Here is a 288,358-nt window from a genome sequence, read left to right on the forward strand (position 1 = left end):
ATACATCGCATAGTTTTTATAAGCTGTGTAGCTCAGTGGATGTGGCGTTTGCATACCACGGCGCTTGGCCGCACGAAGGAAGACTGGTTTCGAGTCTAGTCGACGACTAGAGGAAGTTTTTCTAAGCCTTTTTTCGACCGGTTCCCGAGTTAGTCGATCTCTGGCACGGGCAAGAGGGTTTTTTCTCCAGGAAACTCGGGTTTTTCGTCCTGTAAACTCAAGAAAATCGACCGTAGAACCCACATTATTTCAGACATTAAATATATTGTGTTAGGGTTAGGGACCACGAGATGGCAGCACATTTGAGCCGTCTCTCTTCACTGCGTACCGCGTAATTAGTGATATCTGTGATTGGGTACCAGTGGAGATTGAACTGCCCACTCAGTCTCCAAAAGTTAGATAGGGCTAAATGGCCTCGCCTACTCCTGTATACGGGAATAAAAAGGGGTTAGCTGATTTTTGCTGATCGCATAGTTTAAGCTAGGAATTGTATTTGTAAAAATTAAATTTCCTATTAGCTGGCAATTTTTACTTTTAATTCCAGTGATTTCACAAGTTTCTAATCTCACGTAATCACTTTCAAAAACACTACAATCATTAACATCACAAAGCCTACAAGTAAGAATTTTAGGATTAAAAGTGTGTCTGTCTGTTCAACCTTTTAGGTGATCCTTCCGTGTTTTATCTGTTTTGAGATTCTTTTTATCAGAGAGATTAAATTCGTGCCACGTTCAACCTTAGAGCGGATGTTATTTGTTAAAACATAGGACATCCATATCAAACAACTGCAATCAGTTGAAATTGACTCGCTATTCAACCGCTCTGTTTTCCTTGATCTTAAAAGGACAGACGTTTCTTCTTAATCAAATGAACTTAGTATTCCATGTACGATGGAGGCCTATTTGAATCGTTAATTGAGTACGTTCCTTAAGTAACCCCCCACCCACCCCCTCAATCTAGTAATGGAAGAGAGCAGAAAGTTGGGTTGGGTTAATTAAAATTAAAGTCGAGGCACGTTACGTTTTCATTTGAATCCCAAACGCAATCCTGAAGACCTATAAATTAACAGTGATGTTATTATAGAACAAAAATCTTTTAAAGAATTTTTTTATTTATGATTTGTAAGCTGAATTAATTAGAGAAAGAAACGGTATGAGAAAGACTCTAATCCTTTTAAAACAATATAGGAAGCCGGAATGGAAGAAGAGAATGAGAAGTTGATTCTATATTTGGAGATGAACCGTGAACAGATGTTGACCAGCAGCTGTTTGTTTAAACATGTTTAGAGAAAATTAGAAGAAGGATGGTATTTAGTTGCGTAGCAGCCATGTAAGTATCTATTCTAGAGAAATTAATCTTGTTTAGTGAGCAGAATACTACTAAAAGTGAGGTAGAGAGAGGTATTGTCTTACTTCCTGGAAATCAGACAGATTTCCTTTTCTTTTTGAATAATAAAATTCACAAGAAAGATTATTTTAACCACACTTGAGAATGACAATAAGCGTGATGTTAAAATCATTGGTCACAGATAATCTTATTGGTTGATGAGGCTTTAGAGGAATGTAGTGTGATCAGCAAAGCTAAATAGGATTGGACGTTAGCGAGAGAAGATTATTGATGTATAAAAGAAAGAATGCATGTGAAAGCACCGAGCATTGATGAAAATATTTGTGTTCAAGAAACTATCAGCCATGACGCACAAACGACCTTCGAAGAAGAAAGCTGGCAATCTACTCGGGTTTCTAAAAATCCAAGTCACGTTCGCGACAGGCCACTGAGCTTAACACGAACGCGAAGATAGGATGAAACCTTATAATGTTATTAAACGGGTGTCTTATGCGCGTGTTTTCCAGATGGTTTGTTTGTTTTGCGGAGTGAAGAAGAAAATAACTCCGAGTTTAAGTGAGGAAATTAGATAACACCAGAGAATTTCTAGAACCAACTGCTTTTTCCGATGAGGCCATCGTTCATGTTTCTTAATAGGTCCCCCGACTGCCGAATTCTAAAAAAAAAAAAAAATCTGCCGAATGCAATTAAAAAAGAGAATGGAGACCCAATAAACAAGTTGTATTCTGTTGTCTTCTAATTTTGGATTCAATCACTGCATCATTCTTGTCGGAAATCAGTGAAATATCAAGAGCAGCTACAGATGAACATTTTGAAAATCATGGCCCCTACATGACAAAAGGGCACCTCTTTTAGTATGACGCAGCCTCACCCTAGTGCAAGCCTTTTTGAATAAGAAGTTCCCACACGCATGGACTGAGAAAGTGAATTTCCATTGCACGAAGACTTGAATCATGGGCCTCACCTTCGCCGTGGATTACTTTCTGTAGGTAGGTTCACGTAAAGGATTTTCCATACAAATGTAGCTTCAAAAAGTTTATATAGACCAATTAATAATCGCTTATTGTGATTTCTCATTACTAGATATTCTATAAGTGGCAGGGAATGAATACTGTCTTATAATTTGTTGGTCTCCTAGGGTAATCTATTGAAAGCCACTAAAATTTGTTACGTAGCTGAATCTGCGGGATAAAAACGGTGTGATTTTTTCACTGCTAGTTTACAAAATTAGTATTAATAGTATTGCTTTTTTATCGATCACAGTTCTAACAGACACAGTACTTCATACACTAAACCAAATATCTCAACCGTCAATCAGCCTTTAGCATAATTAGTAAGATACAAAATCTCAGTGGGGCGAGAAGTGTGATACGTTTTCCCGCGAAATTCTCGGCAATCATCGCACAAAATCGACTTCGTTTTTTCATTTTTTGCAGAAATGACGCCCATTTTCTCAATAAACTGAGAGCATGTGTATATGCAGAATGTTATGCGCATGAACATAGCATAACGTGACAGTATTAGCTCGTTGCCTATGACTGTGAGCGTATTCAACTTCGGTATGCTCTTCCAAAGAATACAGTGATCAACGAATATTATTATTAGTGGATCCTGTAGCTCAATTTGCGATTAAATTGCAAACGGCAATGTTTAAAATTGTTAATGGATGTATGAACTATTTCAATAGTTACGTAAAATATCATTACAATAGGAAATCAGGAAGCCATATTTTATTATTGATTTCTTAACATGATTTAATTATACTTTATTTTTATTTATTCATTCTTATTATCTACTTATCTTAAAAGCATCTTAGAAACAAAATCTAGTAACTTATGGCCTATTGAAACTATATCCACACTTCGCCTCGATATGTGCCCAAAGCAATCTGATGTATTCTTTTAAATAAACACTGTTTCCATAGATACAGTAACGATATCTGTTTGCTGTTAGTATCATGGTTTGCTCAGAAATAATGACTTCAAAAGGTTAACACTGTGATGGCATTCTAAGTAATCAGGCACGCTCTACCTGTTATCAATACATTATAGTATGAAAGCTTTGAAGGAAAGTGATATGTGGAAGCAGTTTTGTTTACTTACAATGCCAAGAAAGTTTCTTGACATCTGACCAAATGAAGAAACATAAAGTAAACAATAGAGCTATACACGAATATTTAACAAATAGTGCATACTAGCTACTTTTTTCTCCTCACATACGCAGACATCTTTAGACATGCTTGATAGCTCGGATAAGCGGATGAACACAAAATCCTTTCCTCCTCATAATCATTTCCATGATAATGCCCATTCCCATTTTTAACATAGTTACATGACATTGTCGCCCTAACACCCAGATTCTCACCATTCCTCCCATCATAATTTAGTTTCCCTGACTCTATGCGTTTAAGTCTCATACTAATTAATAATTTTCCACTACGTCTGATACCAAATGTACTGAAATGTAGGCCGATCCTCTTAAATAAATCCATTCTTTCCTCAAATTCATCCACCTATCCAAAATCTCTCATCTGTTCCTTCTACACAGCCTACGTATCAAATCGTTTGCCATAACAGAGCTTCTTCTGAATTAATTTTTATCATATCTGGGGAATATACTTATTTTTCATTTTCTCACTCTTCAATCTCGCTTCTTCAGACAACCTTTTCGTATCCTCTCTCATATTGAACTAATTGCTAGTTACGTTTGTACTTACTGCAATTACGATCTTTGTTGTTTTTCGTTTCTGTCTTTCATTTGTATGTGCCATGTCTGTCATTTTTCCTGCGGGAAAACGTGAATTTGTAACACGATCACCAATGCCATGTTTTATGATAGGGTCGCCATATCAAATAACATCGTTCCTTTTATAATCAACTTTATTTACCTGGTTTGCCAGGCGCTGACTTAGCTGATTCCAAGCTTGGGTTTCGTCTCGTTTTGCTGCTTGGCTTTCTTATTTTTCCAGTGTTCCTATAAACGTCGTTCAACTTTTTGTAATTACCGCATTGTCTATATCATAATGTGCTTTAGTCTCGCGATTTCGGAGGTTAAATTACTATCCACCAATAATTGTCCTTACACCTACTGTATGTTATTTTAAGTTATTGCACATTCCAGGTTTGTTAGTAGCATAAACACCGCTTTATACAGATAGTAGGAAACAGTATTTCATCGCAGCAGTTAAAACAGGTGGTTATGGTAACACGACCTGAGCTCAGTGACTTCGAAAGAGAGAGAGAGATGACATCGTAGACTGTCACATTGGTGGTATGTTCATGCGTGCCATTGTCGCTCAACTGGGGCATCCAAAGTCAACGGTTGGCAATATGATCAAGAAGCGGAGAGGTTAAAATATTATTATGCAGGAAATAATACAGGAAAACACCCAAGATGGCCTCCAAAAATGACTGACAGGCACAGGAGGGTGTAAAAATGGGTGGCACGCAAAAACCCACTACAATCGCCACAAACCATCCTTGATGAGTTCCAGGGTGCCATTATCATCATTGAAAGCACTAACACTGTACGAAAATAACTCCATTTACTGGGTTTCCAGTAAATGAAGTTATGAAAAACGGTACTTTGGAGCGAGGAATAAAGATTTACCTGCTTCCAGTCTGATGGCAAAATGTGGGCATGGGGATAGCCTGGTGAACGCTTCTCACTACAGTGTGTTTTACCCACAGCAAAGTTCGGTGGTGTAGGAATAAACGTGTGGAGTGCATTCAGCTGGTTTGGAGTGGGTCCACTGGTCGCTGTCTGTGGTTTCATGAAGGTAACTCAGTACCTTGATATTCTGAATAATCAGGTGTTGCCTACACTGTGGAGTTTTCATGGAACAGACCCATGTTACTGTTAAGACGACAAATGCCCCATGCCACAAAGCTGCAAGTGTTATGGAATGGTATGAAGAGATGGGAGTTAAACGACTGCCCTGACCTGCGCACAGTCCTGACCTCATCGAACACCTTTGGGACGAATTGGAGCTGCGATTGAGGTCCAGAGCAGCACGTCCTCGATCTGTCGTTGAATTCAGTGCTGCGTTGAGAGAAGAATGGAGACTAATTCCATCTGATGTCTGCTGCACATAGGCTGACAGCCTCCCTGAAAGGGTGCAGGAGGCGATCAAAGCTAAAGGTGGACATACCCGATGTTAGGGTTCGCCTGTTGGTATCAGTTGCATATTACTAAAGTGTCCGGACAACTATTGGTAGATAGCATATATTTAATATCCTCTTCAATATTAATTCGTAATTCAAAAACAAAAACAAAAAATAACAACAACTTCCAAAAATCACTGAAGAAATGCATTTCATTTATACAAAAATTTGGGAAGATTTGGATCATCATATTCTCACTCAGAGTGTATCCATATGTATACCCCAATCACTCCTAAAATTATATATATATATATACAGGGTGTTCGGGATAAATTTGACATATTTATAATTAATTATATTTTTCCGTAAGTTACATGTATTAACACACACTTCTCTTCATTTAAAAGTTTGGACCCTTCTTCATTCATATACAAGATGTCAGACAGGATGGATAGCTGGAACCCACCTGAATCATGGAAGAGAATAACTTGTATCATGATGATTCGTGCCCGCCATCAAAATAAGGATATTACGACTGCTGCCCAATGCTCCCTGAATACAGTAAAAACAATCAGGCATGAACTAGAGACTTGCAATGGTGACTACGAGGATGTAGCAAGAAGAAAGATCCCTAGCAGACGATCTGATTGCGTTCGTACAGCAGAATTCCTCGCAAATCTGCAGGAACAGGTGTTGAAGAACCCTGGCATTGGAATTCGGGCTTTGTTCGTGGAGTTGCTAACTGTAGTCAAGCCCTGGATAACAAGGGTAGCCAATGGTAGGCCGTATGTATAGCAGCAGGATTCGGCCCCTTGCCACACCTCTGGGAAAAGTCAAAAATGGTTGTCTGAAAATTTCTACGACTTCACCAGTCCAAATGTTTGGCCTCCAAACTCCCCAGACCTTAACCCCATGGATTATTTTGTATGGGGCGCAGTTGAAAAAGACACCAATCGCACTTCCAGTAATACAAAAGCCCAGTTAATGGATAAAATTAAAACAGTTTTTGCGGCCCTTCCCAGGGAGACTGTAGCATCAGCTTGTTCGAGGTTCCGAAGCAGAATTGAAGCTGTGATCGATGCTAATGGTGGTTATTTTGAGTAAATCTTGTTGATAGTATTGTAATTAACTCTGCCTGTAATGTTTTTTTGTCAATTCATTAAATTTAATAGATACAAAGAAGATTTTCTTTTTCCTTACGAAACTGTCAAATTTATCCCGAACACCCTGTATATATATATATATTGCGAATATTCATTTTTACTCGGTAGAAAATATTATAAATTATTTTAAATGACCGATACCGAGAGACAAAGAGATGATATGGTTTATTTAAAAAGATACTACTAGTTTACTAGTTTCGTTGAATGGATCAACTTCTTCAGATATCACAATCAAAGAAATGTACAAAAAAAAAAATAACAGAGACTTAAAAATTGCGTTCACATTACTAGTCCAAAAAAACACAGTACATTTTGAAAACAAAAACAGTAATGCGAGCTTGAGTTCCAAATAAAAGTTGACTACTTGCTGTCATGAGTGCGCTAGTATTGAACAGAGGCAATGTGTGCGTCAGAAAGATTGAAACTTAGGGAGTTATTGATATGGGAAGAATCTAAGGCAATTTCTCTGGATTCGACAATCTTTCTTTCAAGTTCGTCATAGCACACATGGATATTAGAAGTTTGTGTCCAGTTCACAATGTGTTGGCGGCCTTCATCTGAGTTAACTGAAAAGAGGAACGTGGCTAGAGAGAGCGCTGGCTCTAGTCCTGTTTTAAGAAATATCTCTACGGTGTTCTTCCATACGTAAAAGGATGGATTTAGTAGTTTGGCCGTAGTGTGGCTTTCCACAATCACATAAGGTCTTGTGGACTCCCGGACTGAGTTGGAAGATGTTTCTCTTTGGGTTTACTAATTATTGAACGAAGTTTTGGAAGCGTAGTGAAGCAAGTTTTGAAGTTAAACTTCTTGAGAATCTTTGACAGTTTTGATGAAATAGAGCTCATGTAAGGAAAAGAAATAAAGGCTCTGGGGGAAGAGGGATCTTCAGAAGCAGTTGACTGACGGAGAGAAAGAAAATTTTCAATCTTATTAGGAGAGAAACCCTTATTTTCTTAAAAGTAATTTTAAGAAAAAGGAGTTTTTCAATTTCTGTTTCTTCTGTTAGAAACACACACACACACACACACACATATATATATATATATATATATATATATATATTTGTCAGACCTTATTGGTGATTTCTCATTGTCACGGAAACCTCTAAGCACAAATCATCAACTATAAACATTATGGCTTATAATTGAGCATAACGTGTTCCAAGAACGAACCACTTTATTTGATGAGATGGATGGCGATAGACAGCGGACATGTTTTATACACGACGCTTATTTAAAAATAAAAATAAAGGATGTGATTGCCAAAGAGAAGTATATCGATCATTTTGTTTTTTTTTTATTTTGTATTGTATTTACGAAGAATAAAATAAACTAGGGGGAAGTTTATAAAAGTTTCTTTAGGTTATTTAGGAAACTTCTGTTTATTTTTGCGCTCGAAATCCTTTAAGCAGTATGAAAAACAAAAAGAGAACTTATAACTTAGCCAAGTAACTCAGTTTGTTTTCTTTACGAAACGAAACGTACACAAAGCAGGCCAAGATGAAATTTCTTTTTTTTGTTGCATTGAAAAACTCCTAACTTTCCAAATCTTGTTTGCTCGTTATTGCCAACAGACACTACAAGTATAAGAAGTAATACTGTTGAAAAAGTGATATAACAGTATCTTTTGGAAATAATTTTTATATCAATAGCACGCCATATTTATTATTTTTTTTTCCGTAAGTGCTACTACCACTCTGCATATACATTGATTTGTACAGTGCTGAATTGCTCTAATATTATTTAGCCATACCAAACTTGGCAATCTGTTAAATACAGTAACAATCATACGACAATGATATATTGACTCGTGACAGCCCCTGTTAGGATCGAATGGTTGTTCCAGTTTTGGAGAAAAACCAACGGCTCCACTGCGAAATTAAAATGTAAAACGTTATATTTACTAATTGTATGCATGTTTAGTTTAATTGGTGTTTGTTATTCGTTGTTTTAACTATCTGTGAATAATCCTATATCTAATATGATAATTGTCGATGGTTGTAGATTTTTTTCTTTTTTATTCTTAACATGTTATAGCACTATTTTTGTATACAGATACCAGAGTTAGAAGCAAAATTACTCGTAGCGGCCATAGGCAGAAATGTATGTAATCGGCAAAGATAAAAAAATAAATAAATGAAAACAGCTGACGCCTTTTATTCTCATATCGGCAGTAGCCGAGGCAGCCCTATGTAACTTTTGCAGACTGAGGGAAAAGTTCAGTCTTCACCGGTAGTCAATCAGAGACAGCTTGTCCAAGACTATCATTAATTATACATGGCATCGGGCGAAGAGAGGAATCTCAGATTTTCCACCACCTCGTAGTCCCTAATTTTAACACTATGTTTTACAATCTGAAAATAGTGTGGCTTCTACGGTCGATTTTCTTGATTTTACGGGATGAAAAAACTGAATTTCCGGGATAAAAAAAATCCCCGCTTGCCCATGTCAGATATCGACTAACTAGGGAACTGGTCGAAAAAAAAGCTTAGTAAAAATTCTGCTACTCGGCGATTAGAGACTCTTTCGTCGGCGGTCTAGCGCCATGGATGGCACACGCCATTCTACTGAGTTACACAAGCGCACCAGAGACATTAAAACTTACCATTGAAAGTAAAATTAGAAAACGTGTAGAAAAACTGGTTATTTGTGTATTACGACATGAGTAGACGTATCTTTCAAAATTCTTCTTCAGCCATGCTACACCAAGACTCACCCTCGTCCCAAGCAATCATCATATTTTGGGCCTTACAAAAACTTTGCCTGGTTATCAGTATTCACAATATATCAAAGTTCAAAGAAGAGATGTTATGCTAATTGTAGGAGTAGACAAAAGAATATTTTTATGTGACCCAGTAAATTTCGGCGACTTTTAAAACTGTTTGGAAAAGTACGGTGACTACTTTGAAAAATAATACTACAACTGAAGACATTTTTGGAGATGATAAAAAATAAAATGTTTTGCTTCTGGTTTGCCTTCATAGATGAAAAAAATGATATTTCTTTATTACTTTATCGCTATCATCGATCCTTCCTCAATAATAAAACCTGAGAGAGAGAGAGAGAGAGAGAGAGAGAGAGAGAGAGAGAGTTAATCCTTACTTCTGTATTGTCCTTACCATTTGACCCACGAAAAATTCACTATTTGATTAAAATCCCTTATAAAGGTTTCTCACATTATACGAACCCCGGTCTTTCTAACCAAAACGCTGGTCTAAACCAGCGTTTACTTTTCTCTTACTCTGAATAAAATAATGATTAACTTTATCAAAGATATTCTTTAACTCAATAATTGCACAAAAATCTAATTACTCAATATACGCTTCCACATGCAGTAACTCGCTTGACATTGTTTTGCTTTTAACCAGCATCCTTGAATCTCATCAGACAGAGAAGGTTTAAATGATCATTGCTGCTCGCTGTATTTTTTTATTAAAGTGAAATTCGAATGTACTTATGGTAGATACTAAGAATAACATTTTACGAAGTGAAATATTAACTGATAAACACTTTTTCTAATGCAGTTCGTTTGTGCAATTGTATTAATTAAAATCACAACTATTTGCTTTATTTTAATAATAAGGACTTTATATTGTACAATATTAGCAAGTATTTCTGTTAGATAAGATGACAACCATTGTTACAAAATGAGCCACGTTGTTTGTTGCTCTATTTTCTTATTCTTCGTTTTTGTGTTTTTCAATTTTTTAAAATACATTATGTATCTCATTAAGATATTTCGCTTCTACTTATTCTGAGTTCTAATATGTAATTTATTTATATTTGTCTTAATTCTTTTTCTATTCAGTCTGCCTTCATATCTAAAATTTACGGGGGAATTTTAGTTAGCGTTATGCTTTTAAGCACATTTTATCTTACGCCATTTTTCTATCTTATTAATAATTTATACTGGACGTCATTTCCCTTTCCTATTTTAGAATATCTCCCATCTACGTAATTAATAAACCCACATGTCGTCAGACGAAGACAAGTTGAGTCTCCTGATAAGGTGTTGTAAGTATTTAATGCGGTTAGCTTGCTATTCCTCTACTCTAGGGACGAAAACATTTAGTTGCCTGAAAAAAAAATTACTACAGCAATACGAGACTAGCTAACTCACCTTTAGTTGCAAAGCCATGATAATGGTTCCTCGCATCATAGATAGCATTCAAACTCGATGTTTTCAACCAAAGTACTCTTTGGTTGAAATTGACCTACGGAGGCTCTTCTTTTCCACCACTTCATTTTAAAATAAAAATTATCCGACATTTATGACTTTTGATAGGTCAGAATTTCAGTTGCAGGAAAATTAATTTATAGTATTAGATGAAGAAACAATTAAAATATGAAAATAAAAGTTTTTATTAAAAAAAAACTTAGGTAGAACTAAAGAATCGAAAAAAAATCTTTCGTTCGAACTTTCTTATAAATTGATGCAGTAGAGGATAATTTGACAGGATACCCAGTGACGAGATTAGAAACTACTAACATCATCTGATAGATAACAACTGCGTATGGATATATATATATATATATACAATACAAAAACGATTCACTTACTACATTATCCAGACTTAGGGAGCCGTGTGCATAAACATGCTAGTGCATGATCGCAATGCGATTGTTTTTGCTTCATGAAAATTGTGTTTCTATATATTCCTTGGGTGAATGCTATCGACCGAAAAAAATACGAAGCCACCTTAAAGTCAATTTGGTTCATGAAAGGATAATTTGTTTCATAATAAAGGTTCTATAAATGGTGTGATCTTTGTCAACTTTTTCGTAGTCCTGTTACATATTTCGTTTTCTGTAACAAAAATTTTCTTCATGTGTCTTAGCCACATATTAATGGAAATCCTCTGAAGATTTGAAACTAAATTGTTATCAATCACTGCTCTGGATCAATTTAACATTGCGAAGAATTTAACAAAAAAAAAGGACAGAAAGAAAGAAAGCAAAGAAAAAGAAAAGTAAGTACATATTATGTATGAAGTTTTATGCAAACAAATTAAGCAAACATGTAAAATGCTGCTACAAGGCAATGAACCTTGCATTCGGTCTTTGGTGGAGAATATTCATGCCGTCAAGCCCTTAAGTGGAAATTATTTTCACTTAAGGATCTGGGTTTGAAATAACTTACCAAGAACCACTTACATGCTCATCAAATAATCTTCTTAGTATCTTCTTAGAAGTATACTCCTTCTGCTTAAATTAAGCCAATTAATCTTTCATAGTTAATTAACTGTCACAGAATTACAAGGAATCGCTTCTATACTGAAAACGCTTTTCATGTGTCCTATTCAGAAGAGTTTGCACTCTTCTGAAAAATTCCAATTCGGGGTAAGATATAAAAGTAGTGTGTGAGCACGAAAATGTTCAGATCATCTGCAGGAAGAGCAGATTTTGATTGTGTTTAAATCAAATTTACTTGGAAACTAATTATAATTGATGCTTGTAGGTTACATGAGATGTTGAGTTTCAACTGGAACAGATAAAACCACCATTGATTGTTTATTTTAGTTACAAGCAAAGATTAGCATATAAGCAATCATTAAACGCTAATGTAATGGTCATAAGAATTTAATTTAGACAAGAAATATATTTTTAAATATGCGAATGTATATTATGTACATATATTAACTAAATACGATATATGAAACTTACGATGTAGCGATGGCTACAAAAGCTAAGCGTTTGGGTGCTAAATGGCATAGGTGAAACGTGTTGTAGAAATAGGCAGGTAATATAAATAGTTAGCATTATTTATAATATCATGTAAATAATATTTTTCTGCATAGTTAGGAAACTTCTGATGGATACCTGAAAGAAAGCAAATCGAAAAGGGAAAATATATGAAAACAAAATCAAATCAAAAAACGAAACAAACAGTTGATCAGCCCCGAGTTTAATTTTCGATAGTGTATGGACAAATCCAAATATTATCTGAAATTAAGTATCCATATATTGTGACTGGGAATATACTTTTTATATTAGCGAATCTTCATCAAAACCAGCAAATGGATTGATTTCTCCATTTACAAGAATCATCTTTTATAGAAATTATATTGCTCATGGAACAGCGAGGTCGTTCCTCATAATGCACACCAGATTACTAACATCAGAAGATAGGTATTTTTGAGTAGTAAGACAAAATAGAGGGACAACACAAGAACGGTAAACAAAATATTCAAGTTTAATAGCCAGTTTCAACCAGTAAAGTACAGGCCATTCAGTAGTATAAGGCTAGTTTAACTACAATATAGAACGAGACCAATACATTATTTAAAATGACAAAGAGTCACATGATGGTGTAAATATTAATAACGCGAGTGGTTAACAGAAGACACATTACATTATTTATAATATAAATGATGTCTCATTATCATAAGACTGTACCATATTTTCGGTAAGAAGAGGTAGTCTTTCGGATTCAGTTTCGGACCATTCAGCAAGATTTCGCCGTTCTTTTAAACAAACGTTCGAACTTGTGGAGTAAGAGTGCGTCAGAACAGAGGATATTTTGGTCGTTATCAATTCTAAGTTGTGCTAATCCAGCTTTCTAAGATTTCTTCTTAACAATGTATGACTGGAGTATATGTAAGCTTTTCTCCACAGATCGTCCAGTTTGTCTGAAGTAGGAAAGGTGACAGTCACAAGGAAACTTGGTAAATGTCAGAAAGAGCGAGACGAGGGTTGCTATGTTTAGAAAATGGGAATCAAAGGAGAGTTTGTTGAAAGAAATAAATGTGGTCACTACTTTGCTTTTTTAAGGATTCTTGAGATTGGGCCAGACAGAGATGTAGGATCGGATGCCACCGCGATGTTTCATAGCTGTTGAGGTAGACTTGTTAAGAGCAGAATCAAAATCCTTTACTTTGAGAAGCCATTTAGTTGCATGAAACGCTTTTTCTAGCAGTTTTTTGACTGAGCTATTTTGATTTAGAGCAGAACAATACGAGTATGTTTTAAAAGAGATGTTTAGGGTTGCAGCCTTTCTGAGAAGGATGGTGTGCCGATTGCAAATGTAAAGTAGCCAAAAAGAAATATGTTTGTATGGATGATAAAAGGATATTTTCTAGGCTCTCTGGTATACGTTTGCGAGAGAAGAGAGAGTGAGCTCCCCATAGTGGACCTTTCAGTATGTGTAAAATCTGTTTTAGCAAATAAAATAAATGAGTAAATGACAAAGTCGAAAATACATCCTTATATCCACAGGAAATGTTTATGAGTGCAGATGATGTTAATCTTCTAGAGGCACTAAATCCGTCGGTTGAAGGAATAAATTTCTCACTTTAACCAGGAAATGCGAAGTTTTTTTTTTTTTTTAATTATGATAGAACAGGAGATGCCAATTTGGAATTTAATAGATGCGATAAAATTTAGCTATGCGATTAGCAATAATATTTTATTGAATTACAGATAAAGTTTTGTATAATATTTTATTCATAGTTATTATGTTCTTGTGTTATGTTGTCCTAAATATAACACAAGTATCTCTTAAAGTCATTTCCTATTCTTTTACAGGGTAGAAGTGACTACGAAGACAGGTAAATTCAAATTATCTGTCTTACAAGATAAGCTAGGACTCAGAAATCTTTTATTTAAGTCGTGACCTTAAGATTATCCCAAACTTCACAAACGTTATAGAAACTATCAAATCTCCAGACCCACAACTCCGCTTTGAACTTCGCATCCGGTACTCATCTAAACCATCAAATTTGTTACATCATCATCAAGACAGCACTGTGTCTGTGTGTCATTTAGGACTTTCACAGTGATTTCTCTAGGGGAACCAGCAGATGTAATATCGATAACTTTCTAATCAGCACTAAATACGGTGTGTTGGGGAAAGAAAAATATTCAATTTGTTGCCTGCATTCTTCCTGACCATAAAACTATGAGATATCTGTTCAAGATACAGTTATACAGGTCAACTTTATGACGCCATAGCTTTGATAATTTGGCTATTTATCTTCTACAAAACTGCACTGTGTTTTGCTTGTGGTTTCTTTTTGTCATTTATTATGGTATATAAATACACTGAAGTGCTTCTGAAACAAATTACATGACATTTTTAATCAGTTAATAATAATAAAGATGACCATTTCAGCATCATAACGGTCAGTCATTTTAGCTGTGCATCTTTCTTTCTTTCTTCATGCAGACTACAATGATATATTGTTTCTTCTTCTTCGTAATACCGTAGAGAGAAGTTCCTTAGGAGAGAGAGAGGGAGAGAGAGAGAGAGAGAGAGAGAGAGAGAGAGAGAGAGAGAGAGAAGAAGAAAAAGAAGACTCATACGTTGTCTGATTTCCTAGTAATATAATGTTTCTTCTTATCCTTCAATAAGGTCATTGATATTGCTATCTTTAGTATTATATCGAGTCTCTCGTTTCTTTGGGAAGAAGATGAAAATATGTTTTACTCTTTTTCATAATTCAACACATTTTTCAGAAAAAAGAAGATTGGAAACATATTTTGTTCTGAGGAAATGCAGTACTTTTCGAAATAAGATAACTTATTTTCATTTTCAGACACACTCCATAATTAAGTCGGTCTTAATGTTAGAAAGATAGAGGTTTGAAAATTCTGTTTAGGACTGAAGATACTTATAAAGACTTTTCATCTGAAGGTGAGCGAGACGATCTTCTCTTATCGTCCTTCTAGAAATTCATACTTTTTATTCCAGTTCTTGGAATGAAAAATCCATAAAATAAAAAATACAATCAATTAACACACACACAATATTGACCTTATGGTCATGTGAATTATGGTCGAAACTTTAGTTGCTTCCATTGCAGTTCTAGAAAACAGCAACACAAACAAAAACGTTTCTTTCCGAAAGAAACCAAATCTGCTTCTACCTTCTAAAAGGTGTACTGATTCCCTATATTCCAAAAGAATAATGATATACAATTTTTTTTCCAAAAATGATCACGTCTTTTGCCTCACAAAGAAGATAAAAATGAAAATGATGAATGCTTATTATAACCTTCCTTGTAATATAGCAATCTTTCATTCAGAAAGAAGTTAGAAATTTATTATTACGTTCTTTCTGATAAAACTCAGCAACTTCAGGAAGAATTTCCGTTATGTGTTACTACTTTTCTATTAAAACAACACTGCAACTTCTATCTTTCTGTGTATTAATATAACCACATATTCTTTGGTGCAAATATGTCACTAATTTCCTATTGAGAACACATTTATAAATCTGTATCGTTAAGAAGAAGATATAGATTTATTACTGCAAAAATAGTAATGTAACATACATTCAGAAAGATGTCTTAGTTAAAAATAATTCAATAGTTTCCCAAAAATTGTCATTTTTAAAAATAAAACAAGTGTTATAATCATATGAGTTTGTTGAATATTTTGCTAGCGTGAAACATGTGCCTGTAAGCCTAATATTCGAACTTTCGCACGTAGCACGATTTTCTGTCTTGCTTTTCATTTTTATCATAGAATAAAGTTTTCTTGTTGCCAGAACTCGTGCCACATATCTCGTATTTAACACATGGGAAATTTCTACTATAAAAGAGAAATTGATTTCTGCCATAACCGATAACGAGAAACTTTTACTCTCGTGCGTTATCAGAATTCCAAGTACACCACAGAAAACTACTTGTCAAGAATATTATATATCTCGAAAGCAGAAAAAATATCGGTAAAATTCATATGTTAGTAACATTTTCTAAACAAAATTAACTGTCACACATGAATCTATACAAAATATATTTATATAAACGACACAGACTGATTTCGACAATTTCGAATTTAATAAATACAATATTCAGTGAAATGGGATTTCCTTTTCAACAAACTTCAACCTATTCATATGTAAACATTATCTACATAGCAATGACTAACAAGACTGTAAAAAATATTTTTTTATCTGACTCTCAGTCATAAAAGGTGTTGTAAATTTATAGTACATTAATATATTATCTGGGCCAAGTTTCTATGCATTTTTAAAACATTTATTGTTCCCTATATTTTCTATTTATTTTTAAGTATATCAAAAATCCTGCACTAGAAAGGAAACATGGAATTCTTTCAATCCCCACTATTAATGGTTTCACACTGAGCGAAAATTTTCTTCTTCCTCCTAAGTTTTGTGATAATTTCAAATATCTCTCATTACCTTTGGATTATTTCAATTACTTGTGATTATATACCTTGTTATTAAGCATCCAAACGATCTCAACCAATGAGGTTGTTTGGTCACGAAATTCATCAAACGTTGTAAGGAGTACATGTTGCATACCTGTCATGGTCATTGGACATATGTCTACTTATTGATACGTTGAAGATGAAACGAAATTCATTTCTTTTTTGTAATATTTCATATAATAAGTGGATATTTCATCCTTTAGATATTTCATTGTCATTTCCTACTGAATGATACACGTAGTCACTTGGCGATTATATGGCGACCTGATATTCAGATATGTAATTTTCTAATATAAATTATAGTTTGATGTTAGGATTTATTTCTTCTTGTCGGTCTATTTAACACCGACAGGAAGACACCTGTTAATTCGACTTTTTTATTTGACAAGTTCAAGTCCTTTTCAAAACTGCATTAATTAACATCGATGTCTGTATGATACGAAACAGAAAAAGTAATGCAACAACCGAAATTAAAAACATCGAATCTAATTAGTTTAGAATTTGTTGTGCTGGGCTGAATAACATGAAATGGGGAAAGGTGATCCTCATTCTTTTAATAACAAAGTTCTGTATTTCAGCGTCTACCGTGTTTATACTAAGTGATATACTGCTGTTTTGTTTAAGTAAATCGAATGATGCGCAATTGTAGTGTTTAGTTTTGTAACCGAAGTTAAAATAGACATGCAAAAGAATACCTGTGGGAGCTCTTGGTTGGTTGGTTCGTTATTGAGGGGGGGGACTTCAGGGCAGAAGCAGCTCAGGCAATGAAGCCTGTGTATTATGCTTGTGAATTGCGTGTAGGCGGGTTGTTTGTTTTTGGGGATTTAAAAACCGAGTTTCCGAGAGGGAATAATAAAAATAAATAAATACATAAATAAACAAAAAATTTGACCTCCGTATGAGACCTGAGGGAGCAATTAAATTTCAGATTCATGTAAAAATATATAGCAAACTGAGTAACAGAAAGATAAATAATTAAAACGGGATAAAGTACAAATTGGATAATCAAAACGTAAATATAAATGCCCGTCGAAGGAGGAATTAGTTAAAACAGAAAAGGAATGTACTATTCAAGCATTTAAAAATAACTTTCAACTAAAATGCATAGAAATATCTTGTCTGTCCCTGTGGATTTGTTGGTAAAAGCGACTCCCTGTTTACGATAATGGCTGGGAGTTTGAATCTCCAAATGGCGATGTACAAATTATTCTACAGCTACCTCAATAATGTTAATGGTTCTGTTACAGTACATTAGGATCTTCAGAAAGACAAAGAAAACAGAGTACGCACAAATATTAGCTACACTAAAATTCTTACACCCATGAAAAGAGAACTAAAAAAGTTTTTCTTAGAATACAAGAAAAGATATTAGGATTGCATTAAAGACTTAAGAAATCCATTGCTTATATAAAGTGTTTTATTAATAAGATTTCATTTAAACGTAATTGTTATTTAATGATAATCTAAGGCAAGAAATGTCTAAGATGAAAAAGCGAATAAATAAGATAGAGCAACATCAAATAATATAGAAATTGTATACGTACCAGAAGAGCAATAAGATAGACTTAAATAGCATAATCAAAAATTCATCTAATAGTAAAACGATCTTAGACACAGAATGTCATTTTACTTTACTAGCGTTAATTGGCCGTAGTGTTATGTATTTTCATCGTGTAGGTTCTTTTGGTCAGGAGTTTCTCTTTTGAACGTTGAAAATCCTACTTCCCTTGAGGTAAAATCTCTTGACATGCGTACGAAATAAGATGCAATAGCTTACTTCGTATATGATGACAATTCAAAAAAAAAAATAAAAATAAACAATTAGGAATGTTGCCTGATTCAAGTATATTTTGACACTAAAATAATTCATTATATATTGATGAGTTTAACAGCAATAAATAAATATTTTTATCATTGATTTCCAGATATGAAGCTGAAGTATCCATTTATCACGAGGTTTTATTTATTCAAATTAAAGATCATTCATTTTCTATTAATTTAAAAAGAAACCTCTCGCTCTCCAGCCTTGATTAAGTTGTTTTTTTCGCTCAGCTAATTAAGGAATTAATTTTTGCTTTCATTCCTGAGAAAAATTAATAAATACTATCATCTCCAGCCAATTTATACGTCTGTGCTCTTAAGAGTCTTATTCAAAAGGCGACGTCCCATGATTGCCATGTAATATAGGAAATGAGTAATTCATTCAAAAGAAAAAATACGTCTTCACACGGAGCCCTATGCTGCTATTGAAGGCAAACAGATATAGCCCTACAATCGACTACATCTGTACGCTGCGATTGACATGCCGAATAAAACTATTGGATTTCGATAGAAGTGCTATTATAAGCGACCTATGGTTTGTGACATTAATAGAAGCCTGCATCACCGAAAATCAACTGTAGATGACATTATAAGTGAACTTAGGCATAAAAGTGCCATCTCGGTGAAAGGATGAACAAGAAGAATCACAGGGATAAAACAGTCCAGGAATTGCTACAGGGATTTAGGTCACCAGCAGCAGGCTTTGTAAAGACCGACATCAACTTCAGAGACATCAACCATGGAGATCAACGTCGTAGATTCCACTCGTTTAAAGAACAGAGTAATCGGTTCGTAAAGCGAACTCCGCGATATAGAGCAAAATATCACGGTGTATCCATTTTTTTCCTTTTCTTTTCTTTTCTTCGAACGGAAAGACTTGAGGGAATGATCGAATATTATGTCGTATAAAGAGACGACGCATAAGGAGAAAGGTACGTGTGCTATATGAATGCAGTTGTGTATGTCACTGGAAATAGATCGTGGTTTAGAGTTAATTTGCCACGTGATGATAAAAATAAAATTAATAAACAGGAAGAGCGCAAACCTTTAGTAATGTAGATAGGAGAGTATACAATTCCCAGCAGAGTAATAATTCGATATGAAGCACTTTACAATATCTTTGGGAAGAATTATAATCTCGCTCGAAGACTGTGGTTGTGCATTAGCAAATTGTCTGAACAAAAGTTTGTCTGTAGATGTATGGGCCAGAAAATTATACTCTGAGTCCAATTGCATCCGTCTGCAAAGAAGAACTGATGCACCCAAACTAACCATTGTTTCTTCTGTTTCAACTTACATGGTACAATGTTCATTAAATATGGAGTGATACAGTACGCTACAAAATCTCTTTAAAACAAATGAACATGTTTCAGTCAAGAGAACTTCATTTACTAAAGTATTTCGTCCTATTTGTAAACAGTGGTGTTATGGTTCTGGGACGCTTCTCTTGACTTGAACTGAAGTTCTTAATAATAAGGCTCCGAAATATGGACACCAAACGGCATATAGCATTCTACACAAGTCGAAATATTCTAAATGGCAGCAAATTCAGTCCCAAATCAACAGAAATATATTAAGAGTGAAGCAGTTACGTGATTTAAGGAATTAGTGAACAGCACAGCACGCATGAATCCCTTATACTCTAGAAGAGATAGAATCTTGATTAAAAGCGAGATTAACAAGTCGGTCTTCACTACTGGAACTGTCAGTTAGATAAAAGAATGAGCTAACGTATTACGTACATTTTTAGCAATTTTCATTTGTTGGAAAGTTTTCCTAAGAGCGCGGTAAATGAGAAAATATAAGGAAATTGACATTCATTTATAATACGGGTAGAGGTTGATCAGTTGTACTGTAATTACAGAAAATATAGGTTTCGTTAAAATCACTGAAGTGTGTCGGTTATGAAAAGGTATAAATCTAAAAAGGTTTTATTGATAAGAGTTATTAAAAGAGCTTTATGAATGAAAATGGAGAGAAGGTTTCCTGAAGAACAACTCTCGTCTAACAGCAGATGTTTCGCCTACTATTAATATTATTCTTGAAAGCATTTATCTTTTAGAGCTCTTTCCTTAACTTTTTGATTAGATGATGCTCAAAATATTGTATACAATGCGGCTGTTGGACGTATACCTATTTAACTCCATCATTTGAAGCTGACACCATTTGAATTAAAAACAAGATAATGAAAATTCCTCTTTCTATAAGTTATAATTTTAAAATAGATTTTCACTAATAATTAAATTCTTTTGTATAGTACTACTAATGAAGTTCTCTGTAAGCATGAAATTATAGTTTCATTTATAGAAAAATATAAACAATGTTTAACATATATATATTTATAGACATAAACTATATTGGAAACACATAACAGCATCATCAATTATGCACGCGTAGAATTATAGGGAAAGACAAAATAATGGAAAGGCCTATATATTTTAAATGCATAAGGAGCTCTCCAAGAGTTTATCGTTCTGCAATACATGCTAAATTTTCTGAAAATTCCATAAATTTGACTCAGATTGGAATGATCTTTAGCAATAAGGGATACAATTTTTCCCATTGTTTTTAGTGATGTTAAATGCCTAGGATACTTTTTCTTTGAAGAAAATAGTTTCATTTAAAATTCTGCTAATTATTCTATAAAAGCCCAATATTAAACCGCTTTGTAGTAACTAAAATATCAATGAAAATGTGTAGGTGATTCCATTAATTTGCCTCCTCTTGTATGTCTTACGTCTTCTCCTTTGTGGCATTTGAGCATGAAAGGCAATCTGTACAGGGATTATAAACTTCAACTAAAAGTGACTGTCACAGTTTATTCTCGCACAGTTTTTGATAAGAAGATGGCACCTCATCTGTTTGAGTGCCACAGTTTACAACATCAGCAGGCATTATATTGACAGAAGAATCTCTTTCCAATCTCTCGTTGATAGAAGAGAAACCTACAAAAGAGAGAAGAAAAATACATTAATATATTGATAAGCATTGTAATATTAAGGAAGCATAATTATAAGCATAATAATAAGATAGAGAGAGAGAGAGAGTCACAGGGATGTCCCTCAAAGTTCTAGAAACTCATTAATATAAAGTGGGTTTCAGTACAAATCTCTTTATATTTTCATCCCAACAAAAAGATATCTTGCAGAGTCAAAATCTAGAGATCTAGGAAGCCATGCGATTAAGCTCTCTCTCTCTCTCTCTCTCTCTTTCTCTCTCTCTCCCCTCTCCCTCAGAGTACACTGATGTTGTTAACTGTTTATTCAGAAATGCTTTAGCTGGATTGGATTAATGTGGGAACACTTGACTATCTGCATAATTTTGCAACAGATTCAGGTAATCCCCTACCTATGCTGGTGAGTTTCTATAAAGAAGTATAGTTCAGTTATGAAATTCCAGTATCATTCGAAATCCATCCGCATATACCAAGTTTTTCTTTGTAAGATTATCATAAAAATTATTTTATTCAAAAAAAAATAATAATAATAAATAAATTAAATTAAAAAAAACCATCATATCAATAGAAACAAATAGTTATTTCATACAATTTGGATATCAGCAAAAAGCAAAAGTAAGACTACAATACCAATATCGAAATAACAGTTACACTGAAACCTTTTGTGATGCATGGGACTGTCATTCTCCGAGATATCATTATCTCCTTAAAGTAGCATCATTGCACATCACTAGTACTGCAAGGAAATGTCTGCATATAATAGGTACCATTTCCACATTATTTTAATCAAATGACTGAAATAGGGAATTGTAATCATCTCCAAAAACGATATCGTTTATCATTTATGTTGTCAAATGTTCTTACATCTTATTGAGTTTTTTAGATGTAATAAGGAACTTCCTTTCCATACTTTGTTTAGTTAAAATTTATTTTCGGAACTAAAAAAATATTTCGTTTCCAAACTAATTATTTTGAAAAAAAAAAAGAAATGATAAAGTGAGCTCCTAAAACTTTTAATGAAGTCGAAATTTCTAGTAACTAGAATTCCTCTTAATATTATTCAAAGAAAATACCGTAAGAAGATTAGATTCTGGTCCATTTAAAAGCGCTTCTTTATAAATTTAAGAAAGTTAAGGCTAGAAAATTTGCCATTTCCTTTGTCCTTCGGATGAACTTTCATCTACTAGTGTTATTAATGATCCATTAGCAGAATAATTTGAGTTTTTTTATTTCTTTTTTTAATGGTGGGCTAAGAACCTAGACTAATTACACTGGCCAACAAAAAAAAAACTTTTTTTCTGCTGATTCTAATCTGACACTTGTTTTTTACTAATTTGGGTGCGTTGATTTCAAATATCAAACCCATTTTTCTCTATCACGTTAGGTTTTTTCTCTATGGCATTTTCTTTTTGCTAATTTGTAAGTTTTTGATAGTTTTAAGGAGGCAGTACTATTGAGAGGATCAACAAAATCGATTTTTTAATATTATTTTCTGAAAATATGTACTTTTAAAAATCTGTTCCTAACTTTTTATCAAGAAATTCGAAAACTTCCCGAAGATATAGCCTATTATTCAAAGCGGTGCGCAGATCAGAATCGGAGCGCTCACCGCTCTCGCTTGTTAGTAAACGAATAAATGCGTAAGAACCTGCAACGGTACGTACTGGCGCTTTGAATGCGAGAGAGGCCGTTAACCGACCTAATACATTTAGGTGATGACAACTGCCTAAAACAAATGAATGCTATATGCGTCATAGCGGACAAAGAACGATCGAAATCAGTCAATCGTTAATCGATCGTGAAAGTATGATGAGCGCTTATAACGTTTCAATAAAGTCTCTGTTTTTTTTTTTTGTCTTGTTAATTGCATGTTAGCCGGCAGTGAAGAAAATACATCATGTCTACTACTAGAAATTGTGTCAATAGGAATCAAAATTCCTATTGAAAATTCAAATTCCGATTGTGTCAAAATTGAATCAAAGGAATCATCGGAATTGTTAGCTTCAAGATTCAATAAAAAAAACTTACTGGAGCAAGATACGAAGATAACTTTTTATCGTAGCAGGGAAAGTAATCTTGTACAATATTTTAAACACGAGGGTGAGTTTGTTTACTTTAACAATGTGTCAGGTTTATTAACTGAAATGAGTGTTGTACAATATCATCCAAATGAGTGGCGTTTATTTATCGACAGTTCAAGCAGAAGTGTCAAGTGTGTCTTACTACACAATGGGAATGTATATGGACTCAATTCCTCTTGGCTGTTCAGTCAAGAGGAAACATATGAGGACATTAAAAAGGTTCTGAAGTTATTAAAATATACAGACCATAACTGGATCATCTGTGTTGATCTTAAAATTGTGAACTTTTTACTTGGCTTTCAAAGAGGATATACAAAGTTTCCGTGTTTTCTATGCTTCTGTGAGGATAGTCGAGCTAGAAACCAACACTGGAGTCAGAAACATTGGCCTCTTAGAATATCCTTAAATGTTGGAGAACAGAATGTTATAAATCAACCTTTAATCGACAGAGAAAAAATCATTTTTCCACCTCTACACATCAAACTAGTTCTTATGAAGCAGTATGTTAAAGCTTTAGATTTACAAGGTGACTGTTTCCAATACATATGTAAAAAATTTCCACGACTTAGTTATGAAAAAATTGAAGCCGGTGTATTTGATGGACCGCAAATTAGAACTTTAATGAGAGACCCAAATTTCATCAACTCTATGAACGAAATTGAAAAACAGGCCTGGACTTCATTTACGATGGTTGCGAATAGTTTTCTTGAAAACAAAAAAAGTGTGCAATTACAAAGATCTAGTGGAAACAATGCTTGAAAAATTCCAGCGACTAGGTTGCAACATGAGCATAAAGCTTCATTTCCTATACAGTCATCTTGATAGATTTCCCGAGAATTTAGGTGCTGTAAGCGATGAACAAAGCGAAATATTTCATCAAAACTTTAAAAACTATGTAATATCGGTACCAAGGAAGATGGGATTCTGACATGATGGCCGACTACTGTTGGATTCAGAGGGATTGCCAAAACAGAACACACAGCAGAAATTGCTACACACAAAAATTTATTCCCTGAAACTCATGTGTAAGTAAATTGTTATTTTTTTTTATAAATATTCTTGTAATTTTTAATGAATATTGTTAAGTAGTTATGTATCGAATTATCGGCCTCTCTCGCATTCAAAGCGCCAGTACGTACAGTTGCAGGTTCTTATGCATTTATTCATTTACTAACAAGCGAGAGCGGTGAGCGCTCCAATTCTGATCTGCGCACCACTTTGAATAATAGGCTATATCTTCGGGAATTTTTCGAATTTCTTGATAAAAAGTTAGGAACAGATTTTTAAAAGTACATACTTTCAGAAAAGAATATTAAAAAATCGATTTTTTGATCCTCTAAATAGTACGGCCTCCTTAAAACTATCAAAAACTTACAAATTAGCAAAAAGAAAATTCCATAGAGGAAAAACCTGACGTGATAGAGAAAAATGGATTTGATATTTGAAATCAACGCACCCAAATTAGTAAAAAACAAGTCTCATATAAGAGTCAGCAAAAAATTGTGTTGGACTGTGTTATTAATGAACAGATTAGGACTTAGAGCGGATGACAAATTCGAGTATTTTATAGTCCTTCGCTGGATTACAACGATTCCATTTCTTCCATTCATCAAGCAAACCCATTGTACTCGTGACAAACATGAACATTGATAACGAGAATATAAATTATTGTTAAAGCCATTATTGAATGATGAATCCTAATCTCATATTAATACGTTAATTCAGTTGCCTCCATAAGGAGAAGTATAATTATTTCAGCTCTACAAATAAGGAGTAAAATACTAGCTAATTGGCATAAGCTTTCTGAAGCGAAAGACTTGTAAAAATGATTCCTTCTTTTTCATTTAAATATAAAACGATTAAAATTCATTATATTGATACAGTAAATCCTTATACTTCGTGCATCAGTATACATGAATTGTTCAGAGTAAGTTGAAATTAAATAAATACTCTAATGCCAATTTATTCTACTCACTCCAAAGGAATTGTGTGCAGAATCTTTTTAATTTTAATGAATTTTTTGTGAATCAGTAGTCAGTTGTCTGTACTGTTAGAGATTGTGAATAACTTCAAGGAGGTATACAAGATATTATTAACAGTCGAGAACAGTTAAGATTTATAACTGCTCTCTGTTTCGACCTCATCCAAACTAGTCTAGTTTTTCTCTGATCTCAGAAGCTACTCATATTTTGATTGTCTAAAGCAGTCATTATTGAATCAGTAAATATGAGATAAAACTAGGGATACTTGAATATATTAATACTCATATTAATATAATAAGAGAGAATATATAGTATCAATGAAAACAGTCGAATTAGAAATGAAGATATCGGAAAATATCTTGGCATTATTAAATGTTTTTTGATTTAATATTGTCTTCCGGTATCATTAAATGAAGCCTATGAAATGTTTATTAAAATTTGAGAAATCTGCTGCATAATTTTGGAATTAGAACATGCAGGATGCTGAGTGGAGTTTTAGATGGATATGTGAACCACTCGTTTTGAGAGGCGGGCATTTACCAACAACAGGATGTGTATAATGAGATAAGAAATGAGAAATAAGAATAAATAAAGAAGAAATTAAAAAAATGACGTTGGACTCAAAAGAAAGTGAGGAGTTCAGTTTATTTCTCAACACGCATAAACTTGCACTGTGCACTAAAATGTCATTTGACCTAAACAAAAGAGCTGTGAAGCTTGAAAAAAAAAGGGGGGGGGTAAAACATAAACGACATCTGAGAACATTGATTCCGAATAACAACCGATAGGAGCATCACTTGAACATTGTCAGTGGATTTTCGTTGCAGAGGTAGTTTCGATATACCTAGAATTTAAAATTGGTCTAGTTCATTACGGATTCGGCATTCGTCTATTTTGGCTTCATTGGTTTCTATATTGCAACTCGAATCCCCCCCCCCCTTTGGTCTATTGTTATGTTATCCTCTTCTTTTGGTAGTCCATATCGTTCCATCCTATCGAAATGTTCTTTTTGTTTTTCTCTGTGCAGTCCTTAATATTTTTAATTTAAACTATGGATGTTTAATTCTCTTCTAATACCTTCATTCTTATATAATCTATTTTTTCAAATCGATTAAAATGTTTTTAAATATTTAATTTTTCTAATACTTTATATTTCTTTTTTACACTGTCCATACTCATATTTGTGAAAATGTAAACTAGATTTCGTTAAACTAATGGAAATTCATTTTTAATTCTTTAATTAAAAATGATTCAAAAGTAAGAATTTTAAAGTGAATTTCGTATCCTTGAATGCAGCTCTACTTGGAGGCTGTAAGGAGACGTGAGTGCACCAGTGACCTCAAGAGCCAACGGTAGCTAAGTTTGTAGTAAAGTGACTCTAGCTGGATAGGTGGTTGCCAGTAGATTACGAGAGAGAGAGAGAGCGAGAGAGAGAGACACTGATTATCTAGGGTTGAGGTTTTGATTAAGAGACTGGTTATCTTACAAAACTAAAATCTCTATAGCTCAGAAGCTTCAAGTGAGAAATTCATCGGACAGAAATTACGGACTACCAGCAAGAAATGATAAAGTTAAAGGATAAGGAATCTCTGACATTCTAAAAGTAGCTACGTGGAATAATGTGAGTATAGTTATACTGGAATTGAAACTAGCAAAAAAAATAAAATATATATTTATAAAGCAGTGATAACACAAAGAAAATAGAAGCTAAAAATATATAGATTATTACATTATGTTATATAATGGAATAGACTGTATCAGAGCTTTGAATGGAGCATTTAACCAGTTTGTATTAATAATAAATGATAAAATAATACAAAATATGCATTTGTAAATGATTGAGATGTGACAGTTAAATTAAAAACAAATTAAAGCTCCCAAAATATTATAGCAGTCTATTCCGAAAAAAGAGATTTCTGAAACTTGGCGAAGAGTTAGAAAAACAGAGCTAAATAAATGCAAAAAAAAAAAAAAAAAAGACTAGATATTGATAACAGAGGATTTCACACTAAGACTGCTAAGACAGTCCAAAATGTTATAAGGAAATATCAAGAAATACGCGAAAAGAATAATGGTCATGAAATACTGGATTTTTTTTTCCCCAATAACTTCAAAATAACTAAGACTTTAAATGCTTGGAGAATAAAAGGTAAATAATTGATCATATTATTAATAACGAACTGCCTCAACCTTTCAGATATGTTAATATTTCCAGAGAAAACGAATGTATTCAGAGAATTATTTTATATTTTCTAAATACAGAATAAAGAAATGGAGGGAATCAATAAATAAGAAAAATAAAACAAAAAAAACCCACAATATTAGTAGTGGTACTGGGAGGTAGATGGCGTTGGTGTAGTTTGCGGTTCTCTGTGGTTGGTGGATTGAGTGGTGGAAACAGAGAGTTGTGGAGTTGGTGCCCCCCCCCCCCCGATGAGTCTTTGGATTCCCTGCAGGTATCAAGTAATAATAATAATAATAGTATGCAGTGTGTATATATTACAAGAAGAAAGTATTATGATATTACATCAATCCTGACTAAACATCATACCTAAATGAGGTCAAATTAATGAAGGTTAAAGAAGAATGATGCACTACTTTAATAAAGATAATTCAAAGGGTGATCTCTAAAGCACTTGGAAAGAAAAGGAAAATAAAAACGAAAAAATGATCAAGAGAGCATTCAATCTGTAAGGAAGATGCATTAAATAATAAAGATGTATCATTAAAAGGCATTAGTTAATAGTTTAGATTGTACAAACGAAATAGAACTACACAAAAAGAAATTAATTATTGCTGAAGTCATAGTAAAGAAAGCCCATCAAAATTTATTGGAATTGATTTATTAATAAAATAGGAGAGAAACATGGAAAACAAGAAATATCCTACAAACTGTTTCAGAAATTGAATAAGGAATAAAGAGATACAGCACAAATCAGTACAGTAAAATAAAATTAAACCATAGACTTTGTCAAAATTTATGTTCATTCATATTTGTTAAGCGAATAAGAGTAGAGAAATACAAAACCAGATCGCAATAACTAACAGAAATCAATAAAGCTGTGAAAATAGAAAAACAATGGATTAGATTGCACAAATGCAGAACTTTGTGAGTATGGTGGAGAATATGTTTGGATATAATATGATTTTTATCTTTTAATGCTTTCATTTGTGCTATCTTTATTGAAATCTTTAGACTGTATTTTCATTTATTTTCATTTATTTCATTTATTTCGTGTGTACAGATTTTTGTGTGGTTGTCTTGATTATGCTGTAATAAATCTGACGCGTATCAAATTATATTCTCCCATTTTCCCAACAATTTATTTTAATAAAAATTTTATTGTCAATTTTATCATTGGCTCCGTGCATTGTTTAAGTGTTATGTAATTCGGAACTCTTCCAGAAGAGATGAACCATAGATCTTTTTCTGAGCCATTTACAGCCCCAGTGAGCAAGAAATTCTACCACAAAATAAATATTGTGAGAATATTTTACCCTCTCCACGAGATATTTCACTTTTATGTTGAACAAAATGCCTTCATAATTGATTTTTATCACCCTTTAATGTTAGTGTCATTACTGCACACCTTCAAATTTAGTTTTGTAATAAGAACTCAATGTAACTTCTGAATTAATAAGAAACATTATTTATTTAAATGGGAAAATGCTTCCTCTGTTTCATGCGTTTTGTGTGGGTTTTGCGTGACAATCGCGAGATCATTCTTCAGATTGGTAATTTTCACGATTTGAGTTATTTCGAAAGAATAGACTACAGAATGAAAGGTCAGAGGCAAAATAAATGTGAAGGGAAAGACGTCTCGATCGAACACTAAATCAAGGTGAAGAACTTTGGTGTCAGATTTATTTGCGAAGTTGCGTGGGTCGTATTGCATGTTTGACATACGAAAATTGTTCTTGAAAATCTAATAACCAATAATGCAAACTTTAAACAGGAGATTAAAGAGAAAATTCTTTGTGTGAATTATTCTAGTATATAAAGTAAATATTTATTTGGATTTTATTTGAAATGTTTTATATAAAAATTAGTGATTCGATATTGATTATTTTGATTTGTGGTAAAGTATTAACTGTCCTTGATACTGAATATTCTTGTTACAGTGGTAGTTCCTTTTCTTTCGCAGTGTTTTGTAGTACGTTTAACTTAATAAACAACCATACTGTATTATGAAAGTGTGAAACCCGTAACCAATTTCTGAAGTAAAACTGGGTTTTTTTGACTTAATACAAAACAGATTAGGTACAAACAAATGTGTAATTCTTCACTGGACTCACATTGGCAGCAAAACATACAAAAACAAAAATACCTACACTAAACAACATAACTTAAACAGATATCTGAACCAAAAACTGACAAAACTGGTTTGTAGATGAAAAAAATTGGACGAAAAAAATGAAATTAAAAAATAATAAATTTTAATGGTAATGCATTGAATTTTATTTTTATTAACATTTAATTATTTAAAAAAAGAGTGCGTAGCAATTTACTTGAACTTACTCGGCAATTGGATAGACAATACATATACATGGATAAGAATACATCTGAATCTCGAAGTCTAAAGACCAAATATTAAGATAAATCGGTGAACTGTGACTCTTAGACACGGAATATTATAACTCGATTTCATTTATCAACAAATATTTGCTTTCGAGAATAAGTGATTAATTACTTGGAACTCGACACTGCTGAAAGATTTGGTTGCGGATAGGACCATAGTTCGTCTCAGAAATCTATTTTGTCTTGATCATTTCACTGCCTGCGCCAGTGTCTCCACTGTCTGAACTGACATAGCCGACAGAGTTCTATCTTTTTTCATATCGTGGTTCGTCCAACAACTGTGCATCTGGACTGTGGATTCACTGAACCAAGCGAGCATTTTACAATCTTTAACTAGTTTTTATTTTGAAAAGCCGCACACGTTTTTTTTTTTTTTTCAAAATAAAATATAAATAAACACGTGATCCGCTGTTATATGACGAACTAAGAAGGTGCGACAAAATGTGAACCGATGGTCTTGCATGAAGATGGTGGCAGGATTCTCCTCAAAATAATCAAACCAGCAGCAGAATTTGTACATTTAAAACACAACACACTTGCCTCGTAATGCTAGATGCTCAAACATAATTCCAGTAACCTTAACTAGATAATCAAAAGTTCTGTTCGAATATGTGTACTGTCGCTGTGTGAAGAATATGCCAAATTTTATGTGTTCACAATTTTTTTTAATTTTTTTATTCTTCTTTGGACTATAACATTTCAACTGTTGTTTTCACTACTTACATTTTAATGGCTGCGTGTATCATTGCTTACCGATCAGTGCTGGAAAATCTTTATATATTTGTTTTCATTTAAATAGAGTTGAATTTTATTTGATACAAACAGCTGCTCTTCTGTGATCCATATAGTCAATGCCGCGAGGCATTGACTGTATGGATCAATATGACTGTATGTAATAAACAGGCCTTCTTAATAAATTAATATTTTTTGCAACATGAAACTTTCATAGTTACTCTCTTGTACACAAGTTATCAATTATTCTTTTAAATAATTTTTTTTAATTTTTTTCACACGTGAGACTGATGACATTATTAAATTATGTCATCAGTCTCACGTGTTTATGGCAATACCAACTGCAAGACTGAAACATTTGAAAGATTGCAACATTTGTGCTGAAATTAGAGTGGTAGATTTAGTAGAATCGGGAACATATCTAAGTCTTTGAAATTATTCTAGAGCTCGTGCATAAATTAAGGAATAATTTGTAGTTCATAGTTTGTGACTGTCCATTATACTGTAAATGCTGCTTTTGATACAAGGGAGGGTTTTAAACTGAAAAGTAGATTAGGAATAAGCACTGAGACCTATGTGATCATCGGAATGTATGATCTTCATTACTTCCTGATTGCCTTCTATACTATACCGACTTGTAGATTCTCCAGGCTCACTTTTACGATCACTTCCTAGAACTTCGATCTCTGGGGAGGAGCCGAGATCACAGACAATACATGCCACTGCCTTAATGGATGATTAGGTTACTCTGGCATTAGATAAATGTTGCAGATATTTACGGAATGACCTATATTGCTACTGAAGAGATATGATATCCCTTTTCATTAATAAGACTGCATGAAGGTGCGCTGTACATAATGAGTTCTCTTAGGATTCACAAATGTGTTGATGAACTGCGACCAGGAGTAACATATTTTACTGCGGTGGTCTTTCTTGCATAATTCCGCCTTATCTGTTGTAGTTGTAGTTTCATATTCATTCAATTATTCGAGAGAGAGAGAGAGAGAGAGAGTTTCAGGGGCAAACACAAAGTTTGCGCCTGAAAGTATCTTCAGGACTGGGGTAAGGTAGTACAACACTGGGTAACTCGTTGCAAAGAGAGAGAGAAGCATTTAAGAAAATTTAAGAGATGGTGGGGGGTGATAGACAGAGTGAGAGAGAGTATTAAACAAACTTCATTTTAGTTTCTTATATTTATTAGTTGAGTTTATTGAAAGAGGGGACAAGATAATATTGCTGTATGTTATTGTCTGTTTTTCGTATTCTCTTCTAAATATCTATTCGACATTCGAATAATTTCTTATTTTATGTCCATATCGTGAATAAAATTCGTAAAGAAACGTTTATAAAATAATAATCTAATTATCCTTCTTTGGTATGATGCAAGATTCCTGTTTCGATTTAGAGGTTGTTATGTACGCTCATTTTCTTGCCTGAAGGTGTATTACAATAATCATCCGATGACGTCACAAAATATTTGTCAATCAGGCAATATTAATGCAGCTCGTTTTAAGGCTTCGTTTTAGGACTGTAAGAGCATTATCTTTGAGGTCTTATGAACTAAGAAGAAAGTAAGCTCGTTATATTTAAATATTTCATCCTTCTGAAATGGTACCGATTTTTTCTTGTATTGACCATAATTATTACAATCGAGCTCTGAGAATTGGATTTTTAAATTAAAAGTTTTACAGCATTTTTAACGAAAGATTCAAAGGATTATTAGATTATAAATTGGTTTTGTTACAATTATCTTCTGTGTAATCATGCAATATCTGAAGAAATATCGTTTTCCAAATATTACATACTTTAAAATCTAATTACAAAACAATAATTAAGCAAGGTAAGTTACATTACGCGTACTCAAAAACTTATATTTTAGATTTGTTATTATTATTATTATTATTTACAGAAATATCAGAAAACAAGTATGAATTATAATCTCTTGTATTCACGATTCTAACAAAACTACTGATGATAATACAAAGCAATTAAATCAGTCGCCAACGTGTCTGCCAATACGTGTGTCCATCAGCTGGTTTGTCTACTATCCAGATAAAAATACGAAAGTTAGGAAACGTTTTTCAACTCTGCATAAACCTACTACCTCAACCTTCGGTTCAAAAGTTCTTATAAAAGTCCTCTAGTTCATGAAAGTGTTCGAACCCTGATCTTTACAATAATCGATACGAAAGCGCTGTAGACTATAACTAATTAAATAAATAAATACTTTATACCTTTCCATTCCTAAAAGGAATAAGGAAGTAGTAGTCAGATTAAGGGGGTGGGGGGAAATAGGTTGGTGGGAAGATGTGCACTATTATAATCCTATTCAAGCTGATCTTTATTTTAGTAAATTTTTCTAACATAACTACAAACAAATTTACGTTAGTTATATCACATAAATAAACACATAACTGTTCACTAAAATACTTTCGTATTTTGAAAAATAATTTGAATAATTTAAAACAACTTTAATTTTAGATCTGCCAGCAAACATTTCTTGACAGCTAAAATTTTGCTTCGACAAATAAGTTTGAGGTTGTATTCGTTCCTTAAAATTGACTTGTTACAAAAGTGATGAACGAGGTAGAGTTAAGGAGTTTCTCTTCTGTATAGGATTAAATGATCATTGTCTGAATACTGCTGTTTTCAGGACTTTTAGATCTCCTCATGCTGCGCATTCTCTCCCTGATCTCTGTCATAAAATAATTGGGAACCTAATTAAACTTTGACTGGCAATTTATTTTTCCTCCAGGTGAGAGAGAGAGAGAGAGAGAGAGAGAGAGAGAGAGAGAGAGAGAGAGAGAGAGAGAGAGGGGTAGATAGATTAGTTTTCGTCGCAAATATTTTACCTCCTCCTTGAAAGCATTAGGTAAATGATTAACTGAATTCTGGATTCCGATTAAGTAAGCTTGCTTTAGTATATGTATGTGTGTGTGTTATCCGTTAGTCTTATCTATTCAGTTATTCTATTATCTAGTGTTTAGTCTTATTTATTCAAAAGTATGATGATTGAAGTGACTTATGGTAATAGAGATAACAAATTTGCAATATGAATAATTCTCACGTGATAATGCATTTTTTTTTCATTCCTTATAAATCATTCTTGCTGGATGAAATCTGAACTTATTATAATTCATGGCTAATCATAAAAACTGTTTGTGTGGAGAGTCAGTCGGATCTTGTAGTCATAAGCATCAATGAAGTGAATTTGAATTTTTTCTTACATGAAATATGAACTGTATGTGCTGCATGAATCATCAAAATTTTTTGATAATCATACTTCAAAAGACACCGAAATATTAATTATTATCACCCCACCACTGAGCAAAACCGCTCATAATTAATTTTTTTTTATCTGATAAAAGCTGAACGTTTTTACACACACACACACACACACACACACACACACACACACACACACACACATATATATATATATATATATATATAGGGTAGAGACAGAGAGTTGTAGAGTACGTGCCCTTCATCGATGAGCCTTCGGACTCCTTGGAGATGTCACGTAATAATAAATGATTATTATTACGTTGAAAGTTTTTTTTTTAACTTGGTTATAGTATAAATTAAAGATGCCAAGAAATTATATTCTTGGTTTTAAATCCTTTAGCCAAGTGTAAACAAACAAAAAACGTTTGCGCGTAAAATAAGTTCACGAACTGGGTACTTGAATATAGAGGCTAATGACTTCATATCAATTGCATTAGATCCCATAATGCAGCGCACATATCCTTACGAACATGTATAATGCTATGTATTATGGGAAGGGCCACTACCAGACCGGTTTTGACCTTTGTAAAAGTGAAGTGGGGGGGTCTCCAAAAACTGAGCCGATCCCTCAGATCAACCAACTATGAGCGACCCAAAGGAGCATTCAACTCAGAGGTGGTTCCGCTCGGTAACAGACTCACTCTGCCACGGAGAAGAACCCTCAGTAGTGACTCTGGCCAGCAGGTTTACCCTACCACCGAGCAAATCGCACATATTGTTTATGTGTGGGCAGTCTCCAAAAACTTGGGTGATACCTCAGATCTCCCAACAGTGAGCGACCTGAATTTAAATTATTTAAATCAGCATTGTCACTATGCAGAGCAGTGGCTCTGCACAGTAACAATCTCACCCTACCACTGAGCAGAGCCGCTTCTATTCAAGGGAAAAGCATCTGCGGAGGTAACTTCGTTAAAGGCAACCCAAATGGACAGAAATCCCCGGATAATCAACAGAAATCTTAAGGCAGAAACCATAACAGAGCAATGTATAAGTAAAGGGCCTGCTCCAAAAACTAGGCAATACTCCAGATCACTCTAAAACTCAACGAGTGACCCGAACGATCATTTAACTTAGCGGTGGTTCTACTCAGTGGCAAACTCACCCTAACACTGCGGAGACCGCTAATATTCCAGGCACGATAGGACACGATAGAAGCTATCCCAGAAAACACCCGTCTCTGGATGCTCAAGAGCTCTCCTAAGGTAGAAATCTTAAGAAAGCAAAACCTCTCACTATGTAAGTAAAGGGAGTTTCTTCATAAACTATGAGATCTCCCAGATTAGCGAGTGACCCGAAGAATCTTTTAACTCAGTAGTGGTTCTACTCAGTGACAGGCTCGCCTTACCACGAGCAGAACCACTCATATTCCAGGAAATAGCATTCATCGACACGACCACGATAGAAACCACGCTTGAAAACACCAACTGCTGAATACCCAAAATGTTCTCCCAAGGCGGAAACCATAAGAAAGCAAAACCTCTCATCCATGACAGCAGACTTCCCTTAATATTAGTAAAGGGAATTCTCCAAAATCTCAGGCAATCCTCCAGATTACTCTAATCTCATTGAGTGACCCAATCACTTATCTCAGCAGTAGCTCCACTGAGTGACAGTCCCACCCCAAAGAAAAACTCTCAGACGCGGCTCACGCCATGGCAAGCCCACTCCTCCACTCCAATCACAGCCGCTCATATCTCAAAAAAAGCATCCGCTTCAGCAAATTTCTCTCATCAGCGCAAAGGGGCATCATTGGGAACCATACCTGGAAGTGATACCCAGAATGAAGTAATATAGACGTCAAAAGAAGTAGTTAAAAGTTGTTGTAACTTATTACTAAAATACTCCAGATTACTGATAATTGTTGATAACGCTTTAATTTGATTCTACTTTAAATTAAAGATGCTAAGAAATTATATTCTTGATTTTAAATCTTTTATTCAAATGTTTTTAAACAAAAAAAGTTTTTAAACAAAAAAAGTTTTTTCACGGGGAAAGTTTTTTTTTTAGCTGACAATTTTGAGCAATCTCAACCAATAATCTGATGCTTCATTCCGGTTGACACAGAGTCTTGAGCGAATAAATTCATTCCATTGTTTATTTTACCTATTTTTGCTACAGTGGAAGAGGAAGTCCTCCTATCGTGAAAAAAAAAAAAAAGAGAACAATTTTGATCTTCAACATTTTTCTGCTGACCAAAATATTATAGGAGAAAAAAATCATCTGTGGTTAATTAAGAAACGTCAACATTGTTTGCTAATCACACTTCAAAAGACAATGAAATAATAATTATTAAAAGAAAAGTGAATGTTTTAAACAACGCCATGAGTTGTTTAATTATTTAAATCAGAAGTTAATTAAAGTAAAGTTAGTTACATAATTATAATACTAGCATAGGCAAAATGTATGCTTCACAAATGCTTTGAGTATTGGAATTTATATTATACAAACTACCCCTTCCACCCTTTTGAGCATTATTAAACATTCCTTATCAGTCCGTGAAAAGTCGGTTGGTTGCATTATGATCATGACGTTAATTATGCTGCCATTTTGTAAAAAAAAAAAAAAAAAAAAAAAAAAAAAAAACGACTGTATTTAGTTTCGGTTGAATGCTATATTGGCCTTCAACAAGAGTTAGCTCAGTAGCAGCATTATTTAATTCATCAATTGTCTCATTTCATTTTCTTTTCCCCCTCTTTTACCTTGAGGTGTCGAGGGTTTATTAATCATCTGACCTCAACCGTTTACAAGATAAGGTGGTCAGCACTACGCCCTGGTGTATTCTATGTCCGCAGTGTTGAGTTATCAAGGCCGGTTTGCCTGCTTTACGGGGTGAAAAACCCCAGGATAAACTGGGGAGGAAAATCCTGCTGTGCACGCCCAAGACTGGCTACCTTGGCTGGCTGAGGAAGATCTTTCAGCTCCTCACGTCTCCTACGAGAATCGAACATATTTCGATTACAAACTATTCATTTGGTCGGTGTTATGGTTATTGATTATTACAATGCTTCAAACTCCTCCTCAATATAATAATTTAGGGATTTCTCAGTATCGTAATTTAGAGGCCTTGATTCCCGCTATGATATTTCCTACTAGTCTTTATTTCTTAATTTCTTTCTTCTTTTTTTTTTTTTTTTTTGAATAAGAAAGTTTTTATTTAATACCGCGTTGGATATCCTTTGTCGACTACCAATACCGATCGTCTTCAATTCCCTGCATGTAGTTCGATGTGATATGGGAAAGGAACAGCCTTCATTAAATGCTTCGGTCAACTGCTGTACACCGAAAGTTCTTTTAGTCCATACAAGACTTCTCAGACGACGGCAATATCGTTCCTGACACTGTCTTAGCATCTCAAACACAAAAAATATGTGGATTATTTTTAAAATGATTAAACACTGGGAATATCTTACCTTATCAGAAACCAGCTCTGCTCTGCTGTGTTCAAAATCGTGGCTCTAGCCAGGTGGATATCCACAATAAGCCCTTTATCGACCTGTAAAGCACCCCTTGTTTTTTCATATTGTGATCAATATTGTTGACGACTGACCACGTTGTTGATTACTGACCAGACAGCCTTTTTAAATAGCTACCTAGAATATGTAGTGACGCACGTGATCAAGTATTTTGCATATACGCTACGTAAGTGACGTTTACCTATATCTACATAAAGGTTTCTAATTTAGAGGCCGGCATGTATGTTTTGATTTTCATTTTGCACCGGTAATCAGCGCCAAGAAATCATCTTCATTTTTAATAATCCAAAATTTAAGTTAGGTCTGCCATATATTATGAGCGAAAGAGTTTTTCTTAGCATATAACCAAGAAAAAACAATTATCGCCTTTACCTTACTTCTGTTTTCCAATCCTTTAATGAAATCTGTAAAAATTTTAATATCGCTTCTTCCTGTGAATTTGTAACAAGATTACATCTTGATTATCTCACTCCCATCTTCCTTAGAATCCAATTAGACAATTTTATTCTATTTCCCATGTGATTTTCCTCAAACAAAGTCAACTAAACATCCGAAATGCTATTAGGGTTAACTTCTGCTTGTCTGGCTCCTTTCCCCTCAAGATTTCCTTTAATCAGAGGAGATTTTACCGTTTAAATGGAATGTAAATATAAATGTATTTAAATATTTAAACTCTTATATATTTAATGGGATTTCACGTCTTTAATTATTTAGTACATTCACAAATAATTAAAGGAAATAAAAATGTGCTTTAGAAACATGCATTTTTGGTTTAATATATCATTCAGTTTTGTCTACTTAGGAAACTGCACCTCTACGAAATAATTATTTTATAATATTGACAAAGAAGAAAACCGGTTAGTAATCCTTTCTCCTGTACAAGTCGTTTCCATAAAAAAATTGATTTAAATTATATATTTCTAAAGACGATCAATTATTATGAGTTCATTGCTTGATCATAATCAAAAATACTTGTAACATGGAACGATCTATAATTAAACCGATTATTCTCTCTCTCTCTTTCTCTCTCTCTCTCTCATTTTTGAGTATAATCATCTGTTAGTTTTGGGTATGTCTGTAATCTATCTTGATAGCTTATTTTTAACATTCTGTTGCAGATATATATGATGTTCGTTGGCATCAAAACTATTCATTCAATACTACAAGACTAAAAGCAAGTAGTATTGTATCGGTTTTTGTTCATTTATTTCTCTGTATAACTATTTGCCCATGTTATGTGTTAGCATTATTTACCATCCGCGTTGAGATGTATTAAATTACAATTACATGGAAGCCACTAATTACAGACATATCGTTCCTAATGCGTAAATAATTGGTCTGTCGCTTATTTTCTGCATTAGTATAACTTCCGCTTTTCCATTTCGACATCAACCATTGTTGAATGGTAGAATTTGTACAAACTCTCGTCACCAAATGTTACTAGCTTTGATGGAGAATAAATGATAATGAAATTCCAAAGTTCAGACAACAATGTCTGATGTTTGGAATGTGATCATTGTTGTTTACATGAAAATCACGAAGTAATTACCAAATCTAGATTTCCCTAGAAATTCCAAAGTTCGGACATTGTTGTTTGAACTTTGGAATTTCTTAGGGAGTGGAACAAATAAAGGCTATCATTCTGATGAGCGGCTCGAAATTGTGGAGACAACATCTGAAACATTCTACCATATATATCATAAAAGTATATTTTCATGAAAAGAAACAGTTAATTGATAAATAACAGGGAGAGTACTAAAAGGTTAAATGTTAATGGATACGTTTAACTGTTAATTTCTTTCAGTAAACTAATATAATTAACAAAAATAACCAAATTAATGTTTATTTTAAAATACACGTTACTATCAGCGTATTTATTATTACTATTATTATTACTATTATTACGGGCAACTCCAGGGAGTCATTAGACTCATCGAGGGAGGCCCCAAATCATATTCATCACAATTATTTGACATTCATACAGTATCTATCATACCTCGCCTTAAACTCATTCACTGTCACAGCATCCACCACAGACTCAGGGAGCGCATTCCACTCATTCACTACTCTAAAAGTAAAGAACCCAGCTCTAACACCTTTACTAACCACACTTTTGCCCAGTTTCCATGGATGTCCCCTAGTCCTCCCACAACCAGCCCTGTTCTCAAAAATATCTTCTGAATTAATTTTATAGAAATCCTTCAGTAATTTGAATGTCTCAATCATATCTCCCCTCACCCGCCTATCAACCAATTTTTGCAACCCACAAATCCTCAACCTGTTCTCATACGGTTCATTCCACAGACCTGCTATCATCTTGGTCACTCGCCTCTGGATCCTCTCCACCTCCTCCCCATCAAGAAGAAACCTAGGTGACCAAATCTGAGCACAGTAGTCTAGATGGGGTCTTATTAAGGCTCGATACAGAGGAACAATAACCTGCTTGTCTCTGCTTGTCAACGTATTCTTCAGCAACCAAGTGATTTGATGAGCTGTTTTGGTCACTTTTGCAATGTGTCCCCTAAATTTCAATTCCTTATCTACCAACACTCCTAAATCTCGTGCCTCATCAATTTCCTGGAGCACGGTTCCACCATTGCAGTAAACTGCCGCCAATCTTTTCACCTCAAAATGCATAACCTTACATTTTGCCACATTAAACTGACATCCATTCTCCTTAGCCCAGACCTCCAATCTATCCAAATCATCCTGCAAAATTTTGACGTCATCTGCATTCACTATTGCCCTACCCAACTTCGCATCATTCGCAAACAAATGAACTGTTCCTCTCAGATCATCTCCTATATCATTTATGAACAAATTAAACAGCAGTGGTCCAAGAACAGATCCTTGTGGCACACCACTAGTCACAGGCCGTCTTGTGGACTCTACTCCCGAGTAAACCACTCTCTGATATCTCTCCGTCAACCACCCTCCTATCCATCTCACCAACCCTATGTCCATTCCCATATGCTGCAATTTACTGATTAGAATTCCATGTGGAATCCTGTCAAAGGCCTTGGCAAGGTCCAGTAGAATCACCGTAAACCCATTACCCTTATCCAGTTCAGCCGTCACTGTGTTATAATACGTGAGCAAGTTACTGAGGCATGATCTACCCTTCACAAAACCATGCTGTCCCCGATACAGTATCCCATTTTCTTCTATCCAATCTTGTATTTTCCTCTTGACTATTTTCTCTAAGACCTTGACAATGATTCCTGATATGCTAATCGGTCGGTAATTCACAACAGCAGTCCTGGAACCACCTTTATGCAGTGGAACTATTTTCCCCTCTTTCCACCCGCTCGGGACTAACCCAGACCTGATACTCAAATTAAACAAAATGGTCAAGGGTACTGACAATTCTTTAGCTGCTTCTCGTACAACACGAGCTGGTATACCATCCAATCCCACAGATATATTGACATTGAGGTTATGCAATAGACTACTCACCTCCACTTCATTAACCACAATTCCCATATAATCTACTGGTTTATTCGTTTCTGCAATGTCACCACCTGGATGATATACTTTTGCAAAGTGCTCACTCAGTAACTCAACTATCTCAACTGATTCAGTTACCTCCCTACCATCGGCATTCTTTAAAATCAATCTCCCATGTACATTTTTCCTTTTACTTGCTACATATCTAAAAAACTTTAGGATTCTCTTTAGCCTGCATTGCCAATGTTTTTTTGTAATCCTTTTTTGCTTTTCTTACCACACTCGTCACCCTTCTGGCCTGCGCTTTATACCGTTCATGTGCCTGCTGGTCACCCTTCTCCTTAAATTCCCTCCATAGTTGTTTCTTTTTTTGCAACTCAAGCTTAATGGTGTTATTCATCCATTTAACCCCTAGTTGATTTATTATTCGGACTCGAGGTATACAGTCAGCCATTGCTTCATGCAAGCACTTCTTAACTACCTCACATGCACTATCAACTTCTATTCCTTGCAGTTGTACATGCCATGGCACTGAACCAATCAAACTCCTAAGCTTGTCATACTTTCCAGCCCGATAATTCCACATGTACCCTGTCTTAATTGAAAATTCCACACCTTTAGCCACCTCCCAAGTTAAGACCCTATGATCACTCTCACCGATTGGTGGCAATGTGGTCATATTTGTTACAGCCAAATCCTCAGATGTAATTACTAGGTCAAGCACTCTCTGACCCCTAGTATTTTCCATTACATGCTGTCGCAGACAGTTATCCCTTAATAACCGCATAAAATCCAGTTCCTTCCTCCCGTGTGTCCTCTCCTCACTCCAATCAATGCGACCATAGTTGAAATCTCCCATAATAATCACCCTACTTCCACCCATTTCTTCTATTTGCTTGTGCATACTGTCACCACCATCTTTTCCATCACCTGGTCTATAGCAGCACCCAATTGTATATTTAGTTCTGCTAGCCACAGTCTCACACCAAATGGCCTCAAATGTGCTCTTTTCTCTATCCTGCAATTCAACTTCTATTCTCCTTGGCTGGAGTTCATCAGCTATCATTAACAATACTCCTCCCCTCATTTTATTCTCTCTGTCATTCCTGAACACACTATACCCATCACATTCAATCCCACTAGTTATATCATCTACAGTCAGCCATGTTTCACTAATACCTATAACCTGTGGTCTCGAAGTGCCAACCATGACCAAAAACTCTTCCTTCTTGTTCCTAATACTCCTAGTATTAGTGTACATGAATTTAAGACCCCCATTAGCCCCAACCCTACATTGATGCCTTATATTAACTATCCCACTCAGATTTGTTGTCCTTATTTGCTCTGGCATATTATATTCATTCTTACATGCAACTGCCTCCATAAGGACTGTATCTCCACTCCCCCCCTAACAAATCTAGTTTCCCTGAATTTGCACATCCACTACATTCAGCAACACTTTCTCAAGTCTTCTTACACCGTAACCATTCAAATGCAAGCCATCCATCTTATATAGATCCTTTCGCCCATCAAACTCACTCCACACATCCACAAATTCCACACCACTCGTCATACATAACCCACGCATAAAGTCATTTGCAATTATAGCCCTCCTTTTAAACATTTCACTGTCATACCGTGGCAAAAGACTAATCATTCTAACTCTCTCACTCTTTTCTTTTGCTACCTCAAACAATTCATTCAGGTCTTCTATCATTTCCATTTTATCTCCTTTCGAATCATTCGTACCTGCCACAACAATCATTTCTTTCACCCTTTCCTTTTGCTCTCTAATAGACGCAGTAATTAGTGAGTAACACTTGTATTTAAATAAAAGTGTTACTCACAAAAATCTAAGTTTATTTATTTGTGTTATACAAAGACGGAGTGACGAATTTGTAAAGAGGCCATGGTTACTAAAGTTGTTGCAACAAAGTAAACCAATGGATTAAAGACTGGTCGAAACTAATACCAATAATAATATTATCCTGGTAGTCATAGTTGCTTATGCTTTAATTGCAGTGAAATCAATACTGAATGGAATCCGATAAAAAAAAAGTTCCCTTGTAATATAGGAAAACAGAAAAACAAACATCGGATATGATTTTGATAGAATTCCGCATGAATTCAGTTAGTTATAGTCTGAAAGTTCACTGAAACTTTTCGAAACGATCTGGTAAAAAATATAATTTTGCAGTTGCTCAATATGTTATTTTCTATCGTTGCTATGGCATCACCCAGGTATTAGGTATACACTTGGAGGCCGTTATGTCACTGCAAATCAACCAATTCAGAGTCTGCGTGGTTAGCCTAGTGGTTTTGCGCTTCGCAACCATATGCCTGGGGAAGGAGTGTCCTTGGTTCGATTCCCGTCGCTGACGTAAGGAGCTTAAGGATCTTCCTCAGCCATAGTCAAGTAGCCAGTCTTGGGCGTGGACAGCAGGGTTTTTTCCTCGTTTATCTGGGGTTTTTCATCCCGCAAGCAGGCAAACCGGCCCCGTGAACACACGGATATACAGCCATAAATACTTAACTCCCCCATGAGGGGGATCAACTCGCCCCAATAGGAACGGGGGAGAAAAGGGAGGAAACTCCATATGAATAAATAAATAAATAACCAATTCAGAGGACTGTACAGCACACGTTTTTACAGCAGTATGTGTCTGGCGTCCAAATGTGATTTATTATTATTATTATTAAATTTTCCAGCATATCATTGGCTTCACATAACCGACGTTAGATTTGGCAAATCGAAATTAGCCAAACCGATTGGCTAAAGGAAATAAACGTGCAAATAAGTTTAGCTACAGGATTTTCTTCCAAGTTTCTACAAAAATGTTACATGTCTGGGGCCAGTTGTTTCATTTGAAGTTTGGAGTTATTGATAGCTTTATTGAGCTACTTTTTTGTGTTCACATCGTTGAAAAACTCCCGAAAACAGTTCTAGTAAACAAACAAAAAGTGATTAAAAACTTTATGATGGTTTTGTTCTGGAGAGACCGAAGCCCAGTTTGGGAAAGGGGGGGGGGCTTAGAAGAGTACGCTTACTATCTTCGTACATTGTTTTTGGAAATACATTTATCGTATTATTTAATAAATTTTAAAACTCATTTATCTGATTTAATCATAGTTCTTAACTTTAGTTCCAATTGTAGTTCTCACCTTCACTGAAACAATTCAAATTTACCGAATTATTTTTCAACGTTTGCGTAAAGGTCTTAACTTATACTGTGATTTCAGAATATAGAATCTACAACAGAGAGCAAAGGTAAAACAATTCTCAGTAAGATTTGATTATGGTTAATAGTTTGCCCTCGTAAGGTTTTAAGATTACTTTCTCTCAATAACAACACTGGAAATCGACTAACAGAATAGTGAACCATAATTCTAACAAGTATTTCATAACGTCTCATTTTACATATAATTACACTTTCTTTGTAGTTCTTTGTAGGATAACTGTTTAAGTTGTTAATCCGTTTTAATATCCAAGCGATTCCTTAAGTAACTTTTTTTCTTTACAAACACGAGGGCTAAGCATTGAATTATTTACAATTTTCCAATATTTAAACTGAAATTAAAAAAAATTCAATTTTTGCAGTGGAGCAATTTTAGGTGAGACCTAAATTTATTTTTCGAATACTGTATGCCATCCATTAGCGCTAACCACACTTTCCAACACCACACATATCACTTAGTAATTTGTGCTATTTTGATAGAGAGTGTTTTACCATTCTTCTTAAATATGATTACTACTCCTTCTACAGTTGGACGGACTGGTCTACACAAAACTCAACTTGTATACGTTTATCCGAAGTTTGTTGAGCTACTATGTTCAGATAGGGACACAATGATCAAGATTTTCCATACCATCTTCTTCTTTGCCGGCCTAGTTCGTTGAGTTTTTAGTTTATGCGCTCTTCAACCAGAAGGTTAGAATCCCACCGTGGGCATAGATGTGTGTGTGTGTGTGTGTGTGTGTGTGTGTGTGTGTGTGTGTGTGTGTGTGTGTGTGTGTGTGTGTGTGTGTGTGTGAATATTTTTAGGTGAGAAATGGATTTCATCGCCTGGTGTGAGGCCAACCTCCGTATTATTGAAGGCTTGAAACGGCTTGAAAAGTTCCATGTCTGGTCTCTAGAGCAGGATTTCCAGACCTGGTAAAAAATAAAAGTACAAAATAATTAAACAACAAATATGTATATTATGCGGTGGTACTGTCGCGTCAAAGAATGGCCGAGTCTGTTCTATAAAATTGTTGCATAGCCTTACCAGATGACTACAACCGAAGATGAGGAGCCCACACACTAAGGCAGTGGTGGCGAACCTATTCATATGAGCGTGCCAAAAATTTACCAATCGAGGTGATGACATGCCAGGCAGTTTATAATAGGGGAAAAGTTAATATATATATATATATATATATTTATAACTTCACGAGGATAATAAAGCATTAGTGCTTCATGAAGAGGGCACTTTTCGACGCGTAAACATTGTGTCACATTTGCGTTAATAGCCCGGGTGTGGTTTCAAACTGCATATACCTTTGATCCCTTCAAAATGATGTAAAGAAGGCGCATCAGGTCAAATTCTTTGCGTTTTATATTTATAAACCACTGAAAAGGCGAGACTAGGTGAGCTAACATTTTGAGCTCACCCAGCACCTAACAGCTGTGATTGGTCATTGTGTCAATCAATCCAATTGAATGTTTGTTGTCACTTGTCATGAGTTGAGCCCTTTCTGTTTCTGATGGCTGTATTACAAATACCTGTTACACATGTTTTCTGGAACCTGAAATTTGAAAGTCGATGTTAGGAGAAAAAAACCTAAATGTTTCTCTTGTTATGCAGTATAATCTGTTGATGTTGCCAAGTTTTTTGAAGATATATAGAGGCATTTTTATTATAGCCATCGAAAACAACAGACAGTAAAAATATCTATTCCTGAATAAAAATGAATATTCTGTGTATTATAAGACGTTGATGATCTATAACAGCTTATAAATACAAAATACATGGACAATGTGAGATTGATGAGACAGAAGAACCGCTGATACTAAAAAAAAAAACAATAACTGTTGAATGTAGGCTTCCCGAAAGTGTGGATAATTCCGATAATGGTCGGGTGTTATGTATACTGAGTCTCAGTAAACAAGAGAAATTTTGTTTACTGAGACTGGAAAATGGAGCAAAATATACACAAACCAGAGAAATACATATAACATGTTCAACAAATTTTATGAGATGATTTGCTGCTCCATCAAACGATATTCATTCCTGCAATTCTCTGTCTCCTTGTAAGTTTTGTTTTAATTATGCCATCATAAATTCACTTATTCATGTCTAGACTTTATAGGATCATGCTCTTCGCTCTATCCAGCATTATTAATAATTCGTTTACCATTAATGAAAGTATTTCTACTCACACTCATTCTTTCTTTTAATTTCCTATTCTAACATGTCTTATAAATGATGGTTCACATATTTGCATCTTTGATTATTTCAAATATACAAACAAATATAGCATTCTCTTTCATTGTTGTTTTCTAATAAATCTTAAAACAAACGATTTGTTCCCCCACTCTACACAGAAGTATTCAAAGTTATCCTGCATTGGACCAATTAAGATGAGCGTGACGCACTACTTTCATGGATCAATAAAAATGCAATCATACGGTCATGGGCTTCTGCAGAGGGAGGGGGGGGGAACGGGGAACGCCCCACGGGTTCGAGTAAAAATTTCCACAATTATAATCCTAAAAGTGATCGAGCCTCTTTTAGCCTCTTTCAGCACATGACTGGGCAGCCATAGAATATGTGTTTAATTGCAGCAACAAAACACAGCTTTCTGTTTTTGATTCATCTTTTTCTGATTTGTGAACAGCTACACCAGTTCTTGGATACAAAAGGAAAATAAATAAACCACGCATAACCAAAAATATTTTGGGCCTATGCGACGAAAGAAGATATTTGAAATCTCATATTAATAGCGGTGATAATAGAGAATAGTATAAAATATTACTAAGATTATTAAAAAAGAAATCAAACATTCCATAAATTTATGGATATTAGATAAATGCAAAAATATAGAAGAGGACTTAAATAAAAATAATTCTAAAATTGCTTTTTAAATTATCAATAAGTTTTCAATAAGTATTCAGTTTATCAAACTTTTTACTGCAATTAATTAGAAGATGAAGATGGAACTCCTATCACGGACAACCAGAAAATAGTTGATAGATGGAAATGTTATGCAACCAAGCTTTTTCAAAAGGACACTCAACTGACTGACGATATTTTGGACGGAATTTTGCCAGGAGGTTCGGAGGAAGGAGATTACCCGATATTAAAAAAAGAAGTTATTGCAGCACTTAGTTCCTCAAAAATAAGAAAATCACCGGGAATTGATGGTGTTATAATGGAACTGATACGGGAAGGAAGTGATATAATTATAGACATCTTGCTAAATTTATTCCAGAACTTATGGAACACAGAGACTTGGCCTTCTGATTGGCAGACTTCTGTCCTTGTACCTATTCCTAAAAAGGGAAATAGAAAGAAATGTAGCAACTAGAGAACAGTAAGCCTTATTAGTCATCCAAGCAAAATCCGGTTAAAAATTCTATTGTCAAGAATTGAAAAGAAAATAGAAAGCACACTATCAGTTGAACAGGCGGATTTTCGACGTCCAGAAGTACAATCGACCATATGTTTACAATACACATACTAGGCGAAAAATACATAGAACAAATACATATGACAAATAATCTGTCAACTTTTTAGACCTTCAAAAAGCTTTTGACTCAATACGGCATGAGGCATTATGGAAAATTTCAGAACATTATGGTATTGACGACAAAATCATTAGGATTATTAAATCTCTTTATTCCTCATGTGATATGAGAATTGAAATTAAAAATTGCAGCAGTGAACCGTTCCGGGCAGAAAGCAGGGTAAGACAGGGATGCACCTTGTCCCCTCTTTTTTTTAATTGTTTTCTGGAATATGTCATAGATGAAGCTCTTCATGAACATGACACTGGAATAGTAGTTGGTGGACTAAGAATAAATAACTTACGTTTTGCAGGCGATATCGATCTTATGGCAGAAAGTGAAGAAGAATTACAAGAGATAACCAGTTGCGTTTTCAGAACATTAAAAAAATTGAATTATACATAAACCTACAAAAAACAAAAACAATGATAACATCAAAATCAGACATTGAATTCTTAAAGATACAAATTGAGAATGTAAACAAGTTCACTTATCTAGGAAGCATGTTGAGTCAAGATGGTCGTTCAAAAACCGAAATTAAATACCGAATTGATAAGGCAACCGTGGTCCTACAGAAGTTAAAACCATTGTGGGGGTATAACAGAATAACAACAACAAACATACTAAGACTAATTGACACCTTGGTGGATTCTATCCTCTTGTTTGGTTGTGAGGCCCTGACTTTATTGAGGGAAGATGAGAGGAGACTCCTGTCTTTTGAAATGAAAACTTACAAAAGGCTTTTGAAAATACCCTATACTGCTCACGAAACCAATGAAAATGTGCGAAAACTGATTGATTCAATAGACGGGAGAACAAGGGAAAATATGCTGACAGTCATCAGAAGAAGACAGACGAAATGGTTCGGACATGTGGAGAGGGCTAATGGCATTCCAAAGCAAGCACTAGAAGGAATCATTCCAGGATTGGATAAAATCAAAAAATGGACATAATATCACCTACCAGCCAAGAATGACCCAAGGGTCCATTAAGGACTATGGGAGAGAAGAAGACCAGTTTGTCTTCTTCTCTCCAATAGAAGAAAACATCTGTGTCTAGTGAGTCACTGAGTGAAGTGTGAATTGCAAATTTATAGTGAAACCAATTTTAAACAGAAAAATACATTTTTAAAAGGTAAGTGTATGTAATTTAATATTATTTTACTTGTTAATTTTATGATTTTTTTGCTTTTAAACTGAAATAATTTAATTTAGGATTTTGGTATTAATTAATTAGTTGATTTTTAATAAAATATGCTGGTCAGTTTTTTTATATATGAAATTATGCTAAAAACTGTATTAATTCTGAATACTGTTTTTTCACAAGAATTAGAGATCATTAAAATCGATGTAAAATGACAATAATGTACTTTATTTATAATTTACATCGATAAATAATTACATTAAAAATGCTAAGACGTTTATTGGTGTAATTATTTAATTAAATCAATAATTATAAAACTTTATTGATGTAATTATTTTCCTACAAGCTTTACTCCCCCCGTAGGATGTGTTGCATAACCCACATATTATTGTAGCTTTATATTATTGAAGCTGTATATATATATATATACAGCTACAAATATTTGGGAATTTTAGTCACAAATTCTGCACAATAAGATCAAAGAAAGAACTAGAGCAGAATATATAAGAATCCTTAAGTCAATGTTTAATGCTGAAAATTTGATAAAAGCAATTAATACAATACCTGGGCCATACCTATTCTGAGATATTCATTCAGGTATTGTCAAATGGACCCACCTAGAGGTGGAAGATTTAGAAAATTAATGACAATGCACCATGCCCTCAATCCTCGCAGTGACATTGATAGGCTCTGTCTATTACGCAAAAAAAGGAGGTAGAGGATTATTACAAGTAAAGCAAGTTATTGAAGAAGAAAAACGAAATTTGAATGATTATCTGCAGCAAACAACAGAAAAATTTCTAATTGAGGTAAGGAAGGAGGGTTTATTTAAACCCATGGAGACAAAATTGGAATACAAAACCAACCAAGTAAAAGTGAGAACTGAAAGATAGAAAAATAAGGCATTGCATGAAAATTACCTTCACATCATAGAGGATAGCGCTGACAGCAACTTGACCTGGCAATGGTTGAGAAATGGAGCGCTAAAGAAACAAACAGAATCGATAATTTTTGCAGTTACAAGAACAGGCTATTATAACCAATATTATGAAGGCAAAAATACAAAATATTCAAGAACACAGTAAATGTAGATTGCACAAAGAAAAGGAAGAAACCCCATACCACATTATAAGCGGATGCAGCAAAATTGCACAAATTGAGTACCGTAAATGCATGATAACGTAGCCAAGATAATCCACTAACATTTATGTAAAAAGTATGGGTTTGAAGTATCTGAAGACTATTGGAAGCATAAAGTTCACCAGAAAGTGGTTGAGAATGAAAAAGCTAAAATACTCTGGGATTTCAAAATCCAGACTGACAAAAGCTTGGAATGTAACACACCCGATATCACAATGGTTGAAAAAAGTGAAAACAAGGGTGTTAAGTTTATCGAAATATCAGTACCAGCAGATAGTCGGATTGAAAAAATTACAAAGTATCGCGATTTGGAAATAAAAGTTGAACGAATCTGGCAAAAGAAAACGAAAGTTGTTCCCATAATAATAGGTGCTTTAGGCGCCATCCTTAAAACATTGAAAGAACATCTAGACGCACTCGAGTTAGATGGATTAAAAATTGGGCAGCTGGAAAAGGCCGCTTTCTTCGGCACAGCTTTCATTTTCAGAAAGTATTTTCACAACTCATAGGCCCTTGGGTAGGGCTCGAATTAGTGGAATATAACCAGCCTTTTACTTAAGACTGAGGAAGCAAATCAAGCTTTGATGAATATTTTATATATAAAATATTATATATATATATATATATATATATATATATATATATATATGTGTGTGTGTGTGTGTGTGTGTGTGTGTATGTGTGTGTGTGTGTGTGTGTAGAAAACGTTTTGATACTTGGGTATATTATGTATTCAAGATAAGCAATTTTATATAAACTTGGTTTTTAATCCTATTTCCCAAGTGAGCAAACCGATATGTAAGTCAAGTTTGCCTGCACGTCGTGCAGGTCTGAGGCAATCAATGGTAGTGCCACTCTAGGCAACTCGTGATAAAGCTGGATTAAGCTCTGATCACTTTCCTTAGTAGTTTCTCTTAAACATAGCATATCATCATACATCCCCTTCCGGAGATGTATGGTGCAATGCATTAAAGGCAATGGTCACTAGCCATACCAGTTTCGACCTTTATTGAGGTGCAGACTTGACCTACTTGTCAGTTTGCTCACTTGGGAAATAGGATTAAAAACCAAATGTATATAAAATTACTTGGTATCTCGAATACATAATATATACAAGTTAAAACACTTCCTACATCTATCTCTCATCCTGAGATTTTATTTAATAAAGTCAAAGCACCGTGTGGCAACTTGTTGAAGTAAAATTCATAGGCTCTGCATTACTTCAACCTCAGCATTGTCAGATTTGGCTCCCACTAACGAGACCTGAAAAAGGTCGAAACCGGTACGGCTCGGCTCTGATTTGAGAGGCTCTGCTTGGGGATAGGTTTTTGCCTGTCTCTGAGTGAGGCCACCGCTGAGATTATGGCTCAGCTTGGTGGTGGGGTGAGCCTGTCACTGGGTAGAGCCAATGCTGAGAAGTTCTTCTCGGTGATGGGGTGAGCCTGTCACTGAGTGGAACAAAGCTGAGTTATGCGATCTTTCAGGATCGTCTTATTTTTAGAGCCGCATCACCTATACAGAGGTCGAAACCGGTATGGATAGTGACCATTTCCTTTAATGCATAGCATCATACATCTCCGCAAGGGATGTGCTTTACATTAAGGGAAAAATACTAAGGAAAATGATCAGAGCTTAATCCACGAGTTGCCCAGAGTGGCACTACCATGAGGTGCTTCAGACTTGCACTATGTGCAGGCGCAAACTTGACTTATTTGTCTTTTGCTCACTTGGGAAATAGGATTAAAGCCAAGTTTATATAAAATTACTTGGTATCTTGAATATATTATCATTTATTATACCCAAGGTAAAATACTTTCTCTCTCTCTCTCTCTCTCTCTCTCTCTCTCTCTATATATATATATATATATATATATATATATATATATAGCTGTTGAAGTGTATATATATATATATATACACTTCAACAGCTGATAACTCACTTAATTTTCATTATGTTGCAGGTTTAACGGATTTGAAATAAGGGCTGAAACCACACTAAGCTTTGAGGGGAAAAATTATCCTAAAATGCTACTGGAAGTATGAAAACGTAGTGTAAGTGCAAAGACAATTTAGAAGAGAATTTCAATTAGATCCACCTACGAGTCTTACTATCACTTGAATTAGAGATAAATTTGAAGAAGATGAAACTGTTCAAAATGTCCATAAGCAACGTTCAGGAAGACCACGAACAGCTACGAGGCCAGCAACAGACGAAAGTTTGATTGAAACGTATCGTGAAAGTTCAAGAAAATCTGTGCGACAAGCGTCTCGTGAGGTAGGAGTACCAAAATCAATTGTCCATCGCATGTTGAAGCGGAGTCATTGGAAAAGTTACATTCCGAGAAGAGTACACGCTCTCAATGAAAATGATCCTGATAGGAGAATGCAGTTTTGTGAGTGGGTACTTGGAAAAATGTGAAGAGGATGCACAATTTCCAAGACATTGTGTGGAGTGATGAGGCCACATTTAATTTAAATGGGTCAATTAACCGACGCAATTGCACTTACTGGGCGCCTGAGAATCCGAATGTTATGGAGGAAAATCATGTAAATTTACCAGGAGTGACGGTGAGGTACGGCTTATCAGCACACGGATTAATTGGACCATTCGTTTTCGACGGTACTGTAACTGACGCCAATTACTTGAACTTGCTGCCTGAAGCTGTCATGCCATGAATTTAGGAGGACTTTGAGGATGAGGACTTTTATTTTGAACAAGATGGGACACCCTCACATTACCCTCGAGATGTGAGGGCCTATCTTGATGAGACTCTACCCAACAGATGGATTGGAAGAAGAGGTACTGTAGAATACCCCACGCGTTCACGAGACCTCACGCCAATGGACTTCTTCTTATGGGGATTTATCAAGGACAAAGTTTACACTTCAATAATGGCAACAGTCGATGAATTGAAAGCAGCAATCGAAAGAGGATGCGCCCAGCTACAAGACAAAATGAAGCTCAGTGTTTGCAATTCAATTGCTGCACGTTATCAGCGGTCCCTGGACCAGGACGGTCATCAGGGACAGATGACCGTCCTGGTCATCTGTCCCTGATGACATGAATACAGACGTTGAAGGATGAAAAGCACATTTATGTAGTTTACTTTACAATGTGAAAGTTAACTGTATTATAATAAATACCAACTTTATGATCATTCAAAGTATACATTTGTATACTTTGTATACAAAGTATACATTGTGTATATGTTTGTTTTTGAGACACCCTGTATATATATACGTATATTTCAGTTTAAAAGCAAAAAAAATCATAAAACTATAAGTTTTTTAAAAAAATGATTGAGCAGCCATTTTTTCAAGGCAAACCGAAAACCGTCAAGCTTTTCGGTTTGCCTTTGTCTTTGCGCAGTTTGATCTTTTGTTAATACCGCACCAATCATATGCATGTCTTCATAGCTGTTCTGGTGTAAAAGAAAATTTAACTCGTACGTATTATAACCATTAAAAAAGGTTAAATAATTTATAAACGTATAAAAGTATATCACCTGTAAATCGTTAACGTGCAGCAAAATTCTCTGCCATGCCACCTCTGGCACGCATGCCATGGGTTCGTCATCTAGGCCCTAAGGCATAGATGGCTCCTCAGGCAAGCGTCATCCCAAAGTCACTCATCCGACTGGAAGAGGGATAACCTTTTTCACTGATCTACATCACGACTTCCAACACTAAAACGAGACACGATTTTTTATTTCATACACGCAGTTTTCTTGGTTTCCATGGAGACTCAGAAACAGATGGGCAGCTCCATACGGAGCATCTTATTATTGAGTTGAATGAAAACGCGTAGAATGCTCAGGTGACCGTTTCGAAGTCGGACCACATATCAAAATTTTCGTACTGTCCATTCTGACCACTTTGTTCATCATTTTGTGTTAGTGCTGATCCTCCAATTAGTTTGTTAATTGAGATAGTACCATCATATTTCCTGCTGATAATGTTGCCTAAAAAGTAGTGTGTTTTTTTCAATGTTACCAACGAATAAGTCACTTATATGATATCCTATGATGACACATCTTTAGAACTCAGGTATTTTTAACTAAACTACATTAACGAAACAGTAAATTAAGTAGGTTCTTAGTTTCTTTCCTATCTGCCAATAAATGTATTTTGGTAGCGATTAGTACATTTGATAGACATGATTGTATTTAGTTGTTCCCGTGTTGCACAAATGTACAGCAACGACTCTGGTGATAGATGTCATAAAAAACCCATGGCTAATTTTATTATTTTTTATAATTTTTATCACTGCGTCTGGAAAGTAGAATGTGGTTTATTATTAATACAATCAGTGGTTTATACTATCAGATTTCTTAATTAAAAAACGATTACCATCATATCAACTCATTAAAATAACCGCAGCTAATCTCACACTTTTCAGTAATCAGCAGTTAGTACGCTACAGCAAAGCAGCAATTTCAATTGACAAGAAAGTTATAATTATGATAAAAATACACATTCATAATTTTTAAATTTCGAGGAAAATCTAAAGTTTTAATGATGTCTAGTTAATAACACAAAACGTTATGTATGTGCTTAAAAGATTTTTTCTTGATTTATGAAAATACAATTCAAATATACTGCATTTATACTCACCATCCGATTGTGTGCCCATTCCTGACGTCATTTTAAAAGTAGGCTTTAAAAAGTCCTTTTGATTTTGGGTTCTCACAGACTGCCTTACATTCTTTTCTGGATGAGCTAAAATATACAGTTTTGGAGAAAAAAGGCACACCAGAGTTACTGTAGCACTCAGACTAATAGCTACAGACATTGTTGTGACATTAAGCGCCACATGCTGAGCAGTAGTGAAATAAATAGGAACAAATGCCAGCCATATAATACAAGTAGTGTACATGGTGAAGCCAATGTATTTAGATTCATTAAAGCTTTCTGGAATTTTGCGAGTTAAAACAGCATATACCGTGCACACAATAATTAAAAGGATGGGATAAACAAATGCCACTATGTAACTGGCATTTATGGCAGATGCGCACACCAGATGGTTATCTTCTCTCGTAGGATGGTAGTGAATTGCTTTCGGTGGACTGAAGGCCAACCAGACAGAGGTGATCGTCAACTGAACGCTAACTAAAGCTGCACAAATGACCAATTGAGATTTAGGACTGATAAAACTCGGAGTTTTAATGGTTTTCCTTCCAGCTTTGAAGATCCTAGCAATTCTGTTTGTTTTGACAAACAGAGCACTGTACACTGTGGTGAAGCACAGACCAATCCCTGCTTTTTGGGCGCCACAGATAGCATCTGTCGGACGTTGAACTAACAGAAGGGTCATAGCGTAACACATGAGGATACCTCCCAGTAATACGTAGCTCAGTTCTCTTCCGGATGCTTTAATGACTGGTGTGTCGTTAAATTTAATGAACACTAAGATGATGCACGCGGTTACGAGAATTCCTGTTGTGGAAAAGGTGATTGCTCCAATAGCCCAACTACTCTCGGGTCGCATGTAAACTTCAGGGATCGCCGTACACTCTGTGTGGTCCTCGTTGGGTAGGAATCCTAATGGACACTCGGCACATTGGGTTTCTGACACCAATACTTGATAATGGGTGCAGTTGAAACAATGCCAACAGCAGATTTCTCCTTGGACTAACTTCTTAGCTTGACCTTTGCTGCAAGGTTGGCTGCACACTGATGGTGGCATTCCTGGTTCCGTTGTACGAAAGCGAACCTCTGATAGATTGAGCATGAGCTTGCCGTCGATGTACTCTCCAACTTTTATCCACTCATAAGTGCTGGAGCTGGTCTTTTTAAAATGAATGATGTTGTACCGTGCTGGTCCATCTCCGTTCTCTGCGAATCGAAATTTATCCCCGCTTAGACCTAAAATATAAACAGCATAAAAATCACAGTAATATAAATTAACAATGTCAGCATCGATTATTTTTATGCAACAGATACGAAGTATTTTTTTAATGAAAATATTGCTGGTTTTTTTACAGTGAATTACACTGACAATTCAGATTTCCTAATGTGTGAAACATAAACGTTTCAGAATGAATGGAAAGTAAGGATTTGCTAAAGGCCTTCCTTGGATTCCTTTAAATAATTCCTTGAAATAAATGATATAAATTATTTTATGATTTTTTTTAAGAATCCAAAACTGCTGAGTAGCTCAAAGTCTCTTCTTTTATACATTGGATACATTAACACACGCATACCAACAAAATTTTAATTATCAGTGCTTGACCGCCTTTATTATGTAAACGACAGCTCTCTTCGTCTGAAAAGACCTAGGTTCGAATCCAGCTAGAACGCAACGGGATTTCAACAACTAACGGTGAATTAGGTGACTTTTTCTTATCCTGGAAACTCGAGTTTTCATCCCAAGAAACAGACAACCGGCAAAGAAGAACACAACATCATGCTGAAATTATTATGAGATCTGATTTCTGATGTTTATTTTATAATAAGTAAGCAGGAATAATATTATAACGGTTTTAGGAAACTAAGGCTATGTGGCTTTTGATTGCTTCCTTGTAATTTTAATCCAACCAAATCCGGTGTATTTATTATTTTTTTATACAAATCCCATTCATGAATGGTCGGAAGCCTATCATACGTTAGTACTATTTGTTAAATACTCTGAAAAACCCGGCTAATGATCTAATATGGACCTTTTTCAAGCCACCTTTAATAAGCAGTAAGGTAATCTCACATCAGGCTACTAAATTCATCTAATATCAAACTACACTTACAATCATTCATGCCTACGGCAAGATTCTAACCAGTCCCCTGCTGATTAAAGAACAGAGACACCACCCACTCGGCTAACCAGGCCGTAATTATAACATCACTTTTGATCATTTATTTTAAAATAAATTCCAGGAAGACCAACGATCTGTCAAGGGCTGGTCTTAAGCCTAAATATATATTCAAGTGAATATTCTCCTTTATCGGTTTGTATAAATGAACACGAGTTATGGGAAGGAAAATCTTTTACTTCTCTATGACACCAGCGAATTCACCTTCAGTTGAAAAGTCCTGATAAAGGTTCCTTGTGGTATCTAATGACTTTCATTCAGAATATCATCTGAATGAAAGGTGTCACTACGTTACGTTTTTTGTTTGTTTTTATACTTTAGCTTAATTATGAATCAAACTATCTGTATATTATCCAAGATTTCTACTTCATATCATAAACAAGTCCTCAACTGGTGAATTCATAACAGACCAGTAAAAAGCAACAGTTATACCCGCCTATAGAAAAGACGACATCAACAATTACACAAACTACAGACCAATCTCTGTTCTACCAATTCTCTCAAAAATCCTTGAACTCGAATTAAAAAATCTTTTTTTTTTTCAATTCAGTAAACGTCTTCAATTGAAATCAATACGGATTACTCGAATATCGTAGCACTGAAAAAGATTATCTAAAATTTTCTGAGCTAATATACAGTAGTGCATTAAAAAACAAACCCCGGCTATTTTTCATAGACGTACAGAAGCCATTTCAACTCCGCTGATCATGCTATACTATTAAAAAAAAAAAATCCTGCACACTGTCAGAATTAGGGGGGGGGGGATGTATCACTTATAGTTTCAAACTTATTTAGAAAACAGATGGCAAGCAGTTCAAATAAATGGCATCTTAAGCGAATACTAACTAATCAAATATGGAGTTCCTCAAGACTCAGTCCTAGAACCCATTTCATTATCTATATAAACGACCTTTATTCAATGAAATTCAAAGAGAACCTAATCCGCTTCGCTGATGATACGGCAATAACTTTTTCAACAAGCGGCCTGCCAACCTTAAAGCGTAACATGCGATTTGATTTATTAAGCCTTCATACGCGGTTCAGTGAAAACAAAATCAAAAGTAACATTCAGAATTTTAAATTCATCCTATTTGAATTGAAGTTAAGAGAAGCAATCCCGCAAATTAAATATCATACCACTTCCTGCGACCCCAAAAGTGACTGCAGTTGCGAAAATATTCAGAAGGTCTGCGCATACTGCAGTTGCGAAACTATTCAGAAGGTCTGAATAGTTTCGCAACTGCAGTATGCGCAGATTTACAGTATCTCCGCAAACACGTAGATTATAATCTGAAATGGGAAACCCACATTCAAACCAATCAAACTAAAGCATACATTGTGCAGAATCCATAGCATTAAACTTTTTACAGACTCTATATTACGCATTAGTATATTTAAGAATTCAGTATGGAATTTTTAGCAAGGAGTAGGGGAGCATATAAAAAATATGCTTGTCAAATCACACAATCTATCTAACAGAATATGAAAGCAAAATCTTTAGTCCTTATCATATTGTAAGATAGACCCACCATCAACCTTTCTGAGTCTCAGGCGAAAAAAAAGTATACTGTAGAATCCTTTTACATTCCCATCATCTATGAAAAATAGCCGGAGTTTGTTTTTTAATGCACTACTGTATATTAGCTCAGAAGATTTTAGATAATCCTCAATAATCCTCTTAACAGAGAGCTCAGAAATAAGAAATCGGAAACGAGAAGATTGAGACTATTTCTTACGGCCATAATCGACGCTGAAACATTTCCACCTTTCATCTAGATAAGCATTAATGAATTTCAGTCTAGATTTTTACGGTGTTTAATTGCAAAGTATGTAACTATATCTAAAATGTTATTAAATATAAATGTAATGTAAAATAAAGTAACATAAGTACTGTGAGAAGACAGATGCGAGACCCCTTGACACTTCTGCGCATGGCAGAAGGCGAATCCATTCCGATAATAGGGTAATCAATGCATTTCATGGGATGAATGTTTGTCATTATACGTCGGATTAGCTTTTGTTTTATGAAAATTCTAGTTTTTTAAAGTGGTAAATATTTTACTTGTACAACAGTTGGAAAATTTTACGTATAAATTACGTGATTTCGCGAATTGGTGACAAATTCGTACATTGCCTATTTCCTTTCTCCCCGTCAACATGAATTGACTCTTCTTGGCAATCTGCCAGCGACGGCTCTCGCTTCTATGGTCGGACACTAGCATAGTACGCCCACACTTTGTAGAGCTTCGCTTGGCTTTCTGCCAAGAATAGTCAATTCATGCTAAAGGGGGAGAAAGAAATGAAGGATGTACGAACTGGTCGCCAACATGCGAAATAACGTGCTTTCTTGTCTGTCGCTGTACCAGTTTAAAAACAATAATGTTCGTAAAAGAAAAGCTAAATTTTCCGACTTCTATAATAATAATAATAATAATAATAATAATAATAATAATAATAATAATAATAATAATAATTATTATTATTATTATTATTATTATTATTATTATTATTATTACGGGAGACTCCAGGGAGTCCTTAGACTCATCGAGGGAGGCCCTAAACATCATGTCCACACAACTATACCACATTCTCACAGTATCTATCATATTGCCTTGAACTCACTCACCGTCATAGCACCCACAACAGACTCTGGCAGCTTATTCCACTCATTTACCACTCTAAAAGTAAATAACCGAGCTCTAACACCCCTGCTAACCACACACACTTGTCCAGCTTCCATAGGTGTCCCCTAGTTCTCTCACCACCAGTCCTGATCTCAAAAATATCCTCTGAATTAATCCTATAGAAACCCACCTATCAACTATTTCTACAACCCGCAAATCTTCAACCTGTTCTCATATGGTTCATTCCATAGACCTGCTATCATCTTAGTCACTCGGCTCTAGATCCTCTCCACCTACTCCCCATCAAGAAGGAACCTAGGTGACCAAATCTGGGCACAGTAGTTGATATGAGGTCTTATCAAGGCTCGGTACAGAGGTACAAGCAAGTCTCGGTACAGAGGTACAAGCAAGTCTCGGTACAGAGACTTTCTTGTCTCTGCTCGTCAAGGTAGTTTTCAACAACCAAGTGAGTTGATGAGTTGATTCAGCTACTTTTGCAATGTGCCCCCTAAACTTCATCTCCCTATCCACCAACACTCCAAAGTCCCTGGCATCATCAATCTCCTGGAGTACAGTTCCACCAATGTGGTATACTGCTGCTAATCTTTTCACCCCAAAATGCATAACCTTACATTTTGTCACATTAAATTGACATCCATTCTCCTTAGTCCAGAATTCCAATCTATCCAAGTCGTCCTGCAAGATTTTGACATCTTCTGCATTCACTATTGCCCTACTCAACTTTGCATCATCAGCGAACAAATGAACTGTTCCTCTTAGATCCATCCTTATATCGTTAATGAACAAATTAAACAGCAGTGGTCTAAGGACAGAACCCTGCGGCACACCACTAGTCACAGGCCGTCATTTGGACTCTACTCCTGAATAAACTACTCTCTGATATCTCTCCATCAACCACCCACCTATCCATCTCACCAACCCTATATCCATTCCCGTATGTTGTAGTTTACGGATTAAAATTCCATGTGGTATCCTGTCAAATGTCTTAGCCAGGTCCAGCAGTATGACTGTAAACCAATTACTCTTATCCAGTTCAGCCGTCACTGTGTTATAAAACTTGAGCAAGTTACTGAGGCATGATCTACCCTTCACAAAGCCATGCTGTCCCCTGTACAATATCTCATTTTCATCAATCCATTCCTGTATTTTTCCCTTGACTACTTTCTCCAAGACCTTGACAACGATTCCTGATATGCTGATCGGTCGGTAATTTGCAACCGTAGTCTTGGATCCTCCTTTATTCAGGGGAACTATTTTCCCCTCTTTCCACACCATCAGGAATAAACCAGATCTGAGACTCAGATTAAACAACATAGTCAAGGTCACTGATAATTCTTTAGCCGCTTCTCGCAAGACCCGTGCCGGTATACTATCAAATCCCACGGATGTATTCACATTAAGGTTCTGTAATAGACTATTCACCTCCACTTCATTCATCACAATTCCTGTATAAACTAATGGTTCCTTCATTTTTTCAATGTCACCACCTGGAGATATACTTTTGCAAAGTGCTCGCTCAGTAACTCCACTATATCGACTGATTCAGTGACCTCCTTACCATTATCATTCCTTAAATTCCTTTTGCCGTGTACAGTTTTATTTTTGCTTGCAGCCTACTGAATGAACTGTTTGGGATTCTCTTTAGCTTGCATAGATAGTTTCCTTTCATAATCCGCTTTTGCTTTTTTTACCACACTCGTTACCCTTCTGTCCTTCTCTTTATACCGTTCGCGTGTCTGCAGGCCACTTATTTCTTTACATTCCCTAAACAGTTGTTTCTTTTTTTTGCAGCTCAAGCTTAATGGTGTTATTCATTCATTTTTGTTTTACTATTCGGACCATAGGTATACAATCAGCCATAACCTACTGAAAATGCTCCTTGAACTCTTCCCATGCTCTATCGACATCCAGCCCTTGCAGTTATACATGCCATGGTACTGATCCAAGCAATTTCCTAAGCTTGTCATACTTGCCAGTACGGAAATTCCACATGTACCCTGTCTTAATCGAAAATTCCACACCCTTAACCACCTCCCAGGTCATGGGATCTGGGAGGTGGCTAAGGTCGCTAAGATGACCTTATGATCACTCTCACCAATAGGTGGCAACATGGTCATATTCATTACAGTCAAATTCTCAGATGCTATTACCAGGTCAAGCACTCTCCCACCCCTAGTATTTTCAATTACATCCTGTCTCAGATAGTTATCCCTTAATAATTGAATAAAATCCATTTCCTTCCTCACATGTTTCCTCTCCTCCTTCCAATCAATGTTACCATAGTTGGCATCCCCCATAATAATTACCCTCCTTCCACTCATTTCATTAATTTGTTTATGCATACTATCTCCACCATCTATTCCATCACCTGGTCTGTGGCAGCACCCAAATCTATATTTTGTTCTGCCAGTCTCAATCTCACACCAAATAGCCTCAAATGAGCTCTTTTCACTATCCTGCGATACAACTTCAATTCTCCTTGACTGCAGATCATCAACTATCATCAGTAACACCCCTCCCCCCATTTTATTCTCTCTGTCCCTCCTAAACACACTATAACCTACACATTCTATCCCACTAACTATATCATCTTCCGTCAGCCATGTTTCACTAATGCCAATAACCTGTGGCCAGGAAGAGCCAATGAAGGCCAACAATTCTTCCTTCTTGTTCCTAATACTCCTGCCATTAGTATACATGAAATGCAGTGGTCCCTTTGTCCCACCCCTATCTTGATGCGTTATTCTAATTATCCCATTCCGATTTTTTGTCCTTAGTACTGGCTCGGGTACATTATATACATTCTTACACTCAACTGTCTCACTGATGTCCGCATATCCACTCCCCCCCCCCCTCCTTGGTAGTTCTAGTTTTCCTAGTTCTGCACATCCATTTTCACTTCATTCAGCAACACTTTTTCCAGTCTCCGCACACCAAATCCATTCAAATGTGCAGGCCATCCATCTTGTATAAATCCTTTCGCCCATCAAACTAATTCTACACGTCCACGAATTCCACACCACACCGTCTGCATAACCTGCGCATAATGTCATTTGCGATTATGGCACTCCTTCTAAAGTCCTCTCTGTCGTACCACAGCAACAGACTCACCATCCTAACTCTGTCATTCTTTTCTTTCACTACTTTTAACAATACTTTCAAGTCCTCTCTCATAAAAAAATTATCTCCTTTCAATTCATTCTTACCCGCCACAACTCTCAATTCTTTCACCCTCTGTTTTTGCGCTCTAATACTCTCACATACATCCTTAAATTTCGCACCCGGTAAGTAAGATTTAATTAAACTCCCATATATCACTCCTCTTAATAACGAGTCACCATACAACACTCTTTCATTTATTTCAGAAACTCACTCTCCCACTCTGACGCTTATTTTTCCTTTCAAACACTTGTTTATTTACGTTAGCTGAATCACTCTGGAAAGAGTTTTGCAGGTGCTCTAATTGCTGCTGCGCATTTTATATCACTGCGCGCAACCTAGCGATCTCATTCCCCACAAATAATTCCTAATTTCTCTCATCATTTAAACCATTTTCTCTCTCTGTATAGTTGCTTTCACTCTTTCTTTGATCACCGCTCTCATTGCCATCGTGTACAACATCACATTCCCTATCAAGCCACTATTTTCATTCACATTCTGGCTTTCTTCAACCATAACTATCTCACAACCTGACATATACTCCAACTTTCAATCCAAAGTCCAAATTTTTGGACGCCATTATCTTAAGTCTCATTGGCGCCATGTGCTATTCTATGAAACGTATCGTTAAAATACTAAATTAAATAAAACGGAATTCACACAGACACAACAAGATACCAAAATTAGACAATATTACGTTATGATTTAAACTTATATTCTAATTTTCACTCAAAATTATACCTAGCTTTCGGAAGCTCTCTGAAAACGCTACACACCGTGTAGCCCTCTAGCGGCGAGTTCAAGGTACTTTTTGAATAATAAACAAACTCATCCCAGAAGACGGATTGATTATCCTATAATCGGAATGGATTTCTTCTGTTTGTGACATGCGCAGAAGTGTCGAAGGGTCTCGAATCTGTGGGTGTACTATACAGAGTTTTGAAACAGTAATACTATATTGAATGTAATCTAAAACCATTGTATTTATACAGAATACAATTACACAGAAACGCAAATACATATAACCTGTATATATAAGTATTGTACTCTCCTAAGTACACAGATATGCATAATATAAACAGAGGGTATGAATAACAAAAAAAAAAGTTTTGAATTGAAACAAAATCCTAAAAAAAAAAATAAAGTGAAATTGGATAATTAAACTGATTCCATTCTTCTCTCAGTTGATTTACAGTAATGCGATGCAGTTTTCTTTAAATAATCTATGGGGAAATCAATTTATCGGTATAATTAAATCGCCCGGTTTCGTATTCAAAACGAATATAAAAATGATGTTAATAAACCATTTCATAAAATAATCTAATTGTAATTAAAACAGTTTGTAATGCCAGTTTATGTTAGAAAATATCGCTAATCTTCGGTTCACAGTTTTTAAATCCAACGACTTTCGCATTTTCTGCCAATGATGATTAAGAAATTATCATCCATTTATTTAAATAGCTTGAAACGGTATAGTGAAACTATTTTTTTTTTTTTTTACCTGAAAAACTATTTTACAGGATGTTTCGTCTAAGGAGAGGAATGTTGAGTTTAAAACTGCATTGGAAGAGAGAGTGCGCATGTGCAGACAGAAGTCGTGCACCTAGTGGCAACAGGTGTGAAAGTTGTTTTGCTTTGGTTGTTGTGGAAACAGCAAGGAGAATGTGGTTTCTCTTTAGAGAATGCAGAAAAAAGTTAAACGAATTGATTCGGAGACCTACTGTATAGATTTATTAGAAAGTATTTTTATTTTAATTTTTGAACGAGGAACAGAAGAAATAAACCTTGAAAAAGCCTCTAATATATTTTTTTCTTAAAGGGATAAACAAAGGCATAATTTAATGAAACATTTCATAATTTAATTCGAATACACTGTTTTTAATGCTGCAGGATGTATAAGATAGTAATATCAAATACTGTCGCTTTCAGAATGGTCAGTTGTCTAAGTAGTCATTTGTTCTTCAATTAATTGTACAATCAAAATTCAGGCAATAAGAGTGAAAACCAAAGTGAGAAAAGACAATTCTTTTACGAGTGAACTGTCTTTCACTCTTATTGCTTGCATTTCTCGTTATCTTCTTCGCTGTTTCTTTCTCTCAAATATGTTTGTCTGAAATGTTCCAGTCCTGGAAATTTACTTTGAGCAAAGGTGCTTACCTCACAAATTCTTCACATTTCTCACGTTGCGCAAACATTCCTGATAAACACAATAGCCACGCGAATATTGACCGACTGCAGGACAATGGAACATGCGGTGGCGACTGTTGATAAGCCTTTTGGTAGTGAGAACAACAATTGGCGATAGTTTTATAATTAGATTTGTTTCCGGAACTCAATGGTGTGCACATGTGTATATATAATAAAATAAGTAAATAATAAGCCAAGCTTTTTCTTTAGTAAGAAAGAAAAGCAAGAAAGGATTAATGTGCATTATAACGAAAAATGTTCTTTCAGTAGAGGTCGAATTAACACAACTAATAGTGGGCTAATAGTAAAAGAAATAATACTGATCGATAGTTCCATACAACAGTTCACTATGTTAGTTTAGTAAACAATATAATTGAGTCTTTAGTCTTTAGTATCCGGGATATTACATCCAGTATTTTCAGCCATTCATTCCTGTTTATTCTAATTTAATAATGAAAGTCTTCAACAGTTAGGTAACACGATGGTTTTCCTTGAAAGAACGAAAAAAATTACCCCGTTTAGGACAAAAAAAGCACTAAAAAAAGATAATATTTCTGATTCTTTATAGTCTTGCGTATTTGATATTAATTAGTTCCTCTGTGAATTGCTGATTTCAGCCATTAGGCCGATGATAATTACTTTCTTTGTTACGCCATAGAAAGGGAATTATAAAAAAGCTGAATATATTAATCCTTACATTAATTCTGCATGCAGTAGTCTTTAAAACAATTCGATGATTGATTAATAAATAAATAAAGCGAATGAAACTCAAAGAACTGAATGAACAAAGGTATTCCTTATCTAAAAAAACAAACATTGTTTCCAGATAAGGAATCGGTTTATTTTCTGAGGAAGCTACGAATGGCTTGAAATCTACTCAGATATGTTCTTTGAGAAGGGCAGGAATCTTTCTGGAAAATTTATCGTTTCCAATCTTAACTCTTCATAAAGCATTAGACTTTATTTGACTTCTTATAAACCTAACGTATCGTATGATAGTGGATTTTTTCAGCGACCGGTTGTTATTTTAATATCCCGACTCTCTAGTAATAATAATAAAAATTAAAAAAAAAACTGTCACTTCAGTATCGGGTTATTAAGTAACTTCCTTAATAAACGTTCTTCATGTCCTAATTGAGAGTCGAATCCAGGTTTTCTTAAACAAAATAAATAAAAAGGTCAATTAGGTCATAATAAATACTATCAAAGATCTATTATTTTCATCAGAATGTTATGTGAATCATTTATGGATAATACTCGAGCGATTTTGTTCATACTTAGAATTTCCTATTTAGAATAATTAGAAAAATGTCGTCTAATTCGAAAAATTTTACTTATGGGTAAAAACACGTTAGCCAGAAGCATTCTAAAAAACCATTCCAAACCAAAAAACTAGAATGATGAAAAGAGAGCGTTGTATTCGACTACTTAAAACGTTTCAAGACGAAAAGAAGAATTAACCGCTTCCAAGGGCCACTGTCAGTAGATCAAGGGAGAATACTACGCCAAACTCTCGAAGCTGATTCGACCACTTGCCATTTCAGCCTAACGAAATATCGCAAACGAAATATCGTAATACTCTCTGTTGATCTTGTGTGACAAATCAAAAAAAAAAACTGACATAATGCATGAATTGATGCCGTAACACGCTCAGAAGAATATCGCCGAGTTCTCTTCAGAGAACTGGTCTCCATTTCACTAAAGAGAGTTGGTTGTCAGGCCTCTGGATGAATATTTCATTAAACAAACCGCTACTTATTTGTATGAGATAAAAAAACATCGGCCACCCTCTACAATTTAAACAGAAAACCCATCAAAAATTTAACCTAAAGCAGCATTTTCTGCTAAGGAATAGGATCAAGAACAAGGTCACGGTATATATTAGAAGAGGTTCTGGCGCGTGATGCATTTTGGGCTCTATAAAGGCGTGACGTTAGTCAACCTCTCTTCCGATGAGGATGGTGTCTGGTATTTTGTGAAAGCATATTCCATCTCTGGTAATTGAAAAGCATGTACCCCCCCCCCCCCCCAACAAGACACCAGGCTGCATAGTATGTTTGTAAAGAAGAGGAAATCAAAAAGCTGATGGGAATGAATCTTTCCTTTCATCCTGGGTATACTTCAGACTTAGCACTATATGATTATCATTGCTTTTTTGTTGATGGTTCACATGATGCATTCAGGAAGCCTGTCTACATTTCTGAAAGCTAAAACTGGTGTTATCCTTGGAGTTCATAAAGATGGGAAAGGTTATTTGCGATCAGAAAATTGCCTTGTAGACCAGTTAATATTTTGACATATATTCAATAATATATACTTCGCATGAGGTATTAGTATGAGTAAAATACAAAAGTAACATTAAAAATGCATTAAGAACTATTATGAAATTATGGTAGTTATTATTCCTGAAGATTGCGCCAATGTCGAAAAAATATTCTTCCACCTTCGTAGGTACACCAGTCATAATACAAAGACAGCGAACTGTGCTTATGCAAATATTTGAAATATTTACATCTGAAAATATTTACATCTTTTAATCTGTGATGTTCTTCGATGTAAATAATAAAAAATCGAAGAATGTCACAGATTAAAAGACATCTTAGGTGGCTTTTAATTACTAATTGCCGTACAAAATGCTATTACAAAAAAGCAACATAGTCTGTTTCGTTTAAGGAAACTAATCCTACTACTTTAGCATCAGAATCTCTTGGCCTTCAACCCGTTATGGAGGATCCATAAAGTACTAAGTCAAAAAATAATGGCATCAAATTAACATCTAGCATGTCGTCATCAACATAAAGTACAATACTTCTATCAAACAATTCCAATAATTAATGTTTTAACATTATATCTTTTGTTGCAAAGGAGCAGTCTGCCGAATCGAAAGACACGCTGCCTATAAACATTAAGCTTAAGTAGCTCTTTAAGTTCGAACTACTCTAGGACGATGCCTTATTGCGGCTTCCAATTACTATTCTTTTACTTACTTTTGCTTGTTTTTCTCTGCCCGCTAATTTATGCGATCTCCTTAGCTAGGGATAATGTGAAAGTGAAAGATAAGATATTCTCTAATACAATTATCAGGTCGTGAGCTGTGGAAAAGACGAATATTGCATTCCCATATTTTTTATTATTTTCTTGTTCAAATCTATCAGTGCTCCAATCAATTTAACTTAACTTCTTTAATTTACCACGCAGCGACGTGTCTTTCTTTACTGCACGAGAAAAGTGGTGCATTAAAGAAATGTGAAGTATGCTCTCTCTCTCTCTCTCCTCCCCCCCCCCCATTGTACTTTCTCGACTGTATCTCTACCAACCTTTCTTAAATCTTCACCACATCTGCAGAGATACTGATATGTCGATAGTTAGAAACCTTAGTCTTTATAACACCCTTGTGCAATGGGATTATTTTACATTCTTTTCATTCTTCGTTGCCACACCCAAAATTATATGCCATGGTCAAAGGAACAGTCAGCTCAGCTGAATATTCTTTTAGCATCGGTGTTGATATCCCAACATCTGCTATTGACGAATTCTTATTCAGTATATTTTTCATATATTTAATTTACTAGTGAGGGCCATCTTTCTAGTTGGTAAGGCATACCAACATAATTGACTAATTTGTACAAGTTATAAAAGAACAACTCTCAGACTATATATGAATGTGTTGCACCTTGAATACAAATATTCAAATACAAATTTTATGAATAGGAATTCATTTACAAAATATATCAATTTGTCATTATTGGTAATTCGACCGTCGACGTAGTATCCTAGAGACTAAATGTTTCATAGAGTTCTCCATGTTAATTCAATGGAGAGGTGTAAACTCGATACGCCTACTTCCTAAGGAAAATGACTTAAAAGAGCAAGTTCTTTGTTGCCACATGCGTGAAAAAATTGGATGACTCATCTGTCTTGAAATAATTATAATTATTTCAATAAAGGTATAACAATAACAATAAAGTTATCGGGAAATAGATGACATAAAATAGATGTTTAATTGCTATGAAACAATTTTCATTGATATCACGTAACGAAACATTGCAATTATTGACAGGTATCAGTTTCATTTCATAATACATTTAAAGTTTGGTATAATGGTTCGCTTTGATTAGATACCCACGAATTATTATTCTTTTGAAATAATTTCAGTTTAATACTTTTTTATATCTATGTTGCAAAGAAAGTTTCATGTTTCCCAAAAACTGTAGTTCATTAAAAAAATAAAAAATAAAAAATATATATTCCAGATACCAGCTTAGAATGGCAAAGCAAATATCACTTGGTTATCGCAATCTAAGTGATTTAACACGTTCTGGTAAATCACACAGATTACGTGATTCAACCAACTTGGAAATACCAAGGAAAGAGATGCAAGATGAAATTGTTAAGATTGCAGGAATGCAATGAATACGAAAAGCTGAAAATAGAATGGAACTGAGAAAATTTTGGTTGACCTCCGTCCAGCTGATGATTGATCTAAGTTAAAGAAGAGAAAGAGCTAACTCCGGCAGATACTCTTGTTTCCTTACGCGGGTAAAATACGAAGGAAAACAAACTATCATTCCCCGTTATGTTTAGTTTACCTTAAAGAAGACAAACATTTGCCTAAACACAGAATTATTATTATTTAAATTAATGTTCAATTTAATTCATATTTATTTTAATTTTATGAATTATTGAAATATATTTTATTGTTTAATATTTTAAAATTATTTTCTTATTTCTAGGCAATTTCTTAATTGTCACTAATAACCTGTGAATTCAACTCTTCGTAGATGCTCCAGTAACTCGGTTCCATCCACAGGTCGCATCAGGGGACACAGTCCTGAATACCCTCCACACAAACTTGCGTGCATATTTTTTAAGGCATATGCAAACGCTAGTACAGCATCGCTGACGAACTGTAGTTGTCTTTCGGGTTCGTAGCCATTCTCGTAAGTGACATTCTCTTTGCCGGTGCATTGCTCAGTGTAGTTCTGGTTGTATGGGGTTACGCTGCTGTTGACCCACGAGCAGCTGAAGTAGTGTTCCCAGAATTCGGTGAACCAAGGATTGCGCTTGTTGTTATGCACGTTCAGGTTCAGAAAATATTTGTCAAACCCCTTCACGGGATTAGCCTGAGGTTGAACAGATAAGGTACCCTCCACCTGTTCTTCGTTACCGCTGAACACAAGGGACCTGGCACTCCATCCGTCGCTTCCGATCCACGAAAACATCCCTGTAGCATTGTTGCGACGAACTGCCCTCATCACTCCAGCTACCTCCTGATCAGAACCGAAGATTATTACACCTGAAATGTAATTACATTATTGTTAAAGCAATATAGTAATCAAATTGCCCTCTCAGTACATGAGTCAAGTAATTATAATGGTTTACATAACTACCGTTATCACGATTCTGATACGCAGTTTAATTATTACAATGACATTCATAATAGTACTTGCATGAAAAAATTTAATATATACATATATATTTATATAAATATATAAATATATATATATTTTTTTTTTTTTGGGGGGGGGGTTTGGCTCCCACTGACGAGATCTCAATAAAGATAAAGATCAAAACCGGGCTGGGTAGTGGCCCTTGCCTTTAATGCATAGCATCATACATCGCCGCAAGGTGATGTACCTGGCATTAGCATTAGGGGAAAATACTGAGGAAAGTGATCGGAGCTTGCTCCACCTTTACCACGGTTGCCTCTTGACTTGAATTACGCTCAGGCGCAAAATTGACGGTATATATATATATATATATTTCACAGAAACATGGTTCAAAATAATAAATTAATGATAATAATAATAATTACATAACTTTTCGAAATTGATTGGCAGCTATATCCTCCTTCAGAAAATTATTGTAGTCTCTAGCCTCCGGGTACACATAATTTCTGCCATCTCGTGGTTCTAATATTCAATGCTACTGTTATTGTGTGAAATCGCATAAGTTTGGTCGATTTTTTTCACAAGATTAAAAACTTAAATTTCCAGAAAGGAACAATACCATTTATTCAAGCTCAACATCGACTAACTTGATAACCGATTATGAATTCAAAACGTTTTTTCAAAAAAAAAAAAAAAAGTTTATTTCAGACATTAGATAGAAATAATCCATAATGTATGCTGTTCTTACCCATGACCATGGTGGTTAGACCTTAGTAAGATTTTATAGTCCTTATAAGGACTCGCTTAAAGGGGCGAAGCAAGAATGCTTTTCATCTTCCCCGTTATATGTAGAGGACAGTGTATGGATAAGGTGTTATTGAGCTATTAAAGCTCTGATCATCGCAGGAGGGTAACAGCAATAGCCGAGCCTCAGTTAGAATTTGGCTACAGCATTGGCTACTTCATTGGCTACAGCATTGCCATCCATTACCCCCCCCAGACAGTAAGATAACAGCAAACATTAAATATTAACATTAAGTAATACAAAAATAATAATAGTGTATTAGAGTATTCAAAATAATTTATACAATTTTAAAAAAATTATAAGATTTTATTGTAGTTAGATACAGTATTACAGTATACAAATAACTATATTTTAAATAAATAATTTGAATAATGAAAAATGAATAATGAAATGAAATGAATTAAATAAATAAATTAATGAAAAAATTAATGAATAATTTAAATTTAATAATGAATGAATTTAAATGAATACAAATAAGTATATTTTAAATGTTATGCTTTAAATATGATGAGTGGATCAAAGTCTGTTTGAAAATAAAGAACAATATTTTTCAAATCGCAAATCGCGGATTATAACGCTATATTTACAATTCTTAAGATAATTGCTTCATATAAATAACTGGACATTTTGCATTCTTTGTTAAGAAGAATTATATAATGTTTGCAGCCAGATTAATTCAACATTGTCAGCGCTGATTTGAAATAATTTTTTAAACCCCAATTTGTTTCTGCTAATAAATTCATATGGCAAAATTCCAATATGTTCGCTTCATAATTGTATCCTCTTTTTTTTCTTCTTCTTCTCCTTCTTTTTGCAAGGAGGGGCTTATCGGAGTTTAGGGTATTAAAGATCGGGAGAAAAGGGAGAGGCATTTAGGGTATTAAATCTTACCGAGTTGTAATATCGAAAAAGGGTTCCATTTCTACAGAGACCCAAAAAAGCATTTCACAGCTTCATTGTGAAATGGTTTTTGGACATGTATATCGTTCTTAAAGGTAAGCACTCCTGAAAGAAATAGCGGAGAAGTTTGCCTGTTGCTCATAATTCATTTCTCTTTTGACGTGAAGTAATAAGAGAATGGATGGCGAACATCTATCCTAATGGAATTCTTAGAACTGCTCTATTGCCCGATGAAACGTTCAGCCTTACCCTGTTATAAAAATTTAAAAATTTAGAAAACACATAAAAGAACAAATACCATTATCTTCTGCTTTCCATCCAGAAATAAACTATTTTTACGTGTAATGTGTATCTACGTTATGGATATACTTTTCGTACTGATTTCTTTCCATTCTCTTACTGTCCGCTGCTCTGAATAATTCAGATAAAGAGAGAGTGAGAAAGAAAGCTTAACGTCGGAAAGAAAGTTAACAGAATTTCACAAACGCAATATTTTGGATTTGTGTACATTAATACTTACCTCTTGCTCTCTGTTTTGACAAAAGTTTCTTCACGATGACGTCATAAGCATTTTCAGCTGCTACTCCTGAATCTTTGGTAAGCCTCTCTTTAATTGCTATGCAGATTCCGTTGTTGGCCAACAATTCTTCCAACACAATAAATGCCTAGGAGATATAAAAACTCTTATGGTAATGCAATATTACTAAATCTTGTTAAACTAAACTAATCCTGAATCTTGGAATAATTCGAAGTAAATAAATTAAAATGGAAAATAAGATGTGTAAAAAAATGTCAGTTAGAATCCCATTATCTTTTAATGTTTTTTCTGCTGAAGATTGCAAATTAATGGACAACGCCTGAATAAAATAAATAAATAAATATAAATTCTCTAAGGAGTTTGTATTATCTAAAGGGAGTAGGCCTAGCACATGTAAGGCTAACTAAGTTTTTGAAGAGGTTCAGCTGTAATATGGGTTTCTATGACCTAACTATGGGTTTCTCCGCTCCTAATCATCTTATGACTAAAAAATCATCCGAAAATCGCTACCTCAGTGCCTTCCCAAAACGTTTCTCAGCCTTCTCATAAATACGTGTCAAATAATAAGTGATATTCAAATAAATATTCCATCATAGCCGATATAAACTATATCCGTAATAACTTCTTCCAATTTAATTAAAATGGTTTGTTGAAATTGATCGTGCTCGCAACGAAACTACATGATATCTCACCCAGTAAATGATCCTGTCACTGATGTTCTGGATACGAATTCCAATTATTTTTTCACTTTCTTCTTAAAAGAAAGGATTACAACACTTTATATAACGATGACCTTACTCATGAATTAATATTATCTTTGCAAAATTCCCATCGGAACAGATGATTCCTAATGCTGACTGAGAAACAGTCACACGCTTGGTTTAATTAATCCTTGCAAACATTTAATCGATATTTACCGAGCGTCGATATCCAGACATTAATTTCCATATGTTTTAAAAAAAATCAGCAGATTTTGTCTCCTCTATTATATAATTAGATACATTGGACTGATTATTTCATCATCCTCATCGTCATCATCAAATTCCTGCCATGTATCCTCAATGGGTGTACAGGATATGACAGTACTACATGAAAAAATTACATCATTACTAACTTCCTATCTACAATTTTCCTCCAAATCAGTCTGTTACTTGTCAAGACTCCAACATTATCAGATCTTATATTTCTATCTTCTAAGGCACTTTGCACTGTATCAATCCACCTATATCTTGGTCTTCCTCTGGGTCGTTTTGCTGCCAACCTGGCAGAGAACACTTGTTTTGCTAATCTTTCCTCGCCCATTCTGTTTAAGTGACCATACCACCTGAAATTAGCTCTGCTAACGCATTCCTGGATGCTGACAATATCAAGTTCTTTCCTAATATCCTCGTTTTTAATATGATATTGCCATTGATGCCATCTCTTTGTGCCCCTAATCTTTTTCATGACTCTCATATCTGCAGTCTCTAGTCTTTGGTCAAGTGTTTTACTTCTGGCCCAGCTCTCAGATTCATGAGTTAAAATTGGGTTGATCACTGTCTTGTATACAGCTAATTTACTGTTCCGACTAATTTCTCTCTTATTCCATATGAATTTATTAAATTGACTTCCTACCATACCAGCTTTGTTGATTCTGTTGTCTATGTCTATATTTAATTTACCATCTTCAGTAAAAATCGTGTCTAAGTAGCTGAAATGTTTTACTTGTTCCACAGGTTCTCCATTCACAACACAGTTGACATTTTCAATGATTCTGCCTATTTTCATTGTCTTTGTCTTTTTATTGCTAACCTTCATACCATATCTATTACAACAGCTATTTAATTTAGTCAGAGAATCTTGCTGACTTGTAGCGGATTTATTTAGAAGTATAACATCATCCGCATAAAGCAAAGAGCTGACATTAACATCTCCAATTTTGATATCATGTTCAATACCACTTTCCTTCATAATGTGATCCATATAGATAATGAATAACAGAGGGGATAATGTACATCCTTGTCTCACACCAGATTTAACATTAAACCATCTTCCTGTACTTCCTTCAATTCTAACTGCTGACTCACAACTTGCATAAAGACTAGGTATTGCTTGATATAATGCCCCATTGACACCATATAATTGTAGCGTATTGAATAGCTTCTCTCTTGGCACCTTATCATATGCCTTTTCCAGATCTACAAAACTCAAATAGAGATCTTTGTTATATTCCCATGCTTTCTCGACTATTTGTCGTAAAGTAAAGATCTGATCCTGACATCCTCTATTTGGCCTGAATCCAGCTTGTTCTTCACCAAGCTTTTCTTCCACAATTCTTCTCAACCGTTTCTCAAGGATACTTGCATAGATCTTGCCAGGAACACTCAGTAGGGAAATACCTCTGTAATTCTCACATTCAGTTTTATTTCCCTTTTTATATATGGGTACTATGAGAGCTCTACTCCAATCATCGAGAATTCGTCCCTCTGTCCAGGCTTTCTGAACTATGCAGTGCAGCCACTGTAAGACTTTTATACCACCATACTTCAGCATTTCTGGTCAAATATCATCTACTCCTGCTGCCTTTCCACATTTCAAGCCTTTGATGGCGTTTTCTACTTCAAGTATGGATATGTATTCCTGACTGCATGCCTGGTCAGTGTTTTTTATCACTGTGCTGTCATCACTGCTTGTTTCATTTAGCAGTTTTCAAAGTAATTACTCCATACTTCAAGGATATCTTTTTTCTCCTGTTTTTGATGTCACCTTTATCATCTCTAACTCCTTTTACAGCACTCTTTCCTCCATTCCTAAGCTTCTTCAACAACCTCCAGAATAGTTTGCCACCTTCTTGATATTTATTTTCTATATTCTTGCCAAAGTCCTCCCATGACTTTTGTTTAGCTAGTTTTACACACTGTTTAGTTTTCTTACATTTGTCTCTGTATTCTGTAAGAGTAAACGCTGATTATTTGCCAGGAACTTTTGATATGCTTTCTTCTTTTCCTTCACTGCCTCTTTAACTTCCTGTGTCCACCAGGGAGTTCTGATTTTTTTATCCTTGCACACAATCTCACCACATGCCTCTCTGGCAGAATCAATCAATGTTTTCTTCAGTTTGCCACTCAATCTCCAAGGTTTGACTCCTGTTCTCAAACTCTTTCATTTTCTTTTCAATAATCTTTCTGTATTTTAGTCTACAGTTCACATCTGAGAGCTGCTCAACTTTTATTCGCTTTAAAACTTTCTTACATGTTATTCTTTTCAATATGAAATTCAATTTTATTCTTGTCAAGACTAAATAGTGATCACTTCCAATTTCAAATCCTGTGTACACTCTGGTGTCCTGCACCAGGGAGAAAACATCACTATCAACAATAACATAGTCAATGAGACTTCTCTTATTCCTAGTCTCTTCTCTCCATGTGAATTTGTGCACATTTTTATGTTGGAACATGGTGTTAGTAATAACCAGTTCATGTCCTGAGTAGAAATCCAACAGATATTTGCCATTATTATTAGCTTTGCTCTTTTCACCAAATTTTCCCAAAATATTTTTGTATGTCTCACAATCATTTCCTACTCTGCTATTTAGATCCCCAACAAGGACCAACTTTTCCCTTTTCATTTTGTCAGTTGCTTTTTTAAAGCGTCAAAAAATTCCTCCACTTCTACCTTAGTAGAACCTTCTGTGGGACCATAGGCACAAATAAGTCTCATTGTCCAGTTCCCATTCTCATATTTGCCCACATTACTCTACTTGAGACTGACTGCCATTCAAGAAGATTAGCCTCGTATTTTGTGTTGAATACTATGGCTACTCCTTCTTTTCCTTGATTGTCATTGCCTGAATATAACATTTTGTATTTATTGCTCAGAAAGATCTCACCAGTTTTTGTCTTTTTTGTTTCAGTCACCCCTATTATGTCGATCTGGTACTTATCTAATTCCTCAGCTAGCTCCATTTCTTTGCCATTCGGGCTTCTTATGTTGATAGTACCGATCTTTAACTCTGGTGATGTCCAGTTGGGGTGTGTTTTCAGATTTGTTCCAGTAGCTGATTTTTCGCTGTTCGCCCTGGTTCCCTGGTGAAAACAACCGAGGCCTTGTTTAACCGGGCGACGCCCCAGCCGGCATGAAATTTTGTCATGTTGTACCATCATTTTTTATTTTGGTTTAACCAATAAGAATACAATTTGGTCGGCTAAATCCCAAATTGCCAGCCCATCCTCGTTCGTTCAGTATCAAAGTAGATACTCAACAGGGTGCACCACGAGAAGGTGAGGATTGGACATTAGGTCAGAAGCCCTGGTCGGTTCTCCGCATTCCTTTAAAGGCTATGTGAAGGTCTCCTCTCAGTTATACAGCTTTGACCCTTAAGCACCCCTGATTATTTTGATTATTTTGATTACTGACTGATTATTTTGTGTTTTTAATTCTTAAAACTTCCCTTCATCTGAATCAGGGGTCTTCAACCTTTCAGACTGTGCAGGTTCCATTAAAAATTTCAATGAAGCCCTCGTGCCACTAAACTATATTGCGGTATTTAGAATTGTAAGATGCTTTCCAGATTCACAAGGTATTCACATTTGATACTTTAAATAAAATCATATAAAAGTAAACAAACTCAGCTTTAAGAGGGTAGGTAGGAGTCCGGTTCATGATAAGTAAATCAATACTTGAAAAAATATAATTTAATGAAGAAAACATTCATTTTTTTTTGCAATGCCAATGGGGAACTTGGCAATGTTTTTCCATGATCAGCTTGTCGACGTGGGCATGAATGTTGGAAGTCGCTATGCGCAGAGTATTCTCGAGATGTTGATCCGTAATCTGAGTTCTTGTCTTGGACTTCACATGCTTCATTCTGGAGAAGAACTGCTCACATAAGTATGTTCTTCATAACAAAGCGCACATCTTCAAAGCATGCCAGCGAAGATTAGGGAATGCGTCCGCAGAAATGTAGTCTTTGTAAAATGTAAGCAATGGCACATTGAATAATTTTTCTCTCAAACAAGAGTTGTTTTGAAAGTCAAGCAGCTTCATTTGTACTGAGCCGGATATTTCGGCAGCATTGACACTGAATGGCATTGAAAATAAATCTAAACAAGACTGTTGGTTACGAAAATAACTAAATCTCTCTTCGAACTCACATTTGAACATGTATTCACCAAGAGACGAACAGTTGGACTCAGCGAGAAGCTGAAAATGAGTTAAGTCTTTTTTTTGCGAGTTGTACCTCATAAAGTTTGAGCTTGACCACAAAAGCTTTGATGTGATCAACCAGAGTGTGCACCAGTTGATCTTTGGATAGTAGCCGCATATTTAGGTCATTCATATACAACGAGATATCGGTCACAAAGTCGAAGTCTGTTATCCACTTCGGATCGTTAAATCCGCAATCGGATTCCCCTTGGTTTGCATGAACTGCTGTATTTCGCTCCTTAACTCAAAGACTCTTTTAAGAACCTTCCCTCTGCTCAACCAACGCACATCACTACAATAAACCACATCGCCGTGATCCGCTTCGCACTCTTGGGTCAAGAACTCTTGGAATTGACAATGATTCAATCCTCTTGCCCTAATAATGTTGACGACAGTCACAATAACTTTCATGACATTCTCAAATTCAATAGCTTTCGCACACAAATTCTCCGGGGGATTAAACAGTGGTAATGGACGAAATCCTTTCCTTCTAGTTCTGGTTCTTTCCATAGCACCGTAACAAACCCTTAGTTCTTTCCCACCATAGCAGGGGCGCCATCACTTACCACACCCTCGAGGTTGGTTAAGCTGAGGTCGAAAGGCTGGAGCGTTTTCTTGGCGGCTTCAAGAATATCAGTACCTTTCGTCGTTCCCCTTCATAGTACGAGCATTAGCAGTTCTTCTGTCACATTGAACTGTTGCTCCATGCCACGGACAAAGATAGCCAGTTGTGCTGTATCCTTCACATCTGTGCTCTCATCTAAAGCAAGTGAATATGGTGTAAATTCGGACGAGCGTTTATTTTTAATTCCTTCAACGTCATTGACAACTTCTTCGACACGTCGTGCTACAGTTACCCCAGACAAACTCGGTTTTTTAAACACAGAATTTAGGCACAGAATATCCCCAGCAGCGATTAGACACTTTTTCTCAAACTCGCCGTCCAAGAAGGCTTTTGATTTTTTAGCATTTTTTCAGCTATTACATAAGTTACTTTGACGCACGCTTCGCTCTCTTCCCTCTGCCTTTTAAACGTATGATGCTGCATTTTAAATCAATTTGGAGACGGTTCACTTTATCCACACGAAGCTGCCCTTGAAGATGATCGAAATTGGACGCATGCTTTGTCGCATAGTGTGTTTTATATTGTATTCTTTTGATACTGAGACTGACTCAGGACAGGTTGACCACCACTAGTACTTCCGTATTAGATCTAGTACTTTTTAAAAAATTTTAGTGTTCTAGTACGTTCATCAACAGTTCTAGTACTTTCTTCCTTGCGAATAATAATAACAAAATCATGAGAGTTAGACAACTGAGTTTAATATTTTTCTCTTCTTCCACTTCCCCATATGTCACATTCAGCGATACAAGCATAATTTATTCTTTTTTCCTCCCACATTCACTGTTCGTTAATCCCTCCCCTTGATCTCATACTCACGCAATCCGACTGGCATTAGCTAATGAAAATATATTCTTCGCTATTCAAACACTTCTCGAACATTATAAGATCATCACAGCAATGAAAAGTGGAAAAATTAAATATTTTAATATGAATAACCATCTTTTATTGAGGCAAGCGTAATTTGGACCCCATTATTTAAAACGTTTGCTCTACATTTAAAACTTAGCACACAACAATGGAATTGTCGGGATATTTAAAGTCAGATGTTTAAAAAAATTGAGTTGTTGCACAGGCGAAGGCAATGGTATATCAAGACCTTTATGATCAATTAGAAACAAAGGAAGGATAGAGAAAGATTTATCAAATTGAAAAATGTAGAAATAAGGCATCAAAGGACATCGTACATGTGAGGCAGATCAAAGACTGGAGGAAGGGTATTAAGGAGGGATGAGGATATAAAAAATAGATTGAGAATATACTTTGAAGAGCTTTTGAATGAAGAAAATGCAAGGACTCCCAGAGAAGATGGGGAGCCTTATGAGGGGATGGTGCAGAACATTAGTAGAGTGGAAGTGAAGGAGGCCATAAAGAGGATGAAGAATGGAAAATCAGTGGGCCCTGACAGGATCCCAGTGGAGGCATGAAAGGCACTGTGGGAAGAAGGAATTGACCTGCTGTGGGACCTGTTAATAAAAGTTTGTCGACAACAGGAAAATATACCCGAGGAATGGAGGGAAAGTACTCTTGTCCCCATCTACAAGAGTAAAGGGATGCACAAAACTGTATGAATTACAGAGGAATAAAGTTGATACCCCACACAATGAAAATCCTAGAGAGGGCTCTTGATGAAAGAATGAGAAAGTAGGCGGAGATTGCAAAAGATCAATTTGAATTCATGCCTGGTCGATCTACGATAGATGCTATCTTTGGAGTACGACAGATAATGGAAAAGTTTCAAGAGAAGCAATGGGAGCTACATCTGGTATTTATTGATCTGGAGAAAGCGTATGATAGAGTGCCAAGGCAAGAAGTCTGGAGGTGTCTAAGGGAGAAGAAGGTGCACCGGAGAAATATATCAGGTTAGTGCAGGAAATGTACAGAAATGTGAAGACAAGAGTTCAAACCTTCCTAGGAGAGACAGAAAGTTTTGCAGCAACAATTGGCTTGCATCAAGGGTCAGCATTAAGTCCGTTCCTGTTTAATATTGTGATGGAGGTGGTGACGGAGGAAGTGAGAGAAGACGCGCCTTGGACTATGTTGTATGCAGATGACATCGTGCTGTGTGCAGAATCAAGAGAAGTGGCAGCCAAACTGACCAGTTGGAGGAAAGTACTGAAAGAGAAAGGTATGAGACTGAGCAGAAGTAAGACCGAGTATAAGTGTTGCAAAGTGGATGGCAGCCAGGAGACAGATCTGGAGCTGTAAGAAAATGTCATCAGGAAGGTCAGTGACTTTAGATATTTAGGGTTAACAATGAAAGAGGATGGTGAGGCTGAGAAGAAAGTGGGATGCAGGATACAACCAGGATGGAGGAACCGGAGAGAGATGGGTGGAGTGCTATGTGATAAGAGGGTGCCGATCAAACTAAAAGGCAAAATCTATAGGACAGTAGTGAGACCAGCTATGACGTATGCTTTGGGAACTGTGGCCCTGAGGAAAAATAACATCAGCAGGATGGATGTAGCGGAGATAACAATGCTTATGTGGATGTGAGGTGTGACCAGAAAGGATCATCTGAGAAATGCCTATATAAGGGGAACGGTGAAAGTTACGAACTTGGGAGCAAACATACAGGAGGCAAGGTTGAGATGGTTTGGTCATCTGATGAGGAGGGAAGAAGAGTATGTGGGAAGAAAGGTCATGCAGATGGATGTGCAGGGAAAGAGGAAGCGCAGACGGCCAAAGAAGAGATGGAGAGAGAGATGGTGGAGGAGGACTTCAGGATGAAGAACTTGGATGTGGCTACAGCCCAACACAGGAAGTTGTGGAGGACACTCACCACAAACAGCGACCCTACGTAAGTGGGAAAAGCTGCAGAAGAAGAAGAAGAAGAAGGTGTTTAAAAAATTAAAACTTTAACAATGAGATATAATTGATGTTGGACGAATTTCCATTCATTGCTCGCAGTCGCAGTTAGATTTGATGTAGATGTCTGTTCAGTACAATCGGTTCGAAGTCCAGTGTTTTTATGAATTTTATTAACAAAAACGTGTTCATTTCTTCGTCAAAATAGTATTATTTGGTTTTTCCTTTTAAACATGGACAAGGGGCAAGAAAAACGTTGTCAGTTTAAATTTGATTCTAAGTCTCAGAGAAAAAAGCAACTGAAAGAATATTTTCAGCAGTGACAATAAATAAGAATAAAATAAGAAATCAAAACAAACTCCCTTGATGAATGGATTGCTTTTGCCAAAAGAAAAATTGAAACTTTCATCAGCTACAGATTTTACTATTTCTGAAGAGTGAATTAATTAAAAAAATCTTCTTCTTATTGTGCTATCTTCTATCGAAGGTCAGCGACCATCTTGGCGAACAAACTGGTCTTGTGTTAATCTGAGCAGTTGCGCACTGCTCTTTCCTGTCCACGTCTTGATGTTGTCAAACCATTTAGAAAAATAAGGTAGTAATATTATAAAATGCCCTAAATAGAGTGAAACGAAAACAAATAAAAATCTAGCTAAATTAACTGGATAATAAATCCAATATCATTTCAAAGCCGAATACAGAAACTATAAACGTTTCGTGAAGAAACTGTAAAAGTTTCATGCGAAAATTGACCAGAGATCTAGCGGGAATACACATCCGTCATACTACAGGTAGCCCTAGCTGAGCCGTATAGGTAACGACGAACGCTGTGAGCGTCCGTATATTCGCCTCCTATTGGTTCATTATAAGGTTTCACTATCCTGACAGCTGTTTCAAACTCACTGGTTTTCGTCAGAGACTAGGCAGAAACTTTCTGTTCTAAGGAACTCGAAGCTTTGGAGAGATGTATTTTCCCTAAGCAAACTCTCGGTTGGTGCGTAAAGTATTTACTAAAATAAAGAGCCAAAAGCCTTCATATCAGCGATGAAAAATTATATGAACTGAGTGGATATTAAATCCAACATCATTTCAGCATTCCTTCTAGCTCTCTGGTCAATTTTCGCACGAAACGTTTATAGTTTCTGTTTTCAGCTTTGAAATGATGTTGGATTTTGTATCGCTGAAGTAATGTCTTTTGGCGCTTTATTTTAGTATATACTCTATGCACCGACCGAGAGTTTGCTTATGGAAAATACACCTCTCCAACGCTTCGAGTTCCTTAGCACAGAATTTTTGATCAATTAGCTTTTCTTCCGAATCTGGTTCCTGCTGTAGCCTGTGAAGTTAATAGAGGCATGGCTGTTACCCCTTAGATGAGCAAATGAGGCTCTGCTCTTTAGTGGGGAAGCCTGCCACGGTGTAGAGCCAACTAGTTTTCAGAGTTCTTCTCAGTGGCAGGATGAGCCTGTTATTGAGAGGAACAAAGCTGAGTTTCAAAATTTTGATCCTGAGGGGCGCTCATCCGGAGAATCTTACCCTGCATTTAAACATGGATACCGGCGTGGGGGATTAGATTTCGAGGGGTTAGCCAAGAGAGACCATTTTGAGTCTCCAGGGAAAGTGTTTACCGGCGTGGCTCGTGAGGGGACTTGGAGGTGGATGCTTTTCCCTGGAATATGAGCGGTTCTTCTTAGTGGTGGATTGAGCCTGTCACTGAGTGGAACCAACGCTGAGTTGGATGATCCTTTCGATCACTCGTAGGGAGTGGTCCGGGGGATCAGTTAATTAGACACTTACTTAAACAGTGTGTCTGACGAAAACCAATGTGTTTGAAACATCTCAGGCTAGTCAAACCTTATAATGAACCAATAGGAGGCGAATATACCGACGCTCACAGCTTTCGTCGTCACCTATACTGCTCGGCTAGTGCAACTCGTAGTATGGCGGCGGTGTATTCCCCATAGCTCTCTGGTCGCATGAAACTTTTATAGTTTCTGTATTCGGCTTTGAAATGATTTTGGATTTAATATACACTCAATTTAGATAATTTTGAATCGCCGAAGTGAAGCTTTTTGGCTCTTTATTTTAGTAAATAAAAATCTAATACTTTTATTTCAGATTTGGTACCTTTTTCCTGCATAAGTTAGTACTAAATATTTATACTGGGTGGTCACCCTGCTCACGACAAATTAAACACACTGGCTTATCGTCGATCAGCACAAAAAAGTACAAATTGGTGCACGTTCATTAAAAACCCGATAAGAATCACTTGATTTACGCTTTCTACTCGTAGACGCCATAGTGATGGAAAGTGAACCCGTAAAATGGTCCAAAATGGCCTTGTAACGGTTATTATCTACTGAATATGTCTCACACTAATGAAAAAGCCTGGCAATATAAAACCACAATAGGCTATGGCTGACACGACGAATCTGCGTGCGCTTATACACGAATATCCCACTGTTCACGACTGACTGACTGACTGTGGATGTAGATCCCCTTTTATTTATATGAAAATAACGAAGTATCGAGAATCTTCGAGATGTATCTGGAAGGCACTAGACAGCGCACTCAAACGAACTTAAGTACCACTTAAGTTCTAGTACTTAAGTACTAGTACTTAAGTACCACTTGGCGCTGTTAGATGGCTGAAGAAGCATGTCTATTTAAATTTTTTTTTTGTAGGATTTTATGCAAAATATCAAATGCACAGCGTTCCTTGTGAATGTGGAAAGCATCTTACAATTCTAAATACCGCAGTATGGCTTAGTGGCCCGCGGGCTTAATTATTTTTTATTTACTCGCGTTTTAATGGTAAGTAGTTATTTTTTCAAAATGGCCGGCGGGCCACAGGTGGCCTCGGGCCATGTGTTGAAAACCCCTGATGTAAATAAACATTCGTAAAGTAGTTCAGCTCTTTTCGCTATCTCAGCACGGTATGCAGATAGAAAAATATGATATTTCTTGACTGTGCTACTCCGGATTTTGATGATATTCCTCAGAATTTCTTCGTTTAATTAACTAAAGGATTACATAACATAAAAATCACGATTATTATACGCGCTTTTTTCTTATAAACCAAAAATTATGAAACTAGCACACGCTTAAGAATTAATTATTTTTTTTTTTAATCCTGATCAATACTTAAGTCTCGGGAATTAATTATCACTTAACGATTGGTTTCTTCCAGATTCAGAAAACTTTCTAACCTCAGAATTCACTTTTCGTTCATTAGCGACCACTTACTTGTTTGTTTATCTCCCGTAGTTTGCTCCCACCGCAATCCTGGCATTAGCACTTTTCAGGAAATTCCCAACTCGATTTTTATTCTTATGCCGGTTTTTCTGTGGAATTTTATTTAGCAAAGGAAGAAATCGATTCCAACAAATCTAAAGGGGATGAAAGCATTCGATGCTCTTAAATTGGAAGTTACAAAACATCTAGGACACCGAGTAAGAAGAGAAAAACCACTCGACATCTGTTAACATATTGCAATCGTGTATTAAGTAAACCTTTATTTGTTGTTTGGTTATGCTTGCTGTTTGTGAACAAGCAACAAAGAAAAACCACAATAGAAGCTGGTTCGACATTTACGATACAAATATTGCGTGATGTATATTATATTATATTATATTATATTATATTATATTATATTTCGTAAAATATGCAGATATCCACATAGATAATGCCGTATGAAGCGAGCTCGATTTTTATTAGAGAAAGCAATAACCATCTATTTCATGCAGAATATTACTATGTTATTTTGCTATTTTTTTAATGAATATCTGCTATACATTAACAAATAAAAAATCAGTTGTGGATAGATAGATTTAATAATTATCATAAAGGACGAATTTATTGTTGTAATATATTGCAAAAAAACAGAAGCGAGGTGTTGCGTTTTACGAGCCTGTCGGTTGCAATAAAATAAATCAGCTAACGCCTTTTATTCCCTCTGCTCGCCTACTCCCTTATATAGGGAGGTGGCGAGGCCTTTAAACCCTATCTAGCTTTCGGAGACTGACTGGGCAGTTCAATCTCCACCGGTAGCCAATCATCTTCCTGTAATTTTAATTTTATTATAAAACGTAATTTTATAAGCGCTCTTCTACAGAATTGCCTTCCATTTACCCTCCATATTGGTATAAACCCGATTGTTCAACAATCTGGTTTCATTCACCGCTCAACCTTTAAATACGAGTATTATCAGTAGTCTCCACTGTTCTCAACTGAGTATGATGATGTTTGCTTCTTCTACATGATCTAGTTCTCTATTTTCGTAACACAAGCATTTATCACACTTTGCAATATTCTTGATTGTGTATCTTTACCGATGAATTCCCTTCTTTCAGCAAAAGAAGAAGAAGAAGAAGTAAAAAGAATTCCATCCATGTAGAAGTTCTACCTTGTTTTAATCCAAGCTTTTCCAGTCTTAAATCCATAGATGGAACTCATGTAATTATTTTCCTGTGATATTTGGGAAGAGTATTCGATAGTTAGATTTTAAAATCTCTACATCTTTGGAAAATTAACACTAACCAGACCAAGCTATCATTTCGTTTTACGTTCTTTTTCTTTGCTAATGATATAATTTTCGTGAAAAGAATAAATGCATGTGTTTATTACATCACAAGTAATGTCATCTCCCTGTTCCTGCTCCTTGTAAACATATCCTGGTCTTGTCTCATCTCTCTCTCTTCTTCTTCTTCTTCAAAAAAAAACATTTCTTTGCTTCTATTATTACTAAATCTCCAATTACTGTATGATTTCTTATATACAAAAAATCGAATTAAATAACAAAAACAAATAAGTAATAAATATTTAATAGCTGCAATAAATTTAGTTTAATCCTTTATCCAAGTGTAAGCAAACATATTTTGCGCCTGAAGTATTTTCAGGATTGAGGCAACTCGTGGTAAAGATGGGCTAAGTTCTCATCACTCTTTGTCTCAGTATCTCCCATAATGCAAACCACATCTCCTTGCGGACATGTATAATGCTATGCATTAAGGGAAGGCCACTATCCAGACGGGTTTAGACCTTTATTGAGGTCTTGTCAGTGGGAGCCAGACCCAGAGGTTTTGATACCAAGGTGGGGTAATTTAATAATAAGGTGATACACCTTTTGACAACTTGTATAGGTAAATATTACTTCTCCATTGCTTCCACCTTGGTATTACCACCTCTGGGTCTGGCTCCCACTGACGAGACCTCAATAAAGGGCGAAACTGGTCTGGGTAGTAGCCCTTCCCTTCATGCATAGTATTATACTGTATATGTTCGCAAGGAGATGTGCTTTGCATTATGGAAGATATTAAGACAAGGAATGATGAGAGTTTGGTCCACCTTTACCACGAGTTACCTCAGACCTGAAGATACTTCAGGCTCAAACGTTGTTTGCTTATACTTGGATAAAGGATTAAACTAAATGTATTATAGTCTAACCAAATAGAAAAAAAAAACTTCCAACATTTAATAGCTGCAATCTTATTGTGCTACGTAGAATCTCATAACATCTTTAACTGACTTTTTTCTTTCACTTTTCTTATTGTTTTAAAAAACGTTTATTCCTCATTAGCATTAAGTAACATGAGAGCTCAACGAAGCTGGCCTATCTCTTTTATTTTAAACTAACTCATTACTCAGAACAAATTGACGAAGACTACCACTTTACTCTCTCTCTCTCTCTCTCTCTCTCTCTCTCATTTTTGAGCTCATACTTTCCTTTTAGTAATCAGCTACGACTTTTTGTAGATAAAATTAACCGAACTTTTCATGTAAGAGTAATGCTGTACTAATAATTCCATGAATTGGACGACCTTCTATCAGATTCGTATTACTTATTTTATTATTCATGCACTTCTTCTAGTTGTGTCATTATTAACAAAAATAAATAAAATAATATAAATAATTAAACCGTGCAGATGATTTTCAGTACCGTGTAGATAGATCTATAATATCAAGTTTCCACGAAACTGGTCCAGTCAGAGATTAATCAAACGACAAATAAGCAATTAGATTCTCACAGATATTACAAATTATTAGCAAAGTAACTAAATGAGATATTTCGCATCGGTTTTTTTCTGCTGGATTTTAATTTTTAAAAAGGAATGCATTTTTTCTTTACTTTGATGCTATTTTTAATATCTCAAACTAATAACAGATGAGGAATCGAAAATTAACCTTTTTTTGTTACATTTATTTATTTAATATTACTGCTCCAGCAAATATTTTTTAAAAAATTACTTTGCTTACATCTGTTGAGAAATCATGTTGTCATTTGACTTTATTAAAAACCATAGTTATTGTATACTTCGCATGCAAAGTAATAAGGACAAACAACAAAGTCACCATTAAGCGGACTTCTTGTTTACAGTGATAATCAAAGAGTCGAAGTGTATTATCGATATATTGTTAAAGTAAGCGCAGCTAAAGGCTTCAGGCAATCAGGAAGTGTGTCGGTATTTAGCGGAACTAATGCATTATTCTGCAGTTCTTTCTATAAATACAACCTGGATTCACCCTTGTTTGAAAGTAAATAGCTAAAAAAACATGAGAAATCGTATTGTCATTTGTGGTAAGGAATAACTTATTAAAACTAAGTTATTATTATGATGATGATGATGATGACGATATTATATTCTTTTCATTTTATTTATTTATTTATTTTGTTTAAAGACAGGTAAATATATTGTTGATGCAAGATATTTTATATCTTTATAAAAATTGGTATTCAGCCTTTAGTAATATTAGCATTATTCTGGGATTGAATTAAGCATTATATGAATAATAGTTTAATTCCAGTGTTCTGGCTCAGTTGGCAGACTGGTTATCCATAACTAGTGTACAAATAAAAGACCAGGAGGTTTCGAATTTAACGGTGGAGTGGATGTTTGTGTACGTCTTTAAATAATAGACTGTTTATCGTCCGCGACGAGAACCACCATTGCTAACTGGAGGTCTGAAAGTAGTCTTGAAAGTTCGTTGGTTGATCATTAGAGCAACGTGGTAATCGGATTATGTCACGTTTATTTCACTCATGATACTAATTTATGATAATTTTCGGTGAGGTGAGATTCACGGGAAAATCAGATTTGTTAGTTAACGTCAGGTATTTATTTTTGAAGCACTGAGAATATAACCAACAGACTAGATATGTTGGTGACGAAACCTTACCTTGATGCCGTAATTTGACTCTTCGTAGACGATTGATATGTAGGTCCAGTTAAACAGCTTTATAATCTCTACCATGGCATGAGCTTGGTTATTATCAGCTGGTACGGTTCTTAAGAAATATTCGAAGCGTTGTTTGTTACTCAGCTCAGGACTGGTGGAGAAGAAACTGATCTGCAAATAAAAATTTAGTTCAGTAACGCAAAGCATTTCACATATTTTACACAGACACATACACAAGCGCGAGCGTCTTGAGCAAAATGGACTTTAAAATATTTTACTGTTGGAGTTAGTAACAGTGGTGGTAATACAGAATTTCCTAGTGTTGTTTATGAGAAAAGTTGAGATTTCAGTAGTCAATTGTTACTTCAAGATTTAGACAGTGAAATTAGCAGGTATTACTTTCCAACATCCAAATAAAAACTTCTAATGTAACTGGTATTATTACAGTCAAAAATCCTGACTCAGCTAAAGATGAGTTGGCTGGGAAAAGTCATTTGAATTGTTTCTTGCATCTTGCAAATGATCCCACAGGAGATTCGCCATTTGTGTTATTAGTAAAAGATCATTTTAATAAGTAAAACATGATGTTTTTACAATAAGGATGTCAAATGTTTTAGGTTGCCAATCAACTACTTTTTTCAAGAGTACATTACTCGCGGTATTTATGCTAGAACTCGTATAAAGTAACATGCAACTCAAAAATTTCTAATTCAAAGGGAAAAAAAGAAGTAGAAAGCGATGAACAGTAGAATAATGTCGCCTTCTTTGGTCAAAATTCCAGCAAGTGCATATACAAAAAAAGGAAAAGATAATATTTCAAAAGTAATAAATTGAAAAAAAGAAACTTTTCTGAGCATATTGGGTACTGGCTACAGAAAACTAACAACTTCGAACTTTTTCTGTATTACTGCTTTCAAAGCAATATCGTGAGATTTTTTTCGCACTAACTCCCATGTGATTTTTTACCTGGCGCCATACAGTTTTTTTTTTTTAACACCATTTGAAACTCCACATAAATGCACATATATATTTATCCACAGTTCATAGCAATACAACAGTAACTCAAAATAGTTTGCTATCGTACTGCTACCACTAAGGAAATATATCGATACCAGAAGAAAAATAAACTATTTGCGTATAAAGTTGAAGCCAAATAATAGGCAGGGAAAGAACGTATTTGAACAGTTTGATTGCTTTGAATTCTATTATTTACTTTCATGAATGTATAAAGTTATCGGGTAAGCAGCAAAGGAATTCATTCATAAACGTAGCTGCTCTTCTTAAAGAAGAGAAACCACGTTTATGACAGTTTCACGATTTCTGTATGAATCTACTTCCAAGTACAATAAACAAATTTATCCTCGACCTATATAAAGTTGAATGTCGATATGTAAGGGCATTGATATCATTCAAATAGCATCATTTATAACAAAGGATGCGTTCTCTTCCTAAACTGCGCATTCTGAATCTCAAACGGACACAAACAACTTTGGAAAATTCTAGGCATATGAAAAAAAAAAAAAAGATAGTGTTATCGAAGTAAAAGAATTGCCTTCAAAGTTTGAATGATGTGGGGATGCCGATGGCTTTTTTTTCTTTTTTTTTTTTTTCTGCGGGTTGTTGTTAGTTCGGGAGAGTCAAGCCGGAAATCTCCATAAAGGTAATGAGATTGAGAATGAAAGACGGGGAAAAAGGAACAGAATAAAATGAAAGAGCTAATGAAAATTGATAATAGAGGGAAAAAAACTTCCCCTTCCATACGAGACGATAAATCTTCAAATGAAACGCTTTGATAAAGATTCTTCTCGTCCAAGGAAAATTCAAACGTGGGTTTTTCTAAACAACAGGGCTTCGTTGTAAGCAACTCTGCCATAGGAGATTGAGGCTCGTCCATAGGAGATATATTAAAAAAAAATAAGATAGTTAACTATACCTCAACAGAACATAATATCCACCATGTCGGTTTAAAAGTTGGATATAGAGATGAAATATTCAAGAGTCATATTTTTACAAGAAAACGTGCCTTTTCTTGATCAATAAACAAGAACGTGACTTGAAAAATAAAAAACACTAGTGGGCTGAAAGACGAATAGAGAACTTCAACTCGTATCTTAGATTACATAAAAAAAGATTTCAGGCCATTTTCTTGTATAATGTAAAACTCACTTAAACTTCGTGCATCGCGAGACCTTTCAAGTCTATTTCGACTCACAACGATCTCTGTGTAGAACCGACGAATGTGTTTTTGCATCTCATGTGTATATTAACATCGATATCAAAGCTATAGAAAGGCACATAATGGGATAAAGAATATAAACAGGCATCGGGTATATATCACCCCTCCTATTAAAGAAAATATCTCATAAAAAAGGAAAAAAGGCCACTGTATATCATGATAATATGCTAAATGTAGAATAATTTACTGAGACTGAAGGAAGGAATCGTATATCATCAAAAGTTGGGCAAATGGTCTTCCTTTCCACTTATTAGTTTATAAAAGAATAGCAGAGTTCAGAGTTTCTTCGATGCAATTTGAATATCCTGATTAGGATCGCAAAATTATCTCATTTATTATTTTTTGGTGAGAATTTTTGGAAATTGATGTAAATCATTTATGAGGATCATGTTTTATTGTCTTTCGTCTTATATAGAATATCGAGAGATTTTTAAAAAAATGTTTTATGAAAATCCCGCAAACGTTTTTTTTTCTTTCTTTCTTTTTGATAAAAATCCCTCTGGAAGAATTTTGAATGCATTCGGGTAGAGTTGTTTAGAATCCTGTCTGTTAGCTGTGTGCATGTTCTCAGAGAAGTCGATTTTCCAAAAGAGAAAGAACTGACTACTTCTATAATGGCTACAGGAATAATTTAGTTTGGCTTCAAAAGAGACAAGAAACATCATATCCTTCTAGGAAAAAAATTGAAGCAATATGAAATAATAATAATAATAATAATAATAATAATAATAATAATAATAATAATAATAATAATAATAATAATAATAATAATAATAATAATAATAATAATAATTCTCTGGTTTCGGTTAAATTTAATAAAAATTGGATTTGGCACTACAGTGAAAGTTTTTCAAGTAGTTTAAATTACACTATTTTAATAATAGCATTTGGCTAAACAAAATAGTGATTGCATTAAATAGCACAGCTGGCTTTAGATTAAATTGTTGCTATACAGCATCGCATTATTGTATAGTAACTATCACTTAATAATTAGTCGTTTGTTCCAATGTAAAAATGCTGCTGTTCGCTGGTCTAGGTTATTGCTTCATATAATTGAAAAAGAGTCGATCCTCACCATACCCACAATAGGATAGTTGGTTAGTTACAATTTGCTATAGTGAACTTCTTAAGCATAGTATTGTACCCACAGGGCTTTGGTTAGAACTTTTCATTAGTTTGTTATTGTGAGTAAATTTGTTATCATAATGAGATTTAACTGTACTAAAGAGAAGTGAACAATCAACGGCACAAATACATGCGTTATCAGTCGGGCAGCATGTTGCCAAATCACAACTGTCTTTTGTTATTGATGATATAATTACGACTCAGAGTACTATACGCGCTGGAGGTTTAAGTTACGCATAGGGTAAATTTTAATTATGTCATGAAATGTTATTTCGGATCAGATTTGCGTTTTTTTCACATAGGCAATATTTTTCAATACTTTTTTACGACACAGTGTTTATACATTATTTACACATATCATTGAATAAAATTAGCCATTTTAATCTTTACTGTATAATAGTTTAAAATTATTATATGAAATTAAAATTATATTCAGTTAAAAAATAGATTTTGGTGCCATAGGCAACTTTATTGCTGTATTGTTTCAAGTTAAAGGACGAATAGCATACAATATTCAGTTATCATGACGTCATTTATTATTGGAGAAACAAAACCGGTTTTATGAGACTTACAGGTTATAACCAAAAAAAAAAAAAAGAAACTGTTTGCATTTATTATTATCATTTAAATGATGTACAATTTTAACATTAATATTAAGCCTCATTATCATTGTAATTTTAGATCCACATCAGCAAACATTCAGATGAATAACTTCAACAAACCCTCTCTTTCATCGAAGCCAGCCAATAATTCTGCTTTAAAGTACTATCACTGCTTTTGTGAAACCACAAACACCATTCATTATAATTTACAGATAATTGTGATCGTTCATTAGTATTATCCCTGTCAGAGACACTCCAAATACTGACTATGTTTATTCAATACGTAATGTGTAATATACATTGGACCTCATCACTTACGTAACATGTTTCTGACACGAGACAAGTTATGAAAGTTGTTGAATCACGAACATCTATATTGTTGAAGATGATTTGTTGCGCAGACGACACGAGAATAAATGTAGGTTATTATGCTTCAGAACAAAGAGAAAGTACAATTTGGAAGTGTAATAGAAATGCACATACTACAACACAATGCTTCTCTTGTGTATATATTTGCATTTTCACATAAATCATGAAGAAGTGCTTACATGAATTAATCATTCTTTCATTAAAACATATTCCTAATGCAATTGAGCAAATAACGAATGTAGAGATTTAATTTAGTGCAAAACTCGTTAATTTAATTTCACTTGCTATTTACATATGAAAGCTCCTTGTAAAAAAAAAATGCTGTATTGTTTCAAGTTAAAGGACGAGTAGTATACAATATTTAGTTATCATGACCTCATTTATTATTTAAATTTATTATTATTATTTTTAAATGTGCAGTAAAGTTACAAAGAAGAGTTTTCTACCACTCAGTCATTATTTTTAAGCACCGCATAATTAGTCGATCACATTTTATCGTTCCAATTTTTACAAATAGTTCGATCCATTGTTCGATTGTATTTCGAGAGAAGTTCAAAGATTTCTAATTCTGCAATAATTACTTCCTGTCCTTTGATTCAAGTGTAATTAATTTTCCTGTTTGAATTCTTTCTAACATCCTTTCGGTTTTTAGTTGATAAAATGAGTAAAATACATTGAATAAAATAAATAAAATATTCTATCTATTTTATTCGTTTTATGAGTGTATCGTCGTATATAGAAGCGTCGTAATACGAGTATTACAGTACTGTATTACAGCGACGCTTCAAAGATCTTGATTTATATAAAATTGGCAATTGAGATCATTGCTAAAATTTCTTATGTCATTTCACTGACTGGATAAATGGCTAACACTAAGTAAGAGTGCAATTTATGCTCTATCTAGTAAACCGACGCTTAGATTAATGTAAATTTCATGATACTAAGTTTGCAAAGAAGTCTGACTGTGGAATGATGGGAGATCACACCATTCCACAGTCAGTGGTGAATAGTTTTGTATGATGGCATGAATCACATTAATTACATTCGGAAATTGGTAAATAGTCAATACGGTAACAAGGAGTGTCACATGTTTCTATTACCCTATTGACTTCTTCAGACTTTACTGGAAGAAGAAGAAGAAGAAGAAAAAGAAGGATTTGATTCTCAGACTTGCAGTAAATGATCACGACATCTACTCATGTTAGCTACGATCACACAAATTGGAAAGCTTTCGCATATAATAGCTTCTATGAAAAGCTTGATGTGAAGCACATTTGGAAAATACACCATAACAAGGAAACCTTTTATGTCGGAAAACGAATGATTTGTATTGTACATTTACAGCGATAATTTTGTTGCAGAATCAGAGCTGCTGCTTAGCACACTCTCAAAGATTGGCGGCTTTAACGATGACTCATATGATTTCAGAAGTTATAATGAGAGTCAATGGGGCTGTAAAATTCGATTTCATAAGTTGAATTTAATCACTACGGAGCTACTCAGAAAGGGTTTATGATTAGTTCTAATTTCGGGTATGAATAGATCATTACTTTGATTTCAGCTTGAATCTTCAATCAGTTCAGAGGCATAGCAACTTAATATGTATTGTAATTTTGATAATCAGAATAGTTACTAGTTTAGTTTTCGTTATTAGTTATAGAGCTATAGAGGATATCCGGACCAAAAGATGTACTACATATTTCAGAAAATATCTAAGAGATATTTACCAAACTCATAAAAGTACGTTACTCTTGAAATCTCTCCATAAATTGACATTTTCTTTCCTGCCAGACAGACCATTACTTGGAATGTAATATTTGTAATAATATAATATTTTACATTACTTCGGACAGTGTCCATGAATGTCCATGCATTACTTCGGAGGCAATTTCTCTGTTACCTTAAACGAGGGATGCACACACTGTGGGCCGCATGCGGCCCTCCGTTGTTTCGCTGGCGGCCCGCCTCACCATGTATTATTTTAACTTTAACAAGTTACACGATAGGTAATTTTTAAAAATGGTACATGCGCAAAGCAAAGTAGCCGTGACGTCATGATTGCCTATCTACTTACGATAATCGGTTAGTAATAATGTTAACAAATTTTATAATTCGTCAATTTGTCATATGGGTATTTTGTTTTCGTAGGTGCGGTTGCTACAATTAATTATCACCTCTAGGAAACGGTAAAAAAATAAATTTTACAATAGATTTTACGCAAACTACAGGATGAAAAACGGCAGTTTCAGGATAGCTGGACCGAAAAATATGGTTTTTTTTGCAGTCGTTTAATAATATCGTGTGCTTGATTTGCAAAAGTGCTGTAGCCATGCCAAAAGAATACAATATAAGGAGACACTATGAAAGTCTGCATTCTACATTTTCAAATCTACCTGAAGAACTACGTAAACAAAAGATTTCATTTTTGAAACGAGAATTGACGGGTCAATAAGTGATGTTTACAAAACCTATTCAAGATTCGGAAATCGCAATGAAATAAGTTTTGAAATATCTCTCCTTATAGCAAAAAGGTGCCGACCATTTACAGACGACGATTTCGTTAACGATTGCCTTGAGATAACTGCTAAAATATTTTGTCCTGAATCAGCCCGAAATGTTGAGAAAATTCAGTTAAACTGTGCAAAGAAGAATTACTGCAATGTCGGAAAATGTAAAGGACCAATTCAAAGAAATTTGCCTATTTTTCACTAGCTATTGATGAATCAACTGACATTACTTCCACAACCCAGTTGTTAATATTCGCACGTGGAATAACGCAAGAGTTTGAGGTAAGTGAGGAACTGATTGGAATGAGTTCATTGTCAGAACAAACGAAATGTAATGACATGTTCACTGAGATTATGGAACAGTGTTCCAAAATTGATTTAGATCTGACAAAATTATCAGGTGTCACGACTGACGGAGCTCCTTCCGTGATAGGAGCTAATTCTGGATTGGTAACATTATTGAACCAGCATTTTGGACAGCACGACGATGAGTTGATACAATTCCACTGTATAATCCACCAGGAGAGCTTGTGCCCTAAGAAACTTGGATTTGAACATGTCAGGAAAGTTATGGTTTCAACGATTAATTTTATAAAATCCCGTGACCTTAATCACCGACAATTTAAAAAGTTTCTTGAAGACATTGAAAGTGAATATGGTGACTTAATTTTTTACGCAGAAGTGAGGTGGCTAAGTCGTGGACAAACATTGAAGCGGTTCCTAAATTTAATTGATGAAATTGAAATCTTCATGACTGAAAAAAAACAAAAACGTCCCTGACATAAAAAATCCAGATTACTTATGTGACTTAACCTTTCTGGTTGACATTACTAATAATTTAAATACGTTAAATACGCAACTTCATGGCAAAGATCAATTGGTTACTCAACTTTACGGCCACAGTTTGTCTTTTCAGTGCAAGCTAAATCTATTTCAAATCCAATTGAAGTCAAGGAATTACATGCATTTTCCTAATTATAAGAAGGTTTCTGAAAAGTTCAATGTCAACTTCAAAACTGTGTATGTTGAAAAGATTGTTGAAAAGATTGATAACTTGATATCAGCCTTCAAGTATCGGTTTTCTGGTTTTAAAAAAGTGAAACCGTTGCTAGATTTATTTAGCAATACTTTTGCCATTTTGCCCGAAAATGCACCCGAATCAGCACACAGCCAATCATCGACATTCAAAACGATCAGAGCCTGCGAAATAAATTTAACGAAGACAATTTATTAAACTTCTATCGTTGTGTCGATAAAAACAATTACAAATGGTTTCTAGATAATGTATTAAAATGTGCAAGCCGCTTTGGCTCAACATATATTTGTGAACAAACTTTTTGAGTCATGAATATTACCAAATTGAAAAATAGGAACCGCTTGACTGATGAAAATTTAGAATCAATTTTGCGGTTGGCTACTACAAAAAAACTCGAACCAAATATCAAAACAATTGTCAAATCAATGCAATGTCACGCATCAAATTAAATTCACTTACTTTTTTTACCTTTTTTGTAACAATTATGATAGGTATAAATAAAATAAACAATATATGGTAGATAACTTTCAAGTTTTTTTGGCGGCCCTCCTAAAAAAGTGGAACTATGCGTCCCTCGGCCTTAACAAGTTTGTACATCCCTGCCTTAAACTATACAAACTCTAACTGTATACAAAGTCTCAAATTCGCCCACCCAAGAAATACTGCTCCTATATTTGGGGTGGTGCACTAAACTCCTCTATAAGATTGTTCAATTCTGTCCAGAATTTTAATGATCCAAATCCACTTCAATCCCTGTCTCTCACAGACGTTCAGTTTCTACCTTGTGCCTCTTCTACAGATACTTTCATGGACTTTATGAACGCTGAAGACATAATTATATCCTCAGTGCTCTGATTAATTGGCCGTATACAGCAGTATAAATCACTATTATTCCTCCACTCTCCTCCAAAATCATTAAAACAAGATCCGCTGCAAATCAACACCTTTTTACGGTTCATCTTGAAAATCACCGAACCAACTTCACTGCCTCTGTTTTTTACTTCATCTACTTCTGTCCTACGTAATAGTCTCCCCCCTCTGCCCCTTCGCCAAAGATTACAACCTTCAGCTGTTCAAGCAAAATGTAAACAGTCTCCTCCTCTCTTCTATTCTTCTTGACCCCACACGATTCTTGTGGGCAAGTGGAATTTTGATTCTTTTGTGAATTAGATGAAAAATGAAAAGGAGCAGATGTATATATATATATATATATATATATATATATATGTTAGATTAAAATATATATCAAGATTAAAAGTACTTCACATTCATTCCTTCAGACACTGTGATCATATCAAGTATATTTTCTTCTATGTGTGTACGGTGTGTAAATATAGATAAGTGTCTTAAAACTAAGGCAGTAATTATTATTACGTGACAACACAAAGGAGTCCAAAGACTCATCGAGGGAGGACACCACTCTAGATTTGTTTCCGCCAACTACAACTCACCGCAAATACATCCACGCCATCTACAGCCCGTTTCCACCACGAGTACTTCCAGAGACAATCACAAACTTCCATGCCCATGGCGGTATTCGAACCCGCAGCCTTTTGGCTGGAGAGCGGATACACTAACCCCTCGGCCAACCGGGCCAACTTTCTTTCTCTTAGCTAAATATAAATTTAGCTTATATATATTCCATGTATATAATATATATATATATATATATATATAATTCCAAATAATATATTCCATGCGTCGTTAAAATATGAGCTAGAGAATATTTTACACCTGAATAATGTATCCAATATTGGATATCCAATATATTTTTCCAAAGAAAAATCTACCCACTTTTTTATATTATATTATATTATGTTATATTATATTATTTAGCTTAAAATAAATAGTTTGATTTAGGGAGATGTTTTAGTGTAATGTGCTCATATTCATATCATAATTATGTAAAATATTTTGCATAATTATGATATGAATTGGGAGTAAAATATCCCAATTATCAATTAATTGGGAGTAAAACATTCCGTGGTAATATTATACCAGGGTAGTTTTTTGTAAAGATTTTTTTCATTCATATAAACATTACACGAGAAAACCATCAGAGATGATGCTTTCCACGTGTAGTTTCATGTAAGAAATCAGAAGTTATTATTAGTCAGTATACCTTCCTCCCTCAATAATGGCATGAGAGTATTTATGATACTTTATGGTAATAAAAACATATTTGTATTTAATATCTATACTTATCTTTACTGAAAGAACACTCTGAATCACACCCAAGAGAATCTACTGTAGAACTCATTCTTTCATTCAATAATATATTGCGTTAGGGTTAGAGATCACAAGATGACGTTAGTTGTCTGCTCTACTCTCTTCACTGGATGCCGCATAAGATTATAGGTAGTCTTTGGTCTGCTATTTCTGATTGCTTAAGGGTAAAGAATGACAGTTGCTAAGTCTCGAACTATTAAATCAAACTAAAACAGCCTCACCTACTCCCTCTGGGGAATGAAACATAAGCAGAATTTTATAATATTTATACCATACAGAAATAATTCGGATTTATTACTGTTATAGGCAAAGACATTAAATTTATAATTAAATTACATAATCAGGTAATTCAAATTTTTTATGCTTAATATATTTTACTATGAAACACAAAAGAACAATATTTTAATAAAACTGTTTCTTTTCACCCAGAGATGGAACACTTTCATAATTCTCTTTTTATTTCTTAATGTGAATATCCATTTACAAAGATTGTAGACGTACATTAGTAGAGTGGGTAGATTAATTGTTAGATAATACGATTCCCGTTGTCTCTAGAATTGTGTGAATTAATCTGATTTAATCCCCTCGGTTGCATTCTCGAGCAGGGCATTTAAACAGAAATAAAAATTCTGTTTTTACAAGATCCAGTTGGAGCCTTTTTTTTTTCATCGTTAATCTCAATTAATTATTTTTATCCAAGAGAAATTTAGCATCCCCAATTTTTAAGCACTGATATTAATTAACCTTATATTTTAAAATGTCTTTTTGTAGCAGATATCTTATACAACGAATAATCGCGAACTTAATTTATAATCCGTATTTTACTGTAAAGTGATTTTCTTGAAGCAGGAAAGTGTGCTTGTTAAACATAAATGTCCATCACCAAAGTATAAATATTTGCAAAATCTTCGTGGTCTGGAAGTTTTTACGGAATTAATCTTATAGACTTATGTCAACTCGCAACTGCGGCAGTGCATAGAAAGAATGAGTTATGTGAACTTCAGTCGGGAGAAATTGTGTTGTCGAAATATTGTAGTATTTTGATACAAAATATTGAATGATTTCTGATAGATATTTTTCAGGAATTAAAAAAAAATACACTGGAGATCAAAAGATAAAAAAATTGAAAAATGGTTACTGGTGCATACAAATATATTATATTACACAAAATTGTGTTATAAATTTCGTACCAATTAAGTCGCAATATGTTTTTGGTAAACGTTAAAAGTTTCCTAAAGACGTAGATAAGAAATAAATGTACAGTGCTTAAAGAAAACTATGCGGAGAGACATATTATTATTATTATTATTATTATTATTATTATTATTATTATTATTATTATTACGGGCAGCTCCAAGGAGTCCTTAGACTCATCGAGGGAGGCGCAACATCATGTCAAGATAACTATTCAACATTCACATAGTATCTATCATGCTTCATCTTGAACTCATTTACAGTCATGGCACCCACAACAGACTCTGGTAGCTTATTCCACTCATTTACCACTCACTTACCACTCACCAACTAAAAAAAAAAAAATGTAATTCACATTATAACTGACATTTCGATGTAACATACCTCAAAAAGAGTATGAGCATGTGACCTCTCTGCCTGAATGCAGAAAACCAAAAACCGGTTAATCCTGTACATAAGATTGTTATGTTTACAATAAAGAAATCTATCTTCATCTATCTATGTGTGTGTGTGTGTGTGTGTGTGTGTGTGTGTGTGTGTGTGTGTGTGTGTGTGTGTGTGTGTGTCTGTATTAGAAATATAGAGAGAGAGAGAGAGAAAGAGTGAGAGAGGAGGGGATGAGAGAGGATAATTTGTGTTCTTTTTATTCTAGAAGGGAGTCGAACTCAGCTGGAATATTTCAAATCATGTATTAGTTTGCGCATGACTGCAAGTGAGCATAATTTTACTGTTTGCATATATTTAGTAGGGTTTAATCGTCATTCTAGATGACCTATTTACTATTTTAAATGATGATATTTTCTTTATTTACTTCTCAATTCTTAGCTGTTACCATTTGCAACAACATGTCTTGTATACACTGAAGTTTGGAATAGAAAAGATTCGAAATCGTGACGGAAAATCGAGCTATTCGAATTAAGAGGTATTTTAAAATAAAAATGAACCTGTTCCGTTTTGATTAAAATTAAAATTTCATTTGGCTGAAACCATCATGACTTTTAATCGGGGATTTATCGGAAAATCCCCGATTAAAAAAGGTTTTTCCCATACACATGTGTGTGATTTCATTAATAACTTTTCCAGACAAGGAAAGAACTTGGAGTTTAGTTAATATTTAATGAGGTCTTAAAGCATACAAAAAGAAACAAGACGAGTTTGCAAACTTTCGTCACTTCAGCTTACTGTACTTGTTTTTTCTTATATCCACGGGATTACAAAAGCGTGAAGCATTCATTAGTGCTAAATACTTGACTTTACAACTAGAAGAATAAAATCTTTAATGTTCGATGGTGTAAACTTTAGATGAATTTAAAAAGTAATTTAATTTTTAAGACATAAGGAGGATTTGGACTTCATGCCTTTCAAGTAATAAGTATGTTTCTTCCTATTATTTATTACTCGAAAAAATTAGCTCCAACTCTCAAGGATTAGCGCTCATAATAACGAAATACGAAAAATGCATCATTGATTATTCAGCAGCAGGATGTAGATAGGAACCAGTGCTTTCGTTTTGACCCTTATTTAGTACTTTGTTGTTTTTCATTTTTGCTGTTTCATGTGGCTTATCAACTGTCCTACAATATGACATATCTCATAATTGTCTGAACTTCGTGTTCTGTATGCAGATATTTAAACATTTTCAGACCTTTGGATTGACAAGTGTCGCAACAGACTTCTGACTTACGAGCAGGGCGAGTACACTAAAAACTCAGAAGTCATTTAGCACTAATTTTATCAAATGGCAGACTGCTGCAAGTTGCGCAAGTAGGCATGTAGAGTCGTTGGTATGTAATAAAACTTAACTGCAACAGCAACTTTCACTTTCTACTGCATATGCGCAAGTGAAAATTCATCAAAAATATCAAAGGTGAGAAACGAACTGGAAATCTAGCGCACGTACCTGCAGTTGTATGCAAACACGTTTAGCAGTGATTCCCGTATTGCGTTATCTGTTGCTAAACTAATCAGTGTAATCATCGACTTAAAGAAAGAAATAGTTGAACAAAAAGAGAACTTCTACAGTTCACATATTAAATGATTTACTATCATCTTAGTTAGACAAACTGAAAAAATTAAAACATGTTTAAGATCATTTAAAAGATCTCACAACAATCCAGTTGAATTTAAAGATCAAGATAAATGAAGCTGTGCATCAACCCCATTATCTAAAAAATAACAAACCAAAAGATATAAAATTTAAACCAATTGTCCTTCCATCCTGATTTACGCTTACGAGTAGACCTACACTTCACAGCGAAGGTATTTGAAACCAACTCTGATGGAATAGATTGGTTATTTGATATTCCCCAAGTGCTTTATGTCTGTATATTGCGTGTGTTCTTCTGGCCTGTTTGCCTGAATTTTCTAAGGGAAGAAAAACTATCCAAGTTTCAGGGAGAAAAACTCTCCACCACCGTATGAGATCCGTAACTCACCATTTTTTTTTTTTTTTTTTTTACGAAACAAAAAAGAAATGGTTAGATCATAAGATATAAAGTGTTAGAGGTGTTAACGATCATATCTATGGATAATATTTAACAAAAGAAGTAAATAAAATTATAGGGATATTATTAATCTATCGAGGTTATAGTCAGATAAGATAAAAACATTTTAATAGAAATAAAATTATTATTTATTTTTATTTTTGAAACGTATGATTTCTTAATGCATTTCATTCAAGTGAAGTATGTTTTACTGTTTGGAAAGAATCTAGCGGACACCATAGTATGAGGAACAAATAACAATGACGCACTTCTTTAAAATATGTGAGAACTCTCTTGGGTGCGATAAATTCAACAATCGTACGGGGCATACATTCCATAATACATCCGATAGCAACCAGTGAAACCTTTTGCACAGTTCTTATTCTAGGCACGTAATGAGGTCTTGGACTGTAGTTAGTGGGACGGACAACCCTTCAGCTAATCCGAAGTCCTTTCATCCCACAGACGTTCAGTAGGGTTCAAATCAGGGTTTTTTGTGGAGGCCAGTCAAGTGTGATTTCGTTCATGTCCACAAACCACGCAGTTACGGCAGCAGCCTTATAACACGGTGCATTGTCTTGCTGAAACAAACAATGGTCATTTTTGTAGAAACGTCACAATGCAGGAAGTATTGTGTAATCCAGATCGTGTACCTTTCAGAGATCAATGTTCATGGCACCTCAAACAGAGGTCCGAGGCCAAATCAGGAACATACCATCAGACCGCCACATCCGAATATCAGAGCAGCAGTTACGCACTCTGGTAACAGACGTTCACCAGGCATTCACTACGCTCACATTCATCCATTTGTTCGGTAGAGTGTGTAGCGTGATTCGTTGCTCCATAACACACCTTTCGATTTTACACGATCCACGCTCTTTGCACCACTGAAGACGATGCTGTCTTTTGGATTGGGTAATAGGAGACATTGTCCGCGCGGTTAGCCTAGTGGCTTTGCGCTTCGCAACCATATGCATGGGGAAGGAGTGTCCTGGGTTCGATTCCCGTCGCCGACGTGAGGAGCTTAAGGATCTTCCTCAGCCATAGCCAAGTTAGCCGGTCTTGGGTGTGGACAGGAGGGTTTTTTCCCCAGTTTATCTGCGGTTTTTCATCCCGCAAGCAAGCAAACCGGCTCCGTGAACACACACGGATCTACAGCCATAAATACTTAACCCCCCATGAGGGGGGATCAACCCTCCCCAATAGGGACGGGGAAGGAAACTTCATATGAATAAATAAAAATAAATAGGAGGCGTTGAATATTGTAGTATTATCATCGGTCCTCTGTGGGTAGCGCTTACAGTTGATTTTCTGTGCTTCCATCTCAGTATGATAGCGCTGATTGTTGACCTGGGGGGTGGTCCATTTTGCCAATAATTTGCCGAAGAGATGGCCTTCAACATGATATCCTATCACAACGCCTCTTTCGAACTCCGTCAGATTCCTTCTCGCAGTCATTTCATCTAGACACAGTTGCACTGACTTGGGAGCATGATATTCCTACAATTTATACCGGATACAAACAGGTGACGTTAAATGGCACGATGCATCTTACCCATGAGGGTGTCCGTTGACTTCTTTCCAAGCAGTATATTTCTTTCAAGGCAAGTTTAAAAAGTACGTTTTCTTCCTTTAAAAATTTTAAACATTCCACTGAAATTCAACATCTCATACAAAAACAGTTTGGCTGAGACAAAGTAAGCTGAATATTCTGCCTAGCGATATTACTGAATCCATATAATTGTTAATAGGTTATTGATCCCAAATAATACAGAATATTTTAAATTGGAGCTTTTCCACTGGAAATCGCAAAACTGTGAAACTAATTTGCTGAAAATATTTCAGTTTAGATCATGTTGACAAAAAAAATTACACTTGTTGCTTCAATAGTTTGAACTGGTATTTTTTGAAATGGACAAATCAAAGTAGTCATGATATACTAGGCCTCATATGATTCAGTTGGTGTAGCACGTGATTTAAATCAATACCACTGCCAATATTTAAATATTAAAAACTAAGCTCATCCATTCAATATTCATCTTTCTCTTAAGATGACTTAATAACAGTTGTCCTCGTTACTAAAGGGTCGTCGTGTTCTAGAGGGATTAAAATAGACCTTCGAATTGAAAAGTGTCATCGCTACTAATTTAGTGGAACATCTTGAAAAATAAAATAATACCACTTAAATGTCATTTTATTTATTTATTATTTTATTCTTATTTTAGTTTTTATTTTTTGCACTTATAATCAAGACAACAAGATTCAAGTGGTATTGCAAAGTCAGATAATCTTTTTAAAAGATGTATAATTTCATTCGATTGTATTAGAATCTTCACTTGTGCGTATATTTTCTGTAAATCTGTTTTTCTAAATTAAAACTGAATTCATAATCTTACCTGCGGGATCCTGAACAGCCTCAATAAGTTAGCGACTTGTATCGATGTAACACTAGATGCTGCTCCAAGAACTCCGGTTATTACTTTCTGACGTATCACAGGTGTTGAACCATCACGACATCTATAAGTTCCGTCGTCAATATTACTGATCGATCCTATAGAGGAAACCAAAAATGTCATATATCTGTACCTTGAATCTTATTTTATCAAGATCAAAGCACCACCTATGAGTATTATCTATAGCTACTTAAACATTCATGCAAATTGCAATGCAAGATAAGTATCAGTCCAGTTAAGATATTAATTTCAGTTGCTTTACAAATGCTAGCTGTCGACATAGTTTGTCTCTCGCAATATATTCCTTCGCTTCTCCATATTCTAAGTGACCAAAATAGAATTTCGTAGGTGTACGATTACACTTTGTTAAGAAGGCAACGGCACGATTTTTGTTCATTTTGCCTAAAGATTTAATGTTGATAGGAGAAAATTTCAATAGAATAATTTTTGCGTCACTGTTGCTAAGGGAACAAACAGTTCGCTGTATTTTAACCATCTCGTTTTATGCGTATACGTTTTTACACAAACGTGTCGATTCAGCATTTTCTAATCTTTCTAAGTGTCGAAAATAATCAACTTTCAAGTAGAAATGAAACTGTATAAAAATCGGGGAATTATAAAAGATTCTTTTTTTTTTTTTTTTTCAAAAGGATGCGCATTTTCTTTTTTTTTTCGTTGGAAAATGGAGACTTGAACGAAGCAGAAAGGACTCACCTTTAGGAGAATTCTTTGTTATTCCAATTTTCTCTAGTCTGAATATTCACTTACCTTAAGTGCAATTCAAGTTTATTCAAAGGAATTTTCTACTTCTTTTCTTTCGGATGAAATACCTAATGCTCTCTATTCCGTTTTTGCTTTTCTCAAACTAAGATTTTTCCAAGTCTCTCACTCAATAGAAAAAAAAAAAACAAACTCCGTATCCTCTTTAGACTTCCATTGAATTAGACGTCAATTCCGAAAAGAGCGGGATGGATTTTTTGCGCGCTGCATCTCCGAGAAATATTGTGCCTCTCTATTTCTCAATATAATAAAATACTGATATGGTTTTAAAATAATCATCAACACATCATCACTTCGTAAAAAATAAACAAAAAAAAATAATAAATGCATATCATGCAACAGTGAAGTTATTGATCGGATTTCAATACTTTTACAACGAATGAGATAATATAGAAAATCGCCAAGACTAGTAATGAAAACGTTACAAAATACTTATATTTTATGTGTGTTCAGTATTGTGGACAAGATATTTCGTGTGCTTGGCATTATAGGAGTAGAAGCACAAACCTTTAAACGAATATCATTCATATAAGCTAAATATGTTTGGAAATATGTATAACGATCTGAAAACTACCATTTCGCATAGAGTTGTTATATAACAGTAAATAATCTTGTTTGTCTGTTGTTGCTGTATATATATATTATTTGAACTTGTCTCAACAAGATTATTCATTGATTAGCAATAACTGTAAACTACGTTTTAATTTTAATATGTCTAAACCTAATCTGATACCTTATTAAAATTATACATAGCTGAGTTATTATCAATTTTAAATTACGCAGCTTGCCTACTGTACAACACGTTTAAATGGAGAGAGAGAGAGAGAGACTTGGAAGAGTGAGTGTGATTTTACATATGTTCAACAGAGTAGTTAAATGAGTAAATTGTCTAATATCTAATCAGTAATCTTGATTAATTTAATTAAGAGAACTTGATTAAGATTTTTAGCATTGCTACTGATGAATTAAATATATCATAACTATAATATATACATTTCTCTAATCTGGTTTACTAATTTGTCTGTGAGATGTCTCCTTTCCTCAAACATAAGTGTCAATAGTATTTGGTCTGTAATAAATTAAATATCAATAACACACTGCATTCCTAATGCATATGCATAGCATCGACAGTGATCAAGGTGTGTGTGTGTGTGTGTGTATATATATATATATATACATATACACACACACACACACCTTTTTTTGTTATACAGGAATTCAGATTCAATTGAGTGGGTTGGATACTTCGAATGAATGAACTGCTAATGACAATAAGTATTATATAAAAATATATAACTTATGGAAAAAATAGATGACATACATAGGAATTACGTCTATGCTTTCTGTGTTAAGATAAATTACTCTTTATCATGCATTTAGAAAATAATAATTATTATAATTTTTCTGTGTGAATTTCACCCAGGGAAAGATTGTAAAGCGCCATTTTACCAGGAGTTCTGCTTTCAAAAACAAAAATAGAATTTTTCCAGAAAAGTAACGAGAATTGTTATACTTTGGATAATAAAATCGCTTAACTAAGCAAATTCGCAAATTCATGCTACGGTGAGATATGATCACAAAGCGGATAGTTCAGAGAGCGAATACGCAATCTACTTTCCCTGGTTCGTGTGACAGAATCTCTGAAAATATCAAGAATTAAATTTCAAATAAAACCTCATAAAGAAATACAATCTGAATATAATATTATCCTATGAATGTTAGGATCAATGACCTGTCGGGGTAAGTAATATGGCGTTTTGAAACCTAATTAATGCTCTAATTGGCCGATAGTTAATCCTAAACGCATAGCGAATTATAGCTGTCACTAGAGTGTGTATAATCTTACGGATTATCTAGTTTTATGGGACAAAAAACCCGAGTTTCTAGAAGAGAAACACTCTAACCTCCGTATGAGACCATTATTTTGTCTTCGTTTGACAGGTCCCGAATAACATTTTGTGTGTCACAGACGGGGCATCAGCAATTCTGTCCAAGTGTTTCAACGCAAAGAACTTTGTCGTTTCTAACTGAGCAACAGAGATTTACTAGCAATATTCTCCTACAAAATATCATGTTAGACCACCTCAATCCCCTGGTGAATCGATTACAAGGTTCCTGAAGCACTTCTTAGCTGAATATTATTTATTCCTGCACTTCATGTTTGTTCATGGTATATCGCTGTCACAAACATTTTTTCCCATGATATTCTAAAGAACTCAATGAGACTGCGTTTCTGAGATAATCTGGTAAGGAGACATCACCATGTTCTTGGACAAAAGGTAGTTTGTGATGTGGTACGTTATACTCTTAGAATTGTTCATCATCACTTGTATGGTAAATGATCAGAGTGAACTAATGCACTTGGTCGGAAAGCTCTAGATTGAATCAGTGACCTCTTACTCTACTGGCAAGCAGTGTCAGTAAAAATTCCATAGATCATTACATAACTCCAATATTATATAGTGTAGTGGCTCAACAGCCCATTGTTCGTTTCTTGCTGTTTTCAGGTTCATGTGCTCAGTTGGTCCACAGAGTCAGTGGAATAAAGAGGATACTTATTGAACCAAGCATGTCCCTAGAATCTGTTCATTTTTATCCTTTTTTCTCCTTACCAATGATAGCAATAGCAATTATTTTCTCCCACTAATCTCGAATTCAATCCAGTTTTTCTGGCTACAGTAACTTCATTCTTTTCTAGGCTCCTTTTAGATTCTCGCATATTTCATTCGGCAATCGAATTGAACTGTTCAACCCAGTATTTGACTTTTATCATATACATTCATTTATTAAATTTATAACAGAAATAGAAATATCCAGATCCGACAGAATAGAAATGATACTCAAAAGATAACGAACTCTAAATAATTTAGACATTTGCATTTTATTAAGGAATTCCTTCTCTCTTCAAACCACTCTTTTGAACTGTCGCCGGCCTGGTTGGCCGAGTGGTTGCGTATCCGTTCTCCAACCAAGAGGATAAGGGTTCGAATCCTACCAAAGGCATGGGTGTTTGTGATTGTCGGACTATCCTACTAACCAATTACCATATGTATTGCTGTGACTTGTGTCCTGGCACAGTATAACCTTTTATGTCTTTGCGCAATAAAAAATCAAATAAAATAAAATCTGAACTGTCACTTCTCATGAGAGGTGGGTAGAGCAAAAATATTGAAGGACCTGACATTTGCAATTGAATGTGATTTCGTTAGTTGCACATCAGTCATAAATAGCGAATAAGAATACCTAAATTGAATATTTCTTATGTAAACGGAATATACTTTATAAACGAACACTAAATAACTTGGAAATGAACTAAATATATTATTTATGTACATTCAGTTTGTGCACCGAGTTGCTCTTCATATTTCTAAACGATATTTCAATTTCTTCATATTTTTTTCAAAGATTAATTATTACCTAAATCATTGTTATGGCTTCAATAATACTTTACATCAGGGGTTTTCAACCTTTCAGACAGAGCGGACCGCATTAAAAATTTCAATGAAGCCCGCGGACCACTAAGCTATACTGTGGTATTTAGAATTGTAAGATGCTTTCCAGATTCACAAGGAACGCTGTGCATTTGATGCTTTACGTAAAATCCTATATCCTATAACAAATAAACAAACTGAGCTTTAAGAGCGTAGGTAGGAGTCGGGTTCATGATAAATCAATACTTGAAAAAAAGGTAATTGAATGAAGAAAACATTCATTTTTTACAATATCAATGGGCAACTTGGCAATGTTTTTCCTTGACTAGCTTGTCGATGTTGGCATCAATGTTGGAAGTCGCTATGCGCAGAGTATTCTCGAGATGTTGTTCTGTAATCTGTAATTCTGTAATCCAATTAAAAGGCAAGACAAGATTCCTTTTCGACATAGCGAACTGCTATTTATACGGTCCCAGTGACCTTCGTTTTTGGCTACGTCATCGTCCCCCCACTCCCGGTACTTCGGTGGTTTGCACCTGCCACCCTCTTCGATCGGTGCAATTAGTCGGGAGAACCCCGTGTACTGTTGACCCTCCAGGTTGCAGTTGCCCCAGGGCATTAGTTAATACCTGAATCCAGTGTTTCTCAAACTTCAGATATCTGTGTACCCCTTCTTAAATTTTCATTATTACCAAGTACCCCTTAATTAAATAATTAAATAATTAATTAATTAAATAAATAAATAATTAATTAAAAATATATAAATTCATTAATTAAAAATATATAAATTCATTAATTAAAAATATATAAATTCATTAATTAAAAATATATAAATTCATTAATTAAAAATTAATCAATTAATTAAAAATAATTAATTAATATTAATAAAATATTAATTAAAATTAAATATCTATTTTATTTGAATTGATATGTTCATGTAAACAAAAAATATGATTTATTTTAAAATTTTGGTTCTCTAGAGATGTCAGACGACACACTCATCAATTTCATTTGATCCAGATGCAATATCATCGTTTTCTTGTTGCTTACAGCTACTTGTATTTGCTATATTGCTCTCTTTTGGGGGTTTTATGAATCCAATCTTTAACCAATGATCCATACGTAAGAATTTGAAAGCTAAAAAAAATATTGCATTTACTCGAATATAACTCTAATTTTTTTTCCAAGTTAAAAAATCGTGTTGAGAGATACGTGCGGGAATTTTTTGAAACTGAAGTGTTCAGAAAAAAACTGAAAATGGTGCAACTTACCAAGAAGCTCCTACCTACTCGCTATCACTACTTTTGGCATCGAGAACAGTTTCTTTGTGTGCATCGTCAAAGTCATCTAACCAAATAACGTCATCCTCTTTCTCATTATTTCAAGCAAAAATTACCAGTAATTTACAAGACTTGAGATACGTAGAGCAGCAAAGAACTGCATATGATTTTGGTGCGGTATTAACAATTAATATTTACATCATATTAAGGCAAATATTGATTTTTCGGTCCATGATTGTACTTATGAAATGCGGTTCTCAGATAAATAAGCATGTAGACGTCAATAGACAAACTTTTCTCATTTATACTTGTCTTCTTCATCGAAGCAATTTCCCATCAGGATTAATTGTGCTTCCCTACTGTTGTTACCAAGAACAGACATTTCCATCAAACTGGTTTCTGGGGAAAGAAAATTCATTTCGTAACTGTATTTGCGGAAAGTGTCTACTAAAATTCTTTCGATTTCAATTATATTTTCACTCTTTTACGTTCCTATATTAGAATATTTCCAGCTTATATTTTTCAGAACATTCCATGCCTTTCATTATATTATTAATCTGGCTCATCTTCTTCAACCAAACGAATCTAATCCTCATTAGATTCGTTTACTAATCAATCCTGACATGATACGACTTTCTTTCCTAAAACTGCAATGTATTTTCTACGAAATTTATAACACAATTTTTGTGTAATACAATTTATTAGTAAGTAGGCAATAAATTGGGTACATACTTCCTGCCCTAACATATGGAGAAGAAATATGGACTTTAACAGAAGCTCTGAACAAAACGCTGGGAACAACACAACATCGCATGAAGAGAAGTATGCTAAAAATAACATTAAGTGACTAGAAAATCAACAGAGTGGAAGGTCAATGGATGGAGTAGGACAAAGAGGAAGACGAGAAGAGGGTGAAGGGATGAACTAGAACAAGTTTCAGGAGTGAGATGGATGGGAGAGGCAAAAAACCGAGTGGTCTGGAAAACCGTGGGGGGTGGGGGGGAAACCTTCGTCCAGCAGTCGACAGAACCAAAAGAAAACGAGAGAGAATAAATTGATGTCTGCATTTGACTGTGTTGTCATGAAATTTTTTCATATATAGATAAAAATGTAGCTCGTCTTTAGCTGTTGGGCACCAGTGTACTTATTAATACCTAGTTATATTTCATATGATTATTCTTCACACATGTGTTAGTACACTAGTGGCCAAAATTGCGGAAACCTTTTGGAAAAAGTGTATGTCTGAGGTTTGATGGCTCATAACACCACTTTGTTCTGGTGTAATACCATAAACTTATATATCAATTGATAAATAATTTAATCAAGAATGTAACGCAATAACACTTATGAAGGACTCTTTATTAGAACAGCAGTTATAAAGAATAAAATTAAAACACATAGAAAAAATGAGATATACAAAAATTCTCACAATGTGAGTTAATACTTAGTTGGGTAATTTTTAGCATTAATTACGGCCTTACAACGCCTTCCCATGGAGTGAACCAAGTTCTTTAGTTCTTCATCTGTTATAATGTGAATCCAAGATTGAATTATTGCGTCTATTAATTGGGTTTTATTGGTAGGTTGCTTCTGACTAACAAGTTTCTTTAGTCGGCTCCATAGATTTTCGATTGGGTTAAGGTCTGGGCTATTCCCAGACCTTAACCCAATCCAGCAGTGGAATATGATTATCTTGAAACCACTTTTTGCACACAGCAGCAACATGACAAGGAGCTGAATCCTGTTGAAATATAAATGCTTCATTATTTTGGAAAAGATCACGTGCGGAAGGCTTCAGTTTGGGCTCAAGTATTTCATTTATGTATTTTGAGGCATTTATATTCCCATTAATCACGCAAATTCTGCCTACACCTTTTGATGTCATACAACCCCAGATCATAAGACTAAGTGGGTGTTTCACGATAGGTGTAATGTAATTAGGATCTTCTTTGATTCTTCTCCTTACGTATTTTATGCCATCACTACCAAATAGGAAGATTTTGGTCCCATCACTACCAAATAGGAAGATTTTGGTCCCATCACTCCAAATAACACTGTCCCATTGTTCCGCTGTCCAGTTAACATGGGTTTTAGCCCAGTTTAATCCTTTCAACCTTTGAGAGATAAAAATGGCTTTTTTCGTGGAATTGCATATTTAGACCAAAATCCCACACCGAACAGTCCTTGCACTCAACTCCACGTTGTATTGCGCCATTTCATCTTGTATACACCCAGATAATTTTCTTCTGTCACGTAGGCACAGTTTCTCAATTCTTCTATCATCACTTGCTGTTGTGCACCTTTTCCTGCCTTTACCAGTCTGGTTTTGTAGTGACTGAGTCTCTTTATTCCTCTTCAAAAATTTAGAAATGCCACCTTTGGTTACGTTTCCACAATTTTTCTTCTAATTTCTTCATAACTGTAGCCTTTTTCACTTAATAGTACTATTTTACATCCCTTTCTGGGTGACCAGTCAACCCTTTGCGCAATTTCTTTAATTTTATTACGTTTCACAAGTTCACTAAATGAAAGAACACACACAAAAAAAAAAAAACAGCTTGATAGCAAGCACATAACACACTGAGAAATGTCCTCCTCTCAGCTCCAATACATGAGATCAATAGCTGAATCCCGCTGTGATCTTATTGGCTCATTGCCAAAACAAGATGACACCTGATTGACTCTCTAAACACTCATGCTCATTGGCTACATTCAAATGAAAGAAAGCTACTTCATATCAACCTAAGCAAGTTGTGCTTCGTTTTTCTGGTTACAACGTTTCATAGAATATAGATAATTGAACAAACTTTATTGTATCACATTCTTGATTAAATTATCTTGCCAATGATATATAATTTTATGGTATTACATCAAACAAAAAGTGGTATTATGAGCCATCAAACCTAAAAAATACACTTTTCCTGAAGGTTTCCACAATTTTGGCCACTAGATATGTACTCCTACGGTTCGTTGACCAGTCTACTGCTTCCAGGTTTAAATTCTTCTTTCTACCGGCTTATCTACTTATTAGTAGCTGCCAGTTCTCAGAATCCACTTTGTACCATTCCTCCAGTCTTCATCCCGTAAACCTCTATTCTCCATCGCTTACAATGATTCCTTTCCAAGTAGTCCTTGGGCTTCCTCTTTTTTCTCCTTCCCGGAAGTGACTTGTTCATAATTCTGAATCGCCGTCATTCTTCTCTCATTCCTTGAATGTGTTCATTAAATTTCAAAGTATGTGCCGCTTACCTCTCGTAAAAGGTATTCAATTTCATCTCTGTTCGAATAAATATGAGGTATAAGACGGCCCATACGGGTTGCTCTTATACTTCCGAGGTAATAATTCCCATAACTTCTGCTTGCTTCCTCTGGATGTTAATGAAGGTCTAACACTTACGTCCATAGGCTATTATCCGTTTTAAATTCATTCTGCTATTTTTCTTATTTAAATATCACTGTAAATCTTCTATGCAAAAACGCTATTTACGCGGTGGCGAAACAAGTATTATATATGTTTACAAAGAATTGTAAACAGGTATAAGCCTTACTTCTCTGCCTATCCACAAGGGATTTAATTATAACTGGAAATGAAAGATAAGTGCAGAGGCGATAAAAAAAAAGAAGAAGTGCCTCATTAAAATTGAATAAGAAATTAAAAACCCGCATAAGTGGCATAATTGAAGACGAGAAGAGATCGAGGAAAGAAAAAAAAAAGACTGGAAAGGAAAAAGAAAAAAAAATAGAGGATAAAGTGAAATGAACTAAAGTGACTTCAGAATGATAGTTGCATTTTGAACATGCATCGAAAACTTATTTTTATTCTGCCAGTTTCTAGAAAGACGAACAATGGCGCTCTTCACTCTTCTTTCTATATCGTGCATCTATCTGATGTACGTTAGTTTCAAGACAGAAAATATGAAGGATAATCTTACGATCTCATTTCAAAATGTAATTCTGAGTTGGATTGGAATAAAAATGGATTAAATATCTGATGTTGACCTTGTGTAAGGGTAACTGCTGACTTCCTTTCTTCTTTCCTTCCTGATCAGTTGTTCTGATTCAAGAAAGATAGCGGTTTAAAGCTATTTAATTATTTTTTAAAAAACATCAGCAATATTTCATATTTTTCACTAAATTTTGGCTCAGGGAATTGGCTCTTGGGATTTCGAAAATAAACTTTTCCGACTAACAAAGGATACGGTGATAGCATCTAGTATTTCAGTGTTAAATGCGTTGATTGCAAACGATGCTTATACAACAATATTTTTTGTGTAAAATGACCACACGGAATATTGGTTATATAAATAAATATTCCCTAATTACTCGTCTCTAGAACAGTGACGTCTCTAGAGCATTGAAGCAGCAAATACAGTAAACAAATACATTGTATTTGTTTAAGGCATCTGCTCCTACAATAGTTTATTTGTATATTTAAATAAATGATTAAACACTCTTTCATAAAAATGATTTTTACCTAAATTTAATTCGCATCGACAATTCTTTAATGCAGAGTATATCATTCCTCAAATGCGATTCTACGGGAAACTGTAAAATCATATTCCACAAATGCAATTTATTCATTTTCTTAACAGCTTCGTAAACATTTAGATCCTATACTCTGTTATAAATCTTATTTCTAATATATGTAACCTACGAAAAGCTGTGACTTTCGCATAACTCATTTACTCCTAACAATATTAATATGGTAGTTCTCATTTCCACTTTGTCCAGCACGTTAATATTCATTCGCTAATAAAGACGCCGAACCGGACTGCTGTGGGGATTATTCTTATTCGTGGGGATTATGTTTTACATTTTACGAGATTTCAGTACGTTATTAAGCCTATATTACAAACTAAATATTAGTTTTCATTTGAGTGATGGTATTAAGTTTAGATGAAGCAATATTTCTTATTGTCTTGTTAACTAGGCTTTCCACTTTGGTGTCCTCGACAAAATCAAATTTACGATTACTTTCAGTTTCTTCAGGATTACAGCAACATTAATGCTGGAGGAACTGGAACTCTATGAGTTGAAAGGTGATAGCATCCAATTAGAAAGTTGAAGTTACATTACTTTTTCTTCTCTCTCTCTCTCTCTCTCTCTCTCTCTGCTTTTATTTTATCTCATTTAATTATTCTTTTAAATCCGGCCTTAATGCTATATTTTGTAAACAACTCTATTACATGTCAATTTATCAAATATTTTGCTAAAATCTAAGCGAGATATATAATGTCGAAGTTATTTTGTAATACTATTATACTACAGTAATAAACAGGACGTGTCCGCTGGAGTCACTTGCGATTACCTTATAAATTTATTGGCAAATAAACGATTATGTGGGATATTGTTAACAACAAACTCCATTATTTTACCTATTACGGATGTTAGATTTATAGATTTGCAATTGCTCATTTCATGTTTTCAGGTTCCTTTGTGGAATAATACATTTCTGTTTTCCTCCCGTCATCTGGAACTTACTCTCCAAATCCAGTAAAGCACTTCAGGTTAAAGTGAAAGTCATTTCTTTCATCGTTTCATATAACATAACGGGATGTGTAGTGTCTATCTATGCAGCCCTATTAAATTTCGTACTTGCAATTTCTTTCATTTGAAGTTCATTTCAAAGGTCTTTTACTTTTTTTGTTGGTTATCTCATGTAAAATGGATTACTGACTACAGATGATAGATGTAAACAACCCTCTGTGTTGAACGTAAATGCACAAAAATTAGCAGAAAGAGCCAGTCTTTTTCTTCTTCTCCTTTATTCTTTAAGTTTTATTTTTATTTCTTTGCTTAATCGCAAACAGACGCAAATTATCTTATAGCTGGGTTTTAATTAGGTTCTTACCAATTATCTAGTTTTGGGGTCCTATTAATACGCTGATTCCCTTCTGATCTCTTATATCATCCATTAATTCATTGACTGTTACCAACAATCTTCATAACTATTTTCATTTTTTTATTCTTTCTAATTTTTCAATTTTGTTTCATCATTTTTTATTGTTTTCATTTCAAAAGTACTTATTTGTTGCATATAAATAATAATAACTAACGCCGTTTATTCCATTATAGGGAGTAGGCCAGGTATTTTAACCCATCTAGCTTTTGGAAACTGAATGGGAAATTCAATCTCTACCGGTAGCCAATCAGAGATTGTTGGCTAATGACAATCACTATTTTTTAAGCAGCAACCGATGAAGAGACGATTAAACAAACGCAGCCATCTCTTGGCACCTAAGCCTAACAAAATATATTACTGACTGAAATAATGTGGGTTCCAGTCGATTTTCTTGAGTTTACGGGACAATAAACCCGAGTTTCCAGGAGAGAAAAAGAACTGTTTGGGAGGCCTAGCACACAAAGAATGCAAGCGTCGCTTCCACTGAGCTACACAAGCTTCTTTGTCGTATATTTGATTTCTATCCATTTCACATGCATACATTAAAAAAAATTCACTAATGCCTTTTACTCGCATATAGGGAGTAGCCATTTTAGCCCTATCTAATTTTTGGAGAGAAGGGGCATTTCAATCTCCACCTGTAGCTGATCAGTGGTAGCTGCAGTAATTATACACGGCATCAAGTAAAATGAGGTCGCTGATAAGTGCCGCCATAACTGTTCCTTAATCCTAACAGTATGCTTTATTATTTGAAATAATGTGGGTCTACGGTCGATTTTGATGAGTTTACGGGACGAAAAACCCGAGTCTCCGGGAGAAAAACAAAACAAAACTGCCGATGTCAGATTTAATTAGATGTTAGACTTAATCGAAAATCGGTCCAAGAAAGGTTTAGAAGAAGATCTTTCTCTAATCGACGACCTGAATCGAACCTGCGCCGCAATTTTTCGTACGGACTAGCACAGAAGAGGCAAATACCACTAAGCTACAAAGGTTCTTATAACTCGCATTTAACTAATATTAATGTGTTTATTAATATCAGTTAAAAGTGATTTATAAAATTCTATTCTTGTTTTTTTTTAGACTGTAATAATCTTCGTTGTTAAATTTAAATATCCCGATATTTTATTGGCTTTTAGAGATTGTTCATCTTTTATTTTTGTATGTTTATATGTTCGCTGTTTATATATGTTTGTATGTTTATATGTTTACATGTGATTCATTCTTTTTCAGTTAACTACCATTGATTTTATTTACACTGGTGATATGTCCATATTAAAATTACTAGATAACCATTGTTTAAATAATTACTGTTATTGGTAATCATCATTTCTTCTCCTTCTCTTCAAATTCTCTGTTTGGATTTTAATTCCATTTAATTTTGGTTTCTTAAATTCTATCATTAGTTTTTCAGGAAAGGAAATTTAAAGGTTACAGGAAAATTCATCGAAAAGCGAATTCATCGAAAGACAATTTATCGAAAAGGCAATTCATCGAATGAACAATTCATCGAAAGACAATTCCTCGAAAATGCAATTCATCGAAAAACAATTCACCGAAAATTTTAAATTTTCGATAATGTTGTGGTAAAATAATTCATTTAGAACAAAAAACTTAACCATGCAGACCACTTCTTGTACTGCAACTTATATTAATTCCGCCAAGTCAGAGAGTTTTTGTAATCCAGTACATAATTTGGACACATTATTTTTTTGTCGCCCCGAATATAGTTGAACTGAAAACTGGAACGGTTCGACATTTCCTTGTAAAAGTTTCAGATAGCGAAATCTGAGTAAAATTCATTCCATAATAATTGCTGTATTGAAGTCGCATATTACTACTAGCAACAATAATAATAATGAAGCCTGCATAGTTCAGTCGGAAAAAACGAAGCTGTTTAGTTAGAAAGACCTGGGTAGTTGGATCCCATTTACGCATAATTTTTATCAGTCCTGTTTTCTGCTAAAGGCAAGTTAGCAGGCATAATATAGATACGGCTGGGCTTTTCTTCCGGAAACAGGCAAATCAGTCCCATGAACAGACATGAAACAGTTATCGGACAAGAAAGACTATAAGAACCATATTGTTCTATAATTTTTCCCTATGAAAGTAGCATGGTAATCTTCTTCACGGTTCAGGTTTTGTTCTAAATGGATCAATTTTCTCATAACATTTTCGAAAATTTTAACTTTTCGGTGAACTGTTTTTTCGATGAATTGCATTTGCGACGAATTGTCGTTCGATGAATTGCCTTTTCGATGAACTCTCCGGATACCAATTTAAAGCATTTCCTTGTCTGATACCTTCCCTTATACGACTTGTTTGTGATATTTAATTCTAAGCTCATTTTTTATTATTCCAGTTATTTTCAGACATATTTCTTAATGCTAATAGTTTCAGAGCATCCTACTATTTGATTCCATTCCATTGTTATTTAATTTTATTTGTCGTTTTACCGGGAAATCTTTGTACGATTTCCTTGTTATGAGCTCAATCGGTACCTATAAGTCCTCCGGTTGGAAGGACTTGAAGAATAATTATGAAGTCAATATGCCATGGCAAACTTATTTTCCTAAGGAGCCCCCTATTTTGAATGCTCTGTGATTTAATGAATAAAATGAGGTAAAATTATTATGACGTAGATAATGCATTTAGAGACGGACCTACCTTGGAATAGATCTGCAGTATTTCGTGTTCCTGTCTTGGTAACTTTGGAATTTATAACTTGGGACGTAACTGAGATAACACATCTTCGATAAATAATTTGGAATCGTACGAAATCGAGTAACAATAAAAGAATAAATTAAAAAATAAATAAAGCTATAAAAGAATAAATTATGAAATAATTAAAACCGGTAACTGTAAAATGGAACGGTCGGCCTTTCGTTACATACAAGAAGAATCCAAGGTGCTAGATGGATACATTGAAGACACCGATGAAGACGCCTTTGATAACATTTATGAGTGTAAACCAACATATGATCTTTAGCGCACATGCCCTAAAGAAAGGAAAGGGAACTGAAATCCTTAGAAGTTTGATCCCTGGAGAACCGCATATTCATAGAAAGCTTAAAGGAATATGTTTTTGATATCAATCTTCATGCAAGCTTTGTCACGTGAAATTGTTACAATTAATGTGACACGAGCTACAGTACTCAAAACAGTTCGTTTAATGCGACATTCATCGTTGAAGTACTATTCATAGAACCGTGAAAAACTTTAATATCTAAGAAATTCTTGATCGCATGGAGCGTAAAGCAATTGAGACCGAATCCACTATGATGATCTCCCTCTTTTTTCGTTCAAAATATGTTTGGTAGAAGCATTTTTTGGTGATAACTGCTTATTGCATTGTTGTCATGGTTACCCCTCATTTATTATGCCTTGAATCCATCCAATCGTGATTAACTTTATGGAATTTGTAAACAATATTTCTAGAGATCGTTTTTATTTAACGCATAATCTCCGAGATAAAATATATTGCTTGATTAAAAGCATCTTATTCCAAATTGAATACACCATGAAGATATTGCCGTCGAAAATAAAGCTGCTTTCTGGAAGTCGTAAAGTAATGTCGCCTGAAGACTGAATGGAGGTCATGTTTACGTTCTTGTGGTGAATTATTAAAACTCTTGGATGAAAAAAAAAAGTAAAGAAGAAAAAAAACATGTTATCACAATTTATAATCATATTATAAAACCAAATGTATGAAGTAAAAAAAAAAGGTGCAAAATGTAGTTAATAATCTCAATGTTTGCCGTCACCTTGGAAAGATTTTGTTGTTTTTAAATTAGCAGTAGCGGTTTCAACAACAACAACAGCAGCAAAAATTATGTGTGTGTGCGTGTGTGTGTGCGCGCGCCTGCTTGTATGCGTGCCTACGTGCAAAATGTCCTAGCATATACTCGGCACACGTAGCCTCGAGGTTTATTTAAACAGCTTCAGATTTTTTAACTGTTCTTCACATCTGCAGAAATGCGAAAGTGAAAGATTTATAACTTCTAACGAATAGACAGATTCAAATATTTCACATTAAACAACGGTGACCATAAAAATCTATACACTGTTTTGAACATTGAATACAATTAATATTATATACTTCAAGCTTAATATATACACTCAGTTGCCAAAATAACATAGACGTTTAGATGAAAGATGTAATCCAGTAAGATGCCACTCACTTGTCAGGTGCCTGCTTTAAGCTAATGGGATACTACTTCGTTGAGACAGTATCTGAGTTAAGCTAAAATTTTGCGGGAGGGCGTATGTGTGGTAATGGGTTAAGATCACATAATTTAGACAGGGAGATTATGCCAAACAGAATTATATGGAGCAGTAAGGATATCTTGGCAACCCTGCCAGATGATGATGATCTTTGAAACGTTTTCTGGTATCCGAGACTGCTGTGATAAACTAGTTAACATCAAGTAATTGACCCGAAAGAGTTAATCAATGAGAGAAGTAGATGATGAATTAACAGCAACATCTGTGGGCGTGTTACAATTGTTAATATAACTGGATATTGCAATCAGAAAATCAGTGGGAACAGTGGGAATATATCTGAACTTGATATCCATCTGACGATTGGACCTAAAAAGGAACAGAGATATTTTAGAACTAAAAACAAAATCTATAGAAGAAAAACTAAATAATTATAAACAAAAATGGATAGAATATGTAAACCGAATGGCCAACCGGATATCCTAAACAAATAATAAGCCAATTGGAAAGGGAAGGCAGGGTAGACCCTAAAAAAGAATATTAGATGGATAATGAGACCGGAACAGACGAATATGATCTATATCCTTAATTAGCGTTTTGATGACGATAAATAACATGACTACTGTCCCTTCCAGACAAATACAAGTAGGTATTAGTAAAGGAGATTAAGGAAAACGTCGGCATTGAACAATAGAAGACTGGAGAAAAGTGGGTGTACAAAATAGAGGTCTGCGAAACATTGTGCGAACTAATTTCTGCATGCAATTTCATGCAGATGATAGTTGTCCTTACTTAAACTTCGCAACTTATCAGATATGTACATTCATTTGACATTGTTTACTGTGTAGTGATCAATATATCTTCAGGATAACAGCACTACCAAAATGCACATGATGTTCAAGAATGACTGCAGAAATATGGCAGTGATTTCACTATAACGGACTGAACCTTCACTAACCCCATCCCACCACATTGAGATTTTTAGTATATTGAAAGGAATTACAAGAAAGCGATGATTTGTTACTCAGATCTTTGTCTAAATGGAAAAGCGAAAATTCGCAAGGAAGACATGCCTTTGTATCTAATTATTGACTAATAGACCTTCCAACATATTGCCTACGCACACGGCAGTGATGGGCAACAGGTCTTGTGCTATATATACTTCATTTTTGCTATCAACAACTTCAATCTTGATGAACATGATAACTCAGTGGGCTTTAATATAGTCAATTTGTTTACCAACTTCACGACAGAAGATTAATTCTTTAAACATGCTTATGGTCCTTTTTAAACATTGCTTAATATAAAATATTTAGGGATTTTAAGTACACTGATATCATATACAAACAGAACTCAGAATGAGTCATGGACAGTCGTTCTCCAGTGCTGGCGAGCTTAGCATAGAAGCATTTGAAAAGGAAGCCTTAGAATAATTATCCTCTAGGACTTCGGATAAAAATATAAAAGATATTTTTTATTATTATTTCAAATTTTTCTATATATTTTTTCAATAATGTAGAAGAATCTTGCTATGGAAACTATCTCTTAAATAATTCAATTTAAACTTCAGTTCAATGGCAAAGCGCTATATGGTATGCTCATGAGAAAGATCTCACATTCTTGTAATTTTGACAGAACATGACTAAAATCATAATTCTCAGGATTATTATTTATTTATTTTTTTAATACTAGAAATGATTCAATTTGCGTCGCATTTTTAAAGAGGGAAACAATCACTTTTTTGGGATCCACATATCCAAGGTGTACTTTATGAATATTGCGGTATAATTCATAAAATTATTTAGCCTTCCTGGTGAAAAATACAAACTTTTTTGTTTATTTATTTTTTTGTTTTTATTTTTATTTATTTTGCAATTTTAAAATTTTATATAAGGAAACAATTTTAAAGAAATGAATTTCCCCAAATCTGTAAACAATTTTAAAACTATAGTTCTAAGCTAAACAATATTTTTAATACTGTATACCTGATTACTGTTTATTCTTTTTACAGTGAATATCACTTTAGATAAATTGAATTACTTCGTACGCTTCACTTCAGTGAAAAGTTAAATTATCGTTCTATAATTAAAATTCCCATCAATGGGAATTGTAATTAAATCTCCAGTTATCGCATTTCTTGTACTACGATATTAAAGAAATTAAGGAAAAAAGAAGCTAAAACTCTTTTAGTTTAGAAGGCATTTTTTATCCGAGTATAACAGAAGGCGATGATGTGCTAATAGACCTCTTGAATAATTGCTTGAAAAGGATTTAATTAATTTAGATGAACTAATTAAATTTACATTAACTTAATGAAAAATAAGAATTTCCTTCGGTTTTTATAGAATCCAATTAATTTAACAGGAGTAATATTAGTACATACTGTTCAATCAATATTCTGATAAAATGCTTGATTGCTATGTAATTTCTTGCTTTATCTGATATTAATTAAGAAAAGATGAGTGAAAGAAAGTATACCGAAGAATGTGATTTATTAGCTATTTACTCTTGAATGATTCTACTGATCTTGTGAAGCAATTACTTTGTGATCGACAATCGACTAAAAAAAATATTATTCTTATATGTGACCAGTTTGATATTGCAAGGGGTATAAACTATCAGTATTCTAGCAGGCAGTAGCGAAAGGTTTAATTAGACGTTGAAATGGATAGTAGAACTAATCAGAACTAACCAATAGTTCAAACACCTATAATATATCGGCTTTATTAAAGTTTGAAGAAACTTCATATTTAAACTAAAATACAAAATTCCAAAACTATTTACCGTACAAGGAACACAATCAGTGAACAGTGCACTGCAGCAAATGAAAACATGCTTATAAATCCATTGTTAGCCGTTTATCTGAGGCTTACGTGAAGTGAGAGATATAAGAGAGTATTTCTATGCAAACTCATTGCGATTGGTACAATTGCGTGCTACGGTTTACTTCGAATATGTCGTTGGCGTGTTAGTCCCGGAGAAGACGCTTACAACGCAGTAACTGCATCGTCTTTATATGATGTAATGACCTGGTCTGCTACTAGTTATTGTAACAAGAAACGAAGTCATAGTGCGGAAAGATTGTGGGGGTATTATAGAAGATTTATTAAGAAATTCATTTTGTAGCCGAAGTTTTCTGCGAAGAAAAAAAAAAATCAAAACAGGGTTAGACCCACTCCATGTTTAACTGATATCATAAGTGAAACAAGAAATGTGTGGTTTAATGATGTTCTGTAAACAAACGCTGCAGGACTCTGAGTCTGGAAAACAACGTCACGTATCCTGTAATGATGGACAACAAAAGGCAATTATGATAATAGTTTTCACTGGCTAAAGATAGGGCATGAATCTGTAACCCACGTTAATTATAAAACAGCATTGTAGAAAATTCAGCAATAGAATATAATACTGCCTAAGCATTTCCTTCAAAATTAATAAGGATAAGCACAATTCGAAAAATGCGTCCTGTCTTTAATTAACTAAAAATACAATAAAGTAGCGTTGTAAGTTTCAGCAAACAAAACTAAAGCTAACACTCTGGTGAAGGCCACGCTCTGCCGTTGATAAAGAGGAGATAAAGGACTACTCACTGTCAATCCAAACTGCTATCTATAAAGACCACTTATCCTCCGCAGAAATTAGGGCAACCTTAAGGAAACATTCTCATAAAGAAAACCTCTGTTTCTCAACAGATTTAGAATTTAACAGCAATAATTCACTTACATAACAAGTGCTAGGCGTCACCGTCGTAATATTTAATTTGTGTTTTTAACTTTTTTTTCTACGATTTTTAGCATCTACTCTTTTCTAGTTGGTTTTGATTGCAGGCAAACTCTACCGATACGACACGTTAGGTTCCAGAACACTGTTGTATAACGAATCAATGTTTTTATTGTATTGCTTATGTATGCATGAAATGGTTTAATAACATTTTTATGCGGTCATGAATGACGTAAGGAAGGCATTTATTTACTCAAGATACTCTAAAGAAAAATTTAGGCTAATTTTTGGAAACGAAAAGGTTATTCTCAATAGCTTGGCTTAAGGGAATACGCCAACCAATTGGTCATCACTCTACACTATTATTATTATTTTTTTATTTTTCGGCAATAGAATTGTCACGTTTACAGACAACTGTAGTATCAATTGCTGTAATGTTTTTTCGTTAAAAGTTTTATTTTTTATTTGTAACAACTATAACAACAGCAGTGCGTGCTAATTCAACCTGCGGCCTCTTTCAGTATTCAATACACCATCGTCACTAAATAATTTTAATCTTAGTAAGTGATGTAACAACGAGTCTTTTTCTTTCCCCTCACTTTTATCTGGCGTTATTAACAACAATAAAATAAAATAATAGTTATAAACAATTTATAATTCACAACGAAACATCAAAACTCAAGAGACAAGTAGCGAGTAACGACGTCGTCAACAAACAGTTCGCGAAAACTGCGCATCGGTAAAGTCACGGGAGTGCCATGTCGTTAAAACCGTCGTGAGAGCAAATGCAGCGTCGCATAAATGGGCACTGGTCATAACTGAAAAGCTTCGAATGAGAGGATCATCGTAAAGCAAATCGTCGTAAGGCAAGGCTATAACTATATTTTTATTGTATGACCATTCGCCCCTTATAGTGGGTTGAGCCCCCCTGATTAGATGTCACGACGAATTAATACAGCCGACACGTCACTACTCTGCTACATCCCCCTAAGAGAAAGCATGTATGGCTGTGGATCTGTTGTTTACTGCACTCGTTTTCCTGCTCTCAGGAACAAAAAAAAACAACAAAAAAAAACGAGTTTCTAGGAGAAAAAGCCCTCTACCTCCCTATCAGCAGGCGAGTTCACTATATAAATGTTTCTCGCATAATTTCTTTACGTAATTAATTTAACGTAATGCTAACATTTTTTGAATAGTTAATGAACGAAGTAGAAAACACAAATTATGTAATCTATCACTGTAGATTTTAAAAATAACATTACATTTCAGTGCTTCTCTAGTGGCTGCTAGTCTACATTTTATATAAAAAAGTCGGAATTATGACATTTTATATCCACTAAAATGTCAGTAATAATTATCTAATCATATATTTAGTTAAATGTGATAAATAGAATGTAATTATTATAAAGAACCGTTTTATTTAAATAATTATCAAATGCAGCAGTGGAATAAAATTTGATCCCATTAAAAATAATAAATAAAAAACAAATGTAAACTGTGTATAAATGCTTACTTTTAAAATATATACGCTTTGATGTAATGGATTATCAGTTTTGCCTGAAACTGAATAGGAAACAATAAATACTAAACAAACATAGATAATTTTGGCGAAGATACATGTAATCAAAATGGTCACAGACTGCGATATTTTTTCATTATAATCATATGTGAATAATGAATTCAGTGTTTAAACAGAAGGAATTTTTCGGATAGCAGAGTTAATTTTAGACATAAGTGCATATCGAGGTTTGAATTAAACTCTGATCATTATATGGTATCAGCAAAAATTCGATTTAAATCAAAGTGGCTAAAAATACATAAAATTTAAAAATCTTATCAACAGAGTTACAAAATTTTTTCATTACAAGATCCTCATGTTAGACAACAATATCAAAATGCACAAACATAAAAACAGAAACCAGAAATGAATCAAGTAACACAGAAGAGTAATGGGAAAATTTGAAACAAATTTTTACAAAAGCAGCAACAGAAACCTAAGGAAAAAAGTGCAAATGGATTAGAAATAAAGGACTACAAGATGGAACGAATAAATGAAAAATATAATACAAACTGTCCTTATAATAAAAGGACAATTACAGAAATTGCTAAATTCCAAAACAATAGAAGCAAAAATAGATTATAAAAGAAACAGTGCACTTGCAAAATGAGAAGTAAGGAAAAACACAGAGAGATGAAGCAATTTAGAAACACAACTAGAAAAGGATATATTTAAGCTACAACCCAAAACCAATAAAGTAATAAAATACGTGAAAAATAAAATAAAAGATAAAAATACAAACAGTAGATTTTAAAATATGGATGACCCATTTCCAAAATCTCTAGACAGGTGAGAACAATGAAATAAAATTTTATAAAACAAAATTTTATAGAACAAAAAATGGAATGACCTAACAGAAAATATCAAAATGTTAGAACTTAAAAATACAATAAAGAAGATGAAAAATAGGAAAACACCAGAGAAGACAATATAAATATAGAACTATACAAAAATGCAGGGGGAAAATTTAATGAAAGACTTCTGAAATTTCTTAATATGGTTTGGATGTCTTGAAAAACTCATAACGCTTGGAAAAAAGCACCAGTTATCCCATCTATTAAAAATGTAAATAAAGATGATTGCAATAACTATAGGGGAATTAGTCTACTAATTACAGGATATAAAATATATGCAGGAACATTTAAAGAAAAGCTGAACAGTACTGTAGAGGACAAACTACTAGAAGAACAAAATGGTTTCCGAAAAGGCCGATTATGCATAGATCTATTTTTTTACTCTAAAATTATTAATAGAAAATAGAATTTCAAAAAGAAACACACTTGGCCTTATTGATTATGAAAATGACTTTGAAAAATAAAATTAGTAGACAAAAATTGTTTAAAATATTAACCGATTTAAATATACCAAACCAACTTTTACAGTCCATTCAAGAAATATATACAGGAAACAAAATAGCAGTTCAATTAGAACACATCTCAGAATGGAAAGATGTATCAATAGGAGTACGAGAAGGATGTTCTCTCTTGCCTCTGCTTTTCGATAAATATTTACATAAAATTATAACAGTCTGGAAATAGTATAACCTATATTTAGTATACAAATAATCCCACAAATGAAGATAGAGACACTGTTATTTGCAGATGATCAAATAGCATTAGCTGTATCAGAAAATGATTTACAAAAGATCATTAAACTCATTAAATGATATCTCAAAACAATATAATATGATAAAGTATAAAGAAAAAGCAAACATAATAGCATTCAAAGGAGAAAATCCAATAAGAAGTAAAATAGTGATAGATAATAAAATATTAGAACAAGTAAATACTTTAAAATACTTGGGATATGATTTATCATACGAAGAAGAAAAAGACATAGACTCTAACATATCAACCTTTGTCAAAGTAAATGGCATAACAAATAATATATTAAGTCATAGTCATACCTAGTACAAAAACACACTACAATCAAACTATATAATGTCTTGTCAAAACCAGCTCTACTATATATGTGTGAAACATGGACCATAAAAAGGAAAGATGAAAAAACGAATTTAAACAGCAGAAATGAAATTTTTCAGAAAAACAGCTGGGTATACCAAGTGGGACATAAAACAGAATATATTTTACATAAAAACAATTAATATAAAACCAATTAATTGCTATATAAGACAGTATAAATAAAAATGGCTAGAACATTTAAATCGAATGGAAGACAACCGAAAATATTATTCAAATATAAAATAAGGGGGAAAAGAAGAATCGGAAGACCAAGAAAGAGATAACATTAAACCGGAAATTTTAGGCCTCCTGGCGTTAAATCCATGTTACGAAGAAGAAGACCTTAAACTGAGTGAGCCTGAGACACGAATAGCACTAATTCACGTATATAAGAGTATGGTTTGATTGGGCACGGCATCGTGTTCTGAATGCATAATATAGTTTGCATATGGGTTTCAGAATAAAACAGAGTTTTTACTATATAAAAAATCAAGAAGTTGAATCTACGCTTTTGTGTAGCATATTAATTCAACCAGATTTCGAGATTGCTCAGAAACGAATCAAGGAAAGGCAGGCTGTCGTATAAACAATTATAACATACTTTCCGAGATTTGTTCCAGAAATAGTGTAAATACCATTCAATTCAGTAATAGCAACATTAATAATAATGTGTTTGACTCCTACAATTACTTAGGACAAACAATAAAAATTAATATCGCTTTATCTGAAGAATTAGCAAAAAAGAAAGAAAGCTGCATGGTTATCATTCAACAGACTAAAAGAAACACTTTCGGATCCAAATCTCGAGATCTCTGTGAAGGAAAAACTATTTAATAGTAACATTCTTCCATCACTCACATATGGATCAGAAACATAGAACACGACAAGAAAAGAAGAGGAGACTCGCAGAATTACTCAGCATGAAATAATAGAACGCAGGATTTGCAACATCAGCAAAATGGAACATGTTAGAAACACGAACTAAGAAAGAGATCAGGCATAAAAGATGTGGTAACTGCAGTATATGAAAGCAAGAAGAGATGGGCACGTCACATAGCCAGACTCAGGGATAACAGATGGACATATAGAATATTCAACTGGCAACCGAGAATAAAGAGAAAGCTAGGAGGACCACATACAAGATGGGAAGATCCACTAGTGAAATCTATCGGAATAATATGGAAGAGAGACGCTCAAGATAGAGATCTTTGGAGGCATCTCTGTGAACTGCACTCATGGAGAAATCCTGAGTGAAACACAGGTCCATCACGGTAATCAAGATAATAATAACATTAATAATAATGTATTTGTTCTGACTAATGCGCATGATGTGTTCTCGCTGCTGAAGTTCCTTTTAGCCAACGTCGAGCCGTGGTAATGACCTAAGGATAAAACCGACAGTGAAAGTAAGTGAGCTGTAATTTTTTTCTCTATTTTCTTGTTTTATTATAGATACGAGGTTCTTGTGTGTACTAGATCACTGCAGTGGAGTAATGAATTAAATAAGTTTATTTCAACATGCCAAAGATAAAATTTCTCCTCATTTTCCAACCAAACCTGTTGGACTTCATATTTCCTTCGTTGAACATTACGTCAAATGAAATTTGGCATAATGTTCAAACAATTTTCAAATGAGAATTTAAAACCTAATGAATTTAACATAATGAGGTGAAATGCTAAAGTTGTTATGCTAAATTCGGTGATATTCAATTCCAATTGGCAAAAATAAGAAATTTCATCTTACTATAATGATTTCCTATGTAGTAGTTATGTCAACATAAACCATTCATTCAGTTCAATCTGAAAAATAAGTTGTATCGCACTTTATATAACTAGACTACTTCGGCGTGCACAGTGAGCTGTAAGTTAAAACTGTTTGAGAGCTTTGATCATATGATTGTGTGGTGTGATATGGAGCATTTAAAGATATAATTCGCTTTTGCAAAATTAAACTATTTAGAGTGTTGAATAAATAAAATAAACTTTACGTTATTAATTCTTGGATAAATGAAATAAATGACATCCGTCAGTCATCAAACAAAAAATAGCATGCATGATCACTTCCGTCTCCAATTATTCAACAAAGGAGACGCAAATTTTTTTTTCGGATGTTGCAATACGATTAAGAAAGTCGTTTCTTGCGAATATTAGATTATATTGCGATTTCAAACGTGAAACGTTTTGCTCAGCTTCCAAAACATTAATATTCTGGAGAGATGCACTATTCTCATTAATATTGGCTAACTAACTAATTAACAACAGTCAGTGCTGTGAGTGTGAGGTAAAACTAAATGGAAGCTGATTGCCGAACGTTGCGTGACAGGATTTAAGAAGACTAATGAAGATACGAATGCGACTGATATGGATAATAGCCTTGGAAATGTCGACGTAAATTGAACGTGTAATTGATAGATAAGGAATTGAATGAATGACAATGAGTGAGAATGTACGAGTATATATACGCGCGCGCGCGCTTTTCGTGCGTGCGTGCGTGTGTGTGCGTGCGTGTGTGTGTGTGTGTGTGTGTGTGTGTGTGTGTGTGTGTGTGTGTGTGTGTGTGTGTGTGTGTGTGTGTGTGTGTGTGTGTGTGTGTGTGTGTGTGTGTGTGTGTGCGTGCGTGCGTGAGAGAGAAAGAGAGAGAGGGAGAGAGGGCGAAAACAGTCCCGGATAAACTTAATAACTCAGATTAATTACTAACTGCATCGTAGTTCAAATTATCAAAGTTTAGGAAGCTTTCCAAGATGCCATTAGAAGAGAAGAAGGAAGACAGTACTCGCCATGGACAAATTTCGATCAATAGAGATTTAATTTTTCTTAAGAAGTAGTGTAGCACATAGAATGATAAAGATAACAATTTTTAGATTGCGAATAATATCATTAATGGCATGTTGATGCCAATAAATCGGAGCATAAAGTAAATAAAAAAAGATCTCATGCCATTAGAATATCTGAATATTAACGAAGGAAGAGTGGAAGATGCTACTAGAAGTAAACGCTCTTTTTTTGAGAAAACTGAGAATGGAATAGAGCGTATTAGAATATAAATAAAAAAAAACGTATTGATTCACTACATTTGGGAAAATGATTTGAGAATTAATGTTCATAGCATTAAATGCATAGTTTTATTCCCAAATGTAGTGAATCAATATGTTTTTTTTTATTTATATTCTAATACGCTCTATTCCATTCTTATTTCCACGATAAGTTGCGGAGGTTTGTTCCGTGTGCGATAGAGCCTCCGCAACTTATCGTGGAAATATCTAATGTTCGGATCTTGTAGATAATTTCATCATCTTCACATATAACGGAACCGTTATATGTGAAGATGATGGAATTTTTCCCCCATAATATCTGTCGGGCGGCCAGAGAAGTCATGCAATCAACAGACATAGCAGAGTATGTGAATTAGCTATTCAAATCTCATCGATTTCGGGGAGTTTCAATGGCCACACGATATCGCTCATATAATGCTCACAAGTTGCATAAGCGTAATACCTTCATTTCATATAGTGTGTAGCCAAAAAGAAATTACGCAATCTGTTCATAAAAGGATAGAAGAAACACATCACTGGATGGAAGCTGACTTACATTCTCTTCTTGCGAAACCCTGTCAAATGCATTAGAGGTAGTAATGGAAACTACTTGAGGACAACGTCAGTTTCTTCAAGTAAGTGACGAAATTTGATGAAAACGCTTTCTTCTGATGAATTTGACTGAATATGTTCTCCTTAAAAAGTGATGAATAGCAACCTCTCGTACAACACTTAGTCCATTGTGTTGTCCCATACGAATTAACCCATTTGTCCTCTACATTAACAAATCATTGAATTATGATTGCCCTTAACCAGAGAGTGGAAACAAACAAGAAATCACTAAATACGAGACGTATTTTGTCATTCAGTGTAACGTTTTGCGATTGTTAAAGAGTAACAGTCCTAATATATGTATATGGATGTTGGAAGCTGAGAGTATTGATTATAACAAACTAAAACGTTATTTTCATGCCACACCTCTCTCGACTTTTTCTGAAGGATATTCCGAGAAATTAATGTTAATCAGTACGTTTTAGAAATACACCATTGTTTTAAATGTCAAATAAAGAATATAGAATGATGTCTCCGAATTCCTCAGTGTGCCTTCTTTCTCTTATACCCGCAGAGACAGTCTATGAAGTAAAAGTTGAGCCTGGGTCTTCTGTGTTCTAATCAGTTCTAATCTCGCTAAACAATAGTAATGCTTTCACTGTGCATTCATTATGAGTTTGAAGTTATATAACAACGAAATGTAGAAGAAAAGTCGTGTTTTCAAGAGGTGTACAGCAGTACACCCTTGGATTCCTATTTCGGAATCCAAGGATGAACCCGGACAGTTATTTATTGATCTAACCTTGAGCTAGTGACAACACTCTGAGACACGATTCACTTCACATTCAATGGATCCTTCACAACGTAATCCTTCTTATCTTCGCATTTTTTGACATACGTTTGATTTTAACCCTCTCTGACGGTCGTTTCATATACCCTTTACGATTCTATTTTTAAGTACTAACTTGTGCATCCCTGAAACTCCTTCTGACATACGGAGAGATAATAATAATAACTTAAGTTATTTTCCTTCTTTCCTACCTCCTTTCTTTATAACTAACATATTTACTAATTAGCTTATATTATTGCAACTAGATGTGTTTTTACCCCCAACATGCGCACTTCAATTGAAAAGGTACAACAGAGAAACTAAATACTAGGTATAAATTAAACCAATATTGCTATCTTTCTATTATTTCATCTACTTGAATGTTCTCTCTATATTGTACGTTATTAAGGAGAGAGAAAGAAAAACAAAACCTGTCCCACATACATAAATTTGGGTTAGTTATACATAATCCCTTGTGGTAAGCTATCAGAGATATATCAGAGATAAGGTTGAATTATATTTTTTAAAGACAAACCGAAAGAATATGGCGTAATGTTTTAATGAAATAAAAAGCAGGTTCGATTCTTACATCAGCCGTAAATGTTTCAAATTGCGAAAAAAAAAATAAGGAATCAAAACAGGAGTTACTTGTAACGCTCTTTGAGATTAAGAGACAGTTTAAAAATAACATTAAAATCAATAACTTAAATCAAGTTTTAGTTCTTCTCATTGGAAAACAATTTGGTCATTCCACACTATTAATAGTATCACTCTGCAAGGTATTAGTATTCAGGAGATAATATAAGACGTTTCTTCCATGTTTATACCGTTATATTAGTGATACCAGTAAACACTAATTAATGCACTAATAAAAGACGAATTTTAACTCATAAGTGGAGCAATGCAAGGTTATATTTTCATTAAGTTTTACTTAATTTGGCTATACAAAAATAATGTATGTTTAATATCCTCATTATTATTATTATTATTATTATTATTATTATTATTATTATTATTATAAAAACCTCCATGGAGTCAAAGACTTATCGTGGGAGGTCCACTGTTATACACACAGTTTATGATACTGTGCCTTAAATATATTCACTGTCTATGCACACACCACACTCTCGGGCAAAGCATTCCACTCACTGACCACTCTCCATGCAAAAAAACCTACTCCTCACTCCCTTGCTCACACCCTCCTTATACAGCTTCCAGGAATGACCTCTTGTTCTCCTGCTATCCTCACCCATTCTGTGCAAAACCTCCCCGACGTTAATCTGGTAATAACCACTTAACAGCTTATATGTCTCAATCATATCCCCCTCCTCCTTCTATCCACCAATTTCTGCAAATTGCATTTTGTCAATCTGACTTCATACTCTACATTCTAGAGACCAGACACTACCTTAGTCAATCGCCTCTGAACTTTTTCCAACGCAATTTCATCTTTTTGAAAACCAGGTGACCAGATCTGTGCACAGTAATCCATATGTGGCCTGATCAAAGCCTTATACAAAGGAACCATAACATCCTTACTTCTACAAGTCAATGTCCTCCGCATCATTCCCATTATCCGCTGTGTTGTCTTCACTATTTTAGTAACATGTCCCCGAAATTTTAGGTCCTTGTCTACAATCACTCCCAGATCTCTCATTTCCTCTACCTCTTCTAAGATGTCGCCGTATTGAAGCCTTTGGCTATTCTAATTTGGCTATTATAATTAGTAATTTAATAGGACACCTCTTGACAATTCTCATAGAAGGGTTGTAAGTTCTGTTCGCTACAAACTTGGTATTAACTTGGTCTACCTACTCACTGATGAGACCTCAGAAAAGGTCGAAATCGGTCTGGGTAGTACCTTCTCTCATAATGTTGAACAATAATACAGCTCCTAGGAGTTAAGTTCACATTATGGGTAAATATCAGAATAGTGATCGGAGCTTGCTCCACCCTTTCTATGAGTTGCCTCAGCTTGCATTACCTTCAAGGGTCAGTTGCTGCTCTATCCAGGTATTTGCTTACGCTTGCAATCGCCGAACTTCATATAGTTTCTATATATAGTTTCTATATTTGTCATGAAACTCTTTGAGTTTCTTATTCGGCTAAGAAACAATATGGGATATAATATCCCTTAACTTAAATAAGTTTCCTATATACATTATCGTTAGCAAAGCAATAAGCATATTTATCTACTGTAAATGTAGATTTTTTTTTACCCCTCCAATCAGAAGACTAGATAGAACGCCGTCACTCAACAATACTAATTAGTTTAATGAATTTGAAACTGCTTCAGTTATCTGCCGTATCGCCCTGTGCTTTCGTCTATGCGTGTAGGATATCGATTGATCTCATCTTCTTGTAATTACTAAAGGGTATACCGGCTTCCCGCTGATTTTCAAAACTTCGTACAAGAAATGGCTATCTCTCCGATGAATAAATAATCACAGAAGAGCCGTATCATTTTTCTGTTTAAAACTAATTTCAGTTTGATGGATGAGCTGATAGCATCTAGGAAAAAGAAACGCTAGGCCAACAGAAAGACCTCCATAGGTTCGGTACTAGTCGCTGATGAAACGAACTGATTTCTAAACCATTTCATAAGCCAGGTTCCAAGTTAGTCGAACTTTGCATAGTAAAGGATTTCTAAGGCTTTCCTACACGAAACCTGAGATATAAGCCTGTAACAGTTACAGGCTTATACCTCGAGGTACAGTGTAACTCGAAAGCTATTTTAAACTATAAAACACTTAGGGTTTAGGAACATTAGTTGGAGGCGGATCAATTCTTGAAATCATCGTTAGTCCGGAGCTCAACTACCATTCACAAAGGCTACCTACTGCTTTTCAAAAATTAAAACAGAAAGAGGTCCGCTTAACTTTGGGAAATAAAAGTAGATTTATTTTTAATCATTAATTTCGTCAGGCGTAACTGAAGACGAGTATACATTAAAGGTATATAATTTTTGTCGCTCTTTCAAACGAAGGATTGTAAACTTATAGTGCATTAGTACTGTGAGGAGACTAAGTAAATATTTTTGTAATTTATAAATTTATTTATTTTCCCATAGTCCAGAAACTTGGCTCTAGCGACCAAACCGAGCTTTTTCAAGTTACTTTCTGCACAGTCAATATTAGATATGCTGACTGAATGACATTAAATGGCATTGCATGATTCCTAACACAATTTTAAACCACGTGCAGAACCTTTTAAAATTTATAAAAAATCTTCGATAAATAAATGAGTCTTTTTCATGTAAAAAATCTGTATATGCGTGTTGTATATTTTTATAAACACAGATCAATACTCGAGAGGGTTCGACCTCTTTCTTCGTACGTAGATACTTTCAATAAAATGCTTCCAGAAATATTTTCCTCCGTTTGAACATAAATAATCCCTTCAGTTTGGTACTGCTTATGAATATACGTTTATAAAAGCCAAGGAAAGGATTGAAACATGTATTTCAACAAGACTATTCTGATAGTTCAAAATAAATGGAGAAAAACAAGATCGCAACTTTTCAGAAACTGAGATTATCTAACACATTCAAGAAGCAGGAGACAGCAGATTATTTATGTTAAAATTTCAGGACAGGAAAATGAAGGATATCTACTCATTTACTCGAATAGAAAACTCGAATATTTTTAGAGCAAGAGTTTAGTGTTCGATTTGATTTCGACATACACGAAAATAACAATTTTCTTTGTTTCTTTGATATTTTTTTTATGGGTGGAAAGCAGGCGTTGCGTTGGATGCCGGTGGTTTGTGAAGTGCAAAATAAGTGAGTGCTATATTATTTGTGTTAGTATAGCTTCCACAGTTCGTGTTTTAATGTTCTGCAATTGTTTATGTGTTATAAATTTCGTAGTAAGCTGTTGAGTAGCGTGGTTTATGAGACGTAATCTCACTGCAGAACCGTATGGTTTGTTGAATGATGTTGGGGTGTAAAGGGTTGTTGTGGGTCGTGTTCTCCGATACGTGTCTCTGCTGTCACTATAGGTGTTGGCGAAGTAATTTCTTAGAAACATGAAGTAGTGGTTCCGATTTTTTATGCTCAGGATTTTGCGCATCGCCATATAGGGTTCGGTTATTGACTGTTGTATGTAAGGCCTCCAAATCACTGTTGAAATTTATTTTCCCATGTAATGCTTTTATTTTCTCTTGATAGCTGTTTGATGTATTAGCGTCGACAGTTATGTCATACCTGAGAAGCGATTCGCAGATACCGTGATATAGGATTTTTCTTACGCTATATGGAATCATGTCTGTTACTTGGAAACGTTTTGCTGCAATGATGCGGAGTTTGGTATGTGGGTATTCTACATCTTTTGTCCATTTGTAGTGGCAATTTATGTAAAGGCCAAGGTATTTTGCATGCATTATGGGTGTGATTTCTGGACATTAGCAGCTATTTTTCTTGCTAATGCAGCGGTATGTGTGACAGAGTAACGATAGTGGTGCGGGGAGCATGATTCTCGGATTATGCATAATTAACATCTGCATTTTGGTGCTATTCATTAATTGAGGTTTGATAGAAGTATGTTGTGATTTCATTTAGGTCTTGTTGTGCTTTGAAAGGAACGATGTTGATGTCTTTGTGGACTGCCAGTAGCGAGGCCTTTAACGTCTACGCATTGATATATTTTACTTCGTGTGGTCAAGTTGTGAAATCCGTTAATGTATATGTTGAATAGGGTAGGCAATAATATAGAGTGTTGTGAGTCTCCTTGTTTTATCTGTATATCCGGGCTGTAATCTGTGCCTATTTTTATTACTTATGTTCTGTTTGAGAGATAGTTCCTGAAACAGGTATATAGTTTTCCTCTTATTCTGATATTGAATGTAGTTTGGTCAGCAGTATGTCATGTTCAAGCGTATCAAAAGCTTTAGTTAAATCAATAAGGATAAGGAGAGCAAACTTGTTTTTATCGAGAGCTATATTTATGGCGTCGGCAATATCTTCTAATAAGGTGCTTTTTTTTTTTTTTTGGAAGCCTTATTGGTTTTGTGATATAATGTTGTACTTCTGTAAATAGTTCTGCAGTCTTGTGTGTTGTTTTTCAAGAATTTTGGAGATGACTGGTAGGTTAGCTATTGGTCTCTAGTTCTATGTATCGTTTCTTTTGCTATGTTTGTAGATTGACGTGAATATCACAGTTTTTAATTATCTTGGATTAATACCAGTGTCGAATATTATGTTCGCGAGTCTCAGAAGTATAGGATTTATTTCTTCAAAGTGTGTTAAAAGGTGTGTGTCTTATGTTGTCTATTTCTGAAAATTAGTCTTTGCTTTTAAGCTGTAAGAGCACTTCCTTCAGTTTCTGTTTTGGAAAATATATAGTTTGATGTTGGCTTTGTGCAAGTAATGTTTTGTTGATCGTTGCTAAATTATCTTCTTTGAGTTGTGTGATATTGTTTGTGAAGGAGTAGTTGAATATTTCTAGTTCATTTTCGTTCATATTCTGACCAAAGCTTTTTGCGATAAAATTTTGTGGTGAAGTTTCTTTTTTCTAGTTAGTGATTCGTTAAGTGTGGCCCAGGTTTTCTTTAAGTTATTCAATATATTCCGTAAATTTTTGATGATAATGATAATAATAATAATAATATAGTGATTGAATAATGAGGATTAGCTGATTATGCCGTACTAATCCCACCTACTTCGACGCTAGGGTTAGCTTTTATGAAGAGTGGAGGATTAGCATTCACTACTTATGTTGGTTGTTTGGTATTTTTTATGGATGGAATGTAGGCCTTTAACGCTAGTGATTTGTGAAGTGTATATACGTGTAAATGCTAAATTGATTGTGTTAATACAGCTTATACAGTTAGTGTTTCAATGTTTTGTAACTGTATGTGTTTTAAATTTCTTAGTAGGTTGCTGAGTAGCGTGGGTATTAGATGATTTCAATGCAGAACCCAATGAGTTACTAAAGGTTCTAGGGGGGGGGGGGTTAAGAGTTATTGTGAGTAGTATTATGCAATATGTGTCTCTGTTGTTACGATAGGTGTTGTTGAAATGAATCCTTAGTAACATTATATAGTATTTCAGATTTTATGAGATTTTATGTATTGCCATAAAGGGTTCGGGATGTTGTATGTGAGGCCTCCAATTCACTGTTGACATAATTTTCCTACGTAATGTTTCTATTTTCGCTAGATGGCTGTTTGGTGTGTTTGTGTATACTGTTATACCGTACCTGAGTAGCGATTCGCAAATACCGTGATATAGGAATTTTTTTTTTATACGGAATCATGTCTTTTACTTGGAAAACTTTTGCTGCGATGATGCGGAGTATAGCATGTAGGTATTCTACATGGTTTGTCCATTTACAGTGGCAATTAATGTAAAGGCCAATGTATTTTTCATGCGTTACAGGTGTGATTTCAGCTATTTTTGTTGGTAATGCAGCTGTGTGTGTGTGTGTGTGTGTGTGTGTGTGTGTGTGTGTGTGTGTGTGTGTGTGTGTGTGTGTGTGTGTGTGTGTGTGTGTGTGTGTGTGTGTGTGTGTGTGTGTGTGTGTGTGTGTGTGTGTGTGTGTGTGTGTGTGTGTGTGTGTGTGTGTGACAGTCTAGCGATAGTGGTGCGGAGCGCATGATTCTCGGATTATGTATAATTAACATGTGAGTTTTGGTGCTATTCATTATGATTGAGTTTTGGTAAAAGTAAGTTGTAATTTCGTTTAGGTCTTGTTGTGCTTTGGAAAGAACGCTGTTGATGTATTTGTGGATTGCTAGTAGCGCGGTGTCGTCTGAGTGTTGATACATTTGACTTCGTGTGACCAGGTTGTTAATGTATGTGTTCTACAGAGTAGATCATGATATGGCACTGTGGGACATCGTGTTTTATCTTATTATCCTGACTGTAATGTATGCCCATTTTTGTTTTTTGTGTTCTGTTTGAGAGATAGTTTCTGAACCAGGTATGCAGTGTTCCTCTTATTCTGACTGAATTCAGTATATTATGTTGATGTGTTTCAAAAGCTTTAGTCAAGTCAATAAGTATAAGGACAGAGAGTTGTGTTTATAGCGTCGGCTATATCTCCTAAGAAGTGATGGTGCTTTTTATTTTCTGGAAGCAGTATCAGTTTTCTGAGATAATGTTCTACTTCTGTAAATAGTGTGTTATTTTTTCAAGAATTTTGGAGAAAACTGGTAGGGTAGCTATTGGTCTGTAGTTCTGTGTGTCGAATATCATGTTCGCGAGTATGACAAGTATGGGATTTATTTGTTCAAAGTGTGTTAAAAGATCTGTGAGTTTTATTTGACCTTTTCTTGCAGTGGTCTTTGGTTTTAGCTGTAAAAGCGTTTCCTCCAGTTCCAGTTTTATTACTGGTGAGAAATACATGGTTTGCTGTTGATTTTGTGCTGGTAATGTTTTGCTGATCGTTAGTAGATGACCTTTTTTGAGTTGTATGATATTGTTTGTGTAGGGGTAGTTGAATAAGTCTTCAGTTCTTTATCTGCTAGTTCCTCTTGGTTTATGTCCTGACTTTTTCAGGACATAAACCAAGAGGAATCTTTTTTCGCGTTAGTAATTTGTCAAGTGTAGTCCATGTTTGCTTTATATTTTAATTATATTCCGTAAATATTTGTTACTACTAGTAGTAGTGGTGTTTTTTTTGTGTCATTTTTAGCGGATTTCTTGTATTTTTATATAATGTTTGTAGACGAGTGTATTGCTGGGTGATTTTTTTAGTCCTTTTCCATCGATATTTCTTTATAGTAATACTATTTAGAATTTCACCATTTATCCATGGATTAAAGTCTGCTTGTCGCCTCTTTTTGGTTTCAAGGTCTCATATAGAGTTACAGGGTAATTTATTTTGAGTAGCCAATTCTAGTCTGTGTTATTTATAAAGTTGTCGACAATAGTCTTTAATATGATCGAGTTTTGTTGAGCCTTGCGGTGTAGGGAGTGTGGAAGTGACATAATAAAACGAAGTTGACTCAAAGTAGTGATCGGTAATTTTGGCGTTAATTACTGATGAGGTATATGTAAGCATGGGAACCCGTATGTTGATATAGTCAATGCATGATTGTGTTAGTGAATTGTTGAGTATTTATTCCTTGTTGGAGATTTATGGTAGGTTATGTTGTACTGACTTAGTATATGAAAGTATACTAAGAGAGTATACCTTCATATACTAAGTTAGTGGTTGAAGAAACATGGTCAAGAATATTTATGTTAATGTCTCTTATTAAGATGAGCAAATGTGTTGTACGGGGGTTCACTGCAGCTTAGCCATGATTCTAATTCATGCAGAAAGCTGAGTGAATTATTCTGGGGATCTGTATATTATGTTATTGTGTATTTGATACTATGTTTGTCGTTATTTGTTTATTTCCAAAATTTAGTGTTTCCGCATATTCGAAACGAGTTTGTTTTTCGGTCACACTGTATTTTTCTTTGATAAATACCGCGATGCCACCGCCTCTTTTGTTTTGGTCTACATACATTGTAGGACTAGTAGTTATTAATGTTGTATGCATAGTTTTCTGTGTCATTTATTGCGACTTCGATCTAGATTAGTACGTCTATATTTGTCAACGTGTAGATGAGCAGTGTTATCAATGTAAGCCAGTGTTTCTTTATATTTCATGTGTGTGTGTGTGTGTGTGTGTGTGATAGTGAAGTCGGTATTGGTTTGAAGTGTTGTCTGTCCATTTCTTCAAAGAGTCAAAGACTTTGAAGATTATATTTTCTGACTGGATACGTTCGCCCAGATTTGAGGTCTCCGTGATATAATTTTTAAAATAATTTTAAATCTTTTTCTTAAAGATGGGGAGAAGTTAGTGTGTTCTATTGATAGACTGCGTAGGTCGGATTCTCTTGCAATTATATAATCTAGAGTGTTTTCATTCTGTCTCATAAATATTTGTGAATCCTTCAGGAACTTGTAGGTTTTCTCTGTTTTTCTTTTAGATTTTTATAGATTGGGATTTTTAAAGTATGAAGTACAGTGTTCAGATATATAGATTGGAGTTGCGAATTTCTTGTTAGGTAAGATAAATGTTGTCGTCTTTTTTTTTTTTTTTTGCTTGATGCTGGAATGCTGTCTTTCAGACTTTTGCTAGTAAAACGAGCGATGATTGGTCGTCTCTCTCTCTTTATTTTTTGTGGCCCTCTATTAACAGTGTGGTTGTGACTGAAATGCCAATTTTCGTGCTAATCAGTTGCAGCTTGGCGCTTAAACCTTCTGCCTTTTCTTTTGGTATTCCCTCTATTCTATCCCAATGGCTTTAACAGGCCTTTAAGGCCCACAACCTTCCAAGCATGCTTGGATTTCGTAACCTAAATACGAGGATAGAATGGTCACTCCTATGCCTCAAGGTATTCTTGGCTGTATCCCTGTGTGTTCAAGGGGCCGGTTTGCCTGCTTGCGGGATGAAAAACACCAGATAAACTGGCGGAAAAAACCCTACTGCCCGCGCCCAAGACCGGCTAACTTGGCTATGGCTGAGGAAGATCCTTCAGCTCCTCACGTCTCTGACGGGAATCGAACCTAGGACACTCCTTCCCCAGGCATATGGTTGCGAAGCGCAAAGCCACTAGGCTAACCGCGCGGACCATTCCCTCTATTGGAAGTTTTTTTTTTCGATCTTTTGTAGTTTCAATTAATTATTTTATTGTCAACTATAAATGATAATTAAAATTTTCCCACTGTGTTTTATATGAATAGCTAAAGATGCAACTGAACTCAACAGGTAGTGAAAATCATTTATTTACACAATGTATAAGAGGGAGGAAAAAATATGGTGTATTAAAACTTGCTTGGCATCTACGCACCAAGAACGTAGTATACAGTAAAGTTTGAAAACATCAAAACTTCATCTTGGAAAAATAATGAAATATCCAGTTTACACATTTGAGTATTCTCCTCAAGAAACCATTACAAAAATTCCAGTGGTGAAGAAAAAAATTCAAGTGTAATCTTGACAAAGCCTTAGTAGATGCGATATCACTGAAATAGACTGTACATTTACAGTAAAAACAAAATTCTATAATATGAAACCAAATGAATAATCACAAAAAATAATATTAACAGGTTACTTTTGAGTTCATGGCATTTTTCCTTATTTAATTACAACAGTGTAGACAGTTACTATTTAAATTCTGATTCAAATTCGAACTGATGAGACTAGGTAAAAAACAAACAAACCACACAACCCTAATTATGATTAATAACTGAATTCTTCCACGAGAAGCAGTTCCATTTTTAAAAGCTCTTAGAAGAGCTTTTAGAGAATATTTTTTTTTAAACATTTTATTATGTCTCAGTATAAATTACATACAATAATAATATTTACAATATTTACAATAAGGATTATACAGAATTTTTGAATTTAGAATATACATGATAATAATAATAATAATAATAATAATAATAATAATAATAATAATAATAATAATAATAATAATAATAATAATTTATTTATTTTATTTATTTATTTATTATTATTTTTTTTTATGTCTCAGATGAATTGCATACATAGTTGCTGTAGTAATTATATATATATATATATATATATATATATATATATATATATATATATATATATATATATATATATATATATATATATATATATATATATATATATATATATATATATATATAATATTTATAACGCATTACAGTTGTGTATAACAGATACTTGCAAGTTAATAATTTTCTTCCTCGAAGCTTAGCAGAGCTTATCTGAGGAAGATAATAGATGATAGAGGGTGGTGGTATCATGGTTATGTTCCTATACTGGTCACAAGCCAGGTGTTGATTTTACTGTTTTTTGGTACGTGCTTGGAAGACTTCGACTGCTATTACAGTTTAACTTTTTTTTTTTTTTGTGCAAATAGGGTTGGATTTAGACATGGTGTGTTTGTTTCTTTGTGTTCTTGTAGTGATAGTTTTTGAGGGGGGGGGGAGTTGTCATAGGTTTGTGTGTGTGTGTGCATGTGTGGTGGGGGAGAGAGAAACAGGAATTGCTCTAATTTTCATTCTCGCTATAATATTTATATAGTGCCTGTTTCAGCTCTCTGTATGTTCCTAGGTTTCTGTTTCGAATGGCAGTTTGTTTATCATGTCAGGTACGTAGACGTTTCGGGTGGCTTTGCCGTGCTGATTGTTGTACTTATATGTTATGTAGTTTGTTGACTGTGGTCCTGTTATTTGACATGTTGTTCTGGTTACTCTATATGACAACCCCCCCCCCCCCCCTCAAAAACTATGTTTTAGCATGACTGTGTAGTGGCATAAGTGTTTCACCTTAAATATTTTGTGTTTTGTCTGTGCTTCCTGCATAAGAGTGGGTTGTTCCCAGAATATCAGTTTTATCATTTTATCTTGCAACCGTTGTAGCCTGTTAAGTCTGTAGTCTGTGCAGAATGCGTATGATGCGATTGCATATCTTAAAATGTTTTCACATAATGCTTTATAGATTAGTATTTTTAGGTGGGTTGGGGCAATGTCTTTTAATCTGTATAGTTTGCTTGCTATTATCCTAAGCTTGGTGTGTAGGTAGTTTGTATGGCTATTCGAACTTTGATCAGCATCGAAGTGAAGTCGAAGATAGCGTGTTGTTTTCACCTGTGTGATGGTTGTGATTTTAGGTTCTGCACTTTGTGTATAGGAGGATAAACGTTTGATAGTGAGATATTTAGTTTCTATGGGCAGGGTTTGGGGGTTTTTGAATATCATTAGCTTTGTTTTTCCAGGGTTTATATATATGCCGTTTTCGGTTAACCAGTTAGTGATTTGATTGATGTCGTGTTGCATATTTTTGTAAGCGATATTTGCATTGTTGTGAATGGATACTATGGCCGTGTCGTCTGCATACTGGAAGATTTTACTTTTTAGGGGGAGTTGGCTTATGTCATGTGTGTATATGTTAAATAGAATGGGAGATAGGACAGCTCCTTGCGGTACTCCACAGGTCACATGTACCTCTGTGCTGTATGCTGATCCTATACGTGTGATGTGCTTTCTGTTTTTCGTATATGCTTTAAACCACTGGAGTAGACGACCTCCAATTCCGATATGGGTACGTTTCGCTAACAAGGTTTTATGTTAGTGTGTCAAATGCTTTTGTTAGGTCAAGGAATACCACTAATGTTATTCTGTTTTTATCCAATGCAGCATTTATTACATCTGTGAAATCTTCCAGGAGTGTTGCTGTTCCTTTATTTTTCTGAAAGCCATATTTGTGTTTTGGGTATGATTTGAAATTTTTCAACGTATGTGGAGAGTTTCTGATGTACAATGCGCTCCATGATTTGGTTGATTGCAGGCAGCGTGGCGATAGGTCTGTAATTACTTATTATGTTTCTTTTTCCCTGTTTGTGTATGGGTGTGATTAATGCAGTCTTCAGTGTTTCAGGTATGTGTCCCGTTTCGAAGATTTTATTTAACAGTTTTTGTATAACTGGAAGTAGGTCGGTTGAGTGTTTCTTGATGTCTTTAGGTCTTAATCCGTCTATCCCTGGTCCTTTGTTAGGATTAATTTGTTGAATTGCCAGTGATAGTTCTTCTTTTGTTACTGTGGGGAACCACATCGACTGGGTAGCTCGTGGACCTAGTGGAGAATGTTCGTTTGTGTGAGGAAAGGTTGTTTTAAAAATAATAATAATAATAATAATAATAATAATAATAATAAGAGAATATTTTTTAATTTTTAAAATTTTTTTTCGCTTTATTATGTCTTGCATATACATAATAATAACATTATAAAATTATAGAAATTACAAAATTTAAAAATTACTTACATATGATAATAGTATTTTTTATAATTCAATGATTTTTTTTAAAATTAAAGTTATACTTGCATATTATGCATTTACAAAACATGTTGTCCTAGTTTTTTTTTACAGTGAATTTCATACAAATTTTCCGTTTTTTATATAATGTGTTAATAATAGTTACTATAGATGGTAATTTATAGTTTGCAATTGGATAACATTATATTTTTGAACAGCATTTATAGTATAACAGTAAGTTATATGTATTTTGCATTTTTTGCTTTTAATATTTTTAACCGCTGTAACTACAGCACTTCAATGTAATAAATAATTCACTTCAATGTAATCGTGATGTGCTGGTCGGATATTGGTTGTTGCATTTAAGGTGTCCAAATCACAGTTGACAGAATTTTCCTGTGTAATGTTTCTAATTTTGTTAGGTGGCTGTTTGATGTGTTTGCATAGATCATGTAGTAGGGATTCGCAAATATCGTGATATAGGAGTTTTCTTTTTATGTTGGATGGAATAATGTCTTTTGCTGCGATGATCCGGAGTTTGGTGTGTAGGTATTCTATATGTTTTGTCCATTTAAGGTGGGATTCTATATAGAGACCGAGGTATTTTGCATGTGTTACAGGTTGGATTTCGGGACATTTACAGGTATTTTTGTGGTTAATACAGCGGTATGTCTGACAGTGTATCGATAGAGGTACGGAGAGAATGATTCTTGGGTTGTGTATTATCAACATCTGTGCTTTGGTGCGTTGATTAGAATTGCGTTTTGGTAGAAGTATGTTGTGATTTCATTTAGGTCTTGTTGTGGTTTGCAGAGAGCCTTGTTGATGTCTGTGTGGATTGCTAGTAGCGCATTGTCATCTGCGTACTGAAATATATGACTTGTTATGGCCATGTTATGACATCGTTAAGGTATATGTTGAATAGAGTGGGTGATAATATGGCATCTTGCGGAACACTGTGTTTTATTTGCGTACCCCGGCTGTGACATGTACCTAATTTTGTTACTTTTGTTCTGTTTGAGAGGTAGTTCGTAAACCATGTATGCAGTGTTCCTCTTATACCTATTAAGTATAGTTTGGTGAGTAGTATTTCATGTGCAAGTGTATCAAATGCTTTCGTTAAGTCAAGCAGTATAAGGATGGCGTACTTCTTTTTGTAGGGAGCTTTGTTTATTGTGTCGGCGATGTCTTCTAATAAAGTGATGGCGCTTTATGTTTTCTGACAGCCGTATTGGTTTTGTAAGATGATGTTGTACTTCTGTAAATAGCTTTGTAGTCTGGTGTGTTTTATTTTTTCTAGAATTTTTGAGATGACTGGTATGGTAGCTATTAGTCTGTAGTTCTGACTATCGTTTCTTTTACCGTGTTTGTATATTGGCGTAATTATTGCAGTTTTTAGTCGTTGTGGAATAATGCCTGTGTCGAACATTATGTTCACGAGTCTCGGAAGTATTGGATTTATTTGTTCAAAGTGTGTTATAAGGTCTGTGAGTCTTATTTTGTTTATTGCTGGAGTGGTCTTTGGTTTTAGTTGTAGGTTTGCTTCTTTCAGTTCCTGTTTTGTTACGGGTGGAAAATACATCGTCTTTTGTTGACTTTGCGTCTGTAGCTTTTTGTTGATCGTTTTTTGGTTGTTATGTTTATCGTCTCTTTTCGAGTTGTGTGATATTGTTTGTGAAGGCATGGTTGAATGAGTTTGCTAGTTCCTCTTTGCTTGTGACCTGACCAAAGCTTTTTGCAATAAAATCTTGTGCTGAAGTTTTCTTTTTTCGAGTTACTAATTCGTTGAGTGTAGCCCATGTTTGCTTAATGTTGTCGTTATACTCCATGAATTTTTGGAAGTAGTGATGTCTTTTTGCCCTACGAATTTTTGTAGTGGTTGATTTCTTGTGTTTTTGTATAAGGTTTGTAAATGTGTGTTGGTGGGTGAATTTTTGAATTTTTTCCATAGATTTTCTTTTACAGTAGTACTATTTAGTATGTCGTCATTTATCCATGGATGGTTATCTGTTTGTCGCCTCGTTTGTGTAGGTTTTGTTGCTTTTTTGTATATTTCTGTGAACTTTAGTTGAAATTTCTCGTATACTGTTAAAGGATCATTTATTTTTAGTAGGCAATTCCAGTCTGTATTTTTTACATAGTTATCGACAATGCCTTTATTATGATCGTGTTTTGTTGAATTTTATGATGGTGGAAGGGCGGGGGGGGTTAGGTAACGTAATAAAACGAAGTTGAAACAAAGTAGTGATCGGCAATTTTGACGTTAATTACTGATGTATATGTATGGATGGGAGACCGTATGTTGATATGTTCAATGCATGATTGTGTTAGTGAAATTTTGAGTATTTCTTCTATTGTTAAGGAGTTAATGGTAGGGTTTATGTTGTACTGACTTAGTATATCAAGGTATGTGTTAATGGTTGAAGAAGCGTGGTTAATAGTATTTATGTTAATGTCTCCTATTAGGAAGAGCCCGTGTGTTGTACGGGGTTCGATGCCGCTTAGTCATACTTCTAGCTCATGAAGAAAGCTGAGTGCATTGTATCTGGGGATCTGCATATTGTGTTTATAGTATATTTTATACTATTGTGGCTATTTGTGATTTCCAAAATTAGTGTTTCCGCATGTTCGAAATGAGTTGGTTTTTCAGTCACATTGTCTTTTTCTTTGATAAATGCCACGATGCCACCTCCTCTTTTGTTTGGTCTACATAAGTTGTAGGTTTCGTAATTATTTATGTTGTATGCCTAAATTTGTTTGTCATTTATTGCAACTTCGGTCAGTATTAGCGCATCTATGTTTATCATGGTGTAGTTGAGCTGTGTTATCAGTGTAAGCCAGTGTTTTTTTATACTTCTTATGTTTGTGTGTACGATGGTGAAGTTGGTATTGGTGAAAATGTTGTCTGACCATTTCTTCAAAGAATGAAAGACCTTGAAGCTTATGTTTTCTGCCTGGATATGTTCGCCTATGTTTAAGATCTCCATTATATAGTTTTTAATTGATTTCTAATCTTGTTCTTAAGGATGTGAAGAGTTAGTATTTTATGTTGGTAGGCTGTGTAAGTCGGATTCACTTGTAATTATATAAACTCGAGTGTTTTCATTCTTTCTCATGAATATCTGCGAATCCTTATTCCACAGAAACTTGTAGTTTTTCTCTGGTTTTGTCTTCTTTGCTTGGTGTAAAATATTTTTGAAGTATGGAGTACAGTATTCCGTTATATAGATTGGTGTTGGGAGTTTCTTGTCAGTATCAATCACCTAACTCGAATTAATCACATAACTCGAATCAATTACAGTCATCGATCGCATGTTTTATTACTGAATCTCCGTAGTATATAATACCCCTCTTTTTATAATTGATTTTACCTACTTGACTACTTTTATGTGACATCTTACTTGATTCAATGCTTTTTCGTCTCTTATTTTCGGGATTATCCTTCTCGTCTTTCTAATGCCAATCCAATGGTCTTTAGACAGTTTCTAATTCCTTCATCACACGTCTAGTGATTTGCTTTAGTCCAGATATTTCCAAAGTTAATTCGTAATCTAACATACTTGTTAGTTTTTCCATTAATATTAAATTTTATATTATCTAGGATATAAATTCATATTAGTAGCCAAACAGAAGTGAAGCTTCTAATGTTTCTTAGCGTAGGATTACCAGAGAGATCATGAAAATATACCCTTCGGTGTCGGGGTTACCTTTAGCATGCATGGCACTAGTTAATTTATTAGTTCTTTGGCTTAAGGATTTACTGTTCCGAGACAGCTGTCTCAAATTGTTATTTCTAAACTTCTAAATAAGGCAAAATTCGGAATCTAACATACTTGTTAGTTTTTCCATTAATATTAAATTTTATATTATCTAGGATATAAATTCATATTAGTAGCCAAACAGAAGTGAAGCTTCTAATGTTTCATAGCGTAGGTTTACCAGAGAGATCATGAAAATATACCCTTCGCTGTCGGGGTTGCCTTAGCATGCATGGCACTAGTTAATTTATTAGTGCTTTGGCTTAAGGATTTACTGTTCCGAGACAGCTGTCTCAAATTGTTATTTCTAAACTTCTAAATAAGGCAAAAGTCAAACTCTCTAATACGTGTTTTGCCTTATTATGATTTCTTCTTCTTCCCTGATAAGAGCCAGCGGTTTGACCAATGGAACCTTAATGAAAACAATTTATAAAAAGCGAATATACGGGATTCTGGGCTAATATATATAGATGAGGCCTAGAATCAATACCTGTACTTTCAAATTTTCATCCGAAAAAACTGCATGCTTTGTGTAGTTTGTTCCCAAGAACAACAATAAAGAAATGTTTTGTTCTGTGAATTTAATGTTCGCTTAATCATGAATGGTGACTGCTTGTAAGGATGCTTTAGATAGGAGTGTTCAATATAAAGTACTTTTTGTAGGCAGAATCTATTTTAGGAGATATTCAGATGTAAAAACAGTTCATGGTTCAAATGTCTGGGGGATTGGATTACTAAATTGCAAGTATTTTTTAGATGAAACCAATGCCTTCCTGAACATAAGAGAAATAACAACTAAGCTTCTTGAATTTCAACATGTCCTAGATAACCAATGCATTTATTTATGGAATTGCTTCATACTCGCTTATTAAAGCAAGATATGAAGAAATAATGATTTTACCTAAATGTAAGATTGAAGGTTATATATATTAAAGAATGTTTGGTAAAAGGTCATAATTTAAATAGATAATATAAATGTTTCAGAAGTTTCGTTGGCTTTGGCAAATACGAAAGAACACTTCAGTATGATATAACTGGAAAATCAGTAAAAACTTTGGAAGGTCGAGGTTTTCATTTTAAGCAGTAATTAATTTCATAGATTTATGACAAAAATCCTAAATCAAAAAAAAAAACTTTCCTATGCTGAAAATATTTCTTTTTCAAACATATCACATCACTTTAATGAACAAATTCATTTAATTGATGCAACCAGACATGTTTCTTTGTATAGATCCTATCGCTTGAATCATTTTGCACTGTTTTTAAATATGTTTAAATAATTGATAGTTCTAGCACGTTCTGTCAGACTACTTTCACTGATTGAGAAAGGACATTCATTGTTATGTTGGATCCAGCATAAGGTGGTCACCTGGTGAAACATATGTTCCGATATAATGAAGTAATTCAGGGAAAATAATGAAAAAATCTAAGAAACCTAAGTTCGAAGAGTAAAATAGTCAAAATGATATGATATTCCGGATAGACAATTCCCAAAAAACACAGAGTTACGAGATTGACTTGACTGGTTGGAATGGGTTGGAGTTAGAATGAAGAAATTCGAGATTTTATGAGAAAGAGAGAGAGAGAGAGAGAGAGAGTGTCATAGTTCACAGAGAACTAATTATTAATTACCGTTTTTATGAAAATGGCAATTAGTTAAGGAATCGAAATGTGATAATTAAGTCGAATATTACTTTCATATTTTAAGTTCCAGACGATTTTAATATACATAAGGGTACAAATTTCATTTAGTATGCTCGTTAAAAGCGACTTAATTAAACTAGCGAAATTTAAGATGAAGGTGCAATCCTTAGTGAGGTTTTTTCATTCGAGGAAATGTACAGCACACATAAAAAAAAGCAAATGTTAATTTAGAAACATTTAGAAATTAATATCAGTCATATAGGTATTTTAAGGGACATGCATTCTATATTGCTTAATTGAAGGGGAAATGAATATAGCCTTTTTTGTCAGTTTTTATAATATGTTTTGGTTAGTGAATTTTTAAATTCTATTTGTCAATAATATGCCGATCTAAATATTGGATGTTTTTCATCAGCCAAAAAACTGTTTTGACCCAAAAATATCCTCGGAAATATTTTTGTGCTATGTAAATTATAATTTGTATAACTGGAGTATGCAAAATAATTAGCATATTCAAACTAGTAATTATTCCCACCACACCTGTACATTACACTATTCTAACTATTTTAATCAAATGACACATTCCGCATCAATAATAACCGCTTTAATTCACTAATTGGTGCTGTTATTAATGAGAAAAAACATGATCATTTTAGAGAAGGTCATCGTTATCTGTCCATTAACATTAAATTCTTTCGTTCATCGAATGCAAATAACTTGGAGTTTAATATTTGTTTAATATTTAAATCATTAAATATTAAACAAATCCATTTTGTTCTGAATATCTTCTCAACGCACTTAACAATGTTCAAAATATTTTGAAATTTAATAATGAAAAATCTATACTAAGGTTGCTTTTCCTTTGTTGTGGAGGCTATAGCAGTTGAAGAGATTTCTTGTTACTTGAATAGTGTTATGGACACATCGAACAAAAGGACTGTTGTTGTTGTTGTTGTTATTTTACCTATTTACCCTCTTCTAAAGATATACACTCAACTATGTCCCTGCCTGGTGTGTATCAAGTTCCGTGTAACTGCAATCTGTCCTACTTTGGACAAACAGGACGCTCTATAGAAAAAAGAATACAAGAACATCAATCATATATTCTTCACAACAAATCCGATAAGTCTTGATTGGCGCAGTACTGGATAGAGACGAGCCACAACATCCTCTGTTCCAAGCCCTCTACACAGATGTCGCTATAAATTCGAAACCTATTCAAAGAGAATTTATGAACAGATGATATATTTCGCTACTAGCGTTTTCAGATCCTAGTCTCAGATCCTGAGATCTTATGTTGAGAATGTTTGAAAAGAGGACGATACATCTAATCGCATTCCATATTTATGCGTATGTACTGAGAGTTCGGTACTTGCGTTTGGGAATTTTTTTTCTCTTTTCTTAAATACTGGAGTACAAATGCTGTACCAATTACGACAGTTTCCCGCAGAGAATAAAAACACTCTTTCTTTATGTAATCGATGTAAATGCTATTAAAGACATTCCGGAATTTGATTTTATACATAACGCAGATGTGATGTAACTGTGTATGAGAAAAAGAATTTTCTGGAAAATTTATCTCTAAATTCGTGCTTGTTATATGATAACCAGTAGTAACTTTGAATATTACTGAAATCGTTATTATAGAGAAAAACAATTACATACCCTGTAATATAAACAGATGTTTTCTAAATCTATGTTTGAAATATGTGTTGTTCGGAATCATTATCCCTACTGTAAATTTCTCATAAGAAGGAAATACATTCAGTAATACAATACAATAAGTAGTTGATTTAAAGACTAACAGAGACATTTACAAAGAGGAAAAAAAAATGATTTGGAAATACCGAAATGCCACTATCCTCTTAAAAATTGAAATTTGTCAAAATCATGAAACTGGTGTTATGAAACGCTGAATCGCCTTTCGATAAATTATTGGTTATAGGAGAGCCTAGTTACAATGTTCTCATTGGAATAAGAACACTAATTAAGTTTAAGACGAAGATTAATTTTAATCAGAAACTTTTATGTGAATTTCCAGCCGAGAAAGATTATAAATCTATAACACATCAAAATCTGGAAATCTTCTACAGAACAAACATGGAACTTTTTCAAAAATCTTTCGAGCCTCCAGTAAGCAGTTTTGGTGGTAGTGAAAATTATCAGTGAAAATTATCCTCTACCCCATAGAAACATCCATGCCGAAGTGAAATTCAAGCCAACAGCCTTGCAATTAAAGATAAGACAATCAAGTTAGAAAAAAATGAACCAGCGATCATTTGGATCAAAACGTGGGTGATATATTTGGTGATAAAGTTCTCACTGACTACGCATAGGAACATTGTGCTTTGCTGTATTAAGTTTTCTATCAAAACTAGCGTTTATGATTAATCGATTGTATGATTACCACTGCTTGCATTGTCATCGATATAACTTCACCTTTGTTCGTAGTTCTTTAAAGAGTAAAACAAAGTTTTGCTCATGATGTTGACATCACTTTCTTGCTAGTAAGTTAGTTTTAGTGTCCGAGAGCAGCGTTAGGAGATTTCTCAAATATCATCCAAAAGTTAATATTAACTTGGAGAATACTTATGTATCCATCCGTAGTTTTATAGCCAAGTAGAAAAAAGAAACATAAAAACGTCAAAATTTAGCAGAGACCTTATGAGAATATAATCTTCTGCATTGGAGTTGCCTTGATATGCACTAATTAAAATGTCTGAGGTCTGAGTAGCAGCCCAGATATGTTAGCATTTGAATTAGTGCTATTCTTTAGTAACTGATAGTGAATCTGGTAACTCTGCACTTACCGAAAATTCACTTATGATGAATATAACATTCGGACATCAGATTTCATTTCTAAAGTATTAAATAGACAGTTCTTGTTGTCTTCAGGTTTCAAGCGGATCTTTGATGAGAATCGACAGCTTGAAACAGATATATGTTTAGTGAGAAATCTAACAAAACTACAAGAAGAAAGCGCATATCAAGGCAACTCCGATACTGAAGCTTGCATTCTCATAATGGTGAATTTCGAAACGTTTTCTATAAATCCATAATATTCTCCAATTTAATATCTTCCTTATGCAATAGTGAAACCTTTTGGTTCTATATTGTAGTAATTTAACAACAACAACAATAATAATAACTATTACTTCGTAATAAAAATTTATCCATGTGTAGTACAATGCACATATATAATTTCTCTTTCTCTCTCTCTCTCTTTCTCTCTCTCTCTCTCTTTCTCTCTCCTTCTCTCTCTCTCTCTTTCTCTCTCTCTCTCTTTCTCTCTCTCTCTCTCTTTCTCTCTCTCTCTCTCTTTCTCTTTCTCTCTCTCTCTCTCTATTCATGAAGATGGCGGTGTTCTTATTACAGAATAATTCAATCATTGCTATAGAACTACGCTTCTAATACCTTATCAAACATTGAGAATGATGCGCTAGTTTTTCTAACCCTGTTTACGAAGAAGGTAAGAACAACCAATTGAAAGTGCAAAATTAAAGACAGTGTCAATTTATCATCCGTTTCGTAATGAAATTCGAACTAACTGCCTTCTGATTAAAGCATTAAAAATTAAAAATATTTATTAACATATTTTTAATTTAATGTTTAGAAAGTGCCCGTACATCTGCCCTGAGTAATGTAACTAGATTCTATCTAATTATATATTTATATATAATGATTATAGACGAGTATTATTCGTATAATAATGTAATACTATAATTATTGTTATACTATCATACGTTTTAGAACATGCTCACCAATGTTTGGGCATTCTCTCTCTTTCTCCTTCTCTAGAAGGCGTGCTCAGGTGGATTTAAGAACAATCCACTGTTATCTCCGCTTTTCATTATATTCAAAATGAAAGGGTTCAAAGCGATCCCACAAATCATTTAAAAAAGAAAGAGTTTACTCTGCTTTCTTCAAGTACAATGGGAATATGCAGATCAGCAAATTTTGTTGTTAGATTTCCGCAGTTTCAATTTAAACATTAAAGGAAGAGTTGCATTTATATTAATGGGCAGCTTTACAGCAAGGGGATTTTAAAAATATAATTATTCTATATTAATATTAAGCCTTTGGATTTTAAAATAAATCGTGAAGAGAATTCGTGATTACTCCCCTAAACAGGGATTAACGAATTTACTTCCTTAATAGTGAAGGATGTTTACAAAATATATATTAATTAGTTTCACGTTTTAATGCTTAGCTTTTTTGGTGTTTTTGAGTTATGCTCAAGAGCCAATGTACACGAGCTAGAAAGAAAGAAAGACATTTAAATTGTTCTATCTCTCAAGGAATTCGAAATATACGTAATAAATTACCTACAAGGGACTCACAGTGCCAGTTGTGCTGGGATATTTTAATGCTTTATGCTTCCCTGAAGTAAATAATGGGAAAAAGATTGATCACATGGCATCCACAAGTGAATCGCTTTATTGTTTATCTTCATATCTAGATTTATTGCTTTAAAGTAGTTATAACAGTGTAGATATATTCAAGCCAACAGGAAGATATTGCTCAAATGACTTTATATAATGGCGTTAAAAAATCAAGTTCTCAGCGATATGCCTTAATAACCAAAATCTCTGGTGTCCTGCCCAAGTTACTATTCAGATTCACATTAAAACGATGGGTTCAAAAAAAAAGGAAAGAAAGAAAGAAGGTATGCTTCAACGGATCTTGAAAAAGAAGAAGAAAAAGAAAAAAAGAAAGGGCTCTGTAAATCGCTGCATTCGCGTAGATATTCGCCTTCCATAAACAAATGTTTATCAAGATCCGTTGAAGCATTTTACAGAACCCATAAAAATGAGCTTCAACAGAAACACTCGCTTTTTTCTTTTCTTTTTTTATGAATGATAGGTACTAGTTTTAGAGTAAATTTATCTTGCAAAAAATTAGGATTGGATTCTGTAATTTATATTTTTGGCAAGAATTGGAAATCTAAGAAAAGAACTGAGGCAGTTAAATATGAAGAAGTAAAATTTGGAATGGAAGGGCGTGCCATGTGGTATAAATATCACTTGCAGGGGCCTTCGCTAATGTTTATCCAGGCCGTGTTAAGCAGTTAATGACATACTCTAGAGCTTCAAAAATGCGATATTTTGTTTATGCGTGATGAGTTATAATTTTTAGTATGTGAATTAGAGGAGTTGTTTCAGTTAAATTGCCAGGGTGTTATTTAGATGATGCCGATTCTGAGGCATATTTATTAGCTATTTATAGCACAATTTCAGTTCATGTTCCCACAGAAAGAAACGGAGACATTACTTCCCAATAAATAAAGGAATTAAACGACTTACTCCAATAATACATTAGATTTTTTACAGTTGCTCTTGAACATATCTTCAGAAATCTTGATTGTGACAACAAGGATATTAATATCTCTTTCCTATGCAACATTTTGTCTGCTTTAATATTAACTTCTTCTCAGAAGACCCCCAGAATTGACAGCGATGATAAATGAATTAAACAACATAACCGACTTAGTAGAACTTGAAATGAATTGTCCAAAAACAAAATCATGACTAATAGTTTAAAATTCGTATCTTCGAAGATAGCATCAACACTGAATACAGGCTGGAGTGTCCATATCTGAACCAGTACCCTTCAACAGAAAACAGTACTTAGATATACAGTACAGAGTCATCAAAATATGGAAAAATTACTGGATATTGGGACTGTAGATGAAGAGTGATTTGCTCAACTTTCTAGAAAAGAAGCTGACAGATTGCATTGTATTGTTAACATTGACATCCAGTCTAAAACAATAACCCTTGAAACATCCACACACACAAAAAATACTTAGAAGCTTTTTTGTTTGAAGATTATTTTAAAAATGAAAAGAGCCCAATAGGTAAAAAATGCTGATATTAGATGGATTACAGAAAATGGTACAATGCCAAACCTTTAAAGTGCAACCTGGTGTCCATTTTAAGAACAAGTGTAACAGAAGAAAGATGACAGACAAATAGTCTTTACTGTAGTTTGCATTCTCAGAGAGGAGAAAAATATTCACAAGAACGACAGAGAATGAGGAGAAGAAACTAGATTACAGGATCAAGATCATAATAGATCAAACGAATAAGGAGTTTTGCTAAGAATGAAGACTTAAAAAGTTATCATAGGGTTTTGTTAAGTAAATGAGATGCACAAGACTGTTAAAAACAAAAACACCAGTACATAGCTTTATGCATTTTTACCTTACGTATCACACGTGTTGGGGCATACCGATCAGTACAATACCTTTTTATCGATTATCATTAGCTATAATTTTATAATTATATTATCATTAGGTATAATTTGCTTACTTCCTACCCAATGATGGAATATGCAGAATGTGATCCAGTAACTGTGGAATTTAAACTTGTAAAATCGAACAAAAGAAGAATGGTTGGGTGGAATTTTTCTTGACTGTTATGTATAAGACTATTAACTTTTTTATATACTGTTATCAAGTAGCTTTATTTTATCGTCCTACATGTTTCGCCAATTTTTTTCTATCGGCATCTTCAGGGAATACAAACTAGTAAGCTATATGAAGGTAACAGACTAGGTTATAACTAATGGTTCTAATTCATACAAAAAATTATGAATGGTTGTTTGTTAATTTCTCAAAATATATAATTTCTTTGTATTGATTCTATAAACAGTATGTACTTATTTTATTGTTTTCTCAGCTTCTGCTGCTTCGCATGCCATCAGTGGCCTTCCGTGCCAATGGTTTCGGAGTCAACCAGAATTCAGAAAACCCATTAATGTAGTTAAGATGTATGTAGACTTAAGTATTTTTTTTTATTAAGAATTTTAATGATGCTTTATACGAAGTTTGTTCTCAACTATTGTTCATATGAGAAGGTAAGATTCTGTGACTTCTCTCATAAAATTGAAAGTTTTTTCATATTTTTCTTCATGTTTCAATTACCGATACGCAGATTAATGTATGTGTTAAACATACTTCCTTCAACACAAAACTTAAAAATTGACATTTCCGGTATTGATCACGCGAATGTGATATACGAGTATTAGGCGACCATGGTACTCCACCCAGGCTGACGCCTAAATAGGAAGTTGTTTGCCTGGCAGGTGAGCAAGGAGAGTTTTTTTCAAGCCCATAAATTCTAGTGAATTGACAAATTCGGTAGAAAGCGATTTAATAAAGGTAAAGTATTCTGATATTGATAGCAACACAACGGGAATAAATACTAAAATACTATTCAGGTGAAAACAGTTGACTTTTACTGGATGAATTCGATGTCGAATAGGATTAGACACAGATTCTATTGTATTCTATTCTAGCGATTCTATAGAAAGAGAGGCGCGAAATATTTTATGCGAAAACTCAGCTTTTACTTCTCGCAGCCAGACGTTTGGTTGTATAATACAGTCAAGAGTATTTATATTGGTTACATGAGATGATGCCTGCCAATTAGGACCTCACAGCTGTCTTTAATCATACGCTAACTACCCGGGACTAACTACCCGGTTTTAATACTGCGTTCTTTAATATTGCTTTAATGAAAAGAGTTCCGGAGATGCGATTAAAAATGTTAATTCTTGTATAAAGAATGAATTTTTTCAAGTTCCTCTCTCTCTCTTTTTTTTTTTTACACTGTCTTAAATTTTGCAGCCATTTTTTTCTATCTGGCATTAATATTTTTATTTTTGTTTTTCTATTAAATTAAATTACTATTGTAGCGATATCATTTCTTTTTTTTTATTATTTTATCGTGTTTACAGTGAATGATTACTAGAGATATCCCTTGGATATGATTCCGCTTGCAATGCAGCAGATAAGATCCCACCAGTGTTTATAGGGCGGAACACGTTTCAGCTCATTAGCTCTCTCCTTTCTATCAATTCTTTTTATTTTGTGTCACTCACTCTCTCTCTCTCTCTCTCTCTCTCTCTCTCTCTCTCTCTCTTTCTTCTTGTGCCAGTTTCTGTTGCCCATCGAATTATTAACTTTCCACCTCTATCAGTTCACCAGCTTTGGTATTGGGATTTGATTATCTTTGTTTGCTTCTTTTGTTTAAACTCGTTTCCAACAGAGTTACTATTATCTAGTTTCCAATATGTCGCTGATAGGACACAGCTGTTGACAATAAACCGAAGCTCTTGTTAGTTTATTTTGCACATTGCGATGCAATTAGTAATTTTATTAATCCTTTTTTTTTTTCTATCATGAAACACACAAGAATTATTTCAATAATTTCTTTTGCTCATGTGGATGATTTATGAGAAAATGATACAGAATTTCGACAAGCTGGCTACGAAATTTCAATAAAGCGTTTTTATTTTGACTAGAAAATAATAATGAAACATGAAAGGAACCCATATTATACAGTTTTGAGGGAAGATAATGTTATTTTCTATCCATGTAAAGATCAACAGCACGCGTTATTAGATCATCATCAGAATTGAATGCATCTGATGATCAACGAATTATATATTCCTATTATCGTACAATTAATTTATACTTATCATGTTTTTCTCCTGATAAATATGTGATGATCACCAGAAACGCTCATAAAAAAACGATGAGGTTAGTAACTATGATAAGAAACGAATATGCACAACTGTCACAACGACCACTGCACATTAGAAGGTTTTTCATCTTTAGCCTTCTCAAATTACAACTTTGAATGTAGAAAAGGCATAGTTCCTCTCAGAGGTGGTGGAAAAGTCCAGTAAATAACGCAGCAATTTATCAATATAAGATAATTATACAATGCATGATTATAGGTTTATGGCTTTCCGCATATCACAGTTATCCTAATTTCACCTTAAAAAAAGCTTTGTTTAGCTGAAGCTATGTACATTGAGAAAATATGTGTTCGTCTACTTCAATGTTGTGTTTACGCGAAATGTTAGAGCAAGGTTTATCATTTAGCAAACCGATTAATTCAGATTAATAACTGTTCTTTCTTTTTATTATTATTTATTTATTTATTTTTGAACAAGCGAGCTTGTGATGCAGAATTTATTTGCAAATCCACAAGCATTTAGTATTGTTAAAACTGAAGTGCATTATCGGTAGGATGGATGTGGAAAATTAAAATAATAATAAAAAATCTTCCACAGTATTAAACATTCTTTTCATAATCCAGTCGACATTCTATCCGGAAAATATCTGAAAAGTAGGAGGCAAAAAATTTTATTTCCTGATATTTATTTTTTATACTCCTTGAAAACATCCAAACCGGTTAGTGAAAGAACACGGTTATAGACAGCAAAACATAAGAATCTTCATCTCATAGTCTTAACAACCTTGGCAATAAAACTCTAAACGGAAATCAATTTTTTTTTTCACCTTAAAATGTCTTCCATAGTACCAGATTCATTTTTGCCTCCGATAGTTTTAACAACCTTATTAAGCATTTGATGGTAACCAAATGCTTAATAATGCCTTTGATTACATCACGTCGCCTGGAAATGACACGTGCGGTTCCAGGCGACCGTCGTTTATTATGGACTCTAATTAGTTTTCCATGTTATAATTGTGTTATACGCCTAGACGTCGTACGATATTTAAAAGTTTTTCTTACTTTATTCATAATTTAGAATTAACAATGGTCTTTATATTCCTTTCGAATATGAATTTTAGGTTTATGTTAGCGTAGCATTAACATTGTGAATATAGGATAGTATCGATCTATATTCCTTTTAAAATAATTTATAACATAGCTATATTTTCGGAAATTAAGTCGTAATTTAAAAGTATACATCTATATAAATAAATGGATGTCTCTTTGTTCAGATATCTCACAGAAACGGCTGATTCGAACTTGATGCAACATCAGATTTTAAACTACTATTATTAGTACCTTTGTTGTTTTTTCCTGATAAAAAAGTAAAGAGAATGAGTCAGGTGACGCCTGAATCTTGACGAGGAGTCAGGTGACACAAGACTTGATATCCTGCTGTCTCTCAGAAGAGCCACTATATGGAGCTTGACTAGAACAGAAATGGTCAAGTCCTGAAAAAAAAAAAAACATCAAAAAGTCCTACTAGCCTGAAGATTGTGTTACCTTCTTAAAAGGTAGGAAATGTACTTCTCCAAGTGATTTGACAAAAAAACTTTAATTTCGCCACCTAAGACAGATTCAGTGTCTCTAGGTCTTTGTTGTTTTCCCTGTCAATATAAAATCAGTACTTTGCATAGGATAGAGAGTTAAATATATATGTTGTGGTCAACTTAAAACGGAATTAAGTCTGCATGATTTGAAAAATTCTCTCTACATTAAATGGAAGTAAAAGTATTATTAGCACAACTCAATATTCACATCTCAAGGACTGTTCTTGGAATCATATAGAATCATATGAAGTGCTATAAAAGCACCCTAATTGCAACAGCGTCAATAGGTTATAGGTTAATTTTGATTATGATCGAATGTTGGCGTGCTACTTTATTTTCTTTTTAGCCAACATTAATGTGTGTGTGTGTGTGTGCGTGCATGCGTGCTTGAGGGCGTGCGTTAATGACTAGTTAATGCTGTCGAGGCTATAGCAAAAATGTATCTTCTAGACATACTTGTAGCAGTTAAGTAAAGGTTTGTCTCCTTCATACAACACGTGCGGTTCCAGGCGACAGTCGTGTAGCGAATTTCGTAAAGTCGTATAGCAAATCGTTGTCGTTCTCTTTTGTTCACTTATAGATGCGTGTAATGGATTAATGTCACTTTTATGCAGTCAGATATGTATATAATTGATGTAAATGAAGCATTTATTTAGATCAGTTACGAAAAGAATGAAAACAGAAAGATTACCAAAACAAGCCTTAAAATACAAGTCATTAGGAAAAAGAAAACCAGGACGTCCTCTTAAATGATTCAACGATGACTTCTAAGGATTTAGAAGTTATCATTGTAGTATGCAATGTATGCATTGTAGTATGCAATGTAAAATAGTTTTGTGAGCCTTCTCCTTTGCACTGAAGGCAAGAGTAGTACCTTTATTTTGATTTTTATCCGTCATTATTAACAACGATATTTTAGTTATAAACAGTTCATTAATACACAACTTAACAGATATTCACAATAAAAGCAGAACCTTTTCAATAAAATATTCTGATTTTATTTTTGTTATTATTACTAATTAATAATATTGTTACTGCTAAACTATCAAGAAATTTTTATTTAAATTCTCAATAATGGATGCAAAAGTAAATATCCCCCCAAAACGTATTTATTTTATTTATACAATGAATAGATAATTATTAAAAGCAACTTTAATTTTAAATTCTTAATAATATATGCAAAAGTAAATATCACACAAAAGTAATTATCTTACACAATGAATTCTCTTCAATAAGTCATCATCCTCTGATATTTCACTCATAAAATCTTCGCAGGAATCAATCATATTATATTTTACAATAAGAATGGCCTTTATTGTCTCAAGTTTAATTGTGTTTTCTCTGCAGTCTATAATTTATTCACAACTGAAAATACTCTTTCTGTAACAACATTTGTCCCACGTAAGCAAAGGGAAAATTCCACTGTTTTTTTTATATTACAGCAGAAACATAATCATGCGATTATGTTTCTATTGGGATAAAAATAAATACAGCAATTTTAGAATATACGCTTGGAGGGAAGGCAAACCTGCAAAGCAGGAGTTATGTAACCAGTGGAACGTGTCCAGCATTGGTCCTTGGATAATCTGGTCACTATAATCTATACCCTTTGTCCAAAAAGAAACTGAACTTTTCGAACATAGAAGAAACTAGTGGCGCCACCTGTTGTATCTTGTTATTGTCGAATGCGTTAGTGTTGTGTCAACTGTTTATCACATTTGTTTCATTAGAAGCCGAGATATAATGCCAAGAGTGATAGTGTGTTTTGACGAACGGTCGGAAAATGTGTTTCAAACAGAGAGCTGAGATTGATTTTTGTGTTAAACTTGGTAAAAGGTTTACCGAAACGCACCAAATACTTCAAAAAGCATAAGGTTGTGAATGCTTATCCCGTACTCAAGTTTACGAGTGGTTTAAGCGATTTCAAAGTGATTGTGAGACGCTTGAGTACGACGAAAAGCCGGGCCGTCCAAAAACTGGGCTGAGCGAAGTTAACATCCAAAAAGTGCGTGATTTCATCAAAGAAAACGCGAAATTCCGTGAGATTGATTGAATATAAATTGTGGATTCCAAAATCAACTGTGTGCAGCATTTTGACCGAGAGTTTGGACTTCGTAAATTGAATTCGCGATTTGTTCCCCACAAGTTGACCGAAGACCAAAAAATGTATCGAATTGAACACTGCAAGGACTTCATTAAAACAGCATGGACTCAAACTTCCTTGAAGCGATCGTTACTGGTGAGGAAACGTGGTGTTTTGAGTATATGAGCCCGAAACAAAGCGCCACAGTGCTGAGTTGAGATCACCAGAAGAGGAGCATCCGAAAAAAAGTCGCTTGGAGAAGTCAAAAGTAAAGACAATGCTGATTTGTTTTTACGATTCTAAGGGCATTACCTGCAACGAATTCGTTTCGCCAGGCGAAATGGTCAATGCTGTGTTTTATCTCGAAGTTTTGAAGCGATTGATAGTGAGAATTTGTCGCGTACTGCATGAATATTGTGACGACGGACCGTTCGTCAAAACACACCGTCATTCTTGGCACTATAACTCGGCTTCTAATGAAACAAATATCAAAAACAGTTGACACAACACTAATGAAGGTTGCTGCTTTCGACAACAAAACGATACAACAGGTTGCACCACTAGTTTTCTTCTATTGTCGAAAAGTTCGGTTTCTTTTTGGACAGAGGGTGTATCTATCCTTCTCGTCAGTCCTATGACGCGTTGTTCCCTCCTAATGAGAGGTTACTGGCGTATTAATGCAGCCGGTTCGCCACTCCTCTGCTGCATCCCCTATGGGCGATATTCACGACTGTAATCCGTGTGTAATAAATTTAGTTTAATCCTTTATGTTAATACAAACCGGTTTGCTTGCTTGCGGGATGAAAACCCCCAGATAAACTTGGGGTAAAACCCTGCTGTCCACGCCCAAGACTAACTTGGCTATGGCAATATACATATTTATTGAGTTCAAGTCTTTCATCATTACTTTGTTGACGTTGCAATTTTATTGGCTCATTCATTTTAATAGAACATTTATCCAGGTAATTTGTTGTGTATACGCAGTTGATTAAAATTATTTCAACAAAATTTTTAAGAACGGATAAAACAACTTCCTTGTCTATAGTTGCTTTTATTTCTTGAAACGATTTAGATTTCTAAGATCATGAGTTGTTTTTTTTTTTAAGTAAATAACAGTAATACAATTATTACCTGTGTCACAGGTGACAAATTCCATAGCTGCATTTTGCATAATGGCTTTTAATACTTCTAGTTTACTTTATTCTCTCTTCACTTTATCTTTTGATCTCAATCGGTTTTCTAATTTAGTCTGATTAATTTAATTCGATTAATCGTTTGATTGTAATCGATTTATTTACTTCATATTATAGCTTTATTCCTAAATTTAAATTGTTGCAAGGACAGTCAGTAATACAGAATTGGGTCATTATATTGATTTCTGATGTTTTTTTTTTATTTCTTATATATTATTATGATATTGTTAGAATAAAAAACATATCCTCGTAATCCTATCGTATTACAGGTGACAGCGAATCAAGAGTCCATTTATTGATGGAAGTCTATATTTATGGTATACTTTGCTATATCATTAATATATGATACAGACTTCGGCAATTTGCCAGCTGTTCTCACCACAGCATCATTATTCTACAATGCAAATGAGGCTGTTTTACACACTTTTGCCATTACCTTTTTTTATGTTATTTCGTCTCACATCATTCATTTTTTTTTCCCGGAAAACCAACTAACGCTGTCTTATTCTCATATATGTTCAAGTAATAATTATATATTGGGTTTTATCCTTTATCAAAGTGTAAGCAAACAAAGTTTGCTTGCATTTGGATAAAGGATAAAACCTAATATATAATTAGTAGCAAAGTCAAGTGAAAAACTTCCATATGTCCAAGTATTTAAGAATGTGCTCTTTTTGAAATGGAATTACATTATTAAGAGTTGCTTAGCCTATAATTAGAGTTCATTTTAGTAATGTAATTTCGAGCAATGTGTAAGCATATCATAATGTCTTTTTTTCCACATCAGTCTGTACGCATTTTTATGATATCTTGTGTTTAAATAACTCTTTATGAAAATTGTTATGCTCAAGTTCGGTTTCATTTGGATAGATATAGCCTTAAATGTAGAAAATTATATTTAATTGCATATTATAATACATTATAAGCATTTATAAAATTTCTGTGATGATAATACGAATAACAATTGAATTTTGATGAGCTGTACACATATCTACTAGCTTCTACTACCAGATATGAATATAACATAGCATATACAATATAAAACATATAAAGTTGAATATTTTAAATAAAACAACAAGAGAAAAAAACTATAAATAATATACACATAGACGGTATTGAACTATGTGTAAGGAACCCAGAACAATACATCGCACAACACACACACTACAGCAGCAAATGTTTTCCGTTCTGCTATAGGGAATCAAAGAAACATTTGATATTAACTGTTACTACTCATCGTCATGTTAACCACAGCAATATTTTTGAAATAATATTCAATATATATAAAACTTCCCTATATATTCTATATCAAATAAATATATAATTCACTTGCATAAATTAAATAGTAGTTCTGGTTTTTCATGAATGATCAAAGCACTATCAGCTGCTGAAACACAAACAGAATCAAGAAGATGTTAATTTTTTAAATATATACACCCTTATTTATTACTGAGACTATTTTATAATGTTTATTCCATAGTTATGTCAGCAATCTTTGTTAACGCAAAGCGAAAAAAGCATTTCATATCTGAATATTTTGAAGCTACGTATGTAGTGAGGTTATTACAGTAAATGAATTGGGAACTTTATTTCTATTACGATATATTTAACTAATGCATTATGTAATATAAGAATAATACATAAAAATCGATGCCAAAAATACCCGAATCTACCCAATCCGAATCTGAAAAATGCAAATGATAGATTAAAAGACTGCTAAAGTTATCTCTCGTTATATTCTCCTTTTAATCTGAAATCTATGAATTGTACACTCGCTTATGTGATCTACCTCCCTAACATACAGATATAGGAACGGTCCGTCAAGTGACGCCTTGGAGACTAAAGACAGTCTTTGCGGGTCACACGTGCTTTAGCAGAAAATTCTGCTAAAGCATGTGATCTCATTTGTTCGAAAAGTTCAAAAGTAGAATTCAACACATCGCGTTCATTGATGACAGGTGATCATTTCACGCAACTATATCTGTCTATTTACTTTGCTAGGATCATTGTACTTATATTTAATTTTTCTTTTATGTATCCACGAAAGGTTTATTTTTAAGCCTGTGCTACATTCATACCGTGGATGTGCTAATCTTTTTATTATTATTAATTTTACATATTGTTTTGTATTTTATTTATTTATTTTGTACTTTTTTGATATTTTCAGCAGTTTATAATAAAATGGATTAGTGCATACGTGGAAAGAAAAGAATTAAGAGAAATAAAAAAGAGCTAAGAAAACTGCTAGAATCTACATTTTTAATTCTCTTAAATATCTGTATTTTCATTTAATTATTTCTTAGCAATTTACATTTCTTTTAAGTATGTACACATATACTGTTATTCTCTTAAATTCTATATCGACATCTCTTTCTCGCTCTAATATAAATTACATCAAACATTGTGTAATAGTTGAATAATATTTGATTAATAGTACATTTAAAACGATTCTTACAATATTTAAAAAAACACATTAATAAGTTCATTGTGTGATAATAAATTATACTTGAAAAAATATTCTCATTATGCTTTAAAAAAAAAGAAGATAATGCAAAACTATTTTTTATGTGAGGATAGGTTGCAAGCCTGTCGTACATTTTGCCCACGCACTGCGCTGATGTACTTTAGGTTTTGTTTTTTCAACCTTGTTTGGTAATATGTGGTTATGTGCATATTTAAGATGAGGTAGTCTAAAAATCTTTTATATTATATTAGTTGATGCCATAAATGACGCATCTGAAATTAACAAACCATTAAATAAAACACATGTGATGTATGAATGTGATAAAATTAACACTGGCATAAATAATAATCAATAATAAAATTGATGATTTTTAATAAAACAGTGATAACAAAACCAAAAAAAAAAAAGAAAGTAACTAGAATTAACAGGTAAAGGAAACCTGGCATTATGATCATGTATTTTACTCAGTGGGTGCCTTAGCAACCGAACTATTGCTTCATTTTTGAAAAAAAGAGTTTCGATATTCTATAAACACTGCAAACACGATAGGCTAAAAGCCAATATCATGTGATGATGATGATGTTAGGATTACATTTAAATAAACATTTATATATGCAGACTTCGGTTTCACTACAATAAAGAAGCTTTAGATACAATTGTAGTAACAGTAATTGTAGATAAAATTGCAGTATTTGTCGTAACAATGAATGCTGTCATACAGCATCTATTGTTATCACAATACTGTATTATTACGCTACTTCTCGATTTAAATAAAGACAGAATTAATCGTTAAATCAATCATAACACACCCAGCAATATGTAGTAATTTATAAATAGGCTATTTCCTTTAGTGAAAGCATTTGAGTTACAGGAATTCTTCTAAGTTCTTTCGAGTTAATCAATCTCTGTCACGGCCAGTAGTCGGTTTTTTCTTTGCGAAATATCTGTTTTTAATTCGACAACTCAAGAAAATAACAACTCAAAAAAATAATAATAAAAAAACAGGGCGAACAGTGAAACGTCAGCTACGGGAACAAGCTCCAACACAACATCTAGAAGAAGAAGAATAAAGATAACATCAGAAGAACTGAAGATTGGAACCATCAATAGAAAGAGTATTAATGGAAAGGAAAAATGCGAAGAATTGGAAAAATACCACGGGGACATAATTGGGGCATTACTGACACAAAACATAAGGTGAGATCTTACTAAATGATTAGTATGGGCTGTTTTTTTTAGGTAATAATGATCAAGGGAAGGAAGAAGTAGCGATAGTATTCAACACTAAACACGGAGATAAACTTCCTGATTGGAAGGCAGTTTCAAGTAGAGGTATGTAGGCAAATTCCAAAATGGGGGAACATGGACAATGAAACTTATTTGTGCCTATGGTCCCACAGAAGGTTTTTCCAAGGAAGAAGTGGAGGAATTTTTTGAGTCATTAGAACAGACGGCTGACATACAGAAAATTGAAAAAATGGTCCTTTTGGAGATCTGAACAGCAGAGCAGAAAATGAATCCCCCCAGGCATATAGAAACATTTTGGGAAAATTTAGAGAAAAGGGCAAAGCTAATAATAATATAATAATGGTAAGTATTTACTGGACTTCTGCTCAGGACACGGACTAGTCATTATTGACACCATGTTTCAATGTGCACAATTTCACATGGAGAGAAGAAACAAGAAATAAGAAAAGCCTCATTAACTACGTCATTGTTGAAAGTGATATCATCATCATGTTAATTCAGCATACAAGAGTGTATGCAGAGAATTTGAAATTGGAAGTGACCATTACTTAGTACTAAGCAGAATAAAATGAATATCACATTGAAATGAACAGCATGCAAGAAAGTTTTAAAAAGAATTAAACTCTACTCTGCTGCATCTTCTAAGGGTAAGTATTTGTCTATAGATCTATCTGCTCTGAGGGTCGAAAACCCCGATTTTCCGAGAGAAAAACCCTCTACCACAGTACGAGACCGGCAAACTCACCAGTTGGTTGAATAACCTAATAAAGGTTCCTCAGGTCATAGACGAGATACGAACCCGGTTTTTCCAAGAAAAGGATTTGTCTATTGACAAGGGCTTGTCAACTGAGCTACGGAAGCTCTAGGAAATGTTAAAAAGAAAGCAATCTTTATAGAACTTGAAATCTACTGCAAACATAATTTAATTGTTGCGGAAACGGAAAGTAAATTCCTGAGGATTTTATTCTTAATTACCTTTTATAATGTACTTGGTCATTATCGTATGGTAATTGCACTTATCAAGATGGCACGAATGGTAACTGGCACTGCTTATAATATGAATGATCTGATTACTGAAGACTGCTAATGCGTTTTGAGGATATCACTGATGTCCTCAAAACGCATTAGCAGTCTTACGTCCATTCCCCACCCTCCATAAAATGAAAAATTCCATCAAATGAAATCCTGTATGACCCTTTCTGAAGTTTATTAGACTCAATCATATTGTCCCTCTTTCTCCTTTATGCTAGTGTCTGCAGCTGCAAATTCATAATAGATATTATATCTGGATTGTGGAATGCTGGTTATGAAGACAGATTATGAACCCAGGACACCAGACCCGTGCAAAATAGTCCAAAAATAGTCTTATCAAGGCCTTGTAAAGGGACAAAATGACATCATTTTCTTTACATGTAAAAATTCGTTTCAGCATTGCGATTATCTTTTGAATTGTATTTGCAGTCATTGCTACATCGCCCGTGAATTTCAACTTCCTATCTACTAACACTACAAGATCCATAGACTGATCAGTTTGCTCTAGCATAATTTTACCTATATAATAGACATTGGATATCTAATAACGCCAAAGTGCATGAATTTGCATTTACTGACATTCTCTTTCCCATGTCCACATTTAAAGCCTGTTCATATCATTCTGCAAATATTGCATATCAGCCGTATTCTTGATCACCTATCATCACCAAATAGCTCAATATCGCCTGTCAAATCCTTCACAATGTCGTTAATGTACAGATAGAAAACTGTACATGGAGCAAGGATTGTTGCTTGTGATACACCACTGGTTACCTTATTTATTGCAAAATTACATTCCCCGTATACCACTTTTTGGCAACATGTGAATTTATTGATTTTGAAGTAGATGAGGAGAAAATGGAAGCAGTTAACAATTTTGTGTTGCTAGGATCCCGAATTGATAAAGATGGTTATTGTACACAAGAAGTTAGAAGAAGATTATTACTCGGGAAAAAAAAGCACTGACAAATTTAAGCAAGATCTTTAAAGATAAAGATATTAGCCTCACAACAAAAATCAGAATCGTGAAAGTAATTGTATTCCCTGTGGTGGTGTATGGATGTGAAAGAAGCAAGATAGATGCATTTGAATTATGGGTTTGGAGACGCTTACTAAGAATACCATGGACTGCAAAGCAAACCAATAAATCAGTGATAGACAGAATAAAGCCAGATTATTCCCTCGAAGCAAAAATTGTCATGCTTCGGACATGATATGCGAGCAAATGTCAGTCTGGAGAAGTTGATGATGCTTGCTAAAGAATCCTGTCCTCCTCTTCTCCTGCTTCCATCAGGAGAAGAGGAGGACCAAGAATTAGATGGGTGGATGGAGTTAAAGAAGCAACTGGAGTGCGCTTAGAGGCTCTGAAAGACATGGTCAGGGATAGATCGGAATGGAGAGTGTATGTTCGTGGAGTCGCCAGGATTCGGAAACAACTCGATATATCATAACAACAAACGACAAAATACCACTTTTTGATATCTGTCAGTCAGACATCCTCTAATCCACGCTAATATTCTATAATCCAAACCCATTTTATCAATTTATGTCTACCATGCTGTGTTCGGTCAAAGGCCTAAGCAAAATACAAAAGTATCATGGTGTATCCATTCCCGTTGTTATAGAATGTGAACAAGTTGCTAAAACATGACCTTTCTTTAGTAAACACATGTTGCTCATTGCAAAGTAGAGATTAATCGTCAACTCATTTCTGTTTCCAAAACCTTCACCAGCACTCCTGAGATACTAATTGGTCGATAGTGGGATGCATTGGTCTTTGCACCTCCCTTGCGTAATGGGATTACCATACATTCTTTCCATTCCTGCGGAATCTTCCCTGTTCTGAGACTCATATTAAACATCCTGGTCAAAGGAATGGCGTCTTCAGCTGAAAACCCTTTTTTGCACACGTACTGATACACCCATCAGTCCCTATTGGTGAATTTTTATACAGTTTGTGCAACAGTTCTAATACCTCGTCCTCATACACCCGAGTTTCTTCATCCAGTGAAGAGGTAGCAACGAACCCAATGTTGTATTCACCACGTTGATAGCATTTGGCAAGATGGACACTCATTAGGTTAACAACCACTTCTGCATATCTCAGCCTCACACCATATGCATTCAAGAGAATTATTCTTTCATATCCATTCTTTCTTTTGCTTGCAGCATATCGATAGAATTCTTGTGGGTTGTCTTTAGTACGCAGAGCCAGTTTCTTTTCAGACTTTGCTTTCCGTACAACATTTGTGACTATTCTAGCCTGCTGCTTATAATTATCACAACGGCCTTCATCCTTATGCACAGACGGTATTCCTTTCAGAAAGTCCTTTTCTTACGAATCTCTTGCTTAATAAGATTGGACATTGATTTCCCTCCTACTCTATTTATTCTGAGAACTCTCCGGCACATTCCGATATTGCATTGTTTTTTTAAGTTAAGTTAAGTTTAAGTGTTTTTTTAAATGCTTCCCATCCAACTAGAGATTCTAGTTTGATGAACTCGGTATACTCCTCAACTGGTCACAATTTCCTGCTTTGTAGTTCAGGATGTAATCCTTTCTTAATGGAACATTCATGAACTTAGAGACTTGCCAAGTGAGTACCGCATGATTACTGTCTCTGTCCATTAATATTCATTTTAGAAGCTACATATTTTTTTAAATAAAATATTGATAAATAAAAAAATTGATGAATGTGTAAACTTTAGTTATCTGTATTTGACTTATCTGTAATGAAAATGTCGACCAGTATAATTGTTATCCAGTAACAATGTACGTCCTATCCTTGACAAGCGTAAGGTTGTTAAGATGGTAGTCGGTGTTTTGAATCATCATATACCGTTAAATAATACTGGACAGTTAACCTTATTGACTTCATATGAGTGCAACCATCTGTTGTTTCCCAAAGGTATCGCAAATGCATTTAATAATTATGTTAGTAAGTCATTCACTTTGTTTTCTGTTAAATGGAACTTGAATTTTATGTTATTTTTTAACCAAATCACTAGGAAGAAAGTAGAAAAAACCAGGTTTGATATGTTTCTCTATATTTCAAAATATATATCTAAGGGTAACACTAATCAGAAGATTTAAATTGTATACTCAGAAACCATTAACTACATAACCGAATTCAGGTTTAACATGAAAAGAAGTTTGGAGGTTATACTGAAGGAAGATAGCCTCTAGACGAAATTAACTCTTTTTAAATACGTTTGTCTCGATTTTGTAATCCTAAATGGCAACTGAATGCTAACGACTCACATAATGTATGTAAGTGTTGTATGGTGTGAAATATCAAATGAAATCCAAACAAAGACGAATTCAAATTCATAAAAACTGAGCATAATTAACTTAATCATCTAAATCGTTTTTATTTATTGCTGTTATCTGTATTTATTTTATCGTCATGATCATTATTCTTATTATTAATGTGTCTATTGATTAACCCAGCATAAATTCGCTTTTTTTATACTGTGTTATTTTTTATTTTAACATAAATTAGAATAAAGCTACGTATAGAAGCTGCATATACTGTTATATTCCTTTCTCCATCTGGTGTTCCCTTTCCAAAAAATTGTCAGTTCCACAAGACAACAAAAACCTCCTAAACTACAAGACCGTCGTAATCCTTTATATAGCTATTAAATAAACAATACCGATTTAGCAGCTTCTACGACAATATAAAGCTTCTCTAACACCTCAGATATAGCAGACTATAGAAAAATCTCTAACCTCCTTAGTTACAAAACATCAGTTGGCCTGCTACATGAATGGAAGTAGAAAGGAAACAAAACTAAAATGCAAATTAGGGCATCTTAATGCGTCTGCTCATTTCCCTAACTTTGTTAACTGGGAGGAGTAGAAGGTGACATTTTCATGCTTGCAGATATGGTTCGCATGTGTTTGCTAAGTAACGCACAAGTTTTCTCGTTAAGTGGCAAAGTTATCGTTTAATATATTGCCATGCTTGGATTATTATTTATTTTTTGTACGTGATATGAATAAACCAGATTTTATTTGCATTTTAGTCTGCTATTGAAGATTGAAATGTATGTTGTGTTCTGTGTTTGTATGGTTTTGTATGCCGATGGAACCTTAGAGCAAAAGATTAAAATAAGCAGGGATCTATGAAGCAATCGATTTAATCCAAACATGCACACTGGAATACATGCGCATGGATAAAGAGATGTAAAGATCACAGCAAAAGTAAGGTGTATAAACAAATCTATCCATCTTCAATAACAGATGAGAGTCGTGATAATATTCCAATTATAAAATAAGTCTGCAAACAGATAAGAAGCATAAACCGAATGTGGTATCATATTAATTTAAGATAGGTAAGATATATTTAAGATAAGTAGAGAAATGTGTGATAAACGCAGATTATAAAACTATTCATAAAAATCTTGTAACGCGTTTTCAGTCTTACAGAGAAACTAAGCAACAAGCTTTTAACCAGAACTTATTTTGGAAATTGGAGCTTATTAAGTTGTCTTTACTCTCGTCAGTGCCGAGGTTGAGTATTACTGAGATAAAGAGCCAAAAGGCTTCAAGAGGTTGAGTATATTTCCATTTAGCTAGATAAGAGGGGATTTAATTTAGAATTTCTGTCGATAACGATGTGTACTAAAGGGAAAGCAATAGAATACTACATAAAATGTTTTTTTTTTTTTTTGCGGGGGAGGTATTTATTTTTCATCTTCCTTAATTTTCATTAATTTTCATTAGTTTATTCATTAATTTATTTCATATTTCCCTTAGCATATTAGGCGTTCATAAACTCAGGTTTACTAGCATAGAAATAGGATCCTTTCTCCTATTCTGCACTTTATGGGTCAACTGCGTGTGTTAATTGTTAGTGTGTAATGTGACATAGTGTCAGTGGGTTGACGGAACACTCTTCCACTTCTTTATGAGACTTGATAATCCACCTTCACTCGAAAAAATTACTTTCAAAAAGTTCCTTCTTGTTATCGTTTTGTTTTCATTTTTGTTACAATGGTATTGTATTAGTCATAGGAATTTTTAATTTTCTGATACTAACTGTGAGTTTTCAAGTTATTTTGTATTTCATTTCACTTCTAAAACATAAGTATAAGATTCTAATGATGAAATGACTGTGGATGCTATTAGATTATAGCAATTGTTAAAACAGATTCATCCTATTCTCCGCAAGTATACAGATGAATAACTGCTTTTCAAGAATTTTTATGGAAATACTTCAAACTGAATTTTACGTCCTTTCAGAAGGACGTAACGCATTCTTTTCTCTGAATACAACTTTTGCAACATTCAACTCTAAAAGTTACCTTAGAAAGAAAAGTTACGAACAACATATGAAAGGAATAAATATGGCATTAAAAAGAGTCCGTATAAGTCTGCCATCAGAAATCTCATTAGCAGACTTAAAACAAGAAATGGCTCAGAACATACAAGAGACGAAGTTGAAATGTGCCCACAGAAGAGAACTGCGCTGGCATTCATGCTCTCGTGTAAACAGGTGATCACGAGTTGCTTTCGCAAAACCACATCCATTTCGTAGTGTTTCCAGCGTTTCTTAAATGATGTTGCGCATGAAGTGGATGACCGCTTTGTATCCCGAAGTGTGTTTTCACATGGATGTTTATAGCCCTCTCAAGTATCGAAGATATATATTATCTGGCTCCCACCCACGAAAGGTTTATTTGAAAACCTATAGTACACTCGTACCGTAGGTGAACTAAGGAGTTTTTTGTTATTCATTTTATATATATTTTTGTATTTTTATTTTTTAAATAATCCAAAAACCCTTTTCTAGATACAAAATGTCGAACATTTTCCAGCCATTTCAGGCCTTCAGTAAGCGCGGAGGGGGGCACTTTCACACCGGTCTATGAAATTGATCTAACATTTGAATATCAAGAAGATATGACTTCTTCACTATTTGGCTTTGGATTCCTTTAAGATTTCATATTAACGAGGATGTTGATAATAATAATAATAATATATTTATTTTTAATACACTGTATTTACACCAAAGTAGTTACAGTAAATTAATCTTTCTTATTATTGTATTGGTCCGGGATGAGGGTACAATGGATCAACTTAAACACGAAAGCTTATATTAAGCTTATCTAATGATGACATTATTTATTTTGCATTAGTTTCATGCACTATTGGAAGCAGATACATACATAATAAACCTAATACATGCTACCTAAAACTCTTTTGTCATCAGGTTTATCAAATATTAGCATTTCATCCCAAGCGCATGCACGCACAAGGAATGCAATGATGCGTTACTTAATCGGAAAGCCTGAAGAGTACAGTGCTGGAAGGAATGTAGGATGCCTATTTCTCTCTCATGATTATGCCCTTAAGTCCATTTTAGGATAATACAGTTTGTTAGGTTTCTGCTTTAAGAATATCGTTTGTTTAATAAACCTGAAAGGAACACAGAAGCTCTGAGTAGCTTTTTCCATAGAGAATACAAGATGCAATTAGTAGTGTGAGGTCTTCGTACACGATTTTCTATTCTTTAGTTCACATCAAAGAAATATTTTATCATAACTATAATGTAATACATGTTTTCTTGTTGGTATTTTATGTTCACTGTTTTATAGTGCAAAAAAAGCTGGCATCGTCTCCTTATCAAAATATCAGTTTTATCATTTTATACTGTAATGATATGAATCCATTTAACTTATAGTCTGCACAGAATGCATACGCTGTCACAGCATAGTGCTTTGTATAGTGATATTTTTATATTTGGAACAACGAAGTATTTTAATCTATATACAAAACTTGCTTTCTATTTCTTGGTTGTGTTTGCTTTACAGCCGATTTATGTTGCTATTCGGGTTCATATCAATATGAAGTTAAATTCGAAAATATCGTATTTTTTCATCTGGAGTGATCATGGTCGTTTTACTGTTGTATGTATTTTATATGTTGAAGGATGAATGCTGAATTGTGCTACACTTAATGTGAAATGGTTGAGTCAGTGGATTCCTGATTATTATTAATTTTTATCTTATCACAGGTTATAGATTAATAGAGTTCTTGATCAGCCATGCAGTAATATTTACCGTTTTCTTAGGTTAGGTTTCATTATAACTAAATTTAGTTTCGCATGTTTGCATATATGCATGATTAGATTGGTTTTTAACATGCAAATTTACGTCCAGATTTAAAGATTTTATTTATTCATTTTATTATAATTAAACCTAGTCCTGCTTTCTGTTGTTTGGTATCTTCGGGCAAGATGTCATCGATTCTTTATCCTTTATTTGGTCAATTTTGTGAATTACAAAATTCTGTTTTTCTTACGATTTCTTATCTCCAATCGGATCTGTAGTCCAAGTGGGGATAAGACAAAGCACTTTGTGAGTGGATGGATCTTTCTCTATAGGTAGGATGGAATTTACAAACTAATGGATAAAAGCCTTTTGTCAGCTATTAGAAATATTTTTCCTCTTTTATGAGTTGTGTTTTATGGTTTCAAAGGCTGCTATTCGAGGAATAAAATCTAGCATTTCGTTGATGTGAGTGTTGTTTTATATTATTTTGTGCGGGTATTAATAAGCCTTTGTAACATTTCTATTATGCACTTATCTGGTTGTAAAGCAACTTCGGTTACCTTATATTTAATTTTTAGAACTGCGTTCCGTAATATATCTTTCATGGCTTGCACAGTATAACTTGTCTATGTATATCTAAGATTATATTCTGTGTTATTCAAGAATTTCGGCTTGTTTTTGTGCCCATCTGAATTTTCTTTATAACTTTCTTATATATTTTCCGGGTGTGAATTTAATGTTATTTCATAAAACATGCACAGAATTTCTTGAGTGACTATTTCTTTGTTTATTATTTTTTCATATTGCTTTTAAGATGAGGAACATTGCAAGAAACCTGTTCGAAGTATGCAGGGGGAGTTTTGGTCGTTTTACTATGCTGGTTTATAGGCACGCGATCCAATCATTTAGTTCATTAAGCAAATTCAACATTTCTGTTTGGTTGCTTATAAAAAGCATTTTCATTAGCCGGTGATTACAGGCACACGGATTTTTATTTTTACTATTCAGTTTTGTTTGGTAAATATTGGTATCACTTTTTTTTTCTTATTGTGTGTCTGCAGTGTGTGTGTTATTGAAAGAAAGGGATTTAGTAGGATTTTGTTTCATTTCATAATTGGTAGCAGATGCGTCTGGAAGGACCAATATATCAATAACGTCAGCATGAGTTCTAAGATAAGGTGTAATCTAAGCTGTTTTCGAATGCTTCTGATGTTATGTGCCGAATAGAGACCCCCCCCCACACACACACTCAAGTCAGTGCGTTGCATCTCTTTAAAACGTAAATCAAGGAGTTTCCTTCACTTCTTTTTGAAGTGATGAAAGTTTACTTTCACTCGCGCCTATCTGTTTTCTGAACTTTTTATTTTCTTAGACTTTAATGTTTATGACTTCCTCAAGAATATCTTTCCATCTGCGATACACAAAAATTGATAATGGTTTTCTTTTTATGTTTTAGTTCCTGGCAAAATAGATGCTGGTAGAAAGGTGGTAAATATTCCGAGAGGAAGTCTGGTGCATTATCATGGGTTACGTTCAAGCCCTTGGTAGTATTTTTCAGAATTTCTGACATTGGCTCTTATAAACTTGCTTGTGAGACAGATTATGACAGTAGCAGCTCTTAGCAAAGCCATTTTTTTTGTAGAAGGGTGATGAGAAAAGCGGGTTTACGATCTGAATGTTGTTTAGGCTGTAGAGAAGCACTAAACGTGAGATCGACAACTTTCAAAATTGCTTTTCTTAGATGTTCTGTAGGTGCAGTTTTAAGGAGGCCATTTATGAGAAGATTTTCTTTATATTGTTCTTGATTTAAAAGTTCATACCATGCTGTTGTTTTAAGGTATCAAGTCACTAAGCGGTTTTAGAATGTCTTTTTTATTAGATTGTGCTCTCTGTCAGTGAGTACATAAAAGCTATTTTAATATTACCTACAATTTGCAGGACATGTGCACTGCAAAATCCTTGTATTCATTGATTCTTTATTTATTCATTCTACTTGTCGACACTTTCTTGGACAAGAGTTATTATGCAGGATTTTGTAATCGCGTAATAAATTTAAAGAATTCGAAGTAGAAAATATACTTTTTTTTCTTTTCAGTTCTTCTTCTGATTCTCTTTCTGCGTCTGCTAGAATCGGCTGTGTTGTATTTAAATACTGCAATTCTTTGTTCTTCCTGCATTAAACGCACTTCCATTCCTCACGGCCTTTTTTTTTTTTTTTGAACTTTCATTTCAGGTTGATCCGAAAAGCTAGAATATACAAATTATATATTTTTAAGCCATTTTCTACACGTTACATGATTTCCTTCAGAGGATAAATCATTCAGACATTTCTTACACTTCATTACTCACCATATCTCCTTAGAGCGACTGCGGCGTAAATGTAAAAAATGAGAACCCCTTTGTTCTCCGGTTAGCAAATGCAGTCTCTGTTGTACACAAATTTCAGCACACAGGTTGAGTTCTAAACTACTTGTTTGATTTCAATGATTTATGCATTACTGTCTTCATCGTGATAAGTGAAACAACATTGAAATACTTTCTGATTTTTAAAATGGCAAGGAGAAATCTGATTTAAAACTCTAGAAACACGATCGCAGTAAAATGGGTATGATTTCATATTTACACAGCACCCTCTAATATAATTTATTATTATTTTTTTATTTATTTTTTTATTGTTCTTTCAAATATTTACATATGTACAATGATCATCTATTCAGTATATTATTTTACAACGTTCAGCACTTTGTGCTACATATAATGAGATTTAAATATTAATGATGATAACAGTTTTTTTTATATAACAATCATAAAAATAATTTACAATTATATTGTTCAGAGTTACATAAGTTGTATAATATTACATGTTGTGGTTTACTATTTTTTTTTTTTTTTCAAATTTGAAAAGGTGTGATTATACAACAGTATTTACACACATGCAATCTGAATATTATGTGTCCTTATTTTCACAAACATACGGTGTAAACTCATGATTTACTTTTAAAATAATTTTTTTTTTTTACATTATACACATTTGTTACAGTTATTATATACATTACATACATTTGTTACAATTATTATATACATTACATTCATTTGTTTACATATGATACATTACTTACATTTGTTTACATGTGATATTTACATTACGTACATTTGTTTACATGTGATATTTACATTACGTACATTTGTTTACATGTGATATTTACATTACGTACATTGGTTTATATATAATACATACATTGGTTTTCTTGTGATACGTACATTACATGTATTTCGTTACATATGATACATATTGGATGAGAACTAATTTTTTTTCCTTTCATCCTCGAAGCTTAAATGTACGCTTATCTGAGGATGACACCAGTTGGTTATTATGTTTTTTTTTGTTTTTTTTTTTGCTGTGTTAGGATGCTACGGAATCTATGATTGAGAAATTCGCGCGCGCGCACGCACACACACACACACACACACACACACACACACACACACACACACACACACACACACACACACACACACACACACACACACACACACACACACACACACACACACACACACACACACACACACACACACACACACACACACAAAATAAATTGGAATGTACTGATGCGTCGCTGAACTGGAAGTCTGAGCGAATATATTGTGTTTCATTAAGTTTGTATGGTATTTTGGGTGCGGGTTTCTTGTTCGTAGTATGTCCTTAGAGCTCTTTTCAGGCTATTGTAGTTTGTAAGGTTTCTGTATTCAAAAGGTAATTTGTTTATCAAGTCTGGGATGTAGAAGTTTCGCGTGGCCTTTCCGTAGTGATTATTGTATTTATATGTGATATAATTAGTAGTCTGAGGTCTTGTTATACGGTATGTATTTCTAACTGTCCTGTAGTTGGCATCGAAATAATGTTTTAGCAAGGCTGCATAGTGACATAAATGTTTTGCTGTCAGTATTTTGTGTTCTGCCATTGCAATGTTTATAAGGTCGTGATTTTCTCTTTGTTCCCAAAAGATCAGTTTTGTCATTTTGTACTGTAGCGACATTAATCTATTTAATTTGTAGGGTGCGCAGAAAGCATACGTTGTTATAGCGTATCTTAGTATATTTTGGCATAGTGCTTTGTATATTAGTGTTTTAGGAGTAACGGGAACTATGTCTTTTAATCTGTAGAGTTTGCCACTTATTGTTCGGAGTTTGTTGTGTAGATGTTTTATATGGCTATTCCAGTTCATATCTGCATCGAGGTAAATTCCAAGGTATCGTATTGTTTCAACCTGAGTGATTGTAGTGGTTTCGCTGTTCTGTGTGTTTTTTGTGATGGAAAGTAGATGTTGGATGGTTATATATTTGTTATCAACTGGTCGCGTCAGTGGATTTCTGAATATCATTAATTTTGTCTTTTCTGAGTTTAGGTATATGGAGTTTTTCGTGAGCCAGTCTATGATCAGATTTATATCATGTTGCATATTTGTTTGGGCTATTATAATAACAATAATAATAATAATAATAAATTCACTAGAAATAATACGCTTCGAAAATGCAATGTTCTTTCTTGTAATTTCCATAATGCATAAATAGACTACAGAAAACAAAGCGAAAATAATGAAAAGTTTACTTGTAAACTGGGTTAATCTTTTGCTGGCGCAATAGCTGCTGGAGAAGAAAAACGATTCTTTTTCTGAATATTAAGATACAATAAATGTGTTCCAATAACTACATTAAATACTTTATCAAATATATTACATTACCAGGAAGACAAATTAACAAGATAAATATACCAATGAAATCTTATGCGTGGAATTAACAGAACCAATAACAAAATTAACTGAGCATCAGATAAAATATTACAATTATTACGTCAACAATAGATACAATTAAACTAACAATTTAGCTAAGAATTAAATATCATTTACTTTCGATCTAACCATTGTTATCAATAATGACGTGAAGGGGTTATTATACCATTCTACTATTACTGAATTCACGGGTCGGTGCAGCAGAAGTGGAATATGGTTAGGTAGGTGAAGAGTTTTATTATATACGAGTATATAGAAGGATGCAAAAAGGATCACAATTTCAAAATTTATTATTTCTCTCCGTCGTATTTAATCCAGATGAATTAAGCATCAATATAATATCTAAATATAATACGTGTGTGTGTTTTTATAACTGGCAAAGAAAAGCTGCAGCATATCATCATTAAGCGTAGTGTCAATGTGTTTGCTTTTATTTCACTTACTGTAATCGGTGAATGAATAATATTGTCTAGATATAGCAGTATTTACGAGTGAAAAGAGTGGATTATATATACTGTACATTCATAAGGAGTGATTAAGTAAATTTATAGTTTGGTGGATGATGCAGTGAAATGTACTGTTATAGTGCTTTACGTAGTGGTCAGTTACTAAATGTCCTTGCATCATTCGCTATTACTGTGCAAGCGACACATTACCAAAAATAGAGATAAATTCAGGCTACTCTGTTTCTACACATTTTAAATTCAAATATACTTATATTCATTATTTTAAACATTCAATGACTGAGTTTACAGCAACAAAAACAAGAGAAAAACCTTTCAAATTATTATTGCATATTTATTGATTTCCAGTTATACAAAAAGTAACTCCTTCACGCATACATGAAGATGTCAAAACTGTCAGTTTCAAATTGTTTTCTCTTGTTAAAAACAAAAACAAACTACTTTCCAGCCTGAATAGCTGATTGTTTATCGTATCCGCTATACACACTGAGGGCTAGAAACAACAAGAAAAAGGTTCCATGTTTAGTCTCTAGACCACGAAATCCAGATTAGGTAAAAAACATAAGTAACTCTCTGTTAAGCAAGTCGCTGTGTTCTGGATATGCACCATCAAGATGTTATAACAACATTGTATGTTTAGATCGCTTTGCAGTTTATAGTGTTCGAATCTGAGCAAAAGAGAAGTAAAGTTCAGAACGAAAAAAGAATATCAAGATTTTTAGAGGTTGAAGAGACTTTGGGAGCGATGTGTTTATGCCAGGATAGGGTAGTTGTTCAAGTCAAGCCAAGATGAGAAAATTGATCTCGGTAATAAGTGGAATGAGGTATGGCCCTTACTCCTAGGAATAACTCAGAATTTTGTATTGTAGTATTAAAATGTACTCAAATATCTTCACCCAACATGAGGATAGTTATGAAGTCGTTGCTCTTGAAGACTGAATCACCTGAGTAGTACGAATTTATAAATGACAAATACCTTCATCAGAAAGCAATTAATGTAAATGAACGTTAGTGAGAGAGAGAAGATGACTGATGCTTAGTGATGTAGTGCAGGAAGAGTGTATTTAAAATCCCAGAGCCTTGGGATGCCTCAGAATTAATAAAAAATCAGATGAGAAGAAATTATCCACATTGACAATTAAGGAAGTTTCAGAGAGAAAGCTGGCAATGTAGTCCCAATGGGCAGGAAGGGAACACTAAGAGGGGGTACCGTGATAAACATTTCTTGGAAATATCAAGCGCGATCCAATATAATTCTCAAAATCTTTCCGTGGCTTGTATAAAAGTAGGAGAAAGTTAGCTTAGAGGTTATCCCTAGAACGAAATTGGCAGATTTCGTATTGGAGGTCTCTGATTTAACGATAGGTCTCCAGACATTTAAGAAAGTAGTTGAAGACGACCTCCTATATCATTTTTGAGAGTATTGAAATGACAGCAATCGGACCATAGTTTGATATTTGACATTTTCGCGCTTTTTCGAAACAGGTTCTATAAACGTTTTCGTCCATGCAGTTCTAGATGCCAGGTGCTGTGGGTAGGACAGCTTGTAAAGGTGAGATAGAAGAATTGATTGTTACATCTGCAAGACAAGCTCTTAACACAAATGGAAAGTTACCATTTCGTTTGGGAACTTAATATCTAGGTCATTAAGTATTTTCTAGATGCCCTTCTATCGAAAGATCAGAAGAGTCATACGGAAAGTGGTTTGTGGAATAGTGAGTGAAAATTTGGCTTTGTTGACTAAAAATTGTTGAAGCAAAAGATGTTAAGTCTGCCCCTAATCTTTACCAGATGTTCAAATTGATGATCCAATTGCACAAATTAATCACTTCCCGAGATCGAAAATAAGTTAGTTGTAAAGAAGTAAGTTTTAGAGGAAAGTCTTGGACAGATAATCAGAAAGGGGTACCACAGAATTCGGTTAAAGTCTTTGTTGTTGGCATATTTATTAATGGTCTTAGTTCGTATATTAGAATTAAAATTTCCTTCTTTGCGTATCTCATAAAACTAGGTTCGTATTTGCTATTTAAGATAAATTAAATTTTACTACAGGATTTTCTTGAAATACTAAAAGAATGAACGATCCAGTAAAGTCAGGTTTGAAATTGACGATGAACAAATGCCTGTTCATGCAATTTGCTAAAAGGATAAGATCATAGAGAGGTAAGATAAATCCAGGTTTTATATAAAATAAAGAATAGAAGTTTTAGGTGAATACTTAAGTGTTTTTTTTTGTTGTTGTTGTTTTTGTTTAGCAGCTCTGCAGTAAGCTTCTGGTATTGGCACCACAGTTTTCAAGATAAATAACGACTTTAATAAAAATATAACTCTCCAATATTCGTAAGTCGTTAGACTTACATCGTCAGAGGAATTAGTAAACATTGTGCCGGAACGATACTAGAAAGAATTAAATACCCATTTTTATTATAGTTATTTATTTATATGTACCTTGGGCCAATATAACCCTCCAAACTCTCGGGGGGACCCTGTAACCCCTAGACAGCGCGTCCCCTGGGTGGCGGATAGGAGAGCCATCCATGTGTGTGTGTGTGTGTGTGTGTGTGTGCGTGCGTGTGTACGTGTGTGCTGTGTGTGTATATGGTGGGGTGGTCCGAATATACCGAATAAGGACTCGTGGACCAATAGGCCCATAAGGGGCAATCATCTTGATTGTAAGGGAAGCGGCACGCTCATGGACCCCCTCGCTGGATCTATTCTCTCCTTCTTCTACTTTGAGGAAGATCCGCTTATTTAATCTTTCCTATAAGGCCTTATCAGCCAACTCTTTTTATTTTATGACCCTTATGCTAGTAGAGTACTCGAGGGCCATGGGGTCTTTTCATTGCTGGCCATACAACTATGCCTTCTCTATAAACCTTACTAGAATTCTGTAATCTACTATTTCCCCCTTCAATGTACCCTATTCCTCCTATGGGTTTAAATTCGGAAGATGGCTAGTTCAGAAGACTTTCTTCTGAACTAGCCATCTGAACTAAGACATAACTCCCTTTCAACACAGCTAAAACATTATAAATTATGGAATGAAAGAATAATAGAAGCTAGAATAAAAATAGATTGAGGCTATTTAACAATAATTGGTTTATATGCCCCAGAATAGGGAAGAGAACAGGATAATATTGATTTTCATAATCAGCTACAAAACATATATAATAAAATAAATAAAAATGATTACTTAATTTTAGGAGGAGGAGGCTTAAATGCAAGAACTAGAAACACGAAAATTAATAATAATATAGGAATACATATAGAACATACTCTAAACAGGAATGGTAAAAGAGGTATTGACTTTGTAGTTTATAATAAGCTAAAAATAATGAATTCCTTCTATAAACATAAAGACATACATAAATAGGATGGAAATCAATATTAGATTATTTTATATTAAATGAAAAGACATCAAAAATTTCACTTGATTTTAGAGTTCACAGAGCATATGAATTAAGCAGTACTACTTCCTTGTTAAAATAAAATTAAGATTACCACCTAAGTGGCTACAAGTAACAAGAACAGAGAAAAAAATTGAAAAATTTGTTTATAAAACTAGACTATTGAATGACACAAATGTACAATGGTTATATGAACAAAGAATTAACCAATATCTAGATAAAATGAAGAAATAGGAATAGAATGGCTTAATATAAAAATTATACTAAATGCAGCAGCAAATGAAGCTTAGGAAAGACCAAAAAATTCAATAAAACGAAAAAACTGAAGATCTGGGGTTATACAATGAAAGAAGTAATCAAAAAGAAAAAAGAAGCCTATCACAAATGGTTAAGCAGGAAAATATTAGAAGATGAAATAGAATATAAAAGAAAGAGCCATAGCTAAAAGAAAGGTCAGAAAAAGAGATAGAGAATCATGGAACAAATTTGTTTCTTATTTAGAACATGATTTATATAAACCAAGACCCAATGTACATAAAATTTTGAAACACTTAAATGCAGATACCAAAGAAAACATAAAATTAAACACCGAATTGAAATTAGAAGAATTTCTACATTTCAACACAGAATTGTGGTGAGATAAATATTTTAAAAAAGATAACTGGCAAACAATTAACGAAAATGAAAAGGAAATAAATAAAGAAGAATTATAAATCAGCCTGAAAGAAACAAGAAACGGAAAATCACCTGGAGAAGATAAGCTAGGTTCAGAACTATATAAATACGCAGGAACAAGAATCAAAGAAAGACTCTTATTATTTTGAAATAAAATGTATTCAACTGGTATCCCCCCAATAGAATGGAAAAAAACAATTGTGATTCCTATCTTTAAAAAAGGAAATAGAGATGACCCTAAAAACTATAGAGGTATCAGTATACTAAATTCCTGTTACAAAATATATAGCAGAATCTTAAATAGCATACTAATGAATTATTCCGAAAACTTTATTTTAGAAGTACAGAATGGATTTAGAAAAGGACGATCATGTATAGACCCGGCCTTTTGCCTAAAATTAATAATAGATAAAAGAAAAGAATACAATTTAGAAACACATATTGCATTTATTGACTTTGAAAAAGCATTTCTCAAAGTTAAAAGAAATATATTATTTAACATATTAAAAGAAAGAAAAATACCAAATAATATCCTAAAAGCTATCACAAGTATATATGAAAATAATCAAATACAAATAGGATTAAATCACGAGCTATCATATACGAGAGAGAAAAACCAAGAGGTCTGACAGGGATGTCCACTCTCAGCAACTCTTTTTAATATCTATTTAAATGAAATAATAATAAAATGGAATAAAAATGTACATCATAGAATTAAACTTTCTTCTACAGTAAACTTAAACACTCTCCTCTTTGCCGACGACCAAATAATAATTACGAATTCTGAAGATAAACTACAGAAAGCTATTTTAGATCAAATTAAGATATTGAAAGATTATGGTATGATAATACCAAGAGAAAAATCAAAAACTATGGCCTTTGAAGGACAAGATCCATCAAGAACTAAAATAGTAATAGATAACAAGAACGATCACATATGAAAATGAAAAAGATATAAACGTAAACATTGCAAAATATTTAAAAATAACAGGTAACTCTATATTTAAACCAAACCTAGTTCAAAAACAAAAAAGGCTAAAAGTATACAATACATTAGCCTTACCGGCCTTAATGTATGGAAGCAAAATCTGAACAATAAAACAAAAAGACAAACAAAGATTAACAACAGCAGAAATGAAGTTTATGAGAAAAACTGCAAAGTATACCCTATTTGATCACAAAAGAAATGAAGAAATTATGAAAGAATTAAACCAAGAACCAGTAATAGAAAAAATTAAAAAATATAAACATAAATGGATGGAACATGTTCAAAGAATGAAAACAGGATGATTACCAAAACAAGCTTTAAAGTACAAGCCATTAGGGAAAAGAAAACCAGGATGTCCTCTTAAACGATTCAACGAATGACTTCTAAGGCCGAACAGGCCATGCTAGGCCTAAATCGTTGATACGCATGATGATGATGATGATGATGACGATGTGATGACCTTGGGAAATTCTCATAATATCTACTATGTGGTGCCAAGGATTTGGCGATAGTAGTAGTATATATAGAGTTGAGGTTTAGAGAGCAATTTTCTAAAGTAGCCAAGGTGGCGGACAGGATTACTTGGTTTTTGAAGAACACACTAACAAGCACAGAAATGAGAGATATCTTTCCTCTTTAAACAGTCTTGATACGATCACATCTGGATTCTGTCCTCAGGGAACAATCTCCGTAGGACAGTACCCTCCATGTGGTACTCAAATTGTAATATTTGTATCCCAAAATAACTTTACATGTTTCCACATTAAATTGATATCCGTAATGTTTTGCCCATAACTGTCAAACTTATTCAAATCATCTTGAAAGCTATCTACGTCACCTAGATTAGATATTACACTACCGAAATGTACAGCATGAGCAAACAGCTGAATATCTCTCTTCAAATTATTTCCTGTATAATTTATGTACAAATTAAACACCAGTGGTCACTGCACAGAACCCTGTGGCAAACCACCCGTAACCCATCTTCTCCTGGATTCTGCATCTCCACATATCAATTTATGGTGTCTGTCCATTAGCCACCCTTTTATCCATATCACCAGTTTCATATCAATCCCCGTTTGTTGCGGATTTCAAAAGAGAGTTCCCTGTGGTATCCTGTCAAATGCCTTTGCAAAATCCAGCAATATCATCGTGTAGTCATTCCCGTTATCCAACTCTAATATAAAAAGATCGTAGATTACTAAGTCATGATATACTCTTCACAAAAACGTGCTGTCCCTCATAGAGTATGATATATTTATCCAATCATTCCTGAATTATAATTTTTGACCAACCTTTCATTTCTTTTCCACAGCTCCTGGAATACTGGTTGGTCTATAATTTGCTGCCATAGACTTACATCTCCCTTAATGCAAAGGAATTATTTTGTCCTCCTTCCACTCTCTGTGACTTTACCAGAGCTGAGACTTAAATAACCAGTCCAGTCATAGGCATTACCAGTTACCCTGCACATTCTTTGAAAACAGTCCAATCCCTGAGCTGTATTTGCATTCACATTTTACAATTCCCTAAGTACCCCCCATTCATTGACCTGTGTTAAGCTTACCTAATGATGACATTAGTTATTTTGCATTGGTTTCATGCACTACTGGAAGCAGATACATAAATAATAAACCTAATACATCCTACCTAAAACTCTTTTGTCATCAGGTTTATCAAATATTAGCATTTCACATACACACATTCCCAAGCGCATGCACGCACAAGGAATGCAATGATGCGTTACTGAACCGGAAAGCCTGAAGAGTACAGTGCCTGGAAAGATTTTCTATTCTTTAGTTCACATCAAAGAAATATTTTATCATAGCTATAATGTAATACATGTTTTGTTGTTGGTATTTTATGTTCACTGTTTTATAGTGCAAAAAAAGCTGGCATCGTCTCCTTATCAAAAGATCAGTTTTATCATTTTATACTGTAATGATATGAATCCATTTAACATATAGTCTGCACAGAATGCATACGCTGTCACAGCATAGTGCTTTGTATATTGATATTTTTATATTTTTAGCAACAAAGTCTTTCTATTTCTTTCTATTTCTGCTTTCTATTTCTTGGTTGTGTTTGTTTTGCAGGCGATTTATGTTGCTATTCGGGTTCATATCAATATGAAGTTAAATTCGAAAATATCGTATTTTTTCATCCGGAGTGATCATGGTCGTTTTACTGTTGTATGTATTTTGTATGTTGGTGGAAGAATGCTGAATTGTGAAACACTTAATGAGAAATGATTGAGTCAGTGTATGCCTGATTATTATTAAATTTTATGTTATCACAGGTTTTAGATTAATAGAGTTCTTGATCAGCCATACAGTAATATTGACTGTTTTCTGTAAATATTACTGTATGGCTGAAACCTAACCAGTAATATTTACTGGTTAGGTTTCATTATGACTAAATTTAGTTTCGCATGTTTGCATATATGTATTATTAGATTAGTTTTTAACATGCAAATTTACGTCCAGTTTTAAAGATTTTACTTATTCATTTTAGTATAATTAAACCTAGTCCTGCTTTCTGTTGTTTGGTATCTTCGGGTAAGATGTCAACGATTCTTTATTCTTCATTTGGTCAAGTTTTGTGAATTACAAAATTCTGTTTTTCTTACGATTTCTTATCTCCACTCGGATCTGTAGTCCGAGTAGGGATAAGACAAAGTACTTTGTGAGTGGATGGATCTTTCTCTGTAGGTAGAATGGAATTTACAATGTAATGGATAAAAGGCTTTTGTCAGCTATTAGAAATATTTTTCCTCTTTTATGAGTTGTGTTTTATGGTTTCAAAGGCTGCTATTCAAGTAATAAAATCTAGCATTTCGTTGATGTGAGGGTTGTTTTACATTATTTTGTGCGGATATTAATAAGCCCCTTGGGGGAGACCACACTCCTACCAGGCGCGTCCCCCGGGTGGCGGATGGGGGAAACCCAAATGGGTTGCTCTGAATAAAGAATAAAGAGCCGTGGACCAAAGGATGTAGTAGAGGCATGGCAAGCTGGCTACATTATTATGCCAGTAACTTTCATGAGCAGGAGAAAGTCTACAAACCGAGATAGTGCTACTGCGTAAGGGACAACCGACGCGCCTACTCAAAGACCACATAGAGTAGGCGAGAAATCAGCAATGTGGTCAACTAAGGATGTGAAACATGTAGCCACCCTCAACATAAGATCATTATACTGACTTGGAAAATTACAATTAGTCCAGGAAAATTTAAAAAGACTGAAATGGAGTATTTTAGGTTTATCAGAAACACATTGGTGAGGAGATGGACTCAAGGATTTACCAGAAGGAAGACTGTACTTCTCAGGAAGAAAAGATAACATACACAGAGAAGGAGTTGCATTACTAATTGAAAAGAAACTTACACACTCAGTAATTGAAATAAACCCAGCGTTTCCTAGAATAATATCAGCGAAACTTCAAGCAAATGAAAAAGGTCAAGCAATTAAAATAATCCAAATATATGCACCAGACAGTAACCATTCAGAAGAAGAAATAGAAAATTTCTATGAAGAACTACAACAGGAAATAGATAATCCCAAAAATAGAGAACTCATGATAGTGATGGGAGATTTTAATGCTAAAATAGGACTGTTCACAGCAGACAAAAAAGATGTGATGGAGAAATTTGGATACGGAGAGCTTAACGACAGAGGAGAACAATTACTCCACTTCTGTAAAGCAAACGATCTAATGATTACAAACATATTGTTCTATCAACGCCCTAATAATAAATATACATGGACATCTCCAGATGGTAATATAAAGAACTGCATAGACTATATCATCATAAACAAATAATTGAAAAGATCAGTAAATAATGTACGAACATTAAGAAGTTTTGATTTTGACACTGACCACGAAATATTAACTGCCAAAGTAAAGATAAAATTCAACAGGAAAAATAATATCAGAAAAGAAGAAATCATCAACCTATGAAAACTAAAAGATAGCTTAAGCAAAAGTCGATTTTTTGAACAGATGTGCTTGAAATTAAAACCCTCCATCTTACAGAACAGCGGAAAATACTGGGAAGAAGGAAAAGAAACAGTGTTATCAATCGCAAAAGACACTCTAGGTTCCAAACCCAAAATAAACAAACAGTGGATAACCCAAGAAATCATAGTTACCATAGAAGAGAAAAGAGAGGCCAAAATACTTGTAAACCAACAAAACAATGAACAGAATAGAGAAAAATACAGAGCACTAAAAAATAAAGTTGACAACTTATGCAAAAAATCCAAAGAAAAATGGTTAGAAGAAAAAAGCTAAGAAATGCCAAGAAGCATACCAACAAAACAACCTAAAAGTCTTCCATGATACTGTAAGAGAAATTACAAAGGAATTCTCAGCAAAAGCAGTAACAATGATAAACAACAAGATGACTGAAACCGGGAATATTGAACATATAAGAAAAATCTGGTCAAACCATTTTAAGACTATCTTCCACCAAGGAAACAAAACTACAATACCAACAATAGAAGAAAATAATGATCACCCAAAAAGTTTACAAGAAGAAGTTAGATACGCAATAAAACAGATGACAAATTGATACTATCTCTACTGAACTGTGGTCATATGGAGGCAGTATATCAATAAAATATTTAACAACCCTATTCAGTAAAATACTACAAACAGGAGAGATCCCAGATGACTGGAGAACTGGAAAGATCATCCCAATATACAAGAAAGGAGACAAAAGAGACTGCAGAAATTACAGACCAATCAATTTACTCTCTCACACCTATAAAATATTCATACAAATTATACAAAATAGATTAAAAAACACCTACGAAGAAATGATAGGCATAGAACAAGCTGGTTTCCGAGGAAACTATTCAACAATAAACCAATTTTCACATTGCACTAACTAGCAGAGTTCAGCTGGGAAGACAATAAAGAACTATATTGTTGTTTTGTGGAATTTAAACAAGCTTTCGATAACATCAACAGAGAAATCCTTCTTAAAATTCTACTAGAAAAATCAATAGACCAATATATAATACAGTTTCTGATAAAATATTACTATAAGACAAATGCAATAATTAAAAAGGACACACTCACAACAGAACCCATAGAGATCCAAAAAGGAGTGATGCAAGGATGCCTATTATCTCCATGCCTATTCAACATATATCTAGAATAAGTTGTAAATAAAGCAATAGACAATGAGCCTGGAATTAATGTCAATGGTTTAAACATAAATAATATCAAATATGCAGATGATCTTGTCCTTCTTGCAAGAACCCCAAATGAACTACAAAAGCTGATCAACAAGCTAAATGAAACCTGTAAAACATATGACATGACAATAAATATACAAAAGACAAAAGTGATGAAAATAGGGAGGAACAAAACTACCATCTCAGCCACCCTAAACGGAGAACAAATAGAACAAGTAGACAACTTCGTATACCTTGGATCAAAACTAACAGAAACAATAGATGAACTCAAAACAATCAAACACAGAATAGCGATAGGATGGACCACCATGGGAAAATTACAGAAAATCTGGAAAACAAACAAGATATCTAAACAAGCCAAAATCAAATTATATGAAGCAATAATTATACCAACAGTCATCTATGGAGCAGAAGCGTGGACAGTTAAAAAAAGAGAGGAGACAAAACTGCTGGCATTTGAAATGAAATGCTTTAGAAATAAATAGAACAAGTTGGATAGAAAAGAAAACAAACATCACAGTCAGACAAGAACTATAAAGACAATAATAGAAAAAATTAGAAAACAACAACTGAGATGGTTTGGATACACTGTACGCATGGATGCAGACAGACTTCCTAACGTCCTAATCAATACTTTTCCATCTGAAAAAAGAAGACCTGGAAGACCAAGAATTACCTGGCTGAAATTAATAAAGAACATCTCGGGATGCAGAACATATAAGGAACTTTTTCGAACAGCAAGGAATAGAGAAGACTGGAAGATCCTGTTCAAGAGAAGACTCAACCCGTCTTAGACGGAAGAGAAGAAGAAGAAGATTAATAAGCCTTTGTAGTATTTCTATTTTGCTCTTATCTGGGTGTAAGGCGACTTCTGTTATCTTATATTCAATTTTTAGAACTGCGTTCCTTAAGATATCTTTAATGGCTTGCACAGTATATCTTGTCTATGTATGTCTAAGATTATATTCTGTGTTATTCAAGTATTTTGGTTTGTTTGTGTGCTTATCTGAATTTTCTTTATAACTTTCTTATATATTTTCCGGTGCGAATTTAATGATATTTCATAAAACATGCACAGAATTTCTTGATTGACTATTTCTTTGTCTATTATTTTTTCATATTGCTTTTAAGATGAGGAACATTGCAAGAAATCTGTTCGAAGTATGCAGGGGGAGTTTTAGTCGTTTTACTATGCTAGTTTATAGGCACGCGATTCAATCATTTAGTTCATTAAGGAAATTCAACATTTCTGTTTGGTTGCTTATAAAAAGCATTTACATTAGCCGGTGATTACAGGAACACGGATTGTTATTTTTACTATTCATTTTTGTTTGGTAAATATTGGTATCCTTTTTTTTTCTTCTTTTTGTCTGCCTGCAGTGTTGCGTTATTGAAAGCAAGGAATTTAGTAGGCTTTTGTTTCATAATTGGTAGCAGATGCGTCTGGAAGGACCAATATATCAATAACGTCAGCATGAGTTTTTAGATAAGGTGTAAACTAAGCTGTTTTCGAATGCTTCTGATGTTATGTGCCGAATGTAGAGACACCGCCCCCCCCCACACACACACTCAAGTCAGTGCGTTGCATCCGTTTAAAACGTAAATCAAGGAGTTTCCTTCACTTCTTTTTGAAGAGTTGAAAGTTTACTTTCACTCGCGCCTATCTGTTTTCTGAACTTTTTATTTTCCTAGACTTTAATGTTTATCACTTCCTCCAGAATATCTTTGCATCTGCGATCTACAAAAATTGATAATGTTTTTTTTTTATGTTTTAGTTCCTTGCAAAATAGATTCTGGTAGAAAGGTGGTAAATATTCCGAGAGGAAGTCTGGTGCATTATGATGGGTTGCGTTCAAGCCCTTGGTAGTATTTTTCAAAATTTCTGACATTGGCTCTTATAAATTTGCTTCTGAGACGGACTATAACAGTAGCAGCTCTTGGCAAAGCCATTTTTTTTTGTGGAAGGGCGAAGGGAATAGTGGGTTTACGATCTGAATGTTGTTTAGGCTGTAGGCTGAAGTATTTAACTAAGTTAAATACTTCATCAAATATATTACATTACCAGGAAGAAAAATTAACAAGATAAATATACCAATGAACTGTTATGCGTGGAATAACAGAACCAATAAGAAAATTAACTGAGCATCAAATAAAATATTACACTTATTACATCAACAATAGATACAATTAAACTAACAATTTAGGTAGGAATTAAATATCATTTGCTTTCAATCTAACCATTGTTATCAATAATGACATGATGGGGGTTATTATACCATTCTACTATTACTGAATTCATAGGTAGGTGCAGCAGAAGTGGAATATGGTTAGGTAGGTGAAGAGTTTTATTATATACAAGTATATACAAGGATTCGAAAAGGATCGCACTTTCAAAATTTATTATTTCGCTCCGTCGTATTTAATCCAGATGAATTAAGCATCAATATAATATCGAAATGTAATACGTGTGTGTTTCAATAACTGACAAACAAAAGCTGCAACATATCATCATTAAGCGTAGTGTCAATGTGTTTGCTTTTATTTCACTTACTGTAATCGGTGAATGGATAATATTATCTAGATATAGCAGATATTTACGAGTGAAAAGAGTAAATTCTATATACTGTACATTCATAAGGAGTGATGAAGTAAATTTATAGTTTGGTGAATGATGCAGTGAAATGTACTGTTATAGTGCTTTACGTAGTGGTCAGTTACTAAATAGCATCATTCGCTATTACTATGCAAGCCACACATTACCTAAATAAAGATAAATTCAGGCTACTCCGTTCCTACACATTCTAAATTGAAATATACTTATATTCATTATTTTAAACATTCAATGACCGAGTTTACAGCAACAAAAATAAAAGAAAACCTTTTCAAATTATTATTGCATATTTATTGATTTCCAGTTATGCAAAAAGTAACTCCTTCACTCATACATGAAGATGACAAAATGTCAATGTTTCAAATTGTTTTCTCTTGTTAAAAACAAAAACAAACTATTTTCCAGCCTGAATAGCTGATTGTTTATCGTATCCGCTATACACACTGAGGGCTAGAAACAACAAGAAAAACGTTCCATGTTTAGTCTCTAGACCACGAAACCCAGATTAGGTAAAAAACATAAGTAATAACTCTCTGTTAAGCAAGTTGCTCTGTTCTGGATATGCACCATCAAGATGTTATAACAACATTGTACGTTTAGATCGCTTTGCAGTTTATAGTGTTAGAAACTGAGCAAAAGAGAAGTAAAGTTTAGAACGAAAAAAGAATATCAAGACTTTTAGAGGTTGAATAGGCTTTGGGAGCGATGTGTTTATGCCAGGATAGATTAGTTGTTCAAGTCAAGCCAAGATGAGAAAATTGATCTCGGTAATAAGTGGAATGAGGTATGGCCTTTACTCCTAGGAATAACTCAGAATTTTGTATTGTAGTATCTTCATCCAACATGAGAATAGTTATGAAGTCGTTGCTCTTGAAGACTGAATCACCTGAGTAGTACGAATTTATAAATGACGAATACTTTCATCAGAAAGCAATAAATGTAAATGAACGTTAGTTAGAGAGAGAAGATGACTGATGCTTAGTGATGTAGTGCAGGAAGAGTGTAATTAAAATCCCAGAGCCTTGGGATGCCTCAGAATTAATAGAAAATCAGATGAGAAGAAATATTCCACAACGACATTCAAGGAAGCTTCAGAGCGAAAGCTGGCAATGTAGTCCCAGAGGGTAGGAAGGGAACATTAAGAGGGCACCTTGATGAAAATTTCTTGGAAATATCAAGCGCGATCCAATATAATTCTCAAAATCTTTCTGTGGCTTGTATTAAAGGAGGAGAAAGTTAGCTAGGAGGTCAGCCATTGAACGAAATTGGCAGAATTCGTATTGGAGATCTCTGATTTAACGATAGGTCTCTAGACATTTAAGAAAGTAGTTGATGACGACCTCCTGTATAATTTTTGAGAGTATTGAAATGAAAGCAATCGGAGCATAGTTTGATGGTTGACATTTTCGCCCTTTTTCGGAACAGGTTCAATAAACGTTTTCGTCCATGAAGTTCTAGATGCCAGGTGATGTGGGTAGGACAGCTTGTAAAGGTGAGATAGAACAATTGATTGTTAGTTATGGAAGGCAAGCTCTTAACACAAATGGAAAGTTACCATTTCGTTCGGGAAATTAATATCAAGGCTATTCAGTATTTTCTAGATGTCCTTCTATCGAAAGATCAGAAGAGTCATACCGAAAGTGGTTTGTGGAATAGTGAGTGACAATTTGGCTTTGTTGACTAAAATAGTTGAAGCAATAGATGTTAAGCCTGCCCCTAATCTTTATAAGATGTTCAAATTTATGATCCAATTGCACAAAATAATCACTTCCGAAATCGGAAATAAGTTAGTTGTAAAGAAGTAAGTTTTAGAGGAAAGTCTTGGACAGATAATCAGAAAGGGGTATCACAGAATTCGGTTAATGTCTTTGTTGTTGGCATATTTATTAATGGTCTTGGTTGATATATTTAGAAATTAAAATTTCCTACTCTGCGTATCTCATAAAACTCGGTAGGTGTTTGATATTTAAGATTAATTAAATTTTACTACAGGATTTTCTTGAAATACTGGAAGAATGAACGATCCAGTCAAGTCAGGTTTGAAATTGACGATGATCAAATGCAGGTTTATGCGATTTGCTAAAAGGATAGGATCATACAGAGGTAAGATAAATCTAGATTTTATATAAAATAAAGAACAGAAGTTTTGGGTGAATACGTAAGTTTTTTTTTTGTTGTTGTTTTGTATAGCAGCTGTGCAGTCAGCTTCTGGTATTGGCACCACAGGTTTCAAGATAAATAACGACTTTAATAAAAATATAACCCTCCAATATTTGTAAGACGTTAGACTTACATCGTCAGCGGAATTATCAAACGTGGTACAGTAAAGAGACTAGAAACAATTAAATACACATTTTTATTATAATTATTTATTTATATGTACCTTGTGAAATTGTCATAATATCTACTATGTAGTTCCTAGGATTTGGCGATAGTAGTAGTATGTAAAGAGTTGAGATTTAGAGGGCAATTTGCTAAAGTAGCCAAGGTAGCGGACAGTATTACTTGGTTTTTGAAGAGCACACAACAAGCAGAGAAAAGAGAGATATCCTTCTTCTTTATAAAGTCTTGATACGACCACATATTGATTACTGTCCTTAGGGAACAATCTCCGTAGCACAGTTCCCTCGATGTGGTACACAGCTTGTAATATTTGTATCCCAAAATAACTTTACATTTCTCCACATTAAATTGATACCCATAATATTTTGACCATAACTGTCAAGCTTATTGAAATCATCTTGAAAGCTCTCTACACCATCTTGATTAGGTGTTACACTACCCAATTGCGCAACATCAGCAAACAACTGAATATCTCTCTTCAAATTATTTCCTGTATCATTGATGTACAAATTAAACACCAGTGGTCCCTGTACAGAACCCTGTGGCACACCACCCGTCACCTATCTTCTCCTGGATTCTGCAACTCCGCATATTAATTTATGGTGCCTATCCATTAGCCACCCTTTTATCCATATCACCAGTTTCGTATCTATCCTCGTTTGTTGCTTTTTTCAAAAGAGAGTTCCCTGTGGTATCCTGTCAAATGTCTTTGCAAAATCCAGCAATATCATCATGTGGTCATTCCCGTTATCCAACTGTAATATAAAAAGATCGTAGATTACTAAGTCATGATACACCCTTCACAAAAACGTGCTGTCCTTCATAGAGTATCATATATTTATCCAACCATTCCTGAATTATAATTTTTGACCAACGTTTCAATTATTTTCCACAGCTCCTAGAATACTGATTGCCATAGACTTACATCCTCCTTTATGCAAAGGAATTATTTTGTCCTCCTTCCACTCTCTGAGGCTTTACCAGAGCTGAGACTTAAATAACCACTCTAGTCATAGGCATTACCAGTTCCCCTGTATATTCTTTGAAAACAGTCCAATCCCTGAGCTGTATTTGGATTCATATTTTTCAATTCCTTAAGTACCTACCATTCATTGACCTCTTTTCTTCCATCAGTCCAACAATCTCCTCCATAACAATATTTTCACTTGGATAATATAACATTGCAACAAAATGATCATTAAATTTCGCATAACAAGTAACATAACAATTTCCTTTGCCTCTGTACTCATTAAAATTATGCTTCCAGATTTGCCAAATAACGAACAAATATTTTTGGGATTTCCTTTCGCCTGTTCCATTAGCTTCTTTTCATAATCTAATTTTGCCTTCTTTGCCATGCTGGTCACTTTTCTTGGCTGTTCTTTGTACTGTTCATGAGTTTACAGATCACCGCTTTCCTTATATACCCTCCACGATATCTTTTTTTTCTCTTTTTACGGTTCTTGCTTAATGCTATTATTATTATTTACTCCTACCAATTTACCCTCCTGATTTGGGATATATAGTGTGATGTTGCTTCCTCCAGATACCTCTGACTATCCCCCCCCCCAAGTACTGTGAACATCCTTCTCTTGCAGATCTTTTGTGCCACTGTACTGCTTCAATCCGCTTCTTAAGTATATCATAATCATTCGCCACATAGTTCCACATATATCCCTTCTAAACTTGAATTTCCACCGGTTTTGTCCCAATTCCAGACCATATAATCACTTTATCCAATTGTAGGCCATTTAACCACCTCATTTATCAATAGGCCTACAAGATCCAACACTCTCGTACCTCGAATCGCTCCGTCACATTCTGCTGCAAGTAATTATCTCTCAGTCAGTTTATACATTCAGTTTCATTACTGCCGTGTGATCTTTCCTCCTTTCAATCAATGTCTCCAATGTTGATGTCCTCCATAATAATTACTCGACTTGCATTCACCGTATTAATCTGTTGGTACACGTCTTACACGCCATGCTTGTATCCAATGGACTATAGCAGCAACCAATTTTATATTTTGTCCTATTGGCTCCACTTTCACAGTATATTGACTCAAAAGAACTACCGTCTGCCCGTTGACTGCTGCACTCGTTGGCTGCAATATTACTGAAGCTTAATTTCACTGATAAATGCATATATTATATTTAATATTTTAATTAGTGAAATGGTGAAGATCACCATGCATTTTCAATGATACTGTTCAGTTAAATTGAATTTCAATAATAAATTACACTCTGTACTAAGGCTGTCGTTTGTTGTTGGTCTTTGGAATAATTGCTTCTGTTTTTCCTGCGAGCTATTGGATGAAAAACCGAAGTTTCAAAGGGAGAAGAATCCCTTTTTGTGATACCAATTAGTTCCTCTTTAGAAAAGCCCTTATAAGGTTTTTTCGCATACTAGATAGGATTTCAAACAAGAATGTTCTACAACCGAAGGATACGTCTCTATCGACTACTGAGTGGATACAAAGTTTGTCGTCACTCCTAGCGCATTGATTTCCATTTTATGTGATGGTAATTAGAGAGTTCTACGGATTCTCTTTAAAAGCATTACACTGTTAACGCATTTTCTTAAAAAGTAGATAATTACATCGAGGAAAATGCTCATCTTCACATGTAAATCGAATCGTTTAGCAAAAAAGTAAATAATCGATAGTGACTTAAAAAACAAATTCAATATGGTTTTGCGATATCTCATTGATGCATGTTTTCACTTTTTCATTTTTTATAAAACTATTTTAAAGTGATAATATTGCCCTATCTAGTAATTATTTAAGCTAGAAAAAATATTCTAACGAAAATGGATTACTGTTCAATATATTATACCAAAGTATAATTAAACAATGTATTTAAATGGATTTTCGCGTTACACTTTTCCCCTCAGGTTACCTCAATCCATGAAAAGAAAAGATCAATGAATGCAATATCGTATGACCTGCTTACTTGTAGAAATAAAACTTGGATAAAAAGACGTTTAACATCTGCAAAGACGATCATCAAGTTTCATGTAACTGGGAAGAAAAAAAAACTTTTTCGTACTTTATTTTCATGGCAGTCTCCAAGTATTCGTGTGCCTTTTCCCGTTCGTAGTTTAAGTTGATACTAGTAGCAAATGGAAGTCTGAGATATAAAATTCAATACAATGAAATTCAATACATGTATATCGGCAACAGCATGGAAACAGCATCTATATTGTGTTTGAAATCTCGAAACAAATATAGACCATAGTTGATTGTGGAGCACTACAGGCTCAAAAACGTTGGTGAATGAATTCAACCATATTGCATTTACAAACAGCATGAGCTCTATTGACAAGATTACAGTCGAACATCTGCAATGTACGTAACTGTTAAGATACTCGATCGGGAGCAGCACTTAGGATTATTATGTCTTGATTTATTTGGCGTGTTGTGTATAGATGCATTTTCGTATCAAAATTTCACTTTCATTAGAGTTATAAATAACAAGAAAGCCCATAGACTCGTTTTTCTACGATATCGATGCCACACACGAGCAGTTACAAAATATCGCATGATGTATGTGTGTGAGCATGTGGCCAGGAATGAAAAATAAACTTTTTTTGAACAACTGGATGTTTCAATTAGTAAAAACTAAGTAACGGGTATAGTCCCAGAGCACTGATGAAGAAGATATGAAAGAAGACAATAAGTTGATTCGAATGTTTGGAGCTGGACAGTGAATGAATGTTGACCAGCAACTACTAGTGTGTTATTTGTAACTGAAGGGAAGTGGACGAATGCTCAGTGGAACAGCGTACATGAAATATCTGTAAAAGAAGAATAAAGATGAAACAATATGTTTATGAGATAATGTGTCAAAGTGGTCTTGCACGAGACGTATTTCATAGTTACATGTAATTCTCACATCCGCAATAAGTGGGCTAGATATTGCTAACTCTATGCACTATCAGAAAAAAAAAACTGAATCCCAGAGTTTCTCCCTCCTACTTTAATGTTTAAAATGAGTAGCCCTTTATCGGTCTTACCACAGACATTGTGCCTGAGACAGAAGTGTAAGTGCATAGAATAGTACTGGGAAGTTAAGATCAGTTGCATTCTTGAAGAGTAGCAGAAAGGATGATGGCGACCAGTGTTGTGATTCAGCTAATGGGAACAACATTCTGTTTATAAGGCATCTGTTATACAGATGGAAACCATCCAAGCATAATGATTTATCTTTTGAAGAAGGACCGAAACTATAGATTCTAGATTTATTTGAGATTTTATAACTTCTAATAAGGGTTGAAGGCTGGAGAGAGTTGTTTTTGATCGAAATGTAAGTCGTAATCTATGTTATAAAAAAATCTAAAATCTGGAACCTTTTCAAAAACTCATCTCTATGCATTATAAAAATACATACCGAGAAATTCCCGCTTAAGGTTAGCAAGGTGTTCTTAAGCCATTACATGTAGCTGTCAAATTCATAAAGCTAATTTTGAAACTAATTCGGCTTATACAGCTAATTTTTTCTTGAGCTAAATTAATTAATTAACGATACAAGGCACCACTTTTATAAGGCTCCAGTATCCAATTGCTGTGAATTATATTCAGAAAGTACCAAACAAAAATTCTTCGCTAATTCGAAATACACTGAATGGTCAGTTGATTAAGTAACCTAAATAATAGGAAGTTAACCTTCAGAATAGCGTGATATCAGAAAACCCAGGATTCCACAAGCTACTGAAGGCCTTATATCGAGGAAGTACTATTTTATACACAGACTTAATGATGTCCTGTAGCTAAGAATGAATTGTAACAATCTTAATTTCAAACAGCTTGCTCCACCCATTGTACAGATTCTCAACTAGGTTGAATGGGGCTAACTTTGCCATTGAACAGGCCGTACTACTTGGGCCCTCTTATATGACTCATTAATCTACTCGGATTTTTCCCTAAGAAAATTGGGTTTATCATCCCTCTAAAAACAGGCAATCCAATCAGAGAACACACGCAGTTAAAAAATCTGAACTAACTGCTTTGTATCTCTGTTTTTTTCAGCCGTAATTCTAACATTAGAACAGAACATAAATGGATACGTTGTCAGCACAAAGAAATGCATATTGTTTGCAACAATACTCAAATAATCGATTGAATCCAACCCTTGTCCCACAGGTATCTGGAGACCTATTTTGTAATAATAATATTCTTCGTATCATCACGCTACAACTAGACTGTAATATGTCCTTACCTATTTCCAGCTGTATGCATGGCTGCTTGTTTAAAGTTCAGAGGAATATAATGGAAATTAGTAAGGCCATCTGCTGTTATATCCCCATATATGATATGGCGCATGGTGTGTTCTTTTGCAGTTAATTATTGATTACTTCTATATTCAATTGAATACTTCTATATTCAATTATTTGAGCAATTCTCTCTTATCATCATGGGACACGAATCTGTTTTATAGAATTTATAGGATTTCAGAAAATGGCAACAAAATGAATTTTATTACTCTTTTCCATAACATTAATAGATATCAATATTTCTGGTGACTAAAGAAATCAGAAGAAAAGGTAACTTATGTAAAGTAATTCCATTACTATAATTGGTGGAGATATTGTCAACTTATAAGTTGTCATCCTCTCTTCCCAAATGAAATTCTAAGCAAAGTCTTTGTAACCAAATTAAATGGTTTCATTCAACTGTGAGGATGTACTGAGGCCACGTATAAGTTGGTGTTCCTTAATATATTCTCACATTCCCAGATGTGAGTACAGGTACAGCTCATGCATTGCTTTTCCTATCACATAGGGTATACAATTGTAAGAATTTCATGCAAATAATAATATGGAATTTTCTTCTCAGTCATCATTTACAGTATAATATTCTATCTCTTCTGTAGATGTATTCAAATATTTGTAACAACCACCCTTTACAGATAATTCACCCAGCCTTTACTTTCCGGAAATTTTACGTACAAAGCAGAGTAATAAAGTCTAATATAAGATTATATAACACTTTATTGATGAAATATATTATGAACTAGTAGTAAATATTAGTTTAAAATAATTGGCATGTTTATTCATGTCTATATTTATGGAAAAAACTAACAGTAAATAGCAATTCAGAAATATGGCTTTTATCAGGAATATAGGAAATGGTGAAGAGCATAAATATAAGTTTCATACAGAAACCAAACTTCAACCTATACACAGTAGAAGCTGAACCTTTTGTTGTGTTTCAGTTCATCGCAGTGGTAATTACTTAGTCTTTAGCTAAACTGCTTTCTATTGATATTTCTCTAACACTGATGTGGTTGATCTTGGATTTAGGCAGATAGAGTACATTGCTTAACGGAAAAACCGCCAAGCGATCTGCCTACAGTTGGTACTAAACAGAGTGTACTGTGACTCGTCGGACAATATGACTTTTCTTCCAGTCTTCCTTTGACTAGTCCTGGTGTTCCTGACACCAGGACTAGTCAATGTGGACTAAATGTGGACTAAATTCGGATCTTCGCATAAATCAGTGGTTTCCATAAACGTATTCAACTGCCGAAACCGATCCTCTTCAGCTGATTGCACATAGTTCGGTAAGATATGGGTGCAGGAAAGCCATTATGAAATGCTTCTGTCAATTGCTGCACACAAGAAATTCTGTTTAACTGTACAAGCATAAACTTCATACAAGCATACTGGGGAAACGTTTACTGACAGACTGTCTTAGGACCACTGTTACGCCTCATAGACAAGCGACGTGGCTAATTTTCCACTGATTAAACACCGGAATATCTCACCTTTTGAAACCACTCAGCTCTGCTGTTTTCAAAATTGTGGCTCCAGTTAGACGGACACCCACTTTATCGAACTTCGAAAGATCATCTATTTTTCCCATTGTGATCAACATATTGCTGTTTACTGAGAAGATGTATTCCTAAATAGTTGCGTAGAGCAACTGTAGCTCACGTGACCAAGTATTTTGCATATTATTATTATTATTATTATTATTATTATTATTATTATAATATTATGTGACACCTCCAGGAAGTCCAAAGACTCATCGAGGGAGAGTGTGCCAACAGCATCGAACGATTGAACCGCGCTTAAACTTGCGTGAACCATTAGTAGCAGAGACGCTATCAATCAACCTTTGCTGGCATAAGCTGCGTAAGTGACGTTTATGTATACCTGAATAAAGGTTTCTAATTCAATGGCCATATGTGTATTATAGTGGGTGTTAAAATATATTAGCCACCACTTGTAATAAATGATGAGTTGCATAAAGAAACAAAGGGATAAGACATCTCAATATAATATTTATTTAAGATATTTTGACACTATTTTTTTAGCATTATCTTCACCTGGTTTGGTAATTTTAAATAAAGGGAGGAGCTATTAGCAAACTTATCTTTACTTTGTTTCTGCAGTATGGCTCAAAAAAAAAAAAAAAACCTTCTACCCCAACCCTTCAGTATACGTGCTGAGATATGCACATTAATAAAAGAGCACGTGTAGAATCTACATCATTACATTTATCTGTAGCAATGGTGTTGAACATTATTTTCGTTCATATGGAGTTGGGGGAGCAAATGGTCCTAGCAAACGACATATTTTTGAGCAGTTTGTTCGTCGTTTCCATAAGCATTCCCCGAGCAAAAGAGCCTTCAAAGCATTATTCAAAGCATTACATAGGTTTCGACGTACTGGGAGTGTTCTGCTGCAATGTAAAGGGCATTCGGAGAAAACACGAACTGTTAACACAAATGAGAATTACAGGCGTGCGCTTGAGCAAGTGTTACTGTCTGTGAAACGCACTGAAGGCCGAAAAGTGGTAAAACTTGGGATACTACCGAGATTACTACAGAGAATCCTTAAGGAGCTGGGTGCCTCTTCGTATGTCATTCAGGTGGGGCAATTTAACAGCAAGGGATTGCGCTACACGGCAGAAATACTATGCAGGAGTGCTGGCCAATGTCTATGAACATCCATTCTTCCTCCATAATGTCTGGTTCTCGGACGAACCGCATTTCCATCTAAGTGAACATGCAAATAGACGAACCTACAGGTTTCTTCATTTCTCGAGACCTAAATGTGTCCAAGAGAAACGTCTTCACATTGAGAATGTTAGCATGTGGTGTACGGATTCCTGCCATGGCATAATTGGGCCCTACGTCATTGAAGACGGTGACCGTGACCTTGAATACCGAACGGCACTTTGAGAACATGCACATGTATTCCAACAGTAGGGAATAACCTGTCACGCATCACGTGGTTTTCTAGGGCCTATTTATCATAACACTTCTCCGGGAAGCTCATTTCGGGTTCATATAATTTCCGTACCCTTCACAATCTCCGGATCTCACATCGTTTGATGCCTTCGTTTCTATCTCATCTCTCCTATTCCCTTAGCCATACGATTGGTGGTGGTGGTGGGGGGGTAGCTATATGTTACCATACTAGGGAGATGATTATGAGCAATGTGGTTTCCCGTTGTCTTCCTTGCCGTAGTATATTTGATGACTGTTGCTATGTGTGTTCACGAGATGGGTTTGCCTGCTTGCGGGATAAAAAACACCAGATAAATTGGTGGAAAAAACCATAGTGTCCACCCCCAAGATCGGTTAACTTGGCTGTGGCTGAGGAAAATCCTTATGCCCTCTCACGTCTCCGACGAGAATCGAACCTAGAACACTCCTTCCGAAGGCATATGGTTGTGGAGCGCAAAGCCACTAAGGCTAACTGCCTTCGTTTCGTGTATGCTTAATGAATGGGTATTCCACCATGATCAGCCTTCAAACCTTGATGAACTAATGGATAAAATTACACGATATGTCCATCAGATGCCTTAACCCTTGTTCGCCAACCTGAGATTGAAGCTTCGCATAGGCTATGAAACCTGTCTTCAAAGACAAGGTGTCCATATCGAGCACATAGTCTACAATACTAAAGCTTTCTTCGAGCACGATTCCACCGATAGTTGTCGAAGTACATATCATCATGTGTAAACATACAGTTGGGTGTTAATAAACATTAAACTTCATAACAATTATCACTGTAGTTATTCAGAACGTCTTTTTTTTGTTGCATCACATCGTAGTTTGTTGTACATCTTTTAATCATTATGATTTAAGTAACAAAAACCTATATCAACTAGTGTATCATCAGCATATTGCGTAAACTGTGTTGTAATAATAGTCTGATTTCCAATTATTATATATGGCTTTATTAAGACTCCCAAACACACACTTTCATGGTCATCGAGAGGACAGCTGAAGTAAGAGAACAATTCGTGAATATCATGCAGCAACTCTGCATTCAGGATACAATACGAAATATGGTCCTTACACATCTGTTAAATTGTTAATGAAGATATTTTATGTATTATAATACTTCATTCATAATTAACATAATCCACCATGTCATAAGCAAGACTTGTAAATATTATTTGTTGTTAGTCTTTTATATGTTATTCATATAATTACCTTGAGTTTTGTTTATGATTAATTATATAATATTTGGATATGTAATAGTAATAGAAAGACTGTATTAAAATGTCATTCAATTTATTTATTTTATTCCTTGATACTATAAGAAGCTGTATATATGTTACCGCTAAAGTTCGAAAGCCGTTAATGTGTACATTTCCTAGCTAATCTGCAGATTAACTGATTTGCTCCGTTAAGGTGCGGAATCAAGGGTTTTCCGCATTTTGCCTAGGTAATGTACACATTAACGGCTTCCCTATCGTTAAAGTTCAAAAGTTTGTTTCTCTCATTTCCTTTCCCTACTCCTTCCCCCCTCTCCCTCCACTTTTAGTTTGGTTTCGCCAGTGTCATATGTTTTGCAAATTCATTTCCTTAATTGTAATAATATTTTAAACCGTTTGATTCTTTGTATTATAGTTTTTTAATTGCTTGATGATTGATTCTTTCAACAAATTTGTTGATTGTTTGATTGTATTAACTTGATTCTTTAGATATCGAAAAATAAATAAATAACATTATGTTAATTTAAGAGTACAGAAACGTTGCTGTTGTTCCAGCAAAGATCTTATTTTCACTTTAACGAGTGCCTAGTAGGTAATGTGCAGATTACCTAGGTAATTTGAGAAATGAAACAATTTTCGGCACTTTAACGGATCACCCTAGTTAATCTGCACAAAACCTAGATAATCTGTAGAATAACTGATTTCTGCACTTTAGCGGTAACACATATATAATTTTAAATGTATATTATGTGAACTGTGGACTATTTTTATTTGTTATTTCTGAAAGTGATTTTATGTAATTCTACTGATTCAATTTGATTGGCTGCTGAAGGAGAAACAGAGTTTATTTTAGTTAGCTCGTGCTGAGAACGTGAGCTACTGTGTATAAACAGAGAAGCCAATGGATATAAGCTGAACTGGGTAGAACCGGATTTTGGCGGGAAGAAAGAACGTAGTTGATTGGAAAACGAAAGTAAGTAAATGAGAAAGCTTAGGGTCAGCGAAGAGACCACAGGTGTGACGAAAGGCAAGTGGAGATATGCGGAAAAATTGACAAGGAAAGGACCGGGAATAAAAAGGCATTAAAAACCCTCTATGGGATTCAGATATTATGATAGATTCCTAATGATTAGAGGAAGAATACTACAGAGCTGAAGTCATAGTGGAAAATAAGGAAATAGTATATGACGTAAATCCAATGTGTCAAGACTTATGTAGCTTTGTGTTTAATATTTCAGTTAACATAGTGAAGATTTCTATGAATTGTAATAAATTTAGTTTAATTTTATCCAAGTGTGTGCAAACAAAGTTTGCGCCTGAAAGTATCTTCAGGACTGGGGTAAAATGGTACAACACCGGTATAATGGTATAACAGTATAATGGTACAACAATGGTATAATGTTATGCATTAAGGGAAGGATCACTACCCAGACCAGCCTCGACTCTATTGAGGTCTCTTCAGTGGGAGCCAGGCCCGAGTGAGATAGGAGTTTTGGTAGCTTGCTCCACCTTTGCAAGGAGTTTCCCGGTGTTGTACCACTTTACCCCAGTCCTGAAGATACTTTCAGGCGCAAACTTTGCTTGCACACACTTGGATAAAGGATTAAACTAAATTTATTATAGTCTGACCTAGTGAAAAATAAACTTTCAACTTCTATGAATTGTGTTTCCTCACGATAATTTGTTAACAGGAATTTTGAAAATGTGCCTAAATAAATTCAGTGTGTTGAAGTTATAATCTGGTAAGACTTATCTTTTTTTATATCCAGTGTGAAGCAAAAGAACGTTCGTTCTGCGTGATTCATTTTAACCCTAGCTGTGGCATTTAACTATAAGTAGGCAAAGGAATAAAGCACTAAAGTGCCCCCCCCCCCTTTGAATTGCTAACTGCCTTGTAATTCAATTAAGTGTTTATAGACTAGAAGTGAATTAGAAAAGCTAACTATAAGAACATTTATTGTGAAATCTGCAACTTTGAACTGTCAGAACTATTTTCTATAAATCGACAGAATATAGAGAACTGAGAGTTGAATGTTTGATACCTAACGCATTGTATCTATTTTGAGCACTAGAACTAAATCGATGTGTAGATGAATGAATTGTCTCGTGGAATAGAGACAAGTTGTGATAGAAATACTTATCTCTTGAATAATATGATCTAAGACTTTTGGCTTTAATCTTAAAACCTAATTGAATAGCTACCTGTATCTCAGAGATATTTTGAATTTGTTCAATTGCATTATCTTATTTAGAATGTTATACTTGAATGTACATGTTATATAACTCTTCATTAAATGTCTTGTTTTATTGAATTCAATTTGTTTTTTGCCTGATCTTCATTCATTGCACCGCTCATAAAAATTTATCGGACCTTGCAGAAGCCTTAAAAGATATTAATAACCTCAGCCTGTAGAAAAGTGAGATTGCAAATGTTAGTTGATGATTGATTCCTCTGCAATATATAGACTAATCTGAATATAAAGTGGCGCAGGATAATATACATTTCTTATATTTGGATCAGTATCAATCAACATCTAACAAATAAAAACGAAATTTAAAGAAATAACGAAAAGTTCAATTAACCAACATAAACGAATCAGTCAGCAAGAGAGGACGACACAACCACATCTATAGTTTATCGTTTAGAAGTATAACGTTCATGTTCAGAATTTTTAAATGGCGTTCTTTTAGCACAGCTATGGATGTTCATATTTATAATAGCAGTCAGGTTCAGGATTCACTCGCATCACTATTTAGTCGGACAGGTTTGTTCTAATAGTTTGTGAGTGTGTTTAAGCAGTTTTTCAACATTAGCTGATATATTAGAACAATATTGCTCGAGAAAAAACATCTGTACCAGCAAGTAGTATTCCTGATTAAGTTTGCATTTGCTGATACAGTGTAGATGCTTTTCTTGGAATTGAAAGCTACAGAGAAGACTGTTTTACATCGTGGAAATAGTTGACTCTTCTAGGTAATTCCCATTTTATTAAGTTACGTTTCAGTAGGAATAATTCTTCTGCAGTCCGTATTGGATAGTTGAAAGAGGATGCTAGAAAACATTTTTTATAATACACTAATAGTCAGTTGTTCGTTATTGTTCTTGTATATTCTGGTATCGCCCTGATTTGTAACACATTCAAACGAAGGATCTACCATGATGCTGTCTGTGATTGTTCTTGTTCTTTGTGTTATGCAATAGGAATGTCGTTCGCATGAGCTTGATTGTTCAGCTGAAAGGGAATTAAAACCACAAATGGCTTCTTTATGATATGCAAGCATCGTGGTGGTCGTTCTCATTACGTTGCAACCGGGAGGCCTTTCTTAGAGGTATGGCCCTGATTACTCGATTGAAAGGTCTTTCTGATATGAAACGATTCTTTCATATTATACGAGCGGATAAGTTGCTCGTGTGTCTGGTGCAATCGGAATGCCTTCCTGGAAATGAAGACCTTGACTAATCAGTTGAGAGGATGTTCGGCTTATATTCTGCAAGTGTTCTTTTCTTTATTTTTGCCGTTATGTTATAATGCAACCAGAATGTCTTTTGGAATAAATGCCCTAATATGCCTGTTTCGAATGAAATTCCTAAGAAGACAATGCTTTTTATATTAATGTTATTCTTTTTATTATGTAGGAATGGTATTGAATGTATAGTGCTTGGTTTTATTTTTATATTATTTATTTTATACATGATATCAATATTTCAATTAATTTATTTAAGATGTTTATGATACTTGAATTTTCTTATATATTTCTTGCCTTTCAAGTAGCCATCAGTTAGGAAAGTGTCTCTGATGACTAGATGAATGGGTCCAAAGACAAACATCGCACATATGAATTAATGTTCATTAAATCAGTAGTAGGAGTGAATCCGTACTTGTCTGTTATTTCGAAACATGAAACATAATTATATAAGTGACATGTACATGTACGTGAGGACGGCTACTTGTTTTAAACATGCGAAAGATTTGAGGAATGCATGTTATCGAATAATTCCTGGTAGTGTCAGAATTTAAAATTTCGCTATGCATCTCTAATGTATAGCTAAATCATTAAAGTTATTTATCTACTGAATAAATAATATCATTAAAATGTCAATAAAATGTGCTCTATTCTATGGGACTGTTTTAATGGATTTTTGTTAGTTTTATTGATTGTAGTCAAATGGTAATCAAACTGAAGAATTGAAAGGTTTACGTTTTTGGGGAAATTTCTTCCTTATTTTTTAACCTCATAATATTTTCATAATATTCAAGATTAGATGATTGTTCTTTATTGATTTTGCGAGTAATTTCTTGAAAACCTTCAGTTCAGTATGTTCAGGATAATTACTTGCGTATGCTAAGAAAATATGCTTTACTAAAATTAGTAAAGAATACAGTTATCCCTATCCATTGCAACATGCATAACAATAGCATACGATTACTATTACATTGTTGGCTGATTCGTACAATCCCATAAATGCTAAATATATTGTTACAAGTACAGATCAATTAGTGACAACTTAACATAATGTAAAATCCCTTGCTTTTTCTTGCAGTGCAGAAGATTTTTCATCATTCACATCGGACAATTGCTAGGCTACTGGATTTTCTCAATATTAAACGAAGGTGTACAATTCTATAATTTAGCTGCGAACATGGAAAGATAAAGGACCTTTTATTTTATAACATGGTAAAATTAGAATCGATCTTTTATAACAATAGAAACTCAAAATGTGGATATGTGTGCTAGACAAATAATATTTAGCACACAAACCCACGTTTTGAGTCTAGCAAGGTTTTGATCACATTGATTACACTTCCTCTTATGTAGCTTATGTTGCCCATGATTAACTAAGTAAATTACAAGTAAATAACAGATAACATAATGAATAATATAGAATAAGAAGTCATTTTATTCTGGATCCCTCGATATCGAAAATGAACTTGTCTTATGGAAAAAAACGAAATGATATGGTATGGTGACTTAATCTTAAAATTTGAGCTTGCCGAGGAAGTCACCACTTCTAGTTTCCAGGAAGATAAAATTAAAAATATGATAAATGTAATTGAAAAACAAAAAGAAAAGTAACAGATATGGTGGTTCTGGTAAGTACTAATAATTTAAGTATTGACAAATATAGTATGAGAGAAGGTATGAAAAGTGTGTTGGAAGAAACGAGAAAGAAATGTGGGAGATTAAAATTGTACTATTGCTATCCAGATATGATAGTACTGAGTTAAGGAGGTTGATGATAGCAAATGATTTCACGCTCAGGCTGTCTAGAAGAAATGGATGCGAGTTTTTGATGTGTGGGGTGTGTTTGATGACAGAAAACACTCGTATAAGTGGGACGGCATGTGCTTGAATTCATTAGGCATCAGGAGCCTAAAAAAATTAATTCTTGGTATGAGACCTAATGCAGAGAGTCAGGAAAAGGAAAATTAGATCATCAGGGGAGGAATAGGAAAATGTGTGTGAAAGTTTAGCTATGGTATGCAAGATAAAGATATAAGTGTCTTCGAACATGGTTGTGTATGTGACGAAGGGGTGGAAAATATGCTTTTGTTTGACGATTTTAGTATGTTCGGGGAGAGGAAAGAGAAAATTCTAGAACAAGATCACATAGATTGCATATCTATTTATAAGAGGAGGCTAGATGGTAATTTATTATGTCTATACACAAATGCCAGGAGCATTAGAAACAAAGGGGTTGAGTTTGTTGCTTTATTGAATATGATGTGGCCTAAGATTGTAGGCATCAGTGAAACCTGGCTATCAGAATCAGATATATGATAAGTGGGATCGAGTGTAATGGGTATACTGTTTTTAGGAATGACAGAAGAGATACGAGAGGAGGACGAATGCTACTAATGATATCCGATGACAAGTCCAGTTAGGGTAGAAATACAAGAAAACAATGGTGGCGACAATGTCCCATGTAACAGTGAATTTGAGTCTATCTGGTGTGAAGTGGAAGATGACAGAATGAAATATATGATGGGGTCTTGCTACAGAGCTGGCGGGACGACGAAATGCATCACCAATTTAGCCGTATGGGTACCAAACGAGTGGTCGTTATGGGTGACTTTAATTTTCTAAACATTGATTGGGTAGAAGTGAGATCTCATGATAAGAAAGAAGAGGAATGTATTGAATTGTTGCGAGATAACTTTCACAAGCAGCATGTGAAAGAAGGAACTCGAGGACAAAGAGTGTTGGATTTCCTCATAGCGTCAGAGGGGTCTCTGTTAAAAATATGGCTAATTTACCACCAGTGGGTGACAGTGATCATGCTGTGCTTTCTTGGGAAATATATAATTGTATTGATACTCAGATTAAAACAGATCACATGCTGAACTACAAAGCTGGAAATCATGATCAACTTAGGAGAATAGTATGGAATGGGGAAAATATCAACATTTCATGGGAATCTTTGAAAAAGTGCTTAAATGAGGCAGTATCTGAATGTATCCCTAGTGCTCGAAGTATAAATAGGTTGGGAGTGAAGTGTATGTGCAACCTTATTAAGCAAGAGATCCACAAGAAGAAGATGATGTGGAAAGATATCGTGAGAATAAGAGTGAGACGAGTTACGAAATAGCTTAGGCCAACAAAGTAACGTGTATTGTGAGAAAAGCTAAAATGGAGTATGAAAAGAATTGGCCATTAAAGCTAAAAGGCAATCCAAAAGAATTTTATCGTTATGCTGCAAGCAAAAGAAAGAATGAATGTGAAAGAATAACTTTATTGAATGGCAGAAAACACTTGTATAAGAGGGATGGCCTGCACTTGAATTCATTTGGCATCTGGAGCCTAAAAAAATTAATTCTTGTTATGAGACCTAATGCAGAGAGTCGGGGAAACTAGATCATCAGGGGAGGAATGAGAAAATGCAAGAGAAAGATGTAAATGTCTTCGAATTCGAAAAGTCTTCACACCTGACAACTGCTACGATACTGGATTTTCTTAATGTTAAACAAAAGTGTTCAATTCTATAATTTGGCTGCGAACATGGAAAGATAAAGGACAGTACTCGAGTGTCGGAACCTAATGAGATTGATCAATTACTGAGTGCTCATTTTGCTAAGATTATATCAACCAGGTGTATGTAATATGGTTCAAAGTGCTACTGCTACGTTGGATGAAGAGTTAGATGTGCAGGAATATGAGGTTGAAAAGCTGTTGCATAACCTGGATAAGAATTTGTCTATAGAGACAGATGAAATATCGTCCCGTTTACTAAAGAAATGTTCAGCCGAATTGGCTACGCCTTTAACACATTTGTATAACTTGAGTTTCAGCTCAAGAATGATACCACAGGAATGGAAGGAATGTATGATAGTTCCATTATACAAGGGCGGTGCAAAATCTGATATGCCTAACTACCGACCTATCAGTATATCTCTTGTGGTAGTTAAGATTTTAGAGAAGTTGGTAAGAACTCGCATGCAGAGATGAGTAGAAAAGCAAGCTATACTCTTCAAGAAACAGCATGTGTTTACTAAAGGAAGGTCATATTTTATAAAATTTAGCAATTTGCTCATATTTTATGAGAATAAGAATGTTACGGCCGAGTTGGATAAAGGGAATCGATACATTATGATAATATTGGATTTTTCTAAAGCACTTGATAGGATAACGCAAGAAAACTGTTGCATAAACTGGAGAACATGGGATTGGAATAAAAATTCTTGACGTGGATCAAGAGATGGGTAACAGACAGATATCAAAAAGTGGTATACAGTGGGTGTGAATCTGCTAGATTTAAGGTGACCGCTATGTACTTCAGGGTTAAGACCTTGGGTCATTATTGTTCAATCTATACATTAATGACATCCGGCAGGATCTAACATCAGATTCGCAATTGCTTGCCGATGTTGCGAATATAGGCAGGGCAATCAGGGATGCTACTAATATTCAGTAATTACAAAATGATTTGAATAGACTGGAAATTTGGGCAAACGAAAATGGCGTTCAGTTTAATGTTATTAAGCATAAAGTTTTGCACATTGGCGGGATTACAGTTACAGCGGCATATTATATTAGCGTGGTTATGCTACAAGAAACTGAAAAGGCAAGGGATCTTGGTGTATTGCTGGATATGAATTTAAAGTTCAAAGGTCACATAATAAAAGTTGCAAACACAACTCAGACGATAATTGCAATGTTAAAGATATGTGGGCAGATTTGGTCTCCTGTGTTCCAAGGGAATAAAGAAGCTGTGGAAAGGGTGCAAAGAAGAAGAGTTACAAAGATTATACCGGATTATGGGATTTAGATTATGAGAACGGATTGCGAGTATGTGGATTACATATCTGATAAACAGGAGAAAGAGGGGTGATATGATAGACGTCTATAAATGTTTGAATGGGGATTATATGATAGCATCTGATGAAACGTTTCGCTATACAGAAGGTGGGCTCATCCACAGAAGTAAAGTTTGTTTACAGTCAAGAAGAGGTAAAGGCTGGGTTTTTCTCTCAGAAAGCAGTGACTGAGTGGAATAGTTTGCTTTAGTAGCAGTGCATCTAGAGTGATTGAATTTAAGGGATGTTATGACAGCTGGTTTGGGTGATTTTGTAAACTCCCTCGATGAGTCCTTGACTCCCTCGAGATCTCCGATATTTTTTTTTAATTATTTCTCAGATAAATTACATACCTTATATGAAGACAATTATGCATAACAAATACTTTCTCGTACATAAAGTTTTTTTTTTAAATAATAATAACAACAATAACTGTTTACAACATATATCATTATAATATTCATAATGTGATTACTACAGATGTTTCTTTGCAATTTTACACTTTATATATACACTATCAATGGATATAATCACTCTATATTGCATACTTTGTTACAGTTATTACATACATTACATATATTTGATTACATATGATACATTATTTACATTTGTTTACATATGATACATACATTACATACTTTGGTTTACATGCACTTGGTTACAAATGATACATCTTGGACGAGAACTAATTTCTCTGCTTTCATCCTCGAAGCTTATATGTAAGTTTATCTGAGGATGACACCAGTTGGTAATTATTTATTGTTTTTTTTTTTTTTTTGCTGTGTTGGGAAGCTACGAAATCTATGATTGAGAAATGCGCGTGCTCGTACACACACACACACACACACACACACACACACACACACACACACACACACACACACACACACACACACACACACACACACACACACACACACACACACACACACACACACACACACACACACACACACACACACACACACACACACACACACACACAGTAACTTGGAATGAATTGATGCGTCGCTGAACTGAAAGCTTGAACGAATATATTGTGTTTCATTAAGTCAGTATGGTATTTTGGGTGCGTGTTTCTTGTTCGTAGTATGTCCTTAGAGCTCTTTTCAGGCTATTGTAGTTTGGAAGGTTTGTGTATTCAAAAGGTAATTTGTTTATCATGTCTGGGATGTAGAAGTTTCGCGTGGCCTTTCCATACTGATTATTGTATTTATATGTGATGTAATTAGTAGTCTAAGGTCTTGTTATACGGTATATATTTATGACTGTACTGTAGTTGACATCGAAATAATGTTTTAGGAAAGCTGCATAGTGACATAAATGTTTTGCTGTCAGTATTTTGTGTCCTCACATTGCAATGTATATAAGGTCGATATTTTCTCTTTGTTCCCAAAAGGTCAGTTTTATCATTTTGTACTGTAGCGACATTAATCTATTTAATTTGTAAGGTGCACAGAAAGCATACGTTATTATAGCGTATCTTAGTATATTTTGGCATAGTGCTTTGTATATTAGTGTTTTTAGGCGTATCGGAACTATGTCTTTTAACCTGTAGAGTTTGCCACTTATTGTTCGGAGTTTGTTGTGTAGATGGTTTATATGGCTATTCCAGTTCATATCTGCATCGAAGTATATTCCAAGGTATCGTATTGTTTCAACCTGAGTGATTGTAGTGGTTTTGCTGTTCTGTGTGTTTTTTATGTTGGAAAGTGGATGATGGATGGTTATATATTTGTTATCAACTGGTCGAGTCAGTGGATTTCTGAATATCATTAATTTTGTCTTTTCTGAGTTTAGGTGTATGGAGTTTCTTGTGAGCCAGTCTATGATCAGATTTATGTCATGTTGTCATATTTGTTTGGGCTATGCGTGCGTTATTATGGATGGATATTATTGCTGTATCGTCTGCGTATTGGAATATCTTACCTTTGAGTGGTAGCTGATTAATATCGTGCGTGTAAATGTTGAATAGAGTTGGGGAGAGTACAGCTCCCTGTGGTACTCCACAGGTTACTGGTAGCTCTCTGCTTCGGTTTGCCCCGATACGTGTGATATACTTTCTATTTTGAAGGTAGCTTGTAAACCACCTGAGCAGAGGCCCGTCTATTCCAACATGCCTCAGCTTTTCTAACAAGGTTTGATGTGTAACTGTATCGAATGCTTTAGTTAGATCAATAAAGACAACCATGCAATTTTGTTTTTGTCTAAGGCGGCATTAATTACGTCTGTAAAGTCTTCCATGAGAGATGTTGTTCCCTTATCTTTCTGAAAACCATATTGTGTTTTGGGGATAATATGAAAGATTTCAGTGTATGCTGTGAGTTTCTTCAGTATGATCCGCTCTATAATTTGATTGGTAATTGATAATGTTACTATGTATATGGGTGTGATTATGGTGGTCTTTAGCATACTTGGTATCTGTACTGTTTTAAATATTTTATTTATTAATTTTAGTAGGATAGGACTTAAACTAGTTGCATGTTGGTTTATATCTTTAGGTCTGATACCATCAATTCCTGGGCCTTTGTTTGGTTTGATTTGATCTATTGCAGAGAGAAGTTCTGCTTCTTTTATGGTTGGGAACCATAATGTCTGTTTTGATTGTGTTTCAAGTGGAGCATCTCGTCTTGTGATTCGGGGAATATTTCTGTGCAGTTCTTGGACGGTGTCTGCAAAGTGTTGGTTAAAGTCATTTGCTAGTTGTTGGATAGGTTTTGCGTCTTTCATGAAGCTGTGTTTTATGGTTTCGAAGGCGGTGGTGTTGTGAACAAAATTTAGCATCTCATTGATCAGATACAGGTTTGTTTCATGTTGTTTTGTGCAGAGGTTAGTTTGTCTCTGTAGTAGCTTCTTTTTGCGTTTCTGATTTGTGTTGTAAGGCGATTCCTTGTTATCTTATATTCAGTTTTTAAAGCTGTGTTATTTGGATATCGCTTTAATTCTTTCCATAAAGCATCCTTTCTGTGTATTTCTAGGATTAAGTTTTGTGTTATCCAAGGATTCTGTGTTGTTTTTGACCGAATTCTGACTTTCTTTGTAGCTTTCTTATATATTTCCTCCAGTGTGAGTTTAATGTTGCTGTATAAGATATCTGCTGAATCTGATGCCAGGTGTTCCCAGTCTGTTTTTCTTATTTCATGGTTGACTATTTCTTCGTCTATTATTATTTTCTGTCGCGTTTCTTCTGTGGGACATTGCATGGATATTCTCTTGGTGTGCAGGTTTAGAGCAGTGAAGTAATGGTCTGCTACTTTGCACTTTATGACTGATGCAGTGTAACTGTTTGTTGGTGCTTGGACGTTTATATGATCTAGACAGGATGCGGTGATAGTATTTCCGAATATTTCTTCTCTAGTACATGATGTTATTGTTGGTATTAGATTATACATGGATAGCGTGTCTAGGTATTGTACAGTGTTCTTCTGGTTTTCGTTTGCAATATTTATGTTTATGTCGCCAATTATTATTAGATATTCGGTTGAGCATATTTCTTGGCTTGAAAGCCAGCAATTGAGTTCGTGCAAGAATTTTATCATGTTTAGGTTTGGTGGCCTGTAAATAGCATTTAGTATTATGGGATGCTGTCTATTGGTGGTATTAGTCATTTCGAGTCGAAGGGTTTCAGCATGCTCAAACTGATAGGCCGTTTCTTTTGCTATTAATTTTTGTTTGATAAATATTAATATTCCACCCCCTCTTTTTGTTTGGCGGCATGCTCTATGTTGTTGGAAGCCTGGAATTTGGAAAGCAGTCGCTTCGTCATTAGTTATGGCTACTTCTTTTAGAATCAATATATCAATAATATCAGTGTAATTCCTCAGATAAGCCTGTAACAATAACCAATGTTTTCGGATCGGATGCTTCTGATGTTAATATGCAAGATTGAGAGACCTCGCTCTTGTACTGTGTGTTGTTTCCATGCATCAAGCGATTCGAAAGTACAATTACTGATGTATTCTGGTGTAATTACATCTATCTGATGGGTCACATTCATTTTTGTTGTGTTTAGATCTTCTTATTGAACTAAGTTGGAGTCTTTTGTTTCACTCTGGCAACCTATCTATATCTTCCGAGCTTTTTATTTGTATAGATTTTGAAGTCGGTGACTTTCTCAAGAATATGTTGCCGTCTTTGATCCATAAAAATTGAAACTTTTTTTTTCTATTTTTTTCTTTTCTTGCTTGGTTCAAAAACGTCTGATTGAAAGGTGTTAAATACTCAGATAGACAGATTAGCGCATTGTCTTGCGATGCATTTAAATCCTTGACTATTTTTTTTTTCAGTCTGCTGGTTTTTATGAGATTGTCTCTTTCAGCCTTGCTTGTCAGACGAACCATGACTGGTGCGGGTCGTGGCGAGCCTTGTTTTTTGTTCTCCCTGAGAAACCGATTTATGGTCTGAATATCATTATGCTCTAGGGGAATGTCAATTGCATGGCGCAACTTTAAAACTATGTCTCAGAGATTTTCTGTGGATTCAGTTTCTGGAAGACCGTTTATGACAAGGTCTTCTTTATGATGTTATTAGTTTAAAACTTCGTATTGTAGTTTCAGGGAATTAAATTCTTGATGGAGTTCCAATGTGTCTTTTATCAATTTGTGCTGCCTGTCAGTTAATGCGTTAATGCTGATTTTAATGTCTTTTACCGTTTGTAAGACTTTTGCGACTTTTGAATTATTAAATTTAACAAACTATTCATATTCGCTATTTTTTTTGTTATTTCTTTATTCCGTTTATCAAATAGTTTTTGGACAAGATCTACCAAGCTGGCTTTTATATTTCTAAACCTTTTTCTAGGAATAAATTTACGGAACTCAAATTATAAGACTCACTTTTATTTTTTTTTGTCTGTTCAGTTCATCGTCTGCTTCTGCCTCTGGCTTAATCAGTTGCGTCGTGGGTGGCGGCGTTTCTTTGTCCTCTCTGCAGTATAGGCATTTCCATTCCTCTCGCTTGGCATTGGATTTGCTTTGCCATGTTGTTTCTGAGAGTCCGGAACATGTAAAGTGAAGATTACTAAGCCATTTCCTGCAGGTCACATGACTTCTGTCGGACGATAATACTTTCAGGCACTTGTTGCACTTCATGACTCACCTTTCTTCCCTTGGACAACTGTAAAGATGGCGACGTCCTTTGTTCTATGCTCGTTAGTGACCACGGTGAACTCTGCTCAATATTCAGCAAACTCAAAATTTGGGTTTCACTTGGCCGATTTCGATGAATTAAATATCACTGTCTTCAGCGTGACAAGAAGAGTTGCTTTGTGACACTTTTAAATTGTCAAAAAGTATAAAAACTGGTTCAAATTCTTAAAGTATAAAAAGTGGACCAGCGATACAACCATGCAACCGTTTGTATGCCTACATAACGCCCACTGATCTCTGATGATAATAATAATAATAATAATAATAGAAACTCAAAAAGTGGGTGTGTGATGGACGGATAATATTTAGCACACACCCACGTTTTGATTCTAGCAAGGTATTCATCACTTTGATCACTTCGACATAACCTACAACGTGTATGTTATGTTGCCCATGATTAACTAAGTAAATTACAAGTAAATGATAGATACCATAATGAATAAAATAATTAAAAATTCGTTTTATTTGGGCTACCTCAATATCGAAAATGAACTTTCGTCATGGTCCACTTCTCTTTTCATTTTCAGAGACTTCAAGTTTAAAAGTAATTTATCTTGAAGGTTTATTTAACCCAAACCTCGATAACTGATTCCAATGGGGTTAAGAAACCCTGTTGAATTTTAATTCCACCAATATTCCTTTCTCTCCCATTTACGGAAGAAAAGCAACGCTTCACGCTCGGTCAGTTTTGAAAATTCACTGGAGAAATGTCATATTCATGCATTATATGATGTGAAATGTATTTTATTATATGTGTATAATATTCTTATATTATACACATATGTAATATTTGTATACATTAGGTCATAATTTAAATCTATTATATGATTTTTATATATGCACACAATGGCCACTCAATTCGAAACCTTTATATAATACTAGGGGGGATCCCCCCCTGACGCCTACGGTGTCCCCCCCGAGTCCCGGACTGGTAGGCCAGTTCTCCTTGAATTCTGATGACTTGAATTTTGAAGACTCGAGACTCAGGGTAGTCCCTGAATTTCAAATAACTTGACAAAAAACGTGACACAAAAATGTTACAAAAAAGGCTTATCATTTTATATTATAGAGTCGATTACCGTATTTGACCTAACTTAGAAGACCCACTTAAAAGACAGAACACTCGTTGATTGCATATAGATCTACGGCATATCAGGAATTCACGAGTCTATTAAGTGGCTCAGATTTGACAGAAGAGTACTTTGCTCTCGGTTCTGTTTATCTAACATGTTGCATATTCTGAATAGGGTTCAGATCAACGGTTTGTGTTGTTCCACGAAGAAAGTGTCATTCTCGCTGAACCACTGCAAAAAATTCTTGCACGATGGACAGTAGCATTGTCATCCATGCTACACCCTGCACCTGCTTAAATATATGTCATCATTATAAGATGGACTTGATCGGCAACAATGTTCAGATATTCCTTGCAGGACACCCCTTCCAGCAATATCAGAGAACCGTTTGGTTCCAAGAGAACATACCCCACATAATGACGCCACTTCCGAAAACTTGCTTTATGTTTACAATGCAGACTAGTTCCATCGTTTCTTGCGGCTCACGCCAACCTCTCTGCATACCGTTGGTAGAGAACAAGGTGTACTGTGACTCCTAGGACGACATGACTTTTAATCTTCCCTTGCGCAGTGAGGATGTTCATGAAACCACTGTGGGTGAACGTTACGAGAAGTGGAAAGTTTGTCCGGAGTGGTGTCAGCAAATTTCATCTTTATGGTCAGAGAATGCAGAAATCAAAGCTTTCTGTATACAGGTATGCTGCCGACAACCCCCCCCCCCCCGCTTGACTTTCCTACACAAAGTTCGGAGATATATGGGAACAGCCTGAATTAAATTTTTCGGTCAATTTTTGCGCACAAGAAAACTCTTTGTCGGTATATGTGTACTTAGACAACGAGAATCTCGTTCCTGTATTATGATCATATTTTCGCCTCTGAACAAGCAAATAGTTTTTTTTTTTCTCTCATTAAAGAACCGGAATACTTCTGCTATTGAGAAACCAGCCAACATTGATGTTGACAAAATCGTCACACTAATAGATGACCTTGAAATGAACCGTTTCTAACATTTTCATAAACACTATTGATGATTACTGAAAGCTTGCACTCTTAAAGAGTTCCGAAGAACAAGGGGTGAGACACATGACCAAATGTTTTGTACATTCGCTGCGTAAAGTGACTTTTACATATATCTGCATAAACGTTTCTAATTCCTTGCCATATATGTATTATATTATGTGTTAAAATATTGTAGCCACAACTTGTAATAAATTATGAGGTGCATAAAGAAACAAAGGAAAAAAGTATGTCAAATTAATATTTATTTAATATAATTCAATTTAATTAGCAAAACCTTAATACAGTTGGATAATTTTAAATATAGCAGTGCTCTTGCAAAATTATCTTCCCTTTGTTTGTACTTTGGGGTATTATTTTTAATCTTTATTATTTAAGTAACAAAAGCCTATATTAACTATTGCATCATTACCATATTGCGAATAATGTGTTGTAATAATGGTCTGATTTCAGGTATCATATATATGGTTTTCATGACGTCACAATATGGTGAAAGCTGTTACGCAACAACTAGCTGATTTTCAGCTATTATATATATAGCTTCGGTAAGTCCTTCACTTCTCACATAGGACACGTAATTTGGTACATTAGACAAATCTTAGGCTTCTCTTTTCGGGAGGCTTAATCAAACACACACCCTTTCCATGGTCATCGAGAGGACAATTGAAGTAAGAGAACAATTCCTGAATATTATGCAGCAACTCTGCATTCAGGATGCAATACCAAATATGGTCCTTACACATCCATAGATATCGTTTAGTAGTATAACGTGCACGTTTAGAAATTTTAAATTGCGTTCTTTTAGTACAGCTATGGATGTTCATATAATATCAGTCAGGATCAGGATTCACTCGCATCACTATTTAGTCGGACAGGTTTGTTCTAATAGTTTGTGAGTGTGTTTAAGCCGTTTTTCAACATTAGCTGACATATTAGAACAATCCGGCTCGAGAAAACATCTGTACCAGTAAGTAGTATTTCTGATTATGGTTGCATTTTCTGATACAGCGTGGATGTTTTTCTTGGAATTGAAAGATACGGATAAGACTGTTCTACATGATGGAAACGGATAGCTCTTCGATGTAATTCCCTTTTTCATTAAGTTTTGTTTCGATAGAAATAGTTCTGCAGTCCTCGATGGATAGTTGTAAAGACCTCCGACAAAACATTGTTTTATAATATGCTAACGGTCTATATATTTAAGGAGTGTGTTTATATACGGTGCAACCGGAATGCTCTTTTAGCTAATCTTTGTTTTGGTGAATGCCCATTGATTAGAAGGGACGTTCGAACTTGACAGGAGACATGTTTTATGGTATGCGATCGGTCGGTTCTTCGTGATTCTTCTTGTGTATTATGTTATCACCATGATTTGCAAGTTGAAAGGACATTCAAACGAAGGATATACTATAATTCTGTCAGTGATTGTTCTTGTTTGTGTTGTGACGCAATTGGAATGTCTTTCACGCGGTCTTGATTGTTCAACTGAAAGGGCGTTCAAACGACAAATGGCTTCTTCATGATAACAAGCTTCTTGATGGTTCTCTTTAAGATGCTACCGGGATGACCTTCTTAAGGTCATGGCCCTGATTTCTCAATTGAAAGGTCATTCTGAATTGAGGTGCTTTCTTATTATAGAAGTTGTCATTTGCTTGTGATTCATTGTAATGGTGCAATCGGAATGCCTTTTTTGGAAGTGAAGGCACGTGTTGTTTTCTTTATAGTTGCCGTTCATTATGTTATGATGCAACCGCAATGTCTTTTGGAATTTTAGCCCTGATATTCCTGGCTGGAAGGACTTTCGTAAGAAGACAATGGCGTGTTTTTATTTATTTATGTTATTCTTTTTCTTTGTGAATGAATGGTATGTTAAAAATAGTGTTTTGTTTTATTTTAATATTTATTTCTTTTATAACAGGATATCGAGATTTCAATTAATTTATTTGGGTTATTTTTGATAGGTGGATTTTCTTTTATATTTCGTGACTTTCAAGTATTCATCGATTAGGATAGTGTCCTGATCACAGATGAAATTGTCCAAAGAAAAACATCAGGCATATGAATTAATGTTCATTAATTTAGTGATGGGAGTGAATTCGTAATTGTCTGTTATTTCGAAACACGTAAGATGATTATGTCAGTGACATATATGGGAGGGTGAGGAGGGCTATTTGTTTCAAATATGCGAAAGATTGAGGAATGCATGTTATCAAATATTTGTGGTATTTTCGAGCTAATATCAATTTCGCTATATCAACCTGAAATAAAAATTATTAAAATTTATTTATCTAGTCAATTCATCTAGTAAATATATTTATTGACATTAAAATGTCAATAAATATATCTGCTGTAATTCATGAGACTGTTTATTTTTTAATGCCTCTTAGTTTAGTTTTATAAACAGTAGTCAAATTGGAAACAAAGTGAATTATTGAATGTTTGGCGTTTTCTGGGAAATTACTTATTTTTGTGACCGAATTTATTTTATATAATGGTCGACTATAGCTTTTTTTATTTCTCTAGCAATTTCGTGAAAATCTTTTGTTCTCCATGTTCACGATCATTTCTTGCAAAAGCTAGAAAATTAGAAAAACTTGAAAACAATAATTATCGTAACCTTAGTTGAGCATGAATAACAATGAAACGACGCGATTAATATATAATGTTCGGCTAATTGTACCGTGCTGTTTACTAATTGTAACTACTGCATGCATGGGCTAATCCTAATGAATTATGGAGAACAAAACCTGATGTTTTAAAATGCCTTTTTGTTGCAGTCCAAAGGAAGTCTTATCATTCACACCTGGAAACACATCAACGACAGTTAATATTCTCGATATTATAAGACGTGTTGATTTGTCCAATTCAGCTACGAACATGCCGAAATAAAGTATCTTATTTTATAAACTTGTAATAACCGTCTTTAACACGTTTATTGCCAATCACGCGATATTGCGCGATGCGAGTTCTCACCAAACGGCCGATCACGCGTTATCGCGTAGGCGTCGTTAACTAAATAAAAAAATATAAAAAAAGTTGGCCACCACACGAAATTCCAATTTTCAGCTTGGCAATGAACGATATCGCGCGATCACGCGATGCGAACTCTCACCAAACGGCCGATCACGCGTTATCGCGTGGACGTCGCTAACTAAATTTAAAAAAAAAATTGGCCATCACAAGAAATTCCAATTTTCAGCTTGGCAATGAAAGTGTTAACAACACAAAAAGATAACACACGCAGTGGTTTGAATCTAGCAAGGATTGATCACAGTTGCTCTTATTTAAATTATGCTGATCATAATTAACTAAATACATAACAAGTAAATAAATAACATAATAATATAAAAATAAAAAAGTGGTATTATTCTGGCTGACTCAGTAATGAAAATGTTATTTGTTTGTAAATGCACTGAATTATCTTCGGTTCTGCGATAAGATTAATGATGTCTTGTTGAGCATTCGGAAATATTCATGTTTAATATTGATTTCACAGTAGTCAACAAATTCAATACCTAGAGTTTTGCTAAGTATTTTTAGTAATTTTATATCACAATGATATTCTGAAAACCGATAACATTTTCATGCGATTTTCCTTTAGTTGTCATCTGAAGAATAATTTTAACACTTTGCAAACAGGAATTAGCCAGATAAACGTATTAAGAGATGAAACACACTTGTCTCGTAGTCTTAGATATTACGGATTTTAAAACAACCACTAATTACCTTTACATAATTGCAATAGACAGTTGTCGTTCTTTAGTTATTATTAAGACAGACCTTCAGGCAGTCAGGAACTCATCGAATGAAGCCACATACTACATGCGTCAGCTATCATACGTGTTCTTAACTTCATTCACACTGCTTGCACACACAACATCAAATGGCAATACATTCCCATCACGCACCATTCTATCCGAGAAAAAAATCCATATCTCATATCTTCTTGGCGGCATTCATTCTCAGCTTCCAAGAATGCCATTTTCTCCTTTCCTCAGCCTCCATAAAATGAAAAATGATCAGCTAAAATCCTCTTTGATCCTTTCAGAAGTTTGTAAGTAGCAATCATATCTCCCCCCCCCCTCTTTCTCCTGTTTGCTGGTGTCTGCAATTCACAAATTTTAATCTGTCTTCATAATCAGCATTCAATCCTGATATCATTCACTGTCCTTTGCACTTTCTCCACTATATCAGATTCACAATAGAAACCAGGAGAACAGACTTGCGCACAATAGTCCAAGTGAGGTATCAAGGACTTGTAAACAGGCAAAATGACATCATTTTCTTTACATGTGAACGTTCGTTTCAGCATTGCAATTATATTTTGAGTTGTATTTCCAATCTTTGTTACATAACTCCTAAATTTATATTCGTGTTTACTGATATTCCAAGCTCTCTAACCTGATCAGTTATTTCTACTATAATCCCACCAATGTTATTCGAAATTTGATATCTGATCATTCCAAGGTGTATGAATTGGCATTTACTGACATTCAAGGGACACCCATTTTTCCATGTCCACAATTCCAGCCTATTAAAATCATTCTGCAAGTACTGCATATCAGCAGCATTCCAAAACAACCCAACTTATCTTTGCCATCAGTAAATAGCTATATGTGTCGCCTGTCAAAATCTTCCCTATATCATTAAAGTGCAGATATAATAACAGTCGACAAAAAACTGATACTTGTGGTACCCACTGGTTACCTTAAATCGTGCAGACTCACATCCATATATACTAGTTTTTACATTTATCAGACAGCCATCAACGTATCCGCGCTAATATTTTATAAGCCAAACCCATATTCTCCAAATGATGCAAGAGGTCTACCATGCTGTGATCTTTAAACATCCGTTAGCAAAATCCCAAAGTATCATAGTGTATCCATTCTCCTTCTCTAGATCAATGAAAATATTATTATAGAATGTGGGCAAGTTGCAAAAGCTGACCTTCCCGTAGTAAACCTATGCTGTTCGTTGCAAGGTAAAGATTCACTATCAGCGTATTTCTGTATGTGCGCTCTAACCAGTTTTTCCAAAATCTTCACGATCAATCCTGAGATACTCATTGGTTGATAGTTGGTTGGACACATCACTCTTTGTACCACCCTTTTGCAAAGGTATTACCATACATCCTTTCCATTCCTGCGGAATCTTCCCTGTTCTGAAACTCAAATTATATACCCTAGTCCAAGGAATAGCTAGTTCAGCTGAACACTCTGTTTATCACCCATTCTGATATCTCATGAGCCCGTATTGTTGAATTCATATTTGGTTTGTGCAAGTGTTAACTCATACGCCTGAGATTCTTAATCCAGTGAAATCAATGTTGTATACACCAGGTTGATAGATTTTTATTAAATAGGCACTCATTAAATAACATCTTCTTCATCAGTAACCCTCACACCATCTGCATTCAGTATTCTTTCAATTTCATTATTTTACTTACAGCATATCGATAGAATTCTTGTGAATTAGCTTGCAGAGACAGTTTCTTTTCACCCTCAGAATTAGCTTCCTCTAGAACAGTTGTAACTATTCTAGCTTCCTGCTTATCATTTTCATAACGGAGATCACCCTTATGCACACGGTATTCCTTCCACGTCATCATTTTCTTACCAATCTCTTGTTTGATAAGATTACACATCCATTTTACCCTACCCTATTTACTCTTCTACCTCACGAGACACATTCTTATATTGCATCATTTAAGTATTTTTCAAATACTTCCTATGCATTGTCAATATTCTTACTATCCAACAACTGACATCATTCTTTTGAATTCAGTATACTCCTCAGTTGGTCATAATTTCCTGCAATGTGTCAGCATGTAATCATATTTGGAAGGAACATTCATAAACTTGGAAATTTCGAAGTGAGTACCGCATACTCAATGTTACTAAACGGAGGTAGAATGCTTAAAGTTTTAAATTAAACGCATTCTAATACTGTAATCAAATCTAACACTCTTTGACCTCGAGTTCTTTCTGTCACATGCTACTTGAGAAAGTTGTTTCGCAACAGATCAATAAATTCAGTTTCATTCTTTTCATGAGATTTTACTGCTACACTCATTGTTTTGATAATTAAAGTGTCCCATTTTGATTAATCTTTTGAAACCCATCGCCTATATTTGGTGATGTATTTCTTTACCACTAGCAACACATTTTGTTGCTAGTGGTAACGCTTTGTTTCTATCAGAAACAAAGCGTTAGAGTATGTTGCCTTGGTCAATATTTTCGGACCTCAGATTGCAGGCATTAACCATGGAATCTAACAAGATCAGTTGCATAGTGGGGTGTTCTTACAGACCTGGTGGATTCCACCTCACACCAGACGGCCTCAATCTCTCTGTCACATGAAGTATTCCTACTGGTACTACAATCGTAGGTCTGATCCCTAACTACATTCTAGTCATCTGATATCATTAGCAGCACGCCTTCGCTCTAATCCTCTGCATCCTTCCGAAAAATACTGTACTCTTTACTCGATATTCGCACCTAGTATGTCTGATTATAGCCATGTTTGGTTAATGACTGCAATCTGAGGTCCGAAATTATTGATACTCTTAGCATTCGTGAACAGACATAAGAATCTACCAGCATGTTCTTATGTACACACGCTTGTCGGCAGTCTGCAAATCGTTCAACTGCATCATGCAGTTGAACGATTTGCAGATATCAATTCTTCTCTAGTGCTATATACATGTAGACACCATTGTGCACTTTTCATACCGGGTTATTAGTTTTTCAAGACTGTTGATATCAATCACATTCAAGTATAGGCCGTCTCTCTTATACAAATCCAAACTTTCCTCAAACTCACTATATACACCCAAAAATTCGCACCTATTTCTTCTACGCAGTCTAAACATCGACTCGTTTGGCATATCCCTTATCCGTAATTCATTTTTATCATATCAAGGTAATATACCAACTATTTTCAATTCCCCACTCTTCACTCTCGCATCATCCAAGAATCCTTTTATGTCTTCTCTCATTCTAAACTTACCACTAGTTATGTGGTTAGTACCTATTCTGCAATTACAATCTCGTTTACTTTTGTTTTCTCAGTTTGCATTGCTTTCATGATATTTTAATTCATTATGATTTTTTTTTAAATTTTATAATTAATTAAATACCAAAATATAGTTACGAGTATTAGTAAACACTAATAACCTGTGGTATATCACTTTCTACGATGTTTATTTTGATTGAGGGTGATAATGGCAGTTTTTTTCCTCCAAAAGACGCGCCGGTTTATGCTGCTCTATATTCCCGAAGAAACGTAGAAATTTCGGAATGCAATTCTTAAGATATTTTAGAACCTGAGAGGAATGACAGCATCACACCAACCAACAAAATATGTCTTCCTCCTAAGTTGAAAATCATTATGCGATTCTTTCCGTTATACGCTTTCTTTCATTAACGTAGACATATGGGATGCATTATTTCGATTGCCGGAAGGGCGAACATATATCTGAATCCACGATTCTTGATGAATAATTTTTATCACTTTTTATATTTCAAATTAGAATAAACTGTGAAATATTATTAAAATAACGAATTCACTTTTCAATCTACTTAGTTATTCTTATATCAGCTACGGAAAAACATTGTGTTCTTATTCCTTGATGTATTGGACCTGTAGGCACGCGAATGTCAATACCGATCCTTTTCATTTTCTTGCACATAGTCCTGTCAGTTATGAGACGATAACAACCTTCATTAAATGCTTCAGTTAATTTGCTGCATACCGGAAATTGTGTTTGTCCGTACAAGCCTTGCCAGACGACGGCCATCTTCCTGACAGACTGTTTGAGGACCATTGTTACGCCTCTTAGACAAATAATGTGGTTTATTTTTCCACTAATTAAACACCCAGGGTATCTCACCTTTTGAGAAACCAGTCAGCTCTGCTGTTTTGAAAATCGTGGCTCCTCCCAGAAAGGCAACAACAATGAGCCTTTTATCGAACTGCAAATGATACTTTACTTTTCCTATTAAGATCAACTCTATTGACGACCACTGACGAGCAAAATGTTTGATTAGTTCCCAGAACAAGTAGTGAAGCACATTACCAATATTTTGCATATATATTACCTAAGTGACTTTTGTGCATGTCTATATAAAGGATAAATTTTATCTATAATCCTAATGGATAAATGTAAATGAAGACATTTATATAAATTTATCCAGAAATACAATAGAACGGGAAAACGATATGTATAATGGACAATTTAAGAAATAGAGAATTTGTCAAATATAGATATACATTGATCACTTTTGGCACAATTGGCCATCCCAGTGGAAATAGGACATAGCAGTAGATCAGAAGATCTCTAAATTATGGTAAATATACTTATTTTATTCTTATAAATGGGGTAAAATCACTTATACCTGTAAAATAATGAAACGAAAGTAATATGTAAAGTGGATACTGGAAGAAAAAAACCTGGTACTGAGCTGTTTAAATCTCGTAAAGGTTCTTTTTTCATGCATTTGCTACGTACTTGATATTAAATGAAATCACCATTATTAATGGTTAATTTCATCCCACTTCGTTGAATGAAGTATACTTACATTTAAGCTGATCGACAGATGCCAAAATCAGTTTGATAGTTTGACCAGATGATTGAAGATTGATGCCGTGTCTAACAATCCAGCTTCTAGTACATATGGAAGAATATCATCAAGCGAAATTTCTTTTTCAGTATCAAGCTTACTCAGCATTCATCTGATGATATTTGGATGAAATTTCAGAGGAAGTATACCATGGTCAGTTTGGGTAAAGTGGCAAAACATCTGGTTTGGTCTTCAGAAAATGATCCATTGTTTATCTTCTCTGAAAATACTTACGAAGGTCAAGAGAGAAATACTCATTAGCCTTGATTCCGATAAATGTCATGGCCTGAGGGAATGCATAAAGTTGGAATGTTTTACGAACTGGCAACCATCTTTTGTCGTCTATTCAATTTGTAAAAATTACCTGACATCTTTTCAATAGCTTAGATGCAATCCTGCAACCAAGCTCTTCCTGTCAAGGCAGATAAAAATCACCAATAACTCTGCGCTTTTACTCTGGCTTCAATAATCTTAAAAATAATTAAAAACTTCATCAGCGGACAATTGCGTTTGCAGTTGAACACTCACCAATTACCATGTGATCACCATTATGAATTCTTCTCTTCTCATAACACAAAGATATTATAGCCAAAGGCATCCAAATTTGGATACAAGCCTGAGAAAACTTTAGAGAAATTCTAGTGGTGGGCCATCTAAACATTTGAAGGTAATTGGTTGAATGCACCATTCTGTATTTTTACAAAGCTAACAACTATTAATATCCCTCTTTCAATTTTTGAATGGATTGCAAGCTTTCTATAGGTCATTGCGGTTCACGGAGAATAATTTTTCCCATTGTTCAAATAATGCTGGTTTTCCACAGGGTTTGTACTTTCAGCTACACTGCACTTCCTATACTTCATTGTCCTTCGCTTTCGGCGGGGTCAATTCCTATTCAGAACTTTCCTTATGGTAGTCGTCTCACTTCCCTTTTTTGTATTTGTATTTTAAGAGAAAGTAACTCTTGAAGGTTCATTTAACCAAAGCCCAAAACACCGATCTCAATGTTATTCTCATTACAGTGAGGATAACGCGATGAATTTTAGTTCCACTAATATTTCATTGTGTTTCATTAATGGGATTAAGCCAATTCTTCGGTTAGATCAATTTTGACAATTAACTCGAAATCATGCCGTATTCTTGCATTGTATAATAATATTAACATATTTTATTGTATTTTTATTATATTTTATATGCTATGTTATATTTTTATATATGAAGCATATTTGAAATGTATTATATTATATTTTATATATACAAGCTTTATATAATATAGAGTTTTATATAGCACTGTCATCTATGATCCACCCGTCACCTGAAGGATAACTATCATCGTCATAGGATGGACTTGATCACCAACAATGTTCAGATTTTCCTTCCGGAACCAGAACCTTCCAACAACATCAGGGAGCCCGTTTGGTTCCAAGAGATCATACCCCACACTATAACACCACTTCCAAAAGCTTGCTTTGTGTTACAATGCAGACTAGGCTCATTGTTTCTTTTGCGTCATGAAAAACTCTCTGCAGTCCATCGGTAGAGGACACGTTTTACTGTAACTCGATCCTTTTTCAACTTAACTTTTTCAACTTAACTTTTTCCAGGTTTTCTTTGTCCAGTGAGGGTGTTCATAAAACCACTGTGGACGAACTACTGAGAGTAAAATCAGAAATCAGTGCTTTCTGTACAGACCTGCGGCTAATAATTCCGCTCTCTCCGTGACTTCAGTACACATATTTCAGAGAGATACGGGAATCTCTTCTTTAAATGTTTCAACTGTTGCAGAAAGAAAGATGTGTTTGTCCTTAGAAGTCTACTCAGGCAACGGCCAAATCCTATGAGACAGTCTTAGGACCACATTTACGCCTTTTAGGCAAGCAATTTTTTCTCTCTGATTAAACACCCGGGATACCTCTCCTTTTGAGAAACCAGTCAGCTCTGCTGAATCGTGGCTCCAAGTTTTACCGCACTCATTATGCCCTATATGAAACTTCGAAAGAACACTTGTTTTTCCCTATTGTAATCAATACACTTGACGATTACTAATAACTTTCATTTTTAAAAAGTTGCCAAAAACACATGGTGACGCAAGTGATCAACTATTCTGCATTAATATTTTGAGTAAGTGACGTTTACGTCCATGTGTATAAAGATTTCAAATTCAGTTTCCCGTATATGTATTACATTATTTCATATTATATTATATCATGTATATTATAATATTATATTATATTATATTATATTATATTATATTATATTATATTATAGCCATAAAGTGTAATAACTGATAAGTTACATAAAGAAACAAAGGGAAAATATATGTCAAATTAATATTTATTTTATATAATAAATTTAATTAGCAGCATCTTATCCGAATTGGATAATTTTGAATAAGCGGGCGTTCGATTATAACATCAGCAGTACACAATGTTGCAACAGTAGTCTGATTTCCAGGTATTATATATGGCTCACATATTCGAAGTTCTAGTTTTGCATAACGTGCACGTTTATAATTTTTAAATGGCGTTCTTTTAGTACAGCTATGGATGTTTATATTTATAATAGTAGTCAGGTTAAGGAATCACTCGCATCACTATTTAGTCGGACAGGTTTGTTCTAATAGTTTATGAGTGTATTTAAGCCGTTTTTAACATTAGCTGACATATTAGAACAATCCAGCTCGAAAAAAAAAAAAATCTGTACCAGCAAGTAATACTCCTGATTAAGGATGCCTTTCTAAATACAGTGTAGACGTTTTTCTTGGAATTGAAAGCTACGGAGAAGAATGTTTCCTATTTATTAAGTTAATATACAGTATATATATATATATATATATATATATATATATATATATATATATATATATATATAAGTTAAGAAGAATGGGAATAATTCTTCTTTAATCATTTAATCATCCATGGATGGTAGAAAGAACTTCCGACAAAACACTATTTTATAATACGCTAATTGTTTGTATTTCGGAGTTGCCTTTCTTCACGGTGCAACTGGAATGCTCTTTGAGTTACGGGACTGACTTAAAAGGCCGTTCAAGACAAGAAATGACCAATAATTTTTATTAAGCAATTCGTACTAAATTTTGACACAATTGAATTTTTGTTTTATATATATGTATAGGCGAATGCCATTGACTGAATAGAAGGGACGTTCGAACTTGACAGGAGACATGTTTTATGGTATGCGATCGGTCGGTTCTTCGTGATTCTTCTCGTGTATTATGTTATCGCCCTGAGTTGCAAGTTGAAAGGACATTCATACGAAGGATCTACTATAATTCTGTCAGTGATTGTTCTTGTTTGCGTTGTGACGCAATTGGAATGTCTTTCACGCGGTCTTGATTGTTCAACTGAAAGGGCGTTCAAACGACAAATGGCTTCTTCATGATAACAAGCTTCTTGATGGTTCTCTTTAAGATGCTACCGGGATGACCTTCTTAAAGTCATGGCCCTGATTTCTCAATTGAAAGGTCATTCTGAATTGAGGTGCTTTCTTATTATAGAAGTTGTCATTTGCTTGTGATTCATTGTAATGGTGTAATCGGAATGCCTTTCTGGAAGTGAAGGCCGTGAATAGTCACTCGAGAGGAAGTTTCATTTATTTTATATTTCACAAGTGCTGTTTTCTTTATAGTTGCCGTTCAATATGTTATAATGCAACCGGAATGTCTTTTGGAATATTGACCCTAATAGTCCTGGTTGGAAGGACTTTCGTAAGAAGACAATATATTTTTATTTATTTATTTATGATATTCTTTTTATTACGAATGAATGTTTATTTGTTTCATATTTAGTAGCTTGTTTTATTTTTATATTATTTAATTCTTTTATACAGGATATCGATATTTCAATTAATTTCTCTAAGTTGTTTTATGATAGGTGGATTTTCTTACACATTTCTTGCCTTTCAAGTAGTCAGTAATTAGAAGAGTGTTCGTGATGACTAGATGAAAGAGTCCAAAGAAACACATCAAACATATGAATGAATGTTCATTAATTTAGTGACCGGAGCGAATCCGTATATATATATATATATATATTATCTCTAATATATATATATATATATATATATATATTATCTCTAATAAAATCATTAAAAGTTATTTATTTGTGAATACGTAGTATGTCTTACAATGTTAATAAACAAATTTGCTGCAATCCATGAAGACTGTTTGTTTTAATGAGGCAACGTGAAGCATTAAAAGTTTGATGTTTTATGAGAAATTACTTCCTTATCTTTCAAACCTTACTTATTTTATATAATATTAATAATTCGATGATTTCTTTTATTGAGCAGTTCAGGATGATTGCCTGCATACGCTACGAAACTGAGAAAACCTTGAAAAGAATAATTACAGTTTTTCAGTTTCGACTCAAAAAATTCCCTGAATCACTTAACAGCATGCGATTGCTAAGCCATTGCTTGTTGATATTCGTGCAGTTGTACACTGTAGATATGTAGTTGTAAGTCCTGATGAATTTGTGGCAACTAAAACTGATATATAACCATGTCTTGCTTTTTGTTAAACTGTGGAGTATGTTTCATCATTCACACCTTATAATCTATTAGCACAGTTGATTTTGTTTATAATAAACGAAAGTAAATTAGCTTCGAACATGTTGAAATAAAGGGTCTATTATTATTTTATAACCTGGTAATAAACAAGGTTAAACTAAACAATATTTAGCACATCCAGATTTAGATTCTAGCAATATTTTGATCACACGTGCTCATATTTAGCTTATGTCTTTTGTAGATCATGATTATCTATATAAATAAAAAGCAATTTATAAAATAAAACATAAGAAATAAAATCAAAGTAAATAAAACATAAAATAAAAAGTCGTATTTTTCTAACTTACTCGATATCTCAAAAATTTTGAGATAACTCAAAAATAGTTTTAAATCTGTGAATTATAATCAGGAATACTGTAATGATTACTTTTCCATAATTACAATGGAGAGATATCATTCATTCTTTTAATAATTATGAAAACATGACGAATATTATTAAATACTATATTGCTGTGTGATGCACTTCTTCGTAAGATGTATATTACCAATGGGAATGATGTGAATCGCATTTTTTTCACGAACCGTGCGTCTGTTCATGCTGTTCCATATTCCTCAATGAAAACGGAAATTCTGCAATTCGATTTTTAATGTATTTCAATATAAAAATATTTCAATATTCGATTCTTAATGTCTCTTTCAATATTATAATTTTATTTCGCATAGTTATCAGCTCATATTTTCTACACCTCTTCGAAAGGCCTTTTTAAATATATTTCGGATAGCTCAGCCAAACAATTGCTTTTCTACGTCTATCATACCTGTTGTTCAATTTAGCTTTCTCTAGAAAAATTTTAAACCGGTAAAATGCGAAAGAATGAAGTATTTGCATAACTTAAACATTTTTCCGATGAAACAGGTGAATAAATTTATTTGTATTTAGAAGGAACTATTTTAAAATAATATATAAAATATAATTAGTGGAAATTAATAATAGGCTTAAAATTAAAGAAAAATCAAGAAATGTATTATAAATAACTTTGAGTGCTGTGATTCATTTTAAAATTATTCTCACCTTTAATAAAATCGACGGCCTGTTCTAATCCATAGGTATCCTTGTCACAGTCATCTAATATATAAGCACCAAGAGAAAATGGAAGGAAATCCGTTTGATTATTCATCCAATCAATGGTAAATAACATGCATTCCAAAGCATGTATTCCACCTTGAGGCATGATAGGACCACAAGTCAGTTTGTCTTCTCTTTCATGGACCATCATTAAACCACCAAGAATAATGTCACCGTCGATTTCTGCGACTCTCTTTATAGGCCACGTGTAATTTACATTATGCTCTCTGTTTTTCTTAAAACGAAAATCCATGCTGTTGTTTCTTGTATGAGTACCCCTTCTTCCTCTTAAGGTTTGTGGAATAGTGCGAAAATCCACAGCCATTAGGCCACCGGTAAAGTTTTTTATCACAAAGGCTGTGGATTGTGTGATATCCGGATATTGTACGTAAGTCACATTACACCAAAGCTCCTTTCCAAAAGTAAATATTAGCACGAAATAAAACGCGAAGTCAGACTTTGTACATGTCATAGTTCTCTAACGCAATTTTTTCTGTGTTTCCTATTATAAACGGTGTATCATCTTCTAGCACATTTCCCCTGTTTATGTTGCCTCTTTGTACGGTAAACGAGTCTTACAGAGAGGCAGCTTCTTGTGCTCACTTCACGTTCCGATTGTTCACAGACTTGTGCTGTTGAGACGCTCATAGGTGGCAGCAATGTTGCTCTAAATGCTTTCTGCGCAACTCAGATACCAACTTCGCGAAAATGTCGATTCGGCACATTCACATTCGGAGACGGGCGCATTTCAGGTGAACTTATGCTATTTGCATGTAGTTCCGAGAGAGAGAGAGAGAGAGAGAGAGAGAGAGAGAGAGAGGGGGGGGGGGGATGTGACGGAAATACATTCTCATATTAAGTTCAGGGTCGATTGGTTATTTCTGATATACTTGAAACGTAATTTGGATTTTCCATTTCCGCGAAGTAGTTCACTATTGGTTTTCAATATTCATTACTATATTATTCTTAAAGCCTGAAAAAAATCTTTCCGAAGTGTATTATAGTTTATAATGTCTATACAGATAATTTGGAAAATGATACTTATCCTAATATCATAAAACTAATCTTGATAAAAGATAATCCTAATATCGTCTAAAAGGAGCAAAGGTTGAAAAGCAGAAAAATTATGATTTTCCAGAAATTATGCACAAAGATGAAGAAAATAAGAAAACAAAACAAAGCCTTCAAGTGCCTGTGCTCAGGACGGTACACAGAAGCGACATAAAAGACCTGAGCACAGGCACTTGAAGGCTTCGTTTTGAGTGAGTTTCATTAAAACTATGAAAGAAGCAATTAAGATTATTCACCAAGTATAGTATATTTGCTAATTGAGGAGGTTTTCAAAATATTTGACTTTATTTATTTTTTATTTCTATTTTTATTAATTGGGCGTTAAAATGTAATTCATCTCTATTCATTTGCATTCTGAATTTGTATATAACTCAATCTAATACGGAACACTTCTAATTCATACAGACAAAATTTACACTTCAAACACCAGAAAATTGAAAACGAGTTCAGGGCCTTCAGATGTATGCTTGTGTTTTCTTTTTTATGCAATGCATCAGACGATTTCAAAAATAAACATTATTTGTTTCTGTTCTTAAGATATGACGGTACACAGAAGTGACATAAAAGACCTGAGCACAGGCACTTGAAGGCTTCGTTTTGAGTGAGTTTCATTAAAACTATAAAAGAAGCAATTAAGATTATTCAACAAGTATAGTATATATGCTGATTGAGGAAGTTTTGAAAATATTTGACTTTATTTATTTTTTATTTCTATTTTTTATTAATTGGGCTAAAAGAAGTCAGTTGAGTTTCTAAGAAAAATGTCTTTCCTCATCTTTATTAGATCACTAACTCGGTTTCAGTTAAAAGTTCCTTAAATTTTTGCATCTTTAGTTATTTCAACTTAGGTCCATACAACCGAACCATAGTTATCACATCTGCTGCCTAAATTCACCTACAGGGATTATGCTAATCCAGCTTTTCTTTAGGAGATACTTCCGATGAAAGAAGTTTATCCCATACGTTTCTTTTGAACAATTTCTCTTCGTCAGCTAAGCAGACAAAGGAGTTTGTTTTCAAGAACGCATACAAGGATATTTCATATACTTGAGGATATGATGGGATTTTCTTTATAGGAAAACGCAAAGGGAATATTCCATCTTATTTACTAACTAGCATTCTTCATTCCTCTGTTTTTATTTGAGTTGTATGCATAAACTAAGTTTTACTCATAGAACTAAGGTAATTACCATTATTAATTTATATTTGCTTTGAAAGAATTCCCTTTAAAGGTGACGTTAAAATCTAATTCATCTCTATTCATTTGCATTCTGAATTTGTATATAAATCAATCTAATACGGAACACTTCTAATTCATCCAGAAATTTACACTTCGAACACCAGAAAATTGAAAACGAGTTCAGGGCCTTCAGATTTATGCTTGTGTTTTCTTTTTTATGCAATGCATCAGACGATTTCAAAAATAAACATTATTTGTTTCTGTTCTTAAGATTTGCAAGTAGGATTAAGAAGGAAGATTAATTTATCTAGAATTTGAGTATTACCAAGAAAATAAATCACTGCAAGGTAATCGACGATAATGAAAAAAATTTAGGAGACAATTCCTTAAACTTCCATAAATATTTGTCTGTATATTTAATTTATACCAGTCTAACATTTCTGTTTGTAATAGCCCATCATTTTGGCGTAGACCATTATTGTATTATTTGGAATCAAAAAGCATTCACATCTCTGTGCCTTCCTAAACCCCATGTGGTTACAAATGAGAAAATAAAAATTGGATAAAAAGACCTGTTGTTGCAATATTATGTAATAGGGCAACCAACTTACGCTATGACGAGGAGGTACAGTATCTGTTAATTACACTTGTATCATGATCGGTTTGTGTACTTTTCCTGAGAGATAGAGGGACCAGACCGGTAGTAAATGTTCTTTACCCGCGACTTTATTCATGGTCTTTCCAACTAATCAAAATAGGATTAGTTCCTAATGTGTAAACATGCAGAAATATATATTTAAAAAAATGAAAACATAAAGGATCAATTAAAGTGGGGAAGAAAAAATTCTATGAATCTAATTGGACTATGCTAATAATCCTTTGCTTTAGGAGGAATTTTCTCTCATGTTCATTTATTTTAAATGAACTAGAAAACGAGAAACCACAAATCATCGTGGTTTCTCATTTCAGAGATGTACAGTATATTGTGGTTAAGCTGATATTTATTCTATTCGTGTAAAGGGAATGGGAAAAAAGGTATACGTAGAAAGATAAAACGGTAAATTATCTGATATCAAAAAGATATGGAATATTGTATCCTGCATATTATCGACAAAGGTTATTCGGATACTTAGGATTTTCGCGCAAGAATATGAGCAAATGATCAGTTGCATTCAGAATGAGGAGGGAATTGAACGTATTGAAAATATCATGAGGATATCCAAAGAACTAGGAGGAAAAGAAAGAACTCAGAGCTTTCACATGGCTCAAATAATTATGTGTTTCTTATATAACGTACTGTTAAGCGACAGTTAAGGTAGTGTAATTGACATTTTTACAACATCGAAGATGGAGAAGAATAATTATATGTTTTTATTTTATTTTATTTTATTTTTATTTATTATTTTTGGCTACAATGAAGACTTGGCCAGTTTAATACAAAGGCAGTTAAGTTTCTGCTATACAAAAATAACAAATCTTCCAAAGAACATATCGGCGATAGATATTGTACCCCTCACGGTTACCATAACAAGCATGACGCTTGGAAGATACATCCTGCATGGAATTTACTTTTTACTATTTTACTACAAATAGTTTGTTTTATTTTACTACTCCTATGCTTAAATATTTTAAAATCAAACGAATGTTTGATTTTAAAATATTTGTGTCGACTTTGTAGTGAGTTTCCCAAAAAATGTTTCTTTCTTTACATGCCTTAACTTCTCTGAATAGGGTTTGCAGTACAGCATGTGCCACAGGAGGGAATAGTCTTTCTGTACGGTAGGGATTTGTAGTAAAGGGAACGCAAAAAGAACAATTCGAAATGTAACCATCTACAGTGCGGTTCATGTTAGCCAATATAGCAAAAAAATAGTCTGATGGAGAAAGGCACGAAAACCGAGAAGCGCAGGTATAAAGACGTTATTTTATATTCTTCTGAAATATCGAACTACTGCCAGATATTTTTCATTCTTTTCCGTTATCACTTTTCTAAAGTGTATATATCGATATAATTTCTAACTTCGAATGTTCAGTAATGGAATTTAAATTGGTGAAAAATAAATATTCAGCAACGTTTAAGGTAGTTAATATAGTAATGTATTTTTCTCTCTGCAATAATTCCGAAATGACAGAATAGGAAGATAACTCATCTGATATCTCACCTGAGGTATTTTGTTTTGCTTTTTTTCTTCTGAATATCCTTCGTCTCGCGAGGAGTTGCAACACGTGCCCTTTCACGAAGAAAAATCCTCTCTTCAAATTTAGTTTAGAATGCGAATAGTCTTTATAAGGCTTTGTTTCATACGGGAGCGAAGAGCTTTTCATCTGTCAAAATAGACAATAACACACTCAACTGTTCTTCTTCTTCTTCCATTTAGAGTACAATGGATGTGGATATAAACTCGACAGAGATCGACTGCGAAAACGAAGTCATCCAAGCATGAATCCAAAGCCTGCTTGTTTTGTTTTTCAGAGAAGCATTTTAAAACCATTCAAATGCGGACAATTCGGAAGTTTGCGTCAATTACTTACTGATTTTCCAAAGGGAATATAATCTAAAGAAGAAACATTCAGTAGTAAGTCATAAGGGGGGGGGGGATAATTGAATTCATTCATGTCTCGTTTTTCAGAAGTAGTCATTTAAGATAATTTTTATATTAGATACATGATATTTGATACAGGTGGAAAAAACACTAAACACTATTCAACCTATTTGCGTTGAATGGTAGTTGGCTCTATATACTTGGATATCTTAATTCCTGTATAGTAATCTTATTTGGCAAGCCTTAATTGCTTTCAAAATTACATCATATATCAAAGTATTTTAACAAAAAGCTTCAATTCAAATAACGATTTACTTATTAATCTATATGTGTGCCAGCGAGAATATTTTTCCAAAACATCAGAAAATAATTCTGAAAGGCACACTGAAATTTTGAGTAAGAGTTCAATGGGTATGTTGCAGTTAGAAGAGGATATTACTGCATAAAGATTAACCAAATGACAGAAGAGGAGGGTATTATTCATATCTTAAATGATTTGGTAACTGATTACGTTTGAGAGGGGGATGAAGTTGCGAATAATTGTTAACCAATGTCTCACATATTCACTGCAGTAGCTGAAACGTATAATGTTCGTTTCGACTGTGTAGTGGGCATTGCTTTTTTTCTGGAAAAAAAGGTACCGGTGCTTACCATGAAGATGTTATTACAGCAACTTCCACACTTTTAACATATCCTCCGATATACTTTCGTCGTCTCTATATCGCTTCTTGCCTTTGGTATCAACTGCAGAATGACGACCTCGGAGCAGCCATGAGTCCACATATTTGTTAGGGTTCAGCTGAATGAGAGGAGGTCCTACTATCCTGATGAACATCAGAGCAGAAATTGTCCGTACAAGCAGAGATGACCCAGATGAAGTTACTATAAGATTCATCTGAGAAAATCCCCTTTCACATTCACTGGAAGATATTGCAATTGTGCCCAAAGTGTGCTTTAGAGGAAGTAGTATGTCCGGGATTTTATCTTCTTGAAGATATTCACGGAAACCACGAACTGCTTCTATTTCATTTAAGCGAAATTTGCGTGCTAACTTTTTAATTTTAGCTTAACCAAATGTCAGAAGCTTCTGGATTTTCTGACCAATACTTGGAATCTAAAATCTTAGTATATTTAGGCAAATCGGCATCATCTCCATCAAGCAGACGCTTTCTAACAGCTTCTTTCAGATTTTTATAGAAAGCAGATGATCTTATTTCAGGACTGTGTCTTTGATTTTTGTGGAGCTCAATCCTTTTGAACTTCATGTTCTTCTGACTTTGAAGAGAAATACTGTAGTACTGACCAGGAGTTTCAATTTTTTCTTCAAATATTTTGAACTGTATTCTTTATCTTCCTGTCTGCTTTGTACAAGTCAATATTTCTCTCTTGTAAATCTAGACAGTGAAAGTTCTTGGAGAATATCACCCATAAGGCTCAAATCAAGAAAAACTCACATGACGTTATTTTTCTTAAAAGGCCCTCATAAAGAAAGTATTCTGTTTTTGCTTCTTCTGCTGTCTTCTTTTGCCTCCAGAAAGTGATGGACGAGGTCTTCAAAGTCTTGTCACACTGCTGAAACAGTGAAAGCTAGATGCAACCCAGCGAGTGCCTAAAGCTTTGCCAATTTTAAGAAGTTAAAGTTCTAGAGTCGCTGCACATTCCTGTAGTTCCCTAGCAGTCTTAGGTGAAGCATAATAAGTCGCATATAGTTTGTCCGTGAAACTCTTAAAGCGATTCACTCCGGCCACATTGTTCACTGTGTCAGTAACAGACAATTAAAATCGATGGCTAGCACAATGCCAAAAAATAACACTAGGAAACTTCTCTTGCATTAGCCTCCTTAGACCATTACGCATACCAAACAACACAGCTGCACTATCAAAAGTTACAGACAATAAATACTCCTTTAAGTAATCTTCAGATAATCTTAAACACTCAAGATTACTAATTAAAGAGTTTAGAATTCCTCTAGCAGTTACATTTAATAATTCATTCAAATCTAGGAAAATACCCACATGAGCCGAAAGTACAGGAAGAACTACACGAACAAAAACAATCAACGTTGTTGTGTTACTCACAGTTGTCGATTCATCAACAAGTAACGATATTTTGTTCTTGGAGTTCACTATATTGTCTATTAAAGTTTTTCTCATTTCATTTGCGATATGCTCACAATGTTAATGCAAACATTTTCAGAATGAAGAATATATCCCATGTCTAGGCCGTTAAGTTCCTGTAAATATATTTCGTCTTCAAAGTTGTTAAATGATTGATTTCTCCTCGCATCTTTGTAAACGGTTCGAAACACTTTTCCTGTTACCTCTTTATTATGAGACAAAGTATTTAGGAAAACTTTCTCGAATGTTTCGCTTTTTGCTTCAGATTTTATTTTTTGACATGCTTTGTGCGCTGCACTCTTCTTATGATCGTAAATCTTTTTTCATAATGACATTAACTGTTGTTTGCGAGATTCTCCAAAATGACTGATTTTATCATTTGCCCACTCCGCTGAAATTTTCGTTCCCATGTGTTTATCGACGGCAAGACTTCCGACATCACGACACACTTTACAGCCTAACATTTTATTCTTGACATACAGCCACTGGTTTCTCTCGCAGAAGTCATTTTTCTGAAAAAGTGTCCAACATTCGGGCCAATCATTATCATAATCTGCTTCTTTTTGACCACGTGGATTTTCGGTCTTGGTTTCGTGATCCTCTTCACCAAGTGTATTTTCGGTGCTAGTTTTTTAGGAATTTTTTTGGGAAAACTCGGGGATCTAATTAATTTAATGGATGATGCCGAAGTAAGAAGCCTCTTTTGAAAACTAATTCTGGCCTAAACGTTTTTTTTTTTTTTATCTACCAAAATCGTGAGGGAAGGAAACTGATTGTCTTTCCAGAAAACTACGTAAACTACGATGATTAGTAAAAACTACCGCTGTAGCAAGTAGGACTCTGATACCTCTGTGCAATGTCTATTAATTCGATGTGTTTTCCGACATGTGCTTTGCATTTTAGGGAGAAAAACTATCCATAAAGGAAAAAACTCGTCACAGAGTATGAATTTAACTCGCACAAATTTTATTTTATTTTATTCAAAAATCTTCGCACTGAAATATAGCGCTACAAACCATGGTCTAGAAGTGCAAAAGCCGAAGCCAAAATACATCAAGATATATCACACGCCGGTACGACGTATTCTAGAAGTGATTTGTTGGTGACAACGCCAAGCCACCAGTGTACTCTGTAAAACTCTAAGCGACAAGATTTTAATGTCTGTCGAAGTAATGTTTACAGAGGTCAAGTCTTTGTAAATCTCATTGCACCATACACCACGAAGGGAGCACTAATGAAATGAGCTCCAAACTCCTCTTCAATCTTTCGAGCAAAATTTATATTCCCATTAATATGAGACATTTTTCCTATCGCAGGAAAAGTTGATAAAATTAAGTTGATTAAATATTCTCATTTAGATTTTCCCTTTCCTAGACAGGATTCGAATCATATGACTGCATTACGGCTTTTTTGAAAGTGGTACTAACGCCTCGATAGACTGACACCAATAACGCACACGTGCTTTACCGAGTGGAAAATGTCCAAACTGTAAAACCAGTGAGTTTTGGGTTTGAGTTGCTAGGAGACATGTGTGATGCTTTTAGATAATCGTCTAACTTTCAAGGACTAGGTGTGCTTATTGAAAGTTTGAATGACATGAAAGGGAATCATCCCCCCCCCTCTACAACGGAGTTCCCTGCTTATCTAGTTCATATAAGAGGTAGAAATTGTAGAATCTTCGCACTTTCAGGACATAACATGAGTTAGATTTTGAAGTTTTCATTACATAATATGGTATCTTGCAAGGATTAAAAGAGTTAATCTGGTAATACAATCGATCGCCTACAAAACATCTGGAACAAAGATTGATAACATGAAAAAGTGACAAGAAATATACAGATATTCCTTGATTAACGCGATTAATTAATCCCTCGATGTTACCGCGTATATCAAAATCGCGTTAATCAAATATAATAATCAATGGTAAAAATTACAATTCGTCAACGATTGATTACCGTATGAATAATTCGTTTTATGTGGTACTCTTTCAGGAAAGATAAAAAATGAATGCAAAGTAAATGTTTAATAAATGCTTGAACCTACATTAGCTACTGCAATTTTTTTATCTGAAAAACATGTTATAAAGAGTCGTTTGAACATGTTTTTTTTTTCTTATCAGTATAAATTCTACGGTGACAAGCAAAATTACTCTCTAGACCTCGGCAAACAATCATTCTTCGATTAACATCTGGATCCATATCCATTACCTGCTGCTTAAGCGATTCTAAACTGCGAATATTCCATCCAGTTCTTTAATTGTTATCTCCTCTGGAACCTCATCTTCACATTCCATTTGTTCGTTGTCTTCATATGCGCGTTGTTGTTCAATTTTCAAGAAGATCGTTGTCACTGAAAACTTTTGAATTTGAATCCAATAATTCTTTAACATCTTCTGCATCAACACCATCAAAACCAAGGTCTTCACGAATTTCAACGATTTCTTCAACCACTGTGTTAACAGGATTTTGGAAACCACCTAACTCATTATCGCATTCTGCAAAAGGTTTTTTTAAAACCTCTCATGCAGGCAGAAGACACTTGCTCCCACGAATCATGAATGTTTTCAATTGCGTGTTTAATGCTAAAATGTTTCTAAAATTCTTGGAGCGTAATCGCATTTTCTCCCGTTAATTTCTATTGCCTTTGAGAATATCTTGTTAAGAAAATATGCTTTAAAAGTTGCAATGACGCCATGTCTATGGGTTGTAGGTGGTGTCGTATTTGGTGGAATTGTGGTAAATTTAAAGGAGCGTTAATTAAAACTTTTGCCGCGTATATAAAGGGATTGTCGCAATTAATTTCGCCTCGTTAATCAAATCCCGCGTTAAGCAAGAGATACCTGTATTGATATTTCCAGTGAATTAAAACTTGTCTTGAAACAGAACACATTTTATCACTACCTTTCATCTAGCCTGTTTGAATGATAAAAAGTTTCAACATTGATGAACAATTAAAATGTCCTTCAAAGTATACGATGTGGAATACACATTGTTTAATAATATATTCGTTTAGTTAATGCTTGTTCCAAATTGTCACTTTTAGAAGGCTTCTTTTTTACCAGTTTTTTTACTAAAATTAATAGATATGTTCATGCTTGAATTTCCAGATTTAAATAATTATTTTAATATGCAAACGAGAGCTACCAAGAATTTAAGTTAATAATTAGCTTCTTACATCAATATTATTAAAACTTTCGTTGAATCATTAACATTATAACAGCAGTAATAAGCAAGGCTTCAAATTAGCATATTATACAAATAACTACAATTAACTAGAGGCAGTACGTTATTCCCCAAGATACTAGGTGAGATTCATATAAAAATTATATCTTCAACCATGTAAAACAAGCGAACATATTTTAGTATTCACAGGAGATCAAAATGCAGAAAAACAAACTTATATTATGAACTCGTCATCTTAATTATAAAATGGATAAAATCAAGAGTCAGTGCTCTAAAATCTAAAATGAACAAATAGATTTATCCACAAGATGATATGGAGAAGGAAATTATCATAGATCATCATGAAAAAAAGTTTCATAATCACATTATTGTATGATAAAACCACTGATATATATATATATATATGTATATATATATTTATCACCTACAATTTTACAATAAGTTTGAATCATGTTATAACTATTTTAAATATAAAATAAGTAAAATATTTATAACACTATATAAATTTGAAATTAAAAAAATATATATATAAGATTTTAATGTGGTCAATGCGGTTTTTAAATATGGAATTTTATTTCAAATTCTGTGCAAAAGCATACTAATTGGAAGCTTTGCATTATTTCATCTTCTTCTTCTTTGAGTGCCATCTCCTATCGGAGGTGGGCGACCACCTTGGCAAATTTTGAGCGATCCTCAGTCACTCTAAACAGTCCCTCAGAGCTCATGCCAGTCCACTGTCTGATGTCTGCCAGCCAAGATTTTCTTCGTCTTCCTTGTCCTCTTCTTGCATTTATCTTCCCCTTTATAAGCAATTGAAGTATTTTATATTTATCATTACGAAATAGGTGACCAAGATATGTAGTTTTCCTTCTTTTTATGGTATCTAAAAGTTCACTTGATTTCCCCATTTGTTCCCGTGCTTCCTGATTGGACGTTTTTTGCTGTCCATGGGATTTTTAACATTCGTCTGTATAACCACATTTCAAAGGCTTCAAGTTTTTTTATTGATGTTGTCTTCAAGGTCCAAGTTTCTGCACCGTAAAGCAGTATAGACCATACATAGCATTTAACCATGAGTAATCTAATTTCAATTGTAACTATTATTTCCATTTCTGGATTGCATTCTTCATTTAACCAGCATCCGAGATATTTAAACTTTGTCACGCTTTCTATTCGTTTCCCATTTAAAGAAAGTGATGAATTAAGAATTGGATTCTTGCTTATGACCATGAATTTAGTTTTGGTGATATTTATTTTTAATCCCATTTTTTCACTCTCTTCATTTCATAATTTCATTATTTCATAATAAATTATAAACTGTTCATTGTCCAAAAAATTAATTCATATTTAGATGCCAATCAACTAAGTGAAGGGTTTTTGTTTTGCTTCTGCAAGCACTTTTATTGAATCTAGCATTTCTTCTTGCTGCGCATTTTACTATGCTGCAGTCACAGAATCGTCATGATATTGTCCTTAATTTAAAGAGAGAACTGAATCCGAATCCCGCCTGTATCGACAAAAATCTTTACACGGTGTTTTCAGCTAAAGATAAGTTGCCTAGTTGCTGACTTCTCCCATAGAAAGTTGGGCGGTCTCATCCTGCAAAAAAACATCCAGGAGTGCAGGCAGGCAACAGTAGCAATTACCAGAGATGAGCTGCACTGGTTTCACAAGTTTATTTACTTCACTCGCAATTCCAGTGTTAATTGTTTATTCAATCTAGAAAAAAAAAACGTAATATAACGGAAACAGAAAGTTTTCTCTTTAGGTATTTTGGGCCCGTTGAAGACATGTATTGTCACTCCACCATATGTGTGTCGTCATATGGTAGCATGATCATTGCATAAGGACAAACTAGGAGGATCAGATATGTTTATTACTAGCAATGTATGCTCGTTACTGGTAGCAAAGAAAGATATTCAATTTCTTTCCTTTAATTCAATAGGTAAATATTTGATATTAAAATGCTTATTGACCGACTTAATAATTTACGAATAAATAATTAATTTTCCTTAATTAATGGTGATCTTTTTAGGCCATGGCAGGTTATAAACTCAAAATTCAGCTTACATTTGGAGGACAGTGAAAAAGGATCACCTGGTTTTCCGTCCGACGAATCTGCATATGGCAGCCTTGAACATTGACGCTACACTAAAGAGCGAAGGTCACCCTCCGATGGATTTGTTCAAGAGAGATTAGCGGTAAGCCTTGTCTCTTAATTTCGAAAGCATCTCTCTCTCTCTCTCTCTCTCTCTCTCTCTCTCTCTCTCTCTCTCTCTTCTGTCGTAGTGATTCCCGTGGTAAATGAACAAATAGTATTTTACTGGAGTATTCCCATTCACCAACGTCGTCTTAGACCCATACTACGCTAGTAACATGGACGAAAATGAATTTGCAAAATGTAGAAGACAACGCAGGAAATTATTTACAAGCTTGACTTACTGCGGTTTGTCATTTCTAATGAATAATGACTGATAGATGAACCTAGTTGTAAAGAAAAGAAGTAGTAGAAAGTAAAATAATCGTCAGTAGCAGAACACTCTTTGATTTATATATTTCAAAGGTTGTAGGGAGAACAATGGAATCATTATTACTGTCAAAGAAACACGTAATAAAAAAGTGGGCTTGGAGTCAGAGAGTATGATCACTTATTAAAACAGGTTCTTTTACTAATTTGATAAAGAAATACCATTACTCAGATAGTGTGGAACTCAAATGAGGAAATAGAAGCCACAATATATACACGTAACCACAGTAATAAGATTTTTTAATAAGCAAATATTTCGTCCTAAGTATCATAGAAAAGCTAATTTACAGTTAATTCGAACCAGCACAGTTAATTCAAACAATACAAGGAATCCCATACAGTTAGGGCGAATGCTTACAATGGAATCCCTCTATGCGTGCAATAAAGTGTTATGGAATTAAATTAAAATATATCTGGAAAAGAAGGATTACTATATTAAAATGAGATACCATATATAAAATTATTTGACACCATTCAGGGACTTTAGGAATATTAAGAACGTCATACGATTCAAATTGTCTTCAGCACTTTCTTTATGCATAAGTTCATGTTTATATAAAGATCTATCTAGAATGTTGGTATTTTTCCAATGGATCCTATGGTTCGGGTTTTCAGTTCCACGTTGTTCGAGGGCCAGATTTCTGAGGTTTGATAAGACGGATATGGTCATGATGTTCCGAAATGCGTTTGCTAATGGATCTACCTGTCTGTCCATAGTAGGTCAATTTACAGGAACATGGGACCTTGTACAATCCAGGTCTCTGGGAAAGAGAAAATTTACAAGCAAGAGGAAGGAGCAGCAATGGAGTCTCCCTTATCACCAAACTTGGCCAACCTTTTTTTCTAGAACACTTTGAAAACATTTTCACGTTTAATCCTAAACCAAAAATCTGGCTACGATATGTCGATGACGTCTTTGCTGTCTGGGGTCATGCTGAACAATAATTACGCTTGTTTCTAGATAAAATCAACATTTTTCATCCTCGCATCAAATTCACGCTAGAAAAAAGAATCTACACAAAGTATCTCTCTACTGGATGTACACATCCAAAGAAAAGAAGATGGTTCTATTTCCACTTCTGTCTGTTATAAGCCGACATTTTCAGGTTGCTACATTCACAATTCTTCAGCTCATCATCCATCTCAAAAATTTGGCATCATTAAATCATTAGTAAGAGCACATCGATTCTGCTCCTCCGAAGAATCTTTAAACAAAGAATTGGGAATAATCAAAAATACAACCATATAAAATGAATACAATCCTAAAACAACTAACAATCATCACTCGCCTACCCACACATCAACCTAAGACAAGAAGGAGCCCATAGGATTTCTATAGCTCATGTGAAAGTTATCTCCGAACGCCTCTGAAAAGTTAAAAAAAATATAAATTAGCTGCTACCTACTAACCAACCAACCAATCGACCAGGTCTACAATTGGTTACCTTCGCTTGAAAGCAAACTCTCACCTCTGATGTTACCTGGTGTGTACGAGGTCCCGTGCTCCTGTAAATTGTCCTACTATGGACAGACAGGTAGATCCATTAGCAAACGCATTTCGGAACATCAAGGCTATATCCGTCTTATCAAACAGCTGAAATGAGAATACACAATAGGGAATTAAAAACCCAAACCATAGGATCGATTGTAAAAATACCAAACATCTACATAGATCTTTTTATAAACATGAACGTTTATATAAAGAAAGTGCTGAAGATCTACATCTCAGACCCAGTTTGAACCGTAATGACTACTTACTATCCCTAAATTCTGGAAAATTTTCATCTTAAATGATATAAAATAATTTTATATATGTTTTCTCATTTAAATGTAGTAATCCTTTTTTTTCCTGATATATTTTAATTTAATTCTATAACACTCTACAACACGCATAGAGGGATTCCATTGTAAGCATGCGCTCTAACTGTTAATTCCTAGTATTGTTTGAATTAACTGCACTCAAGATGTCCTCTGATACTTAGGACGAAATATTTACTTATCAGAAAATCTTATTACTATGGTTACGTGTGTATGTTTAGTCTTGAATGCTCCACAGGTTTCATTATGCAACAAAGCCACAATATGCTAAATCGTAATATTTGATTTATTTAATAATACTTTTAAATATTGTTGTATTTACAAGCACATCCTATATAATTCAGCGCATTATGTTATCTTTCAAAACATATTTTGAAAGATAACATAATGCCTTTAGGGCATTTTGATAACACCGAAACAAATATCTTCTCTCATGTCCTGTTGACGTGTAGTTCATCAACAGCGGTTTAGTCATTCTTCTTATTTTCACAGTATTATGTATACATGTTCTGGAATGATTATCAGCTATTCAAATTATCATTCGTTAAACATTAGCGAGTGGAGCTGGTAGCGTTTAGAAGGTGATTTTTTTTGTCCGCCTAAATCCTTTCAAATAAAATGCATACATTTTGGGCATAATTTTATTTCCCCCACCAAATTATGTTTTCCTATCAATAATTCGTTAAAATTAAGCAATACTATTTAGAAAGCAAACACACAATTTACGCTGCATATTTAAATTTACTTAAAATAGTTAATGGATAAAGACATTCAGGTGATTAATTTATTCTTCTGGTTTATTTTAACATAAATGTCTGTGACTATGTTTTAAGAGCATAATATGCAGATCTGTTTTTCTTTAAAATAATGAACATATATTCATAATCAACAACTTTTGGAAGAAAGAAGGCAGTTTAATCTTTAAAAAAATATATATTTATGAAACCCAAACGGATCGATCTTCATCATGTTGCAATGTTCACATTTTTTAATACAAATCCGGTTTCAGTTTACTGCTGAGCTTAGTTTAGCTAAACTGGATATGTTTTATTATTATATCATTAGTAGAATGTTATTCTAACCAAACGTTTGGTAAATATGGTTATTCAAACCATAACTTAAAATAGAAGTTAGAATAAAATATGACAAAATTTTAAAACAGGCAGTATGACATGGTTCCAATGAAATTAAAAAAAAATATTCAAGATATGTAATCGATTAGGAAAAATTACTGCCGCTGAAGTTTAGATGGATATTGTATTTTACTGATTCTTTATAATATTCCCTAATAACACTGACTCTACTAACAGAAAAAGAATATTGCCTTAAATGAAACTGAGTAATTATGTTAAAACTAGCTAGATTCGAAAAGTTTTAAATTCTTGATAAAGATTAATGTTTTGCAGAGGCAGTTCATTTACTTTGCTGAGCGCGGCGCAATATTTTCAGGCAATATAGCACATTAAACACTGGGAAAACCAATTATCTTGATGCAGTTGGGCTTGTGTTAGAAGACAAAATGCAAGAACTTATCAAATTATTGACCTGAAAAATAATTAAATAAGCTGGAATAATCATAATACCTTATACACTCGCTTCAAATTGAATATGAAAAAGTTATGATTATGATATTACAATCCTGCTTGTTGCTCTACTAAATTTATAATGGAGTAACTAGCAGAATAATCGTGAGGTAGGTATTCCTACTCCATGGAAATGTCAAGCATTAAAATACATCTATGACCTACATATATTCACAAATTAACTTGATCATTTAAATCTATTTAATTTTAAACAACTTTGTTAACCGGACAACGCATAATCAATCGTCTATATGTCGCAAAGGAATATACTTTTCATCGGATGATGCTCATAACTGCCCTCCATTACAACAGGTTATTGCTTCAAAAACGTTATTTCAAACACCATGTTTGATGAACTACTGGATACATGAATATATTAATAGAATAAGAGTGAATAACTACACCGATTCCCCTTATGCTACGCTAGTTCCAATTTGAAATTCTCTCTGATATAAGATCTGTTCATCTCCGATCTGATTTATGATCACGTTACACTTTACTGTGCAGGAGTTCAAAACCAAATCCGACCAAATAATTATGGCGGATAATCCTTATTCCCCTAGTGTACACGGTTTGTCTGTTTTGGGGAACGAATAACCCTCCATATGTGATCCCCCCCCCCTTAACTGGCCATTTGATTGAAAATAGCTTATACCTCACATCTTATGTAGAGGGCTTTCCATCTAAAGTGCTTGTCTATACCAACGGAGCTACAGAGGCTCTTCCTACTCATATCGGCCAAAATTTTATTTAACTGAAATTCTCTTTTCTAAATTTTATTAAATTTTAAATGGTTGCTTTCTTATATAAATAACATTATATTTGCAACAATTAACAGAGTTGAAGTTACTATAATGTCTCAAAAATAAACATTACAACAGAACTCTTTCTTTCATATAAGATGGCCCATAAATCAGAAAGAACTTTAAATATTTAATTTCGTTTTCATTTATTAATTATTTTTATTTTTTTTTTGTTATAATGGAGTACAGACCTTGACTTTTTTGTTAGTTATGAAAAAACCCACATTATATAAATGTGTTTCTGGAAATGGAACGAAAATGGAAGCCGAAAATGTCTTGCATTTTCGGCTTCACACAGATCGGCCATTTCTACTCATGTTCTATGACAGATGTTAATGTTTCTGGCTGCAGTCCCCTAATTTCTACAAGAATGTTCTTTTGTGCCATTACCTGAAGGAAATGGTGTATGTAAACATCCAAGTTATTTATGAATAGCTACATGTATAAATTGAGTCAGCTGCTTAGTATACTCATAAGAAAGTCCATCAGGAAGATTGAAACAGGAAGAATAGACTCACGACTTAAAGAATTTTTGTGACCTTATTTTAGTCTGATCACTTGATTTGTTTTATAACCATCGAAATATTTGTCCATAAATTGACTTTTATTGGTCCATTTTCCTGTTCGCAGAGGTGTACACAACATTTTTCCACTGAAAGTATTTTTCGCGTCGTAGAGGAAAGTCGAACCCAGGTGTTTCCAAAAAAGAAAAAAGGTATTGTTGTTAATGGTTATGAATGTGTACTACGATGATAAGTGAATAAATATTTCTACTTTAAAAGTAATAAAAAAACAGTCAGAATTAATCTGCATACATCAATCACTTCCAATTTTAGTTTTATATAGCTTGATTTTTAAATCAGTCGAGCAATAATCGAAGTTTCTATTTACGATTTTATCGTACTAAGCATTGTGTTGGAAACAAAAGGTACAGTAAGCTGGATGAAATCTCTGCACTTAGAGGAATATTAATACTTTGAGTATATGGTACTTCCTCCTCATCCTCTTGTGCACAGCTGGTGTTTACGACCATTCATGTTCAGAAATGGATTAGGTGTGTCAGGATATAATTGGTAAAATAAGATAGATGGGTTCGCTTTGATTTCTTATCAGCAGGCAATAAGTCCTTTCACTACTAATAATTAAGCTCTGGCAGCTTAAGGTTACAATTAATTATCCAAAAAATAAAAACTTAAGGGGGAAAAATCCTCCCTTCATACAAAAAAAATCGTAGCAGAGTTTCTGAAATAAGAATAGGAAATGTAAGTATGACTTGAAGAAATGGTGGTACCAGTTGGGTAAAACTAAATTCATTAACTCTAGGAGTTAATAAATGTTATCCACTGCTTTTATCGATATTGTTTACCACCTATATATAGGGAAGAAGTTTGTAGAAGCGGTGAGTTTTTATGATCAGTATGATATATGTTCATTATCTTTTACCCGAAACATTAGGAAGTACTTATAAATCCGTTTATATTCTGTATTTCGTTTAAATAGCTATCCTACACTTAACTACGATTAAATACGTTATTATTATTCTGATCGGCATGCTGTCGGATGCCGATGTGAATTGGAGGGGACAATAAGTGATATCTCTAATATTCCAGGAGTCTGGATAGGATAGTGTGCACTGATATTTTCCTTTTCAATAATACATTCATAAATGCATGGTTTCATTTCTGCACAAAATTTGATTACTTCCATGCTGTGGTGTTATCATTCCCCTCCTGTATAGCAATGCTAAGCAAGGGCTTCTGCAAATTTTTTCTCTTCTCCCTTACACAAACAGTCCTCATTCACTTGTTTTTCTGGTAGCTCTATGATATTGTTTCTCCGCTTCATCTTCTCTATCTCTCATCTTTCATTCTGGCTCTATGATTATTCAAGTTTCACTGCATTAGTTTGGCTTCGAACAATGAATGGTATCAAAAGTTTATTTTTATTTTATTTTTTATCTGTGTAATATCTGATTTTTTTCTCTTGTGTACCATTTTAATTTAACTTCGAAGAACTTCTTTCCATATATTTTGAACACTGTTTCAATATGGAGAATAGATGGAAATCTACCATCTTAGTTATAAGAGAAATGAGCAAATCATCCTTCATTAAATGCCCAATTTTCGGTAATTATTTCATGCACTAATTACTCGGGACTGCATGTGTAGATTTTCTGTATAATTGATGGATATCATTTGTAAAAGATATGTATACTTGGACATGTATTTGATTTCGATACCTCTAACAAACACAAAAACATTTTTGAGTATCTATTCATGGTTTTTGTTTTCGTAAATTTCACTTTAAGTCCCACCCATTTGTCTGTGTCGTTCAATTCATTTGTCATCCGCACAATATTGACGTGTCCTGAGAATATCGTAATATCAGTATGAAATAGCAAACAACTCACACAGTGATATCCCTAGTCTTACAAAACAGCAACTTATTAAGAAGAAAACAATCTTAAATGTGTTCCAAATATTTTAAACTGCTGCCATTGTTATCTAAAGAAAATGAAATCTATTATAGAAACTACTTCAAAGAATAACACATAATAGACCGATATGAAAACCAAAATTGTTCAGCGAAAACTAGTCGTGAAACATTAAATACTATTATGCAATCATTAATACTATTAATGCTATTATTAACACCGTCTGGTTAAGGGTAAGAACAAATGTAATAAAACACGTCTATAAGTGACACCTACTGGAAATAGAAGATGACAGCGGCGTAGGACTTTGGTCATTTAATTCACATATAAATTAATTATTGTATAAAGTGCGTAGTCATTTTCCATATTTTATTTTGCTTTCGGAATTATATTTTAGCTCTCTAATAATAAACGAAACTCCCTTATAGTTATATGACGTAACATCTTAAAGAACTGCAGGATAAAACCAAAACTAAGACAATATATTTGAATTATCAGTATATTTTTTGCACGTATTGTTACAGAAAACAAAAGAGGCAATTAATTTTAGCGTTTGAAAATATTTAATAAAAATTATTCAAATTAGACACTTAATTAATTAGATTTCTTACTCCGTTAATTAATTAATTACGGAAAATATCTTTCTAGCATTACTGATAAAAGTTTTCATTGAATACTAATCTTTAATCAGTGATATATTTCATTAAATTAAATTTGCTGAAATCAATGCGTTAAATTCGTCAGTCAGACACATGATTTCTGCAATGAAGAATCCTCTTAGAGTTTATATACACTCAAATTCAAGTGGTATGTTTCTTTTTTCATTTTTATTTTAATTAAAATTATCATTAACCCACGTAAATAATGTTCTTATTCGGAATTCCATTTCGTTTATAGATTTTGTTTCGTTCAAATAAATACAAAATTAATAACGGAAAAGCTCACTTAAAAAGATTGTTTAATAGTATAATTTTCGCCTGTGTGTCTCAGGCATCTTCAGTACATTTTAAGTTCAAATTAAACAATAACTGACAATTCCAAAAAGCGCCACCTAAGTAACTAGTGTAAGATAACTAAAAAGGTCAATAAATTTCCTAACAAAAAATATATATATATACAATAAAAAGTTAGGAAAGATTAGATGAATTATAAAGTACTATCTCCCATAAAGGGGATAGACATAAACCATCAGATCTGTTTAAGTTAGACGAGTGAAGTAAAGTTTCACATGCTTCTTTATAAAGCCGTTTCATGACTTTTGTGAAGGACTCTTGTCTTTCTCCAATGAGCTCTATGTCTAGTGATGATGGCATGTTCTGCAAGTCCAGACTGTTCAGGTTCAAGGTATTGAATACAAGACTGGTTTTCTTCTAGACGAATAGAGGCAGGTCTTCCTGTTTGTCCGAAATAAGATAATAAACAAGAGCAAGGAATCTGGTAAATACCTGGATAATTAAGATGTGGAAGCTTGTCCTTAGGAGAAGTGAGAAAGGTGGAGATTTTTCTGAACGGTCGAAAGGCAACAAAAATATTCAGTGGTTTTAAATTTTTTCTATACTTCACTAATACCTTGTACATAAGGGATAGGAATGCGCGTTATTTCTTCTGTATTTGAAGAGGAAGACATATTAAAACTACTCAAAGCTCTTTTGAAGAAGGAATTCTTATATCTTATATTCTTATGTTCTTATATCTAATATACTTATATTTTTATTTAAAACACTGGTTCATCAGGCCCACTCCTTTTGTTCTTAAGACGATCTATTACAGAAAGAACTGCAATATATTACTTCTTCCTTTCTATCTAATGGATATAAATAGAAAGGAAACTTTCTTTCTTGCTCTTGCGGATTATCTTATTTCGGACAAACAGGAAGATCTGCCTCTATTCGACTAGAAGAACACCAGTCATATATTCAATACCTTGAACCTGATCAGTCTGGACTTGCAGAACATGCCATCATCACTAGACATAGAGTTCACTGGAAAAAGACAAGAGTCCTTCACAAAAGTTATGGAACGGCTTTATAAAGAAACATGTGAAACTTTACTTCACTCTCCTAACTTAACACGTTCATTGCCAATCACGCGATATCGCGCAATACGAGGTCGCACCAAACGACAGATCACGCATTATCGCGTGGACGTCGCTAAATAAATAAAAAAAAAAAAATTTGGCCACCGCACGAAATTCCAATTTTCAGCTTGGCAATGAAAGTGTTAAACAGATCTGATGGTATGTCTATACCCTTTATGGAAGATAGTACTTTATAATTCAGCTAATCTTTCCTAACTTTTTATTGTATATATAATATTTTTTTTTGTTAGGAAATGTATTGACTTTTTTTAGTTATCTTACACTAGCTACTTAGATGGCGCTTTTTGGAATTGGCAGTTATTGTTTAATTTGAGGATGAAATATACTGAAGATGCCTGTTACACACAGGCGAAAATTATACTATTAAATAATCTTTTTAAGCGTGTTTTTCCATTATTAATTTTGTATTTATATGTCTGCTCACGGTTTGTCATTTTTAAAACTTGTTGTTTCGTTCAGTTCTTGAGCACCATTATGGAAACTGTTGTTATAATAAAAAGAACAGGGAATGTGGATTAGTTTTAATCCATCTTTGGGAGAATTCCCAGAGATGGATTAACCCTTGGAATGAATTAAAATGTGCTTATTGAAAGGAAACTGAACAAACATCTGTTTGTTTTGGAGTTCAAAAGTAGAATGATATTTGTTAATGATCATGCTGAAAATTTGGGTAAGATCCATCACCAAAAATTCAACAGAGAATATCTGATTTGATCAGATTATCAGATTTCCTTTGTTCTCCGTTCAAACGCAAGTTATTTCTCATCTCCAGCTGGGCTTTTTTTTTTTTTTGGAAATTCCTTAATTAAACATTCAAAATTAATTGCCGAAAATTCTCAGTTTTTTCCCGCCATCAAACTATTTGCATATGCAAAATTAAACCTGCTTTTTTAATCTCTCTCTCTCTCTCTCTATCTGTCTGTCTCTTAAAGCAAGAAGTTTTATTTACACACAGGCGAAAAATAAAGAAAATATATTTTGTTCTGAGAATGATAGTATCAGTTTCGCTTTGGATTCAATTTAACGGAAGTTAAATTGAATCCAAAGCGAAAAATTCAATTCAAATCGAAAGCGTTAAATTCAATTCAATTTAACAACTTTAACTTCCAGTTTGCATTTAACTTCCGATTTCTTTCTCAATTTCAATTAGATCATCTTAGTCACAAAGCTCGGGGGGGGGGACAAGATTCCAGAAACGGTTCTAAGTTCAGTTGCTTCCATAATCAATTATGCAAGTGTACAATAATGTGCTTATGGAAGGGCATATCTTAATTATTGTTGTATATAATAATTTCCTTGTTTGTTTTAATTAAATACAAGCCCTAACAAATTGAGATAGATAAAATGTGGTACTAATTATTATTAATTTTTAGATCACCCGGCTGTTCAGCCATACAGATAATATAATGCAAGCCTGTTTCACCTCATTAAACAACACTTGAACATTTTATATTAACTGATACTTTCTTTTTTCTTTTTATTTCTGACTAGTAGGTTGGAAGTAGGTGATTTCGAATATTAGATCGATGTAGAATGTTAGATTTTGATTACCTATTTTTGAAAGTAGAGAAACGATGTGCTCTTGGTGTATGTGGAATACAACAGAAATGGGGATAGGATTGATTTGAAAAACTAAAGCTGTTTGAAAAATTTATAAAACTAAAGCTGCAAAGTAATCTGAGAGAGAGAGAGAGAGAGAGAGAGAGAGAGAAAACTACACATTCAAGGAAGTTCCCGTGAATTAATAGAAAATTTTATAAAGTGCATTCAATTCTGTAAAGACATAAAATCATCAGATGAACAGAACGACTGTAAAACTACTATTAATATTATCCATTTTTACATAAATTATTCATTCCTAAACACCAATTCAATTGAGCTTCGCTAATTATCGCCATAATTTTCCCATGACTGTGTGACATGTTACTGCCTGATGAGAATGACTAACTCACCTTCAGTTGCTGTTAAACGGACCCATATATCGGGTCCTCGTGTCAGAGAAACGCGATTGGAACCCACATCATTCCGAACAAAAGGCGTCATAGTCTGTCTATATACAATATATATATGTATATATATATATATATATTTATTTTTTTATATTTATAATTATATTTTATAATTTATAATTTTATAATTATATGTTTATATTATATATATGTATATATATATTTTAAATCACTTTACGCTCTGTGAGAAATATCAGACAAAACAAACAATACTTATTTTTGATTTTTGTAGAAAATGATAAACGTACTTGTAGTCAAATGGATGTGACACACTTTGGGTGGCGAGTCGGGTTTTATTCAGTGATTAAAAATTTTACAGAATCAGTTTTCACATTTAGTCGAAAGCGTTCTGGATTTTCCTCTTGAAAAGCAGACTAATCATTATAAAACAAGCGTCCTTGACATGGCAAACTACTTCAATAGGAATAATCATCTCACCTTTTTCATAAGTAGGTTTACAAAGTAGCAACGCAGTTTAGCTGACTGGAGTTTTCGGACTAATATGTTAATACCTACCTGTAATCTAGGGTTAATAGGAAGTTGAAAGCGGGGAAAACATGGTATTGATTTTCAGTTGTTTATCAGAAATGAAATTTGGCGACATACGAAATGCAGTAAAATGGATGTTAGCAATTCTACGAAGTTTTAACATGCGCACAAATTATCGTTTTCAAATCCCTGAATGAAATATATAAATTCATTAAGAATCAGTGTATGGATATCGTGAACATTCCATCTGAAGAATGTTCATTGCACTAAAAAGAAAGTTAAGGGTTTAAATAAACTTGGTATTTTGCATGGAGAGAAATTTGTAACCTAGTTTTTATTGTATACTTCAAGTACAGTTAAGATCGAACGATTTACCAAGTATCAGTCATGCGGGAGATAACTAGATTCTAACTGTCGTGCTGATTTTGAAGACAAAATAAGACTGAAATGTCAGTACCTTAAACTTAATTTACTATGCTTATTCAAAAACTACCTATAATCTAGCGTCGCAAAAGGTTCAAGTCTTAATATACAGACATTCAATGCAATTGTATGCCCACTCTAATATTCGCCAGTATAATTTAAATATGCTGATTATAATTACTGGCTGCATTTGGCCCAAGATGAGGCAGCTAATAGAAAATGCGGATCACCCGTAGAAGTCGTTTTACGAATGTTGTGCGCTAAAAGAGATTAATACGGCATATATCGAAATAAGTAGGTCTGAGTTAACATAAACTGAATTAAATGACTGAAATTTTTCACTGAGTTAATTATAAACAGGATCAATCTCGACATTAACAGAACTAGTCATATAATGTATCAAAATAATTGAATTAACTATAAACGGATTAAAATTTAACTGATTTAACCAGAAATATTGGAATTATCTGACCTTAATTCAGGCAAAGAACTTAAATTGTACTCATCTGAAAAAATCAGCAGTTTGGCGACTAACTAGTGACCTATAAAACGCACACAAATAGTGTTTTATGGAGAAATTGTTGGGTTTCTGTCAACAACAGGTGGTGGTAGTGAATCATTGTATTATTGATCGGAATCAGCCATCTTCTTTGGTTAAAGATAAAAATCCTGATTAGCCCAAATGATTAATGGATTAGCCTACATACCACCATCGTCCATTTTTCAAAAGCACAGGGTTTGTTATTAAATTTAATTCCTTAATCAGAACTTTCACGAGACGACGTGAAAATGTCACGTGACCCTTATTAGATGAAATAGCAGAAAACTCATTATGATGACTTATAGAGATGACTTACGTCACCTTCTTAGATAACACAGGTTCAGCGATGCTAGAAATCCAATTTTCCTTTCAGAAATCCAATTTCTGAAAGGAACAACGTGATACAAATGAAGAAAGTTTGGTTATAAACAAGAGCACTCATTAAGCTGATATTCTGCACTTTCATTGCAGAATGAAAGTGAAGAATATCTTTCTGCAGCCAAGAAGAAATTTTTCTTGGCTAGATGGGTGAAGTAAGAATGCTTTTCATTCACCGTTATCTATAGAAGAAAATGTATGGATCGGTAATATAGAGCTCCGATCATGGCAGAAGGGTAACATCAATAGCCTACTCTGAGTTAAAACTTCATTGGCTACAGCATTGCCATCCATTACCATCCATTGGTGCCCATTTTAGCCGCCTCGTACGACATGCATAGGCTGGTATATAAGCAAAGCCCTTTCTAAAAATTAAGACGATCCCCGGACCACTCCCTACGAGTGGGCGAAAGACCGTTCAACTCAGCGTTGGTTCCACATAGTAACGACCCCCACCACTAAGCAGAACCAATCATATTCCATGGAAAGTCATCCACCGAGAGGCCCCCCCCTCACGGGCCACGCCGGAGAATATCCTCCCAAGAGACTCAAAATGCTCTCTCAGGGCTACCTCTGCGAAATGTAAATCCCCCCCTCCCATCACCGGGAACAAAATTCCGAAAGAAACCTAAAAGCGCGAAACTCTGAGTCCGATTTTAGTTGCCTCTTACGACATGTATGGGTACAGTGGCGATTTTTAAGTAAAGCCCTGTTTAAAAATTAGAAAGATCCCTAGACCACTCCATAGTGGCCGAAAGATCGTCGAACTCAGAGTTGGTTCCAATCAGTGACAGGTTAACCCACGACCGAGCAGAGCCACTCATATTCCAGGAAAAGGCATCCACCGACAAGGTTCCCCACGGCCCACGCCGGAAAACCCCCTCCCTGGACGTTCAAAATGCTCTCTCAGGACAAACCCTCCTCCCGAAATCAAGCCCCCCCCTCACCAGGAGCAAAATTTCGGAAGAAATTTTGAGAGCAAAACTAAGAGAGCAAAAACTCTCAAAATTCGTCCCATTTTAGTCGCCTCTTACGACATGCATGGGCTACAGCAGCGCAGTATATAAGTAAAGCGCTCTCTAAAAATTAAGGCTATCTCTAGACCACTCCATAGTGGCCGAGAAATCGTCCAACTTAGCATTGGCTCCACTCAGTGATGGCTCCCTCACCACCGAGCAGAACTGCTCATATTCCAGGGAGAAGTATCCACCGACAAGCCCTCTCACAGGCCACGCCGGAGAACACACTCCCCAGAGACTCAAAATACTCTCTCAGGGCAAACTACCCGAAATCAAGCTCCTCTCACCGGGAGCAAAATTCCGGAAGAAACCAAAAGAATGCGAAACTCTCGAAACTCTGTGCCATTTTAGTCACCTCTTACGACATGAATGGGATTCAGTAAGATTTTTATGTAAAGCCACCTTTAAAAATTAAGACGATTCCCCGGACTACTCCCTACGAGTAGCCAAAAGACCATCCAACTCAGCGTTGGTTCCACTCAGTGACACGAACTCCCACCACTGAGCAGAACCGCTCATATTCCAAGGAAAAGCATTCACCGACAAGGCCCCTCACGGGCCACGCCGGAGAACACCCTCCCCAGAAACTCAAAGTTTTCTCTCAGGGCAAACTCCTGGAATCTAAGCTCCTCCCCTCACCGGGAGCAAAATTTCGGAAGAAACCTAAGAGAGCGAAACTCGTGCCATTTTAGTCACCTCTTACGTCATTATACATGGTTGCAGTGGAAATATTCTTAGCCCGGCCACCACACGGGGTATGGGTAAAGAGTCCTTATAAGGACTGGATTAAAGGGGCGAAGCAAGAATGCTTTTCATTTTCCCCGTTATCTGTAGAGGACAGTGTAGGAATAAGGTGTTATTGAGCTATTTAAGTTCTGATCATGGCAAGAGGATAACAGCAATAGCCAGGCCTCAGCTAGAACTTCATTTGCTACAGCATTGCAATCCACTACCCTCCAAGGGTATTAATCACCGCATCTCACGGTCGATTAAAATTCCCATCCGGAGTAAAGAGTCCTTATAGTCCTTATAAGGACTGGCTTAAAGGGGTGAAGCAGGAATGCTTTTCATCGCCAACGTTATCTGTAGAGGACAGTGTAAGGATAAGGTGTTATTGAGATATTAAAGCTCTGATCATGGCAGGAGAGTAACAGCAATAGCCGAACCTCAGTTAGAATTTCATTGGCTACAGCATTGCCATCCATTACCCTCTAAGGATATTAATCACCACATCTCACACTCGATCTTAAGACTCTTTTAATTCCGGGGTATAGAGTGGGGTAAAGAGTATTTCTTTGGGCATTTATTTATAGTTTTCTCTTAAATAATTATGGAAGGTGTCAAGTTAGTTAAAATTTCATAAAAAGAAACCAAAATTTCAGTTTCTTAATTTATCTTATCTTGTCTTTATTTTATTATCTACATGAACGTGAATAAAAATGAGTTGCAAAATTTAGGATTAAAGAGAGAGAGAGAGAGAGAATGATCGTATTAAAAGCACGGATCATTGCATATAAACTTTGGAAATACATTTAAATAGCCTTTTAATACATTTTCGGATGATTCAAATCAGATTCTCTGTTGAATTTTTGGTGATGGATCTTACCCAAATTTTCAGCATGATCATTAACAATGTGCTTATGAAACTGAACAAACAGATGTTTGTTCAGTTTCCTTTCAATAAGCACATTTTAATTCATTCCAAGGGTTAATCCATCTCTGGGAATTCTCCCAAAGATGGATTAAAACTAATCCACAAGCCCTGTTCTTTTTATTATAACAACAGTTTCCATAAGCTTCTTTACACTTCAATTAATAGTTTAATTAAAGCCAAAATGTTGCTTCCAACAGTTTGATTTTACATTGTCACCAAAATTCAAACTGAATGTTTTTTGAGAAATAAATCCATTTATTTATCATTAAACCGAATGTCCTACCTGTAATAGTAACCATCTTCATTCTAATTCATAAAAATTCTAATTATTTTCTACTAAATTGTTAAAATGATTACTTGCGTTAAAAAGTTACTTTTTTCAATATTAGTTTTCTCTCCTTGAAGCAGGTTAAATTAATTGTTAATGAATGAATGAATGCTGTCTTGGTAATATTAGCTTCATTGAAATTAATACCAAAAGTTGCTAATTATTATGTCTGTCAGAGGAGCGTGTTCTAGAAAATTTACCTGTTTTGAATAAGAAGCACCAGGGTTATTGTGTCCACCTTTGTGTCACATGTGGTTGTCTAATTCATTTGATGTAATAAGAAGTATAAAGTCCTTGGTCCTCTATTGTTTAATATGTACATCAATGATATTGGGAATACTTTGAAGGAAATGTCCACTTGTTTGCTGATGATGCAAAATTAGGAAGAGCAATAGTCAATTCAGATGATGTAGATATCTTGTAGGATGACTTGAATAGGCTGGCGGCAGGGACTAAAGTAAATGGCTGTCAGTTTAATGTGGCTAAGTGTAAGGTGATGCACTACGGGAGGATGAGAACACATGCTGTTTACTGTATTAATGGAACTGAACTGTAAGAAGTTGACGAGGCAAGGGACTGGAGAGTCATTGTGGACAGAGAACTTAAGTTTAAAGGGCATATTGCAAAGATAGCCAAAACATCACATCAAATTACATGGTTTTGAAGAACACACTAACAAGCAGGGATAAGGAAGTTATTGTTCCACTTTATAAGACATTAATAAGACTGCATTTGGACTATTGTGCACAGATCTGGTCAACTGGATTTCATGGTGATGAAGAAATGGTGGAGAGGATTCAGAGGCGAGTTACAAAGATTGTTGCAGGTCTGTGGGATGTTTCCTACGAGGATAGATTGAAGATCTGTGGGCTCCAAAAACTAGCTGAGAGACGTAGGAGAGGAGATATGATACAAGCATTTAAATTATTAAAGGTATTTTACAGGATTGATGCTGATCACATTTTTAAGACCAGTGGGGAGAGAACGAGGGACCATTCCTGGAGATTATTCAAGAGTGTGGTTAACAAGGGTGTAATGATTAGATTTTTTACTGAGAGTTGTGAAGGATTGGAATGAATTGCCAGAGGTGTTTGTGAATGCTTCGTCTGTGTATGAATTTAAGGAGAACTACGATAGGTATTGTGTAAATAATGGTTAGTGTGTCAATGTGGGGGTCTCCCGCGATGAGTCTTTTGACTCCATAGAGACACCGTTATAACAACAACAACAACAACAACAATAATAATAATAATAAAAAGATTCCACTCATCCAGGAACGGAAGTATCTGTCTTTTATGTGCTTTTTGCGATTATGTGCCTTTACACTGGAATGACCTGAGGTGTATTCCAATAGAAAGACAAATTTCTTCGCAACTACGCTGTATTGATGCTCTCCTTAATAAGAACGGAACTAGACCGCCTACGAACAATTGCAAAATTGAAATTTAGATCTTCACCAGCTGAAACCTTTTTCTTTTCTTCTTTCTAGTTTTATGTCACCGGTAAGTATTTTATGCTTTTCTCTTTTATTCATTAAATATGACACAGTAAGGAATTATTCAGAATGATAAAATGCGCTTTGCTGTGTGAGGGCAAAAAGATCATAAGATAAAGCAAGACAGTTTTGATAAAGAACCGTGACTTGGTCTTTGAGTAGGGCTCATATACTCCGAAAAAAAAAGAGTGATTGACAGCGTTAAATAAAAGCGAATATTAAAATTAACAGACAATTAACAAATAAATAAAACAGAAGAGATGAAAAGATTCACATCCATGCAACTTATTCACACGACTATCCCCACGAACAGACACACACAAAGTTTCTTTATTCGCGAGCAAGAAAACGAATGATTGCAATGACATAAAACTTCAGTTAGGTTTATTAAACAACTGCAGGCTGAGCAGAGCATCATAATATTTGCATTCGCTACATTGGTCATGATGTTACCAGAACTGATGTCCCATAAGACCTTCATTCCACTTGTCGAAAACAACATAGATTAGATTTTATATTCGGAATGTCATCGATAAAATTGGAATTTCTTAAAAGGGGATATTCCAGACATATAGTAGGGTCTCCGTGCTTGCATAAGGAAACATCACATGTTTTTTTTTTCTTTTGAAATGTCTCATGGGAGAAAACATAAAAGAATGATTTCAGAAATCAATCAAGCAAAAATATTAACACATTTCTCTGAGTTTTTTTTGGTTCCTAAATCAGACTTTGGATGGATGTTGCAACATTTGTCCTCTGGTTGGAAAACATTTATGTTTAATTCTAATCTCTAACGTAAGCATTTTCGTCCCGACATAAAACGACCTTTTCAACTAAACGTAATTTAGTTTGTCTCCTATTTTTCCTACGGCTATTTTGTATGCGAACGAAGGCCGATAAACAGTCCTGGGTTTTCATCCAGTATATAAACAAACTGCCTTAGAATATAATCTGATGTCAGACAAGAACATCTAGCCTGAATAGAATGCAATAATGAACCAATCAATGTACAAGTAAGACTGTAATTATTTCTTATAAATTATGATTTTCAACAGACGTGTTTTTAAATAAGAACCTTCATTCCAAATTTAGAATGTGTAAAATGATATATTTACATTAACTAAGCAAATCCGCATAGAAATGGTGTTAGAATTAACTTCGAAATGAATCTCTTAGCTTCTCTAAATTTCTCCATGAGTTGAATCCATAGGTGGGTGGTGAAAGCAAGATCAGCTATAGATTGCAAGTGGCGGAATCCATACTGCTGCCCAATGATTAGTTGGTATGTCTTAAGAGTTGGTGGTAATGACCTTCTTCATAATTGTTGAGAGAACAGAACTGAGAGCATTTGGACGGTAGTTCATAGGTTGACGTTTCTCATCTTCCTTTGGGACGGCCTGGATGTGGCCAGTTGAATAGGATGCATTGAAGAGACGATTTAGGATAGGTGTTAGTTGTGGAGCACAATACTTTTAACACAATAGGTGGGTTACCATCAGGACCAAATGCCTTGTTTGTGTTTAGGTTGTTAAGGATTCTTCGGATTTCTTTTAGTCGGAAGATTATCATCATCATCATCATCACGAACCATGGGCTCACTGCCCGTTGATGTCTGATGCCTGTTTCACTATCTTCTTCCACCTTTCTTTGTACAGTGCACAGTGTCGCACGTTTTGTACACTCATTCCACACCAGTCTTTTATATCGTTTATCCATTCTCTGTATGGTCTATCTCTTCTGTTTAAACCATCCAAAATACCAAACATAAATGTCTTTATCTTCCAGTCCTCACTCATTTTACAGATTTGTCCAATTAATCGCAGCTTCCCTTTTATAATCTTCTTCGTTAGATTCTGTTTTGGTTGTATCTTCTGATAGAGCTCTTCATTGGTGATTTTCTGTACCCATCCTATTCTTAGAATCTTTCTGTAAAAAGTTCTTTCAAATGCCAAAATTCTTTTTTCTTGATTCCTTATTTATTACCCACGTTTCAGATCCGTACAGTACACCGCTGAAGATGCATGTTTCCAATAATCTTAGTTTTGTTTGCAGACTGATCACTTTACTTTTCCAGATGTTATCCATGGCCTTCAGATTTGTTCTTCCCTTTGCAATCCTGATCTTTATTTCTTTTTTAGAGTCTAAGTCATATGTCAGTTTGCTTCCCAAATATGTGAATTGTTCTACATTTTCTATATCAGTTCCATCCACTTGTATCTTTTGTTTCATGTTCTTCTCACCAAACACCATTCTCTTTGTTTTTTTTTCAAAGTTCATAACAAGTCCAAATCTCTTCCCTTCCTCATTTAACAGTTTCAGTGTTTTTGTAGTTCTCTTTCGTCTTCTTCAATAATAACAATGTCATCTGCAAATCTGAGATTTTTAATTCTCATTCCGTATACAGATATTCCTTTGGCATCTTCTTTAATTTTATCCATTGTTCTTTCTAAATGTGCGATGAAAATGCTTGGTGATATTCGCTCTCCCTGTCTAGTACCTCTGCTTGTTTTAAACCATTACCCCAAATCATCACCTATTTTAACTGCTGCAACTGCATTCTGATAAACATCTTTTAATATAGCTATTAGTTTTTTTATCAATTCCATAGGATTCCCGAACTGCTAATGTCAATTTCTGGTCAATACTGTTAAATGCTTTCTGAAAATAAACAAAGCGAGTATATATGCTTTTGTTTTTTCTCCTAGCTTTCTCTGCCTCATTGTCAAAATCTGTTGAATTGTAGTTCTATCCTTCCTAAATCCTGCTTGCTCGTCTGCAAACTATGCTTCCAATTGTGTTCTCCATCTTTCTGTCAATATGATCATCATCACTTTACTAAGGTGACTTATCAACGCAATTGTTCTATAATTTTTACATTCTAGCTTATTTCCTTTCCTTATTTCCTTTTTTGTATAATGTTACTAATATTGAGTTCACCCACTCCTCTGGCATTTTCCATTCTTTCCATACTGTATTACATAGTTGGTGCATTTCTGTAGCCATACTTTCACCACCATATTTAATCATTTCTCCAGTAATGTTATCGTTACCAGGAGACTCTTGTTGTGTTTTAGCCGTCCTATTGCTTTTTCTACCTCTCCTCTTAAAATGTCCATATCATGCTCATTGCCTGGTGGTGATATCTGCTTCAATTCTTCAGTTAGTTTCCCAACGCTATCTGAGTCTGGTTTTACTTCATATAACTCACTACAGTGTCTCGTCCACCGCTGTACAATGTTTTCTTTATGCATCAATATTTTTCCTTTTTCATCTTTAATTGTGGTCTGTTTTGGTTGTCACTTTCTATTAATGGTTCTGATCATTTTGTATACCTCCCTTGTTTTATGCTCTCCATAGTACTGTTCTATATTGTTGTATTGGGCTTCTAACCACTTCATCTTATCCATTCTGACTGCTTTTTCCTCTCATTACACTTTATTCTATATTGCTGTTCTATTTGTTCTGATGTATCCCTTCTTATCTTCAACATTCTTTTCTCCCGTACTAACTACAGTGTTTCTTCTGTAATCCATTTCTTCTTGATCTTCTCTTCTTCTGGTACTGTTTCTTCAACTGCATCTTCTTTTGCCTTCATTATTCTTTTCACTCTTAAATTCGAGTTTTTGTCTTTCTCCACACTTTTAAGTTTCTCTTCTAACACTGTTCTGTACCATCTTCCTATTTCTGCTTCTCTTATTCGTGCTGTATCTCTTCTATTGTTATGTTGGGGTTTATATTTCTTTTTTAATTTCATCTGGATGTTTGCAATCACTGAACTATGGTCCTAGTCTATAACCATTCCTTAAAAAGTTCGACATTGCTGTACTGATGTTATCCACATTCTTTTAATCATAATCATATCAATCATGTTTTTGGTTTTCCCATCATTTGATCGCCACGTCCATTTTCTACACTCCTTTTGTTGGAATCTTGTGTTACAGATCATCATCTCGTGGTCCACAGCAAATTCTAACAATTTTTCACCTCGTTCATTTCTTTGTCCGAAATCGTATTTTCCCATGACTCTTTCCCAACCATAATCATATATTCCAACTTTGGCATTCCAATCTCCTTCAATAATTAGCACATCTTGCTTTGGTATTGTTTCTATTGTCTCTGTCAGATCTTTGTAGAATAAGTCACTATCCTCATCTGTGCTGTCAGATGTGGGTGCATATATCTGGACTATTGATATGTTGACTGGTTTTGCCTGAAATCGTGCTACTATAATTCGTTCATTAACTGGTTTGTAGCCTAACAGTGCCTCTCGAGCTCTTTTGCTAAGAAGGAAGCCAACTCCTGCTTCGTGCATGGTGTCATGTCCTGACCATATTACTTCGCATTCATTGATCTCTCCAGATGATGTCTATCTCATCTCTGCCAATCCTAGTATATCCCACCGATATCTCTTCATTTCCTCATGAGTAGTTTTAATTTTCCTGACATGCAGAGTGTCCGCTCATTCCACGTTCCTACTGATAACTGTTCTGTTAGTTTCAGTATCTGTTTCAAGTAAGTGATGCAAGTAAGTTGGCCTCGTCTTTTGGTGAGGTGACTATAGTACCATCGGGATATGAGAGTGGTAGTAACCTGGGTGGGCAGAAGTTGCAGCCTTGGCAAGGGAGACCAGAAGGAACGATTATCATTTGAGCAGTAGGCAAGTTTGCAGCATTTAGCCCTTTACAAGTCTGACATGGATTTAGAAATGATTTTTTACAGTTGTTCAGGGATGCAGTATGGGCAGAGAGGGCAGCTGGAGTTTTGTTCTTGAGCCAGTTGTGGTAAGCAGAGGTTTTTTGCTTTTACAGCACTGACACACTTTTTTTTTTTTTTTTTAAGAACCAAGGCTTGGACGGTGGCTGAGAGTTTGGACTGAAAGGGTTGAAAAAACCTTCATTCCTGTGAGGATGATTTTGTTATTCGGTCTGAACTGGAGTTTGGATCAGAAATGGATCGGAATGTTACAAGGGTTACATAACTTAGAGGAGGAGGAGTCATTCTTGTTTCTTATAAGTAGAAGTAGCTATTGTTTTGTTTCAACTTCAGTTTCTTTCTTTTTCTATTCAATCGTATGTATCGTATTAATTAAATTTATCAATTAACAAGCTATAATTATATATTGGCCATTTTTTCTAGCAAAGTGAATTCAGCATCTTAATAGAGATTTAAGTATAATATATGATTTTTTATTTGATGTTTATTTATTTACTTATTTGTATTAATTTTTTACATTAAAAAATTTTCATTTTCAATAAAATTGTCCAAATGTAAATTACTAGTATGTAAGGCATCAGAATACCATAATCGAACAGTGGTTATTAATAACCCAACCTTCTACTGCGGGAACGTTAACTTGTTGTTAATTTCTCAATATCATCGTTTGGAGGATTTTCGTACAAAATATATATTTTGAAATCTGATTACCCGAAAACCTTCACTTTGATGGTGTTTTTCAAAGCATCAGGTTCCCATTCCACATGTGTGCTGTTTCTTTCTTAATGCTGACGGTTTCTTTACGCAGTAAAAGCACCAGTATTCATATATCTTTTCAGTTTTTGTACCATTATTATCTTAATGCACACACGGATTGATTTTTTCATGGTCCGAAACCCATCCAATAAAACTTCCATTTGCTAAAAATTCACGAAGAGCCCTCTCAAATAATATGAGATTCCATTGATTTATACACACACTTTGGTAGACACTTCCAGGTAGTCACGGACTCATCAAGAGAGGCTACATACTTCACGCACCAGCTATCATAGTTATTCTTGGTTTCATTCACATTGCCTGCACACACAACATCCAATGACAATCCATTGCAATCACGCACCACCCTCTGAGAGAAAAAATAGAGCAATCACTCCCCTTTCTTAGCGGAATTCATTCTCAGCTTCAAAGCATGTCCTCTTCTCCTTTCCCTACCCTCGATAAAATGAAAAATTCCATCAACTGAAATCCTGATGATCCTTTCAGTAATTTGTAAGTTTCAATCATCTCACACCACCTTCTCCTGTTTGCTAGTGTCTGCAGTCTACAAATTCTCAATCTGTCTTCATAATCAGTATTCCACAATCCTGATATCGTTTCACCACTCTCTGTTACACTCTCTCCACTGTATCAGAATCACAAGGGAAACCAAGAGACCAGACCTGCTCACAACAGTCCAAGTAAGGTCTTATCAAGGCCTTGTAAAGAGGCAAAATAACTTCCTTATCTTTACAAGTGAAAGTTCGTTTCAGCATTGCAATTATCTTTTGAGTTGTATTTTCAATCTTTGCTACATGAACTCTGAACTTGATCTTGATATCTACTAACACTTCAAGATCCTTAGCTCCATCACTTTCTTCTAGCATATTCCCACCAATATAATACGACATTGGATATCTAATCCAAAGTGAATGACTTTCCATTTACTGACATTGAATTGACATCCATTTTTTCCATTGCACACAATTCTAGCCTAAACATATCTTTCTGCAAGTACTGTATATCAGTAGCATATTTGATTACCCTACCTATCTCTGCATCATCAACTAATAGTGGTATGTTGCTTGTCAAGACCCGCCCAATATCATTAATGTAAAGAATGAACAGCAGTGCACCAAGTACTGATTCTTGTTGTACAACAACACTAATTACCTTAAAATGTTGCAGACTCACATCCCCCCCAGTATACCACTTTTGTATATCTGTCAGTCAGCCATCCTGTTATCAACGCTAATATTTTAGAATCCAGTCGCATATTCCTCAATTATATAAAATTCTACCATGCCGTATTTTGCCAAAAGCCTTAGCAAAATCCAAAAGTATCATGGCGTTTCCATTCTCCTTGTCTAGTTCATTGTAACATTGTTATAGAGTGTGAAGAAGTTGCTAAAGCATGACCTTCCCTTAGTAAACCCATATTGTTCATTGCAAAATAGAGATTAACTGTCAACCCATTTCTGAATGCGAGTCCTGACCAATTTTTCCAAACTCTTTACCACTACTCCTGAGATATTAATTGGTCGACAGTTGGATACATTCATCTTTTCACCACCCTTGCGCAAAGAAATTACCATACATCTTTTCCATTCCTGCGGAATCTTCCCTGTTCTGAGACTCATACTCTGGTCAACGGAATGGCGAGTTCAGCTGAACACTCTTTTAGCACACTTGCTGATATCCCATCAGTCCCTATTGCTGAATTCTTATTCAGTTTGAGCATTAGCTCTAATACGACCTCTTTCATTACTCTAAATCAATTGTTGTGAGCAAAAATGTAATTCAATGTATATAAATCACGCCTCTGACTGCCGTAATGATATCTCCTATTTCTAAACTCATTTTCTCTCTCTCTCTCTCTCCTATCTATTCTTGAAAGCACTAAACGGCATTTATTAAGGAGAATAATTATTTTCCTTATTCGATAATTTTGATTAACGTGCTCTCTTTGATTTTTTTTTATTTCCCTCTTGTGGCTTCCTCTCTTTGAGAGGAGTTGCAGCTAATCACTGGGGGAGATAATTATGAAACAAGGTGGTTTCCCGTTGCCTTTCTTGCCGTAAATATTTATGACTGTCGCCGTGTGTGTTCAAGGAACCGAGGGATGAAAAACCCGAGTTGTCGGGAGAAAAACTCTCCACCTCCATATGAGACCAGTTATCTCACCTTTAGTCGAAAGAGATCAGATAAAAGTTCCTCATGTCATGGACGGAATCGAACCCAGGTCTTTCCGACCTCGGTGCTTCGTCTATACCAACTGAGTTAAGGAGACTCTTGTTTTATTTGCATTACAGACATTAAGTTCATATTTAAACCTATTGCTGAATACTTTTATACAACCACAAAAACAAGAAAATTCCGAATCTGAAATAGCTTGGGGCTAAAGATGATGTTTAGCCCCAAGTTAACACCACGAACATCATTCAATTTTTAAAAGTCCAATTTCTTTTAATAATTTCTCGAGATAAGATGGAATATGATGATATTACTTTAATTTATTATTCTGATTATTGTCTGTACTTTGTTTTGATTTTAAAAGACAGATAATGAGTTCTTCAGTAAACAAGAGAAATTAAATATATGATTAAAGTTTTTTTTGCTTTTCTATTTAATGTTTAGTTACTTTATAAGCAAGACATTATTATGCAGAAACAGTAAGCGAAGCATAATAATTCATCCGAAACAAACATTCTGATTAGCGAAAATGCTGGAAGAAAAGGAACAAACATCTTGAGTAATTTAAAAGAACCAGTTATTAAAATATTAAAAAAAAAATGAAAGATCGTTTTCCGAAATTAAGTCTCCTAATTCTCCTATTAGAATACTTTGAAATAAGAGATATAAAGAACCTGACCCAATATACTATTGTCAAAGTGTTTATGGTGATATGAAATTCGTTACTGAATATTTTATGATGACATGTAGTTTACATAAATATGAAAGAAGAAATAAGTGCCTGTAAAATTCTGTAAAAGAAAAAAAAAAGTAATTGCATTTGTATGAAAACGAAGCGAATTTTACATATATTAAAGATGAATTACACTTAGATTATTTTTTGATAAACAACATTTATATTAAAATGAGCTACAGTATTTTAAATTACGAGGAACATGAATGAATTTTATATCTCTTTCAATTCATAGAAACTAAGCAAAATTAGAAAAACAGAAATCACCGAGCAATGATAACCTGCTTAGAGTATTAAGCCTCTGATGTTTACGTATAATACAAATTATCCCTCAACTCTATCTCTCTCACTACTTAACACAATCTAAAAATCCCTGGTTTCTTTTTCATTCTTGGTATTATGCACCCTGAACATTTGATAAAATATATATTCGTTTGAATTAAATATTTATCTTGACGATACACGATACTTATGCAGCTAAAATGAACAAAACGAACATTGACCAGAAATTTGCAAAATTAGTTTAATAAAACCTTCATAGAACCTCTGTAAATATATTTTCTTCCTCTACAGAAAACTTAATTTAAAATGTATGAAACGGTTTATATTTCTTTGTTTTTAGGCGTATCATCTAAAACTTATCTCAGAGTCCGTAATGACTGATAATATTTGAATAAAAATTAGACTCTATTTTAACAATATTAAAAAAAGAAAACGCTTAATTCACGGGATTATTTATTTCTAATATGGAGATATTGTCATATTGTCACGTGCAGGAAAATAAAAAGAAAAAAGTATAATGTGTGTTGTTTCCTTAAACTATATTTTTTTGGAAGAATCTGCATCATATTTCGATTTTTTTTCATCGTAGGGTTTAGGAGAGTGACAGAACATTTGCTGTAGTGTCGACGAGAAGTTAATTACATTTATTGTAGAAAGGTCTAAATTAAGCTGTTCGTTTTTTACTTATGTATAGACTTTATTAGAAAGAAAATTCAAATTCATATCCTTGTTTATCACGTTTTAGCGATTTAAGTGAAAATAAGTATTTATTTAAATACTTATTTTCATATATTTGTATTTGTATTTAAATAAGTAAATAAGAAAATAAGTATTTGTATTTAAATTCAAATTGTATTTGAATTTAAATACAAATATTTAAATTCAAATATTTAAATACAAACATTTAAATTCTCTTTTAAAGAGAGAATGATAGCGATAGTGTAAACAAAATGAGAGAATTTAAATGTTTGTATTTAAATATTTGTATTTATATACAAATGCTGGCATTTTTTTAACTACTGCTAGTACAGTTAGTTTAAAAACAGCGCTGGTTGCTTTGTTTGTTCTCCACCTAAAGTAGAATCGAAGTGAGCATTTCAGATTGAAGTTCTTGCACTCAGCACGTTTCTCTTGGAAATGCTACGATTTTCTACCGATTACGATTAATTATTCCTACATCAAAAGAAGTTCTATATACTTTTATATACATTGATAGCAATCACCTGAATATTTACGGGCGTTCAAATAACTATGATTTACGGGAAGATTTACGGATTTACTACTCATAGGACTTGGCCCTGTTAACGTTTATATATTTCTCGAAATTGCCACAAGAAACTGATAAACGTGCGATGAATAATCTCCATCTCAAAAATACCTTTTATTAACACAAAATCACATCTGCATGTGAAATATGTATGAAAGTTGTATGAATAAATCTGCATCTCCTCAAAAAAAGTAAAGAAACTTTTATCTGACTCTTCACCTGCACCGCAGACAAAGACAAGGTATTGATGTGCTTATAGGTCCTTCGACCTCCTATGTATGGGATCAATAAAATGTTTCTTAATTCCAGTTTAACTGGAAACATCGTCCACCTTTCATAATCATTAAAGAATCAAAAGTGATACTACACAGTGCACACTTTTCATTCATTGATCCAAGTGAATCTATATTTGGGAATTTTGTATTGGGGAGACACATGCGAGGATATCATCCGTCTGAAACTACTTACAGTCTTTCAACATAAGCTGCACATAATCATGGACGTATGCGAGCAACATATCTAAAATATTTCAACAAAAAGCCTACATTATCCAAAATAATATGCAATGCCTCTACTCAAACAGAAGATTTTTTAATGTTTTAAATATCTGTTATATTATTTATCTGAACCTCTGTTCCTCAGTGAGTATAGACGAAACCTTTTGATCCTGAAGACGTGGGTTCGATTCCCGGCAGTGATGTCAGTAACCTTTATCTGGTATCTTTCAACTAGAGCTGAGTTAGCCGACCTCATACGGAGGTAGAGTTTTTTTTCCTTTCTTTTGATGGATGAAAATCTCGATTTTTCATCACGCAAAACAGGCAAACTGGTCGCGTGAACACTCACGGCTACAGTCATAAATATACTTACGTCAAGGATGGCAACAGGAAACCATCTTGCTCATAATCATCTCCCTAGTATGGTAGCATATAGATATCCAGCCATATGACTGAAGGAATAGGATAGGATAGATATCAGGTTACCAAATCGAATATCTTCAAAATATTTCCAAGATAGAAGACAACGAAAATCCTTCTCAATGAACAACATAACCAGTGCCTCAATTAAATGAATGAGCATTAATAATACATTCAAAAACGTATTAAAATGTACGATCTCAAGTACACTCATAAATAGTTTGAGGACGCATTTATATCTTCTTCTTCATCTCTTCCGTCTAATACGGGTTGAGTCTTCTCTTGAGCAGGATCTTCCAGTCTTCTCTATTCCTTGCTGTTCGAAAAAGTTCCTTATATGTTCTGCATCCCGAGATGTTCTTTATTAATTTCATCCAGGTAATTCTTGATCTTACAGGTCTTCTTAGTTGGAAAAGTATTGATTAGGAAGTCTGTCTGCGTACATGCGTACAGTTTGGCCAAACCATTTCAGTTGTTGTTTTCTAATTTTTTCTATTGTTGTCTTTTTATACAATAATTTTTGTATGACTGTGCTGTTTGTTTTCTTTTCTATTCAACTTGTTCTATTTATTTTTCTTAAGCATTTCAAATGCCTGCAGTTTTTTCTCCTCCCTTTTCTTAACTCTCCAAGCTTCTGCTCCATAGATGACTGTTAGTATATTATTGATTGATATTATTTGATTTTGGCTTGCTTAGATATCTTGTTTGTTCTTCAGATTTTCTATAATTTTCCCATGGTGGTCCATCCTATCGCTATTCTATGTTTGATTGTTTTGAGTTCATCTATTGTTTCTGTTAGTTTTGATCCAAGATATATATGAAGTTATCTACTTGTTCTATTTGTTCTTCATTTAGGGTGGATGGGATGGTAGTCTGTTCCTCCCTATTTTTATCACTTTTGTCTTTTGTATATTTATTGTCATGTCATATGTTTTACAGGTTTCGTTTAGCTTGTCTATCTACCTTTGTAGTTCATTTAGGGTTCTTGCAATAAGGACGAGATCATCCACATATTTGATATTATTTATGTTTAAATCACTGACATTGATTCCAGGCTCATTGTCCATTGCCTCCTTTACAACTTCGTCATAAGCATGGAGATAATGGGCATCCTTGCATTACTGCATTTTGGATCTCTATATGTTCTGTTGTAAGTGTGTCCTTTTTAATTATTGTATTTGTCTTAGGGTAATATTTTATCAGAAACTGTATTATATTTGTCTATTGCTTTTTCTAGTAGAACTTAAAGAAGGATTTCTCTGCTGATGCTATCGAAAGCTTAATTAAAGTCTACAAAATAACAATATAGTACTTTATGGTCTTGCCAACTGAGCTCTGCTAGTTGGTGCAATGTGAAAATCTGGTCTATTGTTGAACAGTTTCCTGGGAAACCAGCTTATTTTATGCCTATCAGTTCTTCATAGCTGTTTTTTAATCTATTCCTTTCTTATACTGGGATGATCTTTCCAGTTCTCCAATCATCTGTGATCTCTTCTGTTTGTGGTATTTTATTGACTAGGGTTGTTAATTATTCTATTAATGTGCTGCCGCCATATGATCACAGTTCAGTAGGGATAGTATGAATGCCCGGTGCTTTAATGTTTTTCATCTGTTTTATTGCGTATCTAACTTGTTCTTGTAAAATTTTTGAGCGGTCGTTATTTTCTTTTATTGTTGGTATCGTAGTTTTCTTTCCTTGGTAAACGATAGTCTTAAAATGGTTTGACCAGATTTTTCTTATCTTCAATATTCCGGGTTTCAGTCATCTTGTTGGTTATGATTGTTACTGCTTTTGCTGAAAATTCTTTTATAAATTCTCTTATAGTGTCATGGAAGCCTTTTAGGTTGTTTTGTTGGTATGCTTCTTGGCATTTCTTATATTTTTCTTCTAACAATTTTTCTTTGGCTTTTTGGAAGAGGTTATCAACTTTATTTTTAGTGCTCTGTATGTATCTCTATTCTATTCATTGTTTTTTTTTGGTTTACAAGTATCTTGGCCTCTCTTTTCTCTTCTATTGTAGCTACGATTTCTTGGGTTATCCACTGTTTGTTTATTTTGGGTTTGGTACCTAGACTGTCTTTTGCAATTGATAACACTGTTTCTTTTCCTTCTTCCCACTATTTTCCGTTGTTCTGGAAGATGGAGGGTTTTAATATCAAGAACATCTGTTCTTAAAATCGAATTCTGCTTGAGCTATCTTTTAGTTTTGATAGGTTGATGTTTTCTTCTTTTCTAATATTGTTTTAACTGTTGAATTTTATCTTCACTTTGGCAGTTAATATTTCGTGGTCATTGTCGAAATCAAAACTTTTTAATGTTCGTACATTATTTACTGATCTTTTCCATTGTTTGTTTATGATGATATAGTCTATGAAGTTCTTTATATTACCATCTGGGGATGTTATATTTATTATTAGGGCGTTGATAGAACACTGTGTTTGCAATCATTAGATCGTTTGCTTTACAGAAGTGGACTAATTGTTCTCCTCTGTAGTTAAGCTCTGAGTATCCAAATTTCCCCATCATATCTTTTTTTTTTGTCTGCTGTGAACTGTAATATTTTAGCGTTAAAATCTCCCATCACTATTCTTCTTCTGAATGGTTACTGTCTGGTGCATATATTTGGATTATTTTAATTGTTTGACCTTTTTCTTTTGCTTGAAGTTTGGCTGTGATTATTCTAGGAGACACTGGTTTTATTTCAATCACTGAGTGTGCAAGTTTCTTCTCAATTAATAATTCAACTTCTTCTCTGTGTATGTTATCTTTTCTTGCTGAGAATTTTCTTTCTGGTAAATCCGTGAACTCCATCTCCGCACCAATGTGTCTCTAATAAACCTAAAATACTCCATTTCAGTCTTTTTAAATTTTCCTGGACTAATTGCAATTTTCCAGGTCGGTATAATGATCTTATGTTAAGGGTGGCCACGTGTTTCACGTCTTTGGCTGAACACATTGCTAATTTCTCACCTACTCTATGTGGTCTTCAAGTAGGCGCGTCGGCTGTCTCGTACGCAGTAGCACTATCTCGGTTTGTAGACTTTCTCCGACTCATGGAAGTTACTGGCATAATAATGTAGCCAGCTTGCCATGCCTCTGCTACATCCTTTGGTCCACGGCTCTTTATTCTTTATTCAGAGCAACCAATTTGGGTTTCTCCCATCCTTCAACCCGAGGGACGCGCCTGGTAGGAGTGTGATCTCCCCCAAGAATTTATATATTTAATTAAATATATACATATAATACACTAGAATAGACATTAACTATAGATTATACACAGCTAGTTTTTTTTGCCAGGAAGGATATAAATAGTAATTAAATATACAGCTTACATAAAGTATGCAATGCATATCTTATAAAAATATAAATATATTCATTTTCAATAATAGAAAAACATTAAGATAAATACATTTCTGTAACTTAAAATTGTATTTTATTCTCATAACGACATTAAAAGCCATTTTTCCATGAAGATTAAATTGACGACTACGTAAACCTTAAATACTGAAATTACATCGTATTAATGTTTGATATTTCTGTGAATGTCTAGTAATATTTCAACAAAGAGATAATGAAATATTCCAACAGCAAAATATGCATTATTCAGTCTGTTTAGATGTAATGTTGCTTTGAGGCACTTGATTATGAGTTTTTTTTTTTAAACTTCGTAGACCTATGTGAAATTAATTTGGTCGTCATGGTGATATCGTAACTGTTATGGACCTCTTTAGAACAGACCTCGTAAATCACTAAGAACCCTACTCGATTAAACTGAGAATATAGCTTTGGTGAATTATTCATTGGAAATAACAAGGTTAGCAAACAAATGCGAATGAAGATTTTAGTGCACTGAAAGAATAATATTAATATTACAAGACACTATTCTCTTTCCTTTGATAACGTACATTAAAAAGGGCTTTCTTTACTAGTAGCCTTAAAAGGATTTTGTAAACATCTTTAAGATTTGAATCTCTTTCTTCACTTCTATGTAGAGAGAGAGAGAGAGAGAGAGAGAGAGAGAGAGACTGTGGATGCATTTCTCCATCTTTTTTGATTAGTATATTTTATACATTGTTTTGTAAATATTTTCGATCGAGGCTGAGTTTTTCAATCGCTGACAAAACTGGCCACTCCTTTCGATCATAAAACGATACTGTTTCTTTCTTTCTTTCTTCATTGCTTTCCATGGATGCCATAGATAGACAATAGAGTGATGACCATAATCGCTTTTGCCGTAATTCTAAATAAGTCGTTTCTTCAAAACTTTTATTCTTCAGAATTTTTATGGCAATCGTCCTAGAAATGCAAGACATGGCATTCTATATTTGTATAGACAACAGCTGAATGTCTCTTTAGGAACTTATTTATATTTTTCATCCATACACTCTACGTCAGTTTGGTTTGGGATTACTGCCGAGCCGAACAAGATTTTAAATTTACTAAATCACATTCGTTGATTACCATATGACCTATATTTCTATTTTTCAAGGAGAACGGAGTTTCTACGAAGGAAAATCCTATAACCTTGGCAGGAGATAGAATAAACCTCATTCATAAAAAGATTTTATAAAAGACCCCGTGTTCCTAGATCCTCTTTGATTCCAGGTGTAGTACTAAAAAGAGCACTATGAACTAGTTACAATGAATTAGTGGATGGACATGAATTAAAATAAATAAATAAATAAATAAATACTGATTTTCAAACAATATTATATTAAAATTGCTCTAATAATTTTATATATATATATAGGAGAGAACTAAGCCAATTTTCGTAGTAAGAAGACGCAGTCGTTGTAGTAAACACATACATTGTTAATAAGTAAATGTACAGTTATTCCTCTAGGGAGCGGGAGTACCTCAAAATAGGACGTTAGCTATAGTAACATGTTTCGCAATCCTTGGGAGTGATAGATTAATAGCTAACAGATATAATCAAACAATAGTCCGGAGATATATTGGTACCATTGTCACAACCAGAGAGAGAGAGAGAGAGAGAGAGAGAGAATGCCATGTTCTCTCCAGAGACCGAAACAGATGAATGAATAGAATTCATTTTAATGAAATATTTCCCTCCATAGAAGAGGAGGATTTAATCACTGCTTTTGTAAATATGTTCCCAAAACAAATTGATAATTTGATTTTTCATTAATTTAAAGCAAAATATTAGAAACGCTTAAAAATTTATACAAATCATTTTGTTCCTATGCATAAGGTTACTTAACACATCTAGAGATATTAAGAAGAGAAGCCAAATTGTTGAAGTTCTAAATAAGAGCAGATTTGGCTTTGAAATATAGTCAGTTTTCTAGCAATATGCTTTTATATCGAACTAGAAGGACACAGTAAACATATTGACTACATGATAATTTGGCGCATACTGTGTTTCAAATTAATAAGTTGTTAGAGTCTCTTCCATGAACATGGATTATTAAAACGTCTTTACGGCCATCCATAATTCCGTTGGACATCAGCAGATGCCGCATGGTCACTCACGCCTCTGTGATGTGCCACATTCACTCTCTCCCGGTGGTCCTACTATATATAGACTTTCCTTGAGCTTTCAACTCTTCAAACCAGTCACTCCAAATCCATCCATCTATAACATTCAGAGAATACCATTTCCACTTTATTTGGCGGACATTTCCCTGTATTATTCTGTTTTTAGTGTTTTACGACGTTTAGTTCTTTCTATGCATCTAAAGTATATCCTCTCTCTCTCTCTCTGTGTACCCTCATAATAATCTTTAGGTTTTAAGAGAATAATCTTTAATTTTTTTCGGTCCTTTCTAGATCCATACATTTGTCTGCCTGACATTTGTCCGATGTCATCCTGTGACATCGTATTTCAAAAGTAGCTATTGTTTTCCTAACAAACTTCTTTCGGTTCCAAGTTTCATATCCATAAGTAGTTAATAAAAAAGAACTGAATCCAGAATCCTTAGCTCTTCATTAACGATTGATCTGTCCTTCAGGCTTTAGTAACGAGAATTCTTTGAACGATGTATTTGCACAGATCTCAACATTAGCTCTACTCCATTTCTGAATTTATTCCTACTGCAATCCATTAATAAGTGTTGAATATTGGAAGTCCATACACTCAACAGAAATATATCATTTTATTAAAATATACCTGTTGTATTAAGTATATCTAAGACTCTTTATTAATCTCTCCGTCAGTACCGGCGTTTTATCGCAAGCGTCGAGAGAAATAATCCCTTACCATTGTTTAAAAACTTGTAGTATAAACTCGAAATATCTGATCCTTACTCATTGAAATAAATGCATGATTCCTGACCCTCGGTCGTGTTTTCACAGAAGCACATCTGTGCTGCTGGCTTTCTACAAATTTTCATCTCTCTCTCTCTTTTTTAAGATAGTTTAATATGCTCTGTACTCGAGAACTATCTTATGAAGGTCCATTGGTTTTTAATCAAAAAAAAAAAAAATCAGCTAACGCCTTTTTATTCCCGTATATACGGGAGTAGGCGAGGCCATTTAGCCCTATCTAACTTTTGGAGACTTAGTGGGCAGTTCAATCTCCACTGGTACCCAATCAGAGACAGATGGCCCAAGGATATCACTAATTAAGCAGTACGCAGTGAAGAGAGACGGCTCAAATGTGCCGCCATCTCGTGGTCCCTAACCTTAACACAATATATTTAATGTCTGAAATAATGTGGGTTCTACGGTCGATTTTCTTGAGTTTACAGGACGAAAAACCCGCTTGCCTGTGCTAGAGATCGACTAACTCGGGAACCGGTCGAAAAAAGGCTTAGAAAAATTTCCTCTAGTCGCCGACTAGACTCGAAACCAAGACTTCCTTCGTGCGGCGGTGTGCAAACGCTACATCCACTGAGCTACACAGGCTCCGTGCAGGCTTGGTTTTTAATTACATTTTTTATTATTATCATCGTATTGTTCTAGGTCATATAACGTATTCTAGTTTTATACAAGTTTAACGAATTTCTTGTTTCAAAAAAAAAAAATCTAAAAACTAAATCTATGCTGTGATGATCACAGCAGAACAAAACCGAGCAGTCAACAGATTCAGTATGGCAATCGTTAGGGGGCTAGAAGACATAGCTAAATGATATTGAAAAAAATGGATAGTTTGTTTTGCTTCGAAAAATAAACTGCATCATTTTATTCTCTACTTAATTGTTTAATTTACATTTTAATTAACGATACCTTTAATTAAAAGAAATTTAGAACTAACAGAAATACTTAATGATAGAACGTTAATTAAAATGTAAATTAAACAATTAAAGAGGGAATAAAATGATACAGTTTACTGCAAACATCCATCTCAATTCTACTTCATTCAGATATAAAATCATGTAAAGATGTCATTTGCAACAATCATCTTAGCCTCCTGTCAAAGTACAAATAAATAGTAATATCTTGTAATATCTTCAGTAGGTTTCACTGCTGTAATAGTTTGGTGCTTGGTTTAATTGGGGTTAAAAACCGCTCGTGTTGTAGGTCGCTGGGTTGACAGTTTTGTGTTATGAAACTCGTGTTTTATAGATGGTAACTGTCACTTCCACATGACATCGGCGAACTTATCATCATTAGAAACATCCTTATGAAGCACTTCAAAGACGAGATTTGTACTACCAGAGTTTGCCTATCAACAAGAAAAATGTTGCGATCCTTAGAGTCTCGCACATTTCTGGAATACGAAAGAATACTTTCAAAATATTCAAGAATATTAGTAAATTAGCTTATCAAAATGCTATTTATTATATTTTCTTAAAGGCTTTCTTCCTGCAAATGTCATATCCATAAATTAGCTAGAATCTTTCAGTATACTGCATAGGTGTTTCGTCAGTACATCGGATTGATGTTTCTCAGTTACATCGAAACACAGATCCTACGCTAAAATTGTAGTAATATGAATATGTCTTCCTGTCTCTCCTCATCAATTTCAAAATATCTTTTTTTTTTGCTCATTTAATACGAAATCATCCTCAAGATCCACTAAATGCAGTTTAGAACAAGCGCCTAAACTATTTTAAAATGGCGATAAATAAATGCTTGTCAGAATCTTCCAAATTGGAAATTTAGTGGAAGAACAAGCCAATTATCTAGTGAAAGAGGTTGGTTGGGACAGGAGAGGATTACAGACTACCAGTTTTGATTGTTGTTTTCCATTTCAGTTTGCGTTTGTATTGCCTGTCAATGACGCAATAAAAAACGCTCATAATATGTGATACAATTATAAAAATTCCCTTTAATATGGTGAAGTATAACGGTTTGGATTGGTGACAAAATTTTAAACGGTCATATGGTGATTTGACGAACATTTAACTTAGTATCATTTCGAATAGTTTTCTTCATTTCTTGGCTTTTTCTCCATGCATATCACAGTTATATTTGGAAACATTTTTTATCAGTTGCTTGGAAACAGAAAAGGCAACCAAGCTAAATCTCATATTTTGTAAAGGGACTTTTGTAGTCACTTTTCAGTAACGTTTATTAAAATGCCTTACTTAGAGGTAAAAGAAGAGAGGTTTTTATCAACTATATATTCCTACGAAATCTACAAACCGGTTTGATTTATCGCTGAGTCAACAAAGGCTCGTGACTTTTTCTCAGCAATACAAGATTGGCCAATCCGAAATCTTAGCTGCCACTGATAACTAGCTCAAAGTAATCAACGATTTCATGGGCATCCCGGAGATAAGGGTACCGAAGTCATCTCTCGCCATATCGTTGTTCATAACCATAACAGCATATGTTATTGTCTAAAATAGTGTAAGTTCCAAGGTCGATTTTCTTGAGTTTGCGATATATCAAAGCGACTTCTGGGAAAGAAAAAATAGTCGACTTGCCTGTGCCAAAGAATGGGTAAATCGGGAATCGGCTGAAAAAAAGCTTACAAAAACTTCCTTTAGTAGGAGACTGGAATATAACTGATGACGATCTATATTCTGGAGGTTTACTGTTACCATATAAAAAACTACAAGGCTACACAGGCATCACTTTAATCGCTTTAATTAAGTATATCTAATAATTGCGCAACAGGATTGGTCATGAAAAATGTTCATTCCTGAACTAATCTTATTTCCAAATGGTTTCATTGGATTTATTTACATTTTTCTTTGAGCTAGGAAAATTTAAATTAAAGAAATATGTTAACTTAAGAAACATAATAGCTCTTTGATGAACAAAGTGTTAATTAGATGATATACTAATTCCATTTTTTTATGCAATTTGTATCTGTCTTATTTCGCAGCAAACACTTATACATGAAAACAGAGGTATTATAGAGGAATTTATATAATACTTTTCACATTCTTTCCAAATTTTTGTTTTGCCCTTGTACTTCTTCCTTTCCTTCGCTCCTTGTCATCCTTCGGCGTCTATCGAACCAAATCATCTCTTTATCAGTATTTGTTGGTGAAGAATGAATATGCAATGAAATTTCTTGACCACATCATATGTAGCTAAAGCCATTTTTGAACTTATGCTTTGTAGACAATTGGTTTATTTTTTTATAATTTTCTATACCTTTCAATCAATGTACCATCAGAGAGAACAAAATGCCACTGAATTTTATGTTCATCTTCCACCTCAAGACATTCACAAATTCATCAATACGCACAGAGAAATTAAAAAAAAATGACTGTATGTTTGACTGTTTGATAACGGTGACATCACTGTACAAAAATGCTAATACAAAACATACCATTCTTTTTATCATCTCTGATCATTTCCATACTTGTTTATAAATTTGATCCTGCGTATAATACAATTTCACTAAGTATTCACTAATGCTTAGTGAAAAATTATTTGGTAGCTTTTACAATCTAACTTCAAATCAATAGAAGGAAATTCTATAGATTTGACGATCTTGTCCATAGTGAATATCCTATATCATAGCTCCTACCTTCACTACTCTCTCTCGAACAACCTTCCTCATATAATTCTCAATCTGTTCTAGAAACACAACACTAGGCTTCTTCTCTTTTTTTTTAACCGCTTGCTCACACAGAGATTATCTCAGTTTCTGGAGCACTGCTGATATAAGTTGGTGTTCTTACATGATTGGCTGTTTATAAATTCAGAAAGATTTATTTCGGTTAAATTAAACTGATGAATGCTATTCATTTATATAGCATTTTTTACAGTACAGAACACACCATATGTTTCCAATTCAACATGCTCAATTTTCGAATAAGTATCTTAATACTATTTTCTATATTTTTAGTTAGAAGGATGGAGCCGCCGTAACTAGTAAATTGATTTAGTGTGAAAATATGATATGACCAGGATTCGAATCAGTAGATAAAGAGTCTACCTTAATAAAGTCTTTTCCATTAATCGTAAGTTAGCAGTCTTATGTGAAAACGAGAGGTTTTATTCTGGAAACTCCGGTTTTCATGTCAGTATTTTCCAAACATCATACTCTGGTCTCACAGCCTTAGCATCGTCATCTAGTTAAAAAAAAAAACTATCATCAAGTTAAATCGCGGAAAGTGTTACAAATTAAAAGCTGAGACATGCACTTTGAATAGCTGATATTTGATAAACAAAAATTTTCTTTTCCGTAAACCTTTAAGAAATTAAATATTTTAAAAAAAACGTATCCCGAAACAAACTTTAAAATACTTAAAATAAGTTTCCCTATAAAATAAATAATATTTATTGCCATCTCTGTTTAATCTGAGTATGCATATTATATAGAAAAATCATCGCAAATTGTAAAAAATAATAATAATAATAATAATATTTTTTCTAACGTGTTATTTGGTACAGAATAAGTTGAAATGATCAAAATGGTATTTTAGTTTCTTACAACGAAATAAAACAAAGAGTGTTTCTCTACCACAAAGGAAATATATTTTTATCTCCTTTTTTTTTTTAAATTATGACTCAAAACGTTTATTTGTTCAGTTCAAAACATGAGCATGAATATGCTTTGTTTTGCCAAAACCATTTCGTGTTTCTTACATTTATCATTCCGAGGAAGTTTCATTTTATGCATTAAACTATCCATGAAAATTATGTGCAGCTGCTGCTTCCATTAAGGTTGAAATATATTACAATTTATTCCGAAGTCTCAGCTATATCTTTTCAAACATCCTATTAGGTATAAAAAAAGACAGAGAAATTCATTAACTGGCATATTCACTTTCTCTTTTGAGAAGAAAGATATTCAAGCTATTTAAGTTATTCAAAGCATCCACATACGATAACACGTGACAATAAAACGTGTCAAAAGCTGCTGAAGGCTGTAAGTATTGTTAGAATTCTAATGAGACATATTAGGGAACGCAGCGTCCTCATTAAACTTTGATAACTTATTCGGTGAACAAAATATACGCTTTCAATTGATTTATTTTGCACTGTCAACAGCTATGTCAAATAATTAATGATAATTAAGAAGGTGTTTTATAGAAATGATCGGAAAGTATTTATCTGAATTATAATCCAGTCGCTTCTTTACTAAAATGATGCATTTTCCAAATCTGAAGCTGGAGTACAAAATTCCTAGGGAATTAAAAAATGTAAACAGGTGGATATTTTGTTGTTTCTCAGTGTTCGAATAGAAATTGTTCTTCTTTTGGTTTCAACTCTACGAGAAAATAACGGAATAATAGCGATTATGTTGTAGAAGATCGCAGTCGTGTCAATCCTTAATCACTACAATTGGCAAATATCACATCGTATAACGTTATATATATCACATTAAGACTTATGAACAGTCAGTTGCATTTATTTATGAAACTTCTGAACACAATACACACAGCAAAATGCTATAAAGTTAACAACATTGATGAAATAATCGTATTCTTATAATCCTGAACTCCATGCCCACCTTCTTGTTTGATTCAAAATGTCAGCGCTTCATTCTACCCGTTAGCCTCTCTTCCACTCACAAAGTCTTACTTTTACATCATTATTAACGTGATGTAGTTTAGAACACCGTTCCTACCTCCGTTATTCGGAGCTTCGTGTCCTTTTGCAGGATAACAGTGTAAAATGACTTCAGAGAAATCCAACTGTGTTCTTTGTATCCGAACACTAGCTCCCATTCAAGTCGCCTGAAATAAGGCTATTAATTATTCCATGCTAAGCCATCAGTTTGTTCACGGACATTCTTGAATCCAAACTTCTGTTTTCAAATTTTAAATCGTTGAAGCTAAAAGCAATAGTAACAACCATCAATAATTGGAGTTTCCATCCTTGCCTAATCAGAAGCATACAGAAGCGTAAAGTAACTTTCAAACTCAAATCTGACATCAAAATAATTCTAAAAAGCAGAAAACGACTCAGGTCACGTGGTTATTTTTTATCATAAGATTGGAGAAAGAATTAAGGAGTTCAGCAAATTTGAGCATCTGGGATCCGTTTACAACACCAAGAATTTTTGTTCAAAAGGCATCAGAAGATTAGGAATGTCCAAGACAATAATAAGAGACATTTTTTACAGTAGCAAATTCTGCTTTTAGTAGCTGACAGGAAAAGATAGCTGCTTTTGACGTGCTACAGGAGACTGTCAAGATATCACATACACTAAAAGGGGAACAAATGAATGACGCTTGTAAAGGATACGTAAGATTTTGAGATTTTTAAGAGCACTGTCAGAAGAATTTTGAAATACTTTGGACATATAGAAAGAATGAAAGGATGAGTTCTAAAAAAAGCAACAAGCTGTAGCAGTAGTAGTGATAGTAGATTAATTTAAGTTCTGACACTTTCCTTGATTTTTGTATCACTCAATTTTCCTTTCACCATTCACGCTTATGTTATAGATGTTTTCTTCCGTTTATATCCTCCAAAGTTATCCTGGGTTCGAAAATGTCTGCTAGATCTCCTGTTAT

General features: G+C 34.3%; 1 protein-coding gene across 1 annotated transcript; it reads right to left on the minus strand.

Annotated features, from left to right (window-relative positions):
- Positions 1-21,417: 21,417 nt before the first annotated feature.
- Positions 21,418-235,299, minus strand: LOC150107648 (metabotropic glutamate receptor 6-like). The gene is made up of 7 exons (XM_090392155.1): positions 234,921-235,299; positions 104,592-104,746; positions 88,415-88,585; positions 72,607-72,751; positions 69,751-70,287; positions 54,809-56,059; positions 21,418-21,551 (listed from the first exon to the last, which is right to left on the minus strand). Exons 1-7 carry the CDS (start codon positions 235,297-235,299, stop codon positions 21,418-21,420), a joined length of 2,772 nt encoding a protein of 923 aa, XP_090248281.1.
- Positions 235,300-288,358: the final 53,059 nt, after the last annotated feature.

Source organism: Typopeltis vanoorti, chromosome 4 (genome assembly GCF_054136105.1).
Source record: "Typopeltis vanoorti isolate ZY-2024b chromosome 4, IOZ_Tvanoo_1.0, whole genome shotgun sequence".
Lineage (NCBI taxonomy): Eukaryota > Metazoa > Arthropoda > Arachnida > Uropygi > Thelyphonidae > Typopeltis > Typopeltis vanoorti.

Bases quoted from the DNA above. Each gene is read 5' to 3' on its own strand.
- LOC150107648 (XM_090392155.1), bottom strand. From the start codon at position 235,299: ATGGCTGTGGATTTTCGCACTATTCCACAAACCTTAAGAGGAAGAAGG. The intron at 88,586-104,591 runs GTAAGATTATGA...TTTTATTTGCAG, and splicing joins GGCTGTTCAGGATCCCGCAG to ATCAGTTTCTTCTCCACCAG. The intron at 72,752-88,414 runs GTAAGGTTTCGT...TATATCTCCTAG, and splicing joins AGTCAAATTACGGCATCAAG to GCATTTATTGTGTTGGAAGA.